Source organism: Cucumis sativus, chromosome 4 (genome assembly GCF_000004075.3).
Source record: "Cucumis sativus cultivar 9930 chromosome 4, Cucumber_9930_V3, whole genome shotgun sequence".
Taxonomy (NCBI): Eukaryota; Viridiplantae; Streptophyta; class Magnoliopsida; order Cucurbitales; family Cucurbitaceae; genus Cucumis; species Cucumis sativus.
The window spans coordinates 17,563,799-17,848,938 of record NC_026658.2 but is presented as its reverse complement, the minus strand read 5'-3'; the positions used below and the strand labels follow the sequence as shown (position 1 = coordinate 17,848,938).

General features: G+C 31.7%; 27 protein-coding genes, 1 long non-coding RNA gene and 1 other non-coding gene across 65 annotated transcripts; 11 read left to right on the top strand and 18 right to left on the bottom strand.

The window, feature by feature from the left end:
* Nucleotides 1-198: 198 nt before the first annotated feature.
* On the bottom strand, nucleotides 199-5,714 carry LOC101214561 (O-fucosyltransferase 10). The gene is made up of 10 exons (XM_004142642.3): nucleotides 5,005-5,714; nucleotides 4,023-4,101; nucleotides 3,777-3,844; nucleotides 3,534-3,622; nucleotides 2,648-2,845; nucleotides 2,328-2,532; nucleotides 2,064-2,231; nucleotides 1,715-1,882; nucleotides 1,061-1,254; nucleotides 199-868 (listed from the first exon to the last, which is right to left on the bottom strand). The coding sequence occupies exons 1-10, from the start codon at nucleotides 5,389-5,391 to the stop codon at nucleotides 661-663; spliced, it is 1,764 nt and encodes a 587-aa protein (XP_004142690.1). The 5' UTR covers nucleotides 5,392-5,714; the 3' UTR covers nucleotides 199-660.
* Nucleotides 5,715-14,786: 9,072 nt separating this feature from the next.
* Nucleotides 14,787-20,149, bottom strand: LOC101214806 (G-type lectin S-receptor-like serine/threonine-protein kinase At5g35370). Its single transcript, XM_011655516.2, has 3 exons — nucleotides 17,484-20,149; nucleotides 15,932-16,215; nucleotides 14,787-15,468 (listed from the first exon to the last, which is right to left on the bottom strand). Exon 1 carries the CDS (start codon nucleotides 20,147-20,149, stop codon nucleotides 17,540-17,542), a length of 2,610 nt encoding a protein of 869 aa, XP_011653818.2. The 3' UTR covers nucleotides 14,787-15,468; nucleotides 15,932-16,215; nucleotides 17,484-17,539.
* Nucleotides 20,150-30,513: 10,364 nt separating this feature from the next.
* On the top strand, nucleotides 30,514-34,620 carry LOC101215044. Its single transcript, XM_004142644.3, has 7 exons — nucleotides 30,514-30,698; nucleotides 30,779-30,917; nucleotides 31,064-31,165; nucleotides 31,504-31,628; nucleotides 32,588-32,874; nucleotides 32,965-33,055; nucleotides 34,087-34,620. The coding sequence occupies exons 1-7, from the start codon at nucleotides 30,588-30,590 to the stop codon at nucleotides 34,450-34,452; spliced, it is 1,221 nt and encodes a 406-aa protein (XP_004142692.1). The 5' UTR covers nucleotides 30,514-30,587; the 3' UTR covers nucleotides 34,453-34,620.
* A 285-nt stretch (nucleotides 34,621-34,905) lies between these two features.
* LOC101216487 lies at nucleotides 34,906-38,651 on the bottom strand. 3 transcript variants are annotated; one of them, XM_031884645.1, is made up of 5 exons: nucleotides 38,257-38,621; nucleotides 36,373-36,580; nucleotides 36,182-36,272; nucleotides 35,955-36,073; nucleotides 34,906-35,511 (listed from the first exon to the last, which is right to left on the bottom strand). In XM_031884645.1, exons 4-5 carry the CDS (start codon nucleotides 36,002-36,004, stop codon nucleotides 35,274-35,276), a joined length of 288 nt encoding a protein of 95 aa, XP_031740505.1. In that variant the 5' UTR covers nucleotides 36,005-36,073; nucleotides 36,182-36,272; nucleotides 36,373-36,580; nucleotides 38,257-38,621; the 3' UTR covers nucleotides 34,906-35,273. The 3 variants fall into 3 exon arrangements, with proteins under 3 accessions (XP_031740505.1, XP_031740506.1, XP_004142617.1); XM_031884646.1 differs by lacking the exon at nucleotides 36,373-36,580; XM_004142569.3 differs by lacking the exons at nucleotides 36,182-36,272; nucleotides 36,373-36,580 and having other exon boundaries at nucleotides 38,257-38,651.
* LOC116401658 (G-type lectin S-receptor-like serine/threonine-protein kinase At5g35370) lies at nucleotides 36,394-37,797 on the bottom strand. Its single transcript, XM_031884577.1, has 2 exons — nucleotides 36,715-37,797; nucleotides 36,394-36,486 (listed from the first exon to the last, which is right to left on the bottom strand). The coding sequence occupies exons 1-2, from the start codon at nucleotides 37,795-37,797 to the stop codon at nucleotides 36,394-36,396; spliced, it is 1,176 nt and encodes a 391-aa protein (XP_031740437.1).
* Nucleotides 38,652-46,677: 8,026 nt separating the features above from the next.
* LOC101217124 (methionine aminotransferase) lies at nucleotides 46,678-49,971 on the top strand. Of its 2 annotated transcripts, XM_004142571.3 has the most exons (3): nucleotides 46,678-46,859; nucleotides 46,944-47,146; nucleotides 48,594-49,971. In XM_004142571.3, exons 2-3 carry the CDS (start codon nucleotides 46,952-46,954, stop codon nucleotides 49,746-49,748), a joined length of 1,350 nt encoding a protein of 449 aa, XP_004142619.1. In that variant the 5' UTR covers nucleotides 46,678-46,859; nucleotides 46,944-46,951; the 3' UTR covers nucleotides 49,749-49,971. The 2 variants fall into 2 exon arrangements, with proteins under 2 accessions (XP_004142619.1, XP_004142620.1); XM_004142572.3 differs by lacking the exon at nucleotides 46,678-46,859 and having other exon boundaries at nucleotides 46,866-47,146.
* Nucleotides 49,972-52,154: 2,183 nt separating this feature from the next.
* On the top strand, nucleotides 52,155-54,688 carry LOC101216886. Its single transcript, XM_004142570.3, has 3 exons — nucleotides 52,155-53,362; nucleotides 54,008-54,236; nucleotides 54,344-54,688. Exons 1-3 carry the CDS (start codon nucleotides 52,464-52,466, stop codon nucleotides 54,506-54,508), a joined length of 1,293 nt encoding a protein of 430 aa, XP_004142618.1. The 5' UTR covers nucleotides 52,155-52,463; the 3' UTR covers nucleotides 54,509-54,688.
* Nucleotides 54,689-65,681: 10,993 nt separating this feature from the next.
* On the top strand, nucleotides 65,682-68,149 carry LOC116403463. Of its 2 annotated transcripts, XR_004216220.1 has the most exons (4): nucleotides 65,682-66,120; nucleotides 66,437-66,630; nucleotides 66,743-67,082; nucleotides 67,159-68,147. It is a non-coding gene; the product is annotated as an uncharacterized LOC116403463 (long non-coding RNA). The 2 variants fall into 2 exon arrangements; XR_004216219.1 differs by lacking the exon at nucleotides 65,682-66,120 and having other exon boundaries at nucleotides 66,131-66,630; nucleotides 67,159-68,149.
* Nucleotides 68,150-72,057: 3,908 nt separating this feature from the next.
* Nucleotides 72,058-74,322, top strand: LOC101215288 (E3 ubiquitin-protein ligase RZF1). Of its 5 annotated transcripts, none has more exons than XR_969286.2 (3): nucleotides 72,058-73,277; nucleotides 73,843-73,915; nucleotides 74,027-74,322. XR_969286.2 is itself a non-coding variant. In XM_004142645.3 (2 exons), exons 1-2 carry the CDS (start codon nucleotides 72,323-72,325, stop codon nucleotides 74,041-74,043), a joined length of 972 nt encoding a protein of 323 aa, XP_004142693.2. In that variant the 5' UTR covers nucleotides 72,058-72,322; the 3' UTR covers nucleotides 74,044-74,322. The 5 variants fall into 5 exon arrangements, 1 of the variants encoding a protein (XP_004142693.2); XR_004216118.1 differs by having other exon boundaries at nucleotides 73,843-73,926; XR_004216116.1 differs by having other exon boundaries at nucleotides 73,739-73,915.
* A 34-nt stretch (nucleotides 74,323-74,356) lies between these two features.
* On the bottom strand, nucleotides 74,357-78,279 carry LOC101217512 (proline--tRNA ligase). The gene is made up of 12 exons (XM_004142573.3): nucleotides 78,118-78,279; nucleotides 77,709-77,768; nucleotides 77,536-77,589; nucleotides 77,365-77,425; nucleotides 77,126-77,202; nucleotides 76,993-77,042; nucleotides 76,533-76,615; nucleotides 76,051-76,121; nucleotides 75,818-75,974; nucleotides 75,197-75,333; nucleotides 75,027-75,125; nucleotides 74,357-74,806 (listed from the first exon to the last, which is right to left on the bottom strand). Exons 1-12 carry the CDS (start codon nucleotides 78,163-78,165, stop codon nucleotides 74,732-74,734), a joined length of 972 nt encoding a protein of 323 aa, XP_004142621.1. The 5' UTR covers nucleotides 78,166-78,279; the 3' UTR covers nucleotides 74,357-74,731.
* Nucleotides 78,280-84,344: 6,065 nt separating this feature from the next.
* LOC101215527 (ethylene-responsive transcription factor ERF014) lies at nucleotides 84,345-85,550 on the bottom strand. Its single transcript, XM_004142646.3, has one exon. It carries the CDS (start codon nucleotides 85,331-85,333, stop codon nucleotides 84,635-84,637), a length of 699 nt encoding a protein of 232 aa, XP_004142694.1. The 5' UTR covers nucleotides 85,334-85,550; the 3' UTR covers nucleotides 84,345-84,634.
* A 15,650-nt stretch (nucleotides 85,551-101,200) lies between these two features.
* On the top strand, nucleotides 101,201-106,498 carry LOC101215760 (hypothetical protein). The gene is made up of 4 exons (XM_011655505.2): nucleotides 101,201-101,494; nucleotides 101,575-101,664; nucleotides 105,695-105,772; nucleotides 106,117-106,498. The coding sequence occupies exons 1-3, from the start codon at nucleotides 101,252-101,254 to the stop codon at nucleotides 105,767-105,769; spliced, it is 408 nt and encodes a 135-aa protein (XP_011653807.1). The 5' UTR covers nucleotides 101,201-101,251; the 3' UTR covers nucleotides 105,770-105,772; nucleotides 106,117-106,498.
* Nucleotides 106,499-116,645: 10,147 nt separating this feature from the next.
* Nucleotides 116,646-120,023, top strand: LOC101216002 (WAT1-related protein At4g08300). Its single transcript, XM_011655504.2, has 7 exons — nucleotides 116,646-116,951; nucleotides 117,145-117,207; nucleotides 117,291-117,407; nucleotides 118,184-118,427; nucleotides 118,539-118,697; nucleotides 118,788-118,939; nucleotides 119,513-120,023. The coding sequence occupies exons 1-7, from the start codon at nucleotides 116,740-116,742 to the stop codon at nucleotides 119,688-119,690; spliced, it is 1,125 nt and encodes a 374-aa protein (XP_011653806.1). The 5' UTR covers nucleotides 116,646-116,739; the 3' UTR covers nucleotides 119,691-120,023.
* Nucleotides 120,024-130,266: 10,243 nt separating this feature from the next.
* On the top strand, nucleotides 130,267-140,952 carry LOC101216488. Of its 2 annotated transcripts, none has more exons than XM_011655503.2 (16): nucleotides 130,267-130,730; nucleotides 130,994-131,101; nucleotides 131,358-131,525; nucleotides 131,769-132,068; nucleotides 132,175-132,260; nucleotides 132,982-133,066; nucleotides 133,151-133,363; nucleotides 133,902-133,961; nucleotides 134,124-134,203; nucleotides 136,845-137,164; nucleotides 137,242-137,333; nucleotides 137,413-137,539; nucleotides 137,847-138,997; nucleotides 139,061-139,347; nucleotides 139,502-139,669; nucleotides 139,784-140,952. In XM_011655503.2, the coding sequence occupies exons 1-16, from the start codon at nucleotides 130,470-130,472 to the stop codon at nucleotides 139,893-139,895; spliced, it is 3,618 nt and encodes a 1,205-aa protein (XP_011653805.1). In that variant the 5' UTR covers nucleotides 130,267-130,469; the 3' UTR covers nucleotides 139,896-140,952. The 2 variants fall into 2 exon arrangements, with proteins under 2 accessions (XP_011653805.1, XP_031740589.1); XM_031884729.1 differs by having other exon boundaries at nucleotides 131,742-132,068.
* Nucleotides 140,953-142,880: 1,928 nt separating this feature from the next.
* On the top strand, nucleotides 142,881-144,843 carry LOC101217745. The gene is made up of 3 exons (XM_004142574.3): nucleotides 142,881-143,313; nucleotides 144,251-144,369; nucleotides 144,494-144,843. Exons 1-3 carry the CDS (start codon nucleotides 143,071-143,073, stop codon nucleotides 144,642-144,644), a joined length of 513 nt encoding a protein of 170 aa, XP_004142622.1. The 5' UTR covers nucleotides 142,881-143,070; the 3' UTR covers nucleotides 144,645-144,843.
* A 124-nt stretch (nucleotides 144,844-144,967) lies between these two features.
* Nucleotides 144,968-148,531, bottom strand: LOC101217984 (UDP-galactose transporter 1). Its single transcript, XM_004142575.3, has 5 exons — nucleotides 148,010-148,531; nucleotides 147,672-147,921; nucleotides 147,351-147,558; nucleotides 145,632-145,863; nucleotides 144,968-145,505 (listed from the first exon to the last, which is right to left on the bottom strand). The coding sequence occupies exons 1-5, from the start codon at nucleotides 148,118-148,120 to the stop codon at nucleotides 145,275-145,277; spliced, it is 1,032 nt and encodes a 343-aa protein (XP_004142623.1). The 5' UTR covers nucleotides 148,121-148,531; the 3' UTR covers nucleotides 144,968-145,274.
* A 10,144-nt stretch (nucleotides 148,532-158,675) lies between these two features.
* LOC101219754 lies at nucleotides 158,676-161,565 on the bottom strand. The gene is made up of 2 exons (XM_004151700.3): nucleotides 161,199-161,565; nucleotides 158,676-159,169 (listed from the first exon to the last, which is right to left on the bottom strand). The coding sequence occupies exons 1-2, from the start codon at nucleotides 161,494-161,496 to the stop codon at nucleotides 159,111-159,113; spliced, it is 357 nt and encodes a 118-aa protein (XP_004151748.1). The 5' UTR covers nucleotides 161,497-161,565; the 3' UTR covers nucleotides 158,676-159,110.
* A 1,356-nt stretch (nucleotides 161,566-162,921) lies between these two features.
* Nucleotides 162,922-166,537, bottom strand: LOC101218223 (acetyltransferase At1g77540). Of its 2 annotated transcripts, XM_011655502.2 has the most exons (3): nucleotides 165,832-166,537; nucleotides 163,359-163,426; nucleotides 162,922-163,251 (listed from the first exon to the last, which is right to left on the bottom strand). In XM_011655502.2, the coding sequence occupies exons 1-3, from the start codon at nucleotides 166,096-166,098 to the stop codon at nucleotides 163,245-163,247; spliced, it is 342 nt and encodes a 113-aa protein (XP_011653804.1). In that variant the 5' UTR covers nucleotides 166,099-166,537; the 3' UTR covers nucleotides 162,922-163,244. The 2 variants fall into 2 exon arrangements, with proteins under 2 accessions (XP_011653804.1, XP_004142624.1); XM_004142576.3 differs by having other exon boundaries at nucleotides 162,922-163,426; nucleotides 165,832-166,530.
* Nucleotides 166,538-169,908: 3,371 nt separating this feature from the next.
* Nucleotides 169,909-172,978, bottom strand: LOC101213327. The gene is made up of 6 exons (XM_031884709.1): nucleotides 172,377-172,978; nucleotides 172,208-172,276; nucleotides 171,295-171,399; nucleotides 170,890-171,009; nucleotides 170,664-170,753; nucleotides 169,909-170,579 (listed from the first exon to the last, which is right to left on the bottom strand). The coding sequence occupies exons 1-6, from the start codon at nucleotides 172,887-172,889 to the stop codon at nucleotides 170,463-170,465; spliced, it is 1,014 nt and encodes a 337-aa protein (XP_031740569.1). The 5' UTR covers nucleotides 172,890-172,978; the 3' UTR covers nucleotides 169,909-170,462.
* Nucleotides 172,979-176,083: 3,105 nt separating this feature from the next.
* On the bottom strand, nucleotides 176,084-176,155 carry TRNAQ-UUG. Its single transcript has one exon. It is a non-coding gene; the product is annotated as a tRNA-Gln (tRNA).
* Nucleotides 176,156-178,074: 1,919 nt separating this feature from the next.
* Nucleotides 178,075-180,566, top strand: LOC105435260 (uncharacterized protein At4g08330, chloroplastic). Its single transcript, XM_011655500.2, has 2 exons — nucleotides 178,075-178,462; nucleotides 179,943-180,566. The coding sequence occupies exons 1-2, from the start codon at nucleotides 178,353-178,355 to the stop codon at nucleotides 180,337-180,339; spliced, it is 507 nt and encodes a 168-aa protein (XP_011653802.1). The 5' UTR covers nucleotides 178,075-178,352; the 3' UTR covers nucleotides 180,340-180,566.
* Nucleotides 180,567-186,567: 6,001 nt separating this feature from the next.
* LOC101218462 (long chain acyl-CoA synthetase 9, chloroplastic) lies at nucleotides 186,568-192,878 on the bottom strand. 3 transcript variants are annotated; one of them, XM_004142577.3, is made up of 12 exons: nucleotides 192,430-192,878; nucleotides 191,585-192,062; nucleotides 191,326-191,406; nucleotides 190,771-191,037; nucleotides 190,269-190,400; nucleotides 189,973-190,146; nucleotides 189,632-189,861; nucleotides 189,005-189,122; nucleotides 188,388-188,519; nucleotides 188,177-188,311; nucleotides 187,889-188,095; nucleotides 186,568-186,946 (listed from the first exon to the last, which is right to left on the bottom strand). In XM_004142577.3, the coding sequence occupies exons 2-12, from the start codon at nucleotides 192,029-192,031 to the stop codon at nucleotides 186,782-186,784; spliced, it is 2,088 nt and encodes a 695-aa protein (XP_004142625.1). In that variant the 5' UTR covers nucleotides 192,032-192,062; nucleotides 192,430-192,878; the 3' UTR covers nucleotides 186,568-186,781. The 3 variants fall into 3 exon arrangements, with proteins under 3 accessions (XP_004142625.1, XP_031740107.1, XP_011653801.1); XM_031884247.1 differs by having other exon boundaries at nucleotides 191,585-192,041; XM_011655499.2 differs by having other exon boundaries at nucleotides 191,585-192,034.
* A 4,315-nt stretch (nucleotides 192,879-197,193) lies between these two features.
* Nucleotides 197,194-207,563, bottom strand: LOC101218697 (small glutamine-rich tetratricopeptide repeat-containing protein 2). Of its 3 annotated transcripts, none has more exons than XM_011655496.2 (10): nucleotides 207,181-207,563; nucleotides 206,648-206,904; nucleotides 205,936-205,969; nucleotides 203,955-204,091; nucleotides 203,638-203,704; nucleotides 203,372-203,471; nucleotides 202,435-202,598; nucleotides 202,211-202,257; nucleotides 202,065-202,115; nucleotides 197,194-197,800 (listed from the first exon to the last, which is right to left on the bottom strand). In XM_011655496.2, the coding sequence occupies exons 1-10, from the start codon at nucleotides 207,251-207,253 to the stop codon at nucleotides 197,384-197,386; spliced, it is 1,347 nt and encodes a 448-aa protein (XP_011653798.1). In that variant the 5' UTR covers nucleotides 207,254-207,563; the 3' UTR covers nucleotides 197,194-197,383. The 3 variants fall into 3 exon arrangements, with proteins under 3 accessions (XP_011653798.1, XP_031739804.1, XP_031739803.1); XM_031883944.1 differs by having other exon boundaries at nucleotides 197,639-197,810; XM_031883943.1 differs by lacking the exon at nucleotides 197,194-197,800 and adding an exon at nucleotides 197,874-198,495.
* Nucleotides 207,564-209,082: 1,519 nt separating this feature from the next.
* On the bottom strand, nucleotides 209,083-225,736 carry LOC101216961 (sister chromatid cohesion protein PDS5 homolog A). 3 transcript variants are annotated; one of them, XM_031884382.1, is made up of 27 exons: nucleotides 225,447-225,736; nucleotides 224,677-224,907; nucleotides 224,355-224,536; nucleotides 223,559-223,679; nucleotides 223,005-223,226; nucleotides 221,439-221,655; nucleotides 221,205-221,350; nucleotides 220,957-221,114; nucleotides 220,736-220,885; nucleotides 220,610-220,658; nucleotides 219,946-220,134; nucleotides 218,578-218,757; nucleotides 217,508-217,647; nucleotides 216,472-216,598; nucleotides 216,186-216,332; nucleotides 216,036-216,101; nucleotides 214,215-214,348; nucleotides 213,448-213,562; nucleotides 211,914-212,048; nucleotides 211,633-211,829; nucleotides 211,402-211,534; nucleotides 211,182-211,295; nucleotides 210,994-211,080; nucleotides 210,360-210,689; nucleotides 210,185-210,271; nucleotides 209,687-209,725; nucleotides 209,083-209,465 (listed from the first exon to the last, which is right to left on the bottom strand). In XM_031884382.1, the coding sequence occupies exons 1-25, from the start codon at nucleotides 225,540-225,542 to the stop codon at nucleotides 210,218-210,220; spliced, it is 3,720 nt and encodes a 1,239-aa protein (XP_031740242.1). In that variant the 5' UTR covers nucleotides 225,543-225,736; the 3' UTR covers nucleotides 209,083-209,465; nucleotides 209,687-209,725; nucleotides 210,185-210,217. The 3 variants fall into 3 exon arrangements, with proteins under 3 accessions (XP_031740242.1, XP_011653795.1, XP_011653796.1); XM_011655493.2 differs by having other exon boundaries at nucleotides 213,448-213,565; nucleotides 225,447-225,735; XM_011655494.2 differs by having other exon boundaries at nucleotides 210,379-210,689; nucleotides 213,448-213,565; nucleotides 225,447-225,734.
* Nucleotides 225,737-229,157: 3,421 nt separating this feature from the next.
* Nucleotides 229,158-234,575, bottom strand: LOC101219089 (F-box protein 7). The gene is made up of 11 exons (XM_004142579.3): nucleotides 234,220-234,575; nucleotides 233,612-233,698; nucleotides 233,373-233,485; nucleotides 233,163-233,279; nucleotides 232,974-233,070; nucleotides 232,210-232,283; nucleotides 231,591-231,644; nucleotides 231,399-231,500; nucleotides 231,110-231,168; nucleotides 230,070-230,280; nucleotides 229,158-229,500 (listed from the first exon to the last, which is right to left on the bottom strand). Exons 1-11 carry the CDS (start codon nucleotides 234,395-234,397, stop codon nucleotides 229,441-229,443), a joined length of 1,152 nt encoding a protein of 383 aa, XP_004142627.2. The 5' UTR covers nucleotides 234,398-234,575; the 3' UTR covers nucleotides 229,158-229,440.
* Nucleotides 234,576-237,031: 2,456 nt separating this feature from the next.
* Nucleotides 237,032-239,953, bottom strand: LOC101217202. 2 transcript variants are annotated; one of them, XM_011655492.2, is made up of 7 exons: nucleotides 239,789-239,953; nucleotides 239,236-239,343; nucleotides 239,060-239,140; nucleotides 238,852-238,920; nucleotides 238,636-238,719; nucleotides 238,156-238,209; nucleotides 237,032-237,946 (listed from the first exon to the last, which is right to left on the bottom strand). In XM_011655492.2, exons 2-7 carry the CDS (start codon nucleotides 239,341-239,343, stop codon nucleotides 237,629-237,631), a joined length of 714 nt encoding a protein of 237 aa, XP_011653794.1. In that variant the 5' UTR covers nucleotides 239,789-239,953; the 3' UTR covers nucleotides 237,032-237,628. The 2 variants fall into 2 exon arrangements, with proteins under 2 accessions (XP_011653794.1, XP_004142699.1); XM_004142651.3 differs by having other exon boundaries at nucleotides 238,636-238,716; nucleotides 239,789-239,951.
* A 10,243-nt stretch (nucleotides 239,954-250,196) lies between these two features.
* Nucleotides 250,197-254,062, top strand: LOC101217435 (xyloglucan-specific galacturonosyltransferase 1). Its single transcript, XM_031883870.1, has 3 exons — nucleotides 250,197-250,556; nucleotides 251,662-252,213; nucleotides 252,903-254,062. Exons 1-3 carry the CDS (start codon nucleotides 250,249-250,251, stop codon nucleotides 253,897-253,899), a joined length of 1,857 nt encoding a protein of 618 aa, XP_031739730.1. The 5' UTR covers nucleotides 250,197-250,248; the 3' UTR covers nucleotides 253,900-254,062.
* A 4,427-nt stretch (nucleotides 254,063-258,489) lies between these two features.
* Nucleotides 258,490-265,355, bottom strand: LOC101217662 (protein disulfide-isomerase). Of its 17 annotated transcripts, XR_004216184.1 has the most exons (14): nucleotides 265,062-265,351; nucleotides 264,796-264,826; nucleotides 264,390-264,668; nucleotides 264,120-264,308; nucleotides 263,909-264,034; nucleotides 263,603-263,740; nucleotides 263,370-263,486; nucleotides 263,103-263,220; nucleotides 262,541-262,653; nucleotides 261,626-261,820; nucleotides 261,433-261,511; nucleotides 259,163-259,420; nucleotides 258,716-259,083; nucleotides 258,490-258,639 (listed from the first exon to the last, which is right to left on the bottom strand). XR_004216184.1 is itself a non-coding variant. In XM_031884523.1 (11 exons), the coding sequence occupies exons 1-10, from the start codon at nucleotides 265,244-265,246 to the stop codon at nucleotides 261,646-261,648; spliced, it is 1,374 nt and encodes a 457-aa protein (XP_031740383.1). In that variant the 5' UTR covers nucleotides 265,247-265,355; the 3' UTR covers nucleotides 261,223-261,515; nucleotides 261,626-261,645. The 17 variants fall into 17 exon arrangements, 6 of the variants coding, with proteins under 6 accessions (XP_031740383.1, XP_031740382.1, XP_031740381.1 ...); XR_004216189.1 differs by having other exon boundaries at nucleotides 258,716-259,420; nucleotides 261,433-261,550; nucleotides 261,626-261,723; nucleotides 265,062-265,355; XR_004216188.1 differs by having other exon boundaries at nucleotides 258,716-259,420; nucleotides 261,433-261,515; nucleotides 261,626-261,723; nucleotides 265,062-265,355.
* Nucleotides 265,356-267,250: 1,895 nt separating this feature from the next.
* Nucleotides 267,251-273,338, bottom strand: LOC101217905 (nitrate regulatory gene2 protein). 4 transcript variants are annotated; one of them, XM_011655489.2, is made up of 5 exons: nucleotides 272,893-273,338; nucleotides 270,858-272,654; nucleotides 270,027-270,238; nucleotides 268,958-269,181; nucleotides 267,251-268,647 (listed from the first exon to the last, which is right to left on the bottom strand). In XM_011655489.2, exons 2-5 carry the CDS (start codon nucleotides 272,470-272,472, stop codon nucleotides 267,846-267,848), a joined length of 2,853 nt encoding a protein of 950 aa, XP_011653791.1. In that variant the 5' UTR covers nucleotides 272,473-272,654; nucleotides 272,893-273,338; the 3' UTR covers nucleotides 267,251-267,845. The 4 variants fall into 4 exon arrangements, with proteins under 4 accessions (XP_011653791.1, XP_011653790.1, XP_011653789.1 ...); XM_011655488.2 differs by having other exon boundaries at nucleotides 270,858-272,651; XM_011655487.2 differs by lacking the exon at nucleotides 272,893-273,338 and adding an exon at nucleotides 272,746-272,886.
* Nucleotides 273,339-285,140: the final 11,802 nt, after the last annotated feature.

Sequence of the window (285,140 nt, the reverse complement as noted above, 5' to 3'; positions counted from 1 at the left end):
AATATATAAATATTTGATAGTGTGATTGTATAGTAAAATGCTCAAGTATTCATGTGATTGATAACATGAATTGTCTTCTATTGCTTCTTTTCAAGTGCCAAAATGATTTGGTACTGTGAATTTTCAAGTGTGCGCATGAGAAAGCACTCAACAATTCGTGGCTAATAAAAGACAACCTCAAACCAAAATCTAATCATATCAACAAAATTCAATCTCATTATTTCCAGCAGCTTCCAATATTTTGCATTAAGATGTCGCTGAAAATGTTTCATTTCAACTCCTCAAAACGTTCTTTGTTCAACCATATTCATATTGTTCATAAAACTCCATTATGTAAAAACCTGATGCTTTAGCTTCAAAATGTACATATTTTACAGTTATCATCATCACTAACACTTCAACAAACACAGAGGGGGAAGATTTAATTTCACTCATTTAAGATCAATATAAGAAAATCATTACATTTCGTTTACGATGTTAACTTGCTTGCATTTTCATCCGAGCTACCCAAGACAGCGACTATCTACACCGAGCAAAATTTAGAGCAATGGGATTTTCCCATTTCGAGCCATGTGACTGCAGAATCCCCCACCTTAGAGGATCTCTTTGCTTCGGAATCATAGATGCAAATCATTACCATTTTGATGGGAAATTCAATTGCTATCTCATGGATCCGAAGAGCTGATCGAGTATATAATTGTCGTCTGTGGAGTTGATATTGTGGGACTTTTGCAAACATCTGCATTCGGGTAAAGGGTAAGTATAGACAGACGTTTTTCTGTTGAATCGTCTGATTCGAGGTACCATTAGCCCCTTTCGGTCGCTTTCCGAAAGCATTACGCCCATTTGTTCCTTGAATTCTTTCCAGCTGTAAAATCAACATGATATATAAAGTTATCAAGAAGGCAACTCAACTGATTTAGGGCAGAATGCTATGCAGTTCACCTCAACATTTGTCTATTCTTAACTTCTCGAGATCATCATAAACCAACAGTCACTGACTACTTAAGTTCTTACAGTAAACAAGTTAAAGAAGTAATTTAAAAGCTCGTGTGAATACCTCAATTTTATTCTATCATCCATTAAAATAGCAAGCTTTCGTTTATCAGGCTTGATTGTCTTGGCATGTCCATCGTAAAGGAACCGTCTGTGCCCCATTAGGAAGTGTGGAAAATTACCTCCCTGAGTGGTTACAAAGACCTCACTTAACAAGGATACCATATAATCCAAAGCAGCCAATCTTGAAGAATATTCCTGTCAATAGAATTATGCCAACTATTAGTACTTGATAAAATAAAGATCATCGATACATGTCTTCTAAGTATCATTCATTTCATTACCTAGGGTATTTCTTAACTTGGCCAAGGTGGGAATGGTGCCTAACAGACCATATATACAAAAATGGTTGTCACACTTAGCTTTGAGAAAAAACAACTTGTTTCAATGAGTATAAATTAGTTTTGAACTTGTAAGAGTTATTTAGTTGAACTGAAAAAAAAATGGTGGATTAAGCAAAAGCACAGTATGTGGTGTTTCATTTTCATGATAGAGACTTTTCTCAGTTTTTCTAAACGTTCTCCTTACTATTGAATGAAAAACTGTGAGGTACGGCACTATCTTTCAGTAGCAGCCATGAAAATTAATGGAAGTTTTATCAGGTAGTCACAATTTCAATAAAATTTACAGACCACTAGGGTTGAAATAATGAAATTACCATAAACGGAGCAAGTTCATCTGGCGTAGCAAGTGATTCCTTTGTATGCAAAAGAGGAAACATTTCCTGCAGTGGAGCTAAATATCTCTCTGCCTGGTATAACTTACCCGAAGCCAAATAAATTGAAGTGTGGTTATCAAATCCCATACCGCGCAACATCATTCCAACCTAACATGAAAAACAAAGTTCAAAAAGTAAAACATAGGAAATTGGTTGAATAATTTACCTACTGTACCTTAAGCTTTTACGAAAGAAATTATTACTAAAAACATGACTGTTAAAAGACACATTTTATGAAGTGTGATTTCTTGTTCGCTCAAAACTTTTAGCAAAAAGAGAATTTAGGTACCTCCAAGGGGGTTAAAGGGCATTTTCCATTAATTCGGTTAAGACTAGGCGAAATGAGATGGGTTTTGAGTTTGAACTTCTGCTTCCATCCTTTTTCTCGAATTGAATCCATTTCAACCTTTTCAGCTTCACCTCCATCATATACACAACAGGAGAAAGCTACCATGTCCTAGAGTTCAGATATAAGATGTCAAGGTAACAAAAATACGCAATCGCAAAGATTAAACAAATAATTTGGCAGAAGATGATGAAGAAGCATTAGTACCTCCTCAAATCGTAGGTGGATGGAAACATACTTCCCATCATCTCCCGAACTCTTTTTAATCATCCGGCTAACTAGCTTATGTGCAAAAGTCAGAATAGGAGAAGAGAACCTCAGTGCTTCATAATTAGCCAAGCATCTTAAGAATTGAATTTCAGGTGGAATATTCATGGCCAATCTGTTGGCAAAAGGGGACACTCGAATTACCCTGCATCAGAATACAGTAGAAACGTACGTAGAGTTTCCTTTAGTTTTCAGTGCACAAATGAAAGTGTAAATAACATAAAAGGCTTGAGCTGAAGCAATATGCCATTGATACGTACCCTTCCCTTCGCAAGACAGGTAGAACTTCTGCCAAATAATAATTAGCAGTAGACCAAGCTTGAACGTGAAAGTTTGGTATATTAGAAATGTTGTAATCATATCTTTGCATTAAAGCCTCAGGTAGCTCTTTAACAACTTTAACATGACCATCAAGGGCAGCTATGAAGTGATCCTCATCATAAATATCACCGAACTTACTGAAAGCAATTAAAAAGGGAAAAGAAAAAAGAGTTCATTATGTTCTGAGAAATTAGTGGATATAGAGAAAGCAGGTAAACTATATTCATCATATATTCATACTTGTAAGTGTTTTTAGCTATATCCTAACACAGATTTTTCACTTCTATTTTAGAGTTTTTGGGACATTTTCAGAAATGAACTGAAATTTAAATATCTAACAAGAATTTCAGGAATACACACAGAGATAACCTTGTAACAAGTTGTTTACCAGGGAAAAATTTTGTATTCTTTCTATACATAATCTACTTCTATTATAACAAATGCCATTGCCACCCTTACTTCCTTTCATGTTCTTCCCCTGCCAGTTGCACCAAACGGCATTCATCATGTATGTTTGATTCTCCTAAAGGCTAAAACTATATCATTCACATATGAGAATCAACAGGTACGAGGTCAGTAGTTTGACCTCCGACAAGATGCAAACAGAGCATCCATATCATAAACATAATATTCTCCGTATGCTGATCAGGTAGGCCTACACAATAATTTAAAAGCTCCCTAACTTTTACTTGACTCATTTCCAGTTTTCTAAAGGTCGATTGTCGAGATTGGACAGGATCATACCACAGAATTGAAAATAAAGGTCTAATCAAAGCCAAAAAAAAGTTATTAACACTATTAAACAAGAATTCCATAAGCATATACCTTGAATCCTTCCAGACATTGTGGAACTCAAAGCGGGGAATAACTAGAATGGCATTTAGAAGCCCTGCCACAGCCACTGCATTGCAGATCTGCCAACGGAAGAAAAAAGATTAACATACAAAGGTGCGAATCAAATAACTGAAATTGCAGACTTCGGTGCAATAATTGCCAAAAAAATGAGAGGAAAAATAACGAGTTAGCAAAATAGTATGCCTTCAGTTAGAAATATGGAAAAGTACATACTGCAGATCGTTGTTGGTTGAGTCCACCATTAGCATCAACAATCAGGTAAGTAGTAGGGTCATTGGATTCTGAAATTGAAAGGAAAGAATAGTTAATTTGGAGAGTAAGTTGGCACAGTTATTGACATGAACTAGAAGATAAAAGCAGAATAAGCATGCTTCTGGAATGTTATGTTTAAAATCAATAACTGAAGAAAATTCAAAGCCTCTAGCACTAAACCCTTGGTCAACTCAGCAGTTCGCATACCTGAATGCAATCGGGAAGTTGTTGAATTTGAACATGGCTTTCTCTCCTTCAGCCTTTTGTATTTCCAAACTGATGACAACTGCAAGAGAAATTACATATTGTAACAGAGTTAGAGCAATGCCACTCCAGAAAAAAATCATTAAAAGAAGTGGACTAATCTAGACCACAACATTATCGGATCTTGTAATGTTTACAACTATATCCAGAAGTCCAAATGAGATAAAATTTCCATTGAAATGCCCCATGTAGCATCAGTGTTGAGAAAATAATTCTCAGCTCATTATAGCTTGAAAAGATGAAAATCCAATAAAAACATGTTTGAGTTTGACCAACTGTTTTTCAATGGTTTATTTTACTCTTTGTTTGTTTTATGTATTTGTTTGCTTTTCAGATTGTTCAAACAATAACTTTCAACTGTATGAATAAACTTGGCATTTACAAACTACCATATCCATGAACACAGATTTACAAAAACAATTATTGGAAACTGTTTGCAGTGATAAACAATTCTCCTTCACAAGTACATGAACTATTACTCTCCTCTGTTTCGAAAATCAGAAATAAATGCATGCTGGAATCAAGCCGTTAAAGAAGTTGATAAACTAAAAATAATTTATCTGTCAGATCCATGAGAAAGAAACAGACGAACTTCATCCAAACAAATATAGCATCTGAGCACATCCACTCTCACAAAGTCCCACTCAAAACCTCCTCCAAAACAATCAAAGAAACCATTGAAATCCCACATCTTCCAACAACGATGCATCATCACATTCACAGTTCCCATTACAAATGTTTAATATTGGAAAACTACGATCCCCCGCCCCTCCAACCCCACTTGTTTAAGCACCAAAAGCAATCATAACAAAAGAAATGGCGCGAATGAATTTAACAAGGGCTCCAAACTCCCCAACTCACCATGCGAATCACGCATTTCAGCAGAAACCCAGAAAAAAAACGTCAAGAAGGAAGAGAACTAAACCTGAATTGCTGCAGAGGAATTATCAGATTGAATATGGCGCTGGAGCCGGTGATACATTTGATGGCTACGATAGAGCGAGCCAGGGGGAGGAGGCTGACCGACGAAAGAAGAGAAAGGGCCAACGCACATGATCAAACCAGAGATATAAAGCAGAGGAAGAAGCACCATTTGTCTAAAGCTAAACCTGAAAGTGAAGGCACCGACAAATAGTTCCCGCAGTGGTTGGTAATAATGGGGTTTGGAGCGTGGCTTTCGTCGGCACTTAGAGGAAGCATAACGCGGAGGCGAGTGAGGAGGACTAGGAGAGCTACTCCCACTGCTCTGAGACCCATCACACTGGTAACCATTAGCATCATAGGCATGATAATGAAGGTTCTTGGGTTTCATGGCAATGCGATTAAGAAATGCAAGAGAACACAAAATGTTTCACCTCAGAATCGGTTCAGAAAGAGAAAATGCAAGAAAGGTAGAAAGAAAAAGCGGCCATAAAAGGTATAGAGTAAGATTTTGGTGGTTGGTTTGTTTGAAAAACACAGAAAAGAGAGAGAAGGAGAAATGAATAATGCGATGTGAGGAAGTGGAGTGAAGTTCATCAATGGTGGGCTAATGGGTGTCCCTGATTTCGGGAAAATTGTTTAGAGAGAGAAAGAATAGTGAGATTTGAAGAGAAAAAAAGTGAGATTAGTGGAGAGAAAGCAATAAAAAGTTAGAAGTTAGAGGTACGTTTTATATGATATCCAGTGGGTACTGAGTTTGACCCATTATATTATTTCTCTTATTTATTATGTATTTTGTTCGTTAGCATTTTAGTAATTTCATCATTCCATTTCTGTTGTTTGACGAAGGAATCAATTTAAAATAAGAAAGGGCTTTTTTGGTATTTACGTACGTTTCCTCTCAAAACCATCAATTCTTTTTCTTTTATTTTTCCAATCATAACCATACCCTTCACTTTCTTCCCTCCCCTTTACCCCAAATATATCTATATCATATCTTTCTTTTCATTAACTAATTAACCATTTTTATTCTGAATTTCATAACTATCCATTCCTCAATTACGATTTTATATATTTTCATTTTAATACTCAACACACTCACTTTTCTAACCTATACTTTCCTATTACATCCTCCACAAAAATATAATACAAACTTACTTTACTTCAATTTTCATTTTTTTCAAACTTTTTTCTATTTTAAATAAATAAATAATAATAATAATTGGTGTCTCTCTTTCTTTCCTTCTCTATTTTCCATTTTTCTTTTCTATAAAAAAATAATAATTTATTAATATCGCTTTCTCACAAAAGTCAGATTTGTATTTCCACTTTTCTCCTTCCCAAATCTCTCCCCATAGCTGCTCAATTATTTATTTAATTACAATAAATCATTTTTAAATATAAAACTATATACTTATTTAAATGCATTCATTATTATTATATAATACCCCCAGTTGTTCTATATTATTTGTACAACCCAAAAGCCTCACATACTAATTTACTCCTTACTTTTAAATTTTACTCACTTATATTTATTTAAATAACACACACATTTTTTAAAAAAATTATAAAGGAATGAATGGAATAAATGTTTTTTCAGAAAAGTAAACTAAATACCTTTTTCGCTTTTATTTCTCCTTATTCCATTTTTTTCCTTTTTCTTTTTAACTTTCACAATTAAGAAAGAAGAAGCAATAACTGCTATTGTGTTTTTCATGCATGGTAAAAATATATTATTATAAACTCATCGTGATACATCAAAAATATCATTATAGATAACCTCTCTCTATTTACCAATTGATATGGATTAGGGATGCTGCTAAAAAGCACTATTATTTTGACAACCTATGATTTAATTACACCAGGATATAAATATAAATTTTACTTAGGTAAACTACAATTGTGTTAATAAAGTGCTGTGGTTATACTCTAATGCAAATGCATAGACATATAAATTCATATGTGCACCTATATTAATAGGAACATAAGTGTAAAGTAAATAAGTTAAATATGGAATTTGGGGTAATTGGATTTAAGGTAAAATGGTAAGATAAGGCTATACAAAAAATGATTGGTATAATAAGATAAAATTTAACTATGCAATATAGAAAGAAATTGAAACAAAGAAAGTAATGAAATTGTAGTTTGTTAATTTGAGGTTTTATTTTCTTGATAAAAAAAGAAATGGAGTTAAAATAAATGAAAGGAATTAATTAGGTAGTGGGTGGGTCGACACGTAATAAAAGTATGTAAAAGGGGAAATGGATGTGAGATCTTCTTCTTCTACCACACGTTGTGCTTCGTGGCTCAATCCTCACACTCTCTAATCACTCCCTCTATTTCCACCACCTCTACCTTCCTATTCTTTAACTATTTCAAGCTATTTTAGTTTTATGATTGCTTTTGCTCATGTGAGTCATTTAATTTTGTCAACTATCCAGCTTATTTTTTTATTTATTCCTCTATACCTCAACTAATCAAACAATGCATTTTTTTAATCTCAAATCTCAAACTCATCAACTAATACCTTTCATTTTTATTCTAATAGAAAAAAGAAAGACAGAATCTAGAAGTTATGAGAGAATTGTGTGTTAAATCTAGGTTTTGTTAAATTTAGGTTTTACAACATGCTTTATACTTTGCTTTTCCTATTTTGTTAAACTGATTATTGCAACAAAATTGGACAAAAGTGATAGAAAAATCATTATACTTTTACGATCTTGCTATTAATTAATATGAATTTAACGAATTTATACATGCTCAATTTTTTGAAAATTAAATACATGTCACTTAATTCCTTGTACGTACGTAATAATATTGGTTACATAATTGTAGATTCTATTATAAATGAAAGAATTTGTATACTTTTTTTCCCAAAAGGTGTGATATATGATAGAAGGCAACAAAATATGTGAATTATAGAAAATATATATATGTAATAGAAGACAATATAATTTGGCACTTCAATTTAGTTCTGTATGTGCATAAATGATAATGGTGGATAGAGTAAATTATTTAGAGAGTATTATTGTTAAAAGCTAGATGTAGGTAGGTAGCATTAACTATGGCTCTAGGGGAGCACATGGTCAAATATGAATGAAATAATAATAGTCCCATATAGAGAGGGGAGGGGCGTGGGGATTATTAAATTAGTGCCTAAACATTCTGTGTTAAGCAGCAGCTTAAATGCTTAATCATAAGAAGAAGAAGAAGAAAAAGAGGAAAGGGAAGGGGCGTGTGGTGCGTGATTGCCAGCTGGGTGTCCGAAATAGGAGGGAGGGGCTAAGTTGGTCAACTTGAAGGAAAAAGGATGGGATCCGGATCCATCCAACGGTCTGTGTTGTGCTCTGTCATCTTTAAAAGGTGATTAGCAAAAGGGGTATCACATGATCAACAAATCCACCTCTTCTTTATTATTATATTTGACGGTTTGTTTCTTAAGACACCTCCCCAAATATGCGCATCCTTAACTCAACTTTCTCCTCCCTTCCATTTTCTAACATTATATTACTAATTTTATCTTTTCCTTTTTTTTTTTCCCAATTTAATTTAACTTTTTTGCTAATGAACTTTAAAATGGAAAAAATATTATTGACTTTTTAAATGTCATGTATGAATTATAATAGATTTGAACATGTCTATTATTATTATTATTATTATTTTAATTATTGAATCTACTAAAAGTTTCAAACTCAAAATTAATGGAATAAATTGAATTTTGTATTTAATACAACTTTATACTAACATCTTTTTCTTCTTTCTTATGATCAACAAGATTATGTGAATTGAAGTTTCAAAAATTGATCACAAACAAAATTAACTAATTAAACATTCCACCAGGGTACAAAAAAGAGAAAGCAAAATGCGTAAACTTTCCTAAAAATTTTAGTCTAAAATGTTTAATCCAAACATGAGTTTTTGATTATGTTACAATATAGTCTCATCTTATTATAATCCACCAAATATTCTCTTAAGGATTGTTTGGATAAAGAAATTGTTGGAAAGCACGAGTAATTCAATATAAAAAATAATGAAAATTGCAAAACGTAAAAACAATGAAAAAACGGTTGAACTAAAAATTGTCAGAATGAGTTAATATTATATTATAAATTGGACTCAAAACGCTCAATTCAAAAATGGATTATGGACTACATTACAATGTCTTTCACATTTACGAAGCACTAAACTCCTCCTTATACTTTATAGAAACATATTTAATACCTCCACAGTAACTTTCGTTCTCAAATGTCAAACATTTGATTTTTATTCCTAAAGTTGTACTAATAAAAACTTAATTAGCATATATGGAGAATAAAATTCACCACGATAATTTTCTCAACTAAAACGGACAAAACTAATAAATTTATATTAATTGCGAAATCAAAGAAATCTCAACTAACATATAACATGTGTTAACAAATATGGAAATGATTTAGAACATGAAGTCGTTTATGAAAAAGAAAAAGTCGTATATGAATTATTCGTGAAAAGATTTAAAACCATAGCTCAAATATGTATTGAGAGGGACATAAATTTTGTAACTAAATCTAAGTGTTATATTAAGAACAACTCACTTTTAGGAAATTTCTCCTTATGGGCATTAAGAGAGAGATCTCAAAAGTAGTTTGACAACATTATTGTAAAACCATATTTTTGAAAATTAAATTAGTTGTTTGTCCTCATCACATTTAATACTAAAATACAAAAGTGTACCTACCACAATCTTGAATTATATGTAGATACACACATATATTATTAATAAGGAAATGATATATAATATATAATATTATTTTATCTAAAGATATTGAATGTGATAGGAATGTTTATGAAGGTTAATATCACTATCTATCAACCTCTAAAACAATGGAAAACACCTATTAAGTTAACTTAAAGAAACTAATAAGTTGCCATTACAGTTGACTAATTAATTATAATAATATCTATATAATTGTCAAGAGTTTGAGAGTGAAAAGATTATTTTTAATAATTCAAAACTAATGTTGGTGATATATAAACATGGTTAAGAGTGATTTAAACATGAAAAATGTGGTTTTAACCACTTTTAAATTTAGTTAACTCTCAAACATGCTCTAACCTAATTCATCCTCATATTTGACATATTAAATCTTTCTAATACGAATAAAATTCAGCAAAGAGAATGAAAATGTTAGTAAATCAAAGCAATAGAAAAATGTAAAAATGGAGTTTAATTAGAGTGTGGAACACCATTTAAATGGGAGAGATTACATAGATTCCCCATCTTAACATTCTTTGTGTACAAAGACAAACTAAGATTAAAGTAATTAATTAATAATAAGCAAACAGTTGACATCCAAAACATGCTTTATTTTGCCTTAATTTTTTTAATCCTACTTGACAGATTAATTAAAGTTTAAGCAACTCCATAATCAACCCAAGAGAATGTATTTAAGCACTGTTAATTTAAATTAATAACAACGTGCAAGTCTTATAATCAAAGTCCAACTTCTGTTTCTTGATCCATCATGCTGCACATAAACACAATGTTTTTCCTTTTTTATTTATACATATATATATATTTGTAGTGTTGATGTGAACATAATTTAAGCAATAAATAGTATGTAAACTAAAATGGAATGAAATTCACACTTCGACTCTGAAAGCTAAAATGGTGGCAACTATGTTGGTAAGAAAGGGTGAAAATTTGCAAACACCCATCTTTTTTAAACCCTCTTTAGAAATTTCAAAACAACTTGATAAGGGTCCACAAGTTTCATAAAAAAATATTATTAGAAGAAATGTCAACTATGTGAATCTTTGATACATTTGATTGGAATAGTATAATAGCAGAAACTTCAAAGATGAAAATAGCTTCGTAGTATTCATTATTCAAAATCTAAGCTTTTACTATTACTTTGAATTGGAATACTTCTCTAGTCTTTCTCTCCTCATCCATCCTTCAAGTTTTCTTTTGATGATGTGATCTATCTCCCCTATGTTTTTGTTTTCCTCCTTCTCTTTTGGTTTATGTTGAAATTCACCCTTCTTGCTTTGGCTGAGTTTTTCTCTAAACTCCAAATAAAAACTAAACTCAAATCTAAAAATAAGAGTGTAATAATTTGATATTGAATGGAAACTAAAGTCGAGGTAGAGGGACCAAAATGAGAATAGCCTCCATGTTTAAAATATGAATTTGCATGGTTGTAAACAGTAAAGCAAAAAAGAAAGCATATATTTTCAACTGAACATAGCTTTCAACAAAGTTGTGTGTGTTCTTTGTGTCAAAGGAATCTTAGGCACATCTTGATATCGATATGAGCACTTAAATTAAAGGTTTTTTTTGTGTTTCTAATTGCCCCAACTATCCACCTTGATGGTTATGCCAATACTACCAATACATATATATAGAAGACTATGCATAAAATATAAAAAAGTTTTAAAATATTAAAAATATAACAGAAAATTTAGCTTACTATGATTGGATAAGCTGCAAAGATTTAGTGTTAAATATCTCTCATTCCTATTATTGATGTTAAGTATATAGTTTTATGGCTGTACTTATATTTTAAAGTTCGTTCAATTTTGGTATCTTTATTTTTAGTAAATCTTAAAATTCGACATTTCAAAGTACAAAAAATTAAAATTGAACAAATTCTATGCTATAGACACCAACGTGATATTTTAACTTTGAAAAACAAGCAAGCTCGCATTTAAAAAAAAAAAAAACCAACCAAACTCGTTTTCAACAAATGTAAAGAAATGGAAATCATATTTTTCCTGTGGAAGTTGAAAATAAGTGTTCTAAAAAGAAGTTTAAATAAGAAAATGTTCTGAAAATAGCCTTAAATGAAAGTTCTGAGTTTGAATTAAAGAAATTTAAATGTAAAGAGAGTGGTGGGGGGCACGAAAAAGTGGTCATCATAAGAGGAGGCAAACCAATAAATAAGATGGGGTCAAACCTTAGAGATGAAACTTGCCAAAAAAAAATTTAATATCACTTTGCCTCAAATTCCAAATTCAAGTTCTCATTTTTGTCAATTGGCAAAATAAATAAAAACACATATTCTTCTGATTAATGTTAGATGGGATCCAAATATTGCCTAAAATTATGTAATCCTATTTTTAATCGTTTTTGGCACTTGAATCTCGTTTCTTCTAATTAATCTCATTTATTTTCTACCTGTCTCTTTTTAATTTGGTTATGATCTTTTATTTGATATGACTTGTGTTAGAGATCCTCTCATCGGTGTGGTAACGTGTCTACGACACTCATTGTCTAAGCATAACAAGTGAATAATTAAGTTAAGCACAATAAAATTGAAGGACGGGTTTGTTGTTTTTGAGAGTACTTGCGGAAAGATGTAGAGAGAAGTTATAAACCATGATGTAACCAACCTTGGCATAAACCCTAAACTCTAACATAAATTGTCCACTAAATCAACCCTTCCAACTGGTTGTTAAAATCCACACAGATGTAGAGAGAAGTTATAGAAAAAAATAAGTAGGAAACAAGTGGCCAAAAAATTGCAGTAAAGAGTTCAAACCAAAACATTTGTTATTCTATCAACTTCTTTTAAAAAAGAAAAGAGCTATTTGAAGATGTTTTTGTTTAAAAGAGAAAAAGATACAATAAAAGTAACAAACTTGAAGATGCTTCTATTCTAAACTGCACCAACATCTTAGACTCTTACAAATACGTATTTAATTCAAGACTTGAAAAGCAACGACACCCACTATACAACTATTCTATCATAATAAATAATTTTACAACAAGTTTACGATTGATTCAAAGTAATACTTTGATCGTATTCAAAATAACTTAAAAACACATTTTCATATTTATTGAAATTGATATTGAATGATTAAAAAAAATGTTTTAAAATGATTTTTGAGAATGTCAAAAACTATTTTAATCATTTCAGATTTAGTCTCAAACAATCAAAAACCACTTTTACCATGAAAGTTGTTATACAAACGTTCTTTTAATCACTCGAAATCATTACGAGTGTGATGTCTAGAGAGAGAAAATTATTTTAATAATGTTTTTTCAAACAAATTACGAAAATGATACTTTTTCAAACAAATTATCGAAACAATTTTACTTTTCTCTCTTTCATTTATTGGGCGAGTCTTCCCATTTTATTTTATTTTTTCTCCCAATTTTTTTATTTTAGTTTTTTTTTTCATTTTTTACACAATTTTATTTTTATTCTGAAACAATATCTTTTTAAAAATAAATTTTATTTCATAAAACATATAAAACAAATCAATTTGATAGGATGTAATTCAAGAATAAATTCATTCGTATAAAAATATTACAAACTCTATATCACCCGTCCAAAAGCTGTTATAAGTTATCTACTACACATTTAAATATTATCAAATTATTTTAGTACAAATTTATTTTCAATATTTTCTAATTCATTTTAATATTTCGAGATAGAGCAATAGTAGACTTCGGGATGTTGTAGATGATCCACAACAAGTCCTAAATATATGCAACGATAACAAGCAGTACATGGAGAACATTCACTATATGTATGACGTCCCTGTTGTACCTGCTCCAGTTAAAAAAAACGTGTTCGAGTGCAAGAGCCTAATCAATTGCAAGAAGACGACCAACCCAAAAAAAAAAAAATTGGAAGAAGACAACCAACATATGGAAAAAGTGCCTCCCGTGACACAAACACAAGGTGAGCATAGTTAGTTCAGTAATGATGATGCCAATATTTGGAACTACATATTATGATTCATGAGTTGGTCAATCATCGGACTTTGGAACAAATATTACAAATCAAAGGCAGATCCATCATCATCAAACTTTGGGCAACAATATTATGATTTAAAGAGCAATCTATCATTTTCATACATGCATGATCACAGGTGTTGTCAGGAAGCGCATATCGAATATTTGTACTACAAAGCACATGAAACGGTACTCGAGCACCCAAATGAGCAACAACAACAAGAGAATCAGACAGAAATACAACTACAAAGAGTTCAAAGTCGACGACAACAACCACCTAGAAATCTTCAACATCTAGATTTTGAAACATATTGATTTTTTTTCATTCAACTTGTATTAGACATTTTGTTTCATATTTAACTATTTTTCAATAAAAAAACACTCAACTTTCAATTAATACAAAACTAATGGATTACAATGGTAAATATCCATAAATTAGAAAATTAGCGTAAACATAAATTTAAAAATAAAAAAAATGTTTCAAAAATAATAAAATTGATTTTCATAAAACAAATAATTTTTTAAAAAAATAAATAGGTATTAAATTAAAAAAACATGAGTTTAAATTGATTAAGTAATTAAAATTTATTTTATTTTTATAAAATGAAAATGATTTAAAAATGAAAATAAAATTGTGTGAAAAAAGAAAAAAAATAAAAATAAGAGTTGGGGCGAGTCTTGAATAAAAGGAAAGAGAAAAGATAAAATAAAATGGACAAGTCTCAGACTCACCCAATTAAAGAGAAAAAAAATAAAACACTGATTCAGTAATTTGTTTGAAGAGGGCATTATTTTTGTAATTTGCTTGAAAAACATTATTAATATAATTTTCTCGTCTAGAGATTTAGCACGTGAAATTTGCAGTAACCATAAATGCTTGAAATTTGGCAGAACAATAGTGATGAATTTTCAGAAAATGGCAAAAAAAAAAAAAAAAAAAACAGAGCTCCAGTAAAAGTTAAAATGTCATAAAAAAACTCAAATCCCTTTGAAACAGAGTTGAACTTTTTTTTATTACTATTTAAAATTAACTTGAACCAGTATGGAATGACAAGAAAATATAACGACTAACAAGTATCCAACTTCCTTCTCTATTTTGTTATTCATCAAATCACATCACCAAAATGAGTTAAGGGTGGGATGTGCTAATTTATCATACCCAAATCTCAGAATCGATGGAGAAGAAAATCAAAGTTTACCCAACCTGACCCACATGAACAATGGGTCAGGTTTTCTCCGTACAAAGTTAACCAGGGTCAAGTTGGGTTGGTTTTAAAGGAAATCTAACTGACCCGACCCACTTACACTACTAGGGAGAGGCATCTTTTGTACTAGGAATCATGCAAAGATTTTGGGAGAGAAAATCCTCTACTATTGGTTGGAGCCTAGAGATCTAGAGCTCGTATGCTGCCATTCTCTCTTATCCACGTCAAATAGAAATTTCTAATACTATCATAATATATGTGCACCTATTTATATTTTGACCATCATCAAATGACATATTAACTTATTTCATAGACTCCACATTATGCTTAAATCCTACTGTTCTGACAAACATATTACTTTCTCTATGGTTCATAAATAAAATTCTCGAAGATACCTGACAAATCCTTCGCAGCCCTGCATGCTTTCCTCGTCTGGGTGCTGTAATCAAATGATAGGTAACTCAGGAACATGGCTATGTTCTCTTGGGAGAGCGTCATCAAAGCAACGATTTGGAGTGTTTCAATTCCAATTGCCGTGCTGATAAGAAAAGAACACGAGTGAAATTAAAAGAGCATAATATGAGGCATATTTTACAAGTGTAAAAAATGAAACCGGTGGACTTCGTTTGGATGATAAGTTATATGAAAAAATGTTATAGAAGAGAGAGAATCAAGGTGACAAAAATACAATTGTGATGGATAAATACTTATTGTTGGATGTAACTGTCCCTCCATGTTCGAAGGTTTGGGTGGTAAGAAAACTCAAGGCAAGGCTATGCTTCCCGCACAATCAGTTAAAATGGGTAAAACAACCATTCATGATTCAACAACCAAAAAGGTCAACATGAGCAATAGATATAAAGTATACACATTTGACAAAAACTTGAGGATTCAAATCTCAATCTCGCATACCGTTTTATTGGAATAAAAAAAATCATGAAATGTTATACTAGTTGGTTTTCATGAAGTGAAACTCATGAGAAGACATTTTGTCACATTACCTAAATTCAATCATTTTACCGGAGTTAAAGATTGAACAGGCAGTAGAGTTTCTCAACTTGCTTGGATTAACAGTTCCTGAGAGAAATTAAGATGGTACGCCTTCTCCGTTACTTAAACTCAAGAAAACAGCGCATTGAAGGATTACAAATTTCACCTGCCATTATACAGAGAGCCACTTGGCAGATTATGATTCCTAGCTATTCATTCAAAAAACTAAAAGGTGCCTTCACGAAATGAAGAAAACCGGCTTCCATCATCCTTCAGTTGGAAAGTAGTCGTCCACCTAGAAACAATTAATTAGTGTTAGAATTTGTATCTATCAAAAAAATATTTATGGAAATCTTACCATAAATATTTATTTTACTTTTCTTCTTTGCTCTTTACATCCTATTTAAGTTCCCTCATTTGTACCATTGTAATTATAAGGAAAATAACAAAACTAAAAACATCGTGGTTTTTCTCCCGGTTCTCAGGTTTCCACGTAAGCCTTGGTTTCGTGTTTATTGCTTTCAATAATTAGCATGCAATATTTCAAGTCATAAGTTCGAAGTCTTTTAAAGCTCTTAAATTGAGAAGATTCAACAATGGATATCACTTCAACTACACTAAGATTATCCAGATGCGAGTCTTCTTGGCTGCATCACCGACGTTGGATTAGGAGGAAGATATGAATGAACCAGCATCACATCTAAATGAGAGGGATCCTGAGGACATGGAAGTAATGTTAAGAAACACTAAAAAAGAATTTAAAGTTAATACCTATACCAACAAGGTGCATCTTTCATTTTTGTGGCTCGATCATAGGAACTCCAAAGTTAAACGTACTTAGCTTGGAGCAATTCTATGTTGGGAGACCTCTTGAAAATTTTCCTAAGATGCATATGAGTTAGGATAAAACATGCTGAAATGACTCGTGTTGGTTTGTGAGGAGAACTTTCACTTTAATAAAAGGATAGTAAGGATGATGTTGCCAGGTTGCAAGGGATATAGGAAAATGTCGGGGATCCGAATTCCAAATCCTGGTCCGAATCTTGGGCTTGGGGCGTTACATATGTCGTCTCACTTTTTAACCCTTAGGTTGTAGGCAACATTCTAAATAGTTGCTATGTTAATCCAAATAATGAAATGATATGTGCAGCCAATTCAAATATTGACATTACAAATGGCTTTTGTCTTCTTAAAAGTAAACAAGGACTAGGAGAACATCTCGCTAACAATGAAACCAATGATGGAATTGGAGACAACAGCTAAACAATTTAGGCAAAGAAATGTTAAATTGGGTTCTCACATGATTACAATGGAAATCAACCTGTTTAATGAGTAACAAAACAGGCTCATAGAACAGCCTCTCAAATTTTGCAGAATATGCGGAGTATGGTACATCATACATATAAAGAAGCTCAATGATGACCTTCGGCAGAAATATGTGTATTATTTACTTGAAAAAAATTAGAAGCCTTTACACGAGCTGTTGAGTGAAAACCAATTACTTCCACTGTGCAAGATGTAAAATTACAAAGCATCTTTAGCCACAACAGAAGGAAGTCTTACATTACACAACTCTAATGGTTGTTTATGGAAAGTGCAAATAAACATGATGAGCCGAGCTATCTTGGGCCTGAGACCTGCTGCGAAGACATGTAAGAAAAGAGGTAGTTTGAGTCACTCATACAACTTGGGAGAGCATTTGCTGGTGAATATATAACTGATCCATTTTGGTACCCTTCCTCCTCTATTGTTGAAGCCTCAGTGAACCTACGGCCATAAAAGCGCAAGAAATTCAATGACTCATTTCTCGGCTGACTTAGAGGAATCCCACCTTCCAACATGCTGACTACTGCATCCATACTAGGCCTTATTGCAGGTTCCTCTTGAACACAACACAAAGCAATGCAAACTAATTTCTTCACTTCTTCATATGTCACTCGCCCCTCTAGCCGTGGATCGGCAAGCTCCAAGTACTTTCCTTGCTCATGCATCTCCAATGCAAATAAAGGAAAATAAACCAGTCCTAATCCTGCTGAAGATGATGATTGGCAACCTGAACTATCACTGCCATCCAAGCTATGGTCATGGGATCTTGTTGTGCAATTTTTCCTCCCACTTACAACTTCTAATAGCACCATGCCATAGCTATAAACATCAGTTTTTTCTGAAATTGCTGAATTAGTGAGCCATTCAGGTGCAAGATAACCACGAGTGCCTCTCATCATTGTAAATAGACCTGACTGTTCAGGCGCAAGAAGTTTTGAAAGACCAAAATCAGATATTTTTGCCTGAAAGGAGTCGTGCAATAAAATATTTTCTGGTTTGACATCACAATGGATGATTTTATGCTCACAACCTCTATGTAAGTATGAAAGCCCGCGTGCAGTCCCAAGTGCTATATCATATCTCTCTTGCCATTCCAGAACTGGTCCACTGCCAAAAAGGGTACGGTCTAATGAACCGCGATTCATATACTCGTATACAAGAAGGCGTTCTCTTCCTTGGGCACAAAATCCTTTCAACTTGACCAAATTCGTATGGTGTATGTTCCCAATAACTGCAATCTCAGTGCAGAATTCTTTTTTTCCTTCAATGCCTAAATTTGTTATTTTCTTCACTGCCACCACAGATTTGTCATGAAGTACACCTTTGAAAACCGAACCAAAACCCCCAGAACCTATCTGGTCTTTAAAATTGTCCGTTGCAACCTCAAGCTCTTCCAAAGAAAACCTTCTAGGCAAACCTGGAAGAAAAAAGGCATCCAATTCAACCGAAGCACGTGAGCTAACACTGCCTAGTTTTTTCTGTATTCTTTTTGAAATTAACCGTCTCCTCCACCAAAGGAAATATAGAGTGAAAAATAACAATAGGAGAAACCCGGAAATTGGCAAGAGAATAAGAGCGGCTACTGGAAAGTCCTGTTTATCTTCAGCATTGAAGCTTGGTGGAGTAGATCCAACTTGAACTTTAATGTAGCCCAGCAGATCGTTTACAAATGAACTACTCTGTCTGATTGACCCTAACCTGTCTTCGATCGTGTAGCAAGAACCTGATGTATTTCCATAGAATATACCCAAACACGAGCATTTGCTTGAACAGAGAGCTTGACAGGATGAGATATTCACTCCATATCTAGCGGGAGCAGAGAAATCAATTGCAAAATATCCTATACCATATCCTAAACCCAAATAGGAAAAGACTGGGGTTTTCATCTCGTTTCCACTGCTAGAGGAGTTGCAAGGAGAAGCCAAAACGATGGAATGATCAATTGGTTTACAGCCCCAGCTACCCAAGCTTGATGAAACTGGGTGAAAACTTGATGAGCAGGAACAACTAGGGCTGTTGGTTACGCCGTCCTCATTGCAAAGACCAACTTGACCACAAAAGAATGGAATTCGACAACTGTCAACTGGCCCTATGAATTCTTGTGTCCAACCGCCACTAGAAAAGCTCTTGACAATAAATTGGCCTGTAGACTCCAATTTAGCAATTCGAAAGTTGGAACGAGGTAAGATAACTTGAATTACAACAACAGAACTATTGCGAGCCAACAGGTAGAGACCAGTTGAATTTATAATCATTTGCTCCACTACAGCATTTGAGTTTATAAAAGCATTTGGATCCATGGACAATCTCCAATAGATTTGTCCATACCATTGCAGCAGAGCATCAGATGACGAAACTGAAAAACTATAATTACTGCTTGACAAGTTTGAACTTGAGATAGAGCTAAGCAGCACAGTACCAACAGACAAAGATTGCCCAACTACAATGGTGTCAGTTGGATAACGGAAACTCTCCCAAAGGGAGACATTTGATCGATCAAGTAAGACAAGATTACCTATATCAGTTAGCCTCAATGCATAAACCACTGACTGCAATTGTGGAGTTGACCATCTGAGATTACCATCCTCATCTGTTATGGAAATTCCCTTAATGGTAAGATTAACATTACCAGTGCTTGATATGGGATCATTGCGGTTAGCAGACCAGATGATTGTGTTGGAAGCCACATGAATAACACAAAAGTAGAAGCTGCTTTCTTGAGCCAAAGGGTTGAAAATAGCGGCCTTGAAAGTTTTATTGAGCGAGTACAAGAAGGCACCACCATTGTCAGCAAAGTTGATATTGGAAGCCAAAAAATTTGGGTATATAAATTCAGTGTAGGAAATACTAGAGACAAGAGGCAGAAGAAAGAATACTACAGGGATGAACAATGGGGATCCCATCAAGAAAATTAGAGAAGACAGACACAGAACAGAAGATTATTCAATGGTCTGATTGAAACTAAGTAGCTTTAATTTGTCTCCATTAAAAAACTTGTTTCATAGCAAGTTGACTTTTGAAACTCTATCTATATCCCTATCTCTATCTCTCTTAATTGATGGGCTAAGGTAGGCAATCATTTAGTTAGTGCCTCCCTCCATCGGTAGGAGGAGCAAGATTAGAAAAATTCATTAAAGGTCACAACTCACGTCACACAAATATTTAAATTATTTAGGTAAATTTGACCAAACATCCCTTCTTTGAGATGTGCAATGCTTATAGGCCGACAAACACAACTCCCTTTTCTTCTAATAAAATATGCAAAAATTTGGCATATAAAAGTCTACTTGGTTCAATCAAAGTGAAATATGATATTACCCAAAATTTCAGCGTAGATTAACAAACACACAATCAAAAATCGAGAAATAACATTTTCCAATTCTAGGTTGTAAGTGTAATGGTAAATCATACTGACCTTCAATTGAGGAACAGAATGAAATGCATGCGCTCAGCTGGTGCGTGAATGCTGCTGTCACCGCCCGTGGCCGAAAATGAGTATTGTTTGACCAGTTCCAGTGAGTCAATCGCATTGGTGCAAACCTCGAAAGCATCAATGACTTGTAGCGAATAGAGAGAAATCTATGTGAAACGAGAGTGGAGAAGATTGGAGAGTTTAGAGAGAAATCTAGAGGGAGGAGGTTGGAGAAAACTCAGAGGTGAAGCATGGCGATGGAGGAAACTAAAACAAATGTGAAACGAGAGTGGTGGCTGCAGCCGGCAGGTTTCCGATAAGGAAGGAGCTTGAAGGGAAACCTTCGCCGGCCTTTTGGAACGCCAATATGTTCTACAAATTTGGAGTTAGTATTAGTTTTATTTCGGTTTTTCTTTTTCAATAAAAGCAGGGGAATGGTAAGAATTTCAGATATAAAATATTAACAAATTTAGAGATTAAAAGTGTGTTTCCATAAATAATAATAAATCAAAATTTAAATTATGGTTTGATCCCCTTCTTTTATTTTGGTCCTCGTTATCGAGAAGGTTTTTTTTTTTTTTAATCTTCCTTCCAAACATTTCTTTTTATTCATTTTTCTTTTTTATTATTGTAATTTCTTTATGAGAATATTTATTTATAATTTCCTAAAAATTATTTTTCATACACGCTCAACTTTTTATGATCTTACACCAATTTGTCAATTTTATATATTTTTATTATATTTAATCTTCTTCTAGTTTTTCTTTAAGATTTCTTCAATTTCAAAAACAAATACTAGACATTTTTAAAAATAACTAAATAAATTAAAATATTTTTATGCTATACTAAATTATTCTATCACTTATTATCAAATATTGGTTGTTGATAGAATCTGAAATTTTGCTATAACCTATAAATATTTTGTGAACTTTGTTGTATTTGACAATTTCCGTAAAAGTAAGGAGCTTGGGAGTTAGAGAGAAAACATAGAAAAGCTAACTGAGTTTTGAAAGGGAAAAAAAAAGACAAAATTAGTTTTTGAGTTTATTTTTGAAGAAGATAGATTGTGTTTTGGGTTGACAAATTAAGAAATTTTTATTTGTTATTTAACAATTTAATTAATATGATATAAAAAGTCTAATTATCTACATATAGAAGTCATCTTATTATTTTGTTAAAAAATAACCAAATCTTATTTTTAAAAATTAGAGTCTAAAATAAACTTTTTCAAAATGTAAAGAACTCAAACATTGAGTTGAAAAATCAAAATAAGATTTAAACAAAAAGAATAAAAAAAAAAAATTGAACATTTAATTGATTATAGTTTATAATTATTGTACTTTGTGGATGATTACAGTAGTAATTGGTAGTAGTTAATGTAGATGCATGTCATTTTAGTTTAGTAAATATAATAAAAATAGTATTGGAAACCATAATAAGAAACTAATAATAATAATTAAAAAAAAAGAAAAAAAAAACTATAGGTTTTGTAACAATAAAAAAGTTGTCATTTCATAATAGCAACGTGGAAGAAATCATTTTTAATATTAGCACTACTTAAATCAAACATAAAAAATTGAAGATAACATAAATAAGATGGGATTTTTGTCCATAAGATACAACATATTCACATTACCATGAGCATGAGACATGGACCTCAACTCAATAATATTCTATCACTAAACAATACAAACTATTAATAAATAAATAACAACACCAACCAAGTTTTTAAATTATCTTAAAAACTAAAGAGATGAAATTTCTAGATTCAAATAAAACATATCCAAACCTAATATTCTAGGATCAAAACTTCATTTTTCTTTTCCATTATTCTTCTCAATAAAAAAAACCAAATTATATTGTTGAATACCATAAACGGCAGGGAATTAGAGAGATATTTTAACACCCCTCAAACTAGAGGGTGATGAAATTATACCGAGTTTGTGTTTGAGTGGTAGAAACTTGTGTTCATTAAGAGGCTTTGTTATTCCATTTGTGAGTTGATCTGAGGAAGGAGCATATCATGTATCAATCTCTTTGGCCAACATTTTGTCATGAACAAAACGAACATCTAGTTCAACATGCTTACTGAGTGAATGAAAAATTGAGTTAGTAGGTAAGGATAAAGCACTCATGTTGTCACACCATATAATGAGTGTACTATTACACGACTAATTGATTTCAGACAAAAATGATTGAATCCAACTAATTTTTATAGTAGTATAGGATAATGACCGATGCTCTAATTTTGTGTCTGACCTGTGTGCTTGACTTTGCAACCACATTGTGCTTCTTTGAGGACAAAGAAACAAGACAATTACCAATAAATACACAATAAGCTTCGATCGATCTTTTGTCATCAACACTACAAGCCCAATCAACATTTGTAAATACTACATTTCAAAAGATCAATTTAACTTAGAAAAAATATAAACCATGAGACATAGTTCCTTTGAAATAACGTAATAATCTTTTAACAGCTTGCCAATTAATACTTGTTGGAGATTGAAGAAATTGGCTAAATTTGTTCACAATATAGGAAATGTATGACCTTTGTATTTGTTAGATATCATAACGTCTTAATCACACTTTGATGGATAGTAGGATTCAACAAGGTTTCCTTCATTTGCTAACAAAACTTTTCCAGTTACATTAGGTGTTGGGCATGGTTTTTTATGTGAATCAACTCCAATTGCTCCAACAAATCTAAAACATACTTTCGCTGACTAGTAAACATCAGAGCTATCTCTACGAACTTCGATTCCAACAAAATTAGAGTTCACCAAGACCTTGAGAGAAAATTTCTTGTTCAAATTGGTAATTAAGTTGATTAAGGTTTGATTGTTGCTAGTCACCCGCATAAATTAACACAAAACCTTGATTTCAGACTAGAGAAAATAAAATAATGAGTTATCAGCTCTTGAGTTTTTAAATCCCTAACCAATTAACACATTTTTAAGCCTCTTATACCAAGATTTAGGAGTCGTACAAAGCTCGATTCAGTATACAAACATGTTGTGGTTTATTCTTCAAAATAACCCTCAGGTTGTGCCATAAACACACTCTTCTAAACATCCATTCAAAAATGCATTGTTAGTTAATGTTTAACTGCCTTACAATCCAATTATAATTAACAGACAACGTGATCAATATAATTCGAATAGTGGATGGTTTCACAATAGGACTAAAGGCTTCTTTAAAGCCAATACCTGGAGTTGGATGAAAGCCTTTAGCCACACCAATCGAGCCTTGTATTTTGTGTTGTAGCATCGATGTTCCTTTTGAACTTGAATACCCATTTGCATCTCGCAAGATTAATGGTGTGTTTGAATTACATTTCAAGTGTTTAATTTAGAAAATTAGTTATTTTGAAAAAAAACTTAAGTGTTTGAAAGCCACTCAAAATAGATTTTTAAGTGTATTTTAAACAATTTTTAGGAAAAAGAGTTTAAACAAAATTGATTTTCTTGAAAAACACTTTTTTTTAATTCAATCCAAACGCGCCCTGAACTTTAAGTTGTAAGGAACCAAGGTCCATGTATTGTTTTTATTTTAAGGCCTTAATTTCTGAATGTAAAGCATTCTTCCATTTTGCTGATTGCAAAGCCTCATGTGCTGATCTAGGTTCCTATTTATCAATGTTGTCTACGTGGTATAAAATATAACCATAGGTTTTTGGTTTGAAAATATTACTTTAGGTACGAGTTTGCATCAGATGTTGTGAAGGTTGATAATCAAGTGTAAGAATGGATGGTTTAAAAGTAGGGGAACATGCCTCAACATCAGTAATTGGTTGAGAGGAAAATCCAAATTCGGGTGCTGCTTTAAAAGGACTCTCGACTGCATCAAAATTTTGAAAGGGGGTAGAAAATATCAATTGCATCTTGTGATTGTACCGATTGATCTATGGGTATGGGTATAACATAATTTTGTGTAGGTGACATTGACTCTTGAATAGGAAACCAACACAGGATAATATGGTGATGTAATATTGTTCTTGTGCAATTGAACTAGTTAAAATTCCACTTTTGAATGGGAATTCTTTCTCATTGAAGACAACATATTTAGATATAAATATATTTTTTCATTTGAGCTAACACTTAACCTTTGTGAGCTTCACTATATCCAAGAAAAACATATTTAGTACTATGGAATTGAAACTTGTGTGTTTGGTAAGGTCTAAGACAATGAAAGCATGCACTTCCAAACCTTTTAAAGAAGGTATAGTATGGTTTTCTCCCAAAAGCTTTTTCTCAAGGTGAGAAAGTTCTAAATCTAATGTAGGAAGACAATTTATTTATAATAGTCAACAAAGACAAATACAACCCATGAATATCGTAAAGGCATTAAAGTTATGGCAAGTAAAAGTTAGTCTCATTTCTACTATATGTTTGTGTCTCTTCACTAGCCCATTTTGTTGGTTTGTATAAGGACAATAGTACTTGAATTCTATTCCATTAGACTGACTATCAGCAAGCCAAGTAGAATAAACCACAATTTCTGGAGTTGCAACACAGGAAGCACTTCGACTCTCATGTTCTTGATCATTTGATGAAGAGGCTCTACTATAAAGATCAACAAATTCACGTTTAAAACCTTTTGAAGCAAAATGTTGCTACATGATTGTACTTTCCACATAATTGGTAGGTTGGTTGGACAACATTACCTCTATAATTTCCATTTCGACCTCGTCCTTGTTAGAGTAAATCACCAAAATGACATATGGACACCAAACCAGTTAAGTGTGCCACGTTGGAAATGATTCATCAAGCCACCAAGGATGCTTAATCATCTTCTGGAAACTCATGAATGGTTAATTGTTTGTTATAAAGAATATTTATCTTGCCTATCAAATGAGGCCATTTATCATTTCACAAAATTTGAGTGTATAATCTTTATTTTATTTTTCTATTATTTCTATTCCAAAATTAAGGGATATTAGTTGTATAAATTGACCAATAGTTAGAAAATTAATACGGAGGAAATATCCTAAATTCCCAAATACTTTACAACCATATTTGGTATCAAAGTCTACAATGGCTAATGACTCCTCCTCCTCTACTACAGCTTTCAGCCTTTCTTCAACTGGATTCTCTAACCCTCATTTAAACCAAGTCCTCAACCAACTAACTACAACTAAACTAGATCGAAGAAACTACCTATTGTGGAAAACACTCGCTCTAAGCTTGAAGGTCACCTTATCAGTGAAAAACCTTGTCCCTCAAAATTCGTTTCGATGCTGAGCAACACAACTACTTCCATGACCAACACGAAGAAGCTGAAAGAGCATCACAGAGAATGTCGTCAAGTTAGCCTGTGAAAACAGTGATGGTAACAAATCCTTTGTGTTAAGGAATAGTTCACCATTGACCTTTCTCTTATACTCTTGATACAAACGAGATTCTTTTTTAGAAAATTTTGTTTATGCTTATTTCGACGCGTTACTAACGTCCATCCCTCATCAGCATCCTTCCACCCACTTTTCTTCTTCTTTGAAGTAAACAATCTTTAGATCATTATTTTCTACGGCCTCCGGTAAAGAATATATAACAACAGACTCTAGAGATCCAAATTGGATCAAACTCCCTGTAGCAGGTAATCGACAATCAATATGAATCATTACTGTGACATGGTTTGTTTGTGTCACATCATCTAGATCTAGCTCAATTTGTTTGTCTAGAGCTAATTTCAAAATCAACTCTTTCAATACAAAACATTTTTTTGCTAGATGGCTGACGACTCGATGATATTTACAATAATTGAGATAATTTACCCTCCTTATTTATGCAATTCGTTTACGTTCAGAACGTTGAATGAGTTGTTTTCTAGTACTCAAACATATTGAGTAAGACAGAGTCTAGAAAACGATAAACTTTTTCTTATCTCTCCTTCAATATCAAACATCTTTTTTCACCTTCATCTTGGCGTTTTTCAACTTTCTTTTCCTTGGAGACAAACATTAAAATGGTCGTGTTGACGACCATAGCCTCCTTGGTAGCACCCTTCCATACTTTTTGGATGCTCTTCACTTCTTTCTTTTCTTTTTTAACTTTTGGGACCAGTAGATCATTGTTCCCTCTATTAGAAATACTTAGCTCCATATCACGAGGTTTAGTTGCTAACTCTTCAAAGATGCAAGACTTTATTCTTTGCAAGATGTACAGAAACCCCTAATGCATTCCTTGAGTACATATTTCCACTATTGACAGTTCAGTTGATCTATCTTTGCAGTCAAAGTTTAATGTTCTCCAACAATTAATATAGTCAATGACCAACTCACCCTTACGCTGCTTGGTAGCAATTAACTCTATTATGCAAACAATACGCCGAGTGTTGTAGAAGTGGTTGATAAAGTCTCTTTCAAGCTACTCCCAACTATCAATGGTTTCAAGTTCAAGGTTGGTGTACCAGTTAAAGATGTTTCTTTTAAGAGTTTGGACAAACTATTTGACCAATAATTCTCCCTTGCATACCGGCAATTTCACATGTTTCAATAAAATGAGCAACATGTTGTTTTTTATTGCCTTTTTCATCAAATTGTTGGAATTTTGATGGCTGATATTTATTTGACACTCTCAAATTGTCAATTTTTTTCATATGACTTTGAATACAAAGAGAAAGTTTGAATAGGTCCACTATATCAAGTTTTGATGGGACTTGCTATTATCTCCCACAACTACTAAACAAATAGTGATGCAATTTAGGTCAAAAATTGTGGTTGACTTTCTTGCATGTCTTCCCTTTGTCAATATTCTTGACGGTATGTGTATGACTTGATTTAGTAGCGTCATGACTCTCAATGTGATTCTTGAAAGATGCAGCCTCATAATAACTTTCTTCAATTGCCTTCATGTGCATGTTAACCTTCTTTTCAAGCTCTGTCATTCTATCTTCATTTGTATCCACGTTAGTCACCATAATTGACATTAGATTTCGGTGAGGCATCTCCTCACTCGAGCATTCAGAGGACGAAATGTGTTCGTTGACTACCATATTTATTTGATTATGTTTCCACCTTTTGGTGGCTTTGATAGTTGTTCCCAATGTTCTTTGCAACCTCAAATAGTGGTATATTCTCAAATGATTGAGTCTCCTTTGAGCGGCTGCGAATATTTAACCTCTTGCTAATGTCGCTTAGAGCTTTGGAAGTATTGCTTTTAAACTCATGATTTCTTGAGACGTTCTCTACAAAAAAAAAAAAAAAGAGATGAAAGGTAGAGACAGTTCCACTAGGCGTGCCAAATTGTTTTTTTTCAATTGAACTTTGTATATCAATTTATAATGTAAGTGGATACAATCTCTAATATTTACTCATTTGATATTTTCTCTCGAATACAAATTAAAATATAGAATTTCATGTTCTTCGATCTTCAGGAGTTGTGCTTGCAAATCAATTTGAGTTTTCAATCTTCTGAAATTCAAGAAAAGTTTAATCTTCCAAGTTTTCAATATTTAAGAAGATGGTAATCTCAAAGTTTATAAAAACTTTCACGTTTCAAGAGCTTTTTAGAAGTTTGAATTTCCAATTCTTCGGAGTTTCAATTCTTTCTTTAACAAAAAGATCTCTCAAATGAATGCAAGATATCTATTAATAGAGAATTTTCATGTGCTAGGTGGGCTTAGACCCATTTGCTTGTTAGGTTTGGGCTTGGACCTATAATCTTCTTTGGTCCAATTTTTATATATGAGCTTGAACTGAGTTCGATATAAGAAAAATTAATTACTCAAACTTAATCAAATTATAATTATCTCAAAGTTTTCATGTGTTGACGTAACATAATTTAATTGACCAAAATTTCTTGTTTAACAATTCAACAAATGTCATAGAAATATATAATATGATGAAAATGAAAGTGAAAGTGAAACATACTATGACGAACATCACCACGAGAGCATTTATTTAATTTTAAAAATTGACTAATTATTTACTTGTTAAAGAAATTAACATCATTATTTTATAAGGTAATATATATTTATTATAACAAAATGTTGCTTTCCATCTCTCTCTAGTTATTGGTCTCTACCAATTTTTTTCTTCTTCTACTTTTCTACTACTAATAATATTTTTTATTAACACGTGATATTATATTTTATGGTGGAAAGTATATATATTTTTTCTTTTGTCTATCTTTAGTTTTCAACCTTTGTTCACATTTGCTCCATAAGTAGCATTTTCAAGTTTATGCAGAGGATTAAAAATGTCATACTAAAGTGAACGTTTCGTTTCTAAGATTGGACGTACAAAATTTTAAAATAATATTTTATTGATTTAGAAGTATATTGATGTCTATTATCGTATTTTGTAAATATTTTGATGAATTTTGTTATTTACAATAATTTTTTATTTAAAATTAATGAATTTATAAGGTATATAGAACCAAAATAAGATACCAAGCAAGATTGAGAGTTATAATCTATTTGGAATCCAATATTTCACGAATGATAAACATAAATTAAATTATATTTACATATTTCTCTCTCGTTAACCATTCAAGTTTTTGTATAATTTTTTATCAATTACAAATGTGACCGACTTATTTACTATTTTGATGGTTACATAATGCATTTTTAATTTTGTATATGTTAGTGAGGAAAATGTTGATTTAGTCTCAAAACAAACATATAGAACATATAATATTCTAACAACGATTGTTTCAATAAATTAAAAACCACGAGAATAAAATGGTTTGTCCACACGCAAGAGGAGGAGAAGGATGTTCCCACAAGTGAGAAACAAGAACCCTTTATCGAAGACCTCCCAAATTAAATGGTTTGAAAATATAAACTACCATTTAGGATAAATAAATAAATTGTAGCTTGTTAATTTAGTTATTTCAAAAACTCGCTTATATTTTTACTTTTTTTTTTTCTTTCAAACTCCCGTAATTATGTTAGGGATCGATCCTATTAGAAATTATGGATCTCTCGACGTAGGTTTAAAATATATATAAAAAAAAAAACAGATGTCGGGAGATAGAGTATCTTCTAACACTCCAGTTATGGTGTCGACCGTTAGTTAGCATCTTCTGATGCCTTGTCATGTAAGCGTCAAGAGATAAAATCAAGTCGTGACGTGGTGGGAGATAGAGGGGAAGTCCTGAGCGTTTTACTGGAGGCGTTGGAAGTTATGAGAACTCTCGATCCTATCGAGATGCGTTGGGAGTTACCCTTTAAAAACCTTCTCAGATCTGTGTTTCATAAATATGAGAAGGGGAAGAAGAAAACTTGAGAGAAGAAGGCCGAGGAGAACACCATTGCTTGTGCCACCGCCATCATATTTGTCGCATTTGTTCGTCCTATTGTGTCGTCGTCCCTACCGCCTACCCTATCTCTTTCCGTGTGCAATTATTTAGCTAAATCATTAATTTTGCCATAAAATTCCTTTGTTTTAAGAATTTGTTAGATGAACTGATTAAATAGATTGTTGATTCTAGAAATTGTCCTAAAATCTCCTACATAAAATTGGTGCTTTGTTTAGCTTTGTTTTGGTAATTTCCCTAATTTTACTAATAAAAAAAATCATTCATAGGTTAGAATAAATCTTTATGATTATTCCTAATGCTAGAGTTGCATCCAAAAAAATGTGGTAGGTAAAGCTTTGTTTAATGCAAGTTTATAATGACTTTGTGTTGTGATTATTCAAATTTGGTGTAATTGGATTAGAGAATAAATTGAGAAAATAAGATTAAAAATGTTATCTTTAGACAATTAATGCCACCCAGTATTGATATTAGTTGGGCCGCTATTTGAGGATGTAAGCCCAAAATTGGGCTTATTGGGCCGAGGCCTTTAAGCAGATACGGCGACCTTTTGATTTAAATAAATCCATATACTTATGGAGCGAAAAATAGAAGGCGCCAAAACAAATCATTTTCTTCATCGGGGCGGACTTCATAGTACAAAGCGACTGCAGCGGGTAACCGCCGGTAATGTCTGTAATCGGATGGTATGGACCTCTAATTGATCTTTCCGAAGTTGCTCTTCACGTTGGCGATTTTGTTCAACTCCTCGTCTTCATTCATCGATCCACTCCTGTTGAGGTTCCTCTCTCTCTATTTCTGTTTACATTCAAATCTTTCCCATTTTACTTTCGGAGCAACTCTTATTTCTCTGTATACAGTACAAATTGACCAATGGCGGAGACCTCATAAGGACTGACATTAAGGTAGCTGATGATACACGGTCGTTTTTCTCTGTATCATTATGGCAGAAGAAAATGGCAGCCGCTGCAATTCCAGGCGATGTTGTATTGTTGCAGAGTAAGCTCCGACGTATAAATTTTACTCAATTAATGGAATGACGGAGTCGACTTTCGCTAGTGATAAATTTCATCTCTAGTTTTAGGTTATGATTTCTAAAAGCATTTATTTTATCTTTTTTTTCCCTTTCGTTCGGGACGTTTCAGATGTAAAACTAAGGAAATTCGGAGATTCAACTGAGGCAACAACTGTTCATTGTTCTTCCCTAGCCAGTATAATCCATCCTTATGAAACACTTGTCTCTGAAGGTATAATACTCCGTTAATTTATGTCTACCGTTGTTTTTATTTGTGAGGTAATTTCTGCAATTTGCTGCATATTTCTCTAATAGATGAAGAACTGGTGCAACATTTTTATTTTGTGGCTCTTTGAGTTCATGATTTCCAGCTTAGCATTATATTCTTAGTATTATGATTGGATTGTAATTGATAGTTAAATTGCAGTTTTTTTTTAACGCATTGCTTTAATGAAATTTGTATGTCCTAATGAGTTACAGAAAGCTTTCTTCTTCAAGTTCTTAATAAACGACCGTTTTTTGGATAGACTGAGGAAGGAAATGAAATCTGATCATTCCTTGTGTATATAGGTGTAGACGAATTAACGGCCAATTGTCGAGTTGGTTTAGCAGCTAAAGAAAAGCTGAGGAAGGTTGTAGAATGGGCGAAGGGGGCTGGTTCTACCTTCCAGAACATAAGATTGCCTAGAGACCAAGTACTTATATTTGCTATCTTTTTCATAACCATGCAGTCTCTCCATACTTTTCTACTTGTGTGATATATTGCACATTAAAGCATGAGATCTAACTATTTATATTATATTGTCTGACTGGTTTAATTTGTGGAAGGTAGACACAGTCACAATCTACTTTAAATATTTTTGTGACATGGCATTATCCTTCTTTTGGTAGCTGGAAAATAATATTTGTGATCAAATTTCTTTTCTGATTCTTGAAGTCGGTCTTTTTCAAGTTATTGTATGATCACGTATTTTTCTGAGGAGTTGCTCGTACAGATGTTTTGTTGATTTTTCTCTTTTGACGCCCTGAACGGCTTCTTATAAGCTTCTTATAACTAATAGTGATTATCAAATTTGCCGGTAGTTGGCAACTGGGATTCATTTGACTTGTGAGGTTGATTTGTATTATGAACTCTATGGACACGTCAGAAGACATTAGAAGGAACTTCCCTTCATAGGGTGGAGGCATGGCGATAGAGAGGTGGAGAACCTACAATTTGCTACTTTTTTTTAATGAAAATCACAACTGAAAATACCTTACTAAAACTGTTGAATGCAATTTTGTAAATATGGTATGATAGGATTCACTCATTCCAAACCACTGTTTTCATGTTCGACTCAGATACAAATTTTTTGAGCGTCAGTGGAGATCTGAAAATGTAATCTAGTACCATTGACTGAGGTTTTTCCCATCCTAAGATACAATAGTTTTACTACAGTTTTCTACACATGATATGATTGCATAGAAATGTAGTCTGTTGATTATTATGAAAGCAGATTGACATTGTAGATTAAACATTTTGAACGAACTGAACAATGGTTTGGATTTGAAATTTTTATATGCATGGTATATCCATTACTTAGTGACTAGCTAAATCCATTTCAAATCCAATTCCTAAATCATTTATTGTATTCATCATGTTGTGCCTGGTCAGAAAACTAACCAGTTCTTCCGGAACTGGAAGTTGCCTGCAAAGGAGATGTCCAGAGACTGTCTCTCGCTATCCGAAGTATCATGTCTTACTGAATCATGCAAGGTTATATTTGATGCATCAATTGGGGAAATATTTTTATTATCCCCCTGGATGAATATCGATGAACTTCAAAAAGAGAAGTTGTTTGTCAGCAGGCGATTGTCTAACGAAAAAGATTTTGGTTTGGCAGAAGATCTCATTTGCACTGGTTGCCAGTTGTGTGGTTCGCCTTTAGGTCTGGAAAATGGGTACGAAAGGTTGCAGCAGTTTGTATTATTTAACTGAAGATTATTTTAATTCTGATTTCTGAACACTGATTGTCCTTCTATTGTCTTCAGGTCTGTGGATAATCAGATTTCCGTTCCACTTTGTTGTTCAAAAAGCTTGAACCGGCTTCATGTAGTAAGCATGATATATAGGCCTTTCATGGTATGAACTATTCTTGCACTTTCTTTATGTTCTAGACTCTATTTCACCTAAAAATCGAAAATACCATTAGTCTGGTCATGATGGGCATTAAATAATCCATTATTTAGTGATTGGAGTGTTGCTAGCTTACCCGCCTTTGAACTCCTTCACCAAAACCTGATTTCAACTGCTTTGAATGAGTGTTATGAGCCTGCTAGTTTCAATTTAGAATCCCTAATAAACAGAACGCATCAACTAACCATCCTGCTGTTTTGAACTTATATACCCTGCATTGACTGACCAGTACTATATATTGTTATCTGGTAGGGTTTATCGAACCTGTAGAGAGTTAAACCAGCAATAGGCACCAACACACCAATATTCTACACAGTAACTCAACACACAATATCATGAGGAATAGTTATATGATTTATAACAGTTAACACAAAAACATCCAGTCGTCAAAATAGGGTTCCAACCAAATAAGAGGGTTGTTCCTCTCCCAATGAAACACAGTTCATCCCAAAATACACCCAATATTCAGAATGCCCAACTCTAGCACAAAATACCTGCCTATATAGCTCCCTCCTACTAATGCCACGTGGAGCTAGGACTACTGACACCCCTAACTACCATGTTCTCTATCCTGAAATTCCTTTCTTGCCCCTCCGTCTATACCTATGGATGATTGGTGGCCTTGCATTATCACTCGATTTAACGTTGTCTTTTTTAGTTGCGCTTTGGGAGTTCATGTCTTTCCTTTCTTTAGACCACCTTATATCAATCCCTTGTATGATATCCCAGAAGCTTCAAATGCTGAAGAGTCTGCTTCCATTTCCATTTTGCTCCCATTGGATCCAAAATCACCAATCTGAACATTTCCGACATATATGCTAGATTTAGTATTCATGTTCAAGTTCAATAATGAAATCCATCATCATTTTGTTTCATCACGACGAACAGTAATGTTATATGTTTGTTTTGTCTCGCCTACATAGATAATAGATAGTTTGTGTTATGTGTTTTGAATTTGCTATATTTTTCTACTGCAGTTATACGTATGGGATGAATCAGAATGCATTCCTCTGCTTGTTAAGAATCAAGCTGCAGAAATCTTGTTCGGTAACATCAAAGCTGAAAAGATTTATTCTAACTATAGTTGCCAAAAATCCAATTTCCATCCTAACTCAAATGTTGTTGCTGAATCAAGTGGAGCATTCGGGAAAGGAGAGAGGCCTTCTAAAAATATATATCTAATCTGGTTGATTTTTCTGAAAATGTTGTTAGAACAAGGAAAAAACAGCCCTCTTAAATTTGAAGTAATGGTTAATACGAGCATGGATAAAGAGAATGGGAGATTTGAGATGGTTTCTTCGTCATTTCCATGCTCCTTATTGATCAACCGGTCTTCGGACTGATCACATCCAATGCTCTATCGTAATGTAAGAATTCACGATGAAATTATGGACAAACATTTGAAAAATCGAAGAAAAGCAAAATTGTATTTTATGTATTCAAATATTTAGAGAAAATATTGAAGTGAAGGATAGGCAAGTGAAGAAACGTTATGCATAAAGATTTAATTGAATTTTGAACCTATTTACCTCTGAAACCGACCTCCTATAATACATAAATACAGTAGGAGGAAGAAGATGAATAAGAAGTAGCACCACACATATTAAATATCATTAGTAACTGCACGTGTATGAAATAGCACGTGAAAGTAGTGGGAAGAGAATTAGAAGTAGTATAAATAATTGAGTAGGGGCGGGAAAGTTAGAAAGTTAGTTAGCATTTTGGTTAAGGAGAGAGACTACTCTGCTCTACCTTAAGAGAAGACAGGTTAACAGTGGGATTCGAGCGTTTCTGTATTCAGGAATTCATTCCTACATTTCTATCAATGATATACATATTTCATACCAATTGGATTTCCATCAGAAACACTGAGTTCTTCAAGGGAACAATGGAACTAAAAACTCAAAGTAGTTTATAAAATCTTAATGCAAATGAAAATTTGTATTTTGGTAACTAAAATATAATTTTATTGCAAATCAATAAAGCCAAGGCAGACGGTTATAACTGATGCAATGTCACTGTGATTTGAAAGAAGGCTGAACAAACCCAGCCAAAGGGCATGCCACAAGGGTGTTGGTGTTCATCATTTAATAACACACAGTTGAGGGAAGAAAAGGTCATTAGGCACGACATGAACGGTTGTATCACCCGTGTAGGCACAAAATCAAGAATCGGAATTGGAATCGTTAAGAAAAGCTTCAGTTGCAGAGTTTTGAGCTTCCTCTAATAGCTTCATTTGACGCTCAGCATGTTCTCTTTCACAAGCACTAATTCCCATTATAATGTCAAGCATAGTACCAGTTGTGCCAAAAAAGACAAGGGGTGCAAGTGACTTCCTCTTTATTCCCACTGGAATTGCTAGCAACGCTCCTGCTACTGAGAATACCCAAGTACCCAACGCACTGTGAATGTCCAATCGTCAATAAAAATCAACAGAAAAAGTACTAGTTCAAAACATTTTAAAAGTATGAAGTAAAATGAAGTAAATTACATGACCAAGCTAGTATTTAAATAAGCAATGGGATTCAAGGATGAATAAGGTAAACGTATTGGTTTTTGGAGTAAATACCCTACTTGGCAGAAGTTAAAGCTAGCCTTAAAATTTAGAAACAAAACAACAACATAAACATATCACTCGGTTTTGGAAAAAAACTACCAAATTTATTTTTGCTAAGCAATTTCAGATTTGCAGGCACAACAAGATGGTGTTATAAGATAAGATTCTAGAGGAATTTTCATTTGGAAGTATACAGTCCAGCTTTCAACAATTGGTAAAGGAGAAAAGGCATCAGAGATAGAACGAAAGTGAAACGTGAAATAGAAAAGGAAGGAGAAGAGAGCTTACTTTGAAACTGAGCAATCCTCAATATGTTTAACATTTTCTTGGCTTCCCATATCTCTTCCTCAATAAAATGAACTCAATTACTAATGAGAAACAGAAGCAAAATTCAACTCCAATATTAGCTGAGAAAGAAAATTATGTGTTAGCGTACAACATTCAACAATCTGAATATCAAAAGTACACTTAAAGAAAGAGCAGTCCATGGAAAGAACAATCGAAACAATCCTAACCTCAAATAATTCAAGGGTTTTCAAGAAAATGGGCTCTCCAAAGAATGCATCAATGGTGCAGAATGCAGATACAGTAAAAACGCAGTTCCATCTTTTCATTAAATGAAGAAAATTAGCAGTTGTAGGTCAAACTTTCATCCTCTCAAAAAATTATCAGGAACGAAGGTTCTAAAACCCACCCAAAAACCTACATTTCTATTTGCACTCATTTCTCAGCTCGCAACACCATGCTGGTCATCACTCCTATTTGCAGAAAGGCCGAAGATGTCAAGATTAAATTTATCGCAGACAGAGGGGAAGTGAAGCTGAGAAGGAGAAGGAAAATGGAGAAAATATAAAAAACTTTGAAATTGTCCGTTGCAACCTCAAGCGCTTCCAAAGAAAACCTTCTAGGCAAACCTGGAAGAAAAAAGGCATCCAATTCAACCGAAGCACGTGAGCTAACACTGCCTAGTTTTGTCTGTATTCTTTTTTAGATTAACCGTCTCCTCCACCAAAAAAAATATAGAGTGAAAAATAACAATAGGAGAAACCCGGAAATTGGCAAAATATCCTATACCATATCCTAAACCCAAATAGGAAAAGACTGGGGTTTTCATCTCGTTTCCACTGCTAGAGGAGTTGCAAGGAGAAGCCAAAACGATGGAATGATCAATTGGTTTACAGCCCCAGCTACCCAAGCTTGATGAAACTGGGTGAAAACTTGATGAGCAGGAACAACTAGGGCTGTTGGTTACGCCGTCCTCACTGCAAAGACCAACTTGACCACAAAAGAATGGAATTCGACAACTGTCAACTGGCCCTATGAATTCTTGTGTCCAACCGCCACTAGAAAAGCTCTTGACAATAAATTGGCCTGTAGACTCCAATTTAGCAATTCGAAAGTTGGAACGAGGTAAGATAACTTGAATTACAACAACAGAACTATTGCGAGCCAACAGGTAGAGACCAGTTGAATTTATAATCATTTGCTCCACTACAGCATTTGAGTTTATAAAAGCATTTGGATCCATGGACAATCTCCAATAGATTTGTCCATACCATTGCAGCAGAGCATCAGATGACGAAACTGAAAAACTATAATTACTGCTTGACAAGTTTGAACTTGAGATAGAGCTAAGCAGCACAGTACCAACAGACAAAGATTGCCCAACTACAATGGTGTCAGTTGGATAACGGAAACTCTCCCAAAGGGAGACATTTGATCGATCAAGTAAGACAAGATTACCTATATCAGTTAGCCTCAATGCATAAACCACTGACTGCAATTGTGGAGTTGACCATCTGAGATTACCATCCTCATCTGTTATGGAAATTCCCTTAATGGTAAGATTAACATTACCAGTGCTTGATATGGGATCATTGCGGTTAGCAGACCAGATGATTGTGTTGGAAGTCACATGAATAACACAAAAGTAGAAGCTGCTTTCTTGAACCAAAGGGTTGAAAATAGCAGCCTTGAAAGTTTTATTGAGAGAGTACAAGAAGGCACCACCATTGTCAGCAGAGTTGATATTGGTAGCCAAAAAATTTGGGTATATAAATTCAGTGTAGGAAATACTAGAGACAAGAGGCAGAAGAAAGAATATTACAGGGATGTACAATGGGGATCCCATCAAGAAAATTAGAGAAGACAGACACAGAACATGAGATTATTCAATGGTCTGATTGAAACTAAGTAGCTTTAATTTGTCTTCATTGAAAAACTTGGTTCGTAGCAAGTTTGCTTCTGAAACTCTATCTATATTCCTATCTCTATCTCTCTTAATTGATGGGCTAAGGTAGGCAATCATTTAGTTAGTGCCTCCCTCCATCGGTAGGAAGAGCAAGATTAGAAAAATTCATTAAAGGTTACAACTCACGTCACACAAATATTTAAATCATTTAGGTAAATTTGACCGATCATCCCTTCTTTGAGATGTGCAATGCTTATAGGTCGAAGTCTACTTGGTTCAATCAAAATGAAATAAGATATTACCCAAAATTCCAGCGTAGATTAACAAACACCCAATCAAAAATCGAGAAATAACATTTTCCAATTCTAGGTTGTAAGTGTAAGTGTAAATCATACTGACCTTCAATTGAGGAAAAGAATGAAATGCATGCGTTCAGCTGGAGCGTGAGCGTTGCTGTCACCGCCCGTGGCCGAAAATGAGTATGGTTTGACCACGTTCCAGTGAGTCGATCGAATTGGTGCAAACCTCGAAAGGATCAATGACTTGTAGCGAATAAAATTGATGAGTTTAGAGAGAAATCTGGAGGGAAGAAATTGGAGAAAAATCAGAGGCGAAGCATGGCGATGAGGAAACTAAAACAAGTCCGAAATGAGAGTGGCGGGTGCAGCCGGCAGGTTTCCGATAAGGAAGGAGCTTGGAGGGGTCTCGGCCGGCCTTTTGGAACGCCAATATATTTTTAAATTGCCTCTCCAAAATATTACCAAATAATCCTAACCTAAATTTAAATTTAGAGATTAAAAGTATGTTTTGATAAATAATAATAAATCAAAATTTAAATATATTTTGATTCCATTGTTTTATTTTTGTCCTCGTTAATGAAGATGTATTTCTTTTTATCTTCCTTCCAAACATTTCTTTTTATACTTTTTATTTCTTTTTTATTACAGTAAATTCATTATGAGAATATTTATTTGTGATTTCCTAAAGTTTATTTTTCATACATGTTCTGATAGATTCAATCAAAAACCCTTCAGCACTAGCAGTTAGAATTTCTATATTTGCCTATGCACTTTTGGTTTGAGTGTATGAATGTATACCACTCTTGACTGGACCTTCCATGTTCTGTGCTAAAAGAGTTGATGATAGGAATTTGTGCATGCTAAATTGGGTTGTGGACAGTCATCCAGAGTGGAAGGAATTAGTTGAAAGAGTATTTGACAATGATCGGGTAATGCATTAAGATTATGTAAATTGTAAAAAAATTAAATTAACTCTATATATATCCAATATACCAAAATATACTTGAGTCTAATACGTTTTAAATTTCTGCAACAGTTTGTATTCAAGGGTTTGTTTCCTGATGAAGATTTCATGGAAGAAAGTAAGTTCTATGATACTAAAACAAGACATTTCAAAAAAGGAGAATGCTTCAAAGAACTTGAGGGTATTAATACTCAGGTTCCTGAGTATTTCCTAAAATTTCAGGCAATGATGATCGCAAACAATGAAGAATTAAACAATAAGCTGAAAAAATTGATTGAAGAGGTTGAAGAGATTGAATAGATTAAAAAATCCACATTTGTTAACTAACGGGTCATTCCATATTAAAAAAACCGATGTCCGAGGGTCGTTTTTTTAGTAGTTAATATCTCTCGTTTTTTTAGGAGAGTGATCTTCATCCCCACAGAAACAATAAGTTAATCAACATTTGTTAACTAACGGGTCATTCCATTAAAATCTTGTAGTTGCACTCCCCTCACTATAGATATATTTGTGTCCATTTGATATAACCACGATCAGTAAGTTAATCCTTGACAAGTTGTTCGTAACCTCGATTGGGTCAAAATACCGTTTTACCCCGACACTACATCTTGTTCCTTAAGTCACACTGATCTACTATCGAACAATTGGTTTAAGTTCCAACCTATAAATCGAATCCCTCTTGGGCCAAAGAGAAGGTGTGGCCCCTTGTTCAAAACTTGGATTTAGTCCTTAAGGGAATAACCTATCGACTAACCTTAAAGTGGGTAGGAGTGAATTCTAATCTTACACCCTATATTTCTAGCCATCTACCCAATCTTACCTCTAAAATGGAAGGCTTATTGGGCCAATGTTGTTGAATTGCCCTCACCTATGCAGATTTAAGGATAATTCCATTTGAGCAAAAGTTCATAATTAGCTCAGAATTAAAATTAAGTTACCTAAGTCATCATAATTGAAATAGTCTATTTTATATAGTCAACAATGTTATAACTTAAAAGTGACTATTTCATTGGTTCTAATCTTTATGTAAACTCTTCACATAGGATGTCCCAACTTCTATGTTTCTGCATGAACGATTCAGGATCACATCGTTTATACTAATTTCAAAGCAGGTTGCATACATAGTGTTCCCAGAATAAGACGTCCATCCTTTTCATACACTATAGACCATTTGAGTTATATACTCGAACTTGATCCACACTTGTGTCTTAACATAATGTTCAAGTTTACACTAAATAGCCTTGAGACTTTAGTTTATTGGATTTAAGATTATAGTATTCTATTTTCACTAATAAGTCCTCAATAACTACTTAAGTGAATATAATATAATTTAAACTACAAGTTACAAGTTTTAGCACATAAATTCCAACATGTAAAAACAAACTTATGATAAACGGTGATAGTGTTTTATCAGTGTCTATCACTAATAGACAATATAATAAGCCATTACCACATTGATAGCACTATATCACACTAAATCAAAGGTAGACACTGATAGCATTCAATTAATATCAATCACATATATATACAATCATATTAATCTATCATTATCTATAAGTGATAGATAGACAATGACAAATAAATACTTATCTATCAAATGATATGTTTGGCTTGAGACTAGTTATTTCATTACGTACAAGGTTGGTTAGTTTAATGTTTTGATGTTAGTATGATGTTCTGATATTTGTTTTATTTTGAGTTTAAATGCAAACAAGTTTATCTCATATAAAATTGCTATCAAAATTCAATATTAATTCAAGCCTTCAAGGCTCTTTGTACAAACATTTAAAAATGGCACTTCAGATTCTTTATTTTCCCTTTCGATTTATTGGAATTTATGTCTGAAAACTCGTAGATAGTAAAATAATTTATTGAACGATATTAATTAATAAAGTGTTATTATTACAATTTCAATAAATGTTATTGATTATATTATTAGTTTTGTCTTAATAAGCCAAACCTAATAAACTAACATCCTAAGTTGTTTGATAAGTTTTAAACACTAGTATGTAGAGATTGTTGGAATTTATGTCCTAAAATGTGTAGATTGTAAATATAATTCATTGATTGTTATTAATAAAATGTTATTATTATAATTTTAAATAGAGGTGTAAGAATATGGGTTAAACTCAAATAACCCAGACTACCCAACTCATATTATAAGAGTTGGGTTGAGTTAAAATTTTTTGATTTTTTTGGGTTAGGTTGGATCTCGGATTGGAGGGTTGAAAAATTCGGTTCAACCCAACCCAACCCAACCCGAATTATATATATATATATATATATATATATATATATATATATATTATTTAATAAGAAAATAAATTAGGTATATAAACTTTGAATTTATTATATGAAATTTTGAATTATGTATGTTTGAAATTGAAATGTAACAATTTTAAACTTTTATAACCATTAAAAACTAGAAACGAAAAAAAAAAAAAAACTATACAACCCGATAATCCAACCCATATTTTACGGGTTAAGTTGGGTTGGGTTAGAAACTAAATTCGGGTTATTCGGGTTGCCAACCTAAATAACCCGAAAATATGGGTTGGGTTTAGAATGTCTCCCAACCCAATTTCACCTCTAATTTCAATAATTGTTATTAATTATATTCTTAGTTTTGTCTTAATAACTCAAATCCAATAAACTAACATCATAAGTTGTTTGATAAGTTTTGAATAATATGTAGAGACATACATGGATCAATGTTCGAGATCAGCTCAGTCTATAGTATAGAAATAAGACTAGGTACCTTATCCTGGTAACACTATGGATACGATTTCCTTTGTATTTGATATAAACTCAATGATCTCACTTGTTCGTGTAGGTGACATGTGAGTAAGGGTATCATATGCAATGAGTTCCAGACCACGAAGTAGTAACCACGAGATGTAACTTCGTTAACCAGTTATGTTTCTATTTGATTAGGATGACCTAGGTAAGTTAGTCTTAATCCTTAGTGTATTATGAACTTCTATTCGCGATGAATTATCCTTTAATTTGTACAGGTGAAAGTGGCCAGATCACCAACTCAATATGCTTATAATTTTGAGGATAAGACTGAGTGGGAAGCTGGAAACATAATTACACAAAATGAAATTCACTTTTTTGCAACTTTATGGTAAGTAGATGAATGTTTCATTAAATGGTGTCTCTCGGACTTTAACAAAGGGCTTTCTTTCTCTATGACATGAAAGAGGATTTTGTTTATTGGTTGGACCATAAACAGATTGTTTATTAGAGGAGTATTGATATTTAAGAACTAGAAGTAAGCTAGGGGTAAAATGGTAATTTGCTTCAACTGGTATTACGAACACTTATGAATGAATAACTTACTGTTATTGGTCTATATATATAAACACATAAATATATCTACAGTGAGAAGAGTTCAGTTGTGAGTCTTTAGTGGAGTGTACACACAGTTAACGAATATTGATTAATGTGGTTAATGAGTTTAGCCCATTAATCTCATATCGTTGTAACTTTTGATCTGGTAGGTCTATTAGGTCCCCTTCCTGGCTCGTAAAGGGTAATGAGATTTATTTATATTAGTTGTAATTTGAAATTTTCAAATTTAATTTGAAAATTAGTATAATGTATGGTGATACATTATAATATAAAGTTCATATTTTAAACAAACTTTATTATAAATTTAATTTTAAACTATAAAACATTTTAGAGATATTCATTAAATATAATTTAAATGAAATATTAATTAAATATAATTTGATTAATTAGTTGGTTTAAAATTTTTATTAATTTAATATTTTTAAATTAATAGAATCACATGATTCTATTCTACTCCCTAAGGGAAGAGAGTAATAAATATGCAAAGAAAACTCTTCAACCTATGCTTTTGTTTTCTGCAAAATAGTTTTTCTCTAAACCTTTTCCTATTTCAATTGGTTCTCACAGACCAATCTCATCCTAGATGATAGGAAGGTCTCCGACGGGTAATGTTTTCAATTTTGAGTTTTAGTAGATTAAGAGGCGTCAAACTACGTTGTCAAACTACATGAGTTTTTCATCCTCTGTATCTTTTAATTTAAAAGCATGCTTAGCATTTTAGAATTTTGTTTCTAAATAGTGTCAATATATTGGTATTTGGGATTCACAAATTAAATTGAAAATGGTTATGTAAAATCTTCCGCTACCTAGAGCTTTTATCACTTCACGACTATCCCTTTTTGCCATCTCTATTCTCCTTCTCGTCTCTTTCTCCTTCTCCATTTGTACTTTGTATTACACTTGTTGGATTCATCATTTTCATGCACTTCTCTGAAGCCTCTGATTACCGAAACAACGTCAATTGCTATTATTTTTCCTCTGTCACTGGCCCATTTTTAATCAACATCACAAAATAGAAGTAAAGTGAAATAGCTAGAAAGCAAGAAAAGAATAAAATCGATGAGAGTTGATGAAAAAGAAAAGATCGATGACCAATACACAGACGAAGTTCAAAATGTTACAGGGGTCGGTTGGGAATTTAAAAAAGTATATAAATCCATTTGTTGTGAATCTCTTTTTTTTTTGCTATCATGTGTAAATATTTTGATTTTATTTTTTATTGTGATAGTTTTCCAACTAAATAGAAAATAAAATTTAAAATCAAATATGAAATTTGAAAATCAAATAATACACGCATCTAAATATTCAAAATTTTAAAATTAAATTAAACATATAAATATGAAAAAATAATAAAGAAAGGGAAAAAAAGAAATAAAGAAATATTGAACATACAAAATATAAAAAATAAATTTAAAAGAATTAATAAAAAGAATACAAAATCATTAATGTTGAGAATTGAACTCATGACCGATGATAAAAGTTGTTTTAGTCATTATAGGTGTCACGCCCCAAAAATGACCCAACAAATTTTTCGCAAATTAAGGCTCCTTAGCATTGCCCAAGAGGAGCCAACCAAGTCCCAAGCAGTCCAAAGACCCAAGGAAGAGGAACCAGTTCACGCCAAGCCTATGACACGCCAATGTGCAGGAGACTGGCGCGTGCGGCCCTGTCATGACATGGGCGCGCGCGCGTAAGGGTGGCAGGCAGACAAGCGGACGCACACGGCAGATGGGAGCGCGCGGCATGGACGCGCGCGCGGGAAGCGGACACGGAGCACACGGAGCGCGCGGAGAAGCATTCGGGAACCTCTCGAAGTTTCCAGAAGAATCGTGAGCGACCGAGAAGGCTCGCGAACACGCGCGAAGGCTCGCGCCAGACGGCCCTAAACGCCTCCAGAAGCTTCTGGACAATGTCATGAGCGCTCGGGAATTTTCTAGATTGCTTTTGCCGACATTGTAAGGCGGTTTAGGGCTTGTAAGTCGGTTGTATACTTCTATAAATACCCCAAAGGGGTCCATTTGTACAGACAGCACAGAATCCTTGGGATTTCATCAACAAAGCTCTCTTAAGCATTTTATCAAACACATTGTCTACAACTCTTTGCCTACTTCTTACCTACGAATTTCCTTCTTCCTTAGTTTGTTCCAACAAGTCCAATTACTCTTAGGCTTACATTGGTGCAACCCCAACACCTTTGTGTCGCACGTTGGTTTTGTGATCAAAATAACCACATGACAATAGGAGTAAGAATAACCCAAATAACCTAATAACTTAGATTATCTAACTCATATTATATGGGTAGGGTTTGAGTTAGTTTAAATTGTGGGTTGGGTTGATTTAAAATGTGGGTTGAGTTGGATTACAAATTTTGTATTTTTTTTCGAATTGGGTTGAATCTCGTGTTGGGGGTTGAAAAATTCGATTCAACCCAACCCAACCCAACCCTAATTAATAATATATAAATATTATTTATTTAATAAAAGTAGGAGTATTTTGTTAAACGAGTATGTAAAAAGTAACTGATTGTTTGAAAGAAGAAAGGAAACAATTGCGTAAGAGAGTAAACGATCATTTAGAAAGCTAAACGATCGTGTAAGAGGTTGAACAATTGTATAGAGAGCTAAAGGATCATGTAGGAGGTTGTAGGGTAAACGATAGTGATAACACTTTTTGCATAACCAAACATAATTATAAATGTTAACTATTGAGTAGTTACAACAATTTAAACTTTACAAACATTATGAAAGAAAGAAAAAAGTACAATCTGACAACTAAACCCAATCCAACCAACCTGAAAATATGGGTTGGGTTGAAAATGTCTCCCAACCCAACCCTTTACACCCGTATTGGTCATGTTTTTCTACTAATGAGCCAATTAGAGATTCTAAGATATATAGGAAATGGAATCAAATAAAATAGGGAACGAAACTAGGAGAAACTATTTTTGCCCAATTTTGAAAAATGTTCTTTAAAATTTAGGAATGAAAAACGAGAAAAGTTATCAAATACGTCTGTTTCTTAAAAAATGAGAAACAAAAACAAAAAACATGAAACAAAAACGTTATCAAATGGGTCCTTAAGTTCCATTAGCTCCTCGTGGACCCTTTAAGCTCTCCTAGGCTCTCTCCATGGATCCTCTAAAGCTCCACCAGGCTCTTTTCATAAATCCATGGGTCTTTTGAGCTCTCCTAGACTCCCCTATCATTCCTAAGATCTTCATGGGACAAATGGGAGAGTCAAAACTTTGATTTTGAGATTGATAGTACAATTATTATGTTAGTTGACCGCTCGTTCTAGCTAAAAATGATACTTATTACACTACTATATTTCAACATCCGTTATTAAAGTAATTCCAAAGTGATGCTTATCCTTTTCTTTATTCAAATAATCTTTTCTAAAAGAAATTTGCTCCATAAATTTAAACCTTTTAACATCAATTGAATGTATAAATTTTAAATATAATAAAGGCTAGAGATTCAAACTACATACATTTTAGTCACTAAGAGCCGCGATAATGTTCATGTTTTTTTCTTCCTATTTTTATTTCTCTCTTTTTATAAACATATTTGTTTGATGACCACTTTCCTCCCTCTCGTTTTCAAAACTGAAGAAACATTTCTAGAAATTGATGCTTATCCTTTTCTTTATTAAAAGAAGTTTGCCCCATAAACAATCTTTTTCTAGCTGAAAATGGTACATAAAACAGTGCTATTATTCAATATTGATTGTTAAAGTAATTCCAAAGCTGTGCTTATCCTTTTATTTATTAAAATAATCTTTTTCAAAAGAAGTTTCCTCCCCAAATTCATACCCGAGCATCAATTGAACATATAAATTTTAAATAAATAAGGATTGAAGATTGAAACTACAAATATTTTAGCCTATGAAAGGTTTACTATAATGTTCATGTTTTTTGTTTTTTTTAAACAGATGTGTTTGATAACTGTTTCTATTTTTTGTTTTTAAAATTTAAAAAACGTTTTTAGGAATTTAAACAAAAATGAAGAAACTACACAAAAAGGAAAATAGTTCATGTTCTAAAAAAACAAACATAAAAAGAGGAGAAATAGAAAACAAAAAAGTTATAGGTATTGGCTTGTAAAAATAATTATGGTGTGGTGTGGCTACCACTTTGTGTTCTTGGAACAAACAAATGAACTTATTAAAGAATTTAACCTCTATACTTACCAACGGGCGAGTAAAGCCACGCTTGCTTTGACACGAAATTAGCTAATTTAGTAGTAATATAAAAGTGAAACGAGTCAAATGAGGCATGGAACCACACATGTCTGGCTAAATCAAAGGGAGTTCATTTTCCTGGCCAACGATTGACGCAGCCCCTGGCGAGCGTTGAACTCAGCAGCTCTTGCGAAAGGAAATTCCAAGTAAAATTTCTTACTTCCCTTCTATGATCCTACTTTTTATCTTTTGTGCAGCTTAAACACGCAAATTCCTATTCCTTTATTCAGAATTTCTGATGCGGATGCATTGCACCTGTTCCCTCAACCGCTTTCAATTCAAACCTTCCGTTTTGTTTAGATGTACTAATATTCACCCAAAACCAAGCTCTATTCGCTCATCTATTCTGGCCACCATGTCCACTGTTTCCACTGAAAGCGCCGTCGCTTCCGACCAGAATGGATCGACCAACGACGCTCAGAAGCCATTGCAGGTAACCCCTTCATCCCTAATCATATTTTTCCTTTTCACTTGAATGATTTCTATTCTGGGTTTCTGTTCAATTCGATGTTTTTGCTTTCTCGTCGCCTTTTTGTGGAATTGGGTTTGGCATATTCATGTTCTTGATTATATTTCCCATTTCTTTTCTGGGTCATGCTTAGACTGTCGGTTTTGTTTTCCTTTCGCATTCACTTATGATTGGTTATCGCGTGATACAGTTTCTGCAAATTGAGAAATTTTGATTTGTTGGGTCAGCTCTGAAATGGATTTTCAGTTGCTTAATACAAGGACTAGAGTTATGGTTTTGATTGATCTCAAGCCTTTGAATTCTATAATTTTTTGGTGTTTGGAAATGGATTAATATCTGGTTATTGTGAAAACGTTCTGTTTTGTTGCTTGTTCTTGTTTGGGGGTGAGACCTCTGTGCTGCTTCAAGTTCTTTTATGTTCATGGATCTACTTATCAATTTTACATAGTGGTGAAGTGTGCATTTGGAATGAGTTTTTAAACAATGCTTTAGTGCTTTGAGAATTTTCAATATTACTTTTAATTCTCTAATCAAACACTATAGAAATGTTGAAAAATGTTTTTGAATGGGCATAATACACATCTCATCCCTTTTTTTTTTGTCAGCTTTCACAGAAATCTGAAAGTTGAGATCCTATTCCTTTTTACTAACTACAATACGAGCTTTTACATTGGTCTTATATGAATTTTACCCAACCAATTGTACACAGTTACCCAAAAGAATTTCTACCCATGGTGGTTCACCCTTTTTTGAAGTACTCCAACTCTTCTTCTTTATACTTTTGTTCTCAATATAAGTACGTTTCCTATCAAACAAAAAAGCTGTTGGTTTACTTTCTCCCTCTCATCATTCAGCCATGCCATTAGATTTGCATGTTCCAGAATGATCCTCTTTTATTGCGTTACACGTTGTTGGTATTACTAATATTTAGACGAGTAAATCAGAAGTATGAATCTACTTCACTAGCCTTTTACTGAATTTCCTGGTGAAGCAATGGTGCCTAGTATAAGCTGTACAGTTGCATATATACTGATGCAGCATTATGTTTTCGTTGGATCATGGCTCAGTTCAATAAGTCACACACTTTCCTTCTTCCATTTCCAATCCTATCTTTTGAACTTAAATGGCTGCTATTATGTTGTTCTTTTAGCATCAAGGATAATTGTAATGCTTTGAAGCATGGTCTGATTCCTAGATTTTGATTCTGTATTGGCTGAAGAAGCTTTATATTTCATATATGTATATAAAATAACTGGAATTTATATGTGTTTTCTTATAGTAAAGAAGAGATTTGTAAGGACTATATGCTTGAATGGAAGAAAAGTTTTTCATCAGAACTTCAAAATTAGGATAATCTTTGTTGTTAGCCTCACGAATATTGCCTTTGAACATAAACTGCTCTGTTTGGTAGGTTTCAAACCGGCTGGAAAAGTTCAAAACAACCATTTTCACTAGAATGAGTAACTTGGCAATTCAATATGGGGGAATAAACCTTGGCCAAGGCTTCCCAAACTTCGACGGTCCTGAATTTGTAAAGGAAGCAGCAATTCAAGCCATCAAAGATGGTAAAAATCAATATGCTCGTGGATATGGAGTGCCAGATTTGAACTTGGCCATTTCTGAGAGATTCAAGAAAGATACTGGACTTGTTGTCGACCCTGAGAAGGAAATTACAGTTACCTCTGGGTGCACCGAAGCAATTGCCGCAACTATGCTTGGCTTAATAAATCCTGGCGACGAGGTGATCCTTTTTGCTCCTTTTTATGATTCTTATGAAGCCACTCTATCAATGGCTGGTGCAAAAATCAAGTGCATCACACTACGCCCACCAGATTTTTCTCTCCCTATAAATGAGTTCAGGTCAGCAATCTCAAAGGATACTCGTGCTGTTCTTATTAACACACCACATAACCCAACCGGAAAAATGTTCACAAGGGATGAACTTAATGAGATTGCCTCTCTCTGCATTGAGAACGATGTGCTCGTTTTTGCTGATGAAGTTTATGACAAGTTATCTTTTGAAATGGACCATATTTCCATTGCTTCTCTTCCAGGAATGTTTGAGCGCACCGTCACCATGAATTCATTAGGAAAAACATTCTCCCTCACTGGTTGGAAGATAGGCTGGGCAATCGCCCCGCCTCATTTGACGTGGGGGGTGCGACAAGCACACGCTTTCCTTACATTTGCTACTTCCACACCAATGCAGTCAGCTGCTGCGACAGCTCTCCGAGCACCCGAATCTTACTATGAGGAGCTGAAGAAAGATTACCTATCAAAGAAAGCCATTTTGGAAGAGGGTCTGAAGGCAGTTGGTTTCAAGGTCTTTCCATCAAGCGGAACCTACTTTATTATTGTCGATCACACCCCTTTTGGGTTGAAGAATGACGTCGACTTTTGCGAGTATCTGATCAAAGAAGTTGGGGTGGTTGCTATTCCAACCAGTGTATTCTACCTTAACCCAGAAGATGGGAAAGATCTTGTTAGATTTACATTCTGCAAAGATGAGAACACTCTAAGGGCCGCTGTGGAGAGGATGAAGGAGAAGCTAACAAGGAAGTCATGATTGGTGAGAGCGTAGTTTCTTCAAAGACCCATGCTTCCATTATCTCTTTCCCCTGGTACTTTGGAGTTCAATTTATTGCATCGATGAATAGAAAATTCTAGTGGAATAATTCCTGCTCTGTTTGTTTGTAGCGAGTAAGAAACACTGTTACTAATAATTATTTTAAAAGCTACAATGAAATTCAAATCATAAAGTTAATTTGGATTTTGAGGTTCTTATAGTATGTTTTGTCTTCATTTATACGTTTTTTAGAAAATTTTGTTTTGAGGATATTATGTACGACTGAGCATATTTATAGTTGAAACAACATCTCTTTCATCTTAAATTCTGACCTGACACAAATGCCAATTTAAGCATAATATACAATTGTGGTAGATTTAATCTTTCTAACGGTTTTAATTAATATACCATCAATTAATATTAAGTGTAATAAAATACCAAATATTTCATTTTTCATATCATGTAACTTTTACTCCATCTTTTTCTTTTATAATCCAATAATTAAAAAAAAAAAAAATTTGTCACTCAGAATTTAGAATATTTTTACTTTTTCAATAAACAAATAAATTTATATTTAATGTCAATTCTTTCTTTAGAAAAAATGTCCAAGAAAAAATAAATTAAGTATATATATAGTAAAGATAGTGACTCTATATTATATAACATAGATATTGAGCCTTATTGTACTGAAAAAACACACACCAAACCTTATTAAAAGCCCATTACATATTCAATCAGTTATCAATAAAAATATCATTTGATTTGAATGAATTAGTTAGTTATAATTTATAAACGTTTAGACAATAATTCCTTTAAACAAAAACGTTTAACCATGGGGAAGAGAAATATGTTATTTTATTTATTTTTCAATTTAAAAAACCACGATAGTTGTTAATTAATGCTTCTAAAAATTGATAAACACTGATTTATGATGTATAAATTTCAATTAATCAGTCATAAATTATTATATCAATAACCACTTCATAATTCATAATTACATTCCAATTATTTCTAACATCTCTCCATTTGATTTTCAACACATCATATGAATGAAATCACAGCTTTGAAATAACTACTTCTAAAAAAACAAAAAAAAAAAAAAAACAAAAAAAGTTTATAAAGATTTCAAAACCATTGAATGATTAAAATGAATATTTGAAAAGAAAGGGAAACAAAAAGATTTTAATTATTATGAAGAAAGAAAATGAATGAGCATAATAATTTGATGGAAAAAAAGGGGGAAATCAAATGTCTTGTAGATCACGCAATATAAGAAGGGGGCAGTGGAGATGGAGGGAGGGAGGGAGTACATTTCTGAAAATAGGGTTTCCAGAAGAAATTAAAAGTTTAGAAAAAGGGTATTTAACTAACTGCCCTCACAACTCTAATTAATTACCAACAAGATTAAATTAATAATTTCAATTTTTATTTTTAGAAACAACCAAAGGAAAAAGGTGGTTGCACCTTCACGTTTCCCCATACAAGTTTTTTCTTTTTTTTTTTTTTTGCCTTTGGTTACTTTTTCACGCCTTACTGCCCTTCTTTCGCGTGACTATCATTTTTATTTTTTACCTATAATTTTAAATCTCTAGTAATTTTGAAAGCGTTGTATGTGTACCCAAGTGTTTGATATGTTTTAGTTGAACTATATGTATATAGATTAGATTTTGGAGACATATTTGAGGATTGTGAAATTGACTAAACTTAAATAAGTTGGAATTATTGTCCAACCATATGCCCCTTTCTTTGGTTATAGAGTCAACATTATATTATATTATATTTGATTTTGAAAGGGTTAATGTGAGAAATTGAAAATTGAAAATTGAATGAAGATATTAGAGGAGAAAAAGTAATGAAGAATGGGGAAAAACATGAGGACACATTTAACAATATTCTGTTCTATTATTGTAATTAATTGTGGTGTGTATTTATGATTTTTATGTAATGGAAATAGTTATGAAAAAGGGAAAAAGAAAATATGAAGAAAGAGGAAATTGATTTATGTATATATCAAATTCTACCAAAATGTTTAGGCTTACCTATTCTATTCAACAAACCAAAGAGAAGGTAGGCCCAAAAAGAATTCACCCAACTTACGGTTAGAGTGGTCCCGATCGTCCGATCAAACCATGATTTGAATACATTCAACGGTGATTAGACTACGACGTACCTTACTTAAACTAAACATCACCAACATGGAATCATTATTAATCACACCCATTTGTCAATGACCGGGACTGATCTCCGAATCTAAATCCGACGACCCTAAACATCCCGCTCACACCGGGACGTCCCACACTCCAATCTCACCGTCAAACATATCAACGGCTCTGATTACAATCCCATCCCCTCACCGGGTCCCACCAAAGGATTCTCACTATAAATATATAAACCTGGTCCTTCGTCTCCGATTCGCACCATTTCTATCCTTTTTGTTTTTTCGATTCTCATTTTCTCTAAATTACATTTCAATCTACACAGATCCAACCAAACCCCATTTTCTTCTTCATCTTCTTCATTTTTCTCCTTTAGGGTTTCTTTCTTTTTTTGCTAATTTGCGCACTACTTATCCTGCGCCGTCGCTCTGTAATGTTGCCGGCGATGCGTACAACTACTTTTCTCATTAGAATTTCCAGGTATAGGACTGGCTTTTGAACGAGAAAATACGGATTGAAGATACTCGAACATTCGGGTTTTCTCTTAATCGGACTCCTTATGGATGGTCAGAAAAGTCCGTTGAAGCTTACAAGAACTCACTCGTCCTTACTCCGTTCTTCTCCGACTTTCCGATCGTCTATTCATAGTTTATCGTCCATCACAGAGGGGGAGCTCATCGCCGTCCATCAGGAGGATGATGATGAAGAGAAGCAGAGGCCTAAAAGGCCACGTAGGTCCGGTTCATCGCCGAGAACCGGAGTGAACCGATTTGCGAACCGTGTTCTTGCTACTGCTTTGTTCCTTTGCTTTACCTTCTTCTCCTTGCTCTTTGCGTTCTTCTTTTTGAGGAAGGATGGGTTACTTCCGTCGGAAAACTTGTTGTTGGCCTTGATTTTTATTGCTATTACGCTTGTATTTGTGAGCAAGAATAAGGGGTTAATTTTACATATTCATTCGTTTATCAAGCATTCCTGGCATCGGAACACGACCAGATTTTGTTTCTCCAGGACAGATTCGACTCCGGTCCAGTGGTACATTGGGGATTCGAACGAGACCGAAGACGACGCCGAAAAGCAGAGGAAAATTATTAGAGAAGGCGTAGAGTTCTATAGCAATGGCGATTTCTACGAGGGAGAGTTTCACAACGGCAGTAGTAATGGAAGTGGGGTTTATAACTATTTCCTAAGTGGTAGATACGAAGGTGATTGGGTCGATGGGAGGTACGATGGCTATGGGGTTGAGAGCTGGGCGAAGGGAAGTCGTTACAGAGGCCAATATCGACAGGGTCTTAGACATGGATTTGGAGTCTATAAGTTCTTCACAGGGGATTCCTATGCCGGTGAGTGGTGCAATGGCCAAAGCCATGGCGTTGGGTTTCAGACTTGCGCTGACGGTAGCTGCTATGTTGGCGAGTTCAAGCGTGGCGTTAAACATGGCCTTGGATGCTATTACTTCAGGTAAAACTAAATCAGGCATTTCAATCGTTTTGATTTGTTTCTTCTTGTTTTTGGGATCTAAACGATTTCCCTTAAGCTTGCGTGTACTTGAATTTCATCGAATTACTCTTCTTTTGGATATTTATTGCTTATAGTTAAGACAACAGTGAAGTATTTGAGCCCACAAATCTGTTTATAAGATATCTTAGGCGAGCGTCTTAGTTCAATTTTGCAGCATTTCTGGTAGGCACCTGGTTGATGTTATTGGGTATTAAGTCTCTTTTTGTATAAACGTAATCCCGCTAGAATTGGTAACTATGTGATCATCTGCTTCCAGGCTGTTTCCCAATTTGTTTTAGTATTATGAACATCTGGTTCTGAATCGATTTGGTTATTTACTTGAAACAAAGAAATGTCTCTATTTGGAGTTCACTTCCTCTCATGATATTGTCAAATCTAGCAAGAGATAGAATATCCGATAAAATGTGTGAGTTCAATTTGACTTTAAGCTACAATAAGGGCTGCATCTTGATGACCCATCTCATAAATTATCTTGTTCTTTACGCTTCTAGCATTGAAATATCTTTTGTTTATTGAGAAACTAGCTATCTGGTTTTCTGTTTGGAGTACATAAATTTTAACCAAGATCCCAAATTGCATCTGTAGAAATGGAGATAGATATGCTGGTGAATACTTTGGTGATAAAGTACACGGTTTTGGAATCTACCATTTCGCGAATGGCCATTGTTACGAAGGATCATGGCATGAAGGACAAAGGCAAGGATATGGCACATATACTTTCCGAAACAGTGAGGCGAAATGTGGCGAATGGGATGGTGGGAGCTTCAAGCATCCTCTCTCACCACTAAACGATACCGTTCTCCAAGCTGTTCAGGTACCTAGTTTCAATTCATCCATTGATCTCTAGCCACCAAAACTGTGAGAGTGTTAGCTATAGCTGAGTATTGAAATGAATTCTGATGATGTTTGTACATAATCCAGGCATCAAGAAAGGCAGCAAGGAATGCTATAAATCTTCCCAGGCTAGATGAAGAAGTGAATAAAGCCGTGGTTGCAGCTAATAGAGCGGCCACTGCGGCGAGAGTCGCTGCCATCAAAGCCGTTCAAAATCGAATGGATGGTAAATTTTGCGATTCTGATGTTTAAGGCTTTTGCTTTGCTTGTTGCTAATTTTACAAGGCAGGCAAAAAAAAAAAAAAAAAAAGAAAAGAAAAACCCTGGTGGCTAAAAACTCACCGGAGGTGTTTTTAAGTTTCTATCATTCACACTTCAACCTGTATATATAACCATGTACATTAATGAAATAGAAAGCACTTTTCTATCTCACCTTTAGATTTTAAATCTCTTCCCCCACACTCCATAATCACTAAACGATATCATTCTCCGTTTCTATTTTATAAATGTTTGAAAATTACTTTAAAAATAATGGGCTTAGTGATAATCTGTATTAGTGTTATGGCCTCTTCTTTAACCAAGTCACGATCACACCGCTTCATGTTTAAATTTTTTTCAAGTATAAAACACTTCTAGGAACCAAGGTAATACGACAATTTTTAGAAAAAATTAAGAGTATCTTTTAAATAAATGATGACAAAGTTCAATATTTTTTTAAATAATTTATTTGAGGTTTATTTGATTCTATAAGTATTTGTCTCTTTATTTATTGGATTAATTAATTTCTGAAGCATAAGAATGGAGCTAAGCCATACGTTGTCTCAATAAATAAGCATAATTTCCACTCATATACATATATATGTATATATATACAATCAAGCCATCTCTATCCGTAGAATTTTTCCTTATTATTATTTATAATTTATGACTTAATTATTCAATTATATAATTTTTTATAGCAAAGGATCATTTAAATGGTTGTGTAGCCTCAATTTCAAATCCAGAAACAATATTAGCATTATTTTTTTTGGGTAGGTGGACGCAAAAAGGGGAAATTTGTAGGCCATATAGCTTCAACCTTTTGACTTTGAAAATACTTCTAATTTCAACTATATCATTTATTTCAAGTTTCCACAACTACCAATTCTTTTTGTACAAAATAAATATTTGGTTATTGTTGGTTCATTCATTATTAGTTAAAAATTATCTCACGAGTATCCGGTTAAATTCAGTCTAAAATTAATTTGAATTTTTTAACATCAACTCTATAAAGAACAACTTTTTTTTTTTCAAAATGAAAATAGAGCTCCACTCTTAGATCATGGTGGGAGGGGAGGCACGGTGTTGATTGGATTGGGTAGAAGATTAGGTTTCATTAAAGTATGAAAGAATGTGATATAAGTTGAATTTATATGTTTTGAAAGGAAGAGGTTGGAACATATATCCAAGGAGAATTAGAAAGAATTTTCTTGATTTTAATTTTGTGGAGTGTTTAGGGAGAAAATGGAAGAAAATAGGATAGTTTATGATGGCAATAGAAAAGAAGACATGTGCCATGATTCTGTCCCATAGGATAATGGTATGAGTTTTTGAGGGATCACTTGGTCATTATCTCTACACATAGCACATGCCTCCATCATGTGTCTCTATATCTATAATATATATATATTTGTGAATGAAGACATTACTTCTTTTAGTTTCTACCAATAAAATTATGTTCAAAACTCTCTCTTCCTCTAACTCATCATCACTTTAAAAACCTTTTCTTTTCTTTCTCAGCTCTTTACCTTCATTTTGACTTTTTTAATCATATTTATTTTACTTTCCAACTGCTTTTTGCTTACTAGTCCTCATTAGTGTAATTAAATGCTATACCTCCCTATTTTATTTAAATATCTCTTTGACAATTCAAATCTTTTTTTCTTTTGTTTAAATAATCCATGGAATCAATTTCAAAAGAAATATAAAGTTAACAACTTCTTTTAGTTTTGAACTCTTTTTAATCAGATTTGGAGGATAGATCTACCAACTTTTTTTTTTTTTTTTAAGTCAGATGTGATAGTAACGTTAGGCTACATTAATATTTATGTTTATTTGATCTATAGACTTTGAAAAGTGTCTAAATAAATATCTATGTCTAAAAGATTTTTAAATTTTTAAATTTTGTGTTGTTTGATACTTAACCTATTCAAACCACGAATGAATTTATTAGATATAAAATTTAATTTTATTTAGAAATTTAAGATGCCAAGTTTGAATGATTTGCTTTTTGGTTTTTTTACTTTTGAATTTTAAAAATTAAGATTATTTTCTCGATTGTTAATCAAATTTCAAAAACTAAAAACAAAAATTAAATTATTTAGCTTTCCAACTATGTATGAAGAGCAAGTTAAGAACTTTAGAGGTGTAATGAATACTTAAAAAAAACAAAAAACAAATAGTTATTATATGGGAGCTAAACCTTTTAATATCATTTATATATGCATCTAGCTATTAGACAAAATAAGAAAAAAATGATAAAGTTCAAAGCATGTATACATATATTTTTTTTCAATTTCAACATATCTCACACCAAGTGTACCGAGACATATTAGACACATTATTAAATTTAGAAAGTGAATATGAATGTAAGTTTAGAGTTCTATTATACATTTTTTATATTTCTTAAATCATACATAAATAAAAAAAAGTTTAAAGAGTAAAAAGATTGTTTTGGGCAAGGACTATAAAAAACTATAATAAAAACTGTCTTGCTACAATAAATACTATTTAAAAATTCTCACTTAGATATAGCAAACATTATTTCAAAACTTTTCATTTACTACTATTTTTATTGTTTGCTGCATAATTTACTATTTTACCTTGAATAAGTTTTAGCTATTGATTACAATGCTTACTATTTTATTCTAAAACTAGCTAAAATAGTTATAATTTTCACCTCAAACACATTACAATAACGTTATAACGTCTCAAACAAAAATTATCTACATCTAAAACTCAAACTATTATAACTAAGCGTATGTAGAGCGTAAGTTGTTGTCCGAAAAAACATGTAAAGTTTGTAATTTAAGTTGAAAGCATTTTGAAGGTAAGTGGAAGTGCAGTGATTAGAAATTGAAAAGTTAAAACCTTTTGGAAGTTGAATTTTGAATAAGATGGAGAGGCAAACAAAGAAACAAAAGGATGTGGGAGAAAAAGAAAAAGAAGAGGAAGGAAGAAGACAAGTCCAAAATTTGTTAAAAAGAGAGAATGGTTTAGAATTGGATTTTAGTGGTTGATGAAATGATGGTTGGTTCTAAAAGCCATTTTGTTTATGAAAAACAATGGTTTAGTTTGGTTATTATAATGAGAAAATGGGAAAAGAAAGAGAGAGAGAAAGAAAGAAAGAAAGAAAGAAAATGCATGAGGTTTTTGGAAAGCTTAATCTCAATCAACACTCTGTCTCTGACACCAAACATAAAAACATGGAGGAAGACAGGCACTATGTGTGAGTGTGTTTTGTGTTTATGCATTATTTTGGTCTGTCCCTTTCTTCAATCTCTTTCTTTTTCCCATCTCTCTTCTTCTTCTTCTTCTTCTTCTTCTTCCATCTTTTCTTTTCTTAAACAATTGCCTTGATCAACTTAGTTTATTCATTGGGATGTCATCAATTTCAAACAAAATGGTCTGTAATATTTGTACTATCCATCTCTAAATTAAATTCTATACTCCATGCATAGTAAAATAACAACAATAGTTATATTTTTATATGTATTGTAAAAGCTAATGGCTTGGTTGGTTACCTACTTTCATAATTGTTAGACTTTAAAACATAGGTAGATTCCAACTAAGAGAAATTTAACTATACTGATTTAGTTAAGCAAAGTATTAGTAACATGTTTGAATGTTGGAATTCTTTTATCTCTTCTTAGAAATAAAATTACTTTAATAAATTTTAACCCCTCTTTGGGCAAAACATGAAGCAGTTTCTAACCAATTCTCATTACTTTTGTTTTCTCATTTAACATCTTAAAAGGAAGAAATAACCTTTTATTAATCGAATATTAAAAGAAAAAGTAAATTATTAAAATTATTTTTACTATATTTTGTTAATAGTTTTAATATTTTATTATTCCCGATAATTTTTCTTTATTAATACGATAAAACATCAAGTTTTCTTTTCTAAATGTTGTTTTGGTCTTATAATTTGAAATTTATTCAAGTTGAATTTATAACTAGTCAAATTTTGGTCTCTAACTTCATCTACTTTTAACAAATTTTAAATCAACTTCCAAATGCTAATTTGTAATTATTTGTCTTTTAAAAGTTAGTATCTAGAACATTTTTAGTATAAAATTAAAAAATATAATTATAATTTATTGTTTTCTTGCGTAAAAATTAGAAAATTATTTTAAATGATAAAATATTTACAAATATAGCAAGATATCACAATCTATATGTGATAGACCACGATAGACCAAGATAAATTACTCTTTGTGTCTATCATGATACAAATAGAAATATATCACGATCCATTTATAATTTGTGGTATTTTGGTATATTTTATAAATATTTGAGTTTATTAGAAAATAACTCTAAAAATTATTATTATTATTTAATTAATTTCAGTAAAAAAAACTAAAATTGGATAATTGAAAGTGTATAAAAAAATCATTACATATGAGTGTACACAAGTTGAGTTTGATTGAGTTTGAAGAAAATTATGGACCAACCCAAAATATCCGATTAGCAAAAGATGAACCCCTATCGCTTCAATATGCAAAGATTAACCCAACTCAACCCAACATAGAAAATGCAGCTTGGGTTGGGTTGAGTTGGCGGGTTTTTTTTCTTTCTTTCATGTATCCATAATTTAGACAAATTTTCATTCAAGGTGCAGGGTGCAAGGTGACATATATGTTATACATTCAAATTTCAAGTCTACAATATTCATTTAAAAGTGGGTTCACATTTAGGTATGTATATATATATATATAATCGGGTTGGGTCGGGTCAAGTTGACCCCTTACTTGCACAACTCGACTACGCAGCTCAACTTTTTTTTTCTCCAATTTTCCTAACCCAACCAAACCCTTATGATTTGGTTTGGATAATTTGAGTTGATCGAGTTACCGATTTTTTTTAACACCCCTATCAAATAAAGAGGTTGAGATTTTAAAACCTTCAACTTAAAAAAGAAAAAACATTTCAATTATCAATTAGAGCTAAGTCATCATGGTAGAAAATAATAACAATAATAACAACAATAACTATATAACAAAATATATATATGTATATTGATAGGGCTATAGGGTTTTGTTTTATGCATTTGAACATTAACAATATTTGTTAAAGTTTTGGTTAGGAAAGGCAATAAAAAAAAACAAATTAAATGCAAGATATTGCATATATAACTGTTACCCACCAAACAAAAAAGAAACAACTTTTGATGTGCAAAATTTAAATTAGAAAAAAGAAAAGGAATTATGTATTTATCACACACACAAAACCCTACATTTCCATCATTGAACTCAAAAACAAAAACCCTTTCATGTACCAATTTAGTGGCTATGTATATAAATTGAAAATAATAATAACAATAATAACCCACAACACTATCTATATAATGACCCTTTCATATTTTTCTCTCTATATAAAATCTACTTTTGTAGCTTTGTCACTTTCTTTTGCTTATAGATTCCAATAAGAACTCAATAATGCAACCATTCTCTCTTTATTCATACTTCCATTTTCATTTAGGCATAAAGAAATAACAATAACAATAACAATAATAATAATAATATTATTATTATGAAGAGTACATTTGCAAAGTGGTGTAAGAAAGGTTCTTTAATTTGGGAGTTTTGGGTTTTTGGGAATTTATTTACACTTACCTTTTCATTTTATGACAATAGAAAATAGCAACTTAGGAGTGGGATTGAAAGAAGCTTGGCCCTCTATTTGAAAAGGAAATCTGCCAAACCCTTCCTCTTTTCTTTTTTCCCTTTTCTTTTTTAGTGCTTTTGCTATGTCATATTACTGTTGGATTGGAATCATTTATTTTAGGGTTTAATTAATTTTCTCAATTTTCTGAATCTAACGTGTTTTTATATTTCTTTTTAATCAAAATTCACAAATTCAAACTTCAAATACTGTGTTATGTTATGACCAATTATACCATTTTAAACTTTAATTTACAGATTTTTTAGATATATAGGCAAGTTTATCAAGTAAATAGACAAAAATCTTATAGTTTGATAAACTTACCTAATTATACGTTTAAAAAAAAATCTTAAAGCGTAATTTAGTTAGCATATCCTAAATTACATAAAATGTGTTTTCTTTTCCATTATAATTAAGTTGTTCTAATCTACCATCGTTAAAAATGAGATATTAATATATTTTAAATACCCATAATTAAAAAAAGAGAACATTCGAATCATAAATTTTTTGACCGTCACTAATTATCATATTAGTTAAACTATACTCGTTTTAGCGAGAAGCTAGCTAGTATTTTACAAAATAATTACGTATATGATGGTTATTATAATAAATGGTGTTTGGTTGTTGTTGTGTAAATGTAGGAATCTTACTCTCTATAGTTTCTCTCTCTCACAAATAAGATTCACTATTAGCATATGGTTTAAAATATTGATGCCTTTTAATTTTCACCACTTTTAAATAGAATGAACATATAGAAATTACTAAAAACATTCTCCACATTTTGATATATTAATTGAAATTAAAGCTAATATCCTTTTTTGACCTCTTATTGCTGGTTTTTCTTTTCTTAGTTTTATCTCATGTCTCTACACTTCCATATAAATCAAAATGCCATTAAAATAGATGGAAGTAATCGCCTAATTTTGTACAGATGGCCCTAGGGCTATAATTAAAGATGGACACTCTTTTAAAAAATCAATCAAAAGGTGTCGTTTTGCGTCATCATCTTCTAAATTTACCAATTCCTTCTTCAAAACCACTTGTGTGAATTGAGAACACCACTTGATACACAATGCTCATTATTGACTACAATTTTATTTCATTGTCTCTACACAATGCTCTATGCTCTATGTTATGTATTGAAACTCAATTCTTGATACTCAATACTTAATGCTCTGCCTTTTATTTATGCTATATGTTTGCTTCTCCATCCTTGATACTTAAAATAAATATACATAAAAAAAAATAGTAGAATGAAAAAATAAAGAAAAATAAATCTAGAAAAAAGACACAAAAGGATAAAAGTGAAAAAAACGGAAGAAGAAATTTAAAAAAATAATAAGAAAAAAAAATGAAGACAATCGAGAAAAAAATAGTTGTAAAACAAAGAAAATAGAAGCATTTAGAGCTTGATTGGATCTAAGAGTAGAGCGAGTTATAATAGTTTTTTCCTTGTTTAGGCAATGTTTAGTACTTTTAGTTAGGAATTAGGATTATGATTTGGATTTAAAATAGCTAACATGCACTTACTATTCTTCAACCGCAAGGGGTATTTGTTTCAAGGGTTGGAAAGTTTGTCGACCCAACTTTTGGATAGATCATCTCTAGCCAATCTTCGACCACCACCTTTGGTAACTCCATTGACGAACTTTTAAAAACCAACTCCGGTGTTGTCGCCAACCAACTTCTAGTAATTATCACCAATCAATTTTGAATTTAAAAGAAAAAAGCATTTTTAGCATATATAACAAACAAGAAACTTGTATTTGTAAATACTTTCTAATAAAAAAATTAAAACATATTTTTGTTTTTATTTTAAGAAATTTAGTTTTTACTAGAAAAGTGTTTAAATAAAAATGAAAATTTTGAAAAGAAAAAAAATTAGAAAACATTCCAAATAGACTCTTAGTTTAATTATAAGAATACTTTTAAAATACATTTTCTCTCTTTTTTTCTTTTAGAACGGTTTTCTAAATTATTATTATTAGGTTATCTTTTTAAAAAGTATTTTTTTTATTTAAAATTAATGTTTCTTTCATTTTAGAGATAATGCTAGCACATATATATATAGTGTTGTGTATATATATCAAATAAACTTCACATACAGGCTTCCTTTTGTGTGTATATATGTATGTATATATTTAGGCTATTTGTATATTTACTTAGGCTAATGTGTAGAAATCCCTATTTTAAATTAATAACATTTTTTATTTATTTTTTAAGACCTAGAATTATCTTTTGAACTTAAAAATTACAATGCTTTATAATTTTTTTATTTCTCAAATATAATTTGATAAAAAAATTATAATTTTTTTATTTCTCAAATATAATTTGATAAAAAAATTATAATTTTTCAATAGACGGAAATACTAGTTTATTTCAATTTGAATTTGAAATTAGCATATTCTGATATTTAAAAAAAATCATTCTCTTTTTCAAATTAGTTAAATCTAGAAGTGTATGAAATTTAAATTTTATTTCGAAACCTAGTAAAATTTAAATATTATATATGTATAAATAAATAGATAGATAATATTAAATTTATCAAGATTTGATAAAATTACATATCAATTTTCATAAATGAGGTTATATTATAAAGTTTTATAGCATGTGCATTGTGTAGTAATAAACTAATCTATACTACATATAAAAGCTTTTATATTGAGAAATTTTCTTAGTCAATTTTACCCCTTTAATTATGAGTATTTTTACTATTTATTTGGTGACAATTTTGTCATTCAAGTTCAATGTATATGGTGAATGTTAACTTTTTCTCTTCACTTTTCTAACCATTCAATATTTGATTCAAAAATATTTATTACTCTAATTAACTTCATGGATTGTGGAGAAATTTTTATAGGCATGATAATAAATTCAAGGAAACCTTTTAAAATTCTCTAACCCATCTTTCTACCAATTTATTCGATATAAATGTATGATATCCCTTGTTTGCCTAAGCAACAAATCATTGTTAAGTGAATATGGAAGTGCAAGGAGACAATCAAGATGAAAAGATAAAGATCAATAGTGAATCTAGAAAATCGCATCATCAATTAAGAGAAGAGAAAAATGCAAGAAGACAATATTTATTTCTTCCGTGCTAGAGATTTATACAAATATTTAAATATTTTCTTGCATTTCTTTGTAAATATTATCTACTTTTTTTAGTTGGTTGGAACTATTTTTCTTTTTGTTATTTTTTTTTAGTTATATAAATGAGTTAGAATGAAAAATTTTCTTCCATATTCTTTTCTATTATATTTTCTTTTTGTTTATTTTTAGCTAAAATGAAAAATTAAAATGACAAACCTTATTTTTCATTTCATTATGTCTTCTATCTTAAATTTGTATGTCTTTTATCTTAAATTAGTATATCTCTTTGTTATGCTTTTCTACATCAATACTCTAAAATTTCTGACATTTTTTTGGAAAGTGCATTTTTAAATTTAAAAATTAGTATTATTTTAGATGATAAAAATTTAATATTTAGACATAACAACAAAACCAAAAGAGTTAGGAAACTGAAATACGGTGAAACTAAATTCAAATCAATGATTATAGTTACCAATTTTTAAATTCTTAGCTTAGAAATATTATATGACTTTTATATTATGTATCAACTATGGACGACTTATGAATATTTGTTACAAACATTCAAATTCTAAAATAGTAAAAGACGACAAATTAACTACTTAATCTCATAAAAATCTTAACATTTTATATATACGGATATTTTCTACGTCAATTATCCAATAGTAATTCCTATCATGTTTCTATATATTACTTAAATCTATTTTTATTTTTTCTTCTTTATAACTTATAACTTCTTGTTTCAATAATCTTTAAAAATATAATATAATTTTTTTAAAAAAATAAATTAAATATTATCACATTTTGATATATAACTAAACTTGAAATAAAGGGAATAACTAAAAAAATAAAAGTTTGTACCCACCCTTTTATAAAAATTAATTTTGAAACATCTATATCATTAATTATCATTAAAAATAAAATATTAACTTTAAATAGTAAAAAATGATGAGATATAACTCTCAATTAGGTAAATATGAAAATATAATCATTAGTAAAATGCTACTATAACATATATTATTAATTTTATATTTTTAAAAATAACATGGCATCCACGTGTGTTGCACGTGAAAGAAACTAGTTTGTATAAATTGTAGAAGGTATAGTCTGAACTATGTTTTTCAAAAATGATATTTCATGGAAAAATTGCATCAAATAACAAAAACATTTAGAAAAAAACAGCCTATGTCACCTATTTTTTTGCATGTTGCGAATTTAGCAAAATTAGTGATATCATATGACTATCAGACTATCGGATGGCTATCAGAGAGCTATCGACTTTTAAATTTGCTACTTTTGCAATTTAGAAAATGTAGTGACATGAACACTATTATAATTAAAAAAATTGTTATTTTTGCAAGCGTCTCTATTTCATGTACCTAAATATGTATGAAAAAAGTAATAGTGCAAGAAAATAAACATCTCTCTAAAATAAGAAATATTTATTTTACAAACTGCTATAATCTTGACCCCAAACAGATTATAATACTCTGCAACTCAAACACAACTATAATAACACACAAATTATTATGATCCATAAACTATAATAACTTACTTTGCATCCCAAACAACCATTTAGATAGTAATTTTACCTAGTGAAACATAAGAAAAGCAACATTCATATTTTGGATCACCGAGGAAAGTTTCTCCTAATATGATGAGAGAATATATGATTTTTTTTTTTTTTTTTTGCAAAGGTATTGTAATAAATGCTGGGGTGGAAATTTGAACCCGAGACCTCTAGTCTACAAAAACATACGGGTGTCAGTTGAGCTAAGCTCATATTGGCGAGGAGAGAATATTTTCTATAACATAATTGTTAGCCAATGAAAGGTTTTGGATTGTTTCCTCATATTTTCTGACCGTTATGAATTAGTGTATTCTTGGAGTGTGCTACTGTACTACTAACTTGGATGCATGAGTTTTTTACTTGTTTTTGGTTAACGAAAGGGGAGTTCAACGACACAAAGTTTGGTTCTAAGGTAGTGTGAGACTTGTGCCTGAAAAAAAAATAATGGTCATTTCGAACAATAAGAAGCTAAGTAAAGAATTTAGAAGAAAGAAGTTTTTGAGGATTTAGGTGTTTTGATGCTTGGCGTTCTGGAGACTGTGACACGAGAAAAGAATCTGCGAGCAAGATACAATAGGCGTTTTGAGGGTTAAACGCGAGATGAGATTAGGCGTTGAGGAGTTAGGAATTTTATGAAAAATTTCTAAATTTTATTTAATGGGTCACGTTTAAAGGTTTTAAGCTAAGCATGGTTTAAAAATTTATTAGACTTATATGTGTATTACTTTAAGTAAGAGCTGACAAGCTTAAGGAAAATCAAGGATGATGACTAACCCAATTTGGGATTAGTATAAATTGGGAGGAAGGGTAAGTAGTAAAGGAAGATTATGCTAAATACTTAAAGGAAGACTCACTAACCGAGAAGAAGACTTTTGGAGGGAACTAGGCGTTTTGAAGAAGGAAATTTTGTCAATGAGTAATTTAAAAAAATGTTTAATGTTAATTTTCGAAGCTTTCTTTTGAATTTCTTGTTTATTGTAATGTTGTTTCTATGCGTTAATGTTTATGAAAGGAATAATTTTCAAACCAAAGCTTTTATGCTATGTTAAGTCTTATGCGTGGTAAATGTGTGAAATGATTGTTTGTAAACTATTAGTTTTATTCCTTAAAGCCAACTATATATAAATTAAAAGGATTATATGGTGTAGTGAAGTTGGCCAATGCATGAAAGGAGTGTATTGTGCTTGAAACAACAAAAAATGATCCAGAAAATTCTTCGAGGGATGCAGTTGATGAAAAGAACATCACAATAGTCTATGCGTGAGAATAGTTCATGTTCTTGGTGAGGGAATATAAAAGGCGGCTAATATGTGATTTCTGATTTGTGAAATAAGGCGATGAAAGCCATGTTTATGAAAACAATTTCAATGTATGCCCAAAAAGCTTTTCAAAAGCTATCACTCACCAAGTTTTTACTTGTGTTTTAAGATTTCTCTCTCCTCTCCTAGGTCACCAAGCTTTAAGGCAAAGTTGGGCTAAGAAAGGAAAGCTACCAAATGTTAAAGTTGAACTAAGCCATTAAGTTTTATATTATAACTTACGTACTTAAGGAAGCATGTGAATTGTATTGTTTGATCATCGTCGTTTTTTTAACGTAGGAGCAATCAAATATGTGCAAGGCTGTTAGGGCGCAACAGCTTACAACCACATAAGCGGCACAAAGTCATTCCTTCAAAGACAAACAAAGCTCACTGAACTACATGATCATCTGGTGGACCGTGTCGAGTTATTCATAGAAACACACTCTAGTAGTACTGGTGAGTTCGTTTCACCAGCAATAGAGGATGCTTTTGTAAGTTTAAGAAAACTTTATATTTTGTTATACTTTCAATTCTGTTTTTAAGTCTGATCATCTCGCAAACTTATAAGTTTCTATCGTGCATAATTAAATGGTGTAACTTCAGTCTCAACCCGTCCTAGAGGGTTCTTAACCACTAATTGAGGAGGAGACATGCGAGAGAGTTTTAGGTAGACGACAGGGCTACACAAAAGGTTTTGGTTGAGTCCAAAATCCAAGTCTAGGATGAGTTTCGCTTCATCTTGTATGACCACCAGACACACATGGCAGAGGTTAGTGAACTAAAGGAGAGTCTTGAACATGCTAACTCCAACATAATTTTAGAACAACCCTTGAGAGAAGAGAAGTGAGATCAACAAATGGCGGACCATGCACAACAAATGGAGGAGATGAAAAAGATGATCGAGGAGATGAGTCGAGCATAGAGAGGATCGTGATCACTTGAGGTAAGTACTTGTCAATATTTAATTTGTTTAAATTTGCATATGTGATATTCTAACTCTACTTTTATGTGATTTATAGGTTTGGCGTCCGTAACTAGAGCACTAGAGTATAATATAGTTTTCGGGTTTTTTTTTTTTGTTAATGTAATTGTTTTTGTATTGAACATATTTCGTGTATATTGTTTATAATTAACTAAAATATTTTGATTTTCATCATTTACGGCAAATTTTGCCAACTTTGGGTTGAAGTAAATTAACTAAAACAATAATTACACAAAAACAAAAGAAATAAAATAAAATAAATAATAAATTAACTAAACAAAAACATAATATTAAAAGCTTCCCTGACGCACGTTTGTCACATCGGAGAAGCCTTTTTGCAATGTCACGTCGGGAAAAGTCTTCCTCGACGTGCTGACAAAGTGCGTCTGTGAAATTTTTTCCGTCGTTGACGTGATCTGCGTCGAAAAAAGTATCTCCGACATAGTTGTCGATGTCGATAAACCTTCTCCAATGTTGTTTAGAGTTTTGGCCGACATGGGGCTCCACCGAAAAAGACCCTATTTCTTGTATTGGATGTGTGTAAGGACAGAACATATGTGTGAAAATACTCAGTTGGTAGCTTATAGAACAAATTTTCTTGTACTCCTCTACATTATCATATTGTAGCATTTTAATGTCAGCTTTGTATTGTAACTTAAATCATTGTGACGAAATGTTCAAAAGCCTTTACAACGTCACCCTTGAGTTGTAAAGGATAGAGCCAAACAAACCTGGTATGATCATATCAAGAAAAAAGAATGAATAAGATTAAACAAATTCAGAGCACAAGACTCAAATTCAGAAAATGGCAGAGCATGTGATTTACCAAGTTAAGTTGATATGAATGACAGAAATAAATATTTTCATTTCTTTTGAAGTTCAGATTACATCCTTCAAGGGGTGTCCTAATCATTGATGTCTGACTAGTCTAGAAACAACACTATTGAGGAGATTTACTAATATCCATAGCATCAGAAACACATTTAGACGTCCCTGCAACATCCTCAAATTTGTAGAGGCCTTCATGATAACCCACTTCAAAAGTACTCGACCCATACCCTTGTCCATTATATAAGACAGTAATCGTCATAAAACTCAACAAAAACTCTATTATCTTGTGCTACTAATCAGATTTTTCACGATCTCAAGTACAATTTTAATAAGACTTTTTCATAAGTTAATGTTGAATTTCCAATAGAATTGATAGTTAATTTATCTCCATTATCTACCGTAAAATATGCATTACTTGATCATTCGACTGGATTGTGGATATTATTGTAATCAACAATCACATGATTGGAGGCCCCACTGTTGGCATACCATCTTAAGTTGGTATTTTGGTCTGAGTGTTACTCAGGAAGGGATTGCTATTTTGAATACCCATAATAGCGAAGGAATTTTTACCATTGTTATCGGTTGCATTGTGATTTCCCCTTTGTGTTGTTGGTTGTGGAGGGGACCAATATAATGGTGTTTCCTCTTCCATTAACTATAGTGAAAAACGGTGCATTAGTTCTATTCACGACTCTTTCCGAGTTTTTGAAGTTCAACCTCTATTCGTACGAAAATAATTTAGATTGCATATCTAACCATGAGAAGTTTGGCCTTGCTTCAATCGTTACAACCACTATATTATAATCTTCATCAAGTCCAAAAAGAACTTGTGATACAAGAGCTTTCTTCTAAACACCACCGGACTTCCATTCATTCTGAAGTTATTAATTTTATGAGTCGTAAATATTTAGACATGTTATTATCTTTTCCTCTTTCTTGAAAGGATTGACGGAGATAATCTTCTTCTGTTATGGATTGTACTCCAAACAATTTTTATACTCTTGTCCACAGATCTAGTGAATGTTGATCATATCACATTAGTTGTATAGCAACTTCCGGTGTCATTGAGTTATACAGTCAGAGATGTAGTTGATCTACTACAAACAAAGGCAGATTTATTAAGGGGCCAAGGGACACGTGCTCTCTCACATTATCAGTTTTTGTATTTTAATATTAATTTTGAAGTGTTAGATTACTTTATATATTAAATTTAGCTTCATTTTGCCTAAATTTTGTTTAAGTTCAAATCTTGTTTATTACGATTAATTTTATGAAATAGTTTTTATTCCAAATATCAATAATTTTCTTTCTTCAAATATCAACTTTATTCATAAATTGTCACAAAATAGATTTTGTTCCAAACATAAATAATTTTCCTTACTCAAATATCAATAATTTTCAAAAAAGATTTTTTCTTTTCTCAAATATCAATATTTTTCTTTTCTTAAATATCAAATTTCTTTATAAATTTCAATGATTTCCTAAAAAGAAATAATTTGATTTCTTAGGAGGAATATGATTTTTTAAAAAAAGAAAAACTCATCTAAGATAAAACTCTAACTTATTTTCTAGGCCACATATGTTATCTAACAAAATATTTTTAAAAAAATGCAACAAAATCGGTGATCGAAACTTCCACACCCTCACCAATATTTCATGAAAAATGTATTTTTCTTTTCTTTTCTTTTTTTAGATAAATTTTAAATTTACATATTTAAATTGTCAGAGTTTGTTTGTTGTTACAAACCATAGTAAACATTATTGAGCAGTAGTGAAAGAGATATTTTTAAAACATATTTTAGTTTGTTTATTATACAATGTGTTATGCCCTTATGTAAAATTAATGTATCCACAGCTACAAACATATGAGTGGGTTTATCACTTCTCCAGTCATTTGACTCGCAGTGCTACTTGAGACAACGGTCTAAGAGCTTGATCCTTCATCGTCATTGGTTGCAATGGAGGTTTGTCCCAGAAACTTTGGTGGGCAGGTGATTTCACCTAGAATGTATCCTTCAAGTTTGTGGCTCCGAAGAATTGGTAGGGCTACAGTCTTCCATCACAAGTAATTTCCTCTGTCAAGCTTGATCACAGTGACTTGATTCAGGAGTTGATTAAGAGAGGGAGTATTGATCCTTAATTCAAGGGGTAGCATACCCAATTTATACACGAGAGCCTAAAGAATTAGGGCACAACAATAACAAAAAGGAATAAACAATAACCCAATATTTTTACACTTGGCAGAGTTTAATAGGAGGAGAGAATATTTTCTATAACATAATTGTTATCCAATGGAAGGTTATGGATTGCTTCCTCCTATTTGCTGACTGTTATGAATTGTATTCTTGGAGTGGCTGATTGGGTTTTTGATTTCTCCTTTGGTTTCTTCTTTAATGGGGGAGGAGAGCAAGAATTGGCCTGCCCTCAACAGAAGAAGAATTCAATGGTATATTTTTCCTTTTAATTGAATTAAATGACCAATTGGACTTGTATTTTTGACTTTGTAAATGTTCAAAACCGACCATAGAGAGAGAGAGTTCAAATTGCTTTCATAAGCATTCATTTATATAAAGAGTTGGATCATTTTCAGTCAAATATATTCTCTTTTTTTCAAAATCTATAATGATACATATAAGTGTTTTCACCTAATTAGTTTTTAGTTCAACCATAAAGTAGACTATTTGAATATGATAGAAAACGAGACTCAACATTCAAATTGGCTTTATTTCATTCAATTTTTGTATTCTCAAAGCAAATATCGACATTTTAATGAAGTGTATATCGTAACATGATGGGCTAAGGATTTGTTGGAAGTGCAATATATATCTCTTAAATACTTGACTTCGTCATTAGTGTTTGTTGGTTGATTAAAATAAGTTTACTTGGTCAAACATGTCACACTAACTTCTACAGAAATGGCTTTTTGGGAATGATACCCTTAAAAAAAAAAAAAGTGAATTTATATAGAGGAAATGCAAATAAAAGGAGAGGAACACAAGGGAAGATGTAGGTGAACCACCAAAAGCCATTGTTGTGTGACACTTTAGTCATCATCATGTTAGGATTTGGTGAAGAAACCCCAATTCTCTCCCTAAAAACTCACACCAAAACAGCTCTCTATTTTTTCTCTTTATAAATATTTGATTATAAAGTCAACATTTGTCCCACAAATTACATTTTGTTAGACTTAAAAAAAATATTAATATAGAAATACAATGGAAAACAATCAAACTAAAATGAGAGGGAAAAAAAGGTGTTACAAGAATTAGATATAATAATATAAATGTTAACAACCCTATTAAATATTATAATTTAAGTAACGTATTTGTCAATAAATAAATGAAGATCTCCTACATTTGAAAGTGAAGATTTGCATCTATGATCCCATGGTCAAAAGTGTACTTAACATTGAGTTATGATCCTGGAATTAGCTGTGAATGGATTAATTATTTTTAAGAACATTTGCTTGCCCTAAAGTTTCAAAAAAAAAGTGTAGGTCTTTGTGCTAAAGAAGAAAACAATGCAAATTGTTACAAAAATAAAATTGTCACTTTAATATGTAAAAATATAGCTCCAATAATTTAAATTTTGTACGTTTGAAATAATCCCAATTGGAAAAATATCAATAATCCAGATTTTCCCTCCAACAGTGGCATTGCTTGAGAATTTGGTCATTAGATTTGACATCTCAAGCTTTTTTTGAACTTAAAATATATAATCAATTTTTTTGTAGATCTTTTTAGTTTAATAGTATCAGAATTTAGCTACTTTACAAGAAAAGAGGTGGTTGGTAAAAAAATTCAAAAAACATCATTTTGTTTTAGACCATTTGTTCAATTGCCGTAAAGAGATAGGCTACATTGGTGTGTCAAACAAAGGTCTTGAGCCGAACAAAACAACATTAAGCCCGAACAGTGGACTATCCAGAAAATGATTCGGGCCTAGGAGGTAGCAGCCTCATCTCCACTTTGAAACGACGAATTTAACTTTAAAAAACAGGAAATCTAGGAAGCGTAAATAATGTTCCTTCCATTGGGAAACCCAGAAACACAATCAGCAGGAAATTAAGCCCATAAACAAAGACAACTGTTGTTACCACATTTCACTCATCCTTTTCTTCATCTCTACGAAACAATATGAAACTAACCAAATCCATCAGGATATAGATAGATGTCATATGAGGATGGCAATGTCAGAATTGCTTCTGCATATCCATAAAGCCATTCCTTTCTCCACTCCCTCTCCCATCCTTTTTCCCCATTATATAAATTCTTCCCACATTCTGATTCCCTTTCCCAAATCATTTCTCTAACTAACAAAACTAATCACCAACTTCCACCATTTCCAAACATTTGTTCGTCTTTCCCATGTCTTTGACCCCACCCCAATCTACAACCAACAACCGCCATACCACAACCTTCCAGCTCTACTGGTGCCACCAATGCCACCGCACCGTTACCCTCGCCTCAGCACACCCTTCGGAGCTCACCTGCCCACGCTGTTTTGGGCAGTTCATTGAAGAGGTGCAACTCACACTCCCTGAATTTAATCCCTCGCCAGAGGGTCGTTTATTTGAAGCCCTCTCACTAATGCTCAACCAGCCGATTCGTATCTTCAATAACAGAACCCCAAATGGGAACCGCCACCATCCACCATGGCACAGGTTCGAGGAATTTGATCGGAGATCGTTTAGTGATCCTGAAGGAGATGAATTGCCTCAATGGCGAAGACGATGGCGTAGTCGAAGTCTGGACGAGAGGGACAACTTTGGCCAACAACCTCCAAATCCAAATCGGTCTCGTACTGTTATCGTTTTTGGTCCCCCTGACCAACTTCAGCCAATCCAGCCGATATTACCACGGAGGATCAGTCCAAGAGACTACTTCACTGGACCACAACTAGATGAGTTAATTGAAGAGCTGACGCAGAACGACCGACCAGGACCGGCACCGGCAAGCGAGGAGGCAATCGAGAGAATTCCAACGGTGAAAATAGAAGCAGAGCATCTGAAGAACGAGTCGCACTGCCCAGTTTGTAAGGAGGAGTTTGAAGTGGGGGGAGAAGCAAGGGAGTTAAGTTGTAAGCATATATACCATTCGGAGTGCATAGTACCATGGCTTCGGCTTCATAACAGTTGCCCGGTTTGTAGGCAAGAGATGCCGTCATTTACACCGGAGAATGAAGCGTCGAGTAGTTCTGAAGAGGAAGGGATGGGGAGAAGATGTGCCAGATGGTGGAGTCACCTGGTGCCTTGGCCATTTCGGAATAGGTATAGGCAGATTAGTCCATTTCCACGGAACCGCTTCGATGCTTCTTCTCGAGGTGATGCATAATTTGTTCTTTCTACTCTTCAAAATAATGGAATGTCTCCAGAATAGGGATATTGATATACGAATAAATAAAATTTGTATGACCATAACTAAAGATGCACATACAATAATTAGGGATCTATTGCTGATGATCTTACATTTGTTATGTCTCTAATGGGAGATAAAATCATGCCTAAAATTATTTTCCTCTTCATCCCATTATTCAAAATCTTCGGCCAAAGAAATCAATTCGCATACTTTCTACGGGCGGAGAAACAATTTTACGAATTAAAAAATCATTTAAAAAGCTAATGCATAAAATTTAAAACTAATAAATAAATAAGTATATATACATATTAAGAAGTTTCACGAATTCTACTAAATTGAAAATAAAAGCATAAAAAGTAAACAAATAAAAACAGTTCTATAATCCCATCACGGATTCTAACCCAGATATTTTATTTCATTTCCCAGAAATTAATTCAAGGGGTGGTTCATCCTACCTCTCTTCCTCAGCCCTTCTAATGTCGATGTTTATGCTGCAATTAACTTGGATTATACTTGAAACTTTTCGCTAGGAATGTAAAATACATGTGGGCGTGTACGAAGACACTGTTAAGGAAAAACGTATTCATTAGATTCATTACCATGGTACACATTTGGTATGGCATGCCACTCCATTGCCTTCTTTCAAATATCTTCTAATTATTCTACGGTCTCAACAAAAGCACTAATCAGATGATTCAACTCTTTGATTTGCAGGATTGAGATTGTCCTAAGAGATCAGTCTCCAACGTATATCATTTCGATTGTGTTAGTTTGAAGCATCTTTCATGTTCTAAACTAAAACATCTTTCTGAAACCCATGCCCATTACACTGGCAGGATGCTCTCATTTCTACCCAATTTATAATATCTAAATAATCTACAATAAGCACAAAAAAACATGCAAGTGCAACACAAACAATGAATACCAAAATTACCAAAGAATTCCTATGTAAATGATACAAGGTAAGCGTTATTTTCACTACCATAAATGCATTTGTATTTTTCTTTTAAGGGAGGAAAAACAAGTGTTAATCCAAGACCAAAATTCATAATCATATATTAACTTGCAATTTTCACTCTGATCATTAAACCTAAATATATTACCTGAACTGTGTGTGAGGCCCCATCGGCAATATTAAGCTGGTGGTCATCATTTTTACAAAACAAAGGGAAATGGCAGAACTTGATCACAGGCAAATGAGATCAGAGAACTCAATGAAAATAAAAATAACTTTTAGCGGTAGTGCTAAAGATGCTTTACCACAGAACCAGTTCTTATAACAATCGGTTGTTATGAAATTTTTTGTCAAATGTTAGGTTACGCCACCATATATCAATTTAAAAGAATCTTGACCACAACTCCCTTACTCGCCTTCTGTCCGAGTTCTCTTCTCCAGTTGCTTGGAACCACAGGCAGATATCAGCATGGATGTTTCACTTTATGAGAAGACCCAGCATGGAACCCTTCTGTGTATGCTGTGTTCTTAAATATCATCTGCAGTAATAAATGCATCATAAATCACACACTTCAGCTTTTATTCATGTGAAATAACGTATAAACTGAGAACAAAGAAAAACTGCTGGACTTAAAATTGATAAAGCTGTAAGCAATTCAAGTATTTAGAAATTAGAAATAGCAAGTGCAAAGCTTTTAAAGCTGTTTTACGTTGCTCCAGAAGAAGAAAATAAGTCATCATTTTAAGTAAAATACTCACAGAAAGATTGTTCAATTCCGAGCTGAGATGTCTCTTAATGCTGTTTGACACCGCGGCTCCCAAATGCTCTCCATGTTTATTAACTGTCTCCTCTGTCAGCTGTCAAACTTGATTTTGTCAGTTCCAGAACAATGACAACTAAGTGGATAGTAATGGAAAGAACAGTATACCTGTGAGAGCACTATTGCTGACGTCTTATCAAGGATCTCTTCCACAAATTTTTCCACATTTGCATAGGTTGGTTGAACCTTGGGTGTAGGTTTGTCCTTTCCAACTTTCACAGTGGTAGATGGTTTGACTGTGTTCGCTGTTTTAAAGGGAGAAACTCGTTACTTTAGCCAAAAGAAGATCATTTAGTACGGCCACTGTGACATTGCTAGTTCCTAAATGAGGGAGGAAGACAGCCCATCCACCCAATTGGCATTATTCGAAATAATTATAGCATTAATTAACAGAAATGTAATAAGGCATAAGATATTTTCTTGATGTTATAGTCGGGTTGGGCTATACAGCAGTTATGCAATTAGTGAACCTTCAATTATTATTTAGCCAGTGGTTCGAAAAAGACTAGAAAGCAGTGGGAAAATAAACTCTATGTACTTACCTACATGTGTAAAACAGAAAAAAGCGTAAAGGCAAAAATTACATAACCTTACCAAACCTAACATTCAGATGCCCCATTCATCAGTCCTGAAGAAACAAAACCTACATAAAATTTAATCCCCTACACTAATTTATTTCCCCTATTTTTTTGTACTATATAGCTTATAAGCATAAGGTTCATATTCTACCTGCAACTGCTTTAGACTTCTTGTCAGTAACACCGTGATTTTCATTAGAATCCGGGTGAGAAGATACTTTCTCTGGTGTATCAGGCACAAGGGAAGAAACAGAGGGAACAAGTCCGGCAAGATCTGGGGGTTGATCCTTTCCTACAGAAGGATTAGCCTGCAGATAGGGAATCAAAATCAACCAAGTAATGTACTTTTTAAATGAAGTTAATAATCAGCAGACATGTATTCACCTCCAAGTCAACATATGAAGGGTCTCTCCCAATCGATTGAAGGAACTTGTCGAGATTACTGGTATTAATGGCTGAAAACATCAATATATAAAGTGGATTAATTTAAGTTATAAAAGAGCAGGCAATGGTCTATTTATATATCACACTTATGCAAGAACAAAGAATGCTATATCATGAAAGATTAACATGGAAGAAATTTTCTACGTTCTATACATATAGAAGGGGAGAAAAATCACTAAAAAAGTAGATCGACCAAGATAAACATGGAACGGAACGATATTGTCAAACACACCCAAATACACAAAAGAAAGCGACCATCAAATTGAAGAGCGGAACCCGGAATAACATTATCTAGCAAGTGGAAAATATATAGCAACACAAAAATTCAGAATTGGGCATCTAAAAGACGAAGTTTAAGCAATCTATTTTTCAGAGAGGTGAACAAAGGAAAAAAAATATAAATGAAAATACACCGCCCTTACATATTGATGTTTCGTTTGACAGAGGATGAAAGAAGCAAAACTCCTGGCCTTTAAATCCCTGGTCTAACAACAAGGCGACATCCCTGCACGAGGAAAGGGTTACAATGGCACATAATAACTAGAATAAAATACAATAAATAGATGGTTAGTTCTGCCGATATTAATGTGCACAAAATAAAAGGCAAAAACACTATGTTGTCCCATGGATTATCACATAATCCCGGATATGAATGTCGGAAAAGTTAGCTCTTCTTATAACTATTTATAGATTGTATATTTCTAAACGTTCACACTGTTCAAGTGATAACTGCATATATCTTAAAGATTTCCTGCAACAATACACATAACAACAAAGCAAAGAAAGCTACTGATAATGAAAATGAAACATATCAAGAATAAAATTTTGCTGAACTGTTGATAGATGTCGTGAAATAAATCTCGACAACTAAAGAATGCATACCGTGCTGTTTTATTGATGAGTGCAAATGGAGTAACACAGCCCAGGGACACCTATCAATTTGTTCAAAAGATGAGCACGTGCAAGATCTAACAAAATGAAGTGAAAGAATTATATCAGCCTGAATTTCCCTGACCTTAAGTTTCTCACCCAATGCTTCCTCGGGAGCCATTCTCAGACCACCTTTACCCAAACCAAGTCTCACAGATAGAACTGCATGACTAAAATGCACCATTAATCATATCACACTATAAATATAAGATCATAGAGTTTCTCCTTAAATACCAAGCACATGTGACTGCGTCTCTGACTTATAGACCCTAAATATAAAGAAGAAAAATTAACAGAAATCAATGGCGTGTAAAGTGTACAGACCTTTTAGATCCACTTTGGTGTCTGCCAATGCAGAAACAATATAGTATCTATTCTTTTTGTCCTGCATATTAGCGGAAAGTATCGCAGGTGTTAAAAACATACATTGCAACATAGAATGCATGTTCTAATAACTACAATTATGAAGCAGAAACAGTTTGTTCAGATGTCTACCTTCAAAAACAGATTCTTACTGAGGCCACCCCCCAAATTTCCAACATATTTTGCCTGAATGTGGATTAGGCCATACTTAATCCCGTTAGTTTGTATATAAATTAAAATTAAAATGAGAAGTGTGGATTTATAGTTTATTCGCTCCTTTTTTTTCCATACAGAATTAAAATTACCTGAGCTTCAACTGTCAATACAGCAGGATGTTCGTACCTGGAAAAATCAACTTGAAGATCCTACAGAGTTATTAAAATTAAATTAGTCATCGGATATCAATCTGGAAACAGTGAGCAATTATGCTAACAAGCTCCGTCCCCAATCTAGGGGAAATCAATCTGAAGCGTCGTACAAACTACAAAATCTGACAGAAACCGAACCATTCGTATGTCATTCCGTTCTGAGGCTACTCAAAGCAAGTGAATTATAACGCGAATCTCAAAAGAATAAGAATTATCGGAGCTCTACATAAACTCTACGAGAGTTGTCTAGCATTGGATGAGGAGAAAGAAACCTACGCCCTCGTACTGAGAAGGAGATATCAAGTAGCATGTAAATTGATAGAGAAAGAGTGAAAAATGTAAGTACCTGCAAGAGGGAAAGTAAGTGTTCCCTGGTATAAACCTCCTTCGCCATACTGAAGCAGAGAGATGGAATTGAGAGCAAAGAAGCGCGCCGGAGAGAGGAGAGTACAGAGTAGGACGAAGGTTTAGACGAAGAAGGAACGCCTATGGAAATCCAAGAGAATCGATTGCCGGGTGGTGAAGGGCCCCCAGATTGGTAAAAATTCATGACGGCGTCGCTGATTTGGGCTTCTCGTTGCGGCCCATTGGACTTCAACATCAAATTTTCAAGTGGTCGTCGTTAGCTTGTTATCAATTGCCAAAACTTTCTAATTGGTACTTCCTTTGTTATAATTTCTGTTAACTTGCAAACGGAGTTGTGAGATGAAGTCATGTCATCCTACTTAAAGAAAATAAAAGCTATGTAAATAGAGATTATAGATAAAAAAAAAAAAAAAAAAATGGTTTAGCAACCAATATTTCTGTTGCTTAATCTGTTTTTTTCAATTTTATGTTTCACTATTCTAAGAAAATCTAAAGAGTTATAAGATTTGCAACCAATATTTGCGAAGCTTAGTTTGAATTTTTCTCAAAACTTCCTCGTTAAGTTGCAGTTATGAAAAAGAAAGAAAAAAAGATCATTTCATTTCTCTATTTCATGGTTAATTGTTTTATACATTTTGTAGAAGTTAAGATACACAAAGAGGAAACCCCATTCCCCCATCCCTAAATCATACCAGCAACAAGCTTAATGGATTGAATTTTGAGAGAAGCTAAGCAATTTGAAGGTGTAATGAAATTTATAATGGACCACATCATTCGAAAGGAAAATAAACAAATGAAAACTCCACCACTACATATGTTGATAGTAATAAATAATCATTTTAATTTCTTATTTGGTTTGTAATAAATAATCATTTTAACTTACTCTTTGGAACAAATATAAAGTTTATAATAAATAGAGAACGAAGTAAGTAATCCACACATATGGTCAAGTAAACAATTATTATGAATAATGATTTTTAAAAAATCATTTAAAATATTTAATATTATTTGTAACAATTTTGCACCCAAACAAAATAGGTTTGGTTTTCCAAATTCCATAACTTAAAAAATATAAATTGTCGGTAACATATAAAATAAATTATTTGTAATACATATGATTATTATTGGTCTTTTACTTTGCATTTTGACTCCATTATTTTACATAAAAGGTCGTGATAACAACGTGTATTTCTACAAGTTTTCGCCTAGGTAGTTATTGATGCTGGGGTATGATATAAAGTTAGTCTTTGGCCTTTAAAGGTTATGTATGTTTGGCGTCTAAGTTTTAGACATGTAACATTTTAGTCTCCATATCTATAAGAATAGATTTGTCTTTTCTTCGAGTTTTCAATGTGTACTTTTTTAGGCCATGAAGTGTCTCAAGTAACTTTATATTTTTATTTTAACTAGTTATATAATATTTTAAATTAGAAAAACAATTTCTAAAAACCATATCTTCTTACAAACTACTTTTCAAATTTTAAATATCATATAATTGTTTTTTAAAATAAAAAATATATCCTGTTTCTAGGACCTTTTAAACCTATTTTCATTTTAAAAAATAGCAAGATATTGAAACTTTTTACAAAAGTATATAAAAATTTATTAAAATTGTTATAGCTCATATTAAAATTTTTTGCTATATTTTGTAAATTGTTTCGATTTGTACTATTCATAATAATTTTCTTTTTAAAAATCTAAAAACTAAAGTGATATATTTTGAAAACATCATCAAATGGGTATATTTTTTAAAATTAAAAACTAAAAAGAAACATTTTTTAAACTGAAGGACAAAGCAGAGATAAGTCTAAGACTTAAAGAAAAGTAATTTTTGTAAAAATATATTGAATAGAAAGTAATAAAAATATGTTTTTATTTTGTTTGAGATGATTGTGTATTATAAAGTATTATGAAAAGGTGAATTGGGGGAGTGGGGGTTTAAATATGTGTAAGGACAAATGGGGTCCAAAAAGATTTAGAAAAATAGTTTAGTTTTGTTGAGGAAGAAGCACCGTGGTCCTTTGAGGTTACCCAGCACCGTCCAAATACAACGTCTAACATCTCATCAACAACAATTCAGGATGGGACCCCATCATTTTGCTCACTTAACATCTTCACGTTTCATCCATTCATTTCTCCATTTTAAAAAGAAAAAAGAAAATTAGTCGGTTTCTTCTTTTAGGAATGGGGTAAAAAAAACCCAAACAAATTGTACACTCATATCACAAATTCAAGTACAATTTGCCACCAAATCGTCTTAGCTTCAAAACCCAAAGCAAATCCTCATAGCTTCATGCTTCAAAGAATTCATCACCACTTGAACTTAAGGCCAGTCGAAAGAGCACAACCTAAATGATCATGAAGCATCCAATCCAAGTATGCACAATTAAGCACAATATTACCTTCTAACAAACTTATTTTATATCTAATTTAGTTGACAAAATAGCTATATATATATATATATATATATATACACACACACACACCAAAAATTAGGCCATATTTTTGGGAAACAAATTTATTTTTGTATTGGCAAATGACATAAGTATTTTTTTTTTTCTTTTCTTTTCTCTTCAGAAGACAAATGAGAATAAATAAAAGAAATGAATAGTGAGAAAATAGAACAAAATGGAATTAAAGGCACGGCTTTGGCAACAAATAAGGTGAACTTAATTAAACAAAGAGAGCGACCCTTTGCTTTGTATTTAATATATGATTGATTTTGTCTATAAAAACTAACAAAAAGATTTCCATTTTGGATGGTCACACTGCTCACGGTTTGACCTCACCTTAAACCCCACTTTAGTAACTAATAATCTCATTTTCTTAAATAAAAAAAAATTAACTATATATTTTTTTTCTTTTATATGATTTACCAATTTTTAAAATACTTAAATTCCTAGTAAAAATATATTTTTAAATACTACTTTTGTTTTATTATTATTAAGTTGGGTTGTACAAAATAGATCCTAAGTATTCAATGTGACCTATTTTCAATATTTGTCTTATAAGTTCTTTAATCTTCAATTTATGTTCTAATACTTTTAAAATTATTTAATAATTTAAATCACATGTCTAGTAAATGCTCTGGACTTTGAACATTTAATTTTGTGTTTATATAATCCCGTTAATACAAAGTTAAATAAATATTAGACGTAAATTTATGAATGTAATTATATATATATACATATATATAGGTAATATAATTTATTTAAATTTGAAGGAAGAAAACAAAAAACGAAAAGTTGTCAAGCACTTTGAAATGGATGGTTTTGATTGGATGAATTGTAGTATCGTCATGTTTTATTTCACCATGAAAATAAAATTTCAACCCATCTTAATCAATTATTTATTTGATGGACATTGCAATCCCAAAACCAAAAATCTTCGGTACTCACCTAATCATATCAAAATCATTTCATATATATTCACATTTTTTTTATTTTTTTTAAATGCAATTAAAAAGAAACTAAATTTTATCATATACACCATACCCTACCAACACATAAAATTTTAATATACATGTAAATACTTTGGTTTATTTTACTATATTTGAAGTAATTAAAATAATAATGTCATTCAAATAGAGTATTGTGTATTGTGTTTGAAAATATAATTTGAATAATAGGTAATCCATATAATTGGCTAATTTCCGGAATTTAGGAGAGTTTATGCAAAGGATATGAAGGGTATCAATCAATCAGATATAAAATTATTTATATGTCAAACTCTAATCTAATCTAAAGAATTGACCTCCAAAAACTGGAAACAATAAACCCCATCAATATTCAATCATACTATAACGACCCCTGCCCTATAAAACACCCAATCATAATTTAATTCCTATTTATGGTAAAATATTTTTCCCCTCTCTATTTTCCCAATTTGTTTCTTCAAAATATGTTTCTTACATTTGTAGATAATAAAACCAAGACAAACCAACTGGACAAACAATTTTATATAAAGATTTTCTAGCAACATGTAATAAAATAAATGAGCATCTGTAAATATAGCCTCAGATTTGAAAAGCATTTATTAATATAAAATAATGTACAAAAATTTATAAATATAGCAAAATTTAGATATAGTTGATAGAGTTGAGTGATAAACCCATTTAAAAGTATATTAAATTTTATTATATTTGTAATTTTTTAAAATATATTTTTGATATATTATTACATTCTTTAAAAATGTCTAAATAGTTTCTTGCAAAATTTGGAATTTTAAAAGTTAATCAGTCTACCCTAAATTTTATAAGGTAAAAATTTAAAACTTTTAATTTTTCATCAAATAGATCAATTTCAAACCACTCAAAACTTAAATCTGTGATCTTGAAAGTCTTAGACAAAATAAACCCACTCCAAATTTCACTACTAAACTTATAATTTAACCAATTTTATTACCTATCACAAATTTAATATTCACCCATTATTCTATAAATATATATATATTTTAATAGACTGACTTTAATTTATGTGTTCTTTTTTAAGAAAAAATAAAAAACGAGAAGAAAAAAAATAAAGGTGGATTTATTAGGGAGTGGTAGCTGTAGTGATTGGGTAATTGCACAACCAGTTAAAATCTCTACAATTATTTTTACAAAATAATTTTTATTCTAAATATCAATAATTTGTTTTCCTTACGTATCAATTTTTTTTATTAATTATCACGTAATAGATTTTATTTCAAACATCAATAATTTTCTTTCCACAAATATAAGCAACTTTTTTTTTCAAATATCAAATTTTTCCCTAAATTTCAATGATTTTTCAAAGGGAAGACAATTTGATTTTCTAAACAAAAATTTTAAAAAAGAGGAAAAAACTAAGATAAAACTTTAACTTATTTTCTAGTTCCCATTTGATATTTAACAAAAAAAATTAAATTAAAATGCAACAAATTGAATGAATCCAAACTTTCACTCTCTTAACAATATTCCATAAAAATGTATTATTCTTTTTTTTCTTTTACTTTTTATGTAAATTTAAAATTTACATATTTACATTATTGCCAAATATTTTCATATTGATACATATTTAATATATGTTCCAACAATGTGACGAAGAATAGAGACGAGAACGATACTTTAATTTACAGTACTGAGTTTATAATATTGATCTAGGTCAGGTTATGGATTGGATCAATCAAAAAATAATTTTTATATTCGAAACCTATGGAAATTTTCGATCTTTATTTATTGCTACAAATTTATTGAATGTTATTGGAGAATCAGTAAAACGTCGAGATATTTTTTAAACATTTTAATGTATTTATTATATAGTGTTGGATGTTCCTATATAAAAGATCTGTAATGGAAGAGGAATATATTTTTCAAAATAACGTTCAATGTACTCGAATTACAAAAAAGTTGTTAGGTGTATCTCTCATAAAAATATAAAATCTTTGTGGATGGTAAATAAAGTTAATTTGAGTATGTTTGTTTATTTACCAAGTATAGTAAATGTTATATTAAATTTATCATTATCAATTAACTTAAATTTTGAGGCTAAGTTGCTAAGAAATTTTTAAAAGTAGTAGATTTTACAAAATATTGATAACCTATAGTAAATTCTATCACCGATAGTTATTGATATATTATAGTAATAGAAAAATCTTTTAGTGATAGAATCCAAAATTTTTCTATAACTTGTAAATATTTTAATTTATTTTGGTATTATAAAAAATGTAACTTAATTTATTCGGGTGGGCAATTTTGGTACAATATCTTCTCTTAATACCATTCCAAAAGCTTAAATTGAGAGGAAGAGCAATTTAATGTAATATATCCAAGTACAATTACTAACAGTGGTGAGTTTTTTTTTATATGTAATTGTTATTGTTTTTTTTCATTTCTTGAGAAAACTGATGTGAAGCTTTGACCAAGTACATTTCTCTTTATTATAAATACATTTTTGGTTTTCCTTATTGTTTTCTTTTTTATTTTAAACATTTACTTATAGAAAATATAATAATTTTCTTTTATAGATTATAGATGGAAAATAAAATTAAAACTATTTAGGAAAAAAATATAACCCGAAAAAACTTACCTGAGGAATTTAATAGAAGTTTTTAAAAAAATTAGGCCTCTTTTAAGATCTCCACCTATATGTTTTACATTACGCCGCTTCTCATATATTATATAGACACCGACGGCGATGAACATAATTAATCACTCAATAGAAGAACAATTATGAATTAACATTTCCATTAATATAATAATTATAATATAATTAACAATTAATAACAATGATTACTCATTACAAAAATTACATTAACGTTTTTCATCATAAAACCAACGTGTACAGAGATTAGTTTGGAAGAAAAAAAAAAAGTCCAAATCTCATGTGAGTTCGTTGGTTAATTGAAAAGAAAAACATCATATTTTTGGTCACGGTCAGTAATATCTTCAAGAAATTTACGAAGATTTTTAAAAGAAATATAATATAATGTAGAAATGAAGTAAAGATAATTTTTACTTTTTCTGGTATACCCTTTCTTCAGCAGAAGCTCCACAATCTGATGTCACTTTCTTCTTCCTCAAAATGATCCATTTTACCCTCAGCCATGGAATCAAAATCAAGCCAACCGTCGGTAAATATTTGGTCAATGTACTTCGGTGACTGAAGGGCATCAAAGTAATTGCACCAAGATTCCATTTCTGCCGTCGGTTGATCGAATTCATTGTAAAAACCATCGGATGTCACAATGACCGACATCTCATCTTCAGGCTGATCAGACGGTGTGGAAGATGTCGACGTCGACGGCGAAGATACGGCGGAGGACGGAGGAGTGACGACCGTGCCGACATTATCTGGGAAGCCATTGGCGGCGGCGGCGGCGAAACGTTGGATGGATTTGGGAGACATAATGGCATCGTCGGAGGTATGAATGTGGTGGTGGTGGCGGCGGAAGTGACTGTTGTTGTCGAAAATTTGAATGGAGTTAGCAATTTCCGGGAAGTTGAGGCTGGCGGAAGCGCCTTTAAGACACAAAAGTGCAGCGTCGTAAGCACGCGCGGCTGCTTCCGGCGTTGAATAAGACCCTAACCAAATCCTGGTCTTCTGATTCGGCGCTCGAATTTCAGATACCCATGAACCCCAGCTCCTCATTCTAACACCCTTATACTTCTTCTTAAACGGCGGAGGCGGTGGCGCCAGAGATGATTCGACCGCCGTCTTCTCGACTTTCTTCACCATTTATGAAATCCCCAAATTTGGAAGAACAGAAATAGGTAGGAAATAAGAATTGAAATTGAAAGAATGGTTTTTTTCTTTTTCTTTTTTGGGTGGTGTTTTTGATTTAGGTGTGAAGTGAAATAATGGAATGTGATAGGAAGTGAATGAGATTTATATAGATGATTGAAAATTGAAAATTTGGAGTATGGATCTAAATGGCTTATCTGTTAGTCAATCAAAGCATGTCACTCAACACATGCAAGAATGGGGGACAGATGTTTTTCTTGTATTTAATATTAATATGGCTGCACTACAATTACTGTTTTGCCCTTTCTATTTATCCACATGGGATGTGAAATCTACCTTGGTTTGTAAGGATGGGATTGGGGAAGAAAAAAGAAACCTACCTAGCTACCTCCTCCTTCAACTCGTATTGAATTCGTCAAATATGTGTTATATATTCTTTTCTTTTCTTTTTTATGTATATATATCTCTTTTTGTCACATTATTCTACTCTTAAATTGTCCATCATTTTCATAATACCCCCAAACAATATATCCACTTTTCCAACTTTATTTCTTTTCTCACCTCCAATTTTTTCATTTTCATGCTACACATAATATAGTTCAAAATAAACAAATTTATACTTAAATTTATTTGTACTACACATCACCACCATTCAACTAATCTCACTTTTTGCCATATCAAAATAACGTAACACCCTGTTTAATTACTTTTAACACCCAGTTTGTTTTTAATTTCTTTTTTCCTCCTTCAACGAGTTCTATGTACTATGAAGAAGTGAAAACCATGTGTTTCTACAAAAATAAATACATATAAGTAATAAATGTTTTAAAAACTGCAACTTTCAGTTAGACGACTAAGAAAATGTTTCTTTCATATTAAATGCATATTGTAGAATTCTAGGATGATTATTATTATTCTTATAATTCTATCCCTTGAGACTTAATTCATTATATTCTTCTCCATTTAACCATAACACACACATAACCTTTCCCCAACCTAACCATCTTCCCACCAAACCTTCTTTTTACAGAGCCATTCATTATTGACCCTGTTCATAAACCAAACTCTTTAATAAAGTTTTAATCAGAAAACTATAGAAGCATTTGGAGTAAATATTTTACTAGTTAGTTTATAATAGTTTATATTTGTGGTGTAGATTATTTTAATTTTAGTTATAATAGTGTTTGTTTGAGATGTAAATTAAACTATTTTTATTTGAAAAATTAATAATAAACATAGTAATTAATAATTTTAAAAAAAGATAAATGTAAAACGGTATGATGATAGAAAATGTAGATTTTGAAATAATGTATGTGACTAAAGGTAAGTGAGAATTACATAATAATATTTATTGTAGTTTGATAAGAGTGTTTGCTTGAAAGTAAGAGTTATAGAAGAGCAAAAATGTAATTTCATTATAAATATGGAAAGATGGGTAGGCGTACATTGTTTTGTTTGAATAACTAAACAAAGGATGGATGTACGTACATGAGAAATAAAGAAAGAGAGACAAAATCATAGGATAATAGTACCAAATAGGCAGCTTCCGAGATTTTGCTTCAACGGATCTTCATCAATGCAAAATCTTTCTAACCTAATTTTTATTATTTTTTTGTTGTTCCTATGCTCTCTAGAAACATATCGAGGCCAACATATATGTTTAATCACTTTAATTTGAATAATTTTTTTTTTAATTATGTCATTTCAAAGTGATGTGTGTTTAACGTATGTATGAGATATATATATTATTTGTTGGCAAACTAGCTATACTTTTACCACCTTGACATTTTATGTTATATGATATATCAACTTGTAGATTACTATATTCTATTTAAGAATCATTTATAAAAGTAAATTTAAATGTGGGTTTAGTTTATTTTTGATAAATACATCCCTAAAATGAAGAAGAGAGAAACTCATTGTATATCAAAAGAATAGAAAAAGTTGTAATAATTAGAAGCGTGGATTGGCAATGACATAATTAAGGAATTAATTTAAAGAAAGAAGTTCAATTAAATTAAAAGGTGGTGAAGTTAAAGGGTAAATCGTAATTTGATATTAAAGGGAAGATAATAAAAAGAAAAGAAAAGAAAAGAAAAGGGAAGGAGGGAAGGAGGGAAGGGATAAATGAAAGTGAAGACGCGGGATTGTGATGGAGCATGGAGGTACAACAGCTGTTGCTGCACTGGCATGCATGCAGCTCAAAAACGCGTTTTACAACATCACTTCTCTTTTACTAATTTTTCTTTTTCTGTTTTCCTTTCAATTTGATTTGATATTTTTTAAATCCTAAAATAAATATAAGAGAGAGAGAGAGAGAGAAAGGATTAGAAGAATGACGTCTCAACCGTTTTATTTATTTATTTATTTATGTCTTATAAAAACACAATTAATAAAGAAACAAAGAAATCTGGTTTGCAGCAGTGAGTTGAATGAATTGACTTATTTACCAATGCATATTTGATAATAAATGGTGTGTGCCCAATTTCTGAATTTGAGATTCCGATGGGTACGTACGGCCAATCAAAATTATTAAATGATCAAAACAAAAAAAGAAAAGAAAAGAAAAACCCCTATTTATTTAATGTTATTAGATTATTTGGAGGGGGCTTTTCCGGAAGAAAAAAAGAGTGAAAATAAACGAAATTGTGAGGGGGAGAAAAAGTAAAAAGGGAGAAGCTTTTTATGGAAAATGACATGGTTATCCAAGCTGGGACAGTGGGTCGATAAATTGACAACGGAAGCTGCTTCCTTTCCTTTACACTCTCAACTCTCTACGTTCCACTCCACCACAAATTCTTCATTTAATCTCTCTCTCTCTCTCTCTTTCTTTCTTAAATCAATTTGAATATTATTTCTATAGTTACGGTTGAGAGTTTGATCCTTTATCCATTCTCCAAAATTATATTTTAAAAGAAAACGGTTTATAAAAGACAAGAGAAGTTGAATATTGGTGTGGTGTCACCATTTGTAGAAGACCTTTCATTGCCTAAGTGATCTATTTCTTGTTTGTAAGTAACTTTAGGGTGTGAAGTATTAGAGGATTTTAAGTAATGACTTGGGTCGTTTATATACACTACCAATGTGTGAATAACACTCTAACTCATAATTGTGTCTATCTTAAATCTATACAACTCATCGTGTCACACTTGTCTCGTGCACCTGTTTGCTCGTTATGAGACGTAGTGTGATGTCAGTCGAAGTCATTCGTCTTTTGAACAACCTCAACTTACACATGACATGTAAACGTGAAACAAATCAACAATGGAAGTCTTTTAATTTGAAATACTTTAAACCGTAGTGCGACCCACTTGAAATCTTTATAAAATGTATTATGGATATCAAACAAAACATGAATACATAAGTATTTGAACAATCACATTATTAATTTAAAACAAAACAATCTCCTTGCATAATGAAAACTAAGTTAGCCTGGCCGCAGTAAGTTCAGCATACGGAGACCCACAAGATCTGTACCTGGAAAGTGGAAAAACGTTTTTGAAAGGGTAAGACGAAAGACTTAGTGAACAACGATTTTATAAAACAAGTTTTTATAAACATTTTAGTATAAAACCGAAGCTTAAATGTATTTATCAGTAAAAAATCATAACATAAAACTTAAAACAATTGCATAGCTTTTTGAAGCTAGCCACTAACAGTATTTACCCCTTCGTCTGAAGACAGGATAGTCAATAATGGAAGACGGGATAGTCGATGGATAGCTAACCCTCTTCCTTTAAGGCATAAAAATATACCCTTCTTGATGGCTCATAGATAAAAATAGGTTAGTCAATCGTACCATCAGTATGAAGTTAATCACACGTATACAATAGGTCTCATGGAATATATTTCGAGCATGGATAAAAACATTTGAAAACATGAAATATTTCCTTGAAAGTATTTGAAATCATGAAATCATAACGTAGCTTAGAAATATCATTTCAGCAAACATTTATCAATAACATAATTTGTCTAAGAACTTGATATTATGTTTAGCAAATCATTTTACAAGCTATTGCTTGTAAAGCTTGAAAACATATTTAACAATATCATTTAGAAATCAATGTGTTACTCACAAACTATTGCTTGTAGAGCCTGAAATTATGTTCAATAAATACTTTGAAATTCATGGTGTTACTCACAATCACTTGAATATAGTCTTGGTCTCAGGAATTCCTCCTAATTCTCATTGTCCTCACATATTTTGTCCTTAATTAATTCCTTGAATATGAAAATATCCAAAAGTTCCCTTAAAATTTTCAAAAATATCAAGACAACCCAAGACAGCTCAAAAACATCCCAAGGGCACGCATGGCATGGGGCTTGCCGCGTGCTAACCTCATAGGGGGGTTGCCACGCGCGTCCTTGTCGTTTACCTCGTGCGCCCATCGCATGCTTGCGCACGTTGATGCTCTCCACACACCATACGCCGCGCTCACCTTTAAGGCAAGATCATCCCTGCAACCTGAGTGTATGTCTTGTCGCTTGACTATGTCATGACCTTGTTATGTGCATGCAATCTAACTCAAAATAACCTCTAAACCCAAAATGCACGCTCATCTCGCCACACATGCATGACTCACAGCCACTACCCAGAACATGGATTTACTTCTAGAATCATGACCCACTTTGAAAAATCATAACTTAAAATCCATAAATTTTTTTATAAAACTTCCTTATACAAAGTTTCTCTAAATTGTCTTAACTTTCTTACCTCAAATTTATGAATTAAAATTCCAAGTAATGAGTCACATAGCCCTCTGGAAGTGCACCTTGCTTAGATTCACCCGAGAAATGACATTCTCGCCTTCTCTTGATCAAAACATAAACTTTCTTGAATCTAAAATGCACAGCACCCTCTCTCACCAATAAACTAAGTTTCTGAACTTTCAAGACCAATTTAAGTAATTTTTCACAAGTAAGTTGTGAGAAATTCAATACTGAAGTTGGCCTATTTATAGAGTCCCTTGCATGAGATTAAGATGACACTTAATTCTTGATTAGACTCATCCCTTAAGGGTGCACTTACACCTCAACAACTACTCCATGTCCCCTTTGGTCACAAAATGCATGATGACATGGTTAACACACCTAGACTTATTTTTAACCATTTGCCCTAATCATGTCACATTGATATCTTAAACGCATGGTAACCTCCATGGTCTTGCCGCAAAGCCCTTGGCTGCCTAGCTTCCTCGCATAGTCAAGCCTTCCTCGCGTGGCTAACCTCTTAATCGCTTAGCAAGTCTTCCTTGCGTGGCAACCTTTCAATATAAAGTCCTTTGACGGTAAACTTGCTCACCTCGTTTTCTTCCTCATCTAGGCTTCCTCGCATGAACAACCTCTTGTGGACAAACTCCTCGCCAAGCCTAAACGCCTAGCAAACTTCTCAAGCATTCTTCTCTCCTAGCCACAACCAAAATGCCAACACTACTTATGGGTTATTTCAACCCTCTCGACCACACATCATCACACTTGTCACCTAGCATACTCTTCTCTTCATCTAAATAACTTCTTTAGAGGTTATTCTTCTTCATTTGGCTGCCTACCAAGACCAAAATGTCTACACTATGTCCTTAGCCAAAATTTTCCTTCTTCCAACTTTTCTCTTCCTCTTAAACTTAGACATTGAATTCTTAAGCTTCCAAGTATTTTATTTTTTTTGCTATAAACTTCATTTCTCTTATCCTTGACCAACTTTATAATTTCAAAGAGTTTAAGAAATTTTGGGGTTCACACATCGAGACACTATTTATAAGTCACTTACACTACCGTTTTCTCGAAGTTGTCGTTGGTGCCTAATAAGTGCATTACCCACTCAACTTCACAACTGTTCATTTCTAGAACGTCCATTGAGAATCTGGACATTTATGTAAACTTAAATCACTTTGGCATCATTTATAGGTATTGCAAAAGTCACTCTTGCACTACAAGAAAAGAGGGATCTTTCGACGCACAGAAGCGTCGAAAGATATATGAGAGTGCGTCAGAAAAAGATCCCTCAAAGCATAAATACTTGTCGAGACCGATGTCGGGAGAGAAATTTCCGACGCCTTTATAAACGACGTCGGGAGTTCCCTGCACCCTTAAGTTCCTAATATCACCCTCGTACATTTTTATTATGTAGCCTTTAAAAAAATTAATTCGAATTAAATCCTAACTACTAATTAAAAATTTATTAACTAAAATAAAGAGTACACCTAAATTCAAAACAATACTCATTTTCTTTCCATCCGAACATTGCAGCAGGATAAATAGGTAACTACATCAAATTAGAAGACTTGTAAATGCAATAACATTTTAATCTAAAGAAAATTATAGAAAAATGGAATCTCAGTCATAAAAGTAGAAAGTATTAAACTGAACTATAAGCGCTTACTTGGAGCTTCCTTCAATATTTGGAGCATGATATTTGTTCATATCTTTAATGTAAAGATCATAAGAAAAATATTTCACAAATTAAAATAACAGAAAACAAAATTAGACAAAATCAGGGCATGACCGAGGATGAGATTTCAATGAAGCGGTGATTAGTATTTACTAGAAACGGAAGAAAAGTAAAAAGTCAAACCAATCCAAGAACATACCTCACAAATCTCCAAAGAGACGACCATGGTCAAAGCAACCGTTTGAGTGGATTTCGTGGAGATGAAGATCAAAGATGAAGAGGGTTTGAAGAAGAGAAGAGACAATAATGAGATGGAGAGAGGAAAATTTAAAAAAAAAAAGGATCGGAGATCTTTAAGTTCCTTGTTCTGTGAACAAAGAACAAAATAGATAGTGGATCTTCCGACACACCTTAAAGACGTTGGAAGATCCCATTATTCTCGATGTCGTAAAGAGAAACATAAAAAAAAGTTAAATATATTTTTAAAAATTACAAACTTCTTCCACTGCTATGCATATCGTCTAGAGAAGTAAATTTTTTTTAAAAAATTAAACTTTTCCCAACGTCATGCATAACATCATCGGGAAAAGTTTAAATTTTTTTATTACATTACCTTATACTGACGTCACCTTATGTCGCATCGGGATTGTCAACCTTTTCCGATATCTTTTATCCTGACGTATGTGTTGTGCATCAGAAAATACATATTTTCTTATAGTGTTTGGTGCTTCATGTGACTTTTACGTCCTCCACGGTCTTCAATAGTTATACATGGGTGCTTCAAGCTACCTATAAGCTCTTCCTATGTCATGTGAACTATGTACCTTGAGGCTCTCCTCATGAATCATCTAAGTTTACATGTAGGCTCTGTTGTAGGTTTTCTAAGTTTCCTCACATACACCCTTAAGTTCTTTAAGCTAATTACATATGTAACTATCTCTATGTTAGCTCCTACGAGTATGAGCCCTTTTATTTGAAACTCCCTGCATGGATCCTCTTAGTTATATTTAGGATATCTTATCATCTGAGCTTCTTGTAGACTCTTAACGATGTAAGAAGACTAAGGGTTAATTGGGTAATTAGGTAATATTTTAGGTTAATTTCCTTTTTACTCCAAATTGCAATAGAAATCTATAAATAGGAGTTTTCTCCTCTTGTATCGGAAATGATTCATTCTAATAAAAAAATCCATAATCTTAGTTCTTTGAGGATTTCTCCTTGAGGTTACTTAGATTACATCACTCAATCTAAATCTATATATCAGTAAATATACCCTTAACATAATATATACACACTTGTATTGATATTTATAATTTTGTTTATTGTTTTATAAAGTGTACATCCATGACTATGATGAGAGTAAACTAATATTTTGTCATCGAACACTTGAGACCCTTCTCAAATTTAATATATGATAGGCTAATATTTATATACATAGAAATTTATTCATCTTTTATAAATAATACAAACAAATTATATGATATTTGTATAGTTGAAATCATAACTTTCAAAACAAACATTTGGTCTGATCGTTCTTATTATTTCATTCTAAACTTATTAACTTATATGTAATGTGTAGACATATTGAAGCAGAATATATTGAAAATTGCAAATATATTAAATTATTTTGAATTTAGGTGAATTAATGATATAATATTTTCTTGAATGTTTTTAAATAATAATAAAACACACAAAACAATGCAAAGTGCTTTTTTTACTAATTGGGATAAAAGATTTGAATCATATTGACATAAAAATTGTATATTTTGTTTGACTAGAAAAAGAAACATTTATGAAAATGATATTAATGAACAATTGTGTGATTTATATTTATGTACTTAAAAATTTGAATGTTTTATCTCCAAATATTTTAATATCTTTTTGAGGAAAGTGATGAAAAAAGAATGCGTAGAAATAGGTAATGTATCAAAGTATTATCCTTATAAAATATTTTAGAAGTTACACAATTTCCAATAAATGTTTTTGAAAATTGATTTCAAACTAAATTCTTGGTGGCTTTTGTGAAGAACACTTTTGTAACCGCTGCCTTAGGTTTAGGTCGTGTGTTCACACAATACTTTAGGATTGGTTCAACTCCAACCCATGGAATACGAAAACAATAATCAATTACCAACTTTATAATAACATTATAATTAATTAATATTCTTGCTTTTAATTAGTGCCATTGCTAATTTATAGAAACCATTATTAACAAAATGAATATAGATTAAAATAAAAATGGTGTTACTATTAGTTTACAATTCACTTTCATATTCCCACGGCATAATTGCACGGAATCACACACGAGGCTTCTCCAGTCTCTCTAATCGGACATTTTTCCTTTTCAAACTTACAGCTTCTATAATAATAATTGATTTGACGCTAATTAATAACTTCCTTTTTTTTTTTTTTCATATTTATACCATTAAAAAAATAATAAATTCAAGTACCATGTACTTTTATTTATATAATTTGACAATTAATATAACTAAATTCTGTCTAATATGAATCTTTTATTTTAAATATGGTTGTTCCAATTCACTCTACAAATAATACCTCCAATTTATACGTGTAAAATAATGTAAAAAAAAGTTTTTTTCTCGTTATTAAATTTTAATTTTCAACTTAAAATTGTTCTTATTAGTTTATAATGTGAATTGAAAGACATAGTTATATGATCGTTTTTCTAAAAAAAACTCATGAAATAATTAATGAATTAAATACTATTAATTAAGAAAATGTTAGGTTTTTGCCAAATGTGGATGATAATGATTTTTTATTTTCCCATTTTCTTTTAATTTTAATGCGAAATGACGTCAAAGAATAACGCGATCGTTTGATTTATGAAATGTAGATGAATGAAGAACGTGACCGAATTGCACATCTTTTTGTCTAGTTGATATTATATTGTCTTGAAATTTTTTTTTATCTTATCTATATTTTGTCGTTGAAAATCAATAACTTTTTTTATGATTATGTAAAACCTTTTAAAATATTTGTGCTTCCAAAGTTTTATTGTCCAACAAAATAATGTAATTAATTTTTAGTTTTAAGTAACTGAAAAGTTAATAATTTCAAGATAAAATACGATTAATTATAAAATATATTTATGAAAGAAAAGATTCAAAATGTGTATTTCTTTATAAAATTAGTTCATGATGTTTAATTAATACTCTTTTACAGTATTTGACCTAAATACAAACATCCTTTAGTATAGGACAAACAAAACATAATTTTGCATATAAATATTTCAAAAGGAAAAAGATAACACAAAATTAGCATTAAAAACATTTTTAGTCTAATAAACTTTTATTACAATTTACTCTAGTAATTTTGTAATTCTAAATTTGTAACCATTTAATTCTTAAACTTGAACGAATATAAAAAAAAATAAAAAAGTATCAAATTACATATTACTTTAGCGGTAGAATGTAAGGATAAAAATTACTTATCTCATTCGTTAGAATATCGTTAAATTTTTTTTAAAAAAATGATAGGATGAGTTATAATAATTAATATATATACACAGAATGAGGAGATGATTTTTTAGAATAGTTGAAGGATGAAAATACTTACCTTAGGAACTTAAAAAAGAATTGAATGAGATAAAGAAAAAAAAGAATAAAAAGAAAAGGATTAGTAGTAAACATATTGGATGGTGGCAGCAGTTAATGTAAAAGGTGGGGAGGGGGAGGGTACAGTTATGACCTTTTTGATGTCCCGAAAGTGTGTTGGCGTCAATCAAATCCCTTGCCAGCTGTGATGTCCTTATCAAAGGGATATTCCATTTTACACATCTTTTATTTTTAAGTACAATATTGTACTCTCCCTTTCTTTTCCCCCCAAAACACTACACCAAGTGAAACCAACAGCATTAGTATTCCTATTCTCAATCTCCCTCCCTACCCAACTCCTCCAAATTAACCATCAACACTTACTTCCTTTTTTTTTTTTAAATATAAATCATTCTCACCTCTCTAACTCTTTTATTTCTATTTCAAAAATACCTTTATAACTCTAATTCTTTTAATCACATCTCTCCAACAGCATTAGCAAATTTTACACTAAACAGTTAGAGATCATGTTTTTGATAAACCATGAATAGCAAATTTAGTGTTTTTAAAATTTAAAAAAATAAATCCTAATTATGGAATAATACACCGTTTTTAATCTCACAACTTTGTGTTCTTACCTCCAAATTTGAAATTATTTGTTGTTTCTTTAAAATAATCAATTGAATCTTGGAATGTTATTTTTTATTCTTTTCTTCGTGTCCTATTTTTCCTTCTAATTTATTTTTCTTACGCGGAGAATAAAAAATACGACTTTTTTCTTTTTTGTTGCTGCGAGGAGTTGGGAGGAAGTTTCCTTTCCCATTATGTGAACTTTTTCTTCCTTTATTTTTTTTATATTTTCTTTCCTACATAATATTAAAAACTTCTCTAAAAATTACCTTTAAAATGTCTTTAAATCTTTTTAAAATGATTATAAATAATACATTTACTGTTAATTAGCTTTGTTTCAAAAAATTATATGTTGAAGGAGGTTCAGATAGAAATCAAATTTAGGGATATTTAATTATGAAACTTTTCAATACTTCATCCATATTTTTAGGAATAAAACTCTAATGATTTTCATCTAAAACTAACGATTTTTGGACCATTTTTTAAAGTTTATGAACGTTTTTTCACCTTTGAAATGTTTATGGATATTTTTTATACATGCTATAAAGTTTAGAGACATTTTTTATAACTTAGCCAATTAACAACTCGATTGTGTTATATTGTATTAATATATAGTTAAGAATATGTCTAATTTTTGTATGATGCTTTGATTTTCTTTGTTTAGATGGTATTAATTAAGCTATCAAGTTTTACAAATTTAAACCTTAATTTGTATAGTTTTGTCAATTTATCCTTTGTAATTAACTTGTAGTTAATTTAAATTAGAATTATTTATAATCATCTAAAAACTATTCTTAAAAACGTTCTTCTAATATAACAGAATGAAACAACTCAAAAATTTACCATAAAAAGTTTCAAAAATGGTAAAATGAACAAAACATTTACTCTTCCTAAAAAACGAGTATAATATATTTTTGTAGTGATATAAATAATTTACTATTTGTATTACTTAAAAAACCTCAAATTATAATGTAATTCATTATATGAGCAGAGAAAAACAAACCATTGAAACAATCTATTGGTCTTTAAAAAAAATTAATTAGTGACCGAAAAGTAATTATTGTAAATAAAAAACCTAGTGAAAATATTTAGAAAATTGGTCATATTTTGTAAATAATTTTATTTATTTTATTATATTAAAAATATTTTGTCATATTTTGTCCTAAAACTGCACGTTAAGTAAATAAATTAAAGAATAAAATAAATGTGAGGTAGAGGGAAGGAAATTGGGGATTATTAATAAAGTTAATCTTTTTTTACCTTTCTTTACAAGGAGCTCGTTATAGATGGCAATGTTGTCCTTTCCTATTTTTATGCTAATTGAAAAAAAAGAGATATTTTATAAATTGATTAGGTTAATTGTAACTTATCAATAACTAATAACTTAATAAAATTAAAAGTCTTTTCAACTTCTAATAGCTCGAGAAAATTAAAAGTTATAACTAATAAAGAATTCCATAAGACTTCCATAGATAAGGAAGTCGAAAAGTTCCTTTTACGAATGAAAATAATTAATAATTCATTTCATTATTAATTTTTATCCAAAATACAATGAATGGACCTTTAAGAATTCATAAATATGAATGCTTATAAAAGCTCTTTTCCTACATCAATTTACACACAATTTAGATAGTCTTACAAATAAGAAGGAATATATCAGTTTCATTGCATGTTTTTCTTGAGATGTTCGTTTTCTTTCTATTTTTTTTTTCTTTTTTGGTTTTTTATGCTTTTCTGGATGTGTTTATTTAAAAAATATATCATTTTAAAATCTTTTACATTTTATTGATATTTTAATTTATACATAAAATATGCACTTTAGAACATATTCGTTAGACGTTGACTGTTCAATCGATCTATCCACCTAGGGGTCAGACTGATCAAATCGAGAAGTTGTTGGCTTTGATTCAAGAAATCCATAAAGATTGATAAAAATAAAAGAATATTTGAATACCAATACAAACAACAATATAGAAATTATAAAGATATGTCCTTAATTGATAGTGTGTGATTTATGAAGTTAGTGTTTTTTTTTATAAAAAAATATGTTATCAATTGACATCTTCAAGAATATCTAAATATATATATATATATATAACTTTGAGTTAGTTTGCCATCTTCTCTTAATTTGTAATTTTTATTCATTCATCAACTATCTTCTCTAAAAGTTTATGTAATTTAATATGATAAACTAAAGTAGTATAGTTAATTTATTTTTCTAACCGTTATAAAGTATAATTTTCTAGCAATCATATAGCATTTTAAGAACTGTTTATGAGTTTAATTTTAAACAACAATTGGAAGGAAAATTAATCAATTAAAAATAGAGATACTTAACAAAAAAAAATCACTTGTTGGGAAGAAAAAAAATGAAGTTATGCAATAAAATAAAAATGAAACACAAATATCAAACTAGTATTATAAATAATGTGATTTTTGTAAAAAATACCTCTAAATTTTTAAAAGTTAATAGTTAAAAGACATCCTCAATGTTGATTTTGGATGAAAACTTTTAATGTTTCGTTTAAAAAATACACTTAATTAAACTTTTGAAAAGTTCTATATATACTCTTAAATTTTAAAAGATAAAAAATAAAAATTTATTAATCCAATTTTTACCCAAAAAGTTGTTAGTAAATCCAAAATAAAAACACAATATTTAAGTTAGAATTATAATTTTAAATTTTCATCAATATGATATTTCTATCCATAATTTTACATTTTCATGTGTTTAATATCAATAAGAAATGGTGAATCGATATATTCATTACATCGTAGAAAAATTCATAAATTATATAAAAAAAAAGAAGTAACACTAATATAAATAATAAACATATTCCCTTATTTGAAAATAATAAAATATTTACTTATTAAGTTAAATTTCTACTTTGAATTATAATTTTTCCACGATTATCTATCAAAATTAAATTTCTTTTTAAATATTAAAATTCCATATATCTATCCCCATCAACATATTTATACTTTTAAAAATATAAAATTTAACAAAATCTCATAAAATTACATACTAAAACAATAATGAGTCAAATCAACAAAATTAGAATAGATGTATTAGACTATATGTCAATAGTCAAATTCATTTTTTAACTCTATTATTGTATAGTAACAGTTAAATAAATTTAAAATTATCATTTTAACTTAAATTTTTTATTTTTATTTTAAATGATGAGAAAGTTCAATTATGGAGTGTTTTTTTATTTTGTTTAAGGTAAAAAATATTTATGAAACTTTTTAAATTATACATTTTAAGCAAACATGAATGGTTTTCATGAAAAAAGACGAATGTAAATGATAATTTTGAACCATTTTTTAAAAGTTTATAAATATTTTGAAGATTTTGAAAAGCTTAAAGATATTTTTGACTGGAAGTACAAATTTCGTTGTAGGTTAATATTAGATGGGCAGGTGAAGGAATTGACTGCTTAACTACACCACTTGTGTTGTGTTTGTGGGGCTTTTCTTTTCTTTATTTTCTTCTTCTCATTTTATAATAATAATTAAAATTCAATTATATACATATACATATACATATATTTAATTTAATGTGTTAACTGGCAGTCTGCCACCGTACCTGCCCTCCGTACTCTCCATTCATTAATATCTCTATTCACATGACGCTTTCTACATTCCCCCAACCCCCCCTCTATTCAACCTTACTTTTGTTTACAAATTCCTCACACACACACCTCCTCCCCACTCTTATCATATAACTACTTTTAATACATTATTTATTAATATCCTCTCTTTACACATTTTTCTCATATCTAATTATATTCAAGTTAATATGTGTATCCATCTATTGATATCATACTTTTCAAATATTATTGAGTGTCAGTATTTTAAAGTATATATTTGAGGCAATTGATATTGGTAACTAGATGATTGACAATTGGAACATTGTTGAATAAATAAATACTTGATTATTATTTGAAGGATGGATGGTTTAAATGAATATATTATGAGAATATAAATAAAATTGTTATTTTATTTAGTGGGAAGAAACTTGTAGGAAAGAAGGCAAATCCAAATACGTAGGCAATGAAGTAAGGGTTCTACCTCTACCTCTACCTCTACCTCTACCTAATCCTCATCTCATTCCTTTTTCATTTTATTTATTCCTATTTCAAATAGAAATCAATTTGGGCTCACAGCAAATACAAAGCCCAATGTTCACACACTAAAGCCCACCCCACCCCAGCCCATTTCGTCAAAGTCCACACTCTACTTCTGATTAAAACAATTTGGGCTCACCCCGGTGTTTCTACCATTTGACGATTGATGGTCTTTAATACAATTAAGAGTTACAGACAAATTTGCATAGCCACAAAGTTTAATATACGTATTTAATAAAATTGTTACACTACCAGAAGGGTTCGCCTGACGTACACATATGTCCGCAAATTTACCAAAACCCGTAGAGAGTACCATCCCAATGCCAAAATCCATGTCCGGGAGAACATCACATCACGATGTTGGGATTGGCAAAACCGACGTGCAAACCCAATGACATTGGCAAAAACTTTTGCCGATAGGGGGCTTCGCCGACTTGCGCAAGACGTAATTAAAGAATAAACCTAAAAGTGAGCAAAATAATCTTTTTGAGGACGGATCCAAGCTCCCCTTGTCTCTATAAACATACAATTTACAGATATTAGATCAACATCAAATATTGGTGACGTTCTTCACCTTCTCCAGTTGTCTTCAGGCGAACTTGTAAACTTCTTCCCGTGAACTTTTCTATTTACTTCACCCACATCTCATTTTTATTGTTGTTATGTTTATTTTTCTAAGTATAATGGTACTTTAGTTTTCAAACTATTATGGACATTCATGTGTCGCCTTAAACCATCTCGATCCTTGGAAAAACTCAATTGTGATCACGTTAAGGCTACCATAAATATGGTCATTTCTAATGAGATAAGATATAAAAAATAGTAGTGAGATTTGACGTAATCAAAATGTTAGATTTCATATTTTTGTGAGAGATGAATCATCCATCACAAAAGACACTTCTCAATCAGTCACCTATGCAAAAGTAGTAGTGAGACTCATCACATTTTTTAAAAATAGCCAAAATAGCCATCAGTTTTACACTGTTGTTTATATGTATTCATAAGTGTAATAAAATGTGCAGTACACTACCCTATTTTAACGTTAATTTTAAAAAAAGCACTATATTTTTTAAAATAATCCATAATTTTGTTTAACTGAGCAAGTATGAAGTATAAAAATTTAAATTTAATGTGGTTGATTGATTGATTTATTTACCTTTTACGGGGAATTTGCTGTCCCAACTACCAAACTACGAAATTGGAAGCAACAATGATATCTTCAACTGCTGCCAAAATAGGGCGACCTTCTTCTTCGCCATTATCACTTCTCCTTAAACCTCAAACTTCTCGCCGGATTCTTACTCCCTCCGCTTCGTTTTCCTCCTCTCTTCCCTCTCGCAAACTCATTCTCTACTCCAAACCCGGATGCTGTTTGTGCGATGGCCTCAAAGAGAAACTACACGCTGCCTTTCTCCTCTCCGGCCCCGATTCTCTTCACGACGTCCATTTACAGGTACTCAATTCACTCCCTTCCCATTTCTTTTTCTTACTGAAACCTCTTCAATTTCATTTCTTCTGTTTCGTTTCAAGTAGGTGAGGGATATCACTACTAACCCTGAATGGGAGAGAGCTTACCAGTATGAGATTCCTGTGCTTGCCAAAGTCCGCTCTGATGGCTCGGAGGTTGGTTCTATTCATTCATTCTTGTCAATTCTGATTAGCACCACCCGATATTTTTTTTTTGGCGGTTATAGCTTATTCGGAAAGGGTCTGTCTCTATTTCGGATTTACGGAGCTCTTCTTTGCGCTTCTTATCTAGAATTGTGCTTATGGATTTATAAAATGATCAATTTCTTGTGCATTACTTGTTTTGAAATCCTTGGTTGAGTTGTACTGAATTCTTTTTTTCCAAACTTCTGTGGTACCACGTCAGTAGCCTCTTGTTCTTGCTTGTAACATTCGATTTTGAGGTTCCAATGAGTTGGTCACCTCATCTTTCTGTTCTCACTGAATTTATTATGGATCCAATTGGGTCTGTGATCAATCCAATAAGATTTTTATCAACATACTGGTAATTGTTTTCAATTGGCTCGATTCAAGCATTTCTCGTCCTTTTTTTTTTATATAATTTTGTTTACCAACTGTTTTGAGTATTTTGTTTCTTAGGTTTGTCTCTCCCCATTCCGTCTAGCGGTATAACGTTGAAATTAAGCCAGCTGTAGAGTGCCGAAAGTCATTTAAGTGTAGAAAGATTAAAAAAATTATAACTAAAAAAGAAAAGAAAAATACTTCAATATAGCATCCTGAACCACTGAATAGTTAATGTCTTTAATGAAGATTTGACATGTAATGTATCCTGACCTCTACATTGAAGTTTTCCTATAAAAATACGTTTCTTTGGTGTCTGAACTGAGACGGTCGTTGTTGGCAGTTGTTTGTGCTTCATTGTAGGAATCATTATGGGACCAAAAAGTGTTTAAATCTTGTTGTCCTGTTTTATTAGAGAAACCTAACTATTCAATTTGATAAGCGACGGAAGAAGTCTTTGGTGAATGGGTTTCATAAAAGCCCATTTGGGTCAACATTACTGATGAACATGACTTGAATACCAGTGAATCAAAGGGGCTTTACCGATGATGGCTCGTGGAAAGGATGATAACGTTTGAATGGACTCAAAAACTTTGCACTTATATGTAAATCTTGTAAATTTTCTGAATTACCTGACATCTTAAACTAAAGAATTGGGTTGATAACATTAATATTACCTGTTGTTAAACATGCAGAGGCCCATTCCAATTGTAACTTCCATGTGGAAAAGATAGGTCCTGACAGAGAAGCCTCTCATTCTATCAAAGTTGCACATTGCTACTTCTATTTCCATTTTCTGTGCTTAAATTTTCTGTAAACTCAGTTTGCTAGAACTACATACCTTCCTGGAACTCTTAGTATGAGACAAATTGTTTGTGAAATTTCTTTGTTAGAAATGAAAATATGAAACAAGCTACTGGAAGGGTTTTACTGTGAACTGTCAAAAACAAAATCACAAACAAGGTGACCATATGGTGAAGAAAAAAGCAATGTATATGAAATGCAGGTAATTTAGAGCTCCATACATTCTAAATATTTTCTCATATTGGTTTCGTCATTCTGTTAGTACAGAAAGTTACCATTTGGAAAGTTCTAAGTAGTGAATGTAACTTGCTATTAATCACCCCTCAACCAATGGAGGTCTATGGACGAGATCAAGTTTGCACTTAAGTGGCAACTGTAAGAATAATGAAGCAAAGACAATCAACACAAAATGTCGAACTATTCCTTTCTGGTTTTTGCTGCAATGCGAAAACTCTATAACCCTTCTCTTTGGACTTTGGGAGTTTCCTTCTGAGGAGTTGCATTACTTGTGTTCAATTATTCTCACACAACTCTTTTCTAGTATGGCTGAGTGGTAATTGTTGCTAAATAGGCGTTACTAAGAGGGTTGCCTTTTGATTGGCCTGATTTAGAGGAGAGGGCTATAATCACAAAAATCAGTTACAAAAGGAGACGAGAGATCTTATAAGCCAACGTACAAATATGTATCTCAGCTGGCAAGAATCAAAGGAAAAGGATGTAATCACAAAAATATATGGAAATAATATGGCATAACTCTGCAATTTTTTAGAGTATATGACCAGTTCATTTACGCTGTGTCGTCATGAAGATAGCTCAATGGTTAAGAAATCTCAAATCTCTACTTCCTTGAATTTATAGGTTCAAGTCTCCACCCTGTGTGTAATAATATGGCCAATAGATTTACTATAAGTGGGAAATATCACTATATCAGAGTACTTATTTCCAATTGGGCATCTTTCCTAATGAGGTAGCATGCTTTTTGGGGATATGGAATAATTGATACATTTATAACCTTGTTCTTCCTTCTCCAAATTGTATATTGAATGTCACTTACTTTACCATGTTCATATCTTTCCTGCTCCTTTTACGCTGGAAAGGAAAGCTGCACGTTCCTTTGGGATGTGTTGATTATAAGACATTGTATCTTTGTTCAATTTTTCCTTTAGGTTTTATGTCTTCGTGGATATTCTTTATGCCGTCCTTCTGTTTACTTAGGTCCGATGTCTTCGTCTTTTTCCGCCTACTTTCAGATTCTCTTTTTATGATGCCTTGCCTTGTACAATTTGAGTTTGTGTTTCTTTAATTTTCTTTCTCCATCTTAATGTCATTCCAAACTTTATGAACATTTTCAACGTGAAGATTATTCTGTGGATATATTGTCTTTTCTTGGAGTTCCTGTATTATTTGCCATTAATTGTCGCTATTTTATTTTTGTTATGTAGCCTGTAATATTTTAAAATTTATGATAACCCAAGTACTTAAAGTAATCATGTGATTAGCTTCACACGTTATTATCTACAAAAGGTTCTCTTTTAAATGAAAGCATTCGAGATTATCGTTCCTTTGATGTTTGACCTCTAACCCCCAAAAGTAGCTAGAATTCTTGTGCATGCTCATGTCCCACGTGTGATTGCAGCAGATTTACGTCTGTTTTTCTTTCTGTAATTTACTAAAGCAGTTACACTTCACGTATTACTGCATTTCTAGTATCTCGTAAGGGATATGCAGGGTGAGAAATCTAGGTCTAGTGTATCAATTGTACTGTGCATGTTTTTGAGTGATTTTGGAATTGTTAAAAACCACTTTTGTCATGTTGAAAATCATTTTGAAATATGTCTACAATCACTTAAAATTAATCCTATATTTTATTTTATACTTTTGAATATAATTTTCATCGTCGAGTTTAATTCTAAATGTCTAAAAGGATGTTAAGAAGTGATTTTGAAAATGACAACTGATTTTGACCATTTCATTTCAAAATCACATCCAGAATGTTGTATTATAGTCTGGTTTTAGTATCCAATGGAGCTCAGCTCAAGGATAGAAATTTGGCCTTCTATTGTCCTCCTCAAAGATCATGACAAACGGATGTTTGTTTTTTATATGTAAAAAGGATATGTATCATTTTGTTAGGTACTAATATTCTCTGTTATTCTATTTGGGTTACTTGAGATATCCAGAGGCATGCAGAGTTTTAACAATATCTGTTACTTTTTTTTTGTTTTGCCTTATACATCTATCTCGAGTAGTCCTTTTCAGATAATACTTAGTTACGCAGACGGCAAGTTAGCGTATTAAGCTAGGCACTGTTATTTTTGTGCACTGTTCTCAAATTCTGGTCCCGGGAGATTTCCTTATGTTATGAACTACTAACATACACTTGAAACACAAAAGTAATCACAGACAAGTACTTACTGATCCTGACTCATTGCTCACTGATGGATGTAGATTCCCTTTTTGTATTATTGTTCATCTTTTGACCCAATTTTCATCGAAGGAAACCTGCTTTAATTGATGGAATTCTCTTTAACACCAGTGCCACGTGTTTGAATGAGCCAAATTGATGTAATATTTGTGTTAAAAAAATCTTCTTAGACTCTAGAGATTTCTGTCCTTTGATCTTTTCCTCCCTCGTTTGGGTGCTTTTGCTTGGCTGAATATTTTTTGGTAATGCTAGACACATTGATTCCCTTTTTCATATGCAATTAAATTATTCCTGACTCTGAAGTTCACATAGAAACTTTATACACTTTAGAACATGTTCTTTTGACTATTCACTTCGATTTACCTTACTAATTAAAAAAATGAACATGTATGGCAGGAAGTGCTTCCTCGGCTATCTCCTCGTTTGGGAGTGGAGTTTGTTCAGAAGAAACTGGCAGCTGCCCTACAATAGGAGGCAAGCGTTATTGTTCTTATTAAAATTCTTATCTCCACAAGCTGTGGTGTAATAAAACAAATTATAATATTTTATTCCATAACTTGTGATAAAAGACAAGGACCCATTGATACATCGTGTGGCTTCTTTTTCTTCACCAAAAAAAAAGAAAATAATGTCGTTTTCACTTTCTACTATACCATATTTGACTATGTTTCTCTTTGCATAAAATTATTGACCACCAATTATCATAATCTGTTCAATTACGCCATCGATTCCCACTCTTGCATTCTTTTATTAATTAATTACTTTCTTTCTTTCATTTTTTTTCCCTGAAAGTGACAAATCATTCATTTATGCTTCAGAAAGGGTTTGCAAAGAAGGGTGGAGGTCAGGGAGGGGAAAAAGTGCAGAAAAGCAGAGATTTTGACCTGGTCAAAAGTTGCAAACTTGAGCAAACCCAACACTCATTTGAAAGTTTTGTAGGTTTCTTATCTCCACATGATTACCAGAGTTCCAAACTCGTAAGTTTACTCAACCTTTCGTGGGTTCATTGCAAAAACCTCTCTTTTCATTTTTGTTGTAAACTTATAATTGATCTCTTCTTAATATTGTGACAACTCAAAAAAGAAAAGGCTTTAGCTATTTGATTTGACCTTCTAAGTTCTTTCATCTCTTTAAAGTTAAATAAAAAACAATGATAGTAACTAATAGTTCTTGTCATGAAGAATTTCCTTTGCCCGCTTCCCCGCTGGCGTGATCTGTTTTACTGATCTTCAAATCTTACTGTTAGATTCTGTTTGTTCTTTACCATTGCTTGATTCTCCATCTCCCCATGACAAAGGAATTTGTGTACTGTTTTTGAAATCACATCCAAGATTTGCCTTGCCACTCAAGCTTTTTAGGGTGTCTTGCTTTGCTTTCCTCCTTTGTTGCATCTCTCACTAGCTTTACTATCAATCAATCCATGAAAACACTTGCTGCCAAAACAAAGGCGCTTTTGCCTTCTTTTCTGTGTATCTTGCAATGACAAGGTTTCATTTTATTTCATTTCTTTGATCACTACAGAAATTAGACTTCAATTCTTTTCTCTCTCTCTCTCTCTTCCTTTTAAGAAAAGGATAACCAAACTTTGTGTCAAAAACTTTATATAAATTGGGTCTCTTGCTTTTGGAGTTGTTACTTCTTGTTTTACTCAATCAAAGTTTGCCCAATAATTTAACATTAGATTCCTTTAGCACTTGGGATTTGTAATTTAATGGCAACTTATTTTCGTTACTTTCTCTTTTAATCCTCACTTTATAGCAATCCTGCTTTCTTGAATTATTAGCACTCAAATATAAATTGTCTATGGTATTGTTATTTATGCCTTGTTTGGCAGAACTTTCATAAAGTTTCTTGTCCTCTTTTTTTAATTTTTTTTTTTGGGTATTTGATGTGTTATTCACAAAAAACAGCTGCTTATATTATTCATTCATGCATGACAACCGAGTCAATGGACGAATGGTTTAAAGTTGTGAATAATATTTTTGGACTTTAGCACTTTTTAACTAATTGGAATTTGGAAAATGTGAGGGGGCATCTTCAAATTGTACTTGGGGATATCAGTCTTCTGATTTTCTGATTCTGAAGACATGTCCCCTGCCATAATTTCTAAAATTTTATTTTCCTTTGTTACAACAATTATGTGGTTGAGTGATTGAAAGTTGTGGAACTCAATTACTACCCAGCTTATCTTGTTTAGCTAAAGCTTTGTTTTATTCGTCCAACAGATGATAAAAGTGAATTTGAATTCCAATATCCACACCTACAAATTTTTTAATTGTAAAAATTGGGTATTCTAAGTTAAAATTAGATCTCTAAATGAACCAAACTTACAATTTCTGCAATGTAAGCTTGAGAGTCTAATAATAACTCTTTTCTTAAATAATAAATATTATTACTCAATTTTTACAATTAAATTTGGTATAATTGCAGTGCAACAACTGTCAACCTATTTTATGAGTTGTTCTTCTTTTCAACTTGCCAAAAGAAGAAAAATAAAATCTCCCCTCTAATGAGAGAGGAGTTATTAGAATAAGAAATGACGAGGGAAGCAGTAACAATTTGGATCAGAAATGTTGCTTCAATCAACGAGGCTACAACTTTATAAAGATAATTGCAATTAGATATAATAAAAGATAGGGATATTTTCAATTATAATAACAAACTGAAATATTTACCAAATGTATTCAAATTTGACCGAATCTAAAATTTTAATATATTTTATAAAATATTTTTTTCGTTTTTAATAATTTTCTCAAAAAAGTAAAATATTCACCAATGGATCATTGCAATGATCTGATCAATAACTAAGCCAATCAACTTGTATGATTTTTCTAATTAAAAATACCTTTTTTTTTTAATAATAATTACTCTAAAAATTTATATGAAAATTCTTTAGATGATAAGCTTAGGTACTTATGATAACCATTTTTTATTTATGAAAAGTAAAATTATAAAAATCACTTGTATCTGAAGGTGTTTCTATTATATATATATTAATTTCCTTTTAATGTTTTCAAAAGTTTTGAAAAGAAAACAATATTCAGAACTTTTTTTCCCAATAGATTAAGAATTTAAGTATTTCTCTAACAAACATGTAAAGCCACAAACAAGTGAGAAAATAAACATAAATTGAAAAACTATAAAAGAAAAATCAACAAAGCATGGTTAAAATGTTTGAACAAACAAGCAAAAACAATGGAAAGTAATTTGTAGAAATTATTTTGCCTCATTTTTTCGTAACTTTTTATCCCTTCTTTCTCTATTATTCTTATATTTTATTTCAATAGCATTTTAATGTTAATCAACTTATCATCCGTCCCTTTCTCCTTCTTTTTCTTCTTCTTCTTCTTATAATAATAATGATAATAATAAATAAAGGGTGCATCGGGATTGGGACCTAAATTTCCATTCATGACGCCATCGTCATCTTCTTCCTTTTTTAAAAAAAAAATTGAAATGGACTTCACAATATTTAAACAAACGAAACATTTGTATGTCAAAAGTAATGGAAATTAAATGGATTGGTATATAAAAATGGTATAATTAAGTCAAATATTAGTTCCATAGTGAATTTACCGTACAAATCATAGAGATATATATTTGGTTTGTTCAATTTAAACTTCTCAAATTTCAAATACAAAGTGTGAACTTAAGAACATATAGAGACGTTTATTCACTGTGTTTAAGAATTAATGATTATTTATATACATATATTGTATTGCCACATTTATGTATGTTACGATTTAAAAAAAAATAGAAAAGTTCCTTTTTAATTATTTAATATAAAAATAATCTTTCAAGTTTGTAAGGATATTTATTGTTGTTCGGAGTGTGACACTTTCTCTCACAAGAAGATATTTTTAGAAAAATATTTATAACTTCATTAAACAAGTTTTTAATCAAGAATTGTTAAAGATCAATCTTTAATTGAAAATCTTTGAAAGATTTTTTTTCCTCCTCCGGTTTGAAGTTCTTCTTTCTCTATCTATTCTTGTTCAAGGCATCTAATCAAGACGCATTCAAGTAATAATCTTACTAAGAATTTTTATGAAGGTAAGTCTTTACCTTCTTGAATCATGAAGGTTATTTGGCTTCTTCGTAAATGACTCGAGTTATATAAGAATAAAATTTTAAAAAGATATATAGTTAATTGAATACGTTGAATTAGAAATTCAGAAAAAGTTTTGACTATCTTCAAAAGATTCAAACTACAGTCTAGAGAAGCCAAATTATTTTAGTAAATAGAAAATACTAAAAAGAATTCTAATCTAGGGAATGTTTTAGATTAATAAAGTGTGTACACTAATTATTACTCATTGTAAAAATATAGGGAATGAGTATTATTTTGCATCCTATTCTCTTAAGTTTTAACTATCACTCTGGAATTTAACTCAAGTAACAACTTACCAAGTAAAACAAACTTCAATTTGCATGTATATATATAAATGAAGCTTGAGAACCAAAGTTATAGTTTATCATAATCTAATAAAAATAAACAAAGTATACTTTTAGGATTCTTTTATGACAGGAGGAAACCCAGAGAAGATTGACAATTGAGAAAAAGAAGTCATTTTTCAAAAGAAAAGTATGGTTTTTTTTAAAAAAAAATTTATAGAGGAATAAAAATAAACCCTTGATGGAAAAGGAAGATATGGAAGCTTTATTAGAATCAATTGTGATGCAATAACCTCATTTTCGAAATAATTAAACTAAAAAAAAAAAAATTTAAAGTGTTTGAAAGAATAAATCAAAGGAACGCACTTAATTATTTGAGAGTTTCTTCATTCATTTTTGAAATCTTGATCAAAACATAAAACCCAATTCTTTTATATTATCTGATAGCTTTGGCTTGCTACTTTTGCTTTATAATAGAAAGAGAAAAATGATAGAGATTTTTATTGAATATTTTGTATATTCCTTATCTATTTCTAGACTAATACAGTGCTTATAACTTATAATACACAATACTGTAGTAAAATAAGGGAAAAATTTACAAATTAAATATAGGATCATTATTACATACAATTACTAAAATTGAAACTCATGATCGTAGCGAATTTGTGAATTAATTGAGTAAAATGGGGAGAATGGAGAGGTTTGGTGAAAATATTTGTTGGTTGGTCGATGGTGGAGATGGATTGGAGATGGAGAGTGTTGTTCTGAAGATGACGGCGCATGAAGTGACAATCATTCTCAATGTGCTTTGTTCCTTCATGAAATACATCATTGTGTACAATTTGAATGGCACCACACTTATTACAATGAAGAATAGTGGGAGTTTGTAGGGCTCCCATGTAAGTAAGACCAACGAATCCATAGTATAATTCCGAAGTCATAGTGTAATTCCGAAGTGGCATCAGCCAAAGCATGATAATATTCAGACTTTGTGCTGAAACGAAAAACAATAGTTTGTTTCTTGATGTGTCAGGATGAGAGCATCGCCTAAATAGAAGCAGTAGTCACTAGTGGACCTTCTATCAGTAGGATCACCCGTTCAATCAACATCAATTAATTCAGAGAGAACTAGAGATGACTGTGAGGAGAACTGTAGACGATGACCCAAAGTGCCTTTAATATAGTGTAGAATACGAATGATAACAGTGAAGTGAATAAAACAAAGAGCAGCCATGAATTGACTAACAATATGAACGATATACACAACAGTTGGACGAGTCATAGTTAAGTAAATCAGGCTACCAATGAGTTGTCGATACAAAGTGAGATCATCAAGAGGAACACACCATCAAAAGGAGTTAGTTGCATATCTGGATTTAGTGGCGTTGAGGATGTGGCAAAATCAGTAATACCAGATTGAGTGAGAAGATCAGAGTATATTACGCAAACAATTGTTCATGAATTTTGCTCGTATTTTTTAATTTTTTTTTCTAAATACAAACAATGACAAACATTTAAAACTGAAATTTATAGATATTGAACTACTTACAAGTGACATTAAGCTAAAAATTTAAAATTTTATAAATATTTTAAATATTTTATCATTTAAAATATGCTATTTTATTAAACATATTGTAAAATAAAATTTGAAATTAAGTATGTCAAACACAAGATTCTCTGTAACTTTGTTCAGTATTGCTTTTTATATATATATATATATTTTTTGAAAAGCTTCCAAGTCAAAGTTATTAAAAATCTACAGCCTTAAAATAAATAAACATTTATTGATGAGTATAAGTATAAGAAATGATTATATTCCAGAATTATATAACATACAAATGTATGACCATTATGATTTGACACTTTTCATTCGTAATGGAAAATATTTTATTAATAATTGTATCGATTTAAACTTCAAAATAATAGTTATACCAATTCAAACTTTCATAAATTTATCTATTTAAACTTTTATATATATATTTAAATAATATATAATTGGATTGAGATTGATTCAATTATAAAAGTTGAGAATAGAAACGGATATGATTATTAAGTAAATATGATAAGATAGAATGAGAAATTGGATGTGATTTGACATAAGTAATTTGTGGACAATCGAAATGTATTTGTTGAGCACTAGAATGACCAAAAGAAGGAAAAGTAGAAGAAGATATATATTGCAAGAGGAAAGAAAAATTGTGGAACCTTAGTTTTCTTTAATATATCCTTGATTTATTTATTGTTTTTAAGAAATGAATATTGGGTAGAGAAAAAGGTATTGTCCCCAATCATTTTTCATACCTAAAAAATAAAAATTCCAACCACATTTTTATTTTTAAATTTTAGGAAATGATTTAGTGAGGTCTCCACTGTCTATCAATTATGGTGTTGTTGTGTTAGAAATAGAATAAAATAAAATATCCACCACATGGTTTCTAATTGGAATCCTAAAATGAAACCACACACTCTCTTCCTTTCCTTTGTTTTTCAAACCTTATTTCATTGCTTTCTTTTTTCATTTCTTCTCTTTTTTTCATTTTCCTCATTTTTCTTTCTCATTAACTCTTTAATCCTTCCATTTTCTTTTATAATCATGATGGTGTAATCTGTTGAATAATATTTGTATCCAAAATCATACTGTATTATTTAGTTTTTAGTTTAAGTATTTTGATGTAAAAAAAAAAAAAATGAATTAATTGTAAACTTTGTTTAAACGGAGAGATTTGTTCGAGTGTCTACAAGATAAAAGAAGGTAAACATGGGTGTGGAGTCTAACTACACGTACTCCAATGCTTATTTCAATCTAGTGCTTTTCAGTAGCTAGACAATAGAGAAGATAGTAGAAACTTCAGCCGAATTATGACCTTGGTCGTTTATATAATATGATGATTCATAACTGATGATCGAGTCATAATTGTGCCAACTTTTAAACTTCAAGAACCGTTGAGCTGAAATCAATGGGTATAGAGTTATGCAGACCCATCAATGGGTATAGGTTCTTAGAGCTGTTTTTTTGAGCTCATCTCATGGGTCCACTAAGCTTTCTCTATGCTTGCTTAGGCTATCTCATAGGTTCTATTGTGTAGGCTAAAATTTCCAGGATACTTCCAAATTAGTTTATTCTTTTTAAACGCTAAAAGGATGCCATGCCATGAAACATGGAATATTTTTTCATAAAATATTTTACGATTAGTCAAAAGATACTTTGGTTGAGAATAATATTAATAGATAAATAAAATATTAATTTTTAATTAAAAACCTTAACTATATATTTTTTAATTGATAAATAATACTAAAGAAGAAAAAATCTGGTAGTACACTCGTTAACATGTTTTTGTTTTTATTTGATAAAATATATAAATGGAGTTGTTTAATGAATGAATTAAGTACAGATGAATCAATAATAAATGAATACTTAAGGGCTAAATAAAGTAAGCAAAATATATTAATTATATGGAAGTGTACGTTTAATCAAAAATTCAACGTGGAATAGCTTTTCGTGTGTGTGTGTAATATGTCGGAATTACCCTTTGGGCAACAAATTATATTAACAAATACATTCAATTTGGGAGTTTGAACTTTATATAATTTGGATTCACTTTATTAATTACAGCCACAAGAGCAAAGGTTGGCCACTAATTATCTAATTATTTCAACTTTGAAGTGGGTTATTTTAATGAGTTGATTGAAGCCCATTTATTAATTGACAACTCCTTAAACAATTCATGTTGATACACGTTAATGATTGGCGATTGGGATGCTAAACAGATTTTTAATTGTTTGTGTATATTGCTGATGTCGTTCTTTTTTTTTTTTTTTTTGTAATATTAATTGTGGGGTATGTTTAGACCAACTTGCATACATCTAAAATAATTTTGCTACCAAGTAGATCGATTATTAAGATTGAATGAGATCGATAGTCTGAAAAGATACTAGGAGACCTAACTATATACAAAGTGAGCTAAGAGAAATAACAAGTTAATCTTGGGAGAGCTTGAAAGATCCTAGAACTAGCTCAAAGGACCTTCGAGGTGACTTAGAGTAAGTTCAAAAGACTTATATGAGAGCCTAGAGTGAGCTCAAATGAACCTTATGATAGTCTAATAATAGCTTAGAAGATTTGTTAGGAAGTGAAGTGATAACTTAGAGGATCCATGAGGGACTCTAGTGATATAGGACATATGAGACTTAGAGCAATATTCATGAGGAAGCTTAAAAAATAGTTAAGAGGATTCATGTGGGAGTCTTCGTGGGAACTCAAAAGACTCGTGGGGAGCTTAATAGTACCATTGAAAGATCTATTGAAGACTTTGGAGTTGATTGACTGGGTAATGCACTTAGAGGGTGTTTGGCGTGAGGAGTGAAATAGTGAGTAAAAGAGTTATGAATTATGCAGAGTTGTGAACTTTTGAGACCTACAGTGTAAGACGATGTAGATCATAAGGTTAAAAATTAATGTTTTTTAGTGAAGGAATCCACGAACTCTTTGAACCAAACAAAAAGTAGAATTTTACAAAACCATACTTCACAACTCCTAACTTCCTACACATTGGTCAAACGTACATCCTTAAGCATATGACTAAACTATAACTTCAAGTGGTGGTAGAGTATCCACTAGTTAAAGTATTAACTCAGCCCTTCAAAAAATTAAAGGTGGACAATTATCGAGTCTAAACATCAAATTACACAATATTGTCCTAAATAAACTCCAAAAATCATTGGTCAAATGTATGTAAAAAAGTTCCCTACTATTTTCCACTCTTAAGTTACTCACAAAAACTTGTCATTTCTGATTCGAGCATCAAAGTAGGTGTGAATTGATACCTCACCATTACCTTTTCTTTAGACAAAATTGGATTGTTTTCTCCAATAATACAAATTACTATTGATCAATATATTGACATCAACAAATGTCATGGAAAAACTAATTTTATTTTACAATATCTAGATGTCAAGGAAACTCATAAACGATGAAGTATAATTAGTAAAAGATCACCGTAAATACAATTTATTTGCTCGCAAGAGAACAATTAAAATAATCAATTCCAACCTATAATTTTATTCAAAATGTACAATATGGTTATTCCCTTGAAAAAAAAAGCATGCTTTCAAGTAACTGTATCAATTGTTTAATTACTTCTTAAATAACATAACCTATTTTTCATGGAATAGATTTTGTTCAATCTATACATACTATCAAAATCAATAACTCATAATTATCTAATATGTATTATTAGAATAATATATATCTTATGTTTGCATGAAGTTCTATAAATCATGTACACCACGTATGTAATATTTATATAAATGTATGATTTAAATTTTTTTATCTTTATCTATTCATTTTATTTAACCAGAAATTATTAAGTACAATATAAAAATTAAAGTAAGAAAATTAAACTTCACAATATATATTCAATTCAGTATTTATTATTCATGATCAACAAATAGAGTATATATATATATATATATTCAAATGCTAAAAGATCTTTCTTTATAAGCGTTTAAATTAGATGTTTGAAATGGACAATATAATAGCGTAAATAACCTAAAACTAATATAATAAAAGTTAATTATTGATCTACGTATCAATTAAATTAAATTCAATGGTTGGTAGGTTGCATCACCCGTTACAAGGAATTAATATTAAATTTACGTAATTATTTATCATTCGATAGGAAGAGGATTAAGTTAACCATAACTAATTAAATATGATAGGGTAGATGACAAAATCCTAAAATTTATCCACAATTGGTGAAAAAAAAAAAGCAGACCCCTTTTATATAGTAATAATTGTTAATTAATGTGGATTAGTGAATTCTACCTTGTTGTCTATTTAATTAGGATTAAATCTTTAAAAAAGTAGTGTCCACTCTTAAAAAACATTGAGTAATTACCAAAATGATAATAATAAAGAATGAAATAAAATAGAATAAACTCCACACAACCAATGTCTTATTGGGTCATCGCTAGAAAAGCACTATCCCAACCAGCTATATCTTCTTACATGTTTGATGGTCAATGAATCAAAACTCCACTCCCAAAAACACATTATTATTATTAACAAAAAAAACACCAAAAATATTTTAAGTTAAAAAACAATAAATATATGAAAAAATGTTCATATAAATGTCTTCATGTATATCCTAATAATAGCTCTATGTATCTCATCTTTCTTACCTTTCCATTCATCCTACTCACTAATAATGATAAGTAGTAATTATAACAATAACAACAACAACCATAATGAATTTTGTTGACATCAGAAACTCACACACGTTTGTTATCGTTCAAGTCTTTTGTGTCTGTAAGTTGTCTACCAACTTGCTTTTATGATCTAGTTAATCTTATACTCCTCCCGGTTAACCTGCGTTAGAGTTGCTTGTATCAGTATGTGGCGTTGAGCTAAAATCATGTTTTAATCTTTGTAAATTAGTACATGAAGTATATAGTTTTCCTAAACACAAAGATGAGAAAGGTTAAAATTTTCTTTTAGAGTTTACTTCTTCGCATGGAAGCTGATTATCAAATGAAAATATTTATAATATAATATTCTTCCATCTATATTCGTCAATCTACACTTCATGAGAGAGTTTATGACGACCCTTGTGAGATTATATTGTAGCTTGCTAGACCAAGCTTATTAGCTCAATTATTTTAAAAGAAAGTTTTATATGTGTGTTTTTTACGTCGTCTCTCAATTTCACTTGAACTTGAGTCTGGTTGTGAATTTTGAATTTTGTTTGGAACAATTTGAATAAATTTCATATTCGTACGTAGTTGGATTTCTATTTTCATGATGTGATTTACGTATGGATAATACATATACTTATTTTATATATTATTATTTTAAACAAAGTAAAGGCCAAAATCTTACATTATTAGTGCTTCTGCTTTATTTTTTTCCCTCCCCTTTTCTATTGCTTTAATGAGCTATAAGAAGCCCATAAGCTCTCACCTTTTTTTCACCAGCTTGAAACCATTAAATCTTCTTCTCTTTACAAACATCTAGAGAGAGAAATCTAGATTGAAGGAGAGGAAAAAAAATGGGTGCTGAAACAGGGCTTGCAATGTTTTGTGGAATGATTCAAAAAATAAAACCCTACCTGGCTATGGTTTCCTTGCAATTTGGATATGCAGGGATGTATATTATCACCATGCTTTGTCTTAAGAAAGGGATGAACCATTACGTTCTCGCCGTCTATCGACACGTCGTTGCCACCATTGTCATCACCCCCTTTGCTATCGTCCTCGAAAGGTTTGCTTTCTATCTTACAAAATTTGACCTCATGCATGTTGGAGAAAAATGTGTGGCATGCATCAATTATATACCATTAGAGATATACAAAAACAAATTTAAAATATGATGGATGTTAACATGTTTTTTAAGTTTGTATCTAATAGTTATTTGTTAGTGTCTAACTCAACTCTGGATTATTACTATTTTGCAGAAAGATAAGGCCGAAGATGACATTAGGAATCTTTGCACGAGTCTTGCTCCTTGGATTTCTCGAGTAATTATTACTTACACATACTCGATTTGATTAATTAAGGTGGGTTTTGTTTTAATATAAATTATGATTTTGAATCAAAACAGGCCTGTGTTGGATCAAAATCTATACTATGTGGGTTTGAAACTTACCTCAGCAACGTTTACCTCTGTCACCATCAATATTCTACCTGCAGTGACGTTCATTATGGCTCTCATTTTCAGGTATTTTTATTTTTAATATATAATTTAGTGTTCATTTTCCACTATATTTCCAAAATTATGGCTATTCTAATTTAGTTTTTTCCAAACATATTTTTATTTTCTTGTCTATTTTCCGCATCCCATATACTTTGGACAATATTATATTTAATTATTATTCACTGTGCCTTTCGAAACTCAACAACTGTCCCCTATTTTAATTATTGATATGCATCCATTACATATTTAATACTTTAATTTAGTAGCTTAAGATTTAATTTTTACTTAGTAAGATTTAATTAAAATCGCCGCTAATTCAATTAATTTAATTTAAATAACTGCCTCCTAATTTAATCCTTTTTCTTAATTTTTTCATTAGATATAATCCCCATTTAAAAAAAAGCTAATTAGATATTATTCCTAATTTAACTTATTCTATATATTCAATTTTTTTATGTATCAAAATAAAAGGAATCTAAATTAGTAATTAGTGCTTTTGTTTTCCATAACAACTTTAAACCTAACATTTAAGATTGTGTTTGTTTTTTTTCCGCGAGTTATTTATTATCACCTTTGTCGAAGAAAGAATGGCAATGAGTTTGCTAGCTATTTTCTTTTCTAAATGAAGTTTTAAAATTTTAAAACTTAGTTTAAAAGATAGTAAATATTGAAAGGATATCGAAGATGGAAGTTTGATGTTAAAAAACTATGAAATGGGATTTATTAATCTTTTGTTTAACAATTTTGGAACGACACTTCAAAATTACGAGATTTAAAACATTTCTTAAACGATTAATCAGGCTAGAAAGTGTGAACTTCAAGAAGATCCGTAGCATTGCGAAGGTGGCAGGAACATTGGTAACAATCGGCGGAGCAATGGTGATGACTCTATACAAAGGACCAATCGTCGACATATTTCACGGTCATGGACGACATGCCGCCCACAACAGCAGCAGCAGCGAATCTGCTGACCAGCACTGGGTCCTCGGCACCCTCATGCTCCTCGGCAGCATTGTGGGTTGGTCGGGCTTCTTCATCTTACAAGTAATAGTCACTCTCTTTTTTCTCAAAAACACTTGAGACTTTATACTAGAACAATCATATTAAAATATAATTTAGAAACAAAAAGTCTGACTCCACTACCACTGATTACAGTCGTTCACGCTGAGAAAATATCCGGCGGAGCTGTCCTTAACGGCCCTGATATGCGTAGCCGGTGCAGTGGAGGGCTCCATCGTGACGCTTATTATGGAGCGTGACTTTACCGTGTGGGTCATCGGCTGGGACTCTCGTCTTCTTGCCGCTGTTTATACTGTAAGGGCCAAAAAGGAAAAATAAAATAAAATTTCTTTTAATTATTTTTTATTTTAACAAATAAATAATATATATATGATATTATTATAGGGTGTGATATGCTCTGGACTTGCATATTACATACAAGGTGTGGTAATTCGGGAACGTGGCCCAGTTTTTGTTACCTCTTTTACACCTCTCTGCATGATTATTACCGCCATTCTTGGTTCCATTGTTTTGGCTGAGCAAATTCACCTTGGAAGGTAATTACTATTTTACTTTTTCTTCATTTTCCTTTTCCTTTTCCTTTTCCATCTTTTCTTTTTTCTGAAAGATTTCCATTTTCTTTTTACTCTTTATTATTCACAACACTTCCATAACTACTTTTTTATGAAGTATTTGAGAAAATTCATCTTGGAAATTGTTGCCCAATTAAAATTTTCTTTGGAAAATATGAAATTATTTAAAGGAAGGATATTTCATAAAAATGATCACTTTGATCAAATCATTTTCATTCTTATTTTATTTATTTTTTAAAATGACCAAAATAACTACTTTTTAACCATTAACAAACTAAATGAAATAAAGTTAAAAAGGTAGTCAAAATCGATCAAAGTCAAAAGTTAATACCACACAAATTACAGTAATATAATGGTTAAGCTAATTAATATTTCAGTTTTGAAATGTGAGTCACTCATATAAAATTGTGAGGTCAAAATTGGAAGACAAAATGCGATATCCTAATGTAAAAATCAATTATTAAGAAAAATAATAATTTTCCAAATGTTTAAAAATTCAAAAATTAAAATTTCCTTTCGGTGTTGTTTAATTTGCAGCATAATAGGAGCAATTTTCATAGTGATGGGGCTATACTTAGTGGTGTGGGGAAAAGCCAAAGACCACATAAATAAATTGACGAATCAAAAAAGCAACGCCGCCACCGAATTACCGATCACCAACGAGCCGGAAACTACCGCCGCCGAGCGTTGTTCTTCAAAAGCTCCACCGGCTTGATGATGGGTTGTGAAAGAGGAGGCCCATTTTCATTTTGCCAACGACTTTCCCCATTTAATTTTCCTTTAACTTTAATTTTCTCATCAACCATCTTTTTCTGCAGAAAAATATATATTTAAATGTTGGTGTGTCTTTTTCTTTTCTTTTTAGAGGTGGGTTTAAGTATATAAATCATACGAGTTTAGGCTCGTATAATTTCACTCTTTGTCATATGTAGAAAAATATGGGGCTTCGAGTTCATATAATTATGATGATGATGATGTTTATAAAGATCATGTAATTCTATATATATTTTGCTGTGTCTTTATCAAAACCAATAACTTTTATTATATACTTCTAATTTTGGTCTATTACTTATCTCTCATAGTTAACAAAGTTGATGCCAACAGTAGCTTAATTTAGCTGGCCTTCGAATCTATTAGTAATATTCCAAAGTTTGTAGTTCCAATTTTCCTACCTCCAACTGTTAGATACTAAAAAAATGACCAAATAAATTGATTGCCCTTTTCTCACAATAATCTGTGTTTTCAATTCTATAGAAACCCATGACTGTCAATAGGTTTAGCAGGCGGAAATCATAGGTCTATTGTAAGGAGAAGCAAAAATAAATTTGGTAAGAACTCACATATTATGAAGTTGTTTATCATGTGTGGGAGAAGAAAGAAAGCAAGTTCGAGCCGACGACTCATCATTTTCTATATATATCTTTTGTTTTTAATCTATGTGCGTCAAGTTTATCATGTGGGATAATTGCTGAGAAGAAAATTAAAATGAGTGTAAATAGATAAATAACAATATATTTAATATGCAAACTAAAATTAAATATGTTTAGAAAGATAAGTATGGATCAGTTGGCAAAGTAAAAGTGTAGGAACGAATTTTAGAAAAGGAAGGAATCCTGAAAATAGTAAATAAATAAAAGGGAAGGAATCATTTCAAAGTTCAACGATGGAAATGATGAGATTCAGAAAGAAAAGAGATCGAACGTGGAAATGATAGAACATTCACTTTGGCTTTAATAAAAAGTATCTTCACAATATGGGATTAAAGAAACTTTCCAATTTCTTTTCCCACGACATGATGCGATGTGATGATACTCATTTTCAACACTATAGTTTTCCATGTTTAAAATAGATCGCAAACATAATAAAATACTTAAATCAAAATTCTCTTTTTGTATTTCATAATATAAAACACCACGATCTCGTTAGATTAGGCAAATAGTGATCTTTGATAAATAAGTGAGGATAATTATCACTATTAATACAAGATCGGCTTTTTGGTTTGAATTTTTTTTTAAAAAAAGCCATCAGGATGAAAAAAATAGCAATAGTCACTCTCATGGTTATGTGACTATTAATAATGTGTGTCGAACGATGATAAATAGATATTAAAATTTCAGTCTTTTTTTTTTGTCCTTGAACTTTAATAGAAACAAGTATTTAATTTCTTAACTTTTATTTATAATAATTTAGTCATCTCTATTTAGAAAAGTGCAATAATTTAGGTATGTAACACTTTTTAGTAAGAAATTGTAGTATTTTAATTAGATTTTATTCTAAGAGAACCTTCTAATCTTTAATTATAAATACGCTTGGAAAAACAATTGTTGATCATAGTTGTGCCGTGTCGAAACACTATCTTGAAAGCAAAATTCAGCGCGACCTTGATGCTAAATTGCTTATGTCGGTTGATCCCCAAGGTTAACACAACTTTCTTAACTCATGCGTGCACTCGCCGTAATTAAGAATATAATAAAAAAGAAAAGGATTGTTCAAAGGAATCAGAGGAAAAAACTAGGGTTTTTGGCAAGAAGAATAATTTACTCCTCAAAAAAACTTTCTTTACGTAATATATATATATATAAAGAATAATTATTAGAATTATAAAATAAAATAAATAATAATATTTTTCAATTTTCAATTGAAATATCAATTAGAAAACACTACAATGATGCATTCCCAACAATCCCCCACAAATGACTATCATTGCATTATAGTTAAAATAGTAAGGAAGAATTTTTTCTGAGCAAAGAAAAAAGTAGTATAAACTTAAACATCAATATCCTTCGATTTGAATTGATGCGTGATTTGAATTGATGCGTAGTGAGGTGGGGCAACAATCCAAATCATCAAAAGTAAGTTAATTGCCTTTTGAACTTTCGATAACAACGGTTGAGACCCTCACAACATGTTTTACTTCTTAAATTTCCATTGATTCTGCAATAAAGTCTGTCACAATAGACCACTCAAAATTGTGCTATTTAAAGTCATGCACATAGAACCTCAAGTCAACGTGAAAGCTTGAGAAAAAGATCCTTAAACTTTTTCATATAAGGCGGTCACACTCTCACAATCACATTTATTGCTCCATCAAGTCTATCACAATAGACCATTCAAAACTGAGCTATGAAGGCTTCAGATCTTAGTCCATATCAAGACCAACTTCATTAAGTTTGTCAAAGACAAACCACTCAAAATTGAGCTATGAAGATTTTCCAATTATCCATCAAGTCCATACCAGGACCACCCAAAGAAGGGCTATGGAATTTTTCAAAGGTTTTTTTCATCCATTAAATCCATTTAAGGATTGCCCACACTTGGCTATGGACCATCAAGCCTACAACATAGACCATCCAAAAAAAGGGCTATGGACCATCAAACCTACCGCAGTAGACCACCGAGAAAAGGGCTATGGACCATCAAGCCTATCGCAGTAGACCACCCAAATAAAGGGCTATGGACCATAAATGTTTGAATTTCATGCTTGTTGAAAATCCTAGAATTACTCTCCTTGTTAGGCCTTTGGAGAGATGATTTACAAAGTTCCTCAGACCTTACAGACTTCGAGAAGATACTTCTTTCATTCAACTATCCTTTCACAACTTCATATTCAAGGGAATATGCCTTCTATTGCCATCACATACTATTATTGGCAATCTCTATAACAGGGTATGAATCTCAATAAAATTATACTGGTATAGAGCCCCCCACAATGAGACATCTCTCATTACGCTTCTATATCATTCATACTCATGTCCCCATAAAATGGTACATTTTTCATTAAGAACACGTATCCGCTGGTAAGGTTTACTTTGTCATTCTAAGTTACCTAGTTTGCATACATTACCTCTCTAGGTATGGTAAACAATAATTAAAATGCAAACCAAAATCTATTGTAACCTTAAGATGTCTTAATAAATGACGAAAAACAGTAAAATAATCTTAATGTGTATACATGTACTCAATCTTCTTACAACATATGCAATAACACATCTTGTACAGTTTATCAAAACATAGTACTTTCTATAATTTTTGCATATTCACATTGAGAAACACTATCTCATTTATTTTTCTCGAGGCTCATACTAGCATCATAAGATGTTCTTACAAGAGTATTATTAAAATATCATATCTCTTTAATAGCATTCAATGTGTGATTGACATAAATCAAAACTTTCACAATATTACTAAGTGCATCACATTTAGTCTCACATGAATCTTTCACTTCAAAATGTGATAACTTTAAAACATTACTAACATTTATGTTTGTATCACATAAATTACACCAACATACAAACATATAGTCACACAATCAACACTCCAAGCAACTTTTAGTAAACACATATATCTACAATTCACTTCTCAACACAATATTTACTAAAGTGTTGTTAAAAACTTTCCTTATCAAACTTTCAAGAACTAGTTGAAGGCCATAATAAAGAAATTTGATTCTTCCAAGCTCTCATTGTTGAATATCTTCTTTACAAATATACTTGATGTATTAGAAGATCACATACGAAATACAAACGCTTTTAAGGCGCTCTACGGTGGCTAATTTAGTCATATGAGAACAAGAATCAAAACATTCTAAATTTCACGTTTGATTCAAAATATTTTTCATAAGTCTAAAGTTGCACCTATGTACTTATGATCAATTTCCTTATCTAATATGGGACTTTGGTTGCATTCCCAACGATCCTCCCCTAAAATAGACACTCATATCTATTTAACTCTTATTTAGTTAGGCTAACTCATCTCTAGAGCATATTGCTTATTCAATAGAGCTCAACCATGGATAACAACATTACTACTTTTAAGGTTCCACTATACCTTTGTTCGACCTGAGGATTATATTAACAAGGCTAAATCAAGGACGACGTGACTATGATACCACTTTTAGGGGTAACTTAGGGTATAAGTCATCATGCCTTATAAGATATCACATATATTTGATAGCTTAGAGAATATCATAACTTCCATAAAATTTTATGAGCTTCATAAACAACGAATTGGCATATTTTCATACTACTAGCAAATTAAACTTTAGTAATATGCAAATGATGTTGTACGACAAAACTTAACAATTCATGATGCGAGTTATACATAACTTTATCAAATATAACATACATGATAAATATTTTTACTCATACTAACATGCTAATAGACATGTTCAAGAGATCGCAATAGTGTCTCAATATTCACAAATTGATTTATCATTTAAATATATAAATATGTATGCAACACTATTATGAGCATAATCAATAAACATAGTCGAACGTTTTCAATCATACCATAGATTTCTTGAATACTAGATATGATACCTTAGTTTGACACTCCTACAATTCCAAATATTTAGGTGCATAACATATCCAAAGTTTCATGGTACCATTTTGTTGATTAACTCAAACTCATCGTAATAACATTTCAATTATGGTATTAATAGCAATACAATAACTATGAACCAATATGCTTGCCAAAGAAATATTCAATATGTACTTATCAAACGATATTGCATATGATGCTCAAATATAGACATGAAATAAAATTATCCAAATTATGTGACAATTCATGAAGTAAGTGACGCATAACTCTATCACAATAGCATCTCATTACTATAACATAAATTTATCAAACACTACACGAAATATTAGTATATGCTCATCAAATATACATACAGAATATCATCCTAAAATATAGCATAGAAATAAACTATCTAAATTCTTATATACCATATGTAAAAATTTAAATTTATGGAATAAACCACCAATTAAATCATGATTGTCTACGTTGGAACCATTTATGTAATAAACCCACCAAAACTAAAATACATATTATCACAATAATGTAAATTGACAGGATTTAGACTCTCTAGCACAAACATAAATGACAATCAACATAAATTAGTTCATCAATCTACTCATTTGAGTTTTCATTCCAAGTCTCATAAATCATGCCCTCAGTCTGATTCAACAAATCATTCTAAAATAAATTCAGAATAAGATTAGTTCACACCAACCATTGAAATATAAATAAAGCACATCCATTATAAAGATTTCAAGTCAAATCGAAGACAATATTGAAAATAAAGAGAATGAGAGTGGAAAGTCTTTTACGAATTATCAAACACAAAACTATTTGGTCCACGACATGCATTAACGACTTTCCATCTTTCTTAACTTTACAATTCAATTTGGATTGAGAAACTCAAATTTTCATAACCATCGAACAAAGATTTTAGCTTAATATGTTATGTTAAGACCAATAATTATCTCTCCAAATTTTATATCAATCAAAATAAATTATTAACATAACTCTTAAAAAATAGACAGGTTCATCTATTTCTTTTAGATTATTTTCTAATAAACCATTTATTCATCAATAGAAATAAGCTGCCATCAAACAAAATAAGCTACCACGATAGATTAAAATTGAAATGAATAGCTAGCAGTCACACGAATTGTATGGCCTAAGAGATATCCATATGCTGGTAAGCCACCTCTTCAAACGAACGTTAATAAACAACTTTCTTATAGCCAAAGCTGTTTTCCTCAATACGAGCATGAGAACCAAATGCAGTGATAAAAATATCATACACTTTAATGCTTGAATCTTTTGAAGTTTCCTACTTAAGTACTGCATGAATTTGGTTTTCAAGTTTTTCTAGGTCGGTAATTTTGGTTGCTCCATCAGCATCCAACATTAGAAGTATATCTCACCATGTAGATGAAGCATCATTCCTTTTCTAATAGCCTCCCATTTTTTTTTGTTGCAAAAAGAATTGTTGATCAAAGTTGTGACGTGTCAATTAAAAAACACCATTTCCAACAAATACATCCAAAGAAATAGGATACAGTATCAAAATATAGTAATTTAATATATCTTTATTTTATTTTATTGGTACAATAAAAGTTTGATTCAAAAGTTTCAAAACGATGAGCCGAGGAGAGAGAGAGGTATTGTATGTTTGAGGTAGGGCTTGTTTTAATGAACTCCATTACCAAATCTGCTATATACATAATAAATAAACGTTTTATTAAAGTAGAATTCGAACAACAAACCTAAAGTCTTTGGTAATATTATCTTGACTTTTGTATTTTATTTATATAAATGTGAACAATACTTTAGTATCAATATATTCATTTGAATTACTTCTTTTGTTAATCTCTTAACAATATAATCTAATTTGGTTATTTTTGTGGACTTCATTTATAGTAATTAATTGTCTAGTGAAATACTACTTTCTTTTTTTTAAAAGACAGTGAATACAATATTAAATATTAATATGGTATCACTATATGGTTGTTGTCGATGATCGTTCTAAGGTAAACACAACTGACAACCAACTTTGACAATCATCGCATCCAACTCACCTCAACAACTACCGCATCAAACTCTACCATCAATTTTGACAATCAACTTTTGTGTCAACCACCTTAAAAGAAATTTGCAATCAACTCGACAACAATAATATTTAATAGTGCTTTTTTTTTTGTGGTTATTTTGCATAAAAAGAAACACATCTAACAAATGGAAAGACAGTTTGTTCCCCTCGTGCATCCATAGCTTCAACTTCTTGGAAAGGTCTAGTTATTAGTATGTTGAGATCTTCAATTGTTGGAAGTATTGTGATTTTAATTATTTTGGTCCATAAGGTTTGCAGAGAGTTCTCAAATTTTGGGGGTCTCATTGAATCATTCAAGTTCTAAAATGTCCCAACAGTGAAAATGGGGGAACGTTCTTCCACTTGTATAGAGCTTCTGTTGGGTATTGTGTGAGATTCGCCTTTGTCAACTCCGTAGACTATTTGGGCTTGGGCCTTTTTGGATTTGGGTCCAAATCATCCGCCTTCCGTTTTAAAACTAAATATAAAAAGGGTTCAACTAGAAAAATATAAATTTTAAAGTTCTCGTTTTAAAATATAGCAAAATCGTTTTTTTTTTTCTTTTAGGACATGGCAAAACTAAAACAACTTGTCCAGCAACCAAATGAGGCAAAATCAAGTATAATGATTTTTCGTCGTTTAATTTTATGTTATAGAGTGTAGTTAGTTTGTATTTCACTAATGTCGTGGAATAACCTAACCAATTGAAAATTTTTTTTAATATTGTGTGAAAATTGAATTATGGCAATTAACATTATAAAAACAGAGATCTGATAGGCATAAAATTAATTTTTTAAACTCTCCCGAACATAAGCTCCCAGTAAACATGGTCTAAACAAGGAAACCGAAAATAAACAAAAACAAAAACAACCCAAACCATCCAAATTCAATTCCCATGAGAAAATGACAAATATAGTAGAAACTAATAATGTTACCTGAAGCATTATGCTCCAAAGTTTTGTTCTTTCAGCAGAAGAAAAGAACATTATGTCGAGTATGAAATTTTGGTTAATTAAATTTTACCATATCATCACAACAAATATTGTGATAATTATTATTTTTTATTGGATTTTGGATAATTAAGTTCATTCAACTAAATCCAATTCAGGTTCAATAAATAAATTGACTCACGTCCCAAGTCCAAGCCCAACAAGAAAATGAGCCCAAACCCATCTAAAGTCAATGAAATTTATCTATAAATAGAGACATTTGTCATCCATTTAAAGAATATTGGATTAAATGAAGAATTGAAGCTCGAAGTACTCAAGCTCTGAATAATTAAATATTCAAACTTCTACAGGCTCTCCATGTCAACCTCGAGATCAAAATCTTTTGAAAGATTGAAGACTTTGGAATATTAAACTTTCAAGCAATTTTCACACCAAAAAGAACAAATTTTAGAAAAAATCCAATGACATAAAACAATTTAAAATAGTAAAAGTTCAAATTATATGACTAGTTAAAATTTTTGTTATAAAATGTTTTATTTTATTTTATTTGAAAATTGTTTCAATACTATTTATAAACAAATTACAGGGAAGATATTACTTATTTAATTCATCACCGTTTAATTGCATTCCGAATATTTTTTTTTCCATATTTCATTTCGTTTCAATGCAATTATGTTGTTCGTCGTTTGTTTACATTGATCATTAACATTTCGCGCTTTTTTGATATTACATGTACAACATCAATTTGAAAAAAGAGGTATAATTGTTTTCGCACCTAACACATCAATTAATTTATTGACACAAAACGCTTACGTACAAAATGTTCAAAATTGACATTATATTTATGAAAACTAATGGAACATGTTTTTCAATAAAAATGTGATTTCGATAAATTACAAAAGAAACAAATATTCATGTATTGGATTTACAAGACGAATTAAAAAAAATAGTAGACTCATATTTTTTAAAAGAAATACAAGGCTACGATTTTTTTAAAAAAATAATACATTTTCTTTGTCGCAATCCTTCCCAAACAAAGTTCATCGTATTCCCCTCGTAATTCTTTCACTAAACCTGAATTATCATAGTCTTTTACTTTTCACAATCCTCCAATTTTCATAATCATTTCCCCCTTTTTCATTTCCTTCTCCGAACGCTCTTGAAGGGCTGTTTGGAGTGAGGAAATTGGAATGAGAATAAAAGTGAAAATGAGTCTCATTTCCCTTTTTGCTACAAAATTTAGTAGTTTATATATTCACATCCATCATTTGTGTATATTAATATATCGATTCAAAATTATGAGTTTTTTCTTTTCACTCTCTTTTTCTTCTAATACATTTTTTTAATTTTATATATATTAAAATTAATTGTTTTACATTAATTATATGAAAATTAAATTTGTGGTTTATAAAATTACGTTAGCATTTAATTACCCTAATTTAATAATTTTTTATTTTATATATTATTAAAATTAATTACATAAAAATTAAAATGTGTGGTTTATAAAATTACGGTAGCATTTAATTACCCTAATTTAATAAATTAATATATATATACATTGGATATTTTTTATATTAGGCAAAATATTTACATCCCATAACAATTTTTTCTCTATACTCGACAGCATATTCGGCACACAAAATCTCGAGTCTAATCTCGGTGTTTTCCAGTTGAGCTGAAGAATAGAAAACTTTAGAGATTGAGTTCTCGAGCTAATTTCGATGCTTGTTTGGCCGAAATAGAAAGCAGAGAAGTTAAAAGCTTATTCCCAAGGCTAATCTCCGTGCTTGTCGGGCAGGATGAAACTTTTAGAGGTTGAGTTTGGTGCTTGTTCGAGAATAAACAATTTAATATGTACTTACTTTTTTATTTTAATTTAATAAATTAGTTTATGTATATACATATATACTCATATTTAATTTTAAATAAATGGTAAATAGCCGACACTACTGATTAATTATATTTGTACTCACCATGATTATGATTAATATAATATGAATTCATTTCTTAGTAATTTTATAATTAGTTTATCATCAATTAATTATTTCATTTGACGATTATATAAATTCATCAAATTACTCATTTTATAAATAGTTGTCAATTAATTATTTAATTGAAAAATGGTAAAAAATAGTAAATTTGACTAAATATTTACCGGTTAGTTATAGCTAAATTTCAGATTCTATTAATAAGAAACAAGAAGAATATCACTAAATAAAATTAAATTTTTTTTGATATAGCTAATAAATATTTTAATTTATTTTTATACTTTTTAAAAACTCATATTTAATTAATACTATTATTTGATAGCTAAATAATTAAAATTTCTCATAAATTTGAATTAGGTCAATTGTTTATCAATTAATAAAAATTTATAAAGTTTTGATGATTAATTTTACAAATGAAATACAAAAACATTAATTTCATACATTCTCATCCGCCACCAAAACTCAAACATTCTTAATTTTCAGCAATCTTGTTCCTATACTTATTATCCTTGGGCATCAATAATTTTCAATAACGTTGTTTTCATCCCAATTCTCTCAATTCATGACCCCTAAAGATATTTATTTTGTTCCTAGAGACTTTATAAGTGACCCATAAATTGATGCATTTTGCTATATTAAATTCATTTTTTGTTTGGATTTTTTAATCTCCCTATTATGAGATGAAGTTGTGGTTCCTTGTGCACGAAGAAATAGTTATTTTAAATGACAAAACTCGTTAAAATATTTACAAATGTAGCAAAATGTCACCGGGATCATATATCTATATTTTTTTCCTAACAAACAAAAAAAAATAGAGTATCTATAAAACAAAATTGAAAGAAATGTGATTGATTTACTTTGTTCCATAAATATCTCTAGTTCGTTAAAATAAATAAATAAAATAATATGAAAATCTGGTAGATCATAGTATTAGTATTAAGAACTATAGATTTAATTAATAAGGAGTTAAAAAGATACGGTAGATCGTGAGCGCGGGAACAAACGAAGTGATTCCCTCCAATTTTTGTTCCCTTTTCCCCTCCGGGGTTCTTGCTCTACTTCGGATCACGTTTCCTTTCCAACAATGCTTAACCTCACTCTCACAGATTCTTCAATTTTCTCAAAACCCTAGTTCCTAATTTTCACTCATCGGAACATTCACAATTTGGGGTCAATTCATGGACACTCCGCCTCTGCAATCCGTGAATGCGACGGAAGTTGGTGCCACTGAGACCGCCAAACGGGAGCTCCGAACTGTTCCACGTAAACTGGTTCAGTCTACGCTGCTTCCTCACAAGCCTCAAGATCAGGAGGAGAATGGAGTCGATCGGGAGGAGGTGAACAATTGCCGCGAGGAGGAGGAATTATGCGGTAGTCAGGGCAAGAAGAAAAGGAAGTCGAAGGGGAAGACGACGCCTCAATCGCGAAGCTCAAAGAAGGTGAATTGGATTTAATTAGATAAATTACTACTTTAATTTCATAATACTTGTTAATAGGCCTGGGATTAGTCCATTTAGACTAAATTACTTGATGTTTGTGCTGGGAACTGGGATACTGTTGCAATTAGGCACTGGAATACGATATATGATGTGCCTTCTATTATTTTTTGTTTTCTGGGAAATTCAAATTAGAATAGTTCTGCACCTCGACATCAAACTATAATAATCTCTAAGGTGACATAATTATGTTCTACATTCAACAGGCGAAGGAAAAGCGAGCAGTAAACTTGACGCCAAAGAAAATTTTGAATTTTGAAGAGACAACTCCAACAATTCCCGACTTGCGTCTGGAGGCCAAAATGACCAGAGAGGTCAGTTACATAGTTTGTTGTTGAACTCTCACAATTTCTAGTTCCGCCTGTCAACCGTGAACTTGTGTTCTAATAGATGCTATTTTGTGTTCTCACAACGTGTTACCCGTAGAGATCTGAGTTTATATCTCAATTTTGGAATGCCCACCCGTAAATTAGGAGTCATTCTACGGAATGATTATTGCTTATATATTTGTTTAATGTCGTGATATTGAACAATTAAATCTCCATCCCTAAACTGTATTCGTATCACCAGGAAAATTCACGGATGTTTGCAGGAAGGCAAATGCATCCCTTCTTTTCATCCCTGAAAGCAGGGAAGAAAGGTCAGGAGGCAACTCAATCGGCAGAGAGAGGGTACACTGTTGAGAAAAAGGAAACTGGAACTGATTGTAATCCAATCCACGTTTTTGAAGAAACTGGGGTATGGTTTTTCTTGTCATAACTTCGTCAAGCTGCAAAAAATATGAAATTCTGCCACAGACAATTTGTGAAGTTTTGCGCATGCAATTTTTTTTTGTAAATATGTTTGTGAGATAGTACTATCTAATAATATATATTTAACACTTTGGTAGCCCACTGCTCTTGCTAAGCACTCTCCTCAAAATGTTGAAGGGTAGATCTTTTATTTTTCCTCCAGGGTGATAATATTGATAATACCATGCAGGATGATGAACTATCTCTAGACTGGAAAAACTGGACATTCACTGACAGAAATATTATACATAATGTTCATACGTTACAAAAAACTTGTTCATCAGTATGTGAAAGCTCAATAAAGTCTTTAAGTTTAGACGATCTTCCAATTGTGTTGGCACCCTCCGATTCTGCTAATGGTGCAATTGAGGAGCCCGTGGATCATAATTCCATCAAACAAGAATGCCTTAAAGAGTTAACGTCAAGTGTATACAGTGTGGATGTTGACCAGGAGACAATGCTCCATCACCTCCTAAGTAGTTCAAAAATGGTATATTTCATCCTGCATTCAAGTGTTTCCTTTCTTTCTTCTCTTACTTGTAGCTGCCAATGTCTCCTTTTGACCTTATCATCTCTTTCTTGTGAATTATTGCCAGGATGATAACCTGAATAAAACACGCGGGATTAGTGATTTTGAAGCAAGGCCAATTCCCGAGCATCAAAGTAGATTTCTTCAGGACAGGTTATTATTGTTATGAATAATTAAGTTCTTTGATCTCTCTTTAGAGAACCATGAGTTTTGATTAACATCTCCGCCACCCCCCACCCCAACTCTGCCTGCTCTAACTATGCTCTCAAACGCTACCAGTTCCACACTATAAGTTTACCCTCCACAAACAATAAACATTCTGAATCGAAAGTTGAAAGTTCTACAACTCAGTTTAAAATTTTGCATGTAGTGGGTTGTGGGTTGAATTTTAGCATATTTGGCCAGCTCTCATGCTTCTTTTTATAGGGTCTTTTTATATTACTGTGGCAATTGATTGAACTGAGATGTGGAAGAAGCATGTCATGTAGAACTGTTGAGTTTGAGCCATAATTTGAGTGCTGCCAAGATTTATGGCTTCAGTGTATGACGCTGCCTGCAAATGTTAGTGTTAGTATTATTGACAAGCAAACTTGAAGTCAGGTCGTTTCATACTTTATATAAGGAAACTTGTAGTTTTCTATCTTTATAGTTTCTTGGATTATATTATCGTTGTTCAATTAATGCATCATTCATCCTTATGAATGCTCTTTGCATTTCTAAATGTTTCAACATTTGATTGGTAGTTTTCAATAGGTATCTTTTTTCTCTCTGGAGAGATGATTATGATCTTCCTTGAATCATATATGGTTAATTTTCTTCTTGCTTCTCTCCTATTATTCATCCTGGAATTTTAAAAGTTGTTTTATAATAATAGAATGCAGTCCTACTATCTTCGTTGTCAAAGCCATTCCAAAAATTGTTTATGGACATATAAGTATCAGCCAAGGACGGCCATGGAGGTTGGTACCCAATCCGTTTTAGCAACTAAGCTTTCTAGTTTCTGTTTTCTTTTATCATCCATTTTTTGACACATGGTTTTGCAGGTATGTGGTAATCTCGAATCAGTCAAGTTCTTGAGTGAGTGGCTACACCTCTGGTATGAAAGAAATTCACAGAAGAAAAAAGATTTTGCTGGAGGGAAGAAATTTCAGAAGCAAGATAACAATGGTTACTGTTCCCAAAGTGATTCTGACTATGAGAGTCCAGATGAAGAGGATGGCCTGAAAAACGTTCTTCTTGTCACGGGATCATCTGGGGTATGCAGAAACTCACTATCATCACCTGATCATTTACGTTTTTTCCTTGTAATTTGTAGTTTTCATTGAAACAGTTTAACCTGGGGTGTGCAGAAATTACTTTTGTCTCTTTTTAATTCCTTTTCTACAAATAAATGGGGACCAAAATTGATTAGGAACTGAAAAAAATTAGAGATGCAAATAGTCAAGAAGTTTAATGGAAAATGTAAGTCTTTGATTTAGGTTTTCCTCCAGCAACTTCGTAGATTTCTTTGAGTTTCAAATTGGTGGTTTATATGGTATAGTTTCCAGTTACATTGTCTATTTTTGCTTGCCTCCTTAATTGGGATCCTGATATTCTCTTACCTTTGGGGAAGTAATTTTTAGAAGAACTCATTGTTATTCTCAATTTAAACTGTGCAATATAGGCTTATTACTTTTGATGCTGTAGATCCCACATCTCTCTTAAGATTGAAGGTTATGAATATGGGAACCGATTCTCTTAGTTGTTTATGATTTTTTTTCCCTCTTTGGTTCTAATGTTTCTATATGGTTGCAGAGTGGGAAATCTGCAGCCGTTCATGCCTGTGCTGAAGAGCATGGTTTCAGGGTTTTTGAGGTAATGCTAATTTGCATTTTTCTGCAATGTATTCCTTATGGTGGTGGTTTCCACTACCCCATCGTCTGTAGTAACTCCTTTTTTGACTGATGGATTATAGATACAAATATTGTTTCTTATTAAAAATATGAACTTTACTGTGTCTAATACATTGTCCTTCAGTTCAGTGCATCTGTCATTCGTTCAGGAGCTGTTCTCAAGCAGATGATTGGAGAGGCTTTACAATCTCATCAGCTAAAATGGTGCGTTCTATTTAAAATTTGGCTTAGATTTCTCCATGTTATAATTTCTTCCTTAACTAATATAATATTGCTCATTCTGCATGTAGTTGGTATCTGAAAGGAAAATATAGGTTAAATTACAAAAATGCCCCTGAACTTTAGGGTTTGTGTAAAAAATACTCCTAAATTTTCAACTGTTTAAAAATTGCCCTTAAAAAAAACAGATGGAAATCGTTAAAGTTTTGTTTTAAAATACTCTTGAACTATTGAAAAGTTTAATAAATGCCTTTGAGGTCGAAATAAGTTAAAAATTACTTAAATTTATTAACTATTAACATAGATCACGAACACAACCAATGTCAATATTTATTGTTGTAATTAATATAGTTAATTGTCAAATAAAAAATTGTATTTGACTATTAACCTACTGTGCTAGTCTAATAGATCATAGATCTATGAATGTGATACTTTTTTATTTGACTAATTAGTGTTTTAATTGTAAGAAATTTTTATTTTGAAAATTTGTGAGATTTTGTGGAATTTTATGTTTTAACTAAGGTTTAAAATATCGATGTTGATGGATATATTGAAATCTTAATTTGATAAAAATTACGATTTCGATGGATATTTTTGGAAAAATTATATTTTAAAAAATAAATTTAAGTAAATAAATGTTTTATTATTTTTCAAATAAGTAAAGATGACTATTATTTATAACAGTGTCATTTTGATGTTTATTTTTCATGATTTGTGTTTTTGTGATTCGTGTCTTTTTTACAATATAATGAAAATATCGATTCACCTGTTATATTGATATCGAACTCATGGAAATGTGAAAATATCGTCGGAAATGTTGATTTTATGGAATTAATCTATATTTCATTCATTATTTAGTAGAGATACAAGCCTATATATAACCATAGAGAAATACACTTAAGGAAATAATATCAAATAATATCTCCAGAATAATATCTCCTAAGAATAATCTAATTATATTAATACCCTCCCTCAAACTCTAGGTTGAAATCACAAACTTGAGTTTGCTAAGAACTAAGAAAAGAAACAATATATCTAGAATAGAATAAAAAACCCGAAGAACAAACACAAAGAACTTCTAGGTTAGAACAAACTCACGAAAAACTTCTGGGATAGAAACATAGATCCTCGTATAGAGATCTATAACAGAACCTAGGAAGAACAAAACAAGAACTTCGAGGGGCAAAATGAAAGAGCAAAACTGAAGCAAAGTAGAATCAAAGCTGGACGAAAACAGGGTCGGGATTGGACAAAAGTGTTTTGTCGGATCGGAATGGAACCGAACCAACTAAACTAGAGCAAGTCAGAATCAGATTAAATGGGAAATCTGGGGCGAACAGAACGGAAACTGAACTGAATGGAGCAGAGAGGCTTAGCGGATCTGAACAAAAACAGAATGGAGGCGTCGTTGGATCTGGGCTTCGATCTAAACTTCAAAGGCAGACATGAAGAATGGGTCTGAACGAAATCAGACAGGTCTGGAACATATTGGGGGCGGACGCGAGGATCTGAGGACATGGGGTTTCATGGGTTCTGTCGGGACAACATAAGAAGATGGAGCAACGACAACAAAACGCAGCGGTGAGCGGAGCTTCTTGGACGACGGACAAAACCGAAACTCTTCGGCTGGGCGTTCGGCTTCAATTGACAGAGGTTCAATCGGCTGCTTGGCTAACGGAAAAACAAGAGGTCGGACGAAGAACTATGAAGGAGATGGCCGCCGCGGACGCTAGTGAAAAACGAATGGGGTTTCTGGGGTTTGGATAGTTGCAGATTTGAACAGCAATGAGTGGCAAAGGGAAGGTGCAACGACAATGGCGGATTTGCAGATCTAAGGGGCGACTTCGGCTAATGGGAGATGATTCTGCCTCCGTTGATCATTCATCAACGGAGGCAGAGATCAAACGGGATGTGGAGGCTAGAAGGCAAAAACCCTAGAGCTTTGATACCATGTTGATTTTATGGAATTAATCTATATTTCATTCATTATTTCGTAGAGATACAAGCCTATATATAACCATAGAGAAATACACTTAAGGAAATAATATCAAATAATATCTCCATAATAATATCTCCTAAGAATAATCTAATTATATTAATAGGAAATATCAACATGTCGATGTAAATTAACTTTAGTTTTAACTTAAAATTTTGGTTCTTATTTTGGGTGTTAAGAAATTTGGTGTAAAAGTTGGATTAATGAGAGTATTTTTTAACTTTTTTTTAAGCTCAAGGGTATTTATGAAACTTTTAAATAGTTCGGGGGTATTTTTGAAACAAAACTTTAACGGTTTCCATGTAAAACTAACGATAAAGAGTATTTTTGAACTCCTTTCAAAAGTTTAAGGGCATTTTTGAAACTTTTGAAAGTTTATAGGTATTTTTGACACAAACCACAAAGTAAGTTTATAGGTATTTTTGACACAAACCACAAAGTTGAGGAACATTTTTTATAATTTCAATGTCTAGTGCATATTTATCACTGATTTCTTCTAAAAGAGACCATTCAACTATGCCTGGCTGGCCATTTTGATATTGTTCGACCAACAATCAATTTTTCTGTCAATTTATTTTTTTTGCTGGCCATAAACCTTTTCATGAATGACTGAAAGATGGTATCGTATAGGTCAGTAAAAAAATCCCAGGGACCGAGGAACAATTTTATTGAGAAATGCTCCTCTCTTCAAGAGAGTACAGCAGCTACATGTTTAGCTAGTGAGGTGACTGAACTCATCCCTTTATCAGACGATGATTCTAAAGATTACCTCAAAGGTGTTGGGGAGTTTGAATACATGGCATCTGAAAGCCTCAACAATCAAGTTGAAGCTAAGCCTTTAATTCTTTTAGAGGATGTGGATATCATTTTTCTCGAGGATCGTGGTTTTATTTCTGCAATTCAAGAGATCGCTGAGACAGGAAAGGGACCCATAATTTTGACCAGCAATAGTAAGAGTGCTTACTTGTTGAAGTGATTTTACAGTTTACAATGATGAATTCACTCATGTTTTATTCTTGAACTATAGATAGCGATCCTGTTCTCCCTGTTAATTTGGATAGGCTACAGATCTCTTTTATACGACCATCATCAACGGAACTACTCGGTCATTTATATAAGGTATGTGCTTCTGGCTCATCTATTAGTGGCATATTACTTGAACTTCCATTCTTTCGATTTCTTATTGCTATCCTTTCAGATTTGTGCTTCTGAAGGAGTCAGCATCCAACCATGCTTACTTGAGCGCATTATTCATTGTTGCCACAGAGATATACGGAAAACCATTATGCATCTCCAGTTCTGGAGCCAGGGTACAAGATTTAGAGGTCAGTATTGCTATCCAAGTACATATACAATGCAATTTAAACGTATAACTAATCAACATCCCCTTCCAACCCACTCTTCCCCTCCCCCCCCCCCCCCCCCCCCCCCCCCTCTCTCTCTCACACACACCAAGCCCTCTTCTTCTACCATTCCTAAGTTCGTCTTACTATTATTGGGCTATGTGATGCTTTAATTTTAACAAGTTTATTGCTCGATAAATGCAGGTCCTGGTGTTTTTTCAAAAGAAATATTTGAAATGATTTTTAATTATGTTGATCATTTATCTCACTGATGTATTTTATCTTGCAGATAAAGTTCAGAAAAAGTATGGGTCGCTTTTATTTGATATTGATGCTGGCCATCAAATACTGCCGGTGATAATGCCATGGAGTTTCCCATCTCAGTTATCAGAGCTAGTTGACAAAGTGATCACAAAGACGTTAATAGAAATGGAAACAATTTGCTTGATGGAGACAGATGGAGGTGAATTTAATGAAGTGGAAATGCAAAATGGTCTGAACTACCAAAATTATGAAGCCAGCTGTCTTTTAGAGGCCAAGAAAGCAGCAATGTTGAGTAGGAATGGCTCAATTGAAGATCACAATGAATTTGTAGTTGATTTTGATACTGCACACGAGTGTTCTGATATTTCAGGAGCCCCCATTCCTTTACCCAGGAAGAAGCATCGAAGAAGGCTAGATATGGTGGTGTCTTCTGACTCTGAAGATATTCCTATCAACAAGGAATGCTCTCTAGTATCAAATACAGATGACGGTTTATTATCATCTCACCATCAAATATCTCCAAATTACCCAAGCCCATTAAATGGGTTGCTTTATCATATGTCAGATAATCCTGTGGAAGATTATTATCCAAGTTTAGAAACTGCAGGTGTACATGTGAATGAGATGTCCATGTCTGCTGCTACGTCATATGTGCCAGAATCAATTTTTGTTCCTGAGACTGAAATCCACGATATGGAGCTGTTTCCCAAAATGGTATCTCATGGTGATGCTGGTGCCAGTCCAGAAATTTCTATGGATGAGCTTTTTGATAATGTGTTAGCAGTTGAAGCCAATGGTTTTAGTTCACCTTCACATACTGTTCAAGAAACTACAGATGTTTTGGAAGATTCTTGCAATGTATTTAATTTATCTTGCCCAGAGGGGAAAGGATTTTCTTGTAATGGACATATGGAAAACAATGTCAGAGGGTATCCTGTGATGGATGAGTGCAGCCGTATAGACTTTAACAAGTCCAAATTTGTAGAGAAACCTGAATTGGAAGTGTCAGGTGATTCAGTGCAAGAATTGTGGAAACAACTTCGTTTCGGTCGCTTAGATCTTCTAGGAGATCATGTCACGCCAGAAAAGAAAGAAACCATTCAGATCATCGATTTAGTTCACAGAATGAGCCATCTAATTTCAGATTCAGACCTGCTTTCTTCGTGCCAACCACAAGTAAGTCCTTTAGACTGTGTATATCACAAACACTCCCATAATATTAACTGTATTTCTTTCTAGGATATTTTGGAAACACCAACATTTGAATTTGAGGAATCAGACTCATTCTCCTGGGGAGGTGAGCAATTGCAGATGGCATCTACAATTGCTCAGCATGGATTTAGCCTCATTGCAAACGATATTGCTACCACGGGTTCTCATGTCGGCTGTGATAGCAGTGTGGATATTGTATCAGAAATGCTTGCCTCCACAACTAATACAGCAGCATTGGGTAAATTATTGAGGCATTCTTCCACTACGAAGATTTTGAAACCGAGCCTTCCAGGATATTGTCATATGCTAGACAGGTAAGAGACGAAAATTAAAATTAAATATAAGAAATAAATTTCAAATTTTCCAAAAACAAAATTTTAAGATTTCCTAAAGACTGACCATATTGTTTACAGATTCAGTTTCACATGTTTGTTCTTTTTCTCACGGTTCTGAATGTCTTCTATGCAGAGATATGAAATCACACCTCTTCGACGTAATTCAGAAGGTGGCTCCAAACAGATTGTATTTGTCACTGAAAGGTGTTCAATTCTTTGAATATCTTTCTTCATTGCGTTGTATTTCAAGATCAGAAACTTTACGTATATCAAGAGGCCCTGATAAGACGAAAAGACGAAGGTATGTAGCTATAACGAGAGTTAAGTACAGGCTTCCTTTCACATCTCTAATAGTCACTCGTTACGCTCTATCTTTTTTCACTCCTTAATCATTCTTGATTGATTTGCAATGTAGGGGACGGGTTGCACGACATTACTTGAGTACTGGTTCTCATCTGTTCTCCCCCGAAGACATAACATTGCTGGGACAATCTAACCTTCCATACAAAGATATTCAAGGGTGTTGATACTATTTTCAGCAATTCATTCCCAAGGAATGATGCTAACAAGGTAGAGTTCACTAACACCTTTATGTTACTATGATATAATTGAATAGCTGTAGGGAATAGCTCAATAAAGCTGTTGAGAGGGAGGTCTTAATTGCATTTAGATTAGGTTTTTAGGTCGTTTATGTTTGTGATTAGATTGCCTCCCGTTTTTATCAAGCTTGCTTACACTGATTGATTTTGTAACTTATAGCAGTAATTAATAGAAAATCCTTATTTATCAACAAAACTGTCTAGATTTTCACTTTTTTGCTTTGTTTTGAAAGCCTAAAAAACCCTTCCTTGACATGATAGGAGCATTCGCATATTTCCATGAACTTGAATGCGTCGTTCTTCACACTAACGTTTTGTAGTTTTGAAAGTTACTTCCATATTGACCACTACTCGTGATTTGGAGTGTATACATGTGAAGTTAGGTTCTAAGGTTTAAATAAGCGGTGACGTCACTTTTCTTTTTTTATTTCATGTTTGGATTGACTTTCTAAATATTTTTTTAAAAAAGTATTTAAATCTGTATCCATTTTTTTCTCGTACATTTTAAATGGTCCGGTAGGTTTCTTAAATATCACTTTTATGTCAACTAGGTCTGACTATTTTTTTTTTAAAAAAAAGTTGATTTGTTGGATTTAAATTCAAATTGTCAATGGAATTTGAAAATTTTAATTCTCTAATGGGTTGGCGAATTTTTAAAGAACAAATTTGTTGGTTTGGAAGTGTTACTGCAAACTAATTTTGTAATTCAACCTTTCTTTTGAATCATTCGGTAAAATTGGCATCAATAATAGGACTTCAGCCTTTATTTTCTCAATTTAATTAAAAGGAACTGCTTTTTGAGAAATGGATCTCTAAAAGTGGAAGGCAATCAATTTTCCAGAGTGGCATTTGTATTTTGAATCTTCCATCAAGATAATTTCCTATTTGTTAAGTTTTCATTGATTGGACATCTAGGATTTTGCTGTTAGTATTGGATTTGTAGTATAGCCTCGTTCTCATTATGAAACTTGTGCACCATTGATTCCAGATTTGTTCACACTAATGAGTAATGACATTTTCAAACCTGAACAAATTGGTAATCATTGGTACATATTATATAAAACTTTGTAAATGTGGATAATTGGGTTTTGATGCACCCCTAATTCTTAGTAACGTATCCTTGTGTAATTTTATGTAAAAAATCCTTGCTTTTTAACTTTGAATTTTGATCTCTTCATGGATAAACATGAATAATTATATAACATCTACAATTCTGTCAATTTTAAAGAACATTTGATAAAGTTATTTGAAAAATTCTGATATATCTTCACTTTGAATTTTGAGATTCTTGAAACATTTCAATCTAAAAAAATCATAAAAATTCACCATTTATATATTAAATGTAAAATCAAATCTTATGTCCATTAAATCTCTCGATTTTCAATTGACTTAAAATTTTGTATTAAGTAGGTCCCCAAATTTAATGGTTAAAATGTAGGCAGGTAATTTAAAACATGTTCAATTTTAATCGCAATAAACTACCTTAACTTTAACTCTCAAAAGTTAATTTTTTTACTTTACTAAAATTGATTGATAATAGCAATTTTTGTGTATAGGAATATAATATGCAATTAATACTAATTGATAACAAAAAGTTTTTTAAAATCAAACCCACAAACTTGCATTGAGGTCAATATAAATACTAAAATTGATATGTTAGAGTTGAAGTGTATTTTGATTATGGACTAAAATTAGACCAACTTCAAAATATATAAACCAAAATAATAATAATTATTAACTAATTAAAACATGCCAAAAAGATGAAGATCTTGATATTAATTGAACATATAAATGAGAGGGCATAGGCAGTTATAAAGTTAGAAGATTAAGTAGGCACAAATTCAAAAACCTATGAAATAGGATACTAAATATACTTTTATAAAGTCGGTCAAATGTATTCAATGTTCAATCAATGAAAAGATGAAATTATGTACATCCACTTCAAAGGTCATATGAATCTTCATTTGAAAAGTTCGTTAAATAAACAAATAACTCCTTCCTCTTGTATTTATGTCTGTCGGCACATAAATATTTACCAGATTTCTAAAAGTTCAGAATTAGAGGAAAAGTATATACTAACTTAATTCAAAGTTCAAACTACCAAGACCACTTTGTAAATTTTCTTATTTTGATTTTAAAAAATTAAGCTTATTTCATCACGAATTTTCATCCTCCTTTTATAAGAAAGTTGAATTTTAAACCAATTTCATTTTGTTCGATGTTGGATTGATAAAAAAAAAAAACAAGAAATTTAAAGATAAAAAGAAATGTATTACAATTAATTTTCAAAAACTAAAAACAGAAATCAAATATAGTTACATAATAAAAACGAAAGCTAGATAGATAAGAATGGGAGAAACGTTCTTTATTTTTTTTTGAAGTCTTAGATAATTTCATACAAAATAATAATAATAATAATAATAATAATAATAATAAAAGATGGTATTTAAACAAAAACGCCAAGTGGTGACAAAACTACGTTCCAGAAAGGGTCAACAAATAAACCAAATCGTGAAGGAACTCACGAAGCAGTCCTTTCAATAAGAATGGCCCATTTCTCACTCTTCCAAAATAATCTTTCCTACTCCTAAAAAAAGCTTTCTTTTATTTTATTTCACAAACCATATATCTTGGTAATGATAGATTTTTTCAAATCAAACAATTAAAAAAGAAAAAAAAATTCTGAAACAGATGCAAGCCATAATAGTACAGAGAGTCTTCCCTATCATCATCAAAATAGGCAGTAGCGGTACTGTTTTTATTTGCATCAATGTTATAAGTAATCTGTAAAGGTAACATCAACTCAGTCCCTCCCGTGACTCATATCACGGCTTTGTATTTATCACTCGGTCCCATCTTAACCCCCCTCCTTTCAAACTTTCTCTCTCTCTCTCTCTCCTAAAAAAAAAAAACTTAAAGTTTCTATATAACCAACTTCCTAGAGGAAAAGGGGTTCATTTTTTAAGGCATTGAAAGAGAGGGTTAGTGAAAGAGAGGGTTGAAGACTTCAAAAATCTAAGAGGGTGGGGTGAAGTGGGGTTTGATTTTTACCCTACAAGAAAGTTTGGTGTGCAGCAAAAAGAAGCTTTTAAACTGGGTGTCAATGGAAGGGTTCGAGAGGTATGGTAAGAAGAGGGTGATGGTCGTGGTGGATCATACATCAAATTCTAAGCATGCTATGTTGTGGGCTCTGACTCATGTGGCTAATAAGGGTGATTTGGTCACTCTTCTTCATATTGTTTCTCACTCAACAAACAGGCTCTCTGAAATGCCTTCTGATTCTTCTTCTTCCTCCTCATTTCTTGCTAATTCTCTTGGCTATCTCTGCAAAGCTTCTAGACCTGAGGTATTAACTTCTGTTTTGATTCTTTAGTGTAGTATTCTTCAATTTGGATTTTTAACCTTTGGGTTGGATTTATCTAGTGTAAAGATGTTGGATGGATTATTATACTTCCAGCTAGTCCCTGTCCTTCATCGTTTTTACTTGAATCTTCTATCCTATCTCAGTTGTTTGTAAACAACAATGAACTTAATTCTTAAGCTCTGCTTGAGATATACATATTAATACTTTTGTTATACGATACATACATCAAATTCAATTTCTACTTCTCTATCTGACTTGAAGAGTATGTGTGGGATATGGGCCATATGGGGAACTTCATATTGGGTTTTTTCTAATTTAATCCCTCGGGTTTTCCGACCAATGCATGTGTTAATAAATAAAATAAAGGTAAAAAACAAAACATATATAGCAAGGAGAGAAACGGTCGCAAAAAAAAAAAATAGTGAGGAGAAAAATCTCGAGTTGCACTAAGCTATTGGCTAGTAGCTTAGCCGTTTCCTAGTGCTCCCCCATTTTTCAGATTAGAGTGCCATCTTTGTAAATGACGTAGAAAGGAGTTAAATGAGGTGGAACCAACTTTTAAAGTAGCTTAAAATACCATTTTGGCTCTCATATTTTGATGTTTCTCGAATCTTAGTCCCTATTTTAGTCTTTAATACTTTTATTAAATCTTAATTTAGTTCCTCAAAGTTAAAATTTACAGATATTGATTAAATACTAATAACAATTAACATGCAAGAAAATACAACTGAGCATATATTTTCAAGATTTATAGTCAAAATGTTATAGATAACAAAAATATTTTTAAAAGATAAAATATACGAACTAAGATTTAAAATTTTGGTGGCTAAAATAAAATTTTAGCTTTTTAACTTTTAAGTATTGCATCAGTGCAGTGTTGGGTTCAGTGAGTGACCTAATTTTTGGTGCAAAATTTCAGGTAGAAGTTGAAGCACTGGTGATTCAAGGCCCAAAACTAGAGACAGTTTTGAGCCAAGTGAAGAAGCTTGAGGCATCTGTTTTGGTGGTACCCCAGAAAAAGCCTTCACTTTTTGGTTGGTGGGTCCCAACACTCCCATCATCTTATATAGAAGCCTTTTTTTCAACCAAAGAAAAAACAGTAAAAAGTTTGAATGGTTATGATTACTAACCTGGTGGACATGGCAATTTATTTCTCTTGCAGCTTCTGTGGGACCAACAGCTCAGAGCAGCTTGTTGAACAGTGCATCAACCATGCAGATTGCTGTACAATTGGGGTTAGAAGACAGACCAATGGCATGGGAGGTTACCTTATCAACACCAGATGGCAGAAGAACTTCTGGCTTCTTGCTTAGTTGTCTTCTTCTACATTTAACAGACAAAAAAATATCACCAATGCATTGTCCATCATGTTAGCTCTAATCTTAATCTTAACCCTGTAACTAAAAGGAATGAGCTAGATGCTCTTTAGATTGTAGAACTCTTCATCGTAGTTCAATGTATTCCTCTTCCCTAAGCATTTTCATAATCAGAAATTCACATCTTTCATTCCAACGGGATATAATAATTGATCATTCAGATGAATTTGGAACTAAGATAGTTTCCAAGCAAAGCCACGTCAGAAACCTGGGAATTTTTTTTCTGTTTAGGTTTTAGAAATTGAATAGAGAAAGCAAGATTAAGAAGAAAAATGATTGGAACTCTAATAATATAATTGCCTCTTTAATCAGAGGCATGAGATAACTAGTAAAAAAAGGTAATATCAGTCGCTCGTTGATATGCTAAAGCTGCAAATAACAAAATATGTGGGCGGGGAGATAAAAAGAAAGCATTATGAATAAGAAAAATTGAAATCGCCTAAAGCAAGTGGACAGAACGAACAAGCCCAAGTATTCTGCTTTTGTATTCTTTTCATCTTTTGTACTCTCCTTTCTCTACTATTGGTGTGCCAACTACTAAGAACACATCAACCGCATTGCAGCCAATTAGACCTTATCATCTAATTTGTCATTTACAAGGGGAAGCAGCTCCATCCGACTCCGAGGTGTCCTAGGTGTTCTTGGAGTTCGAGGGGTTCCAGGTGGCTGCTGTGAGATAAGATGTCTTACATACCCGTAGAATGTACAACCCAAAAGTGTAATCGCACACCCAACTGCATTTAGCATTGAAATTGGGTTTCGGAATATCAACCATGAAACCAGGACAGCAACAGCTACCTGGGCATAATGAAATTCACACGTAACTCACCAGAGTATTAAGAAAGGAAATTTGAATAAAGAAAAGGAAATTATAATGGTTTATAAGACTTTAATCCAATGCCAATGGTATCAAGGAGGTCCTACCTTAAGGTTTCCAGCAACATTGAATGTGACGGCAGTGGTGGAATGAATTACATAAAATATGGAGAAGTTAAGACAGAAAGCCATAACCCCAGAACTGAAAATGATGATGAGTGACGAGCAAATAGATTGGTGCGTGTGAAGCCAATCAAGAACCCCGTTACCTTCAAGGAGCATAGCAGGTACAGCCAAGATCATCGTCGCGAAAGGCGCCATGTAATAGACTGTATTAATGCTGATGTTAAAGAAAAAGCAAACACCAAAGATCAAACATTATTAGGAACATATAGAGAATAGCAAAACGAACCATTAGCACAAAATGCATGTTCCCTGGATGGTATAAAATTAAAGGAAAATGAGAATCAGCAAGGGAGGGGGAACAAGAGGGTTCAACTACCTTTAAAGGCCAATTAATGTTGGATCGAACCATTTCAAATTTAGATGAGGAAGGAAAAATCCATTCCATTTAACCATCCATGCCAGTGATAATACATACATGTACAATTGACGAAGGATACAACATGAAACATGAGTTTGTACTATTAAACAACAAAAACATGGCCATGAAAAGGAGAATGATGCATGGATCTCACATACATATACTCGAGTCATTAAAAAATTAATTTATATAAGGACTACAAGTATAAAATCAAGATTATAATCAAGAAAACTTAATATTATGAAGGCACTATACACAAATTGCATCCAAATAATACAACACCTGATGACAAGTACTAGCAAAAAAAAAAATCAAATTAGTAAATGTTTAATGATTCAACTTCTATATAAAAAGATATAGAATATTCAAAAACATATGTATTCGTACAATTATGTAATCTTAATAATTTATATTCCATTATCCATCACTTGTCTAGTTTTCGTTGTGTTTTGTTGAGGAGGGCCAAAACAGCCTCAAGAACACGTCTTATGTAACTGAGAAGAAAAAAATTGTAATTAATCATATTATAATTTGAGTGACTTATTTGTATCAGAATGTCAACGCTGGTGTCTGGTGAAGGTGGACAGTAACAAACTACCAAAACTAATGTACTTGAATTCACCACCAAAGGGTGCGAGAAAGGTAACTGACAGCACGATATTTTGACAACATTGGCAGGAATTGATAAAAAATGAAAAACCTTGAGTTGCTAAAGAGTGATAAAACGGTCTGCAGCCAAAAAACTAAAAAAATACTAGTAATGGGAAATCGATCTTCAGAGATAGCAATGTTTTCTTTACAGATCCAAAGAAGAACAAAAAACAGAGAAAAAGGCAGCAAGAATTAGAAAGTGGTGAAGACTGAAGAATAATGAAGAGATACATTAATCGTTCATTGTCGACTAGGAAAAACTTTCAAGATCTTTTCCAATTCATCCAACCAAAACTAACCACTGATGCATAAATGTAAACAAATTCCCTTTGGAAGTATTTTCAGATTTTTGATCCATATTTGATACATGTCAATAAGAAGACAGAGGAACTAAATGCCAAGAAGGGAATTGGCTTTTCAATGACTATGATCCTACCGACTGCATGAACGTTACTGAACATATCAAATGTTTGTACTTCAATGGTACCCGTATCTCGAAATAAGGGTTTTCAAGCAACAACAATCTAACTCAACCCAGAAAAAAAAATGTAACAACCAGGAATTCAGGATGAAACTTGGTTATAAAAGAAACATTGCATCCAAAAAGAATTAGGTAGGCAAAAAGGCGGTACCTATCGAACTTGTATCCATGCAATAAGGATTCGGCAAGGATGGTCTTTGTGGAGGTAGCCAAACAACCAAATAAGGCAGCACAAAACCCAAGCATGTTAAAGCTCATTTCAGTCACAGAAGTAAGAAGAATTCCTCCAACAATGGGTATTAAAGATGCCCATATTCTCCAGTCAAAGTACTTTCTCCATACAAGCCATTGTAAAACAACTGTTAAAAGATAAAGAAAATCAACAACACAATTTTAAAATTGAAAAAAAAAAATAGAACAATTACAAACACAACAGAATTATGAATTAACAATTAAAATTCAAAAACCACACCTGTTGTTGCAGGGGTAAAAGACTTTATTGTCTGCATAAAAGAAACCGGAATATAACGCAAGCTGACATTCCCTAAAACTATGTTAATACAAAACACAAATGACATCGGGAATATCCTTCTCCACCGATCTTCAGGGTCAACAGAAATCAGCGGTTTAACTTTCAACACTTTAATCGCCATATACGCTCCAATGGCAGAGCAGACGAAGTGAATGCAAGATACTGTTAAAGGGAATTTAAAATCCAATTTCTGCAGGAGAAAAAAAACAAAAGACAGATCAATTTACACAACCAAATCAACCTAATCGAGAAATGAAGAAAAAAAAATTCAGCAATACCTGAAAGATCCACTTGTTCATGATAATGACGGTGACATTGAAACCCCACCATTGAAGAATTGCAAAGAGAGATCTAATGGTAGTCCACTGGCACAACCGAGCTTCCTCCATCTCTCTAGTGTAAGACCCCCAGATCACGAAATAAGAAACAGCAAAATCCCAATAGAATAAAGAGAAAACAAAACCTGAATTTGGAAATGGAAAAGGAAAAGGAAAAGGAAAAGGAAAAAGAAAAGGAAGGAAGGGTCCAATTCAGCGTAGTTGAGAGGTGAGGGAATGGTTTAGCAGGAAGAAGTTAGAGTATATGAAACGGATGAATTTGGGGTAGAAAAAACGCAGAAGGCATGCATCTGTGCCGAGGATCGTACTTGAAATTCTCTCTCTAATTCATTGAAATTGAAATCCTCAAAAGAAAGGAAAAAAAAAACGCTTATTTGTTTAACTTAGGGTCTGTGCTGAAAAGGAAGAAGAAGAAGGGGATGGCCATGGCGATTGATTCAGAATTTGGATTTGGCTAATTGCTTCCTTCTTTTGGGTTTTATATTTTATTCTATTCTTTTTTACCCTTTTTCAAAAAATTAAAAAAAAAAAAAAAGAAAAAATTAAAAGTATTACAAAGCTAAAGTTCGAACATTTTATTTAAAAAAATTTTAGAAAACAAAATCAGCCCCAAAAGGCTTGGGATGGCGGGTCCCAATATGCCACGTGTCCATTACTTAAGGGTATCAAAACATCACCGGCACGCCGGATAATCTCACCCCTTCCTTTCTTGTTTTCCACAGATTACATCATTTTACCCATCTCTCTACCATCCCATTTCTTGTCTCTTCTCTTTTTTATTTCTTTTCTTTTTTCATCTTTTTAACTCATTTTTGGTTCCCTTTGCTTTTTATTTTTTATTACCATTTTTACCATCCATTTTTTAAATATATTAAATCAATGTTTTCTTATAAAATTCTTGTCATTATTTAACTAATTTTAATAAAAATTAACATTAATAGATTTACTAAAATTTAATAAATAATAAAACAATTAATAAGAAAACTATATTTCCAAACTATGGTAGCCTCTAACACTTTCAAAAACAATAAATAATAATAATCGTAGATTTTAATTATAGAAAAATAAATTAAAATATTATATCAACTAAAATTCACAATATATTTTTCTATATTTATAACAATTTTTTAAATTATCTTAATAATAGTTAATTACGCAATGTAGGTTTATTCATAACAAAATATTATTAATAATATGATATTAAGTTTGAGAGTTTGGTTCAATACTACTTTGACGAATCTATAACTCGACCTCTTCCTCTATATTGTATTAAAAAATATTTTATTATTTAATTATCACACATATATGTGTATATATATATATATATATTAAGGATTAAGATTCTTAGGGACCAGGATGTCTACAAATTGAAGAAAAAAGTAATAAATTTAAGAATCATGATATATTAATAATTAAAGATATTATATTAATAATAAATTTTCAAAACTACACATTTTCTAAAAAAGAAAAAAAGAACATAATTTTATATACTAAAATACATAGGGGTGGCACCGGTAACGGCGGAATGTGATTACTCAGGGATCGGTCTCACTGGTAACGGCTAGACTTGACTGTGATTTTTAATTCCCATTTAAAACCCATAATTATAATTATTTCCTTTTTTTTCTTTCTATTTTCTTCCTTATTTTATTTTCTCTACACCTAACTTAATTTATTATTTCCTATATAAGTATTGTTTTTCTTTTCAGTGATAATATGTCTGAAGCGGAACCAATATGGTTGGTTTTCCAATTTTTATTTAATTTTTTAAATACAAATAGTAAGTTCACGTTAATTGAATTATGAACATATTAAAAAAAAATTGTATTTATATTATTGTCAACTAAAAGAAAAAAACCAACCTAAATAATTTGTTAAGTCTAAAAGAAAAAAGAAAGGGAGCCTCACACAATTTAATTTCAATACGGTGTTCAATGGTAGTATTCATTTTCTCATGATTTATAATATGTTTGACAATTTTTAGAACTAAAGGACTTCTAAACAACACAAAATTGACCTTTCAAATTTTCATGTAATTAATTATCGGTCGGTTTTCATTGAAAAATATATTTAAAAAAAAAAAAACTCATTATTATATTAGATTTTTAAAAAATAAAATTCATTTAAATTATCCTTGAAAAAGTTAATATAAAGGATTGTTAAACACTACTTTTTTATTTTTTTTTTCAAAATAACTTCTTTTAAATTCAACATTTTTTCTTTTTGAACAAAACCAATCACCATCATACTTAGTTAAAACAGAGAAATATCATGTTTACAATGATTCAATAATCAATTAGAAAAAAACGTTGACCAATGATGTTGAACCCGAGAGAAAATCTTGTGTGGGCTAGAGAATGAGTTGCTGAATTCCACTTCCTATGGACAAAGCCTAAAGCACGAATCTCCTCAATCACCAATATGTTCTCAATATAAGGATAGATTTGAATTAAACACTTTTGCAAACATTCCAAACAACCCCTAAAATTAAATCATTAGCTAGTGTGTTAATAACTACGTTAAACTAAAAACTATACTTTCAATTTTTTCAATATGTGAGGATGATATACTTTGAAAATTGAATGACTAAATACACCCATTTCTTAAAATTTGGAAACTAAAATACAATTTTTATCTTTTAGTATAACAAAATCGTGATGAAAGATTGAACCTTCAACTTTTAAATAAACAATGATTCAAACCTAAATTATTTTTTATGGTTTCTTTTAATAATTATATATATATATATATATATATATTTTTTTCTAAAAGAAATTCAAATCTTTTACCGTATGGGATTGATAGCCCATACTTTAATTTATATCAATTGAGCTAATATTGCCATTAGTATTTATTTTATTCTCTTGTGAGACTACGAATAACCTTCTTTTTTGGTTTGAAAAAACTAAAAGAAAGAAAAAGATTTTTTTTTTTAATAATATGCTGAATGACAACGTAAATTCAACATTATTCTTAGAGTAGTTTCTCTCAAGTTTGATTTATTTTTTACCATATGAATGTGCCTTATCTCAAACTCATCATATGTTGATGATGGTCAATACATGTATATAAGACCAACAATTTTATTGAGTTCATCATCTTTTTCTAATAAGATGTTCCATATGTTTTATATATATATATATTAACACACATGCATGTCTCCCCTTGAAACAAATAATACATACATACAACTTTTAAATAATCTTTTTAGCACAACTATGTAGAATATATTGGTGGAGTTGCATCCAACTATTTTGTACTCTTACTGTAACTCTATTTTAAAATTATCATTTGGCAAATTAAAAATAAATTTTTCTAAATACAACTAAGGTTGGTATGGTATGTAATAATTTGAACAAAAATTTATTGATTCACTGTTTTTAAGCAAAAAAAAAATTATTATTTATGAATGTAATAATTGCTCTACAAAAATTTTAGAATGTAAATTTGAACCTCCAACCTAAATTATGTCATAAACATCCATCTATTAAATTATTGACTTCAAATAATGAGAACTAAAATAATTATTTTTAAAGTATTTTAAAGTTTAATTTAAAAAAGGTTTAAGAAGAGAATTAAAATGAAAACAACAATCTCAAAGTTTAGTTGATTAAAAAACTGATTAAATTAAAGATTTAGATTGAAACCAACATTTCATCATATTTGAACGAGTATTAAAACATGTGCATTCCGCCAATAGTTATCAAATGCTTGAGTGAATATGGTGGAATATTCTTCCACTATCATGTTCTTTAAATTAAATAAAAATTATTCATACAGAAACTAAAATGATTTTTCAAAAGTTTTAAAATGGAAAGATTCGAATTACACACTAATATAAATCCTAAACACACTTATATGTTATTTAAGCTAAGTTGATTTTAACAATTAAGAGATGAATTTCAACCATCCACCTATGTTAATTAATTAATTAATTATATATATATATAGGTGAATAGTTTGGTTTGAGAATAAAAGAGGATTAATGAAGCATTATTATGAAATTAATGGACCGGAAAAACAAGGCTATTATTTGTCTTTTCATTAACCAATAATTTATACCTTTTTCTTTTAATATATGATTTTTAATATCTCATCTCCTATTGATTATTTCTTAATTTATACTTTAGTTGATTGGAGTGAGTTTGAATTAAATACATGCGTATGCGTTAGTCTCAAGATAAACTTATTTCTCTTTAAGTCAATTTTGCCTTTAATTGCATTTATTAATTTTAAATAATCTCTCTCCAAAAAAGTAAATACTATATTTCATTTTCATATGGATATTTATTATATTCTTTATACGAAACAGTATGTTATTAGCCTAATTTTTTGTACGTATATCTTTTTAGTAAAATTTTAAATTTTATTAATGATACACTTTTATTACTAACTATCAATAACATTGATAGAACTTTATTAGTATCTATCAATATCAATGTCTATTGTTGTTAGAATCTGAAACTTTTACTATATTTTTGTCAAATTTACTATTTTTGACAATTTCTCTTAATTATTTTTTATTTTTATTTATTTATATTTTATTTGGTGGAAAAATATTAATTATATTTAAATTTTTTCTAAAAGGTAAGTTAAAAATGAACATAACTTCAACCAACATTGATAGATTATTTATGAAAAATTAATCAATGTGATTTTTAGGCTAAAAGCCAAATAATCATGCAACCTTAAAGGATGTCATTATGGTCTGTTTATAATTATTTATAGGAATTAAATTCTAAACGTTCAACCGTTATAAATTAATTTATAATGTTCTCAAAATCCTTAGAAATAAATTTGTAATATAACCTTACAAAGACAAAAAAAAAAAAAAAAAAAAAAAAAAAAATTAAAAACTATTTTTATCCATGGACGAATTTAACATAGATTAGGGAAAGCTCCTCAATTTTATGCTCTTTATATTACATATATAAAAAATTAAATTAGTATCAATTTTAAAAGTTAGTTTAGTTGTAAAATTATTTTCCACCTATGTTCAAGCTCAACTCTTTACATTTTTATTTTTTATTATTTGATATGTGTACACTAAGTTGAAAATGAAAACTAAATTTTCCACTCACTTATCATTTACTAAAATGACACGAAACGAAAAATAGAAATGAGAAGAAATTTGTAGTAAACTTTGGTTGAGCGCATATGAAGTTATTTTGGTAAATTGGCAGTCGATTGACGTCATTATAAGGTCATTACTCATTAGAATTTGATTTGTGGGCTAGATTTCATTTGGATCTCTATTTGAAGGCTATTCGTACAAAAATTCCAAATAATGTGTTAGTGTTCTTTGTTAGTGATTCGAAATTCAAACTCACTCTTATTCTACTAAAATACATAAGTTTAAGGATCAATTTTAAACAATGGTATAGATATGGACCCAATTTCCATAGCTATCGAAAATTTAAACGATGAATTTTAGAACTTGATAAATTTAGGGGCTCAATTTTTTAATGAAAGTTTGAGGGTGGTTTAACTATTTGTCCAAAGTAAAAAATAAAATTTAAGTGTTAAACAATTATAGAAAAAATTACTTTTTGAGATATAAGCTAGATACTCAAATCTCTCACCTCACAGTCACACGTATCATTGAACTAGGTTAGTAGAGAATAAACACCTTTGAAACATCACATATGGCAATTGCGGAATCGTAATTTGATACACATTGTTTTTAGAAATAGAGGAAAGAGTAAAAAGAGCGGCCAAAATGTTAAAACCATCGTAGGGGAACTCAACGATGCGACAAAATTCAATAATTCAGCCCACGCTCACCTAATTCAATGCGCCCCACACCTCATTTCTTTCCCTTTTATAAATCCTATCATTTATGAACCACAACTTTTTTCCTTAAAAAGAAACTTCTTCTTCTTTTTTTTTTTTTTTTTTTTTTTTTGCCATTTCTTTTAAATATATGTTTTACTATTTTTTATTCTTTAATTTTTTGTAAATTGTTATTTCTTTTTTATCGCAGTGAAAATATTTAAATTTTTAATCTCGAAATTAAAAAATGAAGAATTCTTTAATTTTGTTAGGAGCGAGAGAATATAATATAAAAGTACTTCTAGTTAGTGCTACAGAAATAGAGAGTAAAAAATAATGAATAAAAAAGTTGTATAAAATTTGATAGCAAACTTAGAAATTGGATTTGGAGTTGAGGTAGAAATATCATATTTATTATTTTGGTGGAAACATAAAGTAAGCAATTGGATTTTGAATATCAAAATTTGCCAACTCAATCATACCACGCTTAGCTTGTCTTCTTCTGTCCACTTTTTAATGTATTATTTTTAAATTTAACTTTGAATTTATAACTCTCTTTTAATGAAAAATAAGAAGAAGAAAAAAAAAAAAAGAAAAGGTAAAAGTAGGGTGGGGAGATATTCCTATTACCATTAGTTTGGTCCATTGTATTTGTTTATAGTTAAATTCTACCCATCCTTACTAAAACACAATGAAATAAAATAAATAAAAATACCCGTCCTCAACTTTTGTTAAATTTTTTTTTTAATTGTAAAAAAAAAAAAGAATAGAACCGAACGTATTTAATCATGAATTTTGTCTTTTATTTTGTTTTAAATAGTTCACCAATATTTCAATTTAAAAAAAAAATTATTTTAATTTTTAAACCTCTGACCCTTGAATAAATAATTAAGTTTTTTTCTCAAAGGTATTGTAATAAATGAGAGTGGGGGATTTAAACCCAGGATCTGAAGATACAAGTGAGCTAAGCTCATGTTGGCAATAAATGAGTTTTTGATGGTTGTAAATCTCAGTGTTATAAATGTACCGTTTTTGTATGTTTATAATAATCTTTCAATCGGTTAACCCTCCAATTTAATTGAAAAAAAAAAAGATTTCAATGCATATACTTTTGTAGGACGATAAATACTAATTTTTACCTCCAAACTATAGAATTGTATACCATTTAAAACCAAAAACTAATAAATAGATATTTGTAGAAGTTTATTTACGTATTTGTAAATATATTTTTAACGATTATTTTATATCATTAAAATTAATTTATACGATTAAAAATAGGTTAATTTACATAAATATAATAAAATTAAAAAATATTTACCGTACAAGTAACAAAAAAGTAAAAGTCCTTGAAGTCGATAAAATATTTTCGAATTTACGTTTGAATATTACTGACCATTCATCATTTCTTTTTTTTTCTTCTCATTTGCCACTTATATCTTCTCTTCCATTTTTTTTCCTCTCTTAGACTTTCTTTCTTATATTTTAAAACAATTTATTCTTCTATTTCATTTTTACCATTTTCGGTAAGATTTTCTGAAGCTACTTCATTTTTCTCATATTCAAGAATATCAAAATCGTTTAAATATCATTTTATTCTACCTCATTTCTTTCCCTTTTATAAATCCTATCATTAAAATGATATTTAAACGATTTTGATATAGTACAAACGAACATTTACCGTTGTCAACGTGATTGTTTATCATGGTCAATAATATTGTTTAAATTTGAAGTCCTTTTTCCATCGTTCAAAATGAACTATACGGTCGAGTTGATATGGTCTAAACGATTGCTTACCATAGTTAACACGATTCTTTACCAATGGTCAACACAATTGTTAGATTGGAAGTTTTTAATTATCATTTACATTGGGCTACACGATCACTTATCAAAATTAACACGATCGTTTTTCATGATCAACGTGATCATTAAATTTGAAGCATTTTTTTTCTATCGTTAAAAAAGAACTACATGGTCGTGTATTACTCATGTGAGCGTGTGGTCGATTAATAGCGTGTTGACTGTGACATTTTGTGTATTTCTCATAGTGGAGATGTGAACTTTTTTTGTTTTCAGAATTGTTTTATACGGTGTAAATATTTTACCAATTTTTTATATTTTAAAAAAAATCCTTTAAAATATAATTTAGAATAATTTGAAAACTACCGAACTAATTTCAATGGTTTGAAAAAGAATAGGCTCAAACATGGTCTAAAATTTATAGAATAATTAGTAATTCAATTGAATTATTTTTCGGATGAATTTGTAAAAGCAAATAAAGGGCACACGTGGGGAAGATCTTAGAATGTGCCATGAAATTAGAGATGAGGAGAAGGATAAGAGAGTCGGCCAAATTATTTGGTCAATTACTTAGGAAGCAAAAAGTGGTTTTTATTTTATTTTTCTAAAAATATTATTTCTCTTCTTCATAAAAAACACAAAAAATGTTAATAAATATATCTTTTCTAAGAAAAAAAGGAAAAAAAATATATATATATATATACATATTTGATGTAATGTGATTTAATTTGAGAAGGAAGTGTGTGCGTTAAGATAGCACAATCAAAGTGTTTGGCAAAAATGCAATTGTTCCAAAGTGGGAATGCTCTTAATAAGAAATCAAATTCCATCCTCACTTCCCCATTTTCTTTCTTTTCTATTTATATCTTTCTTTTTCCATCTTCTTTTTCTTTCTGACTAATCATTTGATTTTTTTCCAAAACAAAACAAATCATTTCATATGAACCCATCACAACTCATTGATTTTAAGAATAAGCAGAAAATTAAAAACAAAAAAATCAATCAACAAGAACTAACCTTCTTTTCAACTTAAAACTAGACAGAAACTTTAAACCTAAAACAAATTACACAACCGTGACAAATTATTACAAACACATAAAAACCTCTAACCAACCTCAATTACAAAGAGAGAAAAAAAAAAGAAAAAAAAACTCTCTTAACAAAACTACTATATATATATACATATATATCATGTTTCGATTTTGGATGACAATCTTTTTATAATATTATTAATATAGTCATTTTCGGTTGGCTTATCTTTTGAACCTATTATTCTACTAAATCCATTAAGTAAAAAGATAAAGTATTAGTTGAGTTCTTTATATAAACTACTTCTATCACAAAGTCAGAAACAAAGTAGATTCATCCTAGTTTTTAAAATCATTTGATCATTCTTTTACGACATTGATATAAAATGCATGCACTAAATCAATTAGATTTTTAAATTAACAATTTATTATGATAACAATAGCATTTGCAAAGAGGAGAGATAGCTCCTGAAAAGGTACATTTTTAAAATGAGAAAAATGAACAATTTTTTTTATAAAATATAGACAAATTTTAGATTCTAAAATAGAATATTTTATAAAAATTAAAATAAAAAAATTGTTGGAGAATTTGAAGTATAAGTTACCGTCACACCTAAAATATCGGTTAAAGGTTAATGTAATTAAAAACTTTTTTTTCCTTTGGGAGAAAAGTCGGTGTTCAAAATTTAGAAGTACTTTTTACAGGAGGATTCTTAAAGAGGGGACAATTTCCTGATACCATTGCATCACTTTGTAACACGTAATTCAATTATTTATTTCAAACGAAACGTACACAACTCCCTCATTAACACCTTATTTATTTATTCATTCTTTTTCTTTAAATTAAGGTTAACTTTAAATTCACTTTCTGATAAAAAAAAAAAAAAAACAAAAAAAAACAAAAAGAATTGACAATAGTAAAATTATTAAAAATGTGGGGTTACTTTATATTATATAAAAACAGTATTACATTTAGGAGAGAAATTTAAAGATAGTTTGCCTAAAATAGAAAACAGTTGAAGATTTAAATGAAATTGCACAATTTCAAAACTTCAAATGGAATGTCGGTTGATTGCCACGTCAACAGGAAGAAATAGGTTCTCTTTTTCTTTCTTTCTTTCTTGTTTATTTTTAATATGAAGAAAAAGAAAATGAAATTAATCCACAGTAATTGAAAATATGCTTTTCCAAAATAATTCGTTCCAATAACCAAGCAGATTGTGATATGTCTGTCGTATTTATGGAAAATATTTTCTTAAAGTGAAATTGTTTTGGGTAGAATGTAACTATCATAATACGTTATTTGAAGAGCTATATTATTGGTGATCAAAGGAGGTGTTGAAATATGTGAAAATTGACAACTTTACAAAATTGAGATTATAAAGTATAAAACGATAGAAATTCATTGAAAATTATAAAAAAAAAAAAGTCATTTGCAATTCGACTAAAACACTCAATTCAAATGTAAATCTTAAATTAGATTACATAACATGATCCAACATTGCCTTCTAATGAAAAATGCTGATTTATAAATAAGTTAGCTCAAAACAATATTATCTTTTATAGCTTAAAAATACAAAAGCTTGAGTTTCATTTTTTTTTTTTTTTTTTTTTGCTGAATCCTATTTAAAAAGCAGGCTAGTTTCGATAAACACTCTTTATAAAATTTAAAAGTATATCCACATAGTGTATTTTCTACCTGAAATTTAATATTCTATTTTATTAATTACTAAGAATGACTCAACTACTATCATAAGTATAACAACTAATTTTGAATTATTAAAATACAAAAACAAAAATAAAATAAATGCCAAAACATAAAAAACTACCATTCTTTTTGTTCAATTTTAGCTTTTGTATTTTCAACTAACCTTAAATTTTGTTTTTCAAAATTATTTTTTACCAAAATAAGCTAAACAATAATAATAATTTTCATGCAAATAAATATAAAATGCTTATGCGTTTTCAAAACTATAGTAAAAATGCTAATAGATAATAACAAGTATTTATCAACAATAACAAATTAACTTTAAAATTTATAAAAAGCGCGAAGATTAAAAAGAAACTAAACCTAAACAATCTTCAAGGTGCGAGACTAAAACCACACTTTAACCTATTTTAAAGTAGTTGCAAAAGGTTGTATAATGATGCTTTGTCATCATGGAGCTTTTGACTACATCAGCTGTTTTATTCTAGAGCATTTAATGGCAAACTAAAAGATTTTTTTTTCTTTTTTCCTTCTGAAAATGTGAGTGTAGGGAATATGATATCTAACTTTGAAGTTGATAATACGTGCCTGAAGAAGGAAAAATCTAATTCCTTATATTCTGCACTACTTTTTTTAGCATTGAGCATAGAAATATGCAAATCTTAATGGAGTTCGATTCTTCAGCCAATTTGTGAACAAAGGAAACAAAACCTGGAAAACTTGAGTGAAGCTAACATTAAACCATAAGTTTGGAGCTTCGTGAAGTTGCATCTTCGGTTGTGGCATTTACTGCTCCTGTATGGTCCATAAAAAAGGGATCAATGGATAAATCTGTAAAAGCTAGCCTGTACAATAATAGACTTGAACATATTCAAAATGACTTTTTAGACACTTAAAACTCTTTCTAAACAAACACTTCTTTTTGTAATCAAACTTGAAAAAATACTATCCACAAGAGTATTTGATTCATGTGTTCAATAACTAAATAATATGCATGGGAGAATGAAATAATATGGATAGGATTTGACATAATCTGAATCGAGACTTAAAACTCTCACATTACATTACGATTATTAATTTATAGGCAATCGTTTAATAGATTCCCAACATTGTTATGCAAGAACTCTGCCAGGAAAAAGGGTAAAAGTTTTGCATCAAACATGCATTTGAATCTTTTTTTTCAAAAAATCTACTCGTGCTGTTTATCTTCCAATCTATCTGAAATTACAATCCGTTTGTACTAAAAGCAGACATTTTAGTACCAATTCTTGAGCAAAGATCTTCATAACTCCCCAAAAGTTACGAAATACATACTAGAGTCATCGTCAACAGGGTAATATTATCATAAGGTTGACGAAAGCAACGCATTTCTGTTGATCAATGACAGCTAGATAGCAGACTGGTTTCCTCACTACCTAGAAACTTATCACTATCAAATTGGAAAGGTAACCAATTTATAAAAATCGAGAGATATTGTTGGTTTGTGTGTCTTGACCTAAACACAATGGAGATACAAAAATCCAATTTGAAGATGACAATTGCTGATCTTGCAACCAAGTTAAGTTGGTGCATACTATGTAGGAATCCAAAGAAGACACAAAGCCTTTTACTAGTTTTCCTCTACATCATCATTTTCTCGGTTTTTTATTTACGGACCAAGGATAGTTAGATGCAGCTTCTGTGCTGAACCAACTACGAAAGGAGAGAGATCCTATAGCAAAATGCAGTCCAGGATTAGGTATAGTGGCTGGTGGCTAGAAAGAAAGAAATTAACAGATTTCTAATAATAGGGAGAGATATGGGGAAGACGTTCAAGAATTGGAAAAGTTCAATGGTCTTTTAGCTTCCCCTTCCAACTCCTCCTATCATCTATGACTATTCTGCCTTCACAATCAACTTCAATTGGAGTGCCTTTCTTAAGCTTCCAATAAGAGAAATTGCTTCCTTTCGCATATAAGCTTTTCAAGCGTCTCTTTCTCATATAAAATCGTAGTACTATAGCAGTGCTTTCCCGGTAAAGTTTAATACAGCATATACTATCCCCATAATGAAAACCTTAGCATCAGCTGGGCAGGAACGTTAACTTAATAGGCAGAGAACAGGAATGATCAGCATGGTCTATCAGGGTGAAAGTTGTCAAGGTGATTCGTAAATTGAAATGTAGGAAAGGATGAAGGTAGAGAATTGCTCAGTGGCTTTAGGCTTGGCTGGGTATGGTTCCTTCTTTATCGATTATCTTTAGGGCAAACATGAGTACAATCATTAGTACATGAGTGAGAACAATTATCTTAATTAGTACGAGACCATTTGGGTAGTTCGAGTTTATAGCCAAGGTAGAAGATAGGTGGAGGTTCTGTTGACCTTATCAATCTTAACTTTAGTCTTCAATTCCAGCATCCCATAATAGAACATTCACTTCTCAAACACACTTTTTTTCATATAATGGTGCGATGAAAACTATTCTTTTTAGATTCATAATCTCATACCTTATTTGTTTCCTGGGTTCTGGCTAATAGTTCTGAGAGATTAGAATCCATGAAAACCAAGAACATGGTACTTAATCATAACAACATTGAAGTTCAGAAATGGATGATAAGAAAAATCAGGTCAATGATGATATAGTTGAAGTAGCAACGAAACCCAACAATTTGTAAAGTACGAATAAGGAATTTGAAATGCTTGGAACGACCCATCATTTTCAGACACTCAATTTCTAACACGAATCACTAACATTTCGACACATTCAACTAAACACTAACTTTTCCAACAACAGAAAGTAAAAAAACATAAAGAACAGAACAGAGAGAAGCATGGCGTATATTACCGGAAGGGGAAATGGGAGCTTCGCCATAGATAGCTTTGATCCTGGCAAGAGGGACTAAAGCAGATTCGGTTGAGGCTTCGGCGAATAGCTGTTGCTTCCAATCCCACATGGTTTTCTTCAACGCTTTATTGGAATTGAGAAGTGAATTTTTCTCGGTTTCCAGAGCTTCAATTTGTCTCTCCTGCTTGATTGACCTTGCGGTCAGTGCGGCGAAGGAAACGACTAAACAGACGTTGATAACGGTGTTTTTGTTGGTGGCATTAGCTAAACTACGAAGGAATTTGGAGGCCGAATCCATTCTGCAATGAAGCTCCGGGAACCTTGAAGCTGAGGAGGTTTTTCAGGTTCGTCGTTTTTCTTGAGGAGGAAGAGGAAGACAGATCTTTTTGGGCCTTTTTCTGGCTTGGACTTGAAACGAATTTGGGTTGTAACATAGCCCACGGCCCACTTATTTTAGTCCATAGCCAGAGGCACATTTTAGGAGAATTTGATCAATCAAACACGAGGGGCTGTTTATGAAATTTTGTCGCATCATAATGGTAAAATTTGAGGGGATAGTTGCAAATTTAGTAATTAAATTCAAATTAATTAAGTATATAGTATAATTTTAAAAAATTTATAAATATAACAAAATTTGTCAAATTTTATCAATGATATAAGTCTATCTATCGCTGATAGACAATGTTGCAAATATTAGTCTATCACTATGCCATAGGAACTCCATCATACAAGTCTATCAATAATAATTTTGCTATATTTGCATTTTTTTTAAAATGTTGTTATATCCTTAATTATTATTGCTAAAATAGTCATTCATTCCAATTTTCCAAATTTTAAACTACACAAATTTAAAGTAAAATACTTTAGTTTTAGGACGGCTAGAATTCATATATTATTTTAAAAGAACTCACTAACCTTGTACTCTCAAATTGATAAAATTAACCCACTTAGGCGAGGGCTTTTTGCCAAGGTGGAATTGGCACAAATTAAACTTTACATTTTTTTAAATTAAAAAACTTCTAAAAAATATTTACGAATATAATAAAATATTATAATCTTTTCATGATAAATTTTAATAATCTATATTAATCTATCCTAGACCATTTTTTTATATCAATAACATTCAATAAAAGAAAAAGTCTAAAGTATGTAAGATTCTGCTTTTCAGACCACTCTTCTTTTATAGTTCGGTGGTGAAGTGTTTACTTTTATATATTTCCAAAACAGGAGTGTGTAACTCGTTAGAATTGATCCTATTGCTAAGCATATTTGAACATGAAACACAATGCACAATGAATGGGCAAAACTTTGAGCATTTAGTAAATAGTAATATTGATGAAATTTCTTAGAAATACGACACAATCTCAATTACTTTTTTCTTTTTATCAATTTTGACAAAAATAAATAAATAAAATTGAAGGGCTCAGCTAACATTAAAATTAAGAATTAAAAGTGTTCTACATTCTCTTTTACATAAATGTAAGCAAGAGTGGTATCGAAGGTGAAATTTTAGGAAAATTGAACACTTAAATCTAAAGTTCAACAGAATGAAGAATGAAAATTGAAAATTTAAGGTTAAAATAGATACCTCTAGTCAAATTTAAAATGATATGCATACAGTGTTAACGCTATTTGACAATTTACTGAGTACATTATATTATAACATCACACATTCCTTCGAATGCACATTCTAGTTTTCACTACCACATAGGCGCATAGCAAGCACTTGGAATAGCTTATCTCCATATATGCTTTAATTAGTTAAGCAATGCTCGAACATCATATACACTAGACCTTTTTATTCAAGTCTTACAGTATTACTCTGAAAGTCAATTTGGGAAAGTACAGTTCCATTTCCATTTAATATGTATTGAGACAATACATTTATGTTGTAGATTTATTTGATAGACTAACAAAGAACAACATTTCTCCATGAAACCAATTTTAATATTTAGTCTTAGACAGGATAGTATATTCACTTGCTGGTGGAGAAAGCAGATCAGCTCATTCCTAAATGTAGTTATACAAGCTGTACAAAATGTTGATTCAAACCCTACAAAGCAAGTCACCTTTCTCAAAGAACACGCACATAAGGAGCATCTGTGACTAATGATTAGTAGGAACAAAATCATAAACATAACATAAGAAGAAGTTGCTTACAGGTTTGATTTCTTTTCTTCAGAGTACAGAAGATAGTTCCAAGTTGGATTCCTGGGGAGAAAAGTGTCCTGAAAGATGAAAATGATTCACTTAAATTTAAACAAAGATGTCATCCTAGATATAATACCTGAAAAATAGGGTTTAAATATAGAACAGATAAATTAAAAGATTACAGAGTTGCATTTCATTTGAGTACCACAACTCTTCAAAAACCCAAATCCTAATGTCCCTCCCATCTCACTTACACGACAAAAGAAAAAGAAGAAGAAACGGAACATGCTGGTAAGTTCAAACTTGTATATTCCACAAAGGAACAAAAGAGAAAAACCTAAAGGCAAGGGGTTGAGATGACAAACAAAGACTGGGCGACTGAAGCAACATTTGTCTATTGAGTATTCCCTAATTTTAGATTTCAAATAAAATGCCTCGAAGAAAGAAAAATGAAAGTTGAAATATTAAAAATGCCAAAATATAGAGTAGAAACTTAATGACTCTGTTGTTTGTAATAATCAAAATTCAAAAGAAAGAACAATTATAATTTTTCAGCAAGAGTACCTTCAAGATCCTTCAAACAACAATCTCTGGATACCCAGAAGATTCATGGAATCCAGTAAAAAAAATTCATTGTTTCTTTCAGTTTCAATCTAAATTCGTATGTTAGCCCATTTAACCCGAAGAATTCTTGAATTGTCCTTGAGTGTCTAGCCACGTGGTCCTTTTCTCATACAAAACAGATTTATTAGCTAGACAGGCAGTTCAGAGGCTTGTGTTTCACATAACCCAAGCAAGTACGGTTAAATTCTATAGAAATCTACATTCAGGATTCTTGGAAAGTCATTCCTTGTTGTCTACCCAAGTTGTGTTTTATTTGCCCTAGAGGCTAGAACCAGTCATGGTAGTCGAGTTCGGTTTTGGGAAAGACCTTTGGCTTGAATACAGTCCACTGTGTTCTTCTTCTATACTAAAGCAGGGTGATTTTGGCTTCCCTCGTGCCTTTTGGTTTCATCTCTGTACTAGGAATCAGCAAGTTGAAATTACAGATTTCTCTGGGGTTTTCTCTTCCATGTCTTCTATTCTCATTCGTCTTCTTCTCAACCTCCCTTTCCCCCAACTTGCAAAGTTCTGGAAAGTCAAGATCTCTCTCTATCTCTCAAGTAGGTTGTATTGTGGAAGGCAGATTTCTATATTGTTTTGTTGTGCTTTTGGTTCAAGAAAAGCATATGGCTGTTCCAAGGAAAGTGAAACTATCAAATGATGTTTCGGTAGCATTCCTTTGAACTGACTGAAATTTATTCTAAGATTTTCTTCTTTTTACTTTGTACATGAAATATATCTTTTATTTCCAGCAACCATTTACGCCAATTTGAGAGTAACTGTACAGATGAACCATCCATAGAATATATCTTTTAACTTCATGAACTACACCATGTTGTATCTGAGAGAAGTAATCGTCTAATGAGGAAAATGGAGAGATAAGGCAAGAGAAACCTATTTGGAACAACCCTGATCCACTCAAGAAAAAATGGCAAGATAGATTTCTATTTGGAACATCCCTGATATATATGCACCACAGTATCGTCAGCCATTGAAAAGTAAGCAAATGGGTAAAAGTAAAAATTACAGGAGTGGTTTCTGTGAGTTATTCTATGTACTTTCTTCTCCTATCCATTCTTCATAAGAACTCTTTTCACTTAACCTGCCCTTTCTTCATTTGAGATATATAGCAAGAGTGCAGTTTCACACGATACATTCTAAACATATAGGTAAACTATTGAAGTAGAATGAAACAGCATTCAAAGGGAAATGGGATGACATTTACACTACTTTTGCAGATTCAATCTGGCAGATAGTAACTTCTATTTAGAGTGTTCCACGATGTTAGGCTTGATCATTCACATTCTCTTTCGATTACTTCTTTCTTCATACAATGGGGTGTGCATATTTACTAAAGGCCCATGTCTAATCATATTTTTAATAGTTTGGAAGCTGCTTTTTAAGAACCATTCCACAAAGTCTTTTTCTTTTTTATATCCATGAGTGTCCAAGCCAGCTTTCTCCTGGTGTCCATGAATTCAGTACTTGTTTATACTATTTCTCCTTTATACCACTAGTTCACAAAGTTGAAATCAAGGGTGGTGGCCACTAAAATTGGAAGTTACCAAATAGGAAGAAAGAACAGAAGTCACTATTAAAATCGAACCCCAAACATCTCCTATATATTTAAGAGTTACTTACGAAAGACATCCAAACCTATTAGTCTAGTTCCATATCCATATACAATCGCAAAGGAAACAATAGCATTAAATTTCAAAATGAGAAAACAAGCACAGAAGAACGCAGGATTGAGCAAAATAAACCAAATCTAAACAAATTCGCAGTAAGGAATGAAGACGGGAACAAGTTAATGAGAACAAATCGAAGCCGACGATCAAAATAAAAAGAAACCCTAGAAATTGGAGAGAAGAGAACTCACGGAAATGTAAGAACAGGAGGGAATGACGGATAAGGAATGAGCGTCAGCGTGATTGAAAGCGGCGAGGCAGAGATGGGAAGCCAATCCCAAACCCCTTTTGGAAGAAGGAACGAAAGTGTGAATCATATCCATAACTTTACCACCATTTTTTATCAGGTACTGAAGATATGCCTTCTTGTCCTCTGTTTCGAACCTCCGTTGAGCTTGATTCCATATAATTTTTGGGGCGTCGGTTCCAGAACCTGCTGCAGGGTTTGTACTCGCCATGTTCAAACCTTTGGAATCCTCAGCAACTCAACTCCGTTGATCCGGATGGGGTTTGAAGTTGAAGAAAGATATTGAGAAATTGGAGGACAAGAAGTGGGATGCAAGTTTATAACCGCAAATACGCTTATTTTCTTCTTCTGTTATTTATTTATTTATTCCTTTTATTTTCATGAAAAAGAAAGTTCATAGTTCATAGATTGCCAATTTCATCGTATTAGACCCAGAAAATCGAAAAACTAAACTCGCCTAAAATCCACGAGATTCAATTCTGGAAGCGTTGATAAAATGTTAACATTCATTATATTTTAGGATTGGATCCTTCCACAACAAAGTTCTTAGAACTAGACGGTTGCAAATATAACATTTACCTGCTCTTTTAGATCGATTAAACTGAATTGTGATGGGATGTCTAGAGTTCTTGTGTCTGTCTTTTACATGTATGTGTTTGAGATAGGAGTATGTACTTCCTTATATCTATTTTCTTTTTCTTTCTTTTGCTAATGAACAACAATTAATCCACAATATTTTTCTGCATCAACCTAAATAAATAAAATGTAAAACAGAATAGGAATAAAATATTTCCTGCATACAAACAAATATTGTTCTTTAAAATAGTTAAATTGTCACGGTAAATACAAACAATACATCTTCATTGATTGTGGTGATGTTGTTAAGAGCTATCGGTCTTCTCAATGCCTGTGACATAAGAATGACCCAACTACCTTTAAACAACTTCTCAATATCAAATTACTATAAAAGATGACTATTAAGTAGTAATTTCAATGTTGTACTTAAAAGCATTTTTGCCAACTAAGTTATTTTTCTAATACTTAAAAGCACTTGTCATTATGTAGTTGATTATCAAATATGTTTTTGCCAAAGTTTGTATTTGTAGGTGGTTGTCGAAGATAGATGTTAGTTGCACAAAATTGATCTTCGAAATGGTTGCTAAAGTGTTGTTGAAGCTTGAAATTCATCGCGTGAAGGTGGCCATCGAAGTTGATTTTCATTGGAGTTTATTATTGGAGCCCAAAATTGAACGTCAGAGTTGGCTATGCAAAGGTGGTTGTTGGAGCCAAAAATTGGTCGTCAAAGTTGGATGTGTGAAAATGGTAATCGCCAATGGTGGTTGATGGGTGAACCCATTGGAAACATTGGGGAGATGGGAGAGTTAAGGTGTATACCAACTTAACTCCACCGACATGTAAAGTTGGTGGGCCAAACAATACCGACTCAACTCATCTCATGTTGGTGTGCCAAACAATTTTCCTTAGATTTAAAGTATTGATATGTATAGTAACATTAAAAAAAATGCAAGGGCTTTTGCAAAAATAACAAAAAAAAATTATGATAATAAAGCGTCACAACATTTTTTAAATTTGCAAAAGTAGCAAATTTAAAAGTGATGACTCTTTGATAGCCTTATGATTACTATTTGTAGGAGTGTTCAAAATAAAGTTGAAAACAGAACCAAATCACTAACCGAACCGAAATCGAATGCATACAATTTGATTTGATTTCTATTTCAAATAAACCACATAAAATTTGGTTTGGTTCGGTTTAAGATGTTAAGAATCGATTCTCAATCCGAACCACTTTATTTTTAAAATTTTATATATATATATATATATATATATATATATATATATAAGTTAATTAGGGTACAATGTAACTACTAATACTAAATGCCAAAATTTGGAAGTTGGTACAGCAAGGGCAGACGTCCAGATGAAAATATGAAAATTGAAAAGGCAATCGCAATCTCCCTCTTGCTCCGACAACACAAACGCTACCTTCGGGCTCCTTCGATGTTGGCGCTCCCTCCGGTCGATGACGCAAACGATAGGTATGTAGTTTTTTTTTTCAGTCGTTAATATCTTCCATGTTCATAAGTTATCATCAAAACTTCCCTACTTAGTTAGTCTGTCTCCATCTTCATGGGACTCAAGTTGTGAAGCTACATTGGTAACACCGTGATAACAGATGCCATAATCGTTTTTCTCTTCATCCTATACGAATTAATTGATAACACTGTGATAGCATTGTTATTAGTATGATAAAAAATGCCATAATCGTTTTTCTCTTCACCCTATACAAATTATTAGAGACAATCACAAAGATCTAGTTTATATGTGTGTGTTTAGTTCTTGAAAATCAAGTTTATAGTTACAATTTTAGGAAATACTTTTCTGTATTTGACTCTTGAGGCTTTAATTAACGAAGCTCCATTTAAATCTTGAAGAAGCTCCATTTAACTCTTGAAAAGTATGAGAGTGTTATAATTCATCATTTAAATCTTTTTGACTCTTTTTTTTTAAGCTTAAAGGATATTTATGAAACTTTTAAATAATTCTTGAGTATTTTTTAAACAAAACTTTAACAATTTTTATCCAAAACTAATGACAAGGATATTTTTAACCGTTTAGAAAATTTGAGGGCATCTTTTAACTTTTAGAAGTTAAGATACATTTTTTACACAAACCACTAGGGATATTTTAACACTGACAACACGAACAACTCAGACTACTAATCCTAAATTCTTTAATATTATTACATATATTTTTTTAACCTATAGATATGTTTGATTTTGTAGTTTTATGAAATTTTAGTTATTAATATGTGTTGTAGACAAATTTAAATATTTAAATTCAGAAAAGAATATACTCCAAGTACAAGGAGTCTGAATAGATATTAATTGTTTTTGAAAAACTATGACAAGATTAACTCTATAAATCAACTGCTAATACTTGACCAAATATTGCTTCCACGAAAATGATGAATTATAAATAATCAATTATAACAATTTTTATCCAACTTTTCACAACTTTGTCAAAAGAATTTACAAAATAATGATACCAAAAAATCAGCCAAATTTAGATTATCTCCTCCCACTCCTTTATAAGCTAAATTTAGTTGAAATTGAGCTTTCTGCTTCTTTTTAAATAGCTTAATTTCCTATTAAATTCTTCAAAACATGCAACTTATAATATATATGTATCTCATCCAAATTAAGATTCATCCCTTCAAAGAGTGTGGTTGAATTAAGATTTAGGAATTAGTCATAAAACAATGGAACAAAGTTCTTTTTTTATATTTCATAAAACAATGGAACAAAGTTCTTTTTTTAAAAATATAAAAAAATAAAATCTAGTAAAATGTTACACAAACTTCACAACTTGGTTAATAAGATAACACAGTATTATAAGATATTGTTTACACATATACATATATACCTCTAATTAAAGTAAAATTAGATTTGAATGTAAATTTAAGCTAAAGTTATTCTATTCAATTAGAGTACTAAATAAATAAAGAGCTCAATAAATCTTAGAACAACCAAGGTCAGTGTTAGCAATTTGAAGGGAACTATAGCCACATATTTTTATCATATATATTTTTTATTAAAAATAATAATAGTAATAATGGGTTTGATTGTTATTTAAGAAAAAGTAAAAATTTCTGTAATTTAAAATCTTATAAATAATCATTTTTTTTCTCTTTTATAAAACAGAGAAAATAAAAGGTTTAACGAGCATATCTAACAATTTAGAGAAAAAGACAAATCAATTCATTTTAGACAAATCTCATAATATCAAATTTGATTTATTTTTATAAGCATAACCAATAAACCAATTCAACAAAACATAACAAAACATGTAGAGATAGACATACGTTTTATAAAGAAGAATCTTGACAATAGCACCATCTGTATCTCATACACTCCTAGTCAACAAATAACTTATATCATCGCCATAGGGTTACTCCTAGTAAGTAAGTTGAACCTAATTAAAGGTTAGTAGAGTTCAAGGGTTATTGAGTAATTTATTGTACCCTAGTTTTATTTGATTTTGTGGCGAGGGCTTATGGCCTACATATACTCTCCTCTTGTACTCTTTTCATTATTAAAAACTAATAAAAGCAGCTTAATACATGAACTACTTGACGCTAAAAAGTTTTTGCTACTTACAATAGAAAATACTCTCATTTGGAAGCTAGCTAGAAGCCATTGTACAGTTTTGTTTTTCCTTTGCACGTCAATAGCTTTTGTGAATTCTCTCAGCATTACAAATCTACAGAAAGCTACCTCTCTTAGATTAATTGACTGTTATCTGGTGACGAGAATTGAAAGCGAGTAGAATTTGAATCAAGAACAATCATTGCAAGTGCAAACTAGCCAGAATGGAACTCAATACCGATCCCAAGAGCACAGGCAGGAGATATGTCGAGAACTCGCACGAGAGAATCATCATGACAGGTAAGTCAGTCATCCAAATCATACTCAAAACTTTGAAATCACATTTCTTGTCCTCACTTCTAAATAGATGAGGATGCTGAGACGACTTTTGCAGGTTGAATGGTGTTGTTTAAAACCAATTTGAAATGCTGAAGTCCCTTAACTTCCTAAGATGTCTCTCCATATCTTGTCTAGTTTTGGTCCACTCTTCTTTCTCGATTACCGTGGTCGGGTCATCTCGTTCACTCTAGATTGCATTGAGAGTATAGGGGATTAAGCAATAAACAGAGCATAAAATGCTAATGAAATCTGGTAGATAAGAAACGGATACCGAATGGATGATCTTGAAAGAGTTCCCATTGTCTCGAACTACGAGCAAGTCGCTTCTCCTGTCCCTATCTCTTCCTCCTGGAACTGTGACCTGTGTTAGAGCAAAAGGAAGTAGTTTAAACCCTTTTAACAGAGAAGAAGCAGCTTGAAATCTTTAATTGGACTTGAAGTTTAGAACTTCAACTTATTACTGAAACAGAGCAAAAGCCAAGAAAAAAAAGTCTTACCAGGACTTTTGCCCTGGTGATTGACTTGGTTTTTGAATCAATTACATATATTTCCTCAAAGTCTAGGACAAATTCTGGGTCCCGCAGCCTTCGGTTTCTGAAGTGCTTCGTCAAGAAAACCTGCAAAAGATAAATGAATTTTTTGCACGTTCTTATATCTTTTGTCCACATTCCCATCCTGAAGACAAGGACCATCACATGCATAATATTCTTAAATTTCAAACGCTGTTGAGTCAATGAACATCACTTCGTATGTCTATGCCAGCTACTTCTATTCTAACGTATCACAGCGAAACCCATACTCGAATTTACAAAGAAATGGAAGAGTCCATAAAATAATCATCACTTTCACTAGAAATAGAAAAACAGAGTGAACAATCATCAAATTCTTGAGTCCAACCTTACCTTAAGAACCTCCTTTTCTGACTTGTATAATGGATCTCTAGGTGAATCAATAGGTGGTTCTGTGACATTGTAGCATCCATAATCACTCTGAGCACATCTAATATACTGCAGTTGTGAAGAAAAGTAAGATCATACACTGCTGAAATTCCTTAAAATCCTATTTTGGTCCTTGAACTATGATATAAACAAAATTCCTTAAAAATCTTATTTTGGTCCTTGAACTATGATGTTTGTTCCATATTGTTCTATGAACTTTTAATTATTGTGTTTAAGTACCTTAACCTTCAATACGTCAGTTTTAGTCTCAGATTTCTTCATCAAATTAATTGTTAACTCACGACCAGTTCTTCCACAAAAACTTAAAAATGACCGCCTGTAAACATTTGCCGACTGGCTAAATGAACATGCTAAATTTTGGAAGGCATAACAGATTTATATCATTGAAAAATTGTTCCTTCATGATAATATACTGAAAAAAAAATTCAGTTTTAACATACCAGTCGGCATTATCGATCCAAAATTGAAATCTGTTTATAGAAAATGATTGAAACTTTTCATAAAGGAGATGAACAGAGACTAGTGCTTCCAGATACAAAAGGATACAACAAAAACATAGCATAACGTAAACAACTAACCACAAGGGATTAAAGACAAATGCGGTAAGACTGAAGTAATAAGACTTTAAAAAGTAAATAAAAGCTTAGAGAGGCTTGATAAATGCCACAATTGCACTGGATATCGTTAATGTAAAGTTAATGAAAATGGCTAAACGAACAGGCTAAGTTTCTGTTGAATTGTTAGTTAAAAACTAATGAAAATGGTTGAAACAGGTTTTAAATCCAGAGTTCAAGACAAACAGAATAACTTACACCATTTAATCATGTATATAAATGCAAATAAAGGACAATAATACCTTCTGAGGCATTGGAGCAAGAACTTTGGGGATGGCATAAACATCAGTGTCCGGAGGAGTAACATACATCTACAACCAAGAAACACATCAACGAAAACTTTTTTTAACTATCAAATGAATCTGATAAAAGCAAAGTTTGAAATGAAACTAAGCAAATTTTGCCAGTAACCTCTCTGAAATCATAAACATCACTGTCGGGATCCGGCGGCTTCCTAATGAAGAAATCACAGTGCAACAAACTAATCTTATGAAATTCCTCCTCGTTTATCCTATAATCCACAATCATCTCCGAATCCCATCCCTGTGTGGACACGAAGCTTTTGCTCTGCACAATCGAGATATTCTCATCGCCGACGCCGTCGGAACCCGCTGCTGCAGCTGCCGCGGCGGCTAGAGGATCGTACTCGATGTCGAAATCTTTCTTGTTGTCGACTTCCTCCATTTCCTCGTCGTCCATGTCGTAGTCATCGGGACCACCGCTATCACCGTCGCCATCGTCGGAGAAGACTCGAAAAGGGTTTCTTCTAGGGAGGAAGAGAGGAGATGCACAGGGAGTGGTTTTCCAGTAGGGCAGGCTTGGGAGGTGGGGAAGAGAGGCTGCGGAAGAGATGGAGGAGACTCGGAGACGGTTGATTGTGGGGGGCGGCAACGGCGAGGAGAGGAGGAAGACGGTGGAGTTCATGAGGACGCAACCTCTGTGAAGCGGGCGCCGGAGAATTCGAACCCTATTATATTTTGTTGATGCATACTGTGTGTGGATAATGTTAAAATGAATTAAAATGAAAATTTATAAAAACATATAAAAAAATCGTTAATATGGAAAATGGTCCAATACGGCCTTTTGGGTCTGCCATTTAAAAATCTACCATACATTTTTTTTTAATATTCATTGTTTTTCTTAGAGCTTTAGCCGAATTAGATTTCCAGATTTCTTATTCTCTGTTTAAAATTTAAAATAAATGCTATTATGTAATTATCAAAATATTTTCCAGCAAATGATTTAACTTTTGTTGAAAGAAGAAATCATCCAGGTTGAGTTTGAACTTCATTACTCTACAAAATTGTTCTACGTATTCTCATACTTTTAAATCTTTACATGTATTCTGCTTTCAATGATTTGATAGTTTAGAGCATTTTTAATAGTTTGTTATAGGTTTTTTTTCTAAAATATGAGGTGGCTGGAATATAAGTAGTTGGATGTGTGCATATCTAATTTTTTAAACTTTTGCAGGTGGTTATCTAATGAATGTCATAAATTCATCAACCTAGGCTCATTTACATTAGGAATCTCGCCTGAGATTGTTGAAATTGGACTGAGATTTGTTGAACGAGTCTCAACATTGTTCTAGGTTTGTGTTCATATGCATTATGTGTTGGTTATCGGGGTAGATTTCACCCGAGATTAACGAGGATACATTATAGAATGCATATAAAACACTAATATCGTGACATCACGATGTAAATAACCCAAGTACATGGTGAATTTATGTTGTTCTTGATCGAGATTGGATCAAGATTCCTTTGAGTTATAAGATAAAGTACTTATTTTCTTATGTTATACGTGTTTTCTGCTTGGTAAATGTCTCTTGTCACTAAAATTTGTTATTCAAACTTTTTCCTTCCAAATTTGACATGTTGTTCTCACCCGGCCAAGACTATCTCCAATAGTAAAAACTACTTTTGCACAATGTTGACTTGAGAACTTCTGATTGGTTAGATAGTTGCCCATTTGGTGATGTGATGAGTAAATCGCAAAAGATTTATTGCCATGAAACCTTCAATTGGACAATTTGATGTAGATGTAACTCAAGAATACATCCATTGGTACGAAAATATTACTAGGCTATATATCACCCGACAGAAAGCTGTTATGGGTCATTTGGTATACATTTAAATATTGTCTAATTATTTTAGTATAATTTTATTTTGAATATTTTCTAATTCATTTTAATATATACAACAATAGACTTCGGGATGTTGCAGATGATCTACAACCAAGTCTTAAATATATGCAACGATAATGAGCAATACATGGAGAACATTACAATGTACCATTGTACTTACTCCAGTTCCAAGGATACATGCTCCAGTGCAAGAGCCTAATGAATTGGAAGAAATGTCTTTCGTGACATAAACACAAAGTGAGACCGGTTACATTAGTCTAGTGATGATGATGCGAACATTTGGAATGGGTTATTGGTCAATCGCCAAACTTTAAAACACGATATTACAATTCAGAGTTAGGCCCATCATCATCAAACTTTGGACAAGGATACTATGATTGAAGGACTGATTCATCATCTTTATATATGCATTGTCACGGGCACGGACATGGAGAAGATAATGAATATTTGAACTATGAAGCGCCTGTAGCGTTACTCGAACAACCAGATGAGCAACAAAGAGTGCAGAGTCGACGATGACAACTAACTTGATATTGTCGTCGTCCAGATTGTGAAACACACTAATTCTTTTATTAAATAAAAATTGTTAAATTATTGTATTAGACATTCTACTTTATATTTAATTATTTTCCAAACACAAGCAAATATTAAAAATTTACACCATTCAATTAATACAAGACGAATGGATTACAATAGTAAATTGTAATCCATAGAGAATGATATAAACCGAATGAATTACTAACATAAAATGGAGTACTCGAGTGATGAATTTTTTATTAATGGTTAATTGTTACAAATCTATCGTGTCAAGTAACAAATATAAAATTATATTGACAAATTAACCTAAAAATAAATTGAAAAAAAAAAGTTGATAGAAATTTTGTCAGTTTGAAAATACAAAGAACCCACTTTTTAAATAGGTTTGAATAACAATAAAATTGAACCAACTTTTCTATACAATAACGTGAGTGATTTTAGGTTTCTTCATTAGAGCGGAAAAAATAAATTAATATATTTAATATGTGATAAAAGATTAAATTAGTTAAAATAATTCTTAATAAAACGACAACCATGACATTTTAAATATCAAATTATTAATTTAACACATTTTAACTTTCACTAATTCCTAAATTAAAACTTTTTCCTCACATTTTAATTAAATTTTTTTAAAAAATCTAAACTACAGGGAAGAAAGGTGGTTTTTTAAAAAATATAACCAAACACCAAAATATTCAATTTAAAAAATGAGAAAAACCTAAGGGATCACAATGGAAAATACAAAAAATGTCCGATGATTAAATGGCACTAGTGTGCATAATACATTTTTTTGATAAAAATTGTTTAGATTTGATTATTATTTTTTATATTATCGATTTGGCTATTATTTGGTACACAATCGTTTATTTAATCATTTACACTTGAATAACCAAATAGAAACGATTTTTTAAAAGATTTTTTGGTATATGGTTGTTTAGATTTGGTTATTCTTTCTATTCTTTGGTTTATTTAGGGTCTATTTTGTACATTTGGCTATCTACATCCAAATATTTTTTGGTAAGATTTAGATAAGACGATAGAAAAGAAAAATGGCCGAAGATGGAAAGAAAGTGTAAACAAAAATATTGAAAAAAATTCAAAAGAAGACGATGAAAAAAAAACTGCAGAGAGAAATAAAGAAGAAAGACAATTAAAAGGAAGGAAAAGAATATTTTAAAAATTAGTTAGCTAGACTTTTTCATTTTGTTATACCAGCCATAAATATTTTGTCTTATATTTATGAAAATTAACATCGAAATATTTTTAAATATTGATTAGTTCCATGAACTTTTTTTATTTTGTTAAAGAGAAAACTATGGCACATTAAATTTTTGTTAAACTAATTAAACGAGGTAGTAAGACATTTGAATTTAATTAAGAAAATAAAGAAGAAGAATTAAATAGATAGTTTTCAAATGACACTATTTTTCCAAAAAGGTCCTACCGGGAGTCGAACCCAGGTCGCTGGATTCAAAGTCCAGAGTGCTAACCACTACACCATAGAACCAATTTTGTTTTAATATTTTTAAAGTATTAAATACTATTATCTATCCTACTAAATTAAATTTTTAGGACCGATTTAGAAATTCAACGCATCTATGAAAGTTAAAACTGGGACTATTTTCATTCCATTTTCTAGAATGTTACCTACAATCACACATAGATATGTACATTATCACATTTTTGTGTGGGTTTTTTTTTTGTTCAAATATAATCATTATTCTTTACCGAAGCATATACCCTCAAGTTTAACATTTGTGTGTGCATGTGAAGGTGAACATTAGTTAGCTTGTCCTTTTATTCTAAAGGCCGTCATTCAAACGGCAAAAATCAAATTCTTTGTTAAAATCGAACCAATCTAAAAACTCAATAAAACCGAAAAGTGCCATTTAACTCAGTTTAAGGAAATTTAAAAGCAAATTGAACCGAACCAAACAATTTTTAATTACTATATATTTATATTTATATATTTTAAAAAAGAGTAAAACTAAACTCCTTTCAATTTAAAGAATAAAATCAAATTTAAAATATAGCGGAAGCCAACCAAATTATTTATTTATTTTCAGTTCTTTAGAAATAACAAAATCTAATTTGAAATCAAACCAAACCTCAAAAATAAGGTTCGGTTCAGTTCGATTCGATTTGACTACCAGTTGAATCGAAATGAGCTATTTTTACTTTTGATGGCACACTAAATCTTTCGTTCCATGCCGTACTAAAAAAAATTCACTCTTACAAAAATTAGAATTTTTTATTTATAAATTTTTCTTTAGTGATGGATGAACATTTTTTTTATGAATATTTTTATATCATCTATAAAATAATGATTTCTCTTTTTTATGAATATTTATATTAATCATCTATAAAATAATGATTTATTTATGAAATTACTCGTTTAGTTTAATGATAATTGACACCTAAATTTTAAATGTTTATTTTTAAGTATATTAACGGTAATATTAATATCACAAAATAAAATGGTATATTATAAATGTACAAAATTAAAATAAAAACTTTAAGATATTAACATAACCCTGAGAAAGACAAAAGTCTTAAAAATCTTTTGGTCATTCAAATTTTGTATGAAAATAATAATTTAGATACTTGGAAGATTTAAATTTGGTAATAATTTAGCGTTAAAGTCTTTAACAAGCAACAAAATTTAGTCTATACCGTTTATTATTTTATTTATTTAGTCTATTTACACAAAAAAATAATATATATATATATATTACTTTTAACTATAAAATTAAGTTGTAATGAAAGATTGACCTCTAATTTTGAATAATTTTTTATTATAAATCATTACAAATTTAAAATACAAAAGACTAAATTATTATTTAGAACTAAATTGTTATAATAATTAACTACCTAATTTGTTAATTAGGAAAGATTAAGGAAAAAACAGTGTACTTAAGTGAATTTCTTTAATAATTGTACAAAGATTTCTTAAAAAATAATAAAAATTTTAAAAAAATCCCAAAATCTAAGGGAAACAGACACAAGAGGTCACAAAAATAGAAAATAAAATCACTCACCTACCTGCAGAAATTAGCTACCAATTTTCTCAGTGTTATTTTAAACCTAACATTTACAAAGGTAACCAAAATTTATTTTTTCTATATTCGTAAATATTTTCTATAATATTTTAATTTAAAATAATTCCTATTTGCTTTTTTCTTTTTTACCATCTTTAAAGTTTTAAAAAAAGAAAAAAAAAAGGTTAACCAATTGAAATGTCTCAATCTAATATTTTCAAAAGGAAAACAAAATTGTCACAATCTAATTAAATCTTATTTTCCCGTTAAAATGCCACGTCAGCTTCATAGAAATTATTAACTTTAAAAAAATCTTTTTCCTTTTTCCTTTTTTCCTTTTTTCCTTTTTTTTTATTTTTGATGTTCCCATCGATTTCTTCAAATTCTCATCTTCAACCTTTGCTTCTTCATCATAATTCTTCTTCCAATTCTCTCTTTCATCTCACTTCCTCTCGTACAAGCTTCAATTTCCTTTTTCTGTTTTGAGATCATTGCATCTGTTTTTTTTATTCTTGAGCTCGTTTATATTTAACTCGTAATTTGATCGATACTCTCTAAATTGGATCATCGTTTCTACCGACTGCGATTCCCCATTTACCACCTCGATATCCTCGTCAACCGTTGCCCCCACCATCGGAGACGGCCGTTGTATTCTCAACCAGTAGAATGAGGCAGTCGCCGGTCTTCGGAGACGATTACGCCCATGGAACTCACGTCCAGTCCTTCTCCTCAGCTTCGCTCTTCCCTTCTTCTTCTCGCAGAGATGTTTATTACAGGTTCAATCTAATCTTTGCCTCCTATCTCTCACTGTGACTCAACTTTTAGTTTTACAGATATCTGTTTGTATATACTGTTCCGGTTTCTGATTCTCTTTTTGTGTTTTGTTCTGATTGAAGGGTTGGGTGAATTGCCTGATTTAAGTAACGGGTTTGGGACTATTCCTTTGTTTGTACATTACTTGAATCGGTTTTGAACTGATTAGTATTGGGAAAATCATGAATTCTTCTTCAGTACGATTTGATCCCGACTGCTTTCGGTGAAAGATTGTTTGGGTTCGGTTACGTTGGAATTCAACAGATTTTTGTGTTGAAAAGAGAAAAAAATAATAGTTTTTTGTGTTTATATTGGGATTGGAGAACTGTCAATAGATGTAATAGAGCTAAACTGTAGGGTACTCCACTGATTGGTCTGACCTGTTTAAGAAATTCTGGTAGTAATTAGCATGATGGAGATGGCTATAATCTTTCTCGACTTTGATGCACTTATTTAAACCAACTGTTGGGGTAGACAGTTTAACAATGAACTGTGATTGGAGTTTGTTGGTTAAGATTGAAACTTCACCTCTATTTGTAAACTTCCATCATAATCATAATGAATTCTGCCATGTGGTTGATTTGTAGTATATATATTCAATTCTCTTTATTTTCATATTTGAAAATCTCCCCTCTGCTTTCTCTGGTAGATTCCATTAATTTTTCTCACGTTTCATGAAGAATAAAAGACGGACAACAACCCAGTGGGCCTTTTATGAAAAAGATTTTAACTAATAGAACCTTTCTGTAGATGTTAGAAAGTTTGTCATATTCAATTCAAAACAAATGTAAACGTATATTTGATCCTAGACTCATGGATTTCACTAGAAGATGAGAAATCAAGAGAAGGATCACGTACTTCCATTGAAGAAAAGGCGTGAGACTAATTCAGACAGCAAATCAATTAATCAAAATCCCTGTTTTCAAATCCTGTTTCTAGGGGAGATGAAGTTGGTAACTCTTGTCCTAAAACTTAGTCAAATTGACTCTATGGAACATAGAGACGATTTTATGTCCTAAACCTTAATCTTTATGTTAAGAAAAAGCTAAGGACAATTTAAAAAAATAAATAATTAGCGGCTGTTAAGAACTGTCACTTCAAGTCCTTTTTCCAGCCTTTGAGTTCAGAGTACTCTCATGAAATTGGAACCCTTAACATTTGATTGTGGGGATTCAAGTAGCTTGACATTTGAAAATGCTTTATTACTGTAATTTTGTGTGAAACGGTAGATGACAATTATATATCTTAAAATCATCCTGAAATAGATATGCCCAATATAAGTTTTGTTAAGCATAAATTTTGATGAGGCCGAGAAAGTTGGAGTTCTAGTACCATTTCATTCCCATGGCTATCCCTAGCATTAACTAAGCCACCTCTATGTATTCTATGCATGTCCTATTTGCTTCTGGTCAACTTGTAATGACGCTGTTTTATTTCATACAGCTGTGGGGCTTGTGGATACGAACTGAACTTGAGCTCTATTAACCGCAACACATCGACCATTGGCTCTAAATATGGTAAATCGATAAAGCGAGGGATCATATCATTTCTAAACATCGATGAAAGCAGATTTACGCAGGTCGATGAACTTCAATGTGTGCCTCATTTCTCAAAAAACTCTTGGGGTCTGTTTCGGCGAAGAATCAAACTACTGTGTCGAAAGTGTGGAAACTATATTGGAAATGCTCATAGTAACCATACTGCCTCCTCACCACTTGTTTCAGATGGATCAGATTCATCATCCTTGCCCAATGAAGTCTCAAGGTGCATGAAATATGAAGTAAAAATTCGTGCTTTACAGCCTTCATCTTCCAACGAATTTGAGCCATCAATTATTTAAACAAGGACAAGAACAATGTTGGTGTCGAATGGTTCTTTGGAGCTAAAAGAGTTGAATTGCCTAGTAGCAACAGATGCAGGGATTATCGATATGTTTGTTGTGTTTAAGTTGTGAATAGAATCGGGTTTCAAATGGAACAGAAGTGTAATTGAAAGGATTCACAGTTATGAAGTATGATTTATACGAGTGAGTTGTTTCAATGATACTGATGTTTTTAGTTTGTTTTTCTTTGTTTTCGATTTGCTTAATAAATAATTTGGTGAGATATCGTAACAATTTAGTTTTTGAACTTTATTTAATAATAATTCATCTTCTTTACAACACGATTTCGAAGCATTTCATCATTAAAAATTGATATCAAATTTGACGATATCAAAATTTTTGTTTTTTATGAAGATAAGGTGACATTCATTTTTAATATATATATATATATATATATATATATTATGATAGAAATTAAACTGTTATTAATTAAAATATAAAGCCAAAAAATATAGATGGACTAAATTGTTATTAGTTAAAAAGGTATTTTATCGCTTCACTTAAATAGTTAATACAAACTCTATGTATGATATCTCATATGTATTCAATACGATAATACACATACATAAAAAATATTAAGGAAGGGTTTATAAAATAAAATAAACTTTATAAAAAATAGTTTATATAATATCTATATAATTCATTGAGCCTATATATATATATGTATATATATTAAACAAAAATACGGTTGTATATGTTAGAGAAGACCATGCTGAAACAGCAAACCAGTCAGCAAATATCAGCCGGTTGGAGCCAAATAATAAGAGAGTGTAATATTATTTCTAATAAATGAATTTGTTAATTGTTTGTTATCTCTAAGCCTATCAGCCACATGTAATTGCACAACCAATGTGTGCACTATTTATTTCATTCTTTAATTGATTATTGTTAAAAAAATGGGATAATTTTGTTATAAAAGAAGCTCATTGGCTGCCATAAATGCAATGCTTAGAAATCCAAAGGAATTTAATACCCAATTTATCTTCCCTCTACTTTCTTTTCCAATTATCATTTCGATGGAACTTCTTGCTGGTATCACAGCCTGATGGCAAACGCCTCCCAAAATATTGTTGCTCTTTCTGCCTCTTTTACACCTTCCTTTACTAACCCACGCACCTTTGAACCAAGTCTTGAATCAACTTAGCACAATGAAGAACAAGTATCTCCTATCAAAAACTCTCGCCCTCCCTGTTCTCGGAGGGTACAAGCTTGAAGTGTGAGACCCATTTTTAATTTGAGTAAGGAAGTAAAACTCGGCTAAGTATTAAGAAGTTCGCGTTTGAATAAATCCACAAAAAGAATTAAACGATAAAATCTTTTATACTTAAGTATACGTTTTTGCGATTAAGTGGGTAGTTCGCAAAAAAAAATTGTGTGATAAGAAGAGAAAAAGTCTTTGCGTAAGTTAAAAAGTGAAAGTTGACAGTGCTAGACTAGGCGTTTTGAGTGGTCTTCGCTAGAAGAACCAAGTGTTTCTCGGAGAAGAAGTTTGCGAGGAAGCCTTGGAGTTTAAGTTTACGATAAGAGTTCTATGCGAGTAAAAGTTGGTTAGTTCGCATGGAAGGTTTCTTATAGTAAAAATATAACCACGCGAGAAATGATTAAAGTTATTCGGGGTTTGGGTTAAGTGGAAGCAAGGTCTGGCGAAAAAAAGGTCAAATCTGATTTGACAGGAGTTAACATGTAAGATTAAGAATTTAAGCATGGTTAAGTTGAATATTAATTTACACGTGTAAAGTTTTAAGCAGAAGCTAGTGAACTGAGAAAAGTTTATGTATGACTAAGTTAGTTTAAGAGCTCTATAAATAAGAGAATTTAGGTAACTAAAGAGGAAATGATGAGAGTTTTGTTGAAATGTTGAAGTGTTGTTGCTTTAGTCATGCGAGAAGATGCTTGCGAGAAGAAGGATGACTTCTTTAGTAAATTTTGGTGAGTACTTTTCTCTAAAATGAATTTATGTTAAAAACTTTATTATGATTTCTCTTTACTGATTTGAAAGAGGAATTCGAATGAGAGTGTTTCAAAGAGATTTCTATGAAAAGTTATGTTTTCAAACATGATTTATAATGTTAAAGCTTTCGATTTGATGATTATGATTTCAATCTATAAAATGGTTTTCAAACCATTAGTTGTTTCTTTGAGATGATGCTAATTTTTATGTACGCATAAAGAGTTAAGGCCACAATGGGGTGCACAGGCTACATGGTGATAAGAAACTAGCTTATGCGTTGAAAGAAACTTATAAAGCATAGCGGTCTGAGTAACAATAATGAATTAGTATGTTCTCGGATGCTGTTGATACAGTAGTCTAAATGCGAGGTAATGAGACCAAGTGTAGATAACGATTTGGGATCCTTGGCGAAATGAAATGATTTGTTAAGTTTATGCGAAGTAAAATGATTTTTCGTTATGTTTAAATGATTTGATATTATTTTTTCCAAATGATTATGAAAATGTATTGCGAAAAGTTTTCATAAAAGCTCATTAAGTCTTTTATACTTACGTTTTAAAATTTTATCTTCTAGGATCAGGCGTTTAGGCCAAGTAGAGAAGAAGGTTGAAGGATTTGCGGCGAGGTGATTCAAGACGTTTTGGATGGTGATTCAAGACGTTTTGGATCTAGTTAACCATTGGTTATTTGGTCAAAGTATTGTAATAATGTATGAAACACATGTTATTAATAAAGTATACATTTTGGTTTGTATTTATTTTTCTTGGCGTTACATTGACCACTGTTGCCTTTTGAATGTTGTTAATCGTTTAAAAAAAGTTGAGAATAAGATTTGCGATAAGAAAATTTCAAGGTTGTAACTAACTCATATCTTATTTCTACTACTTCAGCATTTTGGTCACAGTATGGTTTGGGGTGTGACATGAAGGACATTTGATCGGCAAAAGATCAGGCCCCTCAAAATTTTGACGATCGGCCAAGAAGCCAGCACCACACAGTGACTGAAGACAAAGACGACACAAATCCAGGTGTGTCATCAAGCTTGTCTGCTATAGTCATCGTCAATCCTACTTTTAAACATTGGGTCACTATCGATCTATTGTTGTTCAGTTGGCTTTACAACTCAATGACTCCGATATGGCTATCCAACTCATGAGATTCACAAACAATAAAGATTTGTGGAAAGCTACATAAGATTTATTTGGTGTTCAATCTAGAAACGAATAAGATTTTCTTCGTCAAATATGTCAAACTACAAGGAAATGTAACTTTAAAATGGAGGATTATTTACGATTAATGAAAACTAATGCTTATAACCTTGACCTAGGAGTTTGGTTTCAAGAAGTGCTCTTATCTCATAGGTGTTGTTGGGTTTAGATGAAGTATATAACTCGGTTATTATTATGGATTCAAGGTAAGCCTGAAATTTCATGGCTAGATATGCAATCTAAGCTACTTATTTTTTTTAAAACGTCTAGAGCAATAAAGTAGTCAAAGAAACACTGAAAATGTGGTGCAAAGTCCTAGTATGTATATGACTCAAAGGTTCTAAAACGACCAAACTTCTTATACTAAGCTGAGGTCATTACTACTAAAATAAATAAAGATTTTTTTAATCAAAAATAAATTGAGACACTAAATCTTACCACGAAAACCTCAAATACTCATTCATAAATCGTAAATAAAGTATATATAAATAAAAGTAGAAAATAACCTAGTTCGGGCCTATTTAATTTTTAAAGAAAAATAACATAAAAGTAATTCATAAGTTCTATAGATTTAAGTAAAATACTATAAGTCAAAATATAGTAAACATAAAGTGAAAGCAACATAAACTTTTCTCCTATGGTGAGCCGCAATCAATTCTTATCATTCGCCAGCTTAATCCTGATTTTTCTATCTGTGCCTTTTTTTTATGTTGACTGGGCGTCAAATATTGATGATAGGAAGTCTGTTGCAGCTTATTATGTGTTCGTTGGAAATAACTTGGTTTTCTGGTCCTTCAAGAAACAGACGGCGGTGGCCCAATCCAATACTGAATCTAAGTATCGTGCTCTTGCGCTAGCAACTTCTGAAGTTGCTGGTTAAAGCAATTTTTGACTGAACTTAAAGTTTATTTCCCTTTCAAACCTATTATTTGGTGTGACAAATTAAGTGCGATAGCCCTTGCCACCAATTCGGTCTTTCATATCCGAACAAAGCATATAGAAATTGATGTCCATTACGTTCAAAATCAGGTTCTTAAGAGTATTTTCTAGATGTTCGTTATGTTCCTTCAACAGATCAGTCAGCAGATTGTCTAACCAAATCAATCACTCACAATTAGTTTCATCATCTAGGAACCAAACTTTGGGTAGTTAACTTATCCACTCATTTGAGGGGGTGTTAGAGAAGACCTTGCAAACACAACAGTTATCAGCGTCCTCAAGCCAAATGATGAAGGTAATAGGAGGACGCTAAATGATGAAGGTAATAGGAGGGTGCAATATTATTTCTAAGAAATGAATTTGTTAAGTGTTTGTTATCTTTTTAAGCCTATCGGCTACTGCCACATCTAATTGCACAACAAATGTGTGCAATATTTATTTCATTCTTTAATTGATTACTGTTCCCAAAACATGGGATAATTTTGTATATAAAAGAAGCCCATTGGCTGCCATAAATGCAATGTGTAGAAATCAAAGGAAATTTAATGCCCAATTTATCTTCTTCCTACTTTCTTTTCCAATTACAATTTCAATGAAATCTCTTCTATATACTCCTATAAGTCCCTTAGTATTAATAGAATAAGCTAGCTCTACATTGATGTATGTTATCCAATGCATGAAAATAAAGTATATTATTAAGTACAGTTGATAATTTGATCTTCAAATAAAATTGGGAGATGCATCTCTTCCTCCTTACACATACAAATAATAATTACAAAATTATAAACACTTATTCATTTTTTTCAATTTCAAAGTCTTAAAGATTCTTTTTAAAAGAAAATGAGAATTTGATCATATAACATATCGTGATAAAGACACTTATGTGAAATACAAGTCGATATGCACTAAAATATTTTTAAAAAAAAAACAAAAACCTTGATGTTCTAAAAATCGAAGATAAGTAAAACTCAAATGTATTTTTATATAAGAACTCGACTAAGAAATTAAGAAGAAATAAAAACTTTTTGCAAATTTAAGCTATGTAGTTTTAGTAAGAACTTCCACTCCATAATTCATTTCTACGCTTGGTGAGTGCTTTTTGTCTATTAAATTCTCTCAACACCAATAAAATTTCTTTCTCATTCCACTAAAAGAATGTCTATTTTGTTTGAATTTTGCTACTTTGGAAATCATGAAGAACTAAGGTACTTTTCTGTAAGAATGAAAATTCTAGCAATTTTTTGCTTGTGAGTCATGTCTACTTTGCTTTCTAATTTCAATCTTTAGTTGAATTCCAACTTTGCTTTTATAATTAATTCTTATTTGAGTGCTTGAATTTACTTTAATTTCTAATGGCTCTAAGCATGATTTTGTAAGCAAATTGATTGAAAGTTGTTAGATTTGATTTTAAGCATGTCTTCCTTTTGTCTTTTCTCTAATTTTAAATTAAAATTTCAACTAATTAATCATACTAAATGATTTCTTTACATTTAGTCTGAATTAGATTTGATTCTTGATTCATTAACAAAAGGTTATTACTTTTTCTTGAACCAATTAGTTGTGGATTAAATTAGATTGCAATGAATTTGTTTGTTCTATGATGGAAAGATTGCTAGAATTAACCGTTCCCACTTTAATTTTGCTCTCTTTAAATTTATTGCGTGATTCACAAAACCCATATTCCATACATTAGAATTCTTGCCTTTTTTAATTCAAGGTTTGCATACGTAATTATGGATTCTCTTTAGTTCAACTCCAAACTTATTCTTTACTACGTTTTTAATAGTTTCTTGATATATAGTTTGAATTATAAATACTTTTGTTGGTTGGTCGAGAATTGAGGGTTCTTTTTGAGTTATAAATATCTTTTGTTGGTGAGAATTGAGGGTTCTTTAACCCATTTGCATTTCTAATCTGACATAGAAACAGTTACACACTTTAATTAAACAAAAGGACTAAACTATTACAAATTTAAAAATACTAAGAGTAAATTATTAAGTTTTAATTTAGAGACAAAGAACGTCACTTAATCAAAGTTCAAAATACTTTAGAGAGAATTTAATCAAAATATAATATAAGATAAGTAGGTAAACAAAACTGGGGACTTTCTCATTTCTTATTAGAAGTTAAATTCCAGTAGCTTGAAAAATACTTAAAAAGGAAACAACAAAATCACAAGACAAGCTAAGGTGGGGAGGAAGTAATGGACATATAATTATAAGATAAAGAGAATCAATGATGTTGGACAACCAGCCAACCTAAGTCTCCAAGTAGTGCAGAGAACATCAACATCATCATCATTTCAGGCATATAATTTAGAGAGGTCTTCAGAGAAAGCCTTTCTAATTAAATCTCTTTTAAGCTTGAGAGCTGCAGTAACAAGTCCAGATTCAGGTGTCCATGGATTTGATAGCAATTTTATTTTTGCAGGGATCTCAAACTTCTGTAACCGAGCCTTCTTTGCTTCCTGTCAATACGTATAAAAATATAGTTTCATATCAATTTGGTTCAAGAAACGCATGTGTTTTGAGTGTATCATAAATGGGAGATTTTCAAAATGTTGCCATTTTTGGTTCAAAAAGAAGGTGAGGATTAGGAAGTTTGTTGTTTTGGGAGGATATGGTAATAAATTAACAATAAACTTCATACTTGCAGGATTGAACTCTTGCACCATGGGTTAGCACTCTAGCCACTAAAGTGGAAAGTCAGTTTGGTTTTATCAGTTTCAGAGCAAACCAAGAACTTATCCAAACCGGTAGGTTTTATAAATAAGGGTTTTAAACCGATGTCCAATAAAAAAAAAAAACTAAACTATTGGATTGGTTTTTATTTTGTTCAATTATGTATCGGTTTGGTTAATGGTAGATTCAGTTTTTGGTATTTTGTTTTATTTTTATTCTAATTATTTTTTTTATTTATTTATTTTATGTTCACATTTGTTTTGAATTGGCCTTCTAAGCTATTTTCAAATTGACATTTGGTCTAGGACATTTTTATTCTTTTTCTTCTCACTTTTCTAAACATACATGCTCCACAACAGTTGGGATTTTTTTTTTCCTAAACAACAAAAATACAAACACCTTACTAATTAAAAAACTAAAATGATACCTAAAGTTAGAGTTTGGCTCACTTTTGATTGATTTTTCAATAAAAAAAACCAATATGAACCGAGACTTGGTTTTCTCCAAATATAAACCAAGATGCCCAATTGATACTAAAATCCAAACCAAACCAAACGAGTAGATTGGTTTGGTTTTCCGGTTTTTTGTTGCACTCATCCACACTATGCCAAGGGGGTGTTTCTAGTCGTTTTAGGAAGATGGGTTAGTAAATGAAGAACCAAAGATGAAAAGCACGTTGGGATGGGATAAGAAGAAAAAAAATCAAATTTATGGCAGAAAACAGATACCTTTACGAGTGATGCTTGGACTTCCTTTACTACTTCTTCTTTATGACAGAGTTCAGCGAAGTCACTTGTGTCAATTCCTTGCTTAGAAGCCCATCCTTCTACTGCATGTTGAGAGGGCACAACAAGAGCAACACAGAAACTATGAAAGGGATCGGCGTGTAGCATAATATTGTCAACATACGGGCTCACACTCAGTGCAGCTTCTACCTGTAGGTAAATAATATACATTACTTTGGAAAGCAAAAAACTTGGATATTAAAATAAACAATGTAATCTTGCATGTCATGCCTTCCCCAAAGAAACATATTCTCCATGTTGAAGTTTGACTATATCCTTTTTACGGTCAATAATTTCAAGGCAACCATCAGCATGAAATTGCCCTATGTCGCCAGTGTAGAACCACCGCATTCCCCGCTCATCAACCTTTGCAACAAAAAGACATTCCATCATTTGCAAATTTGAGGAAATAATACTACAGGAATCAACAAGGAGACTTTACCTTGTATGATTCTTTAGTTTTTTCTTCATTTTTGAAATATCCAAGTGTAACATTTGGACCACCAATTACAATTTCTCCCCGTGGCCTTGGCAAATCACTAGTTAAGTATCCACCTTCGGGCCAATCAATCAACTGAGAAGGTAAATAAATAACTTAAAGTTGATCACTAGAGAATAAATACAAAAAAAATAATCATAGAAAAACATCTAATAAAATTATCATTGTATAAAGAAAATGGTAGATGCAAAAACTAAAGAGTAGTGGCTCTTGGTTTACTCAGTAACCTCAAAGCTAGCAGGCTGTTATTCAAGGTTGATTATTTCTTTTAATCACTTTTTCCAAGACTCCAGTGCTGGACGTAATACATCCATGATTCATTGATTCATCAGACAAGTGAATTTCAAATCACAAATACAACAGCTAACTATTTTTTCCCAAGGCCTTCTTGGCCTTGTGTAGTTCTCGTTGAGAATGAATGTTATTTTCAATATAAGGTATTAGTACTATAGATGCACAGCATGCTTGTCTGTAAGTAACCCTGTAACCCATTCAAATACCTACACGTGTAAACAAATAATTGAACGTTGAATCAGTGAACAACAAGGATGGATATATACCTTAACAAATGAGCAAGGAAGTGGAGCTCCTACCCGACCAACAGTCAAGTCATCAAACTCAGAGAATGTTCCACCAGCACAAGTTTCAGTAAGACCGTAACCCTGGCCTATTGGAGCACTGAAAATAGGATGCCATGAGATACTTATGCAAGATGGCAACTGCAATACTAATTCCCGCAGACATGCATTCATGACCATGAACCTAGTTTAAATATCTATTATTGGTTGTAGGACTGTAGCATATTGGCCAACTAGTCAAGTCAACAACCAAAATATATTGGAGACGTGTAGCAAAGCATTCATTAGCACTTTATTGTCAATAATCCTTGATAGTTTTGACAGCAGATATAATTGGATCAATAAAATTAAATGACAATTAAAAAAATATACAGGAGGCTCAAACCTCATGAAATAGTTTAAAACCCAATATACATTTAGGCAAGCACATTATTTGGTATCAGTTGTGTAAGTTATATCCAGATTGGATGTCGAATAGCCCATAGGCATCTGAAATTTAGAAATCCAGCAGGAAAACTTCATTTGTTCTTAGATAATTGTCTATATGATAGGCGCATCAACTCTGAGAGTAAAAGTCCGTCATGCATAAGATTTCCATGTCATACATACCTGAGACAGATGTTGATGAATCTTTGGGTATCCCCAGAAAGGGGTGCCCCTCCAGACAACAGAAAGCGAAGGCGACCTCCTAGAATTGCTTGTACCTTTCTAAACACAAGAAAGTTCCATAAAAGCATTTCCAGACCCCATGCCCCAAACCAACTACCATTCATGGCAGATAACCTACGAGAATATGCCAAATCAAATAATTTCTTTGCTAATCCACCTGTCCCATTCACCTGAAAGCAGAAAATTCACTATTTTTATAATTGTCCAACAAATGGGTAAGAATGCACGAATGTTCAAATAAATGCAATATGAATAAAAATGTGCATGCAAAATTGACAAACCTTTTTAAGAACCCCTTCTCGAACACGATCTAAAATTGCTGGGACAGCAGTCATTACTGTTGGCACAAGAGCAGTTGCATCACCCTTCGTCCCTCGTTTAACCTTGTTAGACGTGTCAGTAAGTGTCAAAGGAGACCCATATCCAATAGCACATCCAACACCAGCCATTACGTTCTACAGGAAAAACAAATATAGAATATAGAATTAGTCATAAAGCAGCAAAGAGAAATGTAAATTTGCATTTAACTAAACAGTAACATAAGCTACCAAAATTATGAAACCAAAAGAATACACACCTCTGCTGCTAACTCAAGGATATGAGCCATGGGTAAGTATGCAAGATAGGTATCCTTCTTCCCCAGACCAGGAACTATAGTCATGACAGCAGAAACTGTGGCCAAGACATTTGCATGTGTCATCATCACACCCTGTGACACGGCCATTATAAATACATTATCAGAGTCAGCTCCGAAACATCACAGAAATGTAAAACAAAATAGTCAAGTACCAAACGAGTGGATGCAAACAACACATAGATGAAGTGAAAAAACAACACAGAAACTCACGTTATCAAAGATAACAGAGAGCAGCATACTCACAGAAGAAGCATAGGAAATATAATGCATATAACACAATATCAAAGCTTTGGGAAAATGATCAGTCATAAAGCCTGAAAGATAGTTTAATTAGAGAGGTAATAAGAAATGAAACTTGAGTGAGGTATGGGCAAGCCAAACGTGTGTGTACGTACAGACATGTGTGTAAAAGTACCTACAGACAAACATAGATGTTTCCCACCTTGGGCAATCCAGTACTTCCACTCGTATACATTATTACTGCAATGTCAGCTGACATGGGTAACTCAGCACCCACGTTACACTCTTGGCCAAGCAATTGAACTTTAGCAAATGAGGTGATTTTCCAGTTCCCATTCGGCTCAGAATTTATAATGCTTTGAGGAATTTCATCCATACATACCACATTCTTCACTGTCTTAAGCTGTCCACTGATACCTAAAAGCTTACTTAACTCTTTCTGGCCACATATCACAGTTGTGACTTCTGTCTGGAGATGAAAAGAAGAGCATACATCAGGTATAAATAATCAAAAGAGCTCAATGCTTGGTAAGATGTTTTAAATTTAGGATTCTGCAAGCAGATAACCAAGAAAACAAATTGAGCATGAAGGAAACAGGGGACCAAATTTGAGAGAAAAAACATGTTTAAATAAACACTTGGCTAGTTTCCAGATCCAATTTAAAAAAAAATAGGTAGGAATAGTGGTTGTATTGAACATGGAGAATTACAAAATGTAGCTTCATTTAATATTTTAGTGTATAAAGAGAGAGAGAACCTCGTTCAACGAGTGACATAATGCTTCTTCCCCTAAAGATGCATATATAGTTACAACGGTGATATTGCGCCTAAAGCATCCCTGGTACATGTAAAACACACAGGTCATATTATAGAATTACAAAAAATGTTTAGCAATACTATTTCGAGAAAATTGGCATTGCAAAAGTTAGAGCTCAAATAAATTAATGTAAATTAAAACATATCAACATTAACAAGTGTCAAAACTTATACACAAATCAAACATGAAAGAGAAAAACCTGCAAAGCAATAAACCATTCTTCTCTAGTGTCAGCAAAGATTGCTGCACGTTCTCCCTTATTATGCCCAATTTGCACTAAACCAGAAGCAAAGCTACACACAGCTTCAAATGCTTGACCATATGTGAGCCACTCGTAGTCACCCAAATGAAACTTCTCAAAGGATCTACCATCAGCAGTTACTTCAGTTTCTTTTTCAATCAATTTGCGGGTTCCAAGTAAGCGTCTATCTTGGTGCTGCTTGCATGAATACTCAAAGAGTTCTGCAAGAGTAAAAATGCCTTCCCATGCTGTCTCTACAGGCTCAGGACATTTACTATTCCGAACAGCAAACCCAGGATCCCCACCAGCATCAACTGGCAATCCCCTTTTCTTTGCTTTTTTGGAATTCCGGAAGAAAAGTGTAACTACAACAGGTACAAGAACACCAACGATGTATGCACTCATTTCCTGAATACTTCAGAGGCACCAAGTGTTACTAAAATGAACAAAAAAAAAAAAAAAAAAAACAGCTGAATTAATTCATCAAGACCATTAATTAATCCGCACGAAGACTTGATCTGTAATTGTCGACAAATAAGTAATAACAACGAAAATAAGCAAATCGACTAAGCCCAACATTAATTCTCTCGTACGCAGAAGTTTAACAGTTTTCCTTCCATAAACTAAGTATTTCCATATACACTTTCCCAAATTCCATCCAAAACACCAACAGAAGAGTCTCGAGGAAGTATAACAAACGAAGAAAACAAAAAGAACCCAAAAAAACAAAAATTCATAGAGGAAAAATAAACCAAAAACAAGAAATAGAAAACGAAAAACATTCGGGAATCAAACATTCAAACCTTGAGCTTCTTCCAGGCGAAGCAACAAATAAGAAATGAAGAAGAGAAAAAAATCTAGAGATTGGGCAGTGAAAAGGAATCAAGATCCAGAAAGGAGAAAGCGTGGGAAAAAGGAGAAGGTAAGTGGTGATAGTAATATGGGTGTAAAGAGGAAGGAAGAGATCAAAATTAGGAGTGAAACTGAAAAGGGAATCAGGCGGAGGCGTCAATGCAGGAAGAGATGGAAGTTTCAGCCAAAGAGAACGAATGAGATTGAGTTTGAATAATAATTTTGAATGAATGATGGCGATTGGTGGAAGAAAGAAGAAGTAATGGGGTTGGGGTTGGGGTTGGGTTTGAGGTATGGGTTTAGCGTTAAGGAAGATAGGAATGGGAGTTTGGGTTGGGAACTGGAAGACACTGACTGGTGGCAGTGGAAAGGGAAAAATGGGAATTGAGGGATGCGGAACCTCAAGTGTTGATTATTTCTATATATTCTTTTATTTAAATCCTCACCCTTCATCTCATTCATCTGACTCATTCTACATATGTTTTGTTTTCTCTTCTTTTTAATTTTATTTTTTCATATCTACGTGATTTTTTCTTTTTTAAAAAATACAGTTTTTCTTTGATATAATGGATTGGAAGAAAAAGCACTCAAAGATGTTAAGATTTCATCAAGCCAAATTTCAAAAATTTTAAGAGGAACCATCCATGAAAAATGAAAATAAAAAAGCTTTTCTTCTACCCTCAAGTTTAAAAGTCGTGCTTATGGTCAAATTCTTCCTGTGTTTTTAATCCTTCTAGGCTATTGTTGGAATGTATGGGCAAATGTCCATACATCCCAAATGTATGGACCAAAAAAGTGCTTCCTTCCTCATCTTTTTAATCTATCAATTTACACTAACAAACCGTTCTATTTTTAAAAAAGAATGATTAGAATAGAAAAAAAAATAATTAAAATTGTTTACAAAATATAGCAAAATTTTAGATTCTATCTACTTCTATCAACGTCAACGATGGACACTGTTTAACATTAATTAGCCTAATTTCTTTTTAATATTAGTTCAAAGTGGATAACAAGTAATTATCAAATTGATCAAAATTAGATTTGACTTACTTCCAAAGTTAATGAGCAAGTTTACTTTCAAAATTTTTAGAATTGTGTCTATTTACTTTGGATAAATATTTAATATATGTCGAAAGATTTAGTATGTATAGTTCATGGATTTTCGAGATTGTAATTCATAAATGAAATGTCGAAATTGGTTGTATTTTGAAATATATTTTGCATTTCAAAATTTGAACGTTACAACTTTATAAACTAAATCGAAATAAACTATATAATTAGTTTTACTATTCTAATTATTTATAAGTTCAAATGGTATGATTAATTAGTTCTAATTAGAAAGTCTATTATAATTTTTGGCATTTGTGTTTACCTCAATAGTATATATACATATGTGTGTCTATAATAGATTATTTGGAATAAAGTAAGAGGAGGAGAAGGAGGAAGAGGAGGAGGTTGCATGCGTAGATTGACTTCGATTGTTTTTACACCAAGAATAAGGGCAAATTATGAAACTTAAATGAAAAGAAATATTGAATTTTTCTTTATTAAATGAATATATATAAGAAGAAAAAAAAAAGTAAAGTTGAGAGTGGTCTTTAGTTGATGTTTTTAAAATAGTATTATTCCCACATCTTAGAATTGACAGATGGAGTAGTTGGGTGTATTAATTGGTTAAAGAAATGAAATTTGGAAATGAGGTCATGGGAATACTTAAAAACAAAATCAAATCAAATAGCCACGTTTGAGAAAATATGAATACAATAATAATTTCAATTGGCCAACTTTTTGTATTGCCCAATTTTGGGAAACTTACTCACTCTTTACCTGATTTTTCCTATTATATTGTTTACTTTTACATCTAACTCAAATAATAACACAAAAATTGCTTCCTCAAATTTTAAAGCATAAGTGTGTGTCTTTAATTCTCTTACTCTCCAGATTTTATATTCTTATTTAAATAAATGCTTTTTTTTTTAAATTTAATTTAATATAATGAATTTAAGATTATGAAAATCAAAATATGAATACAATAAAACATAAAAGTATTGTTTTAAAATCTACACATTCATTCCTAAAATAGAATATGAGTTGGTTAAGTATTAACCACACTTCTTGTGTTAATGCATAATATACCTATTTTCATAGTAGAAGAGAAATGAAATGGCTACATCTAATTGGTTTTGGATTTTAATGCATCATGTGATCATAGTATTAGTACCCCTACCTTCCTGTGTACTTTGTATTTATTTATAAACCTATGATCAAAAAGTTAAAGAAAAGGATAGGTTATTATTAGCTCACCTACAAATTTCACATGGAAGTAAATGCAACTTCTCAAATTTAACGAAAGGCATTAAGTTATTTAAGAAAATGATCAAAAAGTCACTGCTTCAAGAGAGTGCTCTTGCTAACTAAGAAGGATATTCTTTTGGATCCAACAAGCTTTTCACATTAACTAAAATAGCATTTATATGTGCTTTAGATCATTTATTATAGGAATAGGTTGGATTCTAAGTTAGGAAAATTTAGAGCTATAACCTAATATTTTACAATTCTCTTAATTTTATATATATATCTTTTTTTCCGTTAATAAGATTTTGCTCTTTTTTTTTAACCAATTTGATCTTATGTTTAATTTTTTTCATTATAATTAAGAGAACTGGCATTTATTAATCTTTTCTTATTTTTGAAGTACTAATTATTTTAATATATTATTTGTTTGATTTCATTTAATATATATCCATTGGAATATATCCCATACAATTAGGTTTCAATAAAAACATATGTTACTTTTTTTATTTCTTTTGTTTTCATTGTCTATCCCATCATTTTCTCCTTCAGATTCTTCTTCCTTGGATTTAATGTTTATTTTGTCATTTCATTCTATTTATTCTGCCGTTTTCATATTCCACCTTTACATACATCAGTATGTTGTTTTTTTTTTTCTTTTACTAATTTATCTGTTAATTTCTTTTGGTTATTTCTCAATATTATTCCTCTTAATTAAAAATAAAAAATCTATATCTTTCATAAGTTCAACGAAAACTACGCATTCAATATACGTTGTTACTATAAAAAAATTCCATAGATAGAGTATGTATAACAAATATATTAAAGTATTATTTTTATATATAAAGCTTCTTTTCTTAGTTAACACATTATACTTTTTATATTATTCGTTGAAGTCAATATGAAACTACACATACAATATACGTTTGTATACGAAAAACTTGATATATGAAACGAATATATCACAATCATTAACAATTGATTTTATTACATGATGTGTAACTTGTTGAATGTGGAAATTATGGTCATTTCGATCTGACTTTTGCGTAAAAAGGAAGCTTATTGTATATTTTACTTAAAAGAAAACAGTATATAAAAGGTTCGGCTTATATATTTAGGCTACATAGGTAGAAACCCCTAAAATTACCTCAAATTATGACCATTGATCTCTTAAATAAAATATACTCTTATATTTGACCTTTTATAAGAAGCGTTCTAGAAACGATGACTATTATGAATCAACCTTGGTACAAAATTCTTAAAAATTAACACACCAATTATAACACATTTAAAGCGTTATAAAAAGTAAAGAATATAATATTATCTTAACTGTAAACAATAGACAGATAGTCATATGTCATTAAATGGAAATTTTATATTCACAGTCCTAAATCGATTTCAACTCATAACGAAGAGGCCAAGTTTGAGAATCGACTTGGACACAACTCGAATTTAGCTTCTAAGAAACAAAATATATAAAATTTCAACCATTTACCATAATGGAATTAGCGGAGAATTGAAGCAGAACAAGAATAGAATCATCAAGTGTTAGAAACAGTGGAAAGTTATTAAAAACATGAACTTAGTTGAACCCAAAAGCCTCTAAAATAATCTTATTGCTTTTGTTTCAAAATACCACTTAACTTAGAAAAGGTTCTTTGTTCTTTTTCGATATTTTCGAAGAAGTGAATCGATATATTACATCGTAGAAAAATTTATAAATCATACAAAATAAACATCAAAATAACACTAATACAAAATCATATAAATAATAGACTTGTCCACTTATGTAACAATAATAAAATATTTATTTACTAATTAAAATTTATTTTTTGAAATTTTGTAATAATAATCTTTTTACAAATATCCATTGAAATAAAATGTTCGGTAAAATTAAGATTTCGATATATCCATCAACATCAATATTTTAAACATTGGTTCAAATATAAAATTTCACAAAATCTCATTAAAGAAAAATTTCCTTAAAACATACTAAAATAATAACTAATCAAACAAAAATAGATCTATTCTATCAATGTGCGTTAACCGTCATACATTTTTTTTATTTGACAATTAACTGTTTGTTAATTGCAACAATAATTATTAAAATTGATTGTGTTCATGATCTATCATTGTATGTTAATAATAAAATAAGTTTAAAACTATGACTTTAAATTAAATTTTTTTACTTTTATTTCAATTAGTGAGAATATTGGTGTATAATTGAAATATTTTTAACCTTTTTAAGGTTAAAGATATTTATGAAACTTTTCAATAGTTTAAGAGTAGTTCGAGTATTTTTTTAAACAAAACCGTTATACTTTCTTTAACCATTTTTTAAAGTTTAGAGCATTTTTTCACCCAAACTAAACTAAACAGTTCATAGGCTTTTTTTTTTCTTTTTTGTACTTTAGGATAGTAAATAAATAAGAAGGCAGATAGTTTATACATTTATTTGAAGGTTGAATCCGTTCAAAGCCATAGATTTTTGTCCCAAAGATTCATACCAAACAAGAGAGGAAGGATAATTAAATAAGAGAACCAAAAAAAAAAAAAAAAAAAAAAAGGGAGTAAAACAGAGGGGCTTCTGTGCATTAAAGGAAACAAATGACTTTAGCCTTGTGGGGGTCTTCCATCGAAATGATCTTGAGGGTTTCCACTAGGGGCTGATCCCGTAAACATTTGCATCATTGATCTCAAAGCACCATTCAGATCCTGTGTCATTCCATCTCCAATGCTGAAACTGAAATTCCCATCCGTATTTGGCTCTCCCCAACCATTTCTGCTTTGATTCTCTCCTCCACTGTCTTCGGAATGTTGCCCGTGGAATGTGTTTGTAGCATTAGAAGCCATGTTCATAAACATGTCCGAAAATTCAGAAGGTATGGTGACATTAAATGGCATAGAAGGGAAAGGAGGAGGAGGAGGAGGAGATGGGGAGCTGTCATTCCTTGACCCACCACCACCACCAGTTTGGTTTTCTGATTCTTGACTTCGACTTGTTGAACCCTGATTTCTACTTGCTGAACCCTGCATACAACTAAATCCATTGACGATAAACCGTGAAGGTGCAGCATCACAACTAGATAAATGGGGTTTGATGAGTTTTGGCAATTGGATGAACACGCAAAACCATAGCAAAAATTATAAGGACACTACTGCTCGTTACTTAATGAAATTGGATCCAGTTCGCAACATTTCAGCTAACTTCAAGAGTGGGTGAACAGTGGCATGTTTTGGTAGCTGAAACCATTTCATTCATATCACATCAATGAAGTCAGCTTTCCTGACAGACTATATGTCCACATAAACATCTTGTTACATTCTAAAAACGCTTTAGAAAAAGGGAGAAAAGTAAAGAAACTAATCTTGTGTTTAGTGTTTTAAAAAAGCCCTATGAGCACGTGTTTGGCACCTAGCCTTGTAAGGACAAGGCTCACTCATATACGGGGCTTTTTTGAAACCCTAAGCCTTAGCTCTCATTCATTATTTTTAAAAATAGTAATAATTAGGGCTTTTCTTTATTTATTAACTAAAAAAACAAATTTACTAAGCCTAAATGCAAAATTTTGTGTTGATGGATTTTTTTCCATATTCCCACTTCAACAATGCTTTCTTTTTTGTATATTTATATCTAATGCATCTCACAAAAAACGACCCACGCATATTTTTTCCGCTTTATGACGCCTATGGCTCCAAGAATTCTGACTAGTGAAAGAGAATGACTGCATAAGGTTGAATATTAAGTTAGAACACTAGCAAAGTAGTAAAGTTCTGAGAAGAGAGCAACACAATGAATAAAAAAAGTTGGCAACATATTTTCTCATCTGACTTGTGAATTAGAAAGAGATCGGTACCATATTCATTCTCTGTCTGTCCTTAATTATAAACTATAATGTGGGTTATGCTTGAATAATGGTGTATTTGTACGAACTGCCCAACTTCAAAATCCAAATCTTTGTGCCAAAACTCATAGCTGAACCAATGAATGAAATTCTTTTATATTGGATGTCACCAAAGGAACACCACCAATCAATGTTATTCTTGAGCTCAATATACCTTATATATAACTCCATTGTTAAAATTAGGTGCCTTTGAGGCGGGTAGGCAGATTCTGAATCAAACCCTTGTTGCTAATGAAGCCATCAAGGAGTACAGATCGAGGAAAGGAGGTGTGTTGCTTAAGCTTGATTTTTAAAAGGCGTACAATCACGTGGATTAGGATTTTTTGGATAGAAAAAAGGTTTTGACTATAAATGGAGGATGTGGATGTGGGGATGTGTGAGGAATGTGAAGTATTCTATCCTCATCAATGGAACCCCCAGAGGGTCGATTCAAGTCACCAACGGTTTAAGACAAGGGGATCCTCTGTCTCCTTTCCTTTTCCTGTTCTTATAGGTAGTGGATGTTTTAAGTCGGATTATTATAAAAGGGTGGAAGGAAACATCATTGATTCTTTTCGGGCTGGAAGGAATGAAGTTGCCTTATCATCGCACCTTCAATTCGTGGATGCTACTATGCTTTTTTGTTCTGGAAAAGAGGAATCCTTCCTCATTCTTAACCATATGGTGGCTTTCTTTGAAGATTTGTCTGGTTAAAAATTGATAGGAACAAATGTTCCATTTTTGGTATTAACACGGATCAATCTTAGTTGCCGAGGTGGGCGGAGATGTTTGATTGTAAAGTTGGCTCTTTCCCTTCGTCGTCTCTCGGGCTTCCCCTTGGTGGAAATCTGAGAGCTTCGACCTTTTAGGATTTTGTTTGTGAAAAGAATTGTAAGAGACATGCGATATGGAAGAAAGAGTTCTTTTCAAAAGATGGCAGATTAACCCTAATTAGGTATGTGTTAAGTGGGATTCTAGTATATTATTTGTCTCTCTCCAGGGCTCCAAGGTCAGCATGCAAGAGTTTGAAAAAATACACAAGAGATTTTTTATGGAAGGGGTAGAGGAAGGTCACAGTTTCCATTTGATTAACTAGGAAGCGGGCAGAACGCCTTGTGAGTCGGGGGGGGGGGGGGGGGGGGGGGGGGGGGGGTGGTAGAGATTGGTAATCTAAGTTTCCGCAACAGAGCCTTGTTAGCCAAGTGGCTTTGGCCTTTTCCCTCAAGTTCGACTCTTTATGGCATAGTAACAACATATATAACAACATCATGGAGTGTAAGTACGGTAGCCATCCCTTTGAGTGGAAGACTAAAGGAGTAAAGGGGTTATAGGCACACACCGTAATCCTTGGAAAGATATCTCTCTTGAACTTTCAACTCTTTCCTAGTTCACCCGTTGATTTGTGAGGGAGGGTAAGGACACAAATTTTTGGGAGGATCCATGGGTGAGAGAGTCTTCCCTTTGCTCCTTATTTTTGCATCTTTATCATTTATCAACATCTAAAAACTGGATGATATCAGACCTTTTGGTCAAGTCCAATAACTCTATGTCCTCTTTTGAGTTCCATGATAACTTGACCAATAGGGAAACAACAAAGGCTGCATGTCATCTTTCTTTGGTTGAGAGGTGTAGTCTTAGGGAGGGAAGGAAAGATGTACGTGTTTGGAATCCCAATCCGAGTCAGGGGTTCGCGAGTAAATCTCTTTTTATTTTGTTGTTGGACCTCTCCCCTCTAGGGAGTTTGTTTTTAACGTGGTTTGGAGGACCAAGGTTCCTAAGAAAGTTAGGTTCTTCATCTGGCAAGTTTTGTTGGGTCGGGTTAACACTATGGATAGGCTTGTGAGGAGGTCTACTCTTGTTGGGCCTCCTTGCTGCTTGCTTTGTAGAAGGGCGAAGGAAGGCCTTCATCACCTTTTTGGGATTGCCAGTATAAGCGTGCTTTATGGAGTTTGTTTATTTAGGAGTTTGGCGTTAGCCATGCTGGTCATAGGGATGTTCGTGCGACGATCGAAGAGTTCCTCCTCGATCCGCCCTTCGGAGAGAGGGGGGCTATTTTACGAATTGTTAGGGCATGTTCTATTTTTGTGGGACATTTGGGGGGAAGAACAATAAAATGTTCTGTGGTAGGGAAATGGATCGTAGTGAGCTTTGATTAGATTTCATGTGTCCCTTTGGGCTTCAGTTTCAAAATCCTTCTATAATTATGCCATTGGTGAAATTCTTCTCAGTTGGTCCCCCTTCTTTTAGTGGGTGATTTTGTGGGCTGGTTTTTTTGTATACCTTTGTATTCTTTCATTTTTTCTCAATGAAAGTAGTTTTTCTCATTTAAAAAAAAAAGAAGAATTAAGAGAGATGGGCAATAAACGCCTTTCCAAATTTGGAAGAACGAGCGTGGGAGGGTGGGGAAGGATGGCAAGTAGTGTAGGACCAAAATACTCGAGCAAGGATCTAAGGGCCTAAGAAACATAAAAAGCCAACAAGAAGCTAAACAAGGATGGGACATTGCAAATATAACAATGAGATTCAAAATAACAACATATATAACAACATTTTTAAAAAATTGCAAATGTAACAAAGTTTGTCAAAGTCTATGAATGATAGAAGTCTATCAGTAATAAACCATAAGAGTCCATCAGTGATAGAAGCTTATTGCTGATAGACTTTACTATATTTGCAATTTTTTTAAAATATTGCTATACACTTGATTATTTTCCCTAAAACTGCTACCTATTATAATTAGGCAACAAAAAATATAGTGGGCTAGATGAATTAGGACCATGAGAATCTAAAAGAAAAGGGTAAATATAATTTATACCACCTCATCACCTATTTCATTAAAAAATGCCGGTCAAACAAAAAGCTCATTTTCATAAATGATATTAGCAACACGGGCAGCAGATATATTTTAGTAGCCCGGATTCTGCTGCTCACCTGTTTATTCATTGCACTCTTGCAGCCCATATTTGCCACTATATCCTTCAATTTTTTGGTTGGTCAACAGTTTTCTCTCATATGTGTGATAACCTGTCTACTTTGTTGGTTGATCACTCTTTCCATGGACGTAAGGGAACTTTATGGCTGGCCATCACTTGGACTTTTATTTGGACTCTTTGGGGTGAACGCAATAAGCACCTCTTTCAGGACACTTGCTCCAGTTTTGAGCTTTTATAAATGTGGTTATTTCTACTACTTTGTACTGATGCAAATATAAGCACCCTTTTAAGCTTTTAAGTATTTCTTATCTTATCACTCATTGCCGTTCTTTCCTGTAATCACCTCTGGGTGTTTTGGGCTTTGTCCTTTATTTCATTCAATCAATGATATGTTTCTATTTCTAAAAAAACTGTGAATTTAACGCTTCTCCACAAAAGACCCCTTTAATTCATGAGAAAATAAAGCACATTGTGTACCTGCTCATGTTGAGTTTGTCGCTGTGCTTCCTTTAACTTCTGTTCAGCTACCTATGAAAATTCGAAATAAAACATTGTCATACACTATTAGTGTTAAAAGTAATACAAAAACCAGTTGTAGTAGTGGTGAAAGTCAGTGTATTAACTCGAATATTTTCCCTGACAGCTTCGTTGTTTGGATCCAACTGCAATGCTGCATATTAAAGCTAACATTTTAAAATGCTTGCTGATGTAAGTAACGAGACATCTTCTGTGTAACAAGTACTTCCATAATTTAACGGTTCAATGCCAACAACAATAGAAACAATAAGTCCTGATTCTCTCACTAAATTTAATGTGCATGAGTTGTAATGTTTAAAGTTACACGAACCTCTCATAAATCCTTTATCAATAGCATCACGATAGTTCCCCTGGTCATATAAAGCCAAGCCCAGACGACTATATGCCTTGCTATAATTTGGGTCAATTTCTATGGATTTCAAACAGTCTCTTGTTGCTTCAGAGTATTTCTGGATTTGGGTGTAAGCAGCTGCCCTAAGGAGTTAGATTTTTTTGACATATTGGAAAAAATGCAATTAATAGAAATTATGGGTGAGGAAACAAAAACGATTAAGTCTGTCTCCATACAGTTAAGTCCATTGAAACTAAAATTAAAAGAAAAAAGTAAACCATGAAACTATAATCTGCATGTTTGATCCTACAATGTTTAATGTCAAGAAATTGAAGGATGATAACGCTATTTAAAAGCTTTGGAGTAATCTGAAGAATGGCTATTAAGAATTTTCAAAAGAGTATCACAGACAAAAGAGAAAAATATCCACAAGGCCTATTAATTATGGAAGTGGTGTTAATAAATCCTTTTTTTCTCTCTTTCCAAGGCATAACGCTCACCAGCCAATCAGTGAGGGTTGGTAATCTCCTCCAACTTCTTAATTGACAATAAGATAGAAAGAAAGAACAGTACATATATAATTCCCAAACGACACTGCCCACATTCCCTCTTGGTTCCCTCACTCCTCTAACAAACTGGTCAACAACGAAATCCTTTCTTACCCCTCCTAGTATATTGTATAGTAATTGAGGGCCTAACATACTGCTTGATGAGGAAAGAGATAGCCTAAATAAGTCCATGAATCTAAATCATCCCTAAATCTTCGTAGGAAAATTTGATAAATATCAAGTCCCATCACTAAGAAAGATGAATGAATGCATCAATCTGTTTGCTGTTTCTTATCTTGGACACACAAAAGAAAAAGAAATTTCTTAGATTTTCACGATAATGACCGGTATAATTAACAGCATTCTACCTGTTACAGTAGTAAATGGCATTATTCTCACATAGAGCAATTGCACAGCTATACAACTCAATTGCGTCAGAGTAAAGTTTTGACTTCATAGCCCTGTTACCTAAAACAAAACATTTTCTTTACATATTAGAACCCCTCAGCAAGTGGGGCACATAAGAGAGATTTGTCCTTATTAAATGTATGCAGAAGTACACAAGAATATAAGTTAAAATGACAAAAAAACTGAAGATAATTACTAGAGTAGAGATTTGTAAAGTCATTGGTACCAAGGGATTTCAAGGACTCGGCCAGATTTTTGTGATTAATTTCAGCGCATCCGGATCTGTCCATCTCCTGATACAATAAGAAATTTGGTTAAAGATTATGCAAGGAGGCAGGGGTAGAGAGAGAGAGACAGAGTAGCACTCTTCATAATTAAAAGCATGTATAAGAGGCAATGTGTCAGTAAAAGATAAGTTACTAACTGTATTAAGAATACTAAGCAACAGAAACTGATATGCGTTAAAAGGAAAGAAAATGGTTGATACAAAGAAATAAAATTCATTTGAAGCAGCAAAACTACAAAGAAAATAAAAAATCGTACACCAAGAGCATCATGAAACAAACGTGTTGCTCGCTCAAGTTGGTCAGGATCATCCCTCCCATCTGCTGTTGTCCTAAAATAGTGAAGTTTTTCAAGTGCAAGAACAAATTGCCCAAAAAGTTCATCTTGGAATACTCCTGCAAAAAATGATGACCAACATGGAAAATGTGGGGGAAAAAATCCAAACAACCAATTTAATTGATTCAAGGAATCAAGGTATACAATCCTATAAAATTCTTTTACATAAAAATATATAATAATTAAAAGAAAAGAGGATAAGAAGTTCCTTTTAAAGTCTCCTATTTGAAAAGAAAAGGTAATCCCTCTTTCAAGAAAGAGGAGATGATATGGACTGTTCATCAAGAATACGAGGTTAGTGAAGATAATTTATATTCCTACCCCTCGTGTTCTATACTATCCTGATCTTCCAAGGGGCCGATTCTTTCAACCCAGTTAATCCAAAAAGGTGAACAGTATCAAATAATCTTTTTTCTTCCCCTCGTGTTCTATACTATCCTTATCTTCCAGGGGGTCAATTCTTTCAACCCAATTAATCCAAAAATGTGCTGAAAGTGAACATTATCAAATCATCCTTCTTCCTACTAGCAACTCCTCCAAGAATATCACCACGAAAACAAAGAATCATAATTTTTTCAAAAAATTATAAAATAAATTAAATCCGTAGACTTGATCCATGATCTAACAAGGACTAAAAGACCTTTCTTTCCTACAAGTTACAAATCCTCTTTGAAAACCATTTTGTCTTCTATTTACTCATTTTGAAAATTAGAAGGTTAGCTTCTAAAAAAATTGCTTGCAGAAGTTTATGTGCTTTGTTATCTATTTTTCAAAAACATTTTCGAAATTGAATTAAAAATATTAAACTGAAAAAAAAAGAGAGTAGATTCTGGACGTTTTTTTTATTCTTTAAATTTGGCAAAAAAAATCAAATTTATTTATATGAATAGTGAAAATATTTCAAAAAATTAAGAAGAAAAAAACAATAATCTCAAAGGGGAAAAAACAAACTAAAAATGAAATCATTATCAAGTGGGGCCTTAGCTTCTCCAAATTTCAAAGAAATCATTTTTTTAAGACAAACCTAAACAATGAGGCAATAAAAGAAAGGATACAAAATATATATATATATATATATATATAATGGAGCAGGAAGTCCTTTCTGGTGTGATGGAAATCCAAAGATGCCAAAAACATGTCATAACTCCAAATTACAAATCATCTTTTGGAGAAGCTTTTGTTTCTTGTTCAGAAAAAAAAAAAGAGCTTTTAGAGTTGAAAAGATAGACGGTGGTCTAATTCTTCTGATTTTTCATGTAAACTTGAAGTTGCAAATTTAGTCTGAACCTGGTCCAGTGGCTATTGCGGTTAACTTATGGATGGTGACCAAACATGTGAAAAACTTGTACATCTAAGTGCAATTTTACCAACATCCTTTCTAAATGTCCTCCCTGAACACAATATCATTATTGTTCCCTGCGTTACAATTAGCAAGATAGAGAGGAGAATCAAAATTTCCACATAAAGTTTCCAACAGCCACAATTACTACATTTCACTTCACATATTGTACCTAAACATTTAGTAATTATTTTACAGCAGGAAAAAGATAGCTATTTTCCATGTATAAACAGAGACACTTCTAGAGCAGAGTCAAAATCTACTTTTCCATATGCCAAACACAAAGTTCACCTATATATCTAGACTGAAAGGACAGTGCTCCAAACTACCAATTTCAAGTGTGATCCTTCTACTTCTTAAACTTCCTTTCAATAAGAGTTAAAAGCCTCTTTTATAACCATCAAAATCTAAGAGAAAATCTTGAAGAACAAGAGGTAATATAGGCGGGATACTGATGTGCAGTTCCTGTTTCTACGAGGACAGCTAAACTTACATTGCAAAAAAAAAAATATACGAAGACAAAGGTAAGCAGGGAACATAAAAGAAGATGAGAAGAAGACCTACCCATGGGATGAGATTCTCTCGAGCTATCTCCGCCCTGGATTAATTGAGACAGGGTAAGTCAAAACTCAACAAAAAATCAAATCTACAAAATGAATCAATCAGAAAGATAAAAATTGATTGAAATCAAAATATTTTCGAACGAACATGAAGACTAATAATAGAAACATTTGTGACTCTTCACAAAATTACATAATCTGGATGCTCTGAAGTGCAGAAAAACAATACTTAGCAAGAACAATTTTATAAGAGTATAATAAATAAACAAACTACTCCCTGAAAAAAAAGCAATAAATAAGAAAATTAATACACTAGATCAATCACTAAGAAAGGGGATTAAACTAATATCTTAAACTCGAGGCAGTTAACTACCAACAGGCTCTATCTTGATTTCCAAAACAATAATGCCTTATTAAACACTACTTTGAAATTCCGGGGGATGTCTGTTTGGCTTCTACTTTCGGCTTACAACAACGATGGGGGGAAAATGTAAAATGGTAGAATTTCATTCTGGCCACATTTGTCTGTATTATATATGGACAGACAGGTGTTCATATTTCACTGTTATCCTAGTGATAACAGATGATCAGCTTCACATATTATTTTTATAGATACAAATGGTGTGGAACCTAATGGATATAGAAACAAAGGGAAATTAACACAGAGAAATAATGACTTAATAGTGCTGAAATTCGCATTAAAAAAAATAGTCGACCTGATGTTTCGACTGTGACAAATTGGCATCAGAATCATTCACGTTGAAATGACTACGATGATCCAATGGAACAGCTCCATTATCAACAAATGAACTAGTTCGAGACCGCTGAAAAGATTCCGGTGAACCAAAAATTTCTACTAGCGAATCAAAGTCCGTTAACTCGTCGGCAGCAGGGGACTCGACTTGAAACACTTGTTCTAAGCATTGTTTTGCGACCTCGAGGCCTTCAACATCAACACCTGGGCCAGGTTCCACTACGCACAAAAAGAAGAAAACATAATCATAGAAGGAATTGCTTAGTGGAAACCCTAAAAAAGACCATCAAAGCAGTAATGGAGTAATTACACAAGACAACACACCGCTTCACTCCACTAAAACCGCATAATTTACACAAATCCAACAAAGACATGTTCTAACATGCATTTTTAAAAGTTTCAAGAAACATAACAAGAATAAAAGGTGCAGTGAAATGAAAAGTTTCCAGTTCCAATTGTATCAATGAGAAGAAGAAAAGAGATCAAAGTAGATACCGGAGTTAAGAAAGTCGAGAAAGGCACGAACGATGCGACAAGCGACTGGAGAGTCGGTCCTCAAGTTCGCCATGGAGAAGAGCACATGATAAGAAGGAGGGTCCGGCAAAGTAAAAACCTAGAATGGAGGTGCGAGGCAAAAGCAGGCGATGGAGAATTTTAGAAGTGTTGACGAAGAAGATTTGGAAAGGTTTTTGATGAGATTGTAGTGAAGATCAAAAAGAAGGAACAATGACAGTAACTTCCAATTCGAAGCTTCAATAGAAACCCAAAATATGCTTTTCTTGAACACTGAAGAGACAGGAACGAAGCCAATTACGTGGAATGCTGTTTTTTCAAGGAGAAGATATCAGTTTATGTTCCCATATTTACACCAGCCAGCTAAATCGATATATACACTTTTGGCAAAATAGAAAAAGAAAAAACTCCTAAAAATGAGGCACCATCCAAACACAGGAAATTGAAAAAAAATATAATCTATAAATAAATTAGAAAATTAGAAAATTCTCAAATTTTTTAATTTCTCCACTTTCTCTGTATTTCTCTCTCCAACGTGAGTCCATCTTACACCTCCACAAATTACGAGACAATTTGACTTGCACGAGCTGAGTTATATAGCCATTAACAGTCTATGTTTACTTACACATAAATTAAAGAAACGGGTGATTTTTTTTTTTTTTGTAGAATAATGGTTTACTTCACAGAACGTGAATGAAAATAGAACAATCGTTTACTTCAAGAGAAGATAGACTTAGTCTTCTTGTGGAGAAGTCGTGGGCTGGCCCTTTTGCAGATCGTTGGCCACGTTTAGACAACAGTTTGTCGGTAGAAATGCCTTTGTCTGTAGAAATGTCTTTGTCTGGGGAAGAACATAATCTTCTATCCATGATGAGGCACCTACTTCTGAAAGGGCTCTCACTCTTGGGCATCGAGTTTTGCTTTAGTGATTGCTATTGGGAGTGGCTAGAGTTTGTAATTGGTCGAAATTCGCAAATTCTCTATAATGCTCATTTATTTGGCGCCGTAACAACTTCTTTGTACACCTATGATCGTAATAGCGATGTGGTTCGATCATTTTGTGAAGCTTGATGTCCTTCGACTAATACTCTTCATACTATGGCGGGCGAGTTATATATATATATATATATATCAATTTACTCCGACGTTTTGAAATGAAGTACTTTAACAAAAATTAGTACATTTGACACCAACTAAACATTTTCTTTTCTTTTCTTTTTTACTCTAAGTCAGTTGAGTAAAAAAGGGTGACTATGAATTGACAATAAATTAGCACAATTTCCTACTAAAATCATTGGGATTCCATTCTAAAAATGAATACAACACACAAGTTTGAAAGTGCTTTAGTGAAATTTAGAGTTACTATGAAATTCTTTTTAATAAATTGAAAATCAATTTTAATTTATGAAAACCACCATTAATTATAAAAGTGAAATGAAATATCAAATTGAATTTAAAAGATTACAGATGTTAAATTATAAATACAACAAAAGTCATTTAACCATTTTAGATTTGCTCATAAATATTTCATAAACTAACAAAAAAAAAACATCCATCTTGCGATAAATCATCATTCTCAATTAATTACTACTTTTTACACATTAAGTTGATCACCTACTTAATCTATAATCTACATCATTGTTTTATCTAACAATATAAATAATGGTTTGTTAAATGATCATTGAATAAAAATTATTAGCTGTTTTTACTTTCAAACTAAGTTTCAATCTTATTATCTATATATGTATTCATATATTGAAATTACTAAACGATGATTTGTTAAGTTTTATGTATAATTAACAAATCTTTGATAATGTTGCCAAATCTTGTAGTTTACAGTTATATTGGCAGATATTTCAGTTTGTGATAAATGGATCAAAATCATTACTTAAAAACCCTCCAAAATTGCTGCTGAGATTAACAAAATGATCGTCTAAAATAATGTTTTTCTATACAAAGAGAACTTTCTTCAATGTTGGGGGATATTATATACATATGGAAATGGTTGAAATAAGCCAACGATTGGATGGCCTTGAATGAAGTTTAGCTTACAGCTTGCACACATCTAATTTCATCTATATCTTAACTTCTTTTTTTTTTTATTTACTTTTTCCCTTTTGGAAAATCCGAAGTGTTAATTTCTGCAAGGACAGAACACTCTACCATTTGATAACCCAAAAAAAAAAGATGTTTAGGGTAGAAAACCAGCACCTCAAGAGAGAAAATGATCGAAATTGATTTGTGTGGTTTGCTCGACTCCCATAAACCTGAAAATGAGAAATAATTATTAGGTACAAACATATTCATATTCGTATATCAACGAAACTGTTTCTTGTCCAATTTCATTTTATAAATAATTTGACTAAAAGTTCAAATATATCCTTAGGAAAGAAGAAGACCATGATAAAAATTGTGAAAACAAGCATAAATTTCAAATACAGGAAACTAAAACCAATATTAAAGGCACTGAGAGAGAGGATTGACTCACTAAGGTATGTGTCTCTGACACATTGCTCATCTTCGAGATCTGGAGAAGAAACGACTTATCAGAAGCATGAATATTTTGTTTATAACGAAAGATAATAAAACCAAAAGGTAGAGCTTAGTTTGAGAAGTCAAATTACAAAGCTTGTTTCATAACCATTTTGCTTTGTTGTATACTTTTTGCAAGCGTTTTCAAATTTCAAGCTAAATTCAAGAAACAAAGAGTAAACTTGCTTCTTGTATTCAACTATAGATTCTGATCCACCTCAAGAAAGATAAAAACTCTAATAAATATAGTGTGGGACAACAACAAAAAGACCATAACTAAAACTAAATAGTTATCGAACGAGCTTATTAACCACACCACCACAACGGAAAGAAACAATAGCCTATCCAATGGAACGGTGGTTTATTCAAGCTCCAAAATTCTAAATTTTGGAGAACAGAGAAAAACAAATCTTATTTCAGATCCTACAGCGGAGATATTAATAATTGCACTGACCCTTTCCACCAGGAAACCATACGGTATAGCATCTTAACTCTCACTATTCGAGCTTAGAAGTTCAACATGCCCACTAATATTTGCGACCTGCAACATTTGCCAATTAAATACAAAATAAAATATAGAGTAAAAGGCTATGATGAGTTAAATCTAAATAGGAAGGAAGGAAAATAACTTGAGAACATTCACGCAACTCGATTGATGTGGAGGCCGTCGGAGAGACTGCCCGTCTTCTCTTCCGTCCAACAATATTCTCATGATTCACAGTTTTATTGATCTTCGTTGCTCTGGAGGAAATGGTTTCAACTTGCTTACAGGCTTTCGTGCTCTTTGAGGAACATGGATTAGTCTCCTGATTCACAGTTTTATTGATCTTGGTTGCTCTGGAGGAAATGGCTTCACCTTGCTTACAGGTTTTTGTGCTCTTTGAGGAACAAGGTTTGATGTTTGTTTGCATATTACCCTCCAGGAACTTTTGATCGCTCCTTGTAGAAATATTAGTCGGCTTTTCATGGGCATAGACATAATTCATGCAACAAAGGGATAAATCAGAAAACATATATTCAACATGAAAGCTAGTTAGTAAGTTGGATCAGTTAGTGAATAAAGGGTGGAGACCACGGAATGTCTGTATGAGAGTGTGGTCAGTATATATGTGTATTGTTAGGTAGTAGTACTTTTATGATTTGGCTTTGTAGAAAGTTCTCAGGGAAAGGGAGAGTCACCAGCCCTCTCGAATTGGCTGGATGTTAGTAATTGCCTTGGGGTATTTTTGCTTGTTATTGTAAACAATATATCGGAGGAAATACCTTACAGATTTCTGAATGAAATGCTTTAATAACTCTTCCAACAAAACATTTTTCATAACCATGTTGAGAAAGCTGCCCAGAATTTACCTGGAAGAAAAAGGGTAATTATTAATTATCATATGCTATATATACATTTGAGGTCGTATTTATCAAGCACACACTAAGTCAATTTTCTTTGGAAAACTTACTCTGTATAAAGATACTGGCAGCAAAATATGCTTTGGAGCACCTGACAAGGAAACTCCAGAATAATTTGGAGAAGTTACAAAAGAGAGTCCGATGTCCGCCAATATGTGCAACTTCTAGAATTGGAAAAAGAAAAAGGAAAAAACACCCTTGCAGTTGATAAAATTGTTTGATAATAAAGTCCAGAGGAATAAGAAAAAAATCGTTACTACAAGCTCTCACAGGTGATATTTCGATATTGGCAGCATCCTCAACCATCCTAATGGCACGAAAGATACTGTGCAAATACAAAACAGTATCTTTGGCAACATTTACATCTGCATTAACCAACATCTGCAACACAGATAGGAATGGCCTGCAAAAAGAGCATATTTCAAGCAGAGACACTTATTGATCTTGTGGACAGGAAAACATTAAAATATGAAAAAATATTCAAACAGAAGGCACATTTACCTGCAAAATTGAGCAAATACATTTTCATCTTGACAGTCTAAATTTGGGAATCCGGAATCATGAGCTAGAATATACATCAAGAATACTACTATATATGCTGGGACGAAAGTCATTGACCCATCTTGAACCACAGAAGTTTGATGAATCTGTGCTATCTTACTGTATTGCTGAATAAATTCTGCCATATATTTAAGTGACTGACATGAAATGAAGAGTATCATCAGAAGTAAATCATTAAACCAAAAAGAAAAGGTGCCTAAGCATAACAACATTAGACATACATCATCTTGAAGATCTTTCAAGTTATCCGAGTTGCAAAATGCAAAAGCACAAGCATATCGAGTAGGTATAGCCTGCTCCTTCAGTAACTTGTGTACTTTGTCTATAAATTGCTTTCTAAACTTCGAAGAGGAGTTCTGGAATGTAGAAGGAAATAAAATAACCAGCTGGTCATAAAGTGATCGCTTGAAGATTAATATTCATCAGATTATAAATAGCAAAACAAAAAAAGCCCCGTTAAGCACAAATAGATTAATATAGTAAATGAGGAATACACTTAAGGAAAGAATCGACAGAATAATATCATAATAATATCTCCTAAAAATACTCTAAATACTCCAATAATAATTATTCATACTATCAATCGTGCTTGTGAACCATTAATTATCCATACCGTCATTAGTGAAAGTGAGAGCTAGAAGGAGTGCGAACAAAAAAGTGAGTGTGAACACAAATGAGAGTGCGAGGAGTTCGAGTGCGAGAGCAATGAGGAGTGTGAGCACAAGCACAAGGAGCCCTAGCATGTGAGAGCACTACTATACTAGATTAAATGAACACGAGCACAAAGGGGGAGGGGTGCAAGCATGGACGCAAGGGAGGGAGGAAGAGACCTATTGTATGGATGACCATAGTTTCCCACTAACTAAAATCATGTGTGGTAGTTTGGATAATTAATACTCTTAATGCATTTTGACAATGACAAAGAGTCATCCTTAATTATTATTTAAAAATTGGGGCAAGCAACAATAACCATCCAAAATCTAGTAATTCGTACAAAAATGTCCAAAATTTATTTTGGACTGAAAACACCTTGTACACCTCTTTTGGTGCATTCGTTGGCATGAAACTACATTTGAGTTCATTAAAAGATAGTATTTTACAGATTCTCTATAAATCTTGCAACCATAGCATGGATTACTTCTAACAAATTGATATTTCCCAAGCACAAATATCCCAACTAATAAAAAGTTGACAAATAAGAGAGTAAAAGTACATAAAAACCTGCCAAAACTAATAAGCATCTACACCAATTAAGCTTTCCATAATAGGCTTACATTTATGGAATTATCCAATCAAATATTGTCACATGGTAAATTCATGGTAAATTCTTCTTACTTATTTTTTAAGATAGTTCTTTTATTGTGTGATGCACAAAGATAGGTGCATCTTAGGATGCATTCAAGAATTGATCTATTTTTATTTCTTTTACAAGCAAGAACAAGACGAACTAAAAAAGTTTCAGTTGTAGCAATTTCTGGGCTGTATTTGGAGCATTTAAGTAACAATTCAAACAAAAGTATTAAATGAGGAATGTTAAATCCTAGAGTAAAAAAATCAACTAGAATCATGAGCATTAAACTCAATAAAAAGTTAAAAGTTAATAATAAAAAAAAAGAAAAAGAAAACAGACGCATTGCCATCAACATTTGTTAGTTTGAATAACTAATGAAGAATTCACACTGCTCGAGTTTTCTTATAAATCATGTTCATCTATCTGTATGCAGATTTATGAGGACAAGACTAAAACTAATGTACCTTTGCTATCAAGATTGTCAAACAGAAAATCTCTGGTGCAATTTGTGAATCCCATCTTTTGGAAAGACGAAGAACTGATTTTGCAGCCGCTAATTGGATTCGAGCCTCATCATCCCTACTGTATCATAAAATCTCAAGAAGTTCAAAAGCTTCGTAGAAGCAAAAAAGAGTAATAATAGTAATAATAAATCCTAAAATATTTTTTATGAAAATTGTTTTAAATGTCAAAATTGTTGAAAATATTTTAAATATAGCAAAATTTCACAAACTATCACATAGAAAATGATAAACACTGATAGAGCATCTAGCAGTGATAAATTATAGTAGTCTATAAATGTCTATCAACGTCTATAGTGATATTTTACTATATTTTAAAATATTTTTTGTTCATTTTGCTACATTAGAAAACAACACTATTTTTTATTAGCAACCAAGGTTCATAAGCTAGCTTCGTGGAAGTAAAAAACAATCAATCTACACTGAGAAATTAAAATACTGTGTATTCTTTAAAAAGTAGGAGGGGGGATACATGTTCATGTTCAGGAAAGAATTCCACTAGGTATTTGCAACAGTAAAAGAAGTCTAAATTTTAATAACTATAAATTTTCAAAATGTTGACAAAATTGCAGCTTCAAACCTATATAATATTATAGATGAGTAAAATAAAACTTGCAAAACAAGAAACAACTTATAATCCATAGCAATATTCCGTCCTTTAGAAAAAATTTCTAAAAAAAGTTTTATCCATCAATGCATTTAATACGTACGTAGGGATGATATCAACAGAAGCTTCACACATGCTCAGCATCCGTGATAAAAAGTTCAGAAACTCATCAACATTTCTTCTAGGAGTCCCTCGATGTGGCAAAAAACTCTTAACGAGGGCTTTCAACCCATAAATCTGCAAAATGTTGGATATATAACACTACAAGACAAAGAAAAATGATCCATAACACTAACCTAGATATATTGAAATTAAAAGATTGCAAAAATAAAAGATAAACCAAGTGTTCGAGCTATTTCAGCCCTTCCAGTCTCGAGATACTCTCAAGCCCTACTTCATATTCTAAATATAGCCTCCCCCTTCTTTCCTACTTCCCTAACAAACTACTTAACTATGTACTAATATACTCTAGCATCCCTCTGATACAATTCCTATCACACTAATGATTCTAGAATATAACGTATCTCCCGTAACATGAATTCAGTGTCTACTAAGTAGGACTATTTCCATGACAAAAACAATTTAAAATGGAAAGACGCAATGCTCTTTGACATATTGTATTAATATGGCTTAGTTTTTTTTTCCATCCTTCAAAAAGACGTTTGATATGGATAGAAATTCTTTTAATTGTTCAATGTCATTGAGAGATCCCTGGAAAAATCCTTAAACGGTACACTTTCTAGAAAACATCATCATAATTTGATAGAACTTTCTATTTAAAGTAGAAACGTAGAACAAACACAAATTTACGTGGAAACCCTAGTATAGGGAGAAAAACCATGATGCCTATATTTCTTATTATTTTCTTATGTAAATCATCGTACAAGAGGAAGAGTTTTATAGGCAACATGAGCCTAATAAAGAGGAATAAGAATTAGGTAACAGACATTTCACCAAGTCTAATTTGAGGAATTTTCCTGTACTGCCCTGTATTGATTAATTTCAGATGTATATGGCTAGTCTCACAACTCGAGAGTTTCAAGAACAATGAAGGCTACTAAAAAAACTAAGCCATTGATGGAACCCAACTTGTAATGAAATCAGAACTATATTATTGATTATAGAATAGAACGTAACCCTAGTACAATATAGAACTCCCTTTCTGTTTCCCTCTCTTTCAAAGAAGAACAGAAAACAAACTCTCTCCAAATCTTCACTGTCTTTCCCTCTCACAACCCCTCACTTATTTATACTAACAAATCGTAACTAACATGTAACTAACTCCTATCACATGTGCGTGATAATTCCTTTCTTTCCTCTTCTGCTGTACTGATGGATTATCGGGGTCTATCAGCCATATTAAATTGTCTCCTTTGTTTTGAGTCTTGTGACAATTGAAGAGTTCGAGTCTAATTCAGATCTTTGAATTGAACACATGTATGTGCTAAATAGCCATCTTATTTCTAGCTTGAAACCAAGTTAGCCAATTTCAATTTCTTGCTTTTGAATTGAGACAAGGAACTAGAGTCAAATATTAGAAGGATAAATGTGCAGATATCCAGCAGGTTTCCTAGATTTTATTACTTTGCTTTGTCCAAGAATTTTCTAGGGGCTACTGATGGGTTGAAGAGAATGGAACTGGAGTGTCATATTAGAGTACCCTATTCCGTTATTTTGTTACAGGGTATTTGGAGTAACTTTTCATAATACCCACTTGCCTTCAAAGCGTTTATATCTTATCTTCCCCTCCATTCTGCAGTGCATCCTTTTTTAATGGAAAAGAAGAAGAAAACATTTCCAGAAAACAATAATAAGGGAGAAAACTGCCCAAGTAAAAGCCAAGTTAGATTAAGGTTCAAAACAGGTAAAAATCACAACACCACAAACTAAAAAATAAATGAAACCCGGGTCTCTATATGTTTACCTTCAAATCACAAGAATTGCTGCTGGCATCACCGTCTAATTTATTTAGATTGTCTGATAAATCCACCTTCATATAAGGTTAATAAACTGGTAAAAAAAACTTGTGGAAGCAAAAGGTTAATAAAACTAGACTAGAAGGCACTGGTATTACTTGGAAGATTTTCTCATATATAGAAGCTACGATCCCCTCATCCTGATCATGATCATCAAATGTCGAAATAGAATATTTTGCAATACAACCTAAAGATTGCAGTACTGTTGGGAGATTCATTCCCTTGCGTAGCAAATTAGAAAGTTCCTGGAAACAAAAAAGAAAAAAGGAAAAACAGAAGAATTTCAAAAGTTATTTTTCTGAATGTTAATCTAAAGGATAATTTTTTTATGAAAACTAAAAGAATATACGAATCACAATACCTCCAAAAGATATTTTTGCGTACCTTACATAGTTTGGAGAACCAAAAATCCTCAGAATTACTAGCTAAAGCTGCAATTGCAGAAACAGCGCTCTTTGATTCGCCACGAGTACCCTCCAAGCATAACCTCTCCAGAAATGGGTATACATCTCTATTAGGGAAAGGGAAACAGAAAGTACTACGAAATTTTAGAATATTTTCCATCCTCAACTACCCAGATTACATGATATGGCTACACTCTTAGAGTAGTGCGTAGTGCCCATCATTGATTCCAATTATAAAGTAAGTAAACACAACGAATGGTATTGAGGTGGGTCCTGCATTTTTTATTTCTTCTATAAAAGAAGGCTTGTAAATTGTATCATGTGGTTGATTCACTGGAATACAAAAACATTTGATTCTATTCAAAATTAGAAAGAGTTGTAAAACGTTTTCCTATATGAGTTATCAACCAAATACGTCTTCTAACATTATTCAAGAGGAAGATTTTTATAGTATAGACATTATTGAAGCATACATCTTATATCAGAGCAAAAATTCCACCCCATTTTGCTAGTATAGATCGAACACATGTACCAATCTGAGGAGGAGGGAACACATGTACAAGTTTTTTATCCAAACAAAAATGTCTTACATCAATTGTCTACCTCTTTTAATATGCAGAGCAAGTAATACTATAGGTCAGCCCATAGTTCTACCCGAAACTTCAAGGTAAAAGGTTAAGTTTCTCCAAGCAAAGAAAATAGTTATATAAAGCAAGGCATTTATGCCTTCTCACCATCATTTTTAATGTTCATCTAAGTAGAAAAAATCCAAAGTGCAATAAAAGTTAAGAAAGGTCCAATCAACTCACGTAAACATAAAGATCATTGTTGGTCGACCTATAGTATTAATGTATAACTACCAAGGTCAAGCATTCAGCACAAGTGAAGACTAGATCAAACTGAAGTATTAAACGAAGAAGTGAAGGAGAATAACTTCAAATTTTCCATTTGTTTATATCTTGAAAAGTAAGATGATGCTAATGAACACATACATAAGCTGCACTAATGGCGATTACCTGAGTTCAATTGATAAAGAAGGGCCTGCTTTTGACAATACATCAATCAGCTTACTATCAATTGAATTTGTTTCTTCCAACAACCTCGGCAGTCGGCCTTCCAAGGCTCTGATGAGCGAGGGGAAAATGCTGATAATAGCCTAAGATCAAAATTGTCTTGCTAAGTACTGAGGACCACCACTCTAATAAGTTTATTGAAATGCAATTTTTTTATTTTTGGAAATAAGAAAATAACAAGAATTCCTTGAAATTTTTTACATCCTATCAATTCCAACTTTTAAGAAAGAAAACAAAGCTCTCCAACTACCATATATTAGAAAAGTCAGTCAGTTGTTTGTCCAAACCAACTTCAAAAAATCACACTATTTTATGAAAGAATAAATTAAAATTACGCTGAATGAAACCAACAAAATCTATACGCACGGAACTGACCAACTATTTAATCAACATGGTTAAGCTAGTTTTCTTCAGCTAGCATGGCTGTCTTTAGTAAAAATAGGACTACAGATATGAAGCTAAGTAACCAAAATTTATAAGCACTGAACTGACCAACTATTTTTTTGTATTTTATTTTAAACAAAACAAAACTCCACAAAGAAGCTAAGTAACCTCCCTTCTCCAATCTCCAATCTCCAATATCTCATTGTCATCAATTATTCGTTTATACAAACTTCTACATTTTGTTCAGACAAAAATATCAACAAGAAACTTTGATAGCATCAAATCAATGATAGTCCATAAAGAGAAGAAAAAAGAAACCGAAGTCCTAACAATTTCTAACATCACATTGTGTTTCAACTTCATAAAGAAGTTACAAATATTTGCGAGTGCTAGAGTGTTAGGGAATTCTATTCTTAAGAATATATTAAAAGATCTAGCAGACCCTATCAACCTAACTGTTTACGTTTAGGGATGATTTAGTGCATGATATTCCTACTCCAAATAATCATTGTGTTTTGAAATTACTGGAGTTATTATTTAAATGAAATGAAAGTGAATAAGTTGCATAAACAATGTTATTTAAATAAGGCCCCATCAAAGTAGAATCAACATGCTGCATTTCTACTTACCAGTAGAAGCTTCCCAGTAGGACCCTCCAAATGTTTGTTTCCAAGTCTGTCACTTAAAATGCAGTCTAATGCAAAGTGTATATGTTCTGTGCTGAATAAATTATACGAGCACTTTAAGGAGAGTGATTTCAAAAACTCAAAATGGGGCTGTTTACTTCCTACCATTCTCAACAATTTGTCCTGGCAAGAAAAAAAAACAATAATAATTCTATCAATCCAGGCAAAATGACATGCATAAAAAATTTTCGAGATAAATCCCACAGAGGAGAGTAAGCTAATTAAGTGCTCATCTGTCAAATATAAATCCACATATTACAGTCAAAGTCCAACCATTTCTTTTCCCTTCTAATAAATATGATGTTTTTTAGTTGAATGAATATGAAATTTTAAAACAACTAATGAAATCATAAGAGTTTACACAATGAACTAGTAGAACCAGTGAATAAAACAGAATCAAGGTCATTAATGTTCATTGCCAACAAAAACAAAAGAACAACCCAATCTACTATAAATTTAATATTTTGCTGATTTTTGGTATCTTGAAAATACTGGTACTTCTAATACATCGTAAAACTTCAATACTTCAGAAAACTTACGTAACTAGATCGATCCAGTTATGCTAAATATCTCTCTTCCCTCGGTTGTTGCAAAAAGGTCAGTTATACCTTCACAACTTACACTTGATATTACAACTTTCTTTTTTCAAAAAAGAAATGTATTGCTAGATTTTCTTCCATATTGTACAAGAGAAATAGGATTGGCAACAGAAAACATGTGAATGGGGATTTTAATTTTTACCTCCGTCTATATTGCTTGTCTCAAGAAAAAGTAATAATTTTCAAATATATATATATATTTACAAACGTAAAAAAGAAACTGTTCAAGGGACAGACCACTTTTTTCAAATTTCTTTCAGTCCAAATTTTCATGGACTTAGGCTTCTATAGATCAACTCCATAGATCTAATAAGTACTGTTGATTACTTCCTTTTTTGTTTATATTTTCATTGTATTTTTGTGTATTTATTTTTTCCTTATCTGTATTTTACTAATTTGTATTGGGTATTTCTTCTATTAAAGAAAACCCTCTTCTTTCTAAGAGAAATAAGAGAAAGCACCTTTTTACACATAGTATCAGAGCAGTAAAACTTTAAAAACCCTAATTTTATCAAAAACTAAAAAACCCTAGTTTGTAAACCATCTATCTTAAATCTAATCTTGCATGACAAAAGGTAAAGAACTATTTTCAAAATCAAATAATAAAAAAAGCAGCAGCAAAAAGTTGAAATATATAATTCAACAAAAACATAAGCAAAAAATAAGCTACAGAAGGATTTAAAAAAATTATAGGAAAAGGTCAAAGACGCACTCGAGTGGCCTCTGCTTCACCGATTGTCAACTGATCAAGCAAAAGCTCCAAAGAATTAAAAATATTATTATCTTTAATTTGATTTAATTTATGAAAGGACTCCTTCGCTTTTGTAGGATCTGGAAAGCAAGCTGCCATTTTGACAAATGCAGTTTCGATTTGCTTTTCTATTTCTTCTGATCGGTTCTCCTGTTGCAACAAGACAACGAAATGTTCACTAGAAAAAACAATCCATTAAATTATATGTTTAGAAAGCATCTATGACTTGTGAGAAGTTTTTTCTAATCATAAATAGTTATGAATTTTACCTTGGACAAGAAGAAAAAGAAAAGTATATGGGACTTTGATTGTATTGTTAACAATAGAAGGTATGCTTCACAAATCCACTAAGGGAAAAGTATAGGGAGCTGAGTATGGTGTGTATCTAAAATGCATTTTACACAAGAATCTCACACTCCAATGATGAATGAATTCACACTCTATTTATAACCCAAAAACTCATAGTTACTAGTCCAATTACCAATATGCCCCTTACTAATAATTATTACAATAATCCCACTACTTCACTAACTAGGGTTCTCATGATATCATGAACAAATAAATCTATAATCCAGCAAATAATTTATCAAACAATAGAATTTTCAAGAGAAGTTAGGCAATAGACCTTGTCCCCTTTTCGTAGACCCAAATAAGTTCGCAACACATTTTGTAGCCTACACAAGCAAACAATGAAAGAGCAATGTAAAACGTTATAAATAAATCTTACCATGAAAAGCCTGCTAGTGAATACCTCTGTTTTTGCAGCAAAACATGTCTCAGGGCTTTTTCATGATGGTTATTGAAAAGAGAGAATAAACGAATCCAGTGTTTAGTTCTTTCCTCAATGGAGAGATCAGCTGGAAATAAATCTTCCACAAGAACAAGTTCCATGCATTGGGACCTAAAATGTGGTAATAATTATTATATTTAAAGATAATGTAATAGTTTTAATCCAAGAGATGATAAACCAACCTGAACTCTTTACAATCTTTATCATAGCAAAGCATCAAGACTTTACATGGGATCTGTTCAAAGGCATCATTCATAGTAGATTGGCCTTTAGAACATATATCACAGTAATCTCGATATGCTTCCAACAACTTCTGGAGGGCTTTTTTCCTAACTGATATCTACAAATTAAATAAATAAAACAAACCAAACATTAGGTGAGTTTTGATTGATCAGTGAAAACATAAATCACATACAATAAAATACCATACCCTTTTATCTCGTAGTCTTTCAGTAGCTTGAGATATTAGTGTCACTGGAATAAATTTGATATTTGATCGGGCAATATCACAAACAACAATTACGGCTTGTGTTCTCACTCTATCATCCACATCTAGTAATCGTTCTTCTACTGCAGCTGATATGTTCATGACTACCAACTCATCAGATATACTATACATAATGGATTGAGAATGTAATAATATAATGACTACTTAATCACTGACCAAGAATTTCCATAGATTCTGAACAATTAGGATTAACCAAATAACAATCTTTAGCACATTGGATTGCATGAATTCTAACTTCTGCAGACTTGTCAGCAAACCTTTTCAAGAACTCTGTAAAAAGTCCTCGGTACTTCTGTGCTACACAGTTTCCAGGTAGAGATAAAAGTCTACCAATGATTTTAACTGCTTTTATTCTAACATCAACCTGATCTGTCTGCAAAGGATAGAGATATAATGAGGGAACAAACTGTGAAACCTTCAACTGTAAAAAAGTATTCTAGAAGGGGCAAAACCGTAAGTGGCAGGGATAAATGGTTTTTCTGAGTTGGCTGGGGTATCATGCATGGAGTAGGGTCTGTCTTAGGGAAGAGTTTTACAAGGGCTTGTTTTGAGGCAAGACTGAAAGGGGAGAAAAATTAGACAATGGTGCCAAAGAGGTGGGGGAGAGTATTCTTTTAACTTTCAGGTACTTTTTAAATTGTCAAGTGTTCGCTCATCATTGCTTTGAATACATAACATATTCTATGTTGAAGAACTCCCAATATTACAGTGTTGTCCTCATAAGTTGGTCTTCCTTGACTGTGATGTTTGGTTTGCTAGTTCTGTTTGGTATCTCTTTGCAAGTAAATGAGCTTGAATATCAAACACAAACATTGTAAGCATCCTGGAAATAGTTAAGGAGTGACTACTAGAGATCAATAGGAGCAGCTTTTAGATGGTTTAAGGCAAACATTGGGGAGCATAGTAAGGGTGGTTTGGTTTGGTTTGCTAGTTCTGTTCGGTATCTCTTTGCAAGTAAATGAGTTTGAATATCAAACACAAACATTGTAAGCATCCTGGAAATAGTTAAGGAGTGACTACTAGAGATCAAAAGGAGCAGCTTTTAGATGGTTTAAGGCAAACATTGGGGAGCATAGTAAGGGTGGTTTCTTGAGAGGACAGGAGTGACGCATTTTCTGTAAAATCTTTTTCCAGTCTCCAGTTTTCAGAGACAGCATTTTGCAAAAAGCATGGAAGATAAAATAGGTTGTCTACCGGACTCTTTCTGGGGATAACAGCATAGCATTCAAAAGGAAATCCCCATCGGTACCTCCACCTAAATTGTTGTTGCCTTTGAACATACACACAAATAATAATAATAATGTCCAAAGGCATCAAAGATTGGTCAAAGTCCTTGTGGTTCAGTAATTTTGTGGGCACAACTTCAAGGATCAGAAGAAAAACCTTTGGGTCAATTTTGGGCATTGTGAAGTGAAATTTCACTTAAACGTAAAGAAAGAGTCTTAAATGAGGAAAAAAGCTTGGACTATATCTGGGACATTGTTGTCTATACTTCTTGAGGTCTAAAACCAAAAGAATTTCATAACCACTCTTCGTCTCATGATAGACCAATTGGAGATTTTTAAGTTCATTCACTTGGTCATCTTCAGCCTTTTGTTAACTTCATTACATTATAGTCACATTAACTAGTTTAAAAAAATGAGCACGACAAATATTCATATGCTACAGTCAAATTAACAAAATGAGACAACAAAATTAATTAAAAAAAAAAAGTGGACATACCAAAAGCTCCAGAGTCAAGTTTGGAATCACAGGAAGAAGCATTTGAGGGACGCATTGGAAAATTCTAAAAATTATTTCATGGTAAAATTCTTTGAGTTCACTCCCCACAACATCTCTCTCTGAAATACAAGATGTTAATAATCCACAAATTAATGGTTCAAGTGTCTCAGCACAAGTTCCAATGATGGAACCTGCAAGGCGAGAAGCAGCTGTAGGTTCACCCTGAAAAATGCGAAAAGGAGAGTTGTCAGGGAAACACAAAGTAGCCCAAACACGTTTAGAAAAGCAATCTCTTTATGTTTAATCAATGCCTAGAATAGAAACACAAAATTTCAAAAATAAATAATAAAAGTAGATCTTGTCTGCTTAAGTCAAACATTTCTGATCTAGCAACCTATTACCCTTCTCATAATGAGGGCTGTTTATGAACGTTTATGTTCTATGTACAAGAATATCATAATAACAATAACTGTAAATTTTATCTCATCGATAAAATTCTTGGTAAGGAATCAATCCAAAGGGTAGGGGAAAAAACATCAATCAATTACCATTACCTTTTCTTCCTTTACAAGATTATGCAAAACAGCATCTACAAGTGGTGGAGAGGCATCCTCACTTAGAATATGGGTAATTATCGACAAAATGTTGTTAACCAAACTAGGGTCATGATAGTCCCTAAAGAGAAAAAAAGAGCTATTGTTAGCTTGTTACGGTGAATGCAACCAAATAAATAAAATATAGAACAGCATGTATCAACAGAGGCATCCATAAGTTGAAGTTTGAGATCCAACACTGAACATATAAACAAGTTAAACGACCCAAAACTACATAGTTTCTACAAGTAATACTTTTTTTCCTATTTAAAGCTTGCATGCATTAAAAAAAACGAGGGAGCAAAAAGCCACGATAATACATTTTAGTTGAAAGGTAGAAAGGGAAATATATTAAATAATCCCCAACATGAATCCACGCCCTCGAAGGAAACTTGCTTAGTCTAATAACAAAGCATAAAATGAACCTTTTTAAATTCTTCTATGATAAAAATCCTTTAAAAGGCACAATATAATTCAAGCTCTTACAGCGATGAACTACAAATATCCTAATATACAATACAAGTTGTAGTCTAGAACACAACAAAACTGACCTCTGAAAGTTGAAAGTATCAAGGACGATATTTGGGGAGTTTAAATGTTCAAGTTGTCAAATAGTTGGAGGAAATGACAAAAAGGAGTAACTTGAAAAAAAAATTGGCATAACACAAAATCTGTAATATTTATTGAACATTCTGAAAAAAAAAAAAAATAATAATGAGTACCAATACTAGAGACGTGCAAGATAAAGCGTCCTGACCTAACAGCAGAGAAAAATGTATTGAACATGCCCAACACCAAGTCCTCGCATCCAATGTCTAGCATAATCACACAACACTTACACCGTGCCACCGTTTCTAGTATTTTAACTCTCCAAGAGAAAAGTGGACTTGTAGTATCCACTAGCTCCGAAAAAGAACTCAAAACAAGTGTAAAAATATCCTATAAAAATTAAAAACGAGTTTAGAAAGTAAATAAACCAAATAAATAAAAAGATGGTATAAAGTGGGTAGTAAACAGAAACACAAATTAGCAACAAGAAGACTCTAGTATGAATTTCATCACAAGTAATGAATTGTTACCCTTAGATATTCGTCTTCGAAAGGTGGTTCTGGTGCCATGACCCGGAACATTTCACTAACACATATAGCTAATAGAAGCCTCACATCTTTATCTTTATTACGTAGAAGGCCATTAACTATAGAAAGCCTTAGAGGCTTTGTACAACTCTCCAATTTGTTAGCTGGTTCTGACTTCGCTCTAGCATCTGAGACGTGTGACTGTTCCAAACGTGCAAAAGCATCTACAACTTGCTGCAGTAAAAACATCAAAGATCAAGTAAACACGGAAAACAATAGTCGATAAATAAAAAACCCCATTTATTGACCAACATAAATTGTAATAAATGAACTACAGGACATGATCATTCATAAACTGGCGCAAACAAAACGAGTCTAGGAGTTTTAACTAGTAAATTATTTAACAGTTGGATGGAATTTGTTGTGAAGCTAAGTTTTAATGCTTCGTCTCAAGGTGTGTCCGAAGGTCCGAGTCCAATCAACCGCAACAAACTATATATAAACTCCGCAGAACAGAATCGTCTCATCGTCACATTCCAAAATGGAGACAATTTTTTAAATAAGATACAAACACTCACAATATTCCCCTAAAACATTGAGTAAAACCCTAGAGAAACACTTCAATCATAATGAGAAAAGAAAGAAAGAAAAATTGTAGACCAACTTGCAATTAGCAAGGAAATAAAAGGAGCGACTAATTCAGTGCGACAAGAGTCAATGAAGAGACGTTTGGAAGCGGCATAGAAAAAGAAAATTCAATGTAGAAACATTACTCGGAGGGATTTGACTATGTAGTCCTTGGTTGGGCGAGAGTGTTTGCTCAATTTAGTTCCGACGTCGCGGATGAGTTGCAGTGAAGAGTGATCCATGTGGCGCTGTGTAGGTACAGCTCCGCGGCTACAGTCTGGTTGTTGGTCGAAACAATCCGCTCCAGTAGAACTTGAGAATCCTTCCCAGCAACTGGCTTCGTGTTGGTGAGATCAGTACCCGGCGTTGTTGGTGAGAGATCACAACAATTTTGGCGAATCTCCATTTATATAGAAAGCTTTATTTGGGTAATCTATTTTAAAAAGGTTTTTGTGAGGCGGGATTTTAAATTTGGCCTCACTTTACAATTTTACTTCTTATCTTATGCTTTCGTTTTAAGATATTTTGTTTTCCTTTTTTTTTTTTCCCTTTTTTTTTTTTTTACAAATTTACTATTTATTTATACTTATTTAGTTAAAAGAAAAAAACACGTGCGTGCACGTGAAATTTTTTTACTCTTTATTAAAAATATAATTATTTTTTTAGCTTGTAATAAATAAAAATAATATTTTAATTATAACATTGGGAAATAAATTGGTCACTTTGCTATATATATAAAAAGAAAAATTATAAATATTTAAGATTAAGACGTAAGTGTTTGTTTGTTTTTCAAGATCGTTTTGTCCAATCATTTGCATCAACTAGTGCTCATCAAACACATATTCTTGAAGGGTTGCATTTCGCTGACAGATTGTATGTATTCTACGTGACATTTATATTGTAATATATATAAATATAATTTGTGATTAAAAATTATAAAAGTTGCATTTATTTTCTTTCTTTTGAATAGACAATACCTACCCTCGAAAAATATATATTTTTGTCAAGAAAGTGTGTCAAGAAAGTGTAACATAAGGATTTATTGAAAAGAGAAGGTCTAAAGTAGAGAAAAATTATCTTCTTCTCACCCTCCCATAGTAAAAAATAAATAAATATGAATCTTAAGAAATCAATGCAAATACCTTGTTATCACGATGTCATGGGAATGACATAAAATCCTATCTAAATATATTGATATCATTCCACCAATAATCAAATGGAAATAAAAATAGAAATGACTCATAAAAAATAATAATAAAGTGAAAATTTATAAACAATAACACAAGAATGTGCATCTTTAAAAAACATCAATCAAATTTGTGACTTCAACTCTTTCTAAAATATTGCAATATTGTAAAATGTTTCCTAATTAATCCAATTTCAACTACCATTAACATCTTCTCCAAAGTGTAATTTAAATAAAAAAAAAAACATATAAATTTAGTGTGAGATTATCGTTTTGAAATTGAACGAAAAATTTACATTTTAGAACTGTCACTTGATCATATATTAATGTTTGACATAAATTTTAGAGTCATGCGGATGCCGTCTTTCTATCAATAATCAAATCAAAACTATTTTGTTACAATGGATAAATAATAATAATAATAATAACAACCACCAAATAATTGTTGTTTCTCAATACCCTACCGCGTAAGTAAAAAAGTCGTTCATTTAATCTAAATAAAAATTCAACCGTCATTAACATTTTTGGAGTTCACTCAATCATGCATGGGTATGCTCAAGTGGTCATGGTAATTTAGAAAAAAATAAAATGTTTGAAAGACTTAAATTAGAAAAGTAAATTGGGTGGTCATCGTAGAAGGGATGAAGTGTTTTTGCAAAAAGTTGTTTTAGTAAAAGATCAGTTGGATTGATGAGGTGTGATGGATTTTAAGTAAAGGAACATAATATAAGGCATTATGGAAGCTGTAAAAAAATTGTAAGAGCAAAAGGGAAAGATAAAGATTCTTTCATATTCCTCCTCTCTTTTTTATCTCTTTCTTTTTCTTTTCAATTTTTTTCATAACAAATTTTCTTAAAATTTAAAATCATTAATTTTGGTTGATTGCTTTTAATGCATAATTATGGTTACAAACATTTGCTTTCATTTATGTTTTATTTCAAATATGTAGATGACTTCCAAATTTATTTATAATGATTATAGATTTAAGACTGTTATGTAATATAAACTTCATACTTTAATCTTTTTATCTCATTCCTATTGATATATATACCATATGTTTTGTCATACATATACGTGTATATTTTAAATTAAAATATGCATATTCTCATGGAAACTAAAATAGATTATATCTCAACTTATTTTCAAATAAATGGATGCATATATATATATTTGAAAATCATTTTGTTTTGGTTGAAAAATATGAGAGAGAATAACATGCACAAATTTTACGTATAGGTAAATGTGTGACTTTTAAATTTGTTACTTTTGTAATTTAAAAATTGTTGTGACTTATCTTTATTATCAATTTCTTTTTGCTATTTTTACGAGCCTCTTAGGTAAAAAACCAACTGATTAGGTCGTTAATAAAAAGAAGATAATAGGAATTATGAGACCAATAACCTAATTGAGATGAATAAGAATTTTAAGACTGATCGTATTTACTGTTATTTTACTATATTTATAAATTCATTTCCATTCTATTTTGATTTTGATCTTTTTGTAGTGTGGGTTTCTCTCAAATCTTTTATCAATTTTATTATGGTTATTTTAAAAAAAATTACACAAACGTAACAAAATCAAAAAATATGTACCGATAGTATAACAAAAACCCATGAAATCAGTAAAATATTTTTCATTATTTATAGATTTGCTCTCAAACATTGAGGCGATTGTTACTTCTTTTTCATTTTCTTATTTGCAATTTATTCATCTTATCTTTCAAATTTCTTCATTATCTTCTTTTAGTTTTTCTTTATTATATTTTTAAACAATTTATTATTCTATTTAAATTTCATATTGTATCTCACTACTTTTGGTAAGATTTTTATAAACTACTCATCTTCCTCGTGTACGAAAATATTAGGATTGTTTAAATTTCATTTTGGCATGATCTAAATGTACACTACGATCTTGTTGGTTTAGTCTAAACGAGCTTACCATAGTTAACATGATCGTCGTTTAGCATGATCAACACGATTGTTTGATTTGAAGTTTTTAACGACATTTACCATAATCAACACAATCATTTTTCATGAAAACACAATCGTTTGTCATGATCACATAATCGATTAAATTTGAATAATTTTTTCTATGGTTAAAAAAAAAAAAACGACATGATCGTGTATCATGACAGGAACAATACTAGATAATTCGTATAAATTGTAGTAAACGAATCACGATAAGACTACTCACGCATGTGTAACTTATTAATCGCATGTTGACCAAAGCATCTTTGTTATTTTTTCATCGAAAACCTATGAGCTTTTTTCATTTTCAAAATACTATACGATATAAATATTTTATCGGTTTGTTATACTTTTAAATTTTTTTTTATAGAAAGTAATGTTTATAAAGAGACTGAGGATCGGTTATTATGGGCAGTCTAAATAATGATATTGTACCTGACCGTCTGAAGTTAAGCAAAGGAAATAGGGAGGGTTACAATTTAACATTGTGAAAAAAAAGGAAAAAGGAAAAAGGAAAAGAAAAAATTAGTTTATATTGACAATTACATTGGTGTGTGTCCACCCTTCAACTTGTCTTCCATGTCTTTTTCCTTCCTTTTCTTTCACGGGCTGATCCTTTCAAGAACAGAGTGATTACTACATCTGATAAGTTCAACAATGGAAAAATCATCTAGGTCTACAAATGTAATTCAACAAGCCTAACAGCCATTTTAAACATTCTAAACTTTCACATTCTTCAATTTCCCAGGTTTCCATTTATAAACAAACATCATTTTTGCACTTTCTGCAATACAATCAATCATACAATACTGGAACGATACAACAAGAACAAGAGAAGATGTAGAAATTGACACGTTTTCGAGCAAATTCACACGCTTGGTTATTTATATACAGGCATCAAGCAGTATGACTATGAAAAAACAAATTAAAAAATCTCCAAGGGCCGACCGAAGATTATATACAGAAAGATACAGTAAAGTTGGTGCATCAACCGGGTACAAAATAGTCCATCTTATCTACAGGCAAGTTTAGTTCTGATGTTTCCACCTGTGTCAACCGATGAGTCCAAAAAATATCGAGGTAAGAAGTCAGTAAGACGAAGGCTTAATTTAACATATTTTCTTTTTTTACAAGAAACAAAACATTTCATTGATAGAAATGAAAAGAGACTAATGTTTGGATAGCAACATATAAATAGTTATAAGAAAATATTATTGATGCCATTTTTTTTTTCTAATTATATGGTGAATTTCAATTACCAACGAAATTCAAATGGTAAAAGAAATAAGTTTAAGAACTGTTAACATGAACATATCCACCCAAACTCAAAAGTTCTGAACACTGCACACGACATTTTAACTTTGATTTCGAGTTAATATATTATCTACCATCTTTTTTCTAATTCTCTAATGGATATCAGCATACCTTGAACCTTAAATCTAAATGGAAAAAAAAATGTAACTATAAGTCCACATTGGTATCTCCTATTTCCTACTAGATTCTAGTTGCACTATCGTGCACTACAAAACATAAGATCCTGGTGATTTCCTCACGTACATGCTTGTTTATATCTCAAAATTATGGTAGTCATAGAGCTCTAAAGAAAAAGTAATTACCTGATCAAAAGGAACAAATATAAAAGGTGTCAGACCCCGCTTGTGAGAAACTGCAGGCACATCTGGGTTGTGTGTTTCATCGTCTCGCCATCTTTCCACTATGCCAAGGATATCTTCTTCAGGATCACCAACCTCATTGTTATTCATACCGCTGGTAACAAGGGTCAATAGATCCATTCGGTTATTAGCCCCTGTTGATGTTCCTCTTAGCCTATATAGAACGACAGATAAGTAAAACAAACCTTCAGCTAACTGTAGTAAGCAGGTAGTTGTAGTAAGTTTCATTATTAATACATGCTATATTCATTAGTTGAAACTTGAAGTCGATTACATCACAGTACATCCAGAATATACATGGAACAGTTCATTGCAGCAGGTTTGCAATCCAGGGGAGATAATCAAAAATCCAATAGTAAGTGTAGAGATTTATGAAAATCACTTTTCTACATGGAATGATAAAAGGTCAATAATTATGCCTGGAACAGAATCAGTGTACATTTTAGGGTTCTTGTTCGCATTTGAGTGTCTTGATTCAAATTTCAGACATAAATAGGAGTTGGAGGAGCTTTATAGTTCTTTTCTAGTTACTCTTCTTGTTACCATTATATTTTCTTTTGTAATTTTCGTGACTATTTTAAGCAGCTCCTTTTGATTTGAATTCTTTGTACTATGAAGTATTAATATCTATTCAACGAAAAATTTGACATCCCTTTAAAAGAGAAAAGGCATCAGTGACATGATCTTATCTTCAATTTCATTACGATGCAGATGATGACTAGTAATTTGTGAAAATGGAAAAGCAAAAAGAAGAAAACAGACAAGCAACAATGAGCTAATTGAAATGAACCATAAATTACTTTGAAAAAGGCTCGAGTCCCCTTTACAACTAGTGCTTATCGTTAGTCAACTTGTATCTACACTCTTTTTTATATAGCAGTGAACACCTCAAGAGTCTTATATTACTAAATCCATAAGAATAGATGACCGGAAACCGGAATTATGCTCAACACAACTTAAAAGATCAGATAAGTCTAACAAACCTCATGCGAATTCTGAGCACAGTAGGACGTGCCCCTGAGTACAGAACAGCTGCTTCAACCTGCAGTGGTATAATCATAAGTTCTTGAAAGAAAGAAAGAAGAGAACATAGCATATCTCTCCCAAAGAGACTATAATTTTAGCACTTCTTTTCTCCTCTAGCTGATGAGTGTGCCTAGTTGTAGGCCATCAGCATCCAGGGAAATCTTAACATATTGTAATTAATAAGTTGTTTCTTATAGTCTATAGAATAGAATAAACCAATACAAAAAGAACGCAATTTAGATTTACCTTATCATCTGACAAGGTATAATGTCCACCAAAAATACAGTCAGCTTTTGAAGCACGAAAATTCATGCACTTAGCCACATCTTTAATCTTCTGTGAAGAATTCTAGAAATACCAAATTAAAAATGCAAATGAAAGCTATTAGATATGAAATGAAGTCATTGTTGTGGAAAGACTAGATGATAGTTCAGCCACCTTGTAGAGAAATCGCCCAGAAGGAAAAAATCTTATGTAACGGAAATAGCAGACCTGCAGAAGTTGGCAAAAAGGAAAAGAGACACAATTTAATAGGAAAAAGAATGAGAAAAGAAAACATTAGACTTATTACAATGTTCCAGAAGAATTGACAACTACCAGTAATTAATCTTAAAATCATCTCAGTTTTCTATTTCCTCAACCCAATAATAAAAGGCCTCCAACTCCATTATACTCGTAAATACCCTTATACTATAAGCCAACAGGTTCACATGACAAATTAGAATTTTGATGGATGCAGGGTAACAATCCCCATATGTAGGTCCATGCCAATTATATGGAAGCAAAGGATGAATGCAATAGCAAACATTGTAGGAGCTAGTTAGGTTTTAAAATCCATAGGGGGAAATGAAAATCGGAACTTAATTACATATATGTCCCCATAAAAACCTGTTCTAAGAAGTTATTACCCAGCCACAAAAAAAACGAGTCCTGCTGATGTCTGGGTAATACAATTATTCTATTAAAAACTTACAAATTAGATTGAGCTTTAAAACAAACTAATATTGATCTTCCAATCCACACAACACGGAACACGCCCAAAAGAAAAAAAGCATACCAAGTGAACTGGATTGGTAATCTTCCACTCTGCGATCCCAGCACGTATGTAAGTATTCCTGCTAACATAAAGGCCTGAAGCTCATAATAAATATTAGTTATATGCCTTCAGTCCAAATCGCAGACTACAAGAAGGCAGTAGAAAACATATTTCAGACGTCAAATAGTCAGGTAATGCACTTGAGCACCCTCGGCGAACTTCAAAGCAACAACAAAGACCACTCGTTCATTAGCATTCAACAGACTAAACCCTCCCCAACTCTCCAGTTTTTTTTACCAAATAACAAATAATAGCATTTGGTGGGAAGATGCATTAGGCAGTAAAGATTCATGAAAATTAAATCCATTCTCAATCCTATTAGATGAAGTGGTTCAAACACTGTCAAATCCAATTACTTGGTCATGAACTCAATTGTCCAAGACATTATCTCTCTTATCTCTATTCTAAATAAAAAAACATTACAAGGTCAAATAGCAATGACGATTTCAAACTTAATAAAACCTCGGATGTAATGGTTCAAAAACACAAATATTGCAAAGCCAACAAGATTTCTAGTTCTAAACTTAATTAACAAAGATTGATTTTCATATTAAATAGCAAAATATCGCAAATTGTTGGATCCCCATTTTTTAGGCATTATTTATATGGCATCTTAAATCTAAACAAGCAAGTATATGGCACCCTAATTTTTGGAAGAGAAGAATACGACAGAAGTAATGGTATGCTCAAAATAGAGTCATATGGAAGGATCTTATAGTTCTCACCATCAGTGCGGATCCTTGGCCGTAAAAGCCACATTTTTCTCCATGATCCATCATACATAGACTGCAAAAACTTGTAGTTTTCAACCACACCAGAGAGCTGTAGAGAATAAAAGTAGTGTGAGAATTCTTGGTTAATATTTATATGCTATATGTCAAGAAAATTCAGTCGCTAACCATAGGATAACTTACCTGCCAAGCCTTCAAACAAGCATTACGCCAGAATACAGGATTCCGGATGGTGTATCTCCATTTTCGACACACACACGACGCCCGTCCCAGGTCATAAGGAGTCATTCTGGCAAAGACCTATTTAAGAAAAATGAAGCTCTGTCTATAAGAAATTTTGGAAGAAAGCAAAAAGGTTTGAAAAAAGGGATTGATCTACCACGACAACCTAACCTCAAAAAGTAACTCATCAGGTAAACAGCGATGTATTAATGCTGGATCAACAAATGGCTGCCTACTTGAACTTCCGAATGGTGCGACAGGTCTAACATTAACCCCATAGAGATCTGAAATAGAACACCTGAAACAATAAGAACAAATAAAAAACCATAATGCAGAAACTATGTTGTATGTGGGAGGAAAAGAAGGGTTGAACATCTCGACGAACAAGAACTAGTGCCATGGAGAAGTACCAAGCCACGGCCTTTTTGTAACGAAGTACTGAACAGCCTTCAATCGCAACGCTGATTCAAGTTCAGCAGGGACCTTCAACGCATAATCTGGAAGAGAAGAGAAAACAAATTATACCAGAAAAAAAAGCACACACAGACAAGGAGATGAACGCACGAGACAAAATTTATCCCAATTTCAAATTTTATATTTCTCTGGTACGTGTTCATAGGTATATATATATGTGCAGGAAAGAAAACTATTAAGTAAACATGATAATCTTTACCCAGAAATTCCCAGAAACAAAACCATGTAAAAAATTAATGAAAACATTGGTGTTACTTCTAAAATTTCAATTTCGAGTTCATACATCGTAGCAGACGGAATAATTATTAACTGCTGAGAAAAACAATCAGGAGAGGGGTAATGAATGAGGTAGCCCAGAATGAAGCAATCTGTAGAAATTAAGACACCCCTTAACCCTAAAAACAGAAAAAAAAAAAAAAAAAAAAAACAAAACAAATGATGCAAGAAATGATTAAGAACACGAAGCAAGATCCAAGATGAAATAATAAAATTGAACCGAGTACGAACTTGATCAGATTATAGAAAATGAAAACAAACAACATACCCGAAGACATGAGTAATCGGAGAATGATGATTTTGGTTGTAGAATGATGATTTTGAGTAAACTGTTCAAAATTCTCGGAAAAAGAATGAAGGAAGAGCAGAGAGAGAGAGAGAGAGAGAGAGAGAGATGGGAAGACTTGTTGGAGGGTTAAACTGAAAATGGCGTATTCCGTCTTCATTCCATGTTCATTGGAAGAATTTAAGATGAACGATGAGACACGAAGTTGCAGAGATTTTGGGAATTAGGATTAGGCCCACTGCAGACATTGTGATTCTGATCATGCGGTATCCAATTTAGCCCCAACCTTCTTTTCCTTTCTCCTCTCCCAAAAGAGTGGAGGGACATTGTTTTAGTTCAACTATTCATTTCATTTGATCTACTATTATTTAAATCTCATTTCATTCATAAATATATAAAATTTTCCTTTTTTCTATCCACTATAATTAATTTGGTTCTTTCTTTCTATTTCTTATACATGTTCATCACTATGCTTACTTCATCCTGCATCACTCTCCTTCACATCGAACTAGAGGTGTCTCGTAGATGACTAGTCATGTAATTCACATCTAACTTGTGACTTGACAAGATAGAGGCATTTGATAGATTTGTAACACACGAACTTTGAGTTTTTATAATTATTTTATTGTATTTATTTTAATATTATACTTTTTCTATAACTGTGTTTCAGTTTTGCCTCATTTTTATCCTATGTTTTCAGCACGAGCTCCATACGTCTTCTATGCTAAAAGGAGGTTCTAAAGGTATGTCGGTCTCTTTTTTTTTTCTTTGTACTCATTATAGTCAATAAATGTTATTTTGTATATTAAAATTTTAATATAATCATAATATTTTAAGTTCGTGTTGCCAAGAAATCTTTGCAAAACTATAATTTACAATCTTTCACATATGGTTCTTGACGTCGAGATACATCTCGACGCCATGAATCTCTAAGATACAATTAAAGAAAAAAAAAATGCAAGTCATAGAAAAATGAAAGTCGTGATTTTCTTTTATCATTACTTTCATTAGGATTTGAAGTCATAGTATTTAATAATAAAATATCATCAACTGTTATGAAGTAAATTGAAATAAATGTATGATTATTTAAAATTAGTTAATTTCTCCAAACTCGTTATGATTGTATACACTAAAGGTTATAAGATTTTAAATTATAAAGTTATTACAGTTTATGCATTATTTAGAATTAGTTCTAAATTAATGTTATGTGAAGAAAAAATTAATTATGCATACATGTTTGGGAAAAACATTTTTTTTTACTTTTCATATCTCGAATATGCTCAAGCAGCAACAATATTAAGAGAAAGGTTTATAAAACATTACAAACTTATCTCACGTCTTCCTGTTGCCAAACAAAGTAACGAGTTATTTATGAAAAACCACAGATTTTGACCAATTGAAACAAAACCCTAAAACTAATGTTGTGAATTTTAATTATGAATGAGGTCGTGGTATAGGAAGAAATTATTATTACTTTTGTGGTGATCATTCTAATAATCCAAATTTCAAAACAACCACACGAAACATAAATTATAAAAGAAAAACTCTACAAAATAATAATTAAAAAAGTGATGAAGAAGTATGGTATGAAGACATTGCTCATGTGTTTGTCGTATATGGAAACATTTTTTTTATCTATATCAAGCTTCCCCTACAAAAGAAAAAAAAAGGGAGGAAATGTAGAAGTAATTGTGCCTATCAAGATAGTGATATATTTTATCCATCAAATTTGACTAATTTGGAAGTGGTAGATTTCATTAAAACTTTTAAAGAGAAAACTGACAGTTGATAGAATAATAAGTGTTTCTTTTGACTTTGAAAATATATAGAATAATATTGTTGTTATTTGTTCAAAGACAATAAAACAAAACACATTTCATGGAAGCTTTTATACACTAATAATCTTGAAGAAATGGTGACATCACATACAACAAATTTGTTCAAATGATAACTTAACCTACTTATTTACAAAATCATTACATATCATAAGATTTGAAAAAACTGATGCACAACATTATATTGCAGCAACTTAGAGATCTCAAGTGATGTTTGAATGAGAGAGAGTAAATTGTGTTTTTGTAAATATATAAATAGAAAACCTTCTTATACTATTTTTCCTTCACTCAAATTTTCTTCCATGAGGCATATTTTCTATAACCAATGGGCATCTAATAAGAAGTATTACACAAATTATTAATAGAAATGTCCATTATTATGCTTAGTGTTCACTACGTGGTCTTGAAGATAGTCACTTTTAGTGTCCATGTAATTCACCTCTTACTTGTCACTTTTAGTGTCCATGTAATCCATTGAAGATAGTCACTTTTAGTGTCCATGTAATCCACCTCTTACTTGTCACTTTTAGTGTCCATGTAATCCAACTCTTACTTGTCTAAATGCACGTAGATAGAGACATTTGGTGGATTTGTAATACACGTTGAAAAAAATCCATGAAATTTGAAAAAAAAAAGTAGAAATTTGAAAATTTTGAGTTTTTATAATTTATTTATTTATTTTAATATTATATTTTCTTGATATTCGTGTCTCGGTTGTGCATCATTTTTACAACACTATTTTAATTATAAATCTTTTTGGTAAATGATTATAACCAGCAAAATATACATCAATAGTGTCTGTCAGTATTTGATATTGAGAATTTTTGTTCATTATGTTATATGAAAACAAACTATCTTTTTTAATATAATACTCATGAAAAACCATACTCCACATATCGAACTTGATTAAGAAAACAAACACAATTATAATGCTCACATAAAAATACAACAAATCACAATTTTTCAAAAAATACATTGGATTACAAAATAATATTACTTGATATATGCTCATATTAATGCATTTGGTTGTTTTGCTGAATTGAAAAATAACAAGACAGTAATTGGAACTGACAAAGTTCAGCCACGTTTCTTGAAATATACGCACGATTTTATTTCTCCCATTCAAGTAATCCTATTTATGCTTCTTTCTCCTCTTTTTGTCATGAGGGATGATTAATCCCAACACACCCCTTTTTTATACATAGCAAAAGTAAACAAAATTGAAAGGAAAAAAATTGCCCAAATCGCAGTGATGTGTATCACTGGGTGCAACCGAGGCTCCACCCAAGTTTTTTTCTTTTGTCATATAACTCACTATCACTCCCAATCCCATGACTCATGAAAGCCTCGCTTTATATGTACCCTCATGATTTTCTTGCTCCTTCCAATAGAGGAAAGGAAAAAGAGAAACACTGACTCTTGCTGTTTTCCTAAATCTGTCACCAAACACCCGAAATTAATTTAAAGCTCTCTCATTAACTTCTAGTTGTTATCTGGAATCAATATCTTATGACCTCGGGCAAAATTAAGAAGCTTTTGTGTAAATAACTGATCAACTAATATTCCTCCTCACCACCATAGTCATTGTATCCGTAGCCATACTCTTCCTCATCTTGGAAATCATAATACTCATTACCATAAGTTTCTGTGGGATCTTCTTCACCTTCAATGTCGAAGTTTTCTTCAAACATCGTCTCAGTATGATTGTCTTCGAAGTTGTCTTCCAGCTCGTTCCTACAATGGATTTGACCAGATGAACTATTCAGATTGTCTTCGAAGTCGTCTTCCAGCTCGTTCCTACAATGGATTTGACCAGATGAACTATTCTCTTTACAACTTGAGGCTCCCTGCTTTTCGCTTGAATCAGGTGCAGGCTGCACGAATTATTAGGCAGTTATACTAACCATGTGTAGTAATCGAAATAATCAAGAAGGTTAAACTCCTTTCTTTCCATCCTTTGTTTGAGAGTGGATTATTTTCCTGTACTGATGAAAAAATTACAGTCGCATTCGAACATGAAAATAACAAAACATTAAAGAAGAAATGAAGAGTTTTTTTCAAAAGAAAACATAGATAAACATACTGTATCAGAGAAGAGTTTGTCCAACACGTCAAAGTTGAATTTTGAACTGAGCCTCTGCGAAGAATGAATGTGGGAAATAAGCAAATGAGTGGATAGATGTAAATCAACCAAACAAACTAAGTTAGCTTGCACAAAAACCATGGAATTATGAAAATAAATACTCTTCCCCCACACCGAAACGAAAATGACCCCGGAACAATAATGTGGATGGTTCTTGAACCCTATACTCAAGCGTTTCTTAAGAAAATGATTTGGAAAAAGATATATGAATGAAAAATTTCATAAAAGAACATCCATGTAGTCCATAGAGGACCAATAAGACAATAATTAATAATTAAGAGTGGAAGTTGGCCCCATAGAATTGGAAAGTACCACGAAAATTGAGATTAAAATTGAGATTAGAACAGATCCATTGGGCTAAAATTAGAGATCACAATCCCATCCAATTAATCTATTAATTAGTTTATCTCACTGATATACCTTTTTAATTTGCATTTCACGTGTAGTTCCTGTATCGGCTTGAGCAGGCATGTTTATTGGAGCTTCTGTTTTCCTTTGCCTCTGCTTTTTTCCAACAGAATGAGAAAACATAAATCATACTATAAATTGTAAAGATGCAAAATTCCTATCCAATGTTTTTCAGGATAAGGGACTTCTTGTTCAACACAAAGTCACGAACTGTAGTTACTTAAATACCTTCTTTGATTTTTTAACCACAGCTGAAGCTCCAACGACATTAAGGCCTTGTTTCTTAGCTGCTTGGTCCTGAAAATCATGCATATCACTTTTTTAGAAACCAAATTATGATTGAAACATAAAACACTTTGTTCAAGTGTTAAGTATAATCGTAGATTTTTTTGAAGCAATCAAAGGGTTATATTAAGAGGGGCAAGAAGCCTTTAACCTGAAGATAGTCTTTGTTAATTTGCTCCCAAATAATCTTTTTATAATGTGCCTCCTTCCTGTTGTTTAGGTAAGAGTTCACCTATGATTTGTGAAAAACTACGGTTAAAACACCATACAAACACCAGAAGAAATAAAAAGAAACAAAAGGCTAATGCAATTAAATTAGTCGGGTACCTCACTATCAAAAACATCACCAAGGTCCTCTGAATCATCATCGGATGGAGAACTTTTATCTTTGTGTTTGAAGAACATGCCGAATAAAGATGCATCAGCAGTTTTCATCTGAAAACAACAAGAGCATTTACCAATGTCAAAATGCAAACAGTTTCAATAGCTGGATGTTATATCTTTTTAAACAATGGACAATGAGAATCTACCAGTACCAGAAAGCCACCGTTGTTAAAAAAAATACAAAAAACAACAAATCTGAAATTACAAGATCCAGTTACACACTGCCTTTCGCACAAACTAAACAATAAGTCTAGCCAGAAACATATCATCTCAAGAACAAAAAGGCAACATATTAAAGCTTCAATTCATCATTGCTTGATCTTACAGCGAACCTAGATAGATAATTGAAAGAACTAAAAACGGTGATGTAACCTAAATATGGTCCAATAACGAGAAGCGAACGATAAACAAAAAGATGAATCCAAGAACAATCCATCCTAAATTTCCATACACAACACTAAAGATCGTAAGCATGATAACTTGATGGAATACTTACGATGTTGATCAAGGAATCAGAATGTGTATAGCGCAGCCAAATTACTCGACGCCGAGAAGAAAAACACGCACTTGTTCCTCCGGTTAGTGATTTAACGCAATCCGGAATTTTGCCGACGATCCGTTGCCGCCTAAAGGAAAATCACTTGTAACTTCAAGCAGAAGAGCGAAAAACGGACTCGACCTTCATCTCAGAAAAGGGCCCAGCAATATAAGGCCTAGTGCATGGACCGGCCCATTATTATTTTATTTTTCCTATTTTTGACAAAGTAGAAAGATATTTACCATTGGTAGAAAGTTTTGTTTTTAATGACTTTGTTTCATGGAGGGTAAATATAGAAAAGTTTAACAAAATGAGGTATAATAGAGAAAAAAAGAAAAGAAAAATATAATATTCAAATAATAATAAATAATATATAAATAAATAAATACTAAATTAAGAAAATAATAAGTTAAAAAATTCTCTCCAAAATTTACTATCTCCATTTGTATGGAAATTTCACCAATACGTGTGTATTACAAAACTCACTATTTATAGGCAGTTTGACAAACATGAGATGAATTAGATGATTATTAAGTGTTGATATCTTCAAGATACATGACAAAAGAGTTGGATGTAGATGAGAGTGACACAAAGAACACTAAGCATAATGACACATGACAATAGATACTAAGCATAACTAAACAGAGTTAATTTAAGTATGCATGTATCTAATACTCCTCTCACTCGTGAGCTAGAAATATGAAAAAGACCCAAAACTAAAATTTAATATCAATTGAGAAGGAAATTAGCAATGTGGAGGCTTCGACACAAAATCTCCTCAAATGATCCACTCTAATACCATCTTAAAGAACATAATTTGACCTAAAAACTTAAGTTGGTAGATAGACGTTAAATTTAGTTATGTATCTAACATTGTGATTGTCTATAAAGTAGGGGGCAAGGGTTTTGGGTTAGTTAAGGTTGATTTTGCTTCCATTGACGAGGAAATAAGCAAATTGAGCTCATCGCGGCTTCAATCTACCTTGCAATATATCTCAATATTTTTAACTCCAATGGTGACACAACCAACATTGCACATGTTCAAAATAAGTATATGATAATGGATCGGTAATTTATTGATATAGCTTCATTCAACCACTTCGGTGAGGTACATACACTTGAGTTTTTAATTAAAACTAAACACTTTTGTATTAACTTAGATATCAAAGTGAATTTATACTCACACAACACTAGAGTAATTAGTTATCTTTCTGGTGCGAGAGATCAAATATGCAAAAGGCCAGAAAGAGCGACCTTGACTAATGCAAAAAGTTATTAGTCACGATCATGATGCAATGTTAATTCATTTGAAGACAATCAACACAAATGTCTATTATAGACTATATATCCACCTTTAAAAGTATACTATGGAAATGAATATATGTAAAATATTGAAGTATTAGTATTATGTCTTTTGGTACAACAAAAATGTGAAAAATGAAAATTAAAACTTCCAACTGGAGGATATTATATCATTACTTACTGTTTGATTTTTAACCTAGGAATGCACTTTAACACTAAAAGAAAGCTGGCATATATATAGTTTTCTAATTAGGTCTACATAGAGGCTGAATTAACTATCAACCCTAATTATTTACTGCATTTAACTTCACTGTACACTATTATTTGCTTCAATTATTACTACTAATATTAAATTTATTCACTTGAGTTATTTCGTATATGTAATATGTAATTCAATTAATATGAAATTTAAACTTCTGCCAACCCTACTTATGGTTAAAATCTAAACTCCAAGAAACAAATAAGTATCAACAACAACAATAATAACAACACCATTTGTTGAAGAAGAAGAAATATACGCTCCCAATTATATTCTGCACAATCATAATAAATATAATAAAAAATAAAAAATATGTAAATAATTTCAACAAATTGTTTGAATTTATTTTATAAATGCTTATAATAATTTCTTTATACTTAAAAATAGTTTACAATAAATGTTTAGATACATGGATGAAATATGTCTCCTTCCACTTGGCTGTATACATTGTTTGGACAAAAGAAAAAAAATTAAATAATTAAATAAAGTTAAATCATTTTAATTTAATTTGTAGTTTATTATAGGTTTGAATTTCATTAGACTATGACAACCATATGTTTATTTTATTTTTATTTCCGTACTTTCAAGTTATTAAGTCACTTTTAAAAAGTCACATACATATATTGAAATATAGAGTCAAATTTTACATTTTTATCAATTAATGGTTGTTTGTTTGGCATTAGCACGAACAAACTCATTGTCGTGTTATTTTATTTTAGTTTTGGTCGGTGTATTATTTATGAGAAATTGCATCAAATAACCAAAACATTTAGAAAAAAATAGCTCATGACACAAATTTTTTGCATATTACGAATATGACAAAATTAGTGATATCAGACGACTATCAGATAGTAATCATAGGACTATCAGATGATTATCATTTTTAAATTTGCTACTTTTGTAAACTTAGAAAATATTATGACATAAACACTATTATCATAATTAATTTTTTTTTTGTGAATTTTGCAAATGTTCTTATATTTATTTTATTAAACAATTCATTAAGTTTAGCTATTGTTTTTTTCTCCATATACTCATGCCTTACAACCAATAGAAGTATGATTTAGTGAGTAAACTATAAAGTATGAAATAAAAAATAGATGTTCAACTTCTTGTTAATATTGTAAAAACAAGATGTTAAAAAAAACAAAAACATAATAACACTCGACCAAAAAATCAAATTGATCGAAAGAAAATGAATGGAAACTAATATTATTAGCTAGGTTTGTGTATTTTTAAAAATATATATTGAAAAAATGCAACCAAATTTCTATACATTAACACAAAATCAAAAGTTTGGAGATTTAACAGACACACTAATTCAATTATCATTCAACATGTTTTAAAATCTAAGTTTACCTATTGTGTGGCGGTATAGGATGATGGCCTTGTGATTAAAAATAGTATGTCACGGAGAGTTGAAACTATATATGACTTAGACGATGCATGTTTAACTTGGACCTAACTATTTTCTAGTATGAAATAAATGATCGTAAAATGATTTGAACTATGGACATTTAGTTAATTTTTTTTTAGGCATGTAACTTTTAATGTGATGCATTTGGGTTGTTACATGTTTTTTTAGAATAATCAAAGTATACCATATAATACTTGATATGAGAAGGTATACTTTGATATGGGAGTAGATTAATAATAATTAAAACCGGCCAATAATATTATATATGTGTGTGTAGTTAGACTAAAACCCAATAATTAGTCTAAACTACGTATACATACTAAGTATACTTAGTTAGGATATGGATATAAATATAAATTGAGAGTATAAAAAGAAAATGATAAATTAAAACTCAAAACATATAATGTATTAACATATAAAGAATCATGGAGAGAAAGAGAGACAAGACAACCATTTAAAGGAATTTATAAATGTGATAGTTTGTTCAACTACCCACTATTTTTCTTCCATTGAATTTAGAGTTGAATAAATAATGTTATTTTATAGCAATCCCTTGAAAAAACAATTTTCTTTAGAATGGTTTGTATATATATTTTTTTAGTTTTTAAAATTTGATCAAACCTAATTTTAAAAATATTGATAAATACATATAGAAGTGACCATGTTGTTTATAAATGTAATAGTAACAAAACTACGATTGAACAACTTAATTAACTTAGAAAAGACGACGATATGTTCTACACCTTGAATAAATCCATACATATAAGATTAAACTATCATTTTAGTCTCTATACTTTTAATTGTTCAATCTTAATTTCTATACTTTCAATACAATTTAAATTTAGATACTCAAAGTTAGATTTGACCAAAATTAATTACATAACGACAATAATAATAATTTTCATGCAATAATAAATAAAACATGTATTAGAAGACTAAGAAAATATAATTGACTTTCTCGTTTTATTTATGATGTGCTCAAATATGTTTATACACATATGAGAGAGAGAAATAATTAGTTACAACGAGGAAAGTTATCAAACTGACTAACAAAATAAAACAAAATGTTTAACCATTTAATACTCCTCTTCAAGATCGGAAAATATGTCTTGGACACCCATATTGTTTATTAATGAAAAAAGGACGTTTCCTAGAGGAGGCTTTGTAAAAATCTCTGCAAGTTGATTAGAAGACCTAACTGGTAATAGTTTGATAGATCCATCTATTATTCTATCTCGAACAAAATGGCAATCTAACTCGATGTGTTTGGTTATTTCATGGAACGTGGGATTGTTTGCAATGTAGATGACAACTTGATTGTCACCAAACAAGAGGGCTGGAGAAGGAGCTTTAATTTGTAGTTCATTAAGAAGGTTGTGAAGCCATACAACTTCACATGTAGTGACGACAAGAGCCGAATATTCAACTTCTGCCACAACAAGAATTTGGGGTTTTGTCAACGCAGTCGCGCGTCGCCAGAAAGCTATAGTGCGTCGGTGAAGACTACCATGATGCAGAAGGGCATGTCATCAAGAGCGTCGTAAATAACGTGTCATAAGAGGTACTACCAACATAGGAACATGAAGACGTCGACGTTGACTTTCGGTCGACGGGTGTTTTGTCGATAAGGTCAACATGTCAGCAATATATTAATGCCGACTTCTACCCCAACGTCGACAATATACTAATGTTTGTAGGTTTAGAAATTATATAATAATAAAAACTAAAAACTAAAAACATTGTCTCAACATAATTGCCTAATATGATCATAGGGACGTGAGCAAAATGTGCAAAAGGGGAAGTTGGACATTATTATAAGCTGCATCGAAAGAAATATGAGGTTACTTCAAACACAAACGACCACTGCTTTGATGGTTCCAGAAAATTGATTGGAAAAAGATAAGTAGAAAATGACAAGACCGAGAACCGAACATGTAAGCCATAGAAAGTTTCTCACTTGCATATGGGACCACCATAGCATATCCAAAACATTTTGGGATGACAAAATCCAGTAACATGTCCACTCAAATAACAAATTCAGAACATTATTCATCTATGTTTAGTTTCCTTATACAACGTTGTATATAAACTATCTTATCAATAAAAAAAAAAAATTAATGAATGACCTTCTAGCAAATAAATACACATAAAAGATTGGTTCTAGTTTTAGCTGGTTGAGAGATTAATAAAAAAAATGGTATTATGGTGATGATTTTTTTCATGTACAAAATCTAAAGAATCTCAGTCTAATATAATACATAAGAAATTATCTGACAATGTGGTGATGGTTAGTTGTCTACTATCTTGGACCAAACAAAGAAACATGATCTTCAACTACGAATTTAGGTTGATGATATTGTTGTTACTCTGAGCTAACTCCATTTTCCAACATTCATTCAAATCAATCACAACTTGACTCATGGTTGACCCTATTTGTAAATGTGAGATATGCATACGACATTGCTATTTCAACCACTTTCCAAATGGCGTTCACCTCAAAATCTTCTTTCAATTTTGGATTGATGATGGAACTGATATCACCTTGAGAAACCATTGGGTCAACCTATTGATAGATATGTGTTACCTTATCTTGAGTCTTTGTCAAAACTGGTCTTATTAGATGGTGCCTTAAATAAACTAAAAACCATCATTTTCAGTCTTACATTGGCGGTTCAGGTGGTCACTCTAAAACCAAATTGATGTAACCTAAGAGCCTCAACGAGTAATCCTCCAAGAATCTTTTATTAGAATAATAATATGTTTCAAACATTAGTTTTATAAATTCTAATAAATATATGTATCAGAACCCTTTTTTCAAACATTAGTTTTAGCTTCTCCTATTTCAGGTTTATAACCAGTTAAACATGAGAATAAAAATGAAAAGGACCAATAATAGTTCCCATAAAAAAACGGCTGTAAAATATTTTCTTTCCCAAACCCACCAAAATAAATAAATAATAATGGAGTAAAAGACTATAGAAGCAAAAAGGGTGACCAAATGCCAAAAAATATGCACATATTAGTTTATTGGTCATGAAGGGAGCTTGAGAAAGCTTACCACTCCTTCACTAAGTCCCTCAAGATCTCTTAGATCTTTAGTAAATGGTGCACATGTTGGATCAATATTTATTCTTTCTTTTGTGATAGGGCCTGCACAAAGACATAATTTACTATTATTTGTTCGATAAAAATCATATCAAAGAAATAACCATCTAAAGCACTTGTAATAGGTTGCAGATTGTCTCTCTTTTTTATTTTTACCGATCAGAGAAAAAAATTTATGTTACCAATCAGAGAATTCTCTGTAGGACGAACTTTGTGCTGATCACGTGAACAGACACATAATATGTTGTAAAACTAACAAACAAGACATTAAAGATTTGTTAAACACATACTGAACAAATTTGTTAAAACTAAAATCAGGTAATCTAGAACTGAGTGAAAGTTCATCCAACGCTTGAAAAAGATAAAGCAGCAAGAAATTCAACTGAAATGAAGTTGAGACCTTTTTTTTTGCTTAGCATAGACCATCACAAACTCCGATCCAAATCGGATCCTTTCCGAGCTTTGCTGCATTTTGAATTCCACCATCTACCATATCTCAACAAATAACAAGAAAAACATTCAAAATGAAGAGGAGATATACCTTAAGAAAAAGACCGTGACCGTCGTGTAATCAAGCAAAAGTACTACCAAGAACCACAACTCCATATGAATTTGGAGGAGAGATTTTGTAATTGATTGCCGAATCCTCGAGATAACCATTTTTAGGAACTTTTGAGAAACTACATGTATCCATGTTGAACCTTAATTAAGTTCGTGTCAACTTATTAAACTACACGGCTAATATCAGCGTACTAATAATTCTTCTTATTCTACTAATGTTATTATCAATACTAATGGGAAGTCAAGTAACATCAAAAGGAAAAATAAGACCTACTAAAAATTCATTAAACCTAAACGTTAATTAGTAGCAGGAACTTCTTAGGAAAAAAAGATCATATAAAAATTCTAAAAAAAACCCTTTAGCTAAAAGAATCTCTATGACCATAATTTCCTTTAAAATCAAAGAAAAACCTAAACTCGATAAAATTTTATTTTAATTAAAGAAACCTGATAAACCCCAATATATTAACGAGAAAACATGAAAAAAAAAAAAAAAAAACTTACAAAAGGATCCTTATCTGTAGTATATCTAATTCTAATTCAGAAACAATATTGTATGTATGGTAAACAGTCTAATTCTGTGGATAGACAGTTTCAATAAAAAAGAAAGAAAAATAATGGTAGATATGAACCAACAACTTTAGATGGAAAGATCCTCATCGTGGAAGCCTCTGCCTCCACGACCACCAAAGCGGCCACCTTGGCGGCGTTCAGAAACGGGATGTGATGGTTGGAAATTTGAGGGTGGATGCCAGAATTGTGTGAGGGTTGAGGGTTTCGATTGCATGAGGGTTTAAGAATTGGAGAAAATTCTTATTTAAGAATTGCAAGAGATGACGATATTGTTGTTTCTGATCCACGAAGGGAGGAGATCGTCATTTGGTCAGGGAAGGGTATCATCGACAAAGTTGATTTATTTTTTTACTGATAATTCGGTTATTATCCTGTGACTCCAAGAAACGTAATTTTTCTCTATGGCTCATGTTTAATTGTTTAATAAAACGTGTAAATATATTTTTAAGAGGAGTCTCTTAAAAAATACAACAAAGTGGCAAAATATTTATACTGTACAGAACAATTTCGAAAATAAAAAAAACTACAGGTCCACAATGAAAAATACAAAAAATGTCTCGTAATTAATTGGAGTTAACGCATAATATATTTGGTAAACGATAGTTTAGATTTGACTATTCTTTCTTACACCATCGTTTAATTTTTTCATGATTCTTTATTAGTTTGGATTTGATTATTCTTTGATATACAATTGATTAGATTTAATCATTTAAGTTTGGGTAACCAAATCCAAACGATTTTATTTTTTGGTCATTTAGATTTGGTACACGTGATTTAGATTTGATTGTTTAGATTTGGATGTTTAAATTTGGGTATCCAAATCTAAACAATTTTTTTTTAAAAATTTTTGGTAAACAATCATTTATATTCGATACGATTTTTTTTCAAGATTTTTTTTGGTATACAATCGTTTAGATTTAGTACAAATCGTTTATATTTGATGCATGATCATTTAGATTGGATCAGTAGATAAATCTTAACGAATTTTTTTCAAGATTTTTTGGTACACAGATTTGGCTATTCAGAATCCAAACTATTTTTTTCACGATCATTTATAGTTGGCACATGATATTAACCCATCAAATAACATTTTTTTTTAAAAAATAGATCTTTTATATTCGGTACACGATTTGAACCAAATAACAATTTGAAAAAAACAATAGACGATGAAAATAAAAAGAAAAATTATAGAAGAAAGAAGATGGAAAGGAAGGGCAAACGAAAATATTTTTAAAAAAATTGTAGAAGAAGAAAAGAAAAAGACAATGGAAAGAAAAAAACCGTAGAAGAGAAAGAGAAGAAAGACAATGAAAAAAGGGCAAACCTGAAATATTTTTTAAAAAACTGACCAACCTCATGGACTTTCATTTTATTATACGAACCATAAATATTTTGTCGAATTGTAATATTTACGGTAAAAATGTGGTATAGATAAGGGACTAAATTAAAATATTTACACGTTATAGCAAAATTTTAGATTCTATCTATGGTAGCTACTAATAGAAGCATATCAGTGTCTATTTTTTTTTTATAGAATTTGAAAATTTTGCTATATGTTATAAATATTTTCTTAAATTTGCTATTTTTGACAATTTCTCTATAGATAACAAACATGTTTTTTTTTTAAAAAAAAAAGAATAAACACGCATTTAAAGACTAAATGTGCGTTTGGGGGAGAGAAAGAGTTATGGAGAAAATGATTATGATAATCATAGTGTTATAATAAATGTGTTTGGGAGAAGAATTATAATAGATAGTGTTATGATAATATTTGTTTGAAAGAATGATTATGTTCGAAGGATTAATAAAATTATTTATTCTTATTATTTTTTAAATTCATATTTTAAATCCAATACATAAATATTCGTATATTTAGTTTACCAAATTGTCATATTTTCGTAAAACAAGTTACATTAGTTTTCTTAAATACGATGTGCATTTTCAATGTTTTTTATGCAAGCGTTTAGTGCCAATAAATTATTATTATTATTATTAATTTGTATTCTAAATACAATACACAAATTAAATATATTTAAGGAAAAATGCAATGGATAACTATTTTAGCAATAATAATAAAGGATATAGCAACATTTAAAAAAAATGCAAATATAACAAAACTATCACTGATAGACTTGTATCACTGATAGACTTCATATGGTATATCAGTGATAGACTTATATCATTGATAGAATTTGACAAATTTTGCTATATTTACAAATTTTTTAAAATTGTGCTATATCCTTAATTAGTTTGAATTTAATTGCTAAATTTGCAACTACCCCTATATTTAATTTACCAAATCATCCTAGTTTTTGTAAAACAATTTCCAATAATTTCTTTAAAGACAATGTCTATTTTCAATATTTTTTACGTAATCGTTACGTGCCATTAAATTGTTAATTTTTTTAATTCATATTATATTTTTGTTTTTTAATTGATATTTTAAATGCAATACACAAATTACATATATTTAACAATTGATTTAAACCAAATACTCACACCATAATTTCATTCAAACGAAACGATATACGAAGAAATAAATTGTTTATAGGTAATAAGTTATAAAACTGAAGTCAATTACATAGAACACAATGTACGAGCAAATCCCTATAGTTTTCATAAAACAATTTACAATAATTTCTTTAAATACGATATCCATTTTTAACTTTTTCTACGTAATCGTTACATGCGATTAAATTGTCAATTTATTTTAAATTCATATTCTAAATCCAATATATTTTCCCAAACATAAACCTTATCATAATCCTTCCCCAAACAAGCATAACTCTTTCCCTTACAATTTCCCTTCCCTCAAACACACTAGGACTTATTAAAAGCATAACAATACATATATTTAAACAGATTTCTTCAAAATGTATGAACCTAAAATGATATTTTAATCGCGTGCACACACACATATATATACACTCCAAAGTCAATATTTTCCATTTCAAGGTGCCATCGCATTTTGGCAAACCATATGATATAATATATATTAATAAATACATATACTATAGCTAGAGATAGAGTAATAATAACAAATATATGTGGTATGCACGTTCTTGATATCATTAATTAAAATAATGCAAACTCATATATTTAAGGCTTTAAAGGAAAAACCATATTGACCAATAATAACAACAGTATAATAAGTTCCTTCTTCTTCCTGATCCTCTTCTTCTTCTTCTTCATCAGTTCATAATGGCGAAAATGGCAGGAATTTCTAGAATTAGGCCATGGAAGAAAGTGAAGGAAGAAAGAAGAGATCAAGTGTGTGGAAGTGAATACGGCACCGCGTTGTTGAGGTTTTTTCTATATAGAATTCCCACTGCCATTTGCTTGATCGTGATTCTGGTTTTATGGTCATCTTCAACTACCATTCTTTCTGGAAAATTCATTCATGTTTGTTTTTCTTCAAGAAAACTTACTGATCTTTACTGCCTTTCTGCTGGCTCACATTCCAACTTTCCAATCCCCATCCAACACTCTCACTCCGATTCCCAACTTTGGTAATGCTTTCCTTTTTCATCCAACCTCGTTTATCTCAAAAACCCATTTCAGTTTTTCTTTTTAGTTTTTCAAAGTTCATTTTTGTACTATATGTTGTCTCACTTGTTTTTACTTTTTCATCTTTCTTAGATAAAACAGTTTGAGTTCTTACTTTTAGCCAAAACTTCAAAAACAAAAACTACGTACTTCTATTAGTTTTCAAATTTTGGCATATAGGTTTTAAATTCCTGTTAAAATATAGTCAACAAAATTCAGAAGTGGAATTTGTGTGCCTTAGTTTTTAAAACAAAGAACAAAATAATTACTAAACATAGTATTTGTTTTTTAAAAATTAACTTTAAATGTGATTTTCTTTTTTAAATTTATTTACTTTATAATTATTATCTATTTTTAACAAATATTTTATAAAATAAAGTCAAGTTTTGAAAGGTAAAAAAATATAGTTTTCAATCTTTTATTTTTACTTCGGGAATTTAAACAATTTAAGCGTGGTTCACACTAAAAGTAATATCTTCCAGTTAAAGTTAAAAAAAAAAAAAAAGTTATGGTCAATGCATGAGAACGTGAAATAATAAAAAAATTAGTACTATATTATATTGACGTAACATTATTATATTATTTGATATTTATTATTTTATAATAATGGTAGAAATGTACGTAAAATTAAATTCTGGGTCTAAAATATTATTGGTCCAACATTTTCAAGTTTCTTTATTTAATAGACATGTAAATTATTATTATTATTTTATAAAAAGGTAAGATAAGTTATCAAGCAATTGCATTTGACGTAGGGAATTGAAAACTCATAATTCTTGCGTGCTACTACATGCAACTTTTCAAATATAAAATTCTACTTAATTTCCTAAATTAGCTAACAACTTACTATTATTTTAAAAAAATAATAATAATTCATCCACTTAATCCTATTAAACATTTTAAATTTTGCAATTTTGTTTTTGTTCTTGAGTTTTGTTTTCTTTAGTTAATACATTTTCATCAAAAGAATTTATTAATGCTTCGTATTATTTTCTTTTATTATTATTACTCTTTCATAAACTTAAAATTCCACCTGAATTATATATGTACGTTTGGTAACACATGCAGGGAATCAGAAAGAGGGAGCACAACATTAGGAAGAAAGGAAGATAAAAATAATTCAAGTAATTCCAACAACAACAGCTACATTATAAAACAGATTATTGAAGTTCCAGAAGCTTCGTCCAATTCTAATTCAGAGGAGTCCATCATGAACGAAGAAAAGAGTATGAATAATTATTATAATTCTTCAAAGAAGGAAAGCAGAGAGAAGGTGGCGGTTGGGGGTGCAATTAAAATGGGAAGTAGAGATGAGGAGGAAGAGGAGAAGGAGATTATTGCGATGAAGGCAATTGAAGAGCAATTACGTGAGCAGCGGTCGTGGATTAATAATAATAATAATGGGGCGGCGGGGAAGTGCGGCGGAGGAAGAGGAATTTATGTGTACGAATTGCCGGCGAAATTTAATAAAGAATTGGTGGGGCAATGTGGAGAAATGGTTCCGTGGATGAACTTTTGTAAGTATTTTAATAATGAAGGTTTGGGAGAGAAGATTCCGGAGCTTGGAGATGGATGGTATAATACTAATCAATATGCCCTTGAGCCCATTTTTCATTCAAGGTACCCTGACTATTTTTTTTATTTTCTTGCTATACATACCTATTAATCCCTTGAATCTAATTGCTAATTATATTTATAATTGACTTGTTTTTAGTAGAAAATTTATTTGTTTGTCATACGTTCCATCTAACGTTTTAATGTTTAGTCATATTAATTTTGGATTTCTTCGAGCTATAAACATTATAATTTAGTTCATGAATTTTCAACAAAACTTAAAATCAGTCTCGGATGCGGAGCGAGTGACTTAAAATAGTTTAAGGATTATGATAATATGATAGTATAATAGTCTGTGTTTGGGATGCATACTATTATCTTAACTTTTCTCGACATTGTTTCCTTTTGTGATGTGGATTTTCGTTTTGGTTTGACCTTCTACTTTTACTTGGTAAATATTTGGAGCTTAATGAGAGAAGAGGTATGAGGAAAAGGAGAGTGAGAACAAATATTATATACCGTATAGAATTAGGAATTAAGAAAACCTTAATCGATAATACTACGAGCAAACATTGGAGGGGGCTAAATAGTCCACCACACTTCTCTCTAATCCTTGGGCAAACAGCTACAGGTGCTTCTGTCAAAATTGTGTGAAAAATACTTTTAATATGAATTCAAATATATATATTTTGATATTTGTCGACCTATCTCTTTTTGTAATTCTAACGTACACAACTTTTTGGCTCCAATGGTAGGGTTTTAAAGCATCCGTGTAGGGTATACAACCAAGAAGAAGCCAAGCTTTTCTACGTACCCTACTATGGTGGACTAGATATTCTCCGATGGCATTTCAAGAACAATGTTACCTATGAACTTAAGGATTCATTGGGGTTAGAACTCATTCAATGGCTGTCGGCTCAAAAACCATGGGCCAAAAACTCAGGCAAGGACCATGTCTTCGTTTTGGGAAAAATCTCTTGGGATTTTCGAAGAAACGCCAACGGTAACATTAACGGTTATAACAGTAATAACCCTTCATGGGGCACCAAATTTTTGGAACTTCACCAATTACAAAACCCCATCAAACTCCTAATTGAACGACAGCCTTGGCACCAAAACGACGTTGGAATACCTCATCCCACATTCTTCCACCCTCACTCAGACGATGATATTTTCGCCTGGCAGTGGAAAGCCATACGATCCCGCAGGAAATATCTCGTCGGGTTTGCTGGAGGTGCACGACCCGAATCGTCGGAAAACATACGGTCGTTATTAATCGACCATTGCACTACGACAGAGGGCGGAAGGCTTTGTCGACATTTAAACTGCAAGAAAGGAGACTGCGACAGACCGAAGGCAGTAATTGAGCTTTTCTTGGAGTCAGAATTTTGCTTGCAACCTCCTGGAGACAGCCCGACAAGGAAATCAGTTTTCGATTCGTTGATTTCGGGTTGTATTCCAGTTTTCTTCGACCCGTTTACGGCTTATTATCAGTATCCATGGCATTTACCGGAGGATCATGGTAAATATTCAGTGATGATTGATAAAAAGGAGTTGAAGAGAAGTGGTGAAAATGTGGTGAAAAAATTGGAGGGGATTTCTCTAGAGAAAAGAGAGGAAATGAGAAGCTATATAATTTATGAGCTCATGCCTGGGTTGGTTTATGGAGATTCAAATAATGTGATTGACAAATTCCAAGATGCTTATCATATAGCAATTAGTAATTTGCTTCAAAGGGTTTCCATGTTGTAATCAATTCAAATAATGGGAGTTTGTTTTAATTTTGCTTTTGGGTATTTTGCTTTCATCATTTTGAAAGAGAAATATCTACACAATGTATAGACAAATTGTTCCCAATCATATCTTGTTGGAATAAATGGAATAAAGGTTTCTTGTTTGTGTTTCTTCCTGAAAATTTACACTAATTTTGTATTAATATAAGTGTGTATTTGATAATAAGTTATGAGTATTATATTATTTATGTCATTATTGGCTTATTTTTGTACATTATGTATGCTTATTAGATATTAAACCTAATGGTTTTACAAACATTTTACATTTTACATTTCTCGACATTACATTTTACATTGCATTAGGCTTGAAATGTACGTGATATCTGCCATGATCTTCCTAAGTAAGTGAAAAAATTAGGTTATTTTTCTATTTATTGTTTTTGTTATTTATTTTTTAATTATCTCCAAAATTTTAGTAAGCACTAAGTTAATGAGTTAGTGATTTTTGCTTCTTTTTAGACTATAAATATTAGTCCATTAAATTGAATAAAGGCAAGAAGTTCTATTTATTTTCTCTCCCTCTTGGCAATATATCTTACAAAGTATTTATCTTTGTTTTCTTCAAGAAGAGTGCGTGAGATTTTGCAAATTCTTTGTTTTAAAACCAACAATGTAAAACATCGGTTGTATTTGTTGATTTATTTGATTTTATTTTGTGAGAACTTGTTCGATAAAGTTATTTACTTTGTTTTACAAATTTTTGGTAATTAGTTTCACACAAATGTCATCAACCATTTAAATATGTTGTACAACATGGTGAAGATTACGAAAGTTTATATAAGAAATTTAATGAAAATAGTTTCATTATTGATGGGCAAAAGAAATGTTATTCTTTGGGTTTGAAAGACTATTGGAAAATCATCATTGAGAAGCGAACAAAGCAAAGTTGCTTGCAGTTTGAAGCATATAAATATATACAAAATATGTATGCAACAATCACACTTGGAGTGGACTAGATAACACACTATATATAATTATTATAATGGTAAATTTGGCAAACAAATTATGGGAATAATTAGTCTTTTATATATGTGTATATATATATATACACCCACACGAAACAATATGCCATAACAATCAATGAATGATTCCAAATTTGTAATATGATGCATTTGTGATATGATGTCTCACCATGTTGGAAGGTTCATTATATATTGTATCAGGATTTCCCATATGAAAATATAGAAAATTTATTGTGAAAAATGGAATTTAAATTTATAGCAAGACAAGGCTAGAGAAGAAGAAAATGACTTCAAAATTTTTTGGAAGATATATTTTCAACTGATCTAAACCGGTGCCTGCAATATGTATACATAGTGATAGCAACGCAGCTATTGGAAGGGCACGAAATATTAATGATAAGTCTCAACATATACGAATGAGACATAATACAATTAGGCAACTACTCTTTAGTGGAATTATCACAATTTGACTTTGTGAGTCCAAAAGATACTATTGCGGATCCACTTACTAAAGACCTAGCTAACTAGGGAGTTGGTTAAAAGTTCATAAAAAAGAATGGGATTAAAACCTATAATATGAAGTTACTCAGAGAGGCAACCCAACATAGTTGACTAGAGATCCCAGGATCTAGGTTCAACGGGAAAGTCGATCTCTAGATAACATAATAAGCACTGCATTAAAATCTTTCACCCATTCTACGAATGATGAGGTAGTGCTAGTGTGGTTTTAGGGCAAGCATTATGCTTTTAATGATTTCTGTAAGTGGTAATTATTAATAAAAAGAGCATTTGTGATGTTTTTGTACAAGAATCACGTATGTGAGTGTGAAGGGGCTGCTTCTGTGAGAATTTTAAGGCGAATTCTCTAAAAGCACTCATGAGACCATGCGGTGTTTAGGACCAAAACGAACACAATCATGAGAACAAACTTTGTTCTAATTAATGAGAAGTTGTGTGATATCTATTGTTTTAGTTTACTCTAGAACGGTTGACAGTTCAAGGCATCATGTCCACTAATTAACCAAGTAAACTCGATTGATGTTCTCACTAGGGAAAATTCAAAGTTTATACTACTTATCCTTATGTAGGTTCTCTTTTAAAAAATACGCCGAACTCCTAATTTCTTCTATTTGTCAACTTACCATTTATGGGGGATTGTTGGAATAAATGGTTATTGTTTGTGTTTCTTCATGAATGGATGCATTATGAGTGAATGCATCACTTCATGAAAATTAATAACTAAATTATAGAAAAAAATATGACTTTTTGAATGACCACAAATAAATATATAAGTAAGGTCCCTTTCTATTTGGTTAAAATAACACATCTTTTTCATTTATCCACAATCTTGACATACGTTCGGTTGTTCTACAAAGTTTCGTTCATTGATCTTTTAGACCGGGTGCTACTCTTAGAAGAAAGTTGATCTGTTTTATCTTGGAAGACAATTGCTTTGAAAACTCAAGCACTAGTAAGTAAATTTGTCTTAAGAAGATAGTTGGAATTCGTTGGGCTCAGATCTATAATGCATATATACATGAGTTTTTGTTTGTTGTGATAATAATATTGATAACATATCTTACGTACATCATCTTATATTTTAGAATGATGTATTTTTCTTGTTCTAATGATGTGTTAGTTTTTGTTCAGTATGTGATTTATAATATACTTTAGTTCATGAGTTTTGAAGTTGATGTTTATTTGGTTTATAAGGTTTTAGAAGTGACACTTAACTCTCGGAGTTTGGAAAATATTTCTAAATTGTTAGGTTCCTGTGTTAAATTGACCGTTAGTCAACTACCGAAAAAGTGACCGAGTTGGTACTGAAATTAATTAACTTTAGAATATAATATATATTGATAATATTATACATATTGTATTTAGACATTGAGTAACATTTTTTTGTTTCTCTCTCCCTCCCTATCTCTCCTCGGTTTTTCTCTTTCAACAACATTTCCCTCACGAATTAGTGGGTTATTTAAAAAAATATAGTGTTTTTTAAAAATAACCACAAAAGTAGGATAGTTTGTGGAAAAAATGACAACAACATGGTGAAGTGACAAACTATTGTAAAAAATATAGTAGTTTTGGAAATTGTAGGAAGTCGTGTATTTTACATGACTTCCATTAATACACGTGAGCCCACATCGACTAGTTTGACTCGATACACAACTTCCTTAAATAAAAAGAAAATTTATTGTTTAATTTCTTAAAAAGGTAATTCATTAAAAAAAAAACTTAATATTCAAACCTTTTATTATGATTATTATGTTTTAATTTTTTAGAAAAAAATTACCATATTTTTTAAAAACCTAGACATTTAATTAATTGATTAATAAAGCTCTTATTAGAATTATTATGGTTCAATTTATTAAAAATTAATTAATCATATTATGGCTTAATTTCTAAAAAACATGTAATTAATCAAATATATAATTGAAAAAACTTAATATTCAAACTTGTATTATGATTATTATGTTTTAGTTTCTTAGAAAAAAGCTACCATAATATTTTTTAAGAAAGAGACATTTAATTAATTAACAAATCAAACCCTTATGATTATTATGGTTTAAATTATTAAAAACTTAATTAATCAATCTTTTATTTATGTCCTAATCTAACCAAAATTATTATGATTATTTACAACAAACTTTAATTTCTATCCTTAAGTGCGCATGCATTAGAAATTTTTTCACATATCTTTCCTTTTCAACACAAACATTTAAAATTTCCTCTCTATCTAATTTGCTTGCATTACTTACTTTTGAAATCATAATGAAAATTTAAAGTAATTAATTAGAAAAAATTTTATGATCTAAATTTTGAAACCATAATGATAACTTAATGCATAGGTGAAAGATGTGTCCTAAAACTTGGAATGAATTATATGACCATGATTTTGGTGCAAATAAAAAATTCATTTTCAATATAATTTTATATATTTAAAATTAAAATTTGAATGCATCTATATCATTTTCAAATCATAATTAAAATTATCTACGTTGAATGCATCTACGATCTATGTTGGCAACATTCAGTCGCCGGTCTGCTGAATACTGTGATCTATATTTTTCATGGTTTGGTCACACATTGTGTTCAAATATTGTAACACTACAAGAAACCAGCTCTTCCCTGACGCACAGACACGTCGTTGAAAACACAAACAACGTCACGAAAAGCTACCGCGACGCCGCAAACAACATCGGCAGGCATGTTGGTAAAAGTCTGTCGGGGATACTTTCCGCGACGCCGCTTACTGCCACACCGCAAAATATTTTCCCCGCGCACAATCCCAATACGTCGCGAACGGCTTTTGCGGCGTCGACGTCGCGGAAAGCATCGGCGGCGCAAACGTTGCGAACGTTTCATCGGCGCAGACGTCGCGGAAGGCTTCAGCGACGCAGACGTCATGGAAGGCTTATGCGACGTCGACGTCGCAATAGGCTCTTGCGACGCAGACATTGCAGAAGGCTTATGCGACGTCTGCTTTCTGTGACGTCTGCGTTGCAAAAGGTTTTTTTTTATATATAATTTTATTATTATTATTATATATTGATTGGTTTACTCGATACAAAATTTGTAGTAAATTGATAGAAATAAAAGTATTAATTATTCATTATGAAATCAAATGATAAGTTAAATATGTTCGATACAAGAAATTAATTACATAATTCAAAATATTACATAAAATTGATAAAAACTTAATATTTAATGCTCTCGTGCAGTGGACGTCAAACCTACAAATAACATGAAAATATTGTTAGAATGTCACATATGGAAAGTTAAACAAAGTAAATATTGAAAAGTGCGTACCCAAGTGATCGCGGGTCTCTCTATGCACGACTCATCTCCCCGATCATCTTCTTCATCTCTTCCATTTTTCGTGCTTGGTCTGCAATTACTTGATCTCGCTCCTCGTCCCACAGGCGTTGTTCTTCGAGAATTTGGTTAGCGTTGTCAAGTCTCATTTTGAGGTCGTTAACCTCTGCTATGTGTGTCTGGTAGTCATACATATTGGAGGAAGAAGATGAAGCGGCAGTCCTAGACTTAGGTTTTGGGCCCCAATCAAGGCCTTTTGAGTAGCCCAGTCGTCTACCCAAAACTGCCTCGCATATCTCATCCTGAGTTAGTGGTTCAGAACCCTCTGGGACGGGCTGAGACTGAAGATCCACCATCTGATTCTGCACAACAGAAGCATATCTCGTCCTTCATCAACTATCGGGTAACTACTACTTGTTCCTTCATTAAATGTTTGTATACCTATGTTCAAGGTCAAGGGCTCTCCATGATACACCCAGTTGATATAGGAGGAGGCTATTCCGGTGGTTAATAGATGTTGCTTCACACCCTCTAAGGAGTCCTAGTTTGAATTCATACATTTCTTGTATGGACACCTTAATTTTCCATAATTATTTGTGTGATGTTTTGCGACCTCTAAACTGAAAAACTCATTCTCTGTACTCAACAGAAAACTTATCCCTAATTTTCATCCAACTTTTGTCCATCTTGGTAAAATGTCTAACAAATAAATATGTTATATTAGTTTTATACATGCTCCATTTTAGTTACGTTAATTAATAATTTTTAAATTCAAATGCAATTTCAATATGAAATTCATATTAAATATCAAATTCAATATGAAATTCAAATGCAATTTCAATATAAAATATTGAATATTTAATTCAACATTCAAATTCATATTTACAACACTAAATATATTCAAATTTCATATAAATTCATACATTATTTAAAATTTTATTAATTTTCTAATTGCAATAAAAAATATATATACATACATATACATATGCACTAAACTATACATACATATACCTTACACATTACACTTTAAATATACATATAACACATAAAATTAAACCTATATATACATATACATACACCCTAAACATATACACATAACACATACAAAATAAACATATACCTAATTATAAGTATACATACACATTAAATATACACATAACACATACACAAATAAAATTATATACCAACACATAAACAATAAACATATACATAAACCCTAAACCCTAAACATAAAAGAAAAAAATACAAAAAAACGACCTCAAGACAGCAACCGACAAGGACGACGGCAACAGTGATGGTGCAGGAACGGCGAGCGGCAACGTGTTAATTAATGTCCACCATAATTTTTTCTATTTTGGGAGGACTTATCTTTTTCTAATGGATGGTATTTTCCTTTATAGAATTGATTTGTCAAAATTGAATCATGAAACCCATTTAGGGTTGCTTAACATTATTACTCTGTGTTTTGTGTTCTTCATGTAAGCCACATCAGTCTATTGAGCAAGAGGTTCTTCTGGCCATTTTACTCTACATTGTGTTCTTGCTCGTTGCTTCCCGTGGAACACAACAAGTTTCTTTCATCTTTGATTTGCATTAGCGTGGAAATAAGCATAGGTTTTTTTTATTGAACTTATATTGTATTAAATAAACAATTAGATCATGTTTATCGATTCATAATGAAAATTGGTGTAATTGTAATAAATTTCATTAATAAATCAATCATAATGGATCACGAACACAAATATAATCAAATTGCTTTTGATCTCATATACCTAAAATTATGAATTTTGTCAAATTTACTTTTACCGGTACCTTTATCTCAATAGGGTTTAAAACATAACAATAACGGTAATCATAACCGTAAATATGTCAAAATTTTAACCTTTTTTTCTTCTAAAGGATAAGTCTGGATAAGACGCGCTCATCCATTTGCAACTTTTGTATCCAGATCCTCTCCATTCTCATGATATATAGATTCTTGATGAATGGTTTGGTTTTTTCTCTCTAGTTTAGGTTCTCGTGTAAAATAATGTATTTCTCTCCATTTTAGTGAGAAAGAAAAGGTTATTTTGAGTGATGTGTTCTTTCTAACAAACCCATTTGGTCCCAATATGGTGACTCTCAATATTTATGTTTATGAAATATGAATTAGATCTCAGTTTCCACTGTATCTGTCTTTGCCTTTATTGACCTTGCCTACAGCCACCTGGAGACAGTCCCACTAGGAAATCAGTTTTTGATTCGTTGATTTTAGGTTGTATTCCACTTTTCTTTGATCCATTTAGTAGTATCACTGGTAAATATTCAGTGATGATTGATAAAAACAGAGTTGAAGAGAAGTGAGCATGTGGTGAAAAAGTTGGGAGGGTTTTCTTTGAGAAAAATGAAAAGCTATATCGTTTATGAACTTAGCCAGGCTAGGTTTATGGATCATTTTAATAATGTGATTCAGAATTTCCAAGACGCTTATCATATAGCAATCAATGATTTGCTTCACAGGGTTTAATTAATGAGTGTTCTATTCATTTTAAATTTGGTTTTGGGGGTTTTTCTTTCCATTATTTTTATTTTTAGTTTAAAGAGAGAAATAACTAATAAGGCCAAGGATGTAATGGCCATAAGTACTAAGAGTTAGTATCTCCATTTGCAAGTCAAGAAAGAAGAAGCTAAAGGAAGTTAAAAGAAAAAAAGAAAGAAACAAAAGTGGTTACCGACTCTTTTCCTCTCTCAGAAGTCTCCATCTCTGTATTTTCTCAATAAAAGTTTCTTGCTTCAAGTGCTTCTCCCTTCCTAACTTCGTCAGCAAAGCAAAAGCAAAAGCAAAGAGATCTGTGAACAACTATTGTGACATCAAAAGATAAATACAAATACTCTGCCGAAAATTTATAAGAACACAAAGCTTACGGTCTTTTAGAGCTCATCCTTCACATCCAATTGTTCATCAGCAGGCTTAGACCTATTCTTTTCGATGAACTCTCTGAAGTCTTCCTTCGTTGCATACCCTATGTATTGTGATATATTCCCATCAGCCGATTTGAAGTAAACAGTAGGGAGTTTCCAGATCTCAAAGTCATGTAGTATGTCATTTGCAAAGATATCCTGAAAAGCGTGTTATTGAAATATATTGCATATTGCATCATCATAAACATCCAAAAAGATATCGATTAAAAAGTAAATATACTTAAAAAGTGATACAAAAGAACGCGATTGTTTATATTATCAAAACTATTAGCAAACTAAAGTTCAAATCATGTGGACTCAGAAGAATACTTTTTTCAAAGACTTACTTTAAAGGACATCATGGTGAATATTCTTTTTGGTTAATTTCAAGGAAATACATATATTAAAAAGATTATCAGATCATCACACAAAATAGCACGGATACAAATTATGAGATTTCTAGCGTAGTCACTGAGACTGTTTTAATTCATGCACGCTAAAAAAATGGATTTGTTATTGTACATGCTAACAGTGACTTTGAAGTTGATCCATTTTTTAATGTATGGAGCTAGTACTTAAAAGATAATAAAACGTAGTTGAGAAACATCAAGGGGTGTTTGGCCAACTTCACAAATCTGTGTTTAATGCTCAGCTTTAATAGTAAATCTACTAAAGTTTGCATATTTATCGAGGAACTATGTGTTTTCCCGGTTCTTTATTTAGCACATTTATCGATGAATTCTATCTTACAGTTTTGGATTCCAAATACAAACTTCTTAATTCAAACATATTTACTCCAAACTTCATAAAACTGAGAATGTAGTGCTCCAAACACTCTAAAGAACAAAAGAGAAAAGGAGAAGACATAATATAACTTACAAATTTAGCAATTATGACATCAGGATCTCTTTGATATGAGATGGCAAGATCCTCAAAGACTGAAGCCAGTTCTTTGCAGACTTTATGTGAAGGAGCATAAAACTCAAGCAGAACTGCAGAGAATCACATGTCAGTGAAGTGTCAATCCTATTGTAGTCATACAGCTAATAAATGCAAACTGAATAAAGAGGCTATATTTCATAACCATTTTGTTTTTGGTTTTCTGTTTTTTAAGATTAAGCTGAACAAAAGGTTACCAAACAAAGCTTAAATAAGGTACGTAATTTCCATATTAAATATCTCAGATCTTCCCGGTCAATTTCAATGGTTGCACACCATAAACTAATTCACAATAATGTTTATTTTCACTCCACTAACAACTTTATTTGGATACTGGTCAACAAAGCTGCAATGCAAGAACACTAACCAAAAGTGAGATTCAATTTCCAATGCCAATGAAGTCAAGTTTCCAATTTTTGAGTGATGTAAATAATGAGACAAAATATAAAACAAAAAAATTGTCTTTCAATTCATGCATGCCAATAAATGTCCTTATACATACCATTCTTCCTCGAGTTGAAAACTGTGTCCTGAAATGTGTGCGCTACCACCACTTTCACAGGTTCATCATTATGCTCTGGTATAGGTTCAGATTTTATGTATGGTTCTAATTCTCCATTCTGCAGTAAAGCAACTTGATCACCAGAAAATTCTAGACAACTCCATATGAATTAATTAACCTTCAAAACTAAGGTTGAGAAAGGAAACACCACCTTGCAAATTTTGAAAAATGAAACACTTGAACTCAGGTCTGAGGGAGAGGCATCACCTTATATTTTTTCAACCAGGGAGAAAGTTCATCAGGCTCCACATTGGATTTCAGATACTTTGTTCCATCACTTAGTAGGATAACAAAGGGTATTTGATCATCCTTAATTCCATATTGCTGTAATTTACAAGAAAAATTTAACAGAACATTAAAGTTATCGAAAATATTTGTTAAGTGGGAGTAACCAAACAACTGAAACCAACACAAACAATAAATGATGCTGAGTTATGAACCTTAATCGCATGAGAACTAACACCAATATCTGCCATCAGAAAACTGAGGTTATCTCCTTTGTACAGCTCAGCAAGTTCATGATACTTGTACTTAAGGGAAGCAGCAACCTCACTGCTAAAATTTATAAACAACATGACCTACAAATTTGGAAATGGACTTTGGATTAATAATCCTCGAGAATAGAATAATTTCAGCATATTTTGAATGATGGAATGTTCACTAGTTCACACAAAATTTCCATCTCTTACTGCTTGTACTAAATCATCTACATAAAACCAGTAAATAGTTCCTAGCTTCCTTCTAACCTTTGAATTTGAATTATACATGAAATTGTCAACTAGACGTTGATTTATCTGGTCTCCATCCATAATAGTTACTGTAGGTACAATTGATTCTTCAACAAATTTCTCAAGAGCATTCACGTCAAAATCCTGAAAGTGTACTTCCATAAGAATCCCAGTTCACAGCATATTATAATATGTCACAGGATACTAGATTTACAAAATTCTCAATTACCTGAGTATCAACAAAGAGCTCATCGAAGGGCTTGAATACCCTCATTAAGGGACCGGCTACAGATGATTCACCCTGAGGAAGAAGTTTGGCATCTGAAGTATGAAAAAATTCCTCAGTAGGACGTAAATTCTTGGCTAGGATGGTATAGTTTTCAAACTCCTCCCCAGAAAAATGAGGGAATATTCCAACCTGCAAGTAAAAACAATATTATAATTCTAGATGCTTCATCAAGTATGAATGAAATCAGAGGAGCCAAAATAGAGTACTCACAATAGCAATCTTATTGTCAGACAAGAATATTTGGGCATCCTCCAGAGTATTTATTTCAATAGAAGCCGGCCCATACTGTCTCTTCACGTATTTAACAATACCATCTGCATCATAAGGACCCTTGTATTCTTGAACATTCTTTCCTCCGTCTCTCACAATCTTAATAGAAATTCTTCCATCGGATCCAGCAAGTCCCACATTTGCTTGTTTTGAAATGTTAACTTTTGCTAGAACCAAATGAGGATTATGCTTACTTAGGATATAGGCAGCTTTTTCGTACTACAAAACATTTTAACAAGTGATCGCTCAGCTCCTAAATCCTCGAGAGTAAAAATCAGTCCAAACAAAAGAAAATCCGAAAATGAGATTACAAATTACTGATATTAGGAACAGAAGTATTTATCACCTCCGGGGCCAACTTCTTACAACGTCCACATCTGAAATGAGAGAATTACATAATTATGATCAACAGGTCTTTAGCAACCGTACAGATAGACCAAAATACAAGGTGAAGCGATGAAATTGAAAGAAATGTAAAAACGAACGGCAACATGTAGTTCACATACTATAATTCGAGATGGAAGGAAGTAGAAATAGAAGCAGCAAAAGTAAGAAGAAAGAATCGGTAAATAAGACAAAAGAAGCACAAATTAAGTAGTTGAATGAGTATACCCTGGAGAGTAGAAGGAGACGATAAGGAAATCGAGGTTGGTTACGAAGTGGGTGAAGTTAGAATGGTCTAACTCGACGACGAACTCCTGAGAATCGGAGGTTCCGGCGACGGTAAGCAGGAGTAAAGAAGAATGTAAGGCAAAGAGAAAAACGAAGCAGAGAGAAATGGCGGAGGACATAGCCATAGGCGTTGATTAGAGCTCAGAGGTGAGAGTGAGAGTAAGAGAAAAAGAAGAAAATGAATAGTGGCACATAAGATCACGTGCTTCGCATGCTTTTTGTGACGTATTTCCGTGCCTCACTTCGAGACTTGGCAGTTCGCATCCATCACTTTGAGCTCTTTTGCGTTATAATCTATAATTTATTTTTGTCCTTTTCCTGTGCAACGTTTACAACATGGATTTAGTATTTTGGGCCAAATTATTATAATCTATATTATATCCAAACTTATTTTTTTTCATTTTTTTTAGACACGTTTTTTTTAATCTCTTCATTTAATAAATTTAACTATAATCTCCTTAAAAATAATTTTTTTCATTTATTTAGGTGATTGTGTTTGAAATTATGTTAAAGATACCTATAAATCGTGGACGAATTTTAAAAGATAAAAAAAATAACACATAATTAAATTCTTCGTAATGAAATATAAATATATGAAGTTATATAAATATATGAAGTTCTATAACATTTGTAATTAAACAGTAAGAACAACACAAACCAAAGTAACAAGTTCACAAAATAAAAGTAGAAAGTCATAAAATTGGCCATTAGTTCCATATTATCTTTTAGGAGAACATTGCAATACTTCAAGTTAAGTTTTGTTGGAATCAACGAGATTCCTTCTATGTCATCCATACTACAAAATATCCTTCTATGTCATTCACACACTACGGAATATGATTTGCATAAGCTTTACCATCTTCTTGGCTTGGTAGTTTAGGGATATCTTGCAGTTGTTTCACGACTTATGCAGGCAATTCAACTTTTGTTCCACGCTTTTCTTTTAATTAAATTTGTATGTAATGTGTCTTAATTCAAGTTAAGTTATGCAAATTGGCATAGGTATGCAAATTTTTGGTCAAATTGACAAATCAGACTGAATCGAACTAAATTGGTTAGTTTCTGATTATTTCAGATTTTGCGAGTTTTGTAGTTGAGTATATTGAAATCTGAATTGTTTGTTGGATAGTTTAAAAATCTAAGAAAAAGTAAAGTGAACCGAATTTAATATATGTGCACAAATATATATATTTACTTATTATAATGATACCAACAACAACAACAACTTGTGTTTGTTTTGTTTATGAACAAACAATAAGCCATTCTACATAAACAAACATTTTGAATTGATACATTTTATAAAAAAAACGATGTACATTTTGAATATCACCTATCTTAGTCTATTTCATTAGAGTGTGATCAAAACTTGTTACATGGTGAATTTTATTTTTTATTTTATCTTTTATACAATATTTCAATATTTTTTTATGTGAACGGTGAGAAGAAACACACATGATATGATATGATGTATGGTATTTGAAATGAACCTTTGCACATATTTTCTAATTTTTTTTCTTCAAGTAAATTTACTAAAACGGTAAAGATGGGAAATTTGATATCTTTTAAGACAAAAGGTTATGTGAATTAACACTATTTATCTGTTTTTGTTTAATTTATAATCAACATATGGTATAAATACATCTTAGAAGAAAATCAAAGCTCTGTTCTGTAATAATTAATAGTTTTAGTTTCCTTTCCATTTCCTTGTTGTGCATTTCACCTTCCTTAAATTCTGTTTAAATTTATAGTGAAACTCCAAAATTTAAAACTATTTTTTCTATTCAATGTTTCAAACTTACGTGGTTTTTTAAAATGTTTGTAGAGGATGAATAACAAATTTAAATCTAAGCAATAGTGTTCTTGAGCTTAAATTTAAGAAAATCAATAATTTTGTAGCTTTCTAAACCACTATTTTTAAACATTAAAAAAGTTAATAGTTTTAATGCTATAAAAATCAATTTAAATATTAAATTAAATTTGAGTAATTAAGAACGTATTTCTTGAGCACTGAAAATTACTTCTTGTATAAACTATTTGCCGTACTTGAACTGACAGTATCAAAGATATTTATGGTTTGGTGTTTAAGCCCCTGCTCCAATGGCCAATAGTAGTAGTAACTCGTCAAAAAGAAAAGAAAAATAAAACACCAGCTATTACTCTCTAAAACATAGATTATCAAAATTTGGGTTAGTTCTTTCATCTTGGAGATTCTAGAACCTAATGTAACTTACAACAAATGCACCAATAAATGAATTTCTATACAACATTCTTGTTCCTATTCATCCAAATGAAAGCAAAACCAACTCTTTTTCAGAACTTACACCCCATTTTACAGCTCTCCAAGGCATATCAAAATAACCAATACCACCACTGACTTCTATAATCTATGTTCTCCTTGATCCTAATAACAGTACACCCCTCTCTTCAAAGTTATAATCCAAGTTTTTGTTCCAAAAATATCGCTTCTACTTCTACCTTCTCTTATTCATTCTTCTTATCTCAGTCTGTCTAATCCTTTTCCATGGCTTCCTTTCTGCTACCCTAATATTATACATACACCAGGTGATCTCAATCACCTCTATATGTACATGAAAGGGAGAGGATTTTAAATGAATGGCTACCAAGATTTGCAAGTGCCTGTACGTCGTATGGCATCTCCTGATCATACACAACCTGCTATAGTACAATCCTGAGCGACGGAATGCGTTGGAGCCGTATTGTTCTTCAGGTATTTGCATCTTCAGAGTTTTTAAGCCTGACTTGTTCGTGAGCTTTCATGACCTCAGAACTGAATTTTTCCAAAGCCTCAAAAATTGGAACCAAACCTGCTTGTATGCTATTCGAAGCAGCATTGTGAACCAGTTTAATGGCATCTTTGTGTTTTGCCCTCTCATCATATAACTTCTTCCTCAATGAATCTAAATTAGCTTTCAGATCATCTGGCGGTGAAACTCGATTTTCGGAGGGGACTTTTGAGAGTGTAGTTCTTACTGATGCCTCATCTTGGTCAGGTTTTATCATTGCTTTCTCCATTTTCAAGGTTCTAAGGTGTTCTTCAAAATCCTTGTAAAGGAAATTGGCTTTGATTCTCTGACGTTGTTCCTCATCTTGCCTTTCCCATAACTCATGCAAGTTTAAAGCAAAACCATGAATGGCACCAACCACTTTATCTTCTGAAATTTCAACCATAGCTTGGTGCCAATCATTGCAGATAATGAAAATTGGCGGAGCTCCCATCCGACCTGGTGAAAAAGGAGCAACTCCGTCAGCAGTTTCTTCAGGCTCATTATTAAGGCATCGTAGGAGCCATCCATTTAAAGATTCAACATAAGCTTTTTGGGTGCGAATCCAATTGTTGAATCTGCTACACCAATTGACAAGTTCCATTTCAAGATCAACAGTAGCCTTCAAACTCTCGTCTCTACGAGAGCCAGTTCTAGCTTTTAGTGACCGAATCTTGCTCTCCATGACTGCTTGAAATTGTTTCTGGTGACACTTGAGAATGGATTTCCACATTTTTATCCACCTGCATGTAACAAAGAGGTTTTAATAATGAAGACCAAATATGTCAAGATGTGTGTGTCAAGCAACTGCCAAAGCTAGTAGGTTGTGTGTGGTGAGATTTAATCCAAGCATTTAAAAAATATCATGTGAAATCTTTTCTTAAAACAACTTGTGCACGTTGCATCTCTCTATTTCATCTTTAGCAGAATAGACAAATTCATACAGTCCCCTCCATAAACTTTCAACAACGATTATGATATCTATTTTCACAAATTAGTGCAACAATAGACTTTTAAAGAATCAAATAATCAAGATCGGATGTGTTTGAATACCCATGAATAAGATCTGTTAATTGGGGCTGCAATTCTTCATCACGCAACTTATGTATCCTGCTTGATATAGCATCAGCAGCTTTGATACAGACGTCAATCTTGGTGGATAATTTTCGAATAGAGGCATGAGTCGCGTCAATTTTAGTGGAATCAGCTCCATGCTCATCTAACCTTTTCAACTTCTTGCACAATTTTTCATAAATAACACGTAACCTTTCTTCATCCTAGCAAAAAACACAAAACGGTAGTCAGAAAAGATATTTATATCCAAACACCTAAATAAAAGCAACGAACATGCACCAGCCCTAAAACATCAAATTAGAGATTTTTAATGAAAAGGACAGCATTTTCATGTCAACTGCACAACATCATTCAACCCATTTCAGCATTTCCTATCCTACCAAACAAAAACTGCAGCTATCTTCACCCCACGAGTTCATAATGTGCAGCATCATTAAGGGTCATTTACATTCTTCGGAAGCTAGATTCACAGAGATAAGAGAAAAGAATCTACAAGCAATTTTTATGCTGGCACAATGCCAATCTTCTCTATATCGTTCCAAATTCCAATCATATCCTTGATAATAAAAATTTGCAAATACAACTGATATAGAATTTAGCATATTATAATTATTTGATTGGAACTACAACTACAATTTTTATTATTAAGGATATGATATGAAAGTTGCAATGAGAAAGAAATTGTGTTTTAGACCAAAAGTAAACTAATAAAAATTTGCAGGCGTATCCTTAATAATAATTCCCTTCTTTTGTATTAAAGTGTAGAATTGTTTGTGTACACATGAGTTCTCTTAAAACACATTCACCAAATATGGCAGGGTTCACATTCGAAAGGATGCCAAACGTTCTCTATCACGAATGCGGCAAGAGTTGGGTGTGAATAAGGGAGAAGAAAGGACAGTGCGCATGTCAGGATCCAAACAATTAGTTTATCTAGACTCTTTACAAATTCATATTTTGATGCATTTTATCAAGGAACGCATCTGGAATCGAATCAACTACATAATCAAAAAGCAAAAACTAGCATATAACTTATATTCATCAGTACCTTAACTTCTTTATACAGTTTCTTCTCCCATACATAAAGCTTTTCCAGCGTAGAGGAAAGGCTTCCAGATTTCATGTCAAAGTCATTGCCAGGACTGCTAGACCCAGCATATGCTTTAGCCATTTTCACTGTCTTAGGGTCCAATCGAATCAATGGCGGCTGAGAAGATACTGAGGAAGGGGCCACCAAATACTGGATCCGAGAAAGAATAACTGCAAAATAACAGGAATTTCTGTAATGCTCCAAACTATTTGTTCCCTCTATACATAACATGTTTTAAGACCACTAGCACATGGGAAACAAATATCCACCGATACAAAAGCAGTAGGAAATATCAGGATCCAAACAATAAAGTATTTAGAAAATATAGATATGGGGATGCATCTGTGGCAGCTTCTTGAAGTTCAGTCCCAAGGTTACTTTGGGTCAAACTTTTCAAGCTCCAATAAAACCTAGAGAAAGCAAGGAGATTCTACCTTACAACTTTTAACTTCTTTGTAAACCCAATGGACTAGATTAAAAAACCACAGGCCATAAACAGCAAGACTTGCTGCCATAGTAAGTAAAGTATTAATTATCATTTCATATACATATATATTGTGTCAATTGGAATTGTTAAAAGCTTAGTGCAACCCAGCTCACCGTGCGTGATGCCCCATAAATACTGGACATACATTATTTACATACAACGACAAGAAGCCAAAAAAATGCAGTTAGCAGATTAATTACCAAAAAAAAAATTGTTTGTTTAAAAGAGAGAGGGAGAAAGATGTTTTAAAGATATAATCACAAGAAGAAAAATTTAAACACCAGTGCCTCTTAGGTACCAACCTTTAAGTACTGTGATCTTAGACCTATAAGGCAATCTCCCCACTTCAAGCAGCATGGCAACCTCCTTCCCACAGCTAGAAGCAGCTTCAAATTCATTCTTAATTTCACTCACAACTTCCTGGAGGTCCCTTGTCCCAAAGGCAGCGAATGTGGCTAAATTACTTTTCTTGGAAGATTCAATATCCAATGTTGAAGTCTCCTCAATCTCGAAACTCACCTCTTTCTTCTCCATTGGCTCCTCATGTTCTGATTTTTTCGACACAATTGTATCAGGACTGTTATTTATGCCCTTCTCCTTCAAAACCGTTGAGGTAACACTATTTGGCAATGGCACCGATTTTGAGATGTCCTCACCGCTCTCTGGTGGTACAAACTTTGAAGTTCCCTCCCCTGAATTCAGATTCTTGTTTATACCTTCCACCTTCAACTTCTTCCTCTCTTTAATTTCTTTCAGAGCTTCAGGCTCTGTTTCATCCTCCAACTGAGGTATCCCTTCTCTCTCCCTCACTTCATTAGAATCAGGACTGCTTTGAATGGAACCATACCCATATCTATTTGCTGAGTTATATTCCTGGTAACCATTATCATAGCCATCAAATACATTCATAAAATCCCAAGCAGAGACCTTAGGCGGAGAAGGCGGAGGCGGTGGAGTAGCAGGGCGCTTTGGCTGCTGATTGTGCATGTTATAATCCGGTGGTGAACCCATTGAAAACCCATAGAACCCTCCGTTTCCATACTGTGCATAAGGCGGATAACTGTACGACGGACCAGGCCACTGCCCATCTGAAGCTGTATGCGTCTCTGGCCCATTATACATTACAGTAGTCGCTGGAGTGGTTGACTTCTGCATAAAGTAAGCATAGGTATTCGTCGAACTCCAATCCCTTGGGGGATAAGCATGAGGAGGATGGCTATAACCTTCAGCTTGTAATGGGATATCCCTTGGCGGAAAAGCAAAAGGAGGATAGCTATATCCTTCGTCGCGTACAGGGATATCTCTTGGTGGATAAGCGTAAGGGGGATGGCTATATCCTTCATCTTGTATTGGGACATCTCTAGGCGGATAAGCATAAGGAAGATGGCTATAACCTTCATCTTGTGCTGGGATATCCTTTGGCGGATAAGCATATGGAGGATGGCTGTAACCTTCATCATGTACTGGGCTATCCTCGATATGAATATGACCAGAAGAATTGTGTTCATATTCGGACTCCGATCCAGATGATAAATGCAAGTGAGAACCGTCAATCTCGTCCTCGTGAGGAGAGTGTTCATGTGAAATCGAAACAGAATGCAAAACCGAGGAAGAAGAAGATGAGTTTATGTGTTTCTCTCCCGATTTCGGTTTCTTCCTTTTTCCTTTCCCTTCGTCGGATGGCAGAGTAAGAACGGGAGAACCATGAGAGGAGGATGATTCAGCACCAGAGATCACAATCTCTTCATCAACAAATTTTCGTATAGCTTCACCAATGTCTTTGAGAGACTGAAAATACGTAACATGAGCTGCAGCAAGAGCATAACGATGTCGAGACGCGGCTTTGATTAACTCCTTCCTCTCTCTGCAAAGCGTCACCAATTGAAGCTCGTCCACCTTGGATCCTCCACAGCCCATGGTAACAGAAACCACAGAAAAACCCCAGAGCAAAACCCTAGGCCAACACCACCACAGAACACCAGCATACCCCTCCTAATCATGGCCGCCATATCCACCCGATTCCAAATCGATGGAGATGAAAAACAGGGAGAAGCATCATGAGCAACAACATCAACCACTCCAGATCCAGAAATAATCTACTGGACAAGAAAAGCAAATTTCAGAACAAACCTACCACAACCAAGATACAGATCAAACGAAACGAACACAAATCACAGAATCAGATCATACAAAAAATCAACTCCAAAGAGGAATGCGAAGCTCCGATTCACACACATTACATCAAACCTCCAAGTGCGAGCCAAAAAGATAAAAGAAAGAAACCCCATTAGAAAGAGAGGGAAATCTCACAAAAGTCAAGAAGGAAGAAGCACTGACCGTTGAGATCGATGAGAGTGCGTAATAGCCGTCCATGCGAGGAGCACAGAATCAGAGACAGAGAGAGAAAGAGATAGAATGAATAGTTTGGGAGGATTAATTAGAGGAACCCCAATTCAGAAAATAAAAAACAGGAAGCGGAAATCACAAATTGGAGTGATTTGGGTGATAAAAAAAAAAAATTAAGAAGAAATTGAAAAAACTAGAAAGAGAAAAGGAAAGCCAGACATGGGAATGCGTGAAGGTGGAGATCTGAGCAAAATTTGTCCAGTGGGTATTCTTCTTTGTTTCTTGGTTTACTCGCTTGGCTGTTTGTCTGTGTGTTTCAGAGAAATTGAATTGGAAATTCAGAGTCGAAACGAAGAGGATGAAGGAGAAGAAGAAGAAGGGCAGAAACAGAGGAACACGAGGCTCGTGGAACCCGCCATTGGTAACCGATTTGTTTTTGTCATTATTGAATTGCCGCTTTCAGCCTTTTTTTTCCTTTTTTCTCTTTCGCTTTTTTCTTTTTTCTCTTTTTTAAATAAAAACTTCTTTTTTAAAAAAGAAAATTACCTTTTTTTAGTTTTTTTCTACCATTATATTTTTTTATTAAGCTTTTAAAAAAACTAAGCATATAAATAAATACTTCACTCATAATTTTCTTTTCTTTAGTTTTATTATTATTATTCACTTTTTGTGTTTAAAAATCAAGCAAGTTTTTCAAACAAAAAAGATTCAAAATCTTACTTCAAATTTGACTAAATTGAAGTGATGTGTTTGTTTTCAGAATTTAACTTTCAATTTAATGTTAAAGTAAATTTATCAAATATTGTATTTATTACATTCTAAAAAAGGAAATGGTGACTTCTTACGCACTCACGTATGTCTCACGAAAAGCACTAAAAACAACGGAAACAAGTCAAATATCGACAACAAGAAAAAGTAAAAGTGTCGCGGAAGTTGGTAACTCAATTCAACGATATACCGCCTACTTCAAGGACGGCGTGTTTAGGAAAGATAATCTACTATTGAAAAGTTAAACATTTTACAATATAATACTTATTATCTACTACAGGCACAAATGTAGAGCTTAATTTATTGATCATTTGGATTCCTCTAGATGTGAGACTCCCTCTCAAGTAAACTTAGACTTCTTCTAAAGTGTGTGATCTCCCCTTACTCTCCATGTGCTTATTAGGCTCTCCTTAAGAGTAGCATTGTTAGTGCATCCATTTCAGCTTCCTTCAATGAGTGTGAGACTCCCTCTCACGGTTATATCTTTCATATGGATCAACAAACTCTCTTCGCTAATGGATCTTAAACTCCCCTAAGATATAGAATCTATTATTGTGGCTATGTCTTAGGGTCCCCTAAGAGTGAGAATCCATTCTCTTCTCAACGAATGGTTTAGGTTCTCCTAAACGGTAAATATCTTTAGTATGTTGCAATCAACGATGAAGAACTTGCAGCATATCACAGTGAGCAACGAGCAAGAACACACATAAAACATAGTTGTCGTAAAACAAAACAAGTTTTAAGCTTAATTAACAAATGCGACTTGCATGAAAAACAAAACACAATACGTTTGCACTCATGTTTGGCTAACCCTAAATGAGTTTCATAATTTACTTTGAATGTTCTAATGCACAAAGGAAAATAACACTCGTTAGTAAAAGATAAGTCGCACTCCCAAAACGGCCGAAAATATATCAAATAATATAATTCAACCACATATTTTCAAATAAGGAAGATATTTGCAATAAAATCCTAAGATGTTAAGACTTAAAGAGTGACAACTTTAATAATATTTAATGATTGTCTTTAAAAAAAATATAAAGCCAACTTCATAAATCTCCCTCCAACACCTTCAATTTTTTTTTTTTTTTTTTGTTAATTTATCAACTAAATTTAACATATTAATGTAAAAACGTTCTTACAACAAGCTTGCTAGCGCGATAAGAAGGCGTAGAGGAATGAACATTCTAAAAGGAAAATCTCAGAGTCTGTCGAACTAGTGAACATATGTCAATAGAAAATTAACTTAGTTGATAAATCATAGACGCATGTCAAATTATTGTCTTATAAATAGTTTCATTTGATCATCCCACAAGAGGAGGGTAGATATATAGTCTCCAAATAAGATACTCAATCTTACTTATTTTTATGTTTAGTTAAATTAGTCACTTATTATATACTAATTTAGGCATTAAAGTGTAGTTAGCTTAGGGCCATATCAATGCAAAGATTTGTTAGGTAAGGTTAACATCAAGATTAAATTAAAGAGAAGCCCGAGTCTCATGTCGATCAAGGATCTCTTAGGTAGGTTAGTTCCAATCAAACACATTGAGATCAAACCAAAGAGACAAGTGAATCGTTGTTTGTCATCATGCTTTCGCAACGAAATCTAACATGAACGAGATCCAAGCACCAACATCAGTCGTAATATAACTTTGTCTCACATTCATAAATTTTAATTTTAAAAAATGAACTCTGCTGTTTCTTTTCTTTTACTAATAATAACATTTATGTAATAAATATATTTTATAATGGTTTGAATGCATAAGTATAAACTTTAAGGTTAAAATTGATCTTAGTTAACAAATGTAGAATTACTTTTTAAAAAATTTATTTGTTACTATATATGTTGTTTACTTATTTAATATATACACTTGCCTTCTTTCAATTTTGTAGTATGTTTGATTTGTTTATGGGATGGTGTTGTAAACATTCATATATATATATATATGGTGTTGTACTTAGAATTAAATAAAATATAATGTTGGATAGTGTTTAGATCATGGGGTTTAGAAAAAAAATATACTTCAATTAAAAACACTCCAAGATAGATTGTTTGAGCTTACAATTTACATAATTTAAAGGAGAAAGTGGCCCATTTAAAGGAACTTTGCACATTGCACCGCGTGGGAGGAAGGCTAAACGATACAATTAATTGTCCACCCTCTTTCGACGCTACACTTTTCACGTCGAGAATAGTGATCCATTTTTCGACGTACCTCGCACCGCGTTGGAGGAACCCTAAATCCATTACAGCCAGTTCCGACGCTAATGTGTCTGCGTCGGGAGAAATACCTTCTCCCGACATGCACCAAGCTACGTCGAGAAACACCGACTTCTACCAACGTCATGTTTCCCGACGAGTTTTTCTGGGTCGGAAAACTCTCGATTTCTTGTAGTGTTATGTCCATTAAAAAATAAAACCACTAAAATTGTTGTTATTTGGTTCAATTTACTTGTTAGACACGTGGATTTGGTTAATAAATCTCCTTTTTATTAGTACAAATCGAGAGAAAAAATAGATTCAACTTCACATTTTTTATTGCTCAACTCATACAAACATCACCCAAGTTAAACCTTAGTTGGATTTTTATTTTTTTCATTTTTTGAATTGAAAAATTGCATAAGATGACAAAATAATTTTTTTAAAAAAACAATCTATAACACCTCTTTTTTTTTTTTTTGCATATTACAAATATGACAATTAATTAAATATGTCGAATGACTATGAGATGACTATTAAAGTACTATTAGATGATTATCCATTTTTAAATTTGTTAATTTTACATTATACAAAACGTAGTGACATGAATTATAGAGTTTTTTCTTTTCATTTTGAATTTATTTGGGTTAAATATTAATTGAGATTTAGGCATGCTGCATGTACTTTGTTGCAAAGTAATTTGCAATTTTTTTTTGTTCTAGAGGAGTACTTTTACGTTTCCAAAACAAATGTTGCTTTTGAGGGGAAAGGGCTGTTTTTTGTTTTTTCAAGATGAAGGGAAAAGTGTTTTTGTTCCTCCCAAAAACTGCTTCAAATATACTCCTTATTTTTTTTTCTTATAATATTCACTAGCATGCTTTTATTTTTCCATTTCTTTTTTATTCTTACATTATTAGACATAATCATTAAATCATGGTTTTATCATAATTCCATTCTCTTCTTTAGTTTTTATCTTTTATTTTCTTTAACTAAACATGTATACTTATCTTTTTCTACTTTACATATTTAAAAAAATATAAAAGACAAAAAAACTTAATAAGTTTGAAAGAAAGTTAAATAATAATAATAATAATAATAATTTTGATGTAAGCAAATGTAGACTAAAATGAAAGAAAGTTAAAAATATATAAATGAAATGTAAAAGAGGGAGGTTGGATGTTATATATAAATAAAGAAATAAATGTAATGAAAGTGAGATGGGATTAAAGAAATGATAGATGAAAGATTGAAAATATGTAGTGTGTTGGAGGGAGGTTGGAAAATTGACATTGAAAAAGAAAGGGTTGTTTGGTTGGACAGAATGTGGCTGTTCCAATGCTTCCCCTTTCAACCAATCTTTCTTTCTTTCTTTCTCTCTTTTCTTTTGGAAGAGTGAAACATAAGCAAACCAAAGTCATATTCTACTATTTCAATTTTTAATCTTTTCTTTTCTCTTCTTCCATCAATTTGTAAAAAACTAAAAAAAGAAAAAAAAAAGGTGTATGTAATGTATATTTACATTGACATATATACTTGAGATGTCACTATAAAGGTGAGCTATAGAATGAGCATAAGAGTGAATGAAATGGAAGTTGGAGCGGAAGCGGAGGGGTGTGGTATGAGGTATGGGTATGAGGGTTTGAAGGGATTGGGAAGGGTTTGGGAAGGGCTTGAGGGCGTGCAGACAAGAGCGTTTAATTAGGGTGGACCCTTGACCTGCATGTTGAGACGTGGCTGCACATGCGCTCACCCACTGCATGCCCCCCATTTCTCAAACGCCATCACAACTCACACTCTCCTACCTTTTTGTTTTCTTTCTTATTTCTCTTTTCCTTTTTCCTTTTTCCTTTTCCCTCTCTTACTCTCAATTTTATATTATATTGTTTACAATATCACTTTTACTTCCGCATCTTATAAAATATTGCTATGTTGTCTTTATACATTATCCTCAGTATTTTTACTATAGAAGATAAGTCATGTGTTCTATGGATGTGCTGAGTAATTGATCTTAGCTATACACATTCTCGACTTGCCTCATGCATTGCAAGAATTTCAGCATGATTTGAGAAGATTGTTGTGATCTCATTGTCTTCATTTTTCTTATATAAATATTCATTTATATTCCACAAGTTTGACACATTCTGGTGTTTGAACTACTCGTCTAAAAACTTGACGTTGTGAAAGTGAATTTAATTTTGCCTCAATTGCTTCTTTCCACAAAAACCAATTTTTTTTTTTCTATCAACGTTCTTCAATAGATTTTACTTCAAAATTCTCATTTTCGGAGATAATATCAAAAACAATATTATATACACAAATGTTGTCAACAACTACATTAGTTCAACTACGTACATTCCATCATTTTTCTATCATGACATAGTTTATTGAAATCTCATTATTATATTCGTATATGAGTATAATACAATCCAGAAGATAAAACATGCAACCTTTTTTGTATACGTTTTTCATTTTAGACAATAGAAGTTTTATAAATATATTCTATTTCATTATTTCTATCAGACTCAATATGATAACCATTACAACGTATATCTTTAAAACTCAATAGATTTCTCTTTGAATGATTAGAGAATAATGCATTATCAATTGTGAATTTTGTTCCTCTAGGCAAAATAATATTTATTTTTCCAAATCCTTCAATTAGGTTTGCAGAACATGATATTATAGTGATTTTTGTTTCCAACATTGTCATTTGAAAAAATATTTTGTATTTGTCAGTATTGTGTGTTTAGTTGTACGGTCTGCTATACATATAAATTCAATGTACTTTTTAAAGTTATTCATCCTAAGACAATTGTCCATGCTTTTCGTTAAACAAAATAATTATAATTAAAAAAAACTTAGAATATATATATTAAAATGAGAAATAAAACATTAATTATTATATTAATTCATAAATAAAGCACTTGTTAGTTTATCAAAGAGATTCAAAACTTTACTAAATCCAAACTTGTCATATTGGATGGGTCAAATATATTATCAATTTGATATACAAAATCTACTTTCACATTTTTTTTTTTGGAGCTTATGTGGTTTTTTTGAGATTTGGATGATTATAACGATCAACCACAAAAAGCAATTATTTCTTATTTTGCTATGGTTATAACTTTGATTACAATCATCAAATTCACAACAGTCATTTCGATGAATAAGATTGTTTCAGTTCGTCAAAATTCATAATTTTCATCCACCACTATAAAAATTTACCAACATTCATATTTTTCAAATGTTTGTTATTTAGTCGACTAATGTTTATGATTTTTCAATTAATAACTTATTATCTTATTCAACTACACATTAAAAAAATTACATGATATTTTTCAAAATATTTTCTCGATAAACTACAAAGCATATAAAAAATGTAGAATAATTGTTTTTCAACAACGTATTTTAAATGATTTTTCAGTATATCAAACATTCACGACAAATAATTATTACTATTAGTATTAAATAATAAAAATTTAATATATATCAAACATGTAAAATAATATTGATTTTATTAACTCTAACGAGAAGGAAAAAACTACGATTCTAAAATCAATGTCATTTGATTGTCAAATATGTACCTTTTTTAATTGATTGTTATTTCATTGTTATTTCATTACATTGGGTTTTAATTTTTTAAACAACATGTTCAAAGTTTTCAACCTAAATTCACAAATTGCACTTCACCTTATTATGGAATATCAATATGGTTTTACTTTCTCCAACGTTCAATAATTACAAATACATTTTCTTTAATGAATTTCGACTTTTGAATCTATTAGTGATGAATAATTCTAAAATTTAGGGGTTCTAAACTGAAAGAAAAAAAAAATGTTCTTAACTCAAATGAAAAAAAATCTTAAAACAAACTCAACAAACTTATATCTTTAATTGATTCTTACATCTTCAACTAGAAATTTTTTAAAACTCACATTTTCTCAATTTTCATGTTAAATTAATCACACCATAATCAATCTCCCATCGTCCGTCCATCAAGACTTATTCATCCATAAAATTCATTACACATGTCAACAATAATTTACAAAATTGAAAGAAACCAAGAGTGACCGAGGGATAGGACCCATGAATGACATCTTATCTCTTTAAAATCTTTCTTTTTGAAAAAATAAGATTACGATAAGATTTGGGTAACGTGAAAGACAACAATAAAATACAAATTGAAAAGTAAAATTACAAACAAAATACAAAAGTAGAGGGAACCAAAGTTGATAAGGTATGTTTGCAATTGTCCTCTATACCATCTCATTTTATTGGTGACGATAATGGATCTCGTTCTAATAGTATGAATAATATGCATAATACATCTATCGTAAATATGTTTATATCAACTAAAATAATGTCATATAATTTCCATTCTTATATAGAAGAAAGCAAAAACATTGATTGATGAATGAAAATATTAACAATATTAATCAAAAGTCTCAAGTTTGGCAAAGTTATTTTCAGATTGGATATAATATGATCAATATTATTATTGTTTTAGTAGTATGTATATATAAATTAATATTAAAAAATGTTTAGTTATTTTCATTCCATAAATAATAGGTATGAATATTTAGATGGTAAATCTCAATTATGCCCCTAGTAGGAGAATGGAAGGTGAAGAGAGAGAGTTGGTTCCTAAATGGAAGCAAAACTTTTGAATTTGGAAAGGGCAATAAAGTAAATTGATATTTTCTAACTTGAAAAAGGCATTGCCAACTTTGATTTGGAATTCAAAGCCTAAGTGCCCCCACAACTCAACATCTCTATGAGGTTTGGTTAGTCAAACTCTATTATCTTATTTTTCAAATTTATATATCTTAGCTTCATAAATGTGTGCACCTTTTTTCTTTTCCCATTTTTCAAAAAAGTGCATCTTTTTCTAAAAAAATAAAAGATACATATTGAATTCTTACAAAGATTTGATACCCCACAAAGTATTTGTCAATGGAAAGAAAGATTCTAAACCCATTCAAAACTCATCTATTTGAACATACTCAAAACTTTTAAATAATCATTACTCTATTCTTTAAATTTAACGTTTGTATCTCCACCGCTAAGTTTGTAATGCTATATTCTAACAAATCTTTAAAAATTGTTTATTTGGATCACACCCTCAAACTCATTCTACTTAATCATATCTTACTAACAACATTATGTTATTTTTTCTTAACAAAATTGTTTTTAAAGTTTTCTAGGCATTAAGGTGTTGAGATCTTTGAACGTGTTGAGAGCCGAGGCGTTTAGATCATGGACATGTTAAGAGGTGGGTGATTTTGACTATAATTGAAGTGTTACAATTTGGCATGACCAGATCTTTTAGGCATTACAGATCTCAGGCGCCGACCGTTTACGCATTATGATATTTCTCACTATATATACTCCTTCTCTTCACTTAATTTGGGACATCCGAAAATATGTCTCTTACAAAATTCTCTTTAAAGGTCTTCATTTCTTTTTGTTTTCGAGCTTATTCATGCATTAGTGTTGGTATTTCAATTTTTGATACAACTCCGATTCAGTTTTAAGTTGTTTTATCCTAGGGTGACGTTGCAATACCAAGAATTGTTTGCACTTCGAGCATAGCCGATAAATGTCTTAAAGATAGCACGATTCACAACTCATCCTTTTACCTGATAAGTTTTCGTATTGCAGATTCTAATAGTTTTAGGCGTTCTGTCTAAGTGACCATCTCCTAGATGTTCTACTCAAGTGACCGATCTAGGCATTTTGTCACGACTTTTTTTCTCAATTAAATTGAAAACTAAAGCTACCTATACATTGAAAATTTATAGAAAAAAGAATTACTGTGTAAACTAAATTTATTGGTTAAACATGCTTTTAGAAAAACTAGAGTTACAAATAAATTGAAATGTTACTTTCGTTGTTGACTATGTATCTACAAAACGCAAAGTTTGAAGTGACAATCACTTGGAAACCTCCCGATTCTCTGATTGTTTAACGTAAATGACTTGTGAGAGTCAAAATTGGAATTGGTAATTAAGAGATATTTTTTCTTTCATTTTTCTTTTGGTGAGGGATGCAAAGATAGTTCAGCTCATACGAATTGTTTCGTCTCTCCTCAGTTACTAACCTTCCTTTTTTCAACCAAGCCATTAACTAGTTAACACATCTAGTGGTTACTATTTCGTGGTCCGGTCTTATTCAAACTTATTGTGTAGGTTTCCCTCACTTGCATGTGATTTACACGAACGTGTTAGATTACTGTGTTTGTATTAAATACAAAATGTGTCGTATTTATAGTGTTACCAAGATAAGATACTCAATGTTATGCTTTTTAAGTTGTATCTCGAACATTGAGTTCAAGACTCATCAAACAGTTTAGGGTGTTAGTTTATTGAATTTAGGTTATTAAAACAAGACTAATAATTTATAACACTTTATTAATATCGATCAACGAATTGCATTTACTATTTACAAGTTTTAAGACATAAAATCCAACAATATAGCCCATTTTCACTTTCATTTGGGACATCAGAAAATATATGTCTTCCAAAAATTCTCGCTAAACTACTTCTTCGCTTTTTTTTTTTTTTTGAGCATATTTAATCATTAGTGTAGGTATTTAGATTTTCAATACAGTTGTGATCGAGCTTTAGGTTATTTTATTTTGGGACCAGTGTGACAATATCTAATAAGTTTTTGTCTTGCAAATTCTAATTGTATAGTCTAGACGTTCTATCTAGGTAACCATCTCCTAGTCGTTTTGTCACCGTGACCACCATCTAGAAAACTAGTCTAAGCATTCTGCCTAGACGTACTAGTACGTCTAGGCTATCGAAACTGATTACACCAAGCAACCAAATCCCATGTGTTTTTGTTCTAAGCGTATAAAAGTCAGGCGTCTATGTCATTGGTTTTTATCGCAGCATTGTTCAGTTCTGGCTACAATGACGATAGTTGAAAAACAATTGTTAGAAGTTGGTCATTGTTATATGAAACATCCTTTAGAGACGGTAGTTGAAGGTGGTCGATGAAGATTGCTAGAAAATGATGGTTAAATTAGGTTGACTAGCAATTATTTCCTAAACCACAATTAACCATTAAACACTCAAAATTCATTTTTCTAAAAGTTAGATTTCTACGTATTTTATAAATTCATTTCTTTAAAATTCATTTTAAGTGGTTGACAAATGCATCAATTTTTTTTCAAAACAATTTATTTTTTAATTTAATTACTAGAAAATACAATCCTACCTTAAATTAGAAGTTAATATTAAATAATAAGTAGAATATATTGTGTAATAAAACGTGGCATATAGAGCCAAGTAAATATAGTTAAATTAGTTTAGATATACATTATTAATCAAGCACAACACTTTCCAATCTCTCCAAAGTAAGAAGTAAGAGAAGAAGAAGAAAAGCTACCACTCCATCATTGGGCCTAACATTTATGGGCCTCAAAAATCAGACTTAGTTTGGGCCAATGAACCATACATCAACTGTGCTTTCATGGAGAAGTTAGTTTTTTCCCTAATTTTCGTATCGAAAATATACAAATAAAAGTTAGCCCATGGTAACATTCTAAAAAAAATAAAAAAGATTTTCATGTTTACATGATTTAAACATCTGACAATGAAATACACTCATAAACATATTTAGATGTTAAGTTTACATTACAACAAAAAAATATATATATCTAAAATTATTGCATGATTTAAACATCCTCGAAGGAATACACACAAACATATTTATATATAGAAATGAACAAATACAACGATATAGAAATGAACAAATACAACGAAAATGAAACATTAAAAGAGAACATATAAGAGAATGATCATTTGATTTCTTCTTCACATCTTAGCTTTTTTGTTTGTGACATGAGCATGATTGAAAGAAAAGAATAAGATATTTATACAAAAAAAAAAAAAGGTTTTAGGGTTTAAGAGAGAAGATAACGTGAATAGTTTGAAGATAAAAGGTTAATAGAAAGATGAAAAGAGGACGAGAAAAGAGAAGTTTTAATAAGAGAATTAATTAGAGAGAAAAACGAGATTTTTTAGATGCAAAGATGAGAAGAAGTGGAAGGAAAGAATAATAAATAAATTAATAAAACAAGTAAAATATAAAAGTTTCCAACACCAAACAAATAAATATTGTTTTATTGCATTTTCATTTTCACTTAATGGATGTTGCAATTTTCTAGATTTATCTTCTCATCTTTCTTGCCTCCCTCCCTGCACTTCCCTTTCAACTCCACAATGACTTGTTGTTTCAAGTAAGCGAGTAAATACCATACATTTATATTAAACAAATTGGTAGGAAGGGTAAGTTATAAAATTTTAAAAAAATTTCTATAAATTTATTATCCCACCTTTTAAAACTCTTTTACTACGAACAATAAATATTTGAAACAAAATACTTATAATAGAAAAGATAAAATGAATTTAAAAAAATTGCTCGAGCTTTTATATAAATGTAGTATAGATTATATATATATATAGATGAGTGAAATGAAGATTTGAAAATGGTTGGGTTTTGTGCTATTGTCTCTTACTTAATAAAACGAGACCAATATCACATTATATTTATCCAAAGAAAGTCAAGTGCTTGTAACAAAGGAGAAAGGGGCCAAATTTAATACTTAATTTATTCTTATCATTGTTGTACTTTAATTTAATGATGTGAAAACATTGTAGTAATTACAAAAAAGAAAAAGAAAAAGTGGGTAAGAATAATAAACAATATGGGTTGAGAGATTTGAAGAAATAATAAGAAAAACATAGAGATTGATGAAAAAGGGTTGGAGAGGGGTTTTGATAAACAATAAGAGGTAAAGTTTGTTACACCAGCCTTTGTGTGTATACCTAAATTCCATCTATTACTTTTCTTTTTCAAACTTACTAACCTAATCTTCCTTTTTTTTCATTCAAACCCTCTTTCTTGTCCACATTTCATTTTTCTAATTCAATCAACAAGTCTTTCTCTTTCACATGCACTCCCTCTATTCTAACATGCTTCTATATCTAAACATTTTTAGATATGTTAGATAAAATACATCGTAAGAGTTTTGAATATCCTCCTGAAACATGAATTTTCATATTCTCCATATTCTTATACATATATTCATTTGTATCATTAATATATAATTGAGAGTTGTATCAATTTATAAAACCATAAACTTTGATATACATATATCAACTTAGACACTTAACTTTCTAAAACATAAAGAAGAGTTTAAATTGATATACTTATAAAATATGATTTTTTTCTCCTTAAATTGCTTTTTCTATTTGTT

What these genes read in the sequence shown, in the direction of transcription:
- LOC101214561 (XM_004142642.3), bottom strand. Translation starts at nt 5,391, where the DNA reads ATGAAACCCAAGAACCTTCATTATCATGCCTATGATGCTAATGGTTAC. An exon ending in TCAACCAACAACGATCTGCA is followed by an intron (nt 3,623 to 3,776) that starts GTATGTACTTTT and finishes TTCCGTTGGCAG; the next exon opens with ATCTGCAATGCAGTGGCTGT. An exon ending in GATGATAGAATAAAATTGAG is followed by an intron (nt 869 to 1,060) that starts GTATTCACACGA and finishes TTGATTTTACAG; the next exon opens with CTGGAAAGAATTCAAGGAAC.
- LOC101214806 (XM_011655516.2), bottom strand. Translation starts at nt 20,149, where the DNA reads ATGGGATCCCCATTGTTCATCCCTGTAGTATTCTTTCTTCTGCCTCTT.
- LOC101215044 (XM_004142644.3), top strand. Translation starts at nt 30,588, where the DNA reads ATGTCTGTAATCGGATGGTATGGACCTCTAATTGATCTTTCCGAAGTT. An exon ending in ATCGATCCACTCCTGTTGAG is followed by an intron (nt 30,699 to 30,778) that starts GTTCCTCTCTCT and finishes CTCTGTATACAG; the next exon opens with TACAAATTGACCAATGGCGG. An exon ending in TGATATATAGGCCTTTCATG is followed by an intron (nt 33,056 to 34,086) that starts GTATGAACTATT and finishes TTTCTACTGCAG; the next exon opens with TTATACGTATGGGATGAATC.
- LOC101216487 (XM_004142569.3), bottom strand. Translation starts at nt 36,004, where the DNA reads ATGGGAAGCCAAGAAAATGTTAAACATATTGAGGATTGCTCAGTTTCA. An exon ending in GAGGATTGCTCAGTTTCAAA is followed by an intron (nt 35,512 to 35,954) that starts GTAAGCTCTCTT and finishes GGACATTCACAG; the next exon opens with TGCGTTGGGTACTTGGGTAT.
- LOC116401658 (XM_031884577.1), bottom strand. Translation starts at nt 37,797, where the DNA reads ATGGGATCCCCATTGTACATCCCTGTAATATTCTTTCTTCTGCCTCTT. An exon ending in GATATTTTGCCAATTTCCGG is followed by an intron (nt 36,487 to 36,714) that starts GTTTCTCCTATT and finishes TCTCCTTCTCAG; the next exon opens with CTTCACTTCCCCTCTGTCTG.
- LOC101217124 (XM_004142571.3), top strand. Translation starts at nt 46,952, where the DNA reads ATGCGGATGCATTGCACCTGTTCCCTCAACCGCTTTCAATTCAAACCT. An exon ending in ACGCTCAGAAGCCATTGCAG is followed by an intron (nt 47,147 to 48,593) that starts GTAACCCCTTCA and finishes TCTGTTTGGTAG; the next exon opens with GTTTCAAACCGGCTGGAAAA.
- LOC101216886 (XM_004142570.3), top strand. Translation starts at nt 52,464, where the DNA reads ATGGATGGTCAGAAAAGTCCGTTGAAGCTTACAAGAACTCACTCGTCC. An exon ending in CTTGGATGCTATTACTTCAG is followed by an intron (nt 53,363 to 54,007) that starts GTAAAACTAAAT and finishes TTGCATCTGTAG; the next exon opens with AAATGGAGATAGATATGCTG. An exon ending in CCGTTCTCCAAGCTGTTCAG is followed by an intron (nt 54,237 to 54,343) that starts GTACCTAGTTTC and finishes TACATAATCCAG; the next exon opens with GCATCAAGAAAGGCAGCAAG.
- LOC101215288 (XM_004142645.3), top strand. Translation starts at nt 72,323, where the DNA reads ATGTCTTTGACCCCACCCCAATCTACAACCAACAACCGCCATACCACA.
- LOC101217512 (XM_004142573.3), bottom strand. Translation starts at nt 78,165, where the DNA reads ATGGCGAAGGAGGTTTATACCAGGGAACACTTACTTTCCCTCTTGCAG. An exon ending in CACCAAAGTGGATCTAAAAG is followed by an intron (nt 77,203 to 77,364) that starts GTCTGTACACTT and finishes TTAGTCATGCAG; the next exon opens with TTCTATCTGTGAGACTTGGT. An exon ending in CAGCAATAGTGCTCTCACAG is followed by an intron (nt 75,126 to 75,196) that starts GTATACTGTTCT and finishes CAAGTTTGACAG; the next exon opens with CTGACAGAGGAGACAGTTAA.
- LOC101215527 (XM_004142646.3), bottom strand. Translation starts at nt 85,333, where the DNA reads ATGGTGAAGAAAGTCGAGAAGACGGCGGTCGAATCATCTCTGGCGCCA.
- LOC101215760 (XM_011655505.2), top strand. Translation starts at nt 101,252, where the DNA reads ATGATATCTTCAACTGCTGCCAAAATAGGGCGACCTTCTTCTTCGCCA. An exon ending in TTCACGACGTCCATTTACAG is followed by an intron (nt 101,495 to 101,574) that starts GTACTCAATTCA and finishes CGTTTCAAGTAG; the next exon opens with GTGAGGGATATCACTACTAA. An exon ending in TCCGCTCTGATGGCTCGGAG is followed by an intron (nt 101,665 to 105,694) that starts GTTGGTTCTATT and finishes CATGTATGGCAG; the next exon opens with GAAGTGCTTCCTCGGCTATC.
- LOC101216002 (XM_011655504.2), top strand. Translation starts at nt 116,740, where the DNA reads ATGGGTGCTGAAACAGGGCTTGCAATGTTTTGTGGAATGATTCAAAAA. An exon ending in TTGCTCCTTGGATTTCTCGA is followed by an intron (nt 117,208 to 117,290) that starts GTAATTATTACT and finishes GAATCAAAACAG; the next exon opens with GCCTGTGTTGGATCAAAATC. An exon ending in CGGGCTTCTTCATCTTACAA is followed by an intron (nt 118,428 to 118,538) that starts GTAATAGTCACT and finishes CACTGATTACAG; the next exon opens with TCGTTCACGCTGAGAAAATA.
- LOC101216488 (XM_031884729.1), top strand. Translation starts at nt 130,470, where the DNA reads ATGGACACTCCGCCTCTGCAATCCGTGAATGCGACGGAAGTTGGTGCC. An exon ending in AGCCAAGGACGGCCATGGAG is followed by an intron (nt 133,067 to 133,150) that starts GTTGGTACCCAA and finishes ATGGTTTTGCAG; the next exon opens with GTATGTGGTAATCTCGAATC. An exon ending in CCAGGGTACAAGATTTAGAG is followed by an intron (nt 137,540 to 137,846) that starts GTCAGTATTGCT and finishes TTTATCTTGCAG; the next exon opens with ATAAAGTTCAGAAAAAGTAT.
- LOC101217745 (XM_004142574.3), top strand. Translation starts at nt 143,071, where the DNA reads ATGGAAGGGTTCGAGAGGTATGGTAAGAAGAGGGTGATGGTCGTGGTG. An exon ending in GCAAAGCTTCTAGACCTGAG is followed by an intron (nt 143,314 to 144,250) that starts GTATTAACTTCT and finishes GCAAAATTTCAG; the next exon opens with GTAGAAGTTGAAGCACTGGT. An exon ending in AAGCCTTCACTTTTTGGTTG is followed by an intron (nt 144,370 to 144,493) that starts GTGGGTCCCAAC and finishes TTTCTCTTGCAG; the next exon opens with CTTCTGTGGGACCAACAGCT.
- LOC101217984 (XM_004142575.3), bottom strand. Translation starts at nt 148,120, where the DNA reads ATGGAGGAAGCTCGGTTGTGCCAGTGGACTACCATTAGATCTCTCTTT. An exon ending in TTTTACCCCTGCAACAACAG is followed by an intron (nt 147,559 to 147,671) that starts GTGTGGTTTTTG and finishes ATCTTTTAACAG; the next exon opens with TTGTTTTACAATGGCTTGTA. An exon ending in CATGGATACAAGTTCGATAG is followed by an intron (nt 145,864 to 147,350) that starts GTACCGCCTTTT and finishes CTTTAACATCAG; the next exon opens with CATTAATACAGTCTATTACA.
- LOC101219754 (XM_004151700.3), bottom strand. Translation starts at nt 161,496, where the DNA reads ATGGATTCGGCCTCCAAATTCCTTCGTAGTTTAGCTAATGCCACCAAC. An exon ending in AGCTCCCATTTCCCCTTCCG is followed by an intron (nt 159,170 to 161,198) that starts GTAATATACGCC and finishes TGGACCATACAG; the next exon opens with GAGCAGTAAATGCCACAACC.
- LOC101218223 (XM_011655502.2), bottom strand. Translation starts at nt 166,098, where the DNA reads ATGGCGAGTACAAACCCTGCAGCAGGTTCTGGAACCGACGCCCCAAAA. An exon ending in CCTCCTGTTCTTACATTTCC is followed by an intron (nt 163,427 to 165,831) that starts GTGAGTTCTCTT and finishes TTCATCTTTCAG; the next exon opens with GACACTTTTCTCCCCAGGAA.
- LOC101213327 (XM_031884709.1), bottom strand. Translation starts at nt 172,889, where the DNA reads ATGAACTCCACCGTCTTCCTCCTCTCCTCGCCGTTGCCGCCCCCCACA. An exon ending in CAGAAAAGGAGGTTCTTAAG is followed by an intron (nt 171,010 to 171,294) that starts GTAAGGTTGGAC and finishes TATCTTTTGCAG; the next exon opens with GTTTTCTTGACGAAGCACTT. An exon ending in TCACCAGGGCAAAAGTCCTG is followed by an intron (nt 170,754 to 170,889) that starts GTAAGACTTTTT and finishes GCTCTAACACAG; the next exon opens with GTCACAGTTCCAGGAGGAAG.
- LOC105435260 (XM_011655500.2), top strand. Translation starts at nt 178,353, where the DNA reads ATGAGGCAGTCGCCGGTCTTCGGAGACGATTACGCCCATGGAACTCAC. An exon ending in CGCAGAGATGTTTATTACAG is followed by an intron (nt 178,463 to 179,942) that starts GTTCAATCTAAT and finishes TATTTCATACAG; the next exon opens with CTGTGGGGCTTGTGGATACG.
- LOC101218462 (XM_004142577.3), bottom strand. Translation starts at nt 192,031, where the DNA reads ATGAGTGCATACATCGTTGGTGTTCTTGTACCTGTTGTAGTTACACTT. An exon ending in GAAGTACTGGATTGCCCAAG is followed by an intron (nt 190,401 to 190,770) that starts GTGGGAAACATC and finishes GCCGTGTCACAG; the next exon opens with GGTGTGATGATGACACATGC. An exon ending in TCCTTGAGTTAGCAGCAGAG is followed by an intron (nt 190,147 to 190,268) that starts GTGTGTATTCTT and finishes TTTTTCCTGTAG; the next exon opens with AACGTAATGGCTGGTGTTGG.
- LOC101218697 (XM_011655496.2), bottom strand. Translation starts at nt 207,253, where the DNA reads ATGGCGAACTTGAGGACCGACTCTCCAGTCGCTTGTCGCATCGTTCGT. An exon ending in TGTCACAGTCGAAACATCAG is followed by an intron (nt 205,970 to 206,647) that starts GTCGACTATTTT and finishes CAATTAATCCAG; the next exon opens with GGCGGAGATAGCTCGAGAGA. An exon ending in CGAGTCCTTGAAATCCCTTG is followed by an intron (nt 203,472 to 203,637) that starts GTACCAATGACT and finishes GTTTTGTTTTAG; the next exon opens with GTAACAGGGCTATGAAGTCA.
- LOC101216961 (XM_011655493.2), bottom strand. Translation starts at nt 225,542, where the DNA reads ATGGATCACTCTTCACTGCAACTCATCCGCGACGTCGGAACTAAATTG. An exon ending in TCGAAGACGAATATCTAAGG is followed by an intron (nt 224,537 to 224,676) that starts GTAACAATTCAT and finishes TAATTTTTATAG; the next exon opens with GATATTTTTACACTTGTTTT. An exon ending in GTCTACGAAAAGGGGACAAG is followed by an intron (nt 220,135 to 220,609) that starts GTCTATTGCCTA and finishes TTGTTGCAACAG; the next exon opens with GAGAACCGATCAGAAGAAAT.
- LOC101219089 (XM_004142579.3), bottom strand. Translation starts at nt 234,397, where the DNA reads ATGAAGACGGAATACGCCATTTTCAGTTTAACCCTCCAACAAGTCTTC. An exon ending in CCGATTACTCATGTCTTCGG is followed by an intron (nt 233,699 to 234,219) that starts GTATGTTGTTTG and finishes CTTCTCTTCCAG; the next exon opens with ATTATGCGTTGAAGGTCCCT. An exon ending in TATTTGTTCCTTTTGATCAG is followed by an intron (nt 229,501 to 230,069) that starts GTAATTACTTTT and finishes CGGTTGACACAG; the next exon opens with GTGGAAACATCAGAACTAAA.
- LOC101217202 (XM_011655492.2), bottom strand. Translation starts at nt 239,343, where the DNA reads ATGAAAACTGCTGATGCATCTTTATTCGGCATGTTCTTCAAACACAAA. An exon ending in GTGATGTTTTTGATAGTGAG is followed by an intron (nt 239,141 to 239,235) that starts GTACCCGACTAA and finishes CACAAATCATAG; the next exon opens with GTGAACTCTTACCTAAACAA. An exon ending in TTAACAAAGACTATCTTCAG is followed by an intron (nt 238,921 to 239,059) that starts GTTAAAGGCTTC and finishes CATGATTTTCAG; the next exon opens with GACCAAGCAGCTAAGAAACA.
- LOC101217435 (XM_031883870.1), top strand. Translation starts at nt 250,249, where the DNA reads ATGGCGAAAATGGCAGGAATTTCTAGAATTAGGCCATGGAAGAAAGTG. An exon ending in CACTCCGATTCCCAACTTTG is followed by an intron (nt 250,557 to 251,661) that starts GTAATGCTTTCC and finishes TAACACATGCAG; the next exon opens with GGAATCAGAAAGAGGGAGCA. An exon ending in GAGCCCATTTTTCATTCAAG is followed by an intron (nt 252,214 to 252,902) that starts GTACCCTGACTA and finishes CTCCAATGGTAG; the next exon opens with GGTTTTAAAGCATCCGTGTA.
- LOC101217662 (XM_031884521.1), bottom strand. Translation starts at nt 265,246, where the DNA reads ATGGCTATGTCCTCCGCCATTTCTCTCTGCTTCGTTTTTCTCTTTGCC. An exon ending in GTAAGAAGTTGGCCCCGGAG is followed by an intron (nt 264,669 to 264,795) that starts GTGATAAATACT and finishes AATGTTTTGTAG; the next exon opens with TACGAAAAAGCTGCCTATAT. An exon ending in CCTGGTTGAAAAAATATAAG is followed by an intron (nt 263,221 to 263,369) that starts GTGATGCCTCTC and finishes GCTTTACTGCAG; the next exon opens with AATGGAGAATTAGAACCATA.
- LOC101217905 (XM_011655489.2), bottom strand. Translation starts at nt 272,472, where the DNA reads ATGGGCTGTGGAGGATCCAAGGTGGACGAGCTTCAATTGGTGACGCTT. An exon ending in TAAGATCACAGTACTTAAAG is followed by an intron (nt 270,239 to 270,857) that starts GTTGGTACCTAA and finishes GTTATTTTGCAG; the next exon opens with TTATTCTTTCTCGGATCCAG. An exon ending in TTAACAGATCTTATTCATGG is followed by an intron (nt 268,648 to 268,957) that starts GTATTCAAACAC and finishes TGTTACATGCAG; the next exon opens with GTGGATAAAAATGTGGAAAT.